The sequence below is a fragment of the Meriones unguiculatus genome, chromosome 17 (genome assembly GCF_030254825.1).
Source record: "Meriones unguiculatus strain TT.TT164.6M chromosome 17, Bangor_MerUng_6.1, whole genome shotgun sequence".
NCBI classification, from domain to species: domain Eukaryota; kingdom Metazoa; phylum Chordata; class Mammalia; order Rodentia; family Muridae; genus Meriones; species Meriones unguiculatus.
Window position 1 is genome coordinate 25,134,366 of NC_083364.1, and position 273,651 is coordinate 25,408,016.

The following is a 273,651-nucleotide window of genomic DNA, read 5'->3' on the forward strand; positions in this document are numbered from 1 at the left end:
TGTAAATTTAAAAAAAAATTAAAAAGTATGCCAACAAATGGCACACAGACGTCAGGCTTAAAGTAATGGTCAATGCCATAGAGGAAACAGCAGGGCACAAACAGATGAATACACCTTTTCCAGATATGAGCATAAAGTTTACTGCAGCTACTACCGCTAGTTTCATTCCACTACTCCCAGAGGGGATGGATACTCTGGTTCTGCCTCATCATCTACCTGCATTTCTCAAGTTTAGAATGGTTGAACAATTAGAAAGGATTGGAGAGTTGGTAATTCGACTAGAAAATTTGTGGGTAGGGGTTGAAATGCTTGGAAAGCAAAAAGCATCATGGGTAAAGGGAGAACGCCCGGTAACTAAGCACTGGAATTCTCCACAGTTGCCGCCCGGCCTTGCTCTAAACACTAAGTTCCCACAGCCTCTGGGCAGGGTGGGGAGCTGGGAGGAGCAGAAGGCTGTACAGGCTGAAAGGGTTAAAAAAAAAAAAAAAGCCCAGGTCATTTCAAGGAAAAAAGGTTAATCTTGAATAAATTATATAAATAAATAAATAAAAATAAAATCCTCTGAGCTGCCAGAGGAACAACCTCAGATTTACGAAATTATCACAATTAGGTGTCCCAGTAACAACCACAGTTTTAGATATGGAAATGCTCAATGCAGCCTGAGAGCTTTAAATGGCTGGTGCATTAACTCTGAAAAACAGGGCACATTCTGCCAGAAAAGCTAATGAGCCATTTCTGGCAGCACTGGGTTCTCTGCAAGAATGTTTAGGTGACTTCTCGCCGTTAGGAACCTAGCTCGAGGCTCAACAGCAACAAGTACAAGCTGATCTAGACCAGAGCAGCTGAGAGTCATCAGATTATAAAATAAATTATTGACCCAAAAAGGGTTTGGTTCCTTGAGCATCTTTTTTGAAAAAAAAGCAACAGCAAGTTGCATTTATATTAAAAGAAAATCCTTTAAAAAAAAAAAAAAGCAGAAGTGAGGGAATGTTATGGATATAAACATGTTTCTGTTTTAGTCCCAGGTGTGGGACTGATTCTGATGGTCCACAGCAGCAGACTGTTTGCCTCATGGGGCCTCTGAGAAGAGCTCTTTGCCAGCTTGCAGAGTGTCGAGCTCTGAGAAGGAACAAGGCTGCTCCTGCATCACCCTATGGCTCCCAGTTGCTGTTGTTTCAGGGAGACACAAAGTTGGAGATCTCCTGAAATGAATATTGGCTGGCTCCAAGGAAGCCGACAACACTAACTAGCAGGAAGCAACTAAGAGAACTGTGCCGCCTCCTCTCCCACTAACCCTTTCTCTCTACTACCTGGTGTTGGGGTGTTAGAAGAGATTGGGGTGAAGTAGAGAGAAAGAGATGGAAGAAATGTAAATAAACGTTTTTTAAAAGTACACCAACAAATATCTGCACGTCAAGCACCAAACTTCACTGGCCACCCCCACGAATTGATGACCACACCCTCCCAGCATCTATTCCGGGTTACAGCCTTTGCTGCAGGCCGAGAGACTTTGGCAGGATTAGACTCTTTCAATACCCTGAGAACAGAAAAGGCGTGGGTTTTCCTCTGATTCCTTAACCCAAACTAGGGAACCCTAAAAGGCTTCTGATTTTCCTTTTTTTTTTTTATTTTTATTATTCTGCAAAAATGTTTTTAGTGCCTATGTTTGCTAGTGGCCAGAGCTCTCTCTTGGCCCACCATGGGTATCTTTTCAGACAGTGACTTGCTCCTGCTCTCAGGTTGTAACAACCTCCCTCAGGGTCTTGGGCTCAAGCTCCACATTGGGCACCATTTGTTGTCATACTTTTAAAGAAGCTTTTACTTTCACTTATTATATCTCTTTCTCCCTACTCCACCCAATCCCTTCCAACATTCTAACACCAGGGAAGAGAGAGAAAAGGTTTGTGAAAGAGGAGGCACAGTTCTCTTTCTTAGCTGCTTCCTTCTGATTCGGGTGGTTGGGTTCCTTGGAGCCAGTCCAATCCTCATTTCAGAGAGCTCCAACTTCTTGTCTCACTGCAGCAACAGCAACCAGGAGCCGCAGGAAGGAAGCAGCAGCCTTGCTCTTTCCTGGATCTCTCCACACTGTCTAGGCTCTGGCATTTATTCTCTCTCCGGAGTCCTCAGACTTAAACTGTCCGCAGCTGGCAAAGAGCTCCTCTCAGAGCCCGCACGAGACAGATAGTTTGCTGCTGTGGACAATCTGAATCAGTCTCACATTCTACAGTGGGTAAAGCTCACTAGGACAAGTACCTATGTTAGACAAGTTCAGACAGTAAGACCAACAAAGAAACAACCTTCCTGATAGTTCTGCCTGTTGAGGATTAAAAAGCCGGAACACAAGGAGACAATACCATAAACTGAGGTCCTGAACTCTGTTACTATATCTAGGTGGCCCAGTCGGTGACCTAAAATCACCCAGAAAAAAATCTTAAGTAATTGTCTTTATCAGGTTGGTCTGTTGGCCCTGTCTGTGGGGGACTTGTTGATTATTAATGCAGCAGGGTCCAGCCCAATGTGAGTGTCCATTCCTGGGAGAGTGGCCCTGGGCTGTATGAACAAGTTAGTGAGAAAGCCAACAAGCAGTGCTCTTCCCAGATTCCTGCCTACAGGTTCCTGCTTGCAAGTTCCAGCTCCAAGGTCTCCCAGTGAGTGGATTGTAACTTGTGAAAGCCAAATAAGACCACGTTGCTTTGGTTGTAGTATTTGTCACAGCAGCAGAGATCAAACCAGAGCACAAGCTCAAAGACTCCCCTGAGAACACCAAGGGAGGAGCAGAATCAAGACTCTGTTGGTGACATTTCAGTGATGTCACCAGAGGGTACTAAAAAGTGATGGCCTGAGTGAAGGGGAGTATGAAACTGCACAAAAGATTAAAAAGAGATCCCCACTCCACGTTTCTCTCATGCCATGATTTCTCTAGATCTTGTACAATCCATTTCTAAGCTCAGATGTCATACATCCTTATGACATCCAAGAATCTATAGGTTCTCATCATCAAGGGGCTATATTAGGACTAAAAAGAATCAAGAGAGAAATCACATCTGTAAGGAAGAGCACTGTGCAGCCAGGGTTTAAGATTTGATTTAGAAAAGAGCAGAGTTTTGGGGCTGGTAAGATGGCTTAGAGGGTATGGTGGTATACATGAGAATGGTTCCCAGAGGCTCGTACATTCCCATACTCCCCAGTTTGTAATGGAAGTTTTAGTTTCTTAAAAAAAAAAAACAAAAACAAAAAACTCATTTATGGGGCTGGAGAGATGGCTCAGAGGTTAAGAACACTAAGTTCTTAAGAACACTGAGGTTAAGTCTTAAGTTCAATTCCCAGCCCCAGCAACCACATGGTGGTTCATAACAATCTATAGTGAGATCTGTATAGTGAGATCTGGTGCCCTCTTCTGATACACAGGCACACATGCAGGCAGAATGCTGTATCGATAATAAATAAATTTTTTTAAAAAACAGAATGGGATTTGAAAAAAACAAAACAAAACTATGTTTTTGTTTTAATCCTAAGTGTGGGGGTTTAGTTTGGGCTTTAGTTTGTCCACAGCTGATAAATGCCTCCTATAGGGTGTGGTCTTTGCTAGCTGCTAAGGGCCCGCCTCACAGTGTAGCATGAAGAGGGGTGTGGCCTAGGTCTCAGGGATATAATTACAAGAGCTCAGAGAACAGTGTGGTGGCTTAGAGGAGATATATGGAGAGAAGCGTTTCCATGCCGAGACTTAGAGACTGCTTGCTGTGTTTGCTGTTGGAGATTGGTATAGCCACCCCAAAAGAACCCATCGATCCTAAACAATGGGAGAAGCGAAGGGGATTGCGCCCCTTCTCCCCACTAACCTCTCTCTCAACTACGGAGGATGGGTTGGTGGAAGGGAAGGTAGAGGCTTAAATAACCTGAATAACTTAGGCCTCCTGCTTGCAGAACACATGTGAGCCCTCATCTGCTCCGACTGCCGTGCCTTTGCTCTGCCATCACGGGCTCTAACCCTCTAAAGCCTTAAGTCCCAACTCAAATACTTTATAAGTTTCCTCAGTCATTGTGTTTTGTCACTGCTGTAGAAAAGTATATCATACACACGTTAAAATGACTTGCTACCAGACCCAAGGATTGTTCTGCCCAGTTCGTGAGCCCCGAAAGACCAGGAATAAACAGACTCCGCTGTAAATACTTGAGGTTCTTTTTATTGTAAATTACAAGCTGCAGCTTAGGCCCACACATCCCCCACCGCCAAAGCGGTGGGGGCTGAGCGCCCATGCCCAGGTTAATTGGGTCATTTAAAGATTCTGGTCCATTCCAGCATGCCCAAGTCAGGAGTGATTCCTGCCTGGCAAGCATCTATTGGTCAAAATGCTACATTTTTAATTGATTGGCTATAGGAAGGTTCCCAGGCCATTAATGATCTGGTGTCCTTCCCTAGGGGGATGGTCCAGTTTCCTAGCAACTGTATCTCTAGTGGGTGGGGGAAAAAATGCAGTAAAGTGGTCCTTCCCCTCAGGGCATTAAAGGACTTCACCACCCACCTACTTCAGGTCTTAATAATAGCTGTTAATTTATCTTTTGGTCTCTCAGGATCAACTTGAGTTTAATCTTCAGGACCCACATGGTGAAAGAGAGCTGACCTTTGTAAGTTGTTCTCATCTCCACATGAGTATTATGGCACTTGGGTGTGTCTGCATGTGTGCACACATGCACACAAGATATAAATACAATAACTATGTTTTGTTTTTTTTTTTAAAGAACAGTTTATTTTGTAGCATTTACAGTGCTTCAGAAATTGGTGGGAAGTAGAGGAGAGAATTCAGGTGAGAGACAGAAACTAAACATGGGATGACCTGAGAAAGGCCAGATCTGACAGGGAATGAATGGGTCTTCTGGCTTTCATCAGTCAAGACTGCATCAAGTATAGACAGCTGATTCTGGTGGCATCTGCCTCCTGGAGGATCTTGTCATTTCACTTTGATGAATAGAAATAGGTATGCACTTCCCCTGGTGCTTTCACCTACTCAGGATGCTCCCTAAAATAGAATCAGCAGACAGTTTTCTGTGAGAAGCCAGAGTGTTGAGAACTTCTGTTCTCAACAGAGTGAGTGAACCTCTGTTAAGGACCCAGAAATTGATGCTAAGGCATCCAAGCAAGGCCTCAGGAGCACCTGGGGAGGCGGAGTTGTTGGGATCTCCCTTGCAGTAGAGAACATGGCACTGGGCACCAGGAAATCTTTCTGCAATCTTTCAAATACACCACAGAAGCTCGCTGGAACAAGAGAGAATGGGTGTTTCCATTCTTTCTGGGATAAAAGGTGTTTCCAGCAGCCCTTCGGCACATTTGTTTCAGGAACGAATGTGACTGTGGTCACCAACATCCCTTTCTGTGCACTCAGAGGCCACGGTTATGATCTTCTCTGAAGAGTCAAAGCTGGTGTCCTCAACCAGAATGCAAGCTCCAGGGGGAAGGGGTTATATTTTTCACTGATAAACCTCCAATTCTAGAACAATACCTAGTCCCAGCTGCAGAACCTGCCATTCCTCAAGTGCTATGGGGCTTTTAAAAAGTAGGACTTTTTATGTTTATTTCTATGAAGATGTAAAAGTTATATTTAAAAAATAGTCTTAGGTGCTACAATGGTTTGAACAAGAACGGTCCCCATAGGCTCACAGAGAGTGTCACATTGCGCAGGTGTGGCCTTGTTAAAGGAAGTGTGTCACTGATGGTAAACTTTGAGGTTTCAAATGCTGAGCTGGGCCCAGTGTCTCTCTCTTCCTGCTGCCCGCTGATCTGTGTATAGAACTCTTAGCTCCTTCTCCAGCGCCATGTCTACCTGCACACTGCCATGCTTCCCACCATGACAATAATGCACTAAACCTCTGAAACTGTAAGCCAGCTCCAATTAAATGCTTTCCTTTGTAAGAGTTTCTGTGGTGATGGTGTCTTCACAGCAATAGAACACTGACCAAGACAAGTACATAAGGATTTCAAATCCGCCAAAACACAAAACATCTGTCTCTGTCCACTTTCCCTCCCCGATGTCTTGACTGTCTACCTACAAAATCACTAGAGATTAGACCTTTAAAGGATAAGCCAAGGCCAGGCCCAGTGGCACATGCCTGTAATCCTGGCACTCAGGAGGGGGAGGCAGGCAGATTTCTGTGAGTTCAAGGCCAGCCTAGTCTACGAAGTGAGTCCAGGACAGACAAGGCTAAACAGAAAAACCCTGTCTCAGGGGGAAAAAAAAAAAAGGATAACCAAGCAGAAACAAAATGTGAAATGTGTGTGGTTCCTTGGGACTTGCCCCTAGTGTTTCTAAGAGGAGACTGGGATAAAAGGTTCAGTTAAGAAAGTGGGCACAGGGTGGGAGAAAGGGCTCAGAGGTTAAGAGCAAGAGCATTGGCTGCTCTTCCAGAGGTCCTGAGTTCAGTTCCCAGCAACCACATGGTGGGTCACAACCATCTATAATGAAATCTGGTGCCTCTTCTGGTGTTCAGGTATACATGCAGACAGAACACTGTATACCTAATAAAAATAAATAGATAGACAGACAGATAGATAGATAGATAGATAGATAGATAGATAGATAGATAGATAAGAAAAAAAAACAAATAACAATAAATAAAGTGGGCACAGGGGGCTGAAAAGATGGCTCAGTGGTTAAGAGCACTGGCTGTACTTCTAGAGGTCCTGGGTTCAATTCCCAGCAACCATGTGACATTCACAATGGTCTATACAAAACACTCATACATATAAATAAGTCTTGGAAGGAAGGAAGGAAGGAAGGAAGGAAAGGGGCACCTGGCCAAGAAGTAATGGCATGTGCTTCAGGTGTAAGCAGCATGGGTGAATCAAATCCTGTGATCTGGATGTAGAAAGATGACATTGGGAGGGACATCAGTTCCCTCACTAGGTGGTCTAGTCTGGTACTGTCTTGAATTTTGCTCTTATTTGATGGACACCCTGCTCTTCCACCTGTACCTGACCCTCCTGACCTCCTCAGTCATCACCATCATCTTCTGGAAGCACCTGTCAGATGTCCACTCAAGAACCCCGTAAGGCTATTCCCATGCTTGCAGAAACCACCAGTTGTGAGCCTCGCAGGCCTGGAAGCAACCTCATTGGAGTCTCCAGGCCTTCTGTGCACTTCAGACCAGACAAAGATAGTCTCTGTACCTTTAAGTAAGGTATTTGCTCCTGTGTGAGAGTACCTCCTTGCCTTATCCCACGAGTCCTGTCTCCTCTGTTCCCAAAGTGCTTGCTTGATGGACTCACCCCAACAAACCCCTTTGCACAAGGTCCTGGATCTTCCCACAATTAAAAAGTTTGAGGGTCTCTGCTCCCCCACCCTCATACCAGAGCCAGCTTCATCTCCTACAGCAGGTCAGAGTGAATGGATTTGACTGTATTGGATCACTAGTCACCACAGATGCCTTCTCTGGCAAAGAGGATATTGTTACCATCAATGACCAGCCACACCGGCAGGAACATTCAAGGAATACAGAAGTCCTCACCTGCCTTGTAGTCTCTGGCCCAACTCGGCCTCAACACTGAGCATCTCCCCTCAGTTTCCATCCCAGACCCCAGAAGAAGTGGAGGCCTTAGGGAGTCCTACTCTTTTGAATACCATCAATAAAGTTTGCTGCACCGGAAAACAAACGCACAAAAACAAAACAAAAAAAAACCTTGGACTGAGAATCTTCCTGCAGAAACAAGTCCTTGTTATCTAATTTATCGGGCATGTGAAAGCGGGGAGTTGGAGGAGGCAAAGCCTATTAGGAAGAATTATAATACAGATTAGTGTTCAAAATCCAGGTTCCCTAATTTAAGATCTGAAATTAATGTGCCAGAACAAGGCCTCTCTGTGCCTTTTGTCACAGCCTGGCATTTGACTCATCCATCATAAGGCACTTTCAGTGCTAACTTAATCCTATATTATTGCTAAAGGTGTCTGTGTTGCAATTTGGGTTGATCCATGCTTCATGTTCTTGCTAAGAAAAGAGCACAAAGCTGAAAAAAGTGCTTTGTGATGGCACCTGCTTGGCATGGGAGAAAACACGAGTGCTCCCTGGGAAGAGGAAACTCCCGAGCTGGCACTGGCCTTACTACTATCTTTTTTTCTACTGGTCCATCTCTCTCATGAGCTGCTTCAAGAAAGCCGAGGCTCCACTGACCACTGATTTGTCGGCACTCCACATTTAGAAAAACAACTCGAATATGATCTTGTATTTTTAGCAAGGATTTCTTTTATTTATCCTACTATTTTCTGTTCTGTTCCTACTGGTCTCAAAACTATGGCTCAAATAATCCTCCTACCTTAGTCTCTCTACGAGCAGCAGCTGCACGTGCCGCTTTAACCCAGCGTCTTCTGCTGCTGTCTTTGAGAAGCCAGGTGATAACAGAAAAATCAGCATCACAGAGCTGTTCCCTAAATGGTATTTTCTGATCTCTCCTCATCACTGCCCTTCCTCAAACTCTTTTACAATGACTAATCAGGTCATTGTAGATACCCCAAGAGGTAGTGAGTTTGCCAGAATCTACCATATTAGCTGCCAGAATCTGTCCAAAGAGTCAAAGCCACTGCAGGGCTGTATGCTGAGTCAACAGGACATGCCTGGTACCTGCTCCTCCTCACAGTGTCCTGTTGGAGCTCAGCAGTCTGTAGGGTCTGGAGTGCTAGCCACAAATTCCTGCAGTATTCCAAATCACCTGTCTCCCTCTGGCCACAGGTCTTCAAACTAAATTTCTGTCTCTTCATTCTTCTTTTGGAATCATTCTCCACTCACTCTCTTCTCTCCCCCTCTCTTATCTTTGGTTCTTCAGTCTCCAGAACTTTATTAAGTACTTTATTAAGGACTTAAGCTATGGTTTAAAACCAACCTAGGATCATGAAGGTGCTATATCAGAAACATAGATAAACATGTTTGTATCTTTCCACATGTCAAAATTTATTAACAAATTCACAAGGTAAATTGATTTCAATGATAGCGATTTAGAAGAGATTTCAACTTTCCTTGATAGCCCTAGTCAACTCAAACACAGATTTTTCTTATTCCAATCTTAATCAGTAATAACTCATATCATGTATTGCACATGACATATTACACATGCACACACAGATGGATGGATGGATGGAAGGATGGATAGATAGAGACACAGAATGACTACAGATATGACTCATTCATTAAGGAGACAAGAGTCAAAGAGGCCCTAGTAGGCCCAAGCATGGCAAACATGGGTTTGGTAGGCCTTGTCCTTCCCCCTTCCCTCCTTCTTGCTAAACCATAAATTTCATGCCAAAACCAGCCACCAAGGTCTATTTCCTAATTTGGCCACATCTTCCTCCTGAGGCTGACTACTGAGGTCTAGCCATCAAAGCATTGAAGTCCAGCAATCAAAAGCCCCCTTTGGCTCACCTAACTAATATGCCCAATTAAAATTAAACACCTCGTCCTAACATGGGGGTTCCCCTACCCTTTGAAAAACTGCCTTTCTCCTATGGGCCCTGTCTGTCTCCTCTCTATCCAGAGGCAGTCCTTTATCCCCTGGGGCCAATATCCTGCCCTCTCTCCCTTGTTTTTGTTTGTTTGTTTGTTTGTTTTCCCATCTCCCTCTCTTTCTCCCGTCTTTGTCTCTTATTCCCTGCCCTTTGCCCCTCTGTGGCAAATAAATCTTTGTGCTGAGAACCTGGTCTGAGGGTGTCCTGTGCTGACTCTGGTCCTTTCAGAGAGGAGCAGAGTCTCTGCATTGCTGACAGACTTGACTGAGCTGAAGGTGCTGTGCTCACAGAGTCAGACTGCATGGCTGCAGCACTGAGGTGAGCCAAAGGCAGGGCGGCATCCAGATCAATGAACGGGCCTACGAACGGATGCAGACCTAGACAGACATGCAGGAGGACATGCAGACGGGCAAGCCAAAAACAGGAGTTGAAACCTCCTGGGACAGCTGAGTGTTCTTTGCCTGTTGGCTCTTGATGCACACACTGGATACTCTGATAACAGATTTTGGGGGGGTCACTGCCATTGTGGCACTGGGTGTCCCTTTCTTTAAAGGGCGAGGGAGTTACCTCCCTTCCTTGGTCTGATGTGTCTCAGGTCTTGCTTTCCTGACAGGATTTTACTATGGCCACGTGTCCTTAACAGCCCTCAATTAACCCCAATACATTTATAGTTTGTTATCCTTTCTACTCTTGGGAATAAATAATTTATTAGTTTTGTACTATGTGGGTGGGGTGGCTGGATGACACTGGCCTCAAAATGGAATCAAAAGCCGCTTATAGAATGAATTTTCTTAAGGCAAAGCAGTGTTATACTGTCCCAAGTAATTTAGATTTAGAGCAAGGCACAGCATGGTCTCAACATGCCAAGGCTAGCCGGAGCTACATAGTGAGACACTGGCTCAAAAGGTGGGGAGAAGGGGAGAGCAGAGATAAACTTGCTTGCAAACCAGCCTTCAGTTCTTTTGGGTTATAGATATACAGATAAAGAAATGAGGGGAAGGAAGAGGCTCAAGCGGAGGATACTCGAGTGCGCTCTGGGAATGTGAGGTTTTCCAGGAATGTAGGTGCCGTCTCTCTCCTGTTGCAGTTCTTTCTAGTCATTGCACAACACTTGAAAGTGCTATTCGCACTTGAAGGTGCGCCTTGCTCTGCTCAAGCTACTCCGTGTCTTGCATGTGTTATGTGTATCTGTTACACTCTTTCCTCAGTCTGGAGTGTCTGAGAAGCGCCCGGGGCTGTTTCTCCGGTGATCCTTGGGGGGGCCAGGCAGGGAAGAATAGCTTACTGAGCAAACTGTAAGGGGACAATAGATTAGGCGATGAGAACACTGCCAAAGTGCAAGCCACAGCTATACTCTGTGTGCATGAGTGTGTGATAAATATAAATACATACAATATACACACATATACATACTACCTGTTGCATTTCTCTAGAGAACCCTGACTAATACAGGGACCTTCTTATTGTTTTCTCTCTGCCCCTGTTTGGTTTGTCCAGTCCTTTCAACCTTTTCTTCAAAATCACTCATTCTGTCCTCTGCACGGTTTTCTTTTTGACTTAAGTTTTTCATTACATACAGCATCTCAGGTTGGCTTTTCTTTGATTTCTATTTTTTGTTTAATGTTCTTTTATATCTTGCAACACCTTCCTTATTTTATTCAGCTCTTTTAAATTCTTATTCAAAATCTTTTTTATATATTTCTTTGAACATATTTAAAAACTTATTTTTAAGTTTTCTGTCTGGATCTTCATCTATCTCATGATCATCAGATGCCCTATAGAATTAATAATTTTTGGAGGAGCTATCTTATCTTTTTTTTTTTTATGTTACTAAATATAGTAGGATTTACTCATCTGGCATTGTCTCTTTGCTTTGTTTATTTTTTCAGCTATATTTTTAGTGTTTTTAGTATATTTTTAGTATTTTTAGTGTTTATGAGAGAGCTGGGTGTTTACATGAGTATAGTGTTTACATGAGAGCTACACAGTTGAATGTGTAGCTCAGAAAATAGTACCTCATGGGCCTGGAGAGATGATTCAGCAGTTAGGAGTTTGGTCTCCCAAGTCACCCGAGTTCAATCTCTAGCACCCGTGTTAGGATGGCCTCCGTGGGTACTTGAACCCATACACCCATACACACACACACACACACACACACACACACACAATTTTTAAACCTTCTTTTAAAAAAAAGAGAGAGAAAAAATAGTTCCTCAGTCCAGAAGCATAGGGCCTGGTGTAAAGTCTTTCATTGTCTGAGTAAAGTTTTACCCGTGGGAACAACCCCACGAGCTTGGGATTAGCACTCTGCAGGAACCGTGCCAGTTAGTAACTTTAGCTTCAATAACTGTTGGGGGACAAACAACAAGGGATGGGGTAGGGTGTGCTCAGAGTTTAGGGAATAAGATTAGGAGTGGGAGGGTGGGAGGGTGGACAAGGATCAAGTTCTGAAAGAAAAAGGCTGAGGTGGTTAAAGTAGGAGAAGCTGGGATACTGTTAGGGTCTACAGATGTTGGAGGTTGTTAACACTATGAAATGTTACATTTAAGTAGTAAAATGAGGTGGGGATGAGAATCCCAGGAGGAGGAAGAGATGAAGTAATAAAAAGGGAGAATGTGAGATGAGGCAGAAGAAAACAGTTAACAATGCCTTCTGACTCAAAGAGACTGTGGCAGTCCAGGGCCTATATGGGCCTAAGCCAGATGGGACCCCAGTGCTGAAGGGAAGTGGACACAAGCCCCATCCCTAACACAGGAGCTGTCACCATCTGCAGTTTTCTCCTAGGCAGTCTCACTGGATATATAACCCACACTTAAGGGAGGTCCCGGTGCCCAGCAGTTAATGCCAACACAAAATGAGCTCAGTGGTATTTTTGGAGGTTCCTCATCTCATAAGGTTTTGTCTCAGCTTTTTTTTTTTCTTTTCCTTGCAGGTCTTTTGTGCATATATTATGGCTCCCAGTGTTGTATTTTATGGTTCTCTGTGTGTGAATATGTGTGTTTGTGTGTCTATGTGTGTTTCCTGTGCTTTTTCTTCTGTTTGTCGTTTTTTTTTTGTTTGTTTTTGTTTTGTTTTGTTTTTTTTTGATTCCTGTCTGGATTCTAATGGAGATAGAAAGAAAGGGTGTGAATTTGGGTGGGTGGGGAGCTGGGGATCGGAACCCCTACCCGCAATATACTGTATGAAAAAAAATCTTTTTTCAATTTATAAAAACATGCCTTTATATATATATTAAAAAAAAAAAGCCAGGTAGAGAAACATATGCAGGCCTAAAACTTAATCAAACGATGTACCAACAAGAGCAAAACCATCATGAGACCTGCATGGCAGAACAGAAATTAAGTCATAGAAAATGGTACTCATAATGAATTGCTCACAGCTGTGCTGAATTGAACGGTGCAGTTCTCCAGTTCCCTTGGCTCTGGCAGGCTCCACGTGCTGCTACAAGCAGGAGGGTCATGTGGGAACCCCTGACTTCTGCAGCCTCGGGGGTGGGGGGGAGTTTTCTTGGAGTTTTAGTATGGGAGAGCTGACATTGCAAGCGCTTTCAGTTCCCTGTGACCCCCCTCCCCACCCCCCGGGGACCTGCTGTAGCAGGTCTGGTGTCGCTGAGCACTTTGCTTGCAGTTTTTGAGGCTCTCTCCAGGGCAGCTTTATTTAGAAAGAAAGCGTGGAGGGGGCCAGTTTGGAGACGGCTTCTAGCTGTGTGATACTCAGCTTTCTTGCCTTTGTCTCTGCAGAGATCTCCCTTGCTTGATAAATGTACTTACAGACCTTGTCTCTTGCAGGATAAGAACAATTCTCACATCATGTTTAGTTTCCCTCACTGACTTTCAGTCCTGAGCTACTCAGGGTAGCTTCCTGCAAGCTGTGATTTCCCCAGTGAAATCACAGCTTGCAGGTGACTCCGGGCACCTGAGGTCATAGGTTTCTGGTTCCTGGCTTGCTTGCCAAAACTACTACCAGAACCCAAAAGTTCTACTATCTACAAATTTCTTCAAAACAGAGAAACCTTTCTCTTTGAGAAAGTTTTTAAATTTAATTAATTAAAGTCCATGCTTGAAGAAACTGAAACAGACAACTGTCTCAAAAAGACCTTCCATGCTGGCAAGGTGGGACACACCTTTAATCTCAGGACTAGAGAGACTGAGGCCGGAAGAGAATCTCTGTGATTGCAAGGCCAGCCTGCTCTACATTAAGAGTTTTGTGTCCGCCAGGCGTACTCGTGAGACCTGTATTGTTTGTTTGTTTGTTTGTTGTTCAAGACAGGGTTTCTCTGTGTAGCCCTGGCTGTCCTGGAAGTCTCTATAGACTAGGCTGGCCTCAAACTCACAGAGATCCTCCTGCCTCCTGTGTTTAAAAAAAAAAAAAAATCTCCCAGACCTGGGATAAAGCTCAGTTGGTAGTGTGCTTGCCTGGGGCCTGGTCAATCCCAAGCATCAGAGAATCCAGAATACAGGTGGCACACACCTGTATCTCCAAGAAGACACGAGTAATAAATAATCCCAGGGCGTAACAGGAAAATAACAGGAAGTAACAAACAGTGCTCACTGATAACATCAGTGGTCTCAATTTCCCAATAAAAAGAAACAGAGTAACAGACTGGATTCAAAAACAGGATCTGTCTTTCTGATGAATCCACAAAACCTAACCATCAAGGATAGACATCACCTCTGAGTAAAAAGGTGGAAAGAGTATTCCAAGTAAATAGACTCAAGAAGCAAGCAAGTGCAAGACATTTTAATACTGACAAAATAGACTTCAGACCAAAGCTAATCAGAAGAGATAAGGAAGGACACTGCATGTTCATAAAAGTAAAAATCCACAACAAGAATATTGCAGTTCAAAACATTTGTGCACCAGATACAAGTTCATAACACTACTACAGCTAAGTCACATATTGATCCTGTCTTAGTTGGGTTTCTGTTGTTGTTTCTATGACCACAGTAACTCTTACAAAAGAAAACATTTAATTGGGGCTGGCTTACAGTTCAGAGGTTTAGTCCATTATCATCATGGTGACACGCAGGCAGACATGGTGCTGGAGAAGGAGCTGAGAGTTCTCTATCCAGATCAGCAGGCAGCAGGAAGAGAGTGTGCCACTAACTAGGCCTGGCTTGAGCTTCTGAGCCCACTTCCTGTGACATACTTCTTCCAATGAGGCCACACCTACTCCAGCAAGGTCCCACCTCCTAATGGTGCCACACCTCCTAATAGGGGCCTATAGGGGCCACTTTCATTCAAACCACATTCCCATCCCTGGCCCCATAGGCTTATAGCCATATCATAATGTGAAATGTATTTAGTCTAACTTCAAAAGTCCCTGTAGTCTATAACAGTCTCAAACTTGTTTAAAATTTCAATGTAGCTGGACTTTTGGCTACTGTATTGAGTTCTTTTTTTCTACCTCCCAACACCACCCCTACCCCTTCCAACCCTCCAACACTAGGTAGAAGAGAAAGAAGGTTAGAGAGAAAAGGAGGTCGATTATCATTAGACGACTTCTTCCTGCTGATTAGGTGAACTCCTGCATCTGGTTCTGAGGGACCACCCAGGAATGAGAAAAACAACTGTGATTATTTGAATTGAAGCCAGGAGCAGATAGCTCTTGAAGGGCAGGGTGAACTGTTCTGAGAAACAACCAGCTGTAAACTATCTACAACCAGCTGTAAACTATCTTCATGCTATTTTTGCTGACCAATCAATGTAAAGAGCAAATGTGGTCTGATTTTCAGGAATAAAAATCCCTGTGCTCTGCGTGCTCAGGGTCGTCTCCTGTCCTTGGAGGGGCGACCCCATCTCGATTGGAATAAAACCTCTTGCTTTTGCATTGAGTTATGGTCTGTGAGTGTTCCTGGGAAGGGTACAATCCTGAGCTGCTGAGCAGTGAGACTCCAGGTCTTACAGTTCCTTGGGGAAAATTTGATCTTTGTCATCAGAATGTCTCCAACCAGCAGCAGGGAGAGCAAGGGCTGCCTCAGCTCATCTCAGGGCTCTCATTTCTCTGCTTCCTCGAGTCCCCAGAATTACAAACATAAACTATCCTCATGCCCTTGCCAGAGTATGAGATAAATTATAGTCAGCTGCTGTGGACAATCTGAAGCAGCCCCATATCTCACATCTGGGATTAAAACAAAAACATATTCCCATAACATTTCTGTTTTTAAAGAAACCAAAATTCTCAATACAGCCTAGAGTCTAGAGTTTCTTCTGAGACTCACAGCAGTCTCCTAACTGTAATCCCCTGTAAAATCAAAACGAAAAATCAAATCACATGCTTCCAACATATACTGGCACAAAATATACATTACCATTCTAAAAGGGAGGGAAATAAACATAGTGAGGAAATGCTGGACCAAAGTAAAACCAAAAAGCAGACTCCAAACTCCACATCTCCATGTATGTCAAAGGACTCCTCAGATTTCCAACTCCTTTCAGCTTTGTTGACTGCAACACACTTCTCTCCCTCGAGGGCTGTTTCCACTCCCTGTTAGCAGATCTCCTTGGCAGGTATCCCATATGTCTGTCTCCAACATCTTAAGGTCTCCAAGGCAGTCCAGGCTTCATTTTCACAGCGTCACACAATGGCCTCTCTAGGCTTCCATGCAGGGATACCCCTGACACAGCCTGGCCTCAAGTGGCTTTTCTTAGTCACATAGGAAGATTCCATAACTCCTTTCTTTTATCCTTGATTCTACAGCCAGAACCACATGGCTGAAGCTACCAAGTTCTGCTGCTTGCCAGGACTGGAAACTTGGCCCTCTTGTTCATTTACATCTTCACCAGCTTTCTGTTTTCAATGGTTTCCTTCACTGCTTAAGCTTGGCTGTCCTGGAACTTGCACTGTAGCCCAGGATGGCCTTAAACTCTGCCGTCTGAGGCTAGGACTAAAGGTATGTGCTACCACACCTGACTCTAAATTTTTCTTTAATTCCTTTCCACATGTTAAAAGGTTAGTTTGGGGTGGTGGTGGTGGAGGGGATTTTGCCCTGAGGCCACTATTCCCTATTGTTGAAAATATAGTGGTATTAGGCTAAACATGTTTGTTTGTTATTTGCCCTATCATTATTACGTTGGTAGTATCTAACCCTCTATCATAATCAACAAAACACAAACACCTGTTAGATTTTATAATTGCCTTATAATATCTTGGGCTGGGCAAATAATTCCATCTACACTATCTCAATAACCTCCCCATCCACCTTCCAGCCCTCATCCAACTTAACCATTCCTATTGTTATGCCCAGTTCGTGAGACCCCCAAAGACCACCAGGAATCGACTCCACTGCAAATACATAAGGATCTTTTATTAAAAGCTCAAGCCCAGGTGACAACAACCTCCCTGTTGAAGAGGAGGAGTTCGAGCCCCAAGGTCTAGGGGAACAAGGTTTTTAAAGGGGAAAAAAATGCAAGCAGGGAGTTATGTGCCTTGGTGTTACATGATTGGGTAAGGAAAATTGACTTTTGAAATGATTGGTTTGCTTTAGGTGCCAAGACCATAAACAGTTCTGGCCTGGCCATCTGGACTGGTTTTCTAGCAACTGTATTTCTAGTGGGCAGGAAAAGAATGCAGTAAGGCTGGTTCTTCCTCCAAAGGTGGCTGGACATGTCTCCACCTGGCTTGTGCTTTAAACTTTAAACCAATGCCCAAAATTCTTTGGTCTGTCACTATCTGGCCTATTTCCCATCCATAATTTCATAAATACTTGTTTATCGTTTTTCTGGATCACTCCTTTCTACACCACCTTCAAAGTTCTTCCTCCCAGCCCACATGGTTCCTTTTCCATGCTAACCCATCATGGCTTCCTCCTCTCTCCTCTCTTCCCATCTGTCTCCTTCCCAAGATTCTCTCCATCCAAGCCCTCAAACCTTAGCTCTTCCTGCCTCACCTTTGCCCTGCCCAGTTCAGCCTTTTTATTAACCAATCAGGAATAATGTCTTAGGCAGGTTTCCACAAGCAAGGATAGGTGTATGTGGGCAGTAACCAGATCTTGAGGGCCAGTAATTAGCATCAAAATACAAGCATTAGACCAACCTCCAACAACTCCCTTCATTTCGTGTAACACTGGGCTTTTCTTTAATCTGTTTAACCATTCCACTCCCTAGTGTCCATTTTTTCCTTGAACTGTACAAAACTGTCCATTTTATACTTTCACTTGTTCAGCTTGCACTGTATCTTCATGAGAGTGAACAGTAATAGTGATACCACAAAGTCAATAGTAGGCTTTTTGAAATTTTCTCTGCCAAAACTCTTCCATTTAGCATCAGGCAGATTTTTTTTTTTTTTTGGACAAGGGCACAAAGCAGCCACAGTTTTCACCAAAGTATCACAAGAACAGTCTCTAGGTCACAGACTAAATTTCTCCTCTGTTGTTTTTAATACAAAACCCCCAAATGTTTGATTTTTATCAATGAAAACTGAGGAGTCAGATTCTGGGGTGAAAATTGCTATCTCAGAGAGGCAGAGAACCACTCAGCTGATGAGAGTCCAAAGAATTGAAAATTGGTTTTTGGGGTATTAGTTTGGGGTTTGGAGCACAGACCTGAGTAAAGGCCAGCCAGGTGGAGACATGGGGTAAAGATCTAGCTTTACTGCATTCTTTTCCTGCCCACTAGAGATACAGTTGCTAGGAAACTGCCCCAGATGGCCTGGCTAGAACTACTTAAAGAGATACTGTTTCCTGACAATCTACCCAGATGGCCAGACCAGAACCGTTAATGGACTTGGTGCCTAAAGTAAACCAATCAATTCAAAAGTCAATTTCCCTTACCCAATCATGTAACACCAAGGCATGTAACTCCCTGCTTGCATTTTTGTTGTTGTTTTTGTTGTTGTTTTCCTTTAAAAACCCTGTTCCCCTAGACCTCCGGGTGGCATTCCTCTCCTGCTTCCACAGGAAGTTTTGTTACCTGAGCTTGAGCTTGTAATAAAAAGATCCATATGTGTTTTGTGGTGCAGTTGATTTGGTTGGGCGGGGGGGGGGGTGTCTCATGAATTGGGCATAACATTGACCTTTCTACTCAGCCAATGTCCCAGAAGAAAAAAGCCCCTTCTTCTCCATGCTGTCTTAAAAACCCTTCAGACTGAATGTCCATCCTTTCTACTTCCTCTGTTTCTCTCTACTCATTCTCTGGACTTGCTTCTCCCTCTATGTTTTTTTTTTTTCTCCATGTTCACTTCTTGTCAACCAGTTGCTTGCTCTGCCTCTTGACCTAAAGTTAACTTTATTTAATCCTCTTTACAGAAAGTTATTAAAGGTGTGTGCTAGGACTGAGCTGCACCACAACCACCTGTTTATAATAAACAGAAAGCTCTTGGATTAAAGGTGTGCACTAGGGTTAAGCAACACCACAACTAGAAGCAAGTGTTTCCAGTATTCAGTCTCAGGGTTCACGATGTGATCAAGTACCCAACAACACTCCTCTGAAACCTCCTGAGCCAGACCCCCACAATTCAAATCACCCTCAGCCTGTTCCCACTATTACGTCTCATTAAATTCATTCAGCTGCTTTTCTAATTCAAAGTCAAAAGTCCACATTCTTCCAACAAAAGCATGTCAGGTCTATCTCTGGTACCAACTTGGGGTTTCTATTTTTGATAAGAAACACCGTGATCACTGCCGTTCTTATAATGGAAAGCCTTTAATTGGGACTGGATTATAGTTCAGAGGTTTACTCCATTGTCATCAAGGTGGGAAGCATGGCAGCATACAAGCAGACGTGTGCTAAAGAGGTTACTGAGAGTTCTACATCTGGATCCATAGGCAGCAGGAAGAGACAGTGAGTCACTAGGCCTGGCTTGAGCATCTGAAACCTCAAAGACAAAGAGTTTATATGCAAGTATGCATAGGTGAATCTTTTAGAAGATTCTTTAAATCTGAGTGTGTGGCACATGGTCTGTAACCTTAGCATTCTGAGAGGTGAAGGCATGAGTATGACAGTTTCAAGACTGAGCCATGATAGTGGTGGTTCTTGCCTTTAATCCCAGCACATGGGAGGCAGAGGCAGGTGGATCTCTATGAGTTGAAGACAAGCCTGGTCTAGATAGTGACCTCCAGAACAGCCAGAACTACATGGAAAAACCCTGTCTCAAAAAATAAAAAACAAATATTCAAGGCCGGACTTAGATTTTAAAAGAACAAGGGTCCTCTGGAAGAGTAGTCAATGCTCCCAACCAATGAGTCATCTCTTCAGGAAAAAGGAATTCTTTTTTTCCTCAGATAGTGAACGGCTTGAACCACACTTCAGAGTGAGGGATTTCTTCCCCTTCTCATGGCACTATAATTTTCCGTCTTCTATCCTGCCTCAGTGAGATCCTAGCCGGGTGATGGTGGCACTCAGGAGGCAGACGTAGGAAGATCTCCCTGAGTTTGAGGCCATCCTGTCCTACACAGTGACTTCCAGGACAGCCAAGGCTACACAGAGAAACCCTGTCTAGAAAAAAAGAAAAAGATTAAAGAAAAGCATGGGTCTGCATATGCTGACTTAGCTAGAAGACAAGCTATTAGAACTGTGTGAAATCTCTTCCTGGGAGTCAAGTGGTTCCAAGGGTTCAGTTTATTCTCTGCCCCTTCCTGGGATTCTGTCTAGAGGCACTCAATCATTCTTTTCTTTTTTTAAATTTATTTATTTATTTTTATTTGAGACAAGGTCTTACTGTATAGCTCTGGCTTGCTTGGAACGAGGTACACAGTCCAGGCTAGCCTCAAACTCACAGAGGCTTTCTCTACCTCCTGAGTCTTGGAACTAAAAGTACGTACCACTATCGCTGACAAATTTTTAGTGTTCTAGTGACACTCTGCAATACTGTCAGTGGACTTTTCATCTTATCTCCAATTACATCATCCCACTAGGCAGCACCTCCTCCCCAGTCTGCTGCCCTGAATATGATAAAAAAAGATGTCTCCATTCTTTCCACAGTTCCTAAAAGGAAACGCAGATCAACTGTCCTGTAATACAATATCATGTTGGTTCAGGGTGGGTTTTGTAGAAATTAGTTTCCCTGCAGGGAGGAGAGGGTAATTGCTGTCATGATTTCTTTTTCAGGAAACATTTGCTTTCCTTTTAAAATGCCCCAGAAAGACATAGTCTGCATGCCAACTAAAATTCCAAGATACAAAAGCTAACAAGAAAGACAATCCAGTATCTAGAACTGCCCAATAAATTAGTAAATTCTGGTGACATGTAAGTGATAGATTAATAAAAGAATGAGGCTGGTCAACTGATCTTTTGTGCAGGAGGTTTATTAGGTGGGTATGGAGGGAAGGGGGAACAGGACATGATGGGGAGAGAGAAAGAAAAAGGGAGGGGGCACCAAGAGAGAGAGTGAGAGAGAGTAAGAGAGAAGAGAGAGGAGTGAGAGAGATCATGTGTAGGGTTGTCCCTTTAAGGGGCAAAGTAACCAAGCCTTCCAGGTGTGGCCACCTGGCCAGGGACACATGCTGACATTATAAGTTGCTGGGTAACCCAGAAGGAGGTTGTGTTTCAAAATACTAACAGTAAGAGTGTGCCAAAAATTTTAACACTGTATCAGATGTAAGGGGAGGAGGTTCTCCCTTATCAGTGAACTTGGAAAGGGGCTGGGAGGAGATGAGGGTGGGAGGGAAAGAGGGAGCAGAATACAGCAAGGATACAAAGTTAACAAACTGTAACTAATATTAAAAAAATAAAAATTTAAAAAAGAAATACTAAGTATAAAAAAAAATTTTTTAACACTAAAAACCCTGGATGTATTTTTTTTCAGTACTAGGGATTGAGTCTGGGACCACAAGCATGTAAGGTAAGAGCTGATGATGAGCCCCAACACTGAGCTCCAACTCTGTCTGAGCTGCAGCTCCAGCCTGCTTTTGAAACAGGATCTCACTTCAATGACCAGACTAGCCTTGAACTCACTCTTGAGCACAGGCAGGCTCTGAGCTTATGATCTTCCTGCCTTTGCCTTCCAAGTAGCCGAAATTTTTGGCCTGCATCACAGGCCTGTTTGGGAATCTCTTTATCAGGATGTAGAGCTTTCACTTGTGACATCAATCCTAGGAACGGATTCAAGGCAGATCCAGATCCCCCTTTTTGCTTTGTTTATGACTTTAAATTGAAACAGATGTGACTTGAGTGTTCTTAGTCCGAATTTCTACCCAAGGTATGACTCTTTCTGGGACAAAGAAACTCCATCTAGAAATGGATTGTCCCTGGGGCCACAAACATTCCTGGGAAGCATAATTAGACGAGCTAGTGTGGTGCATTCCTGGACCCATGAGGTCATGTTGAAGAGCTGCCTTGCGTAGGCATGAGTGGTGGAGGGAGCAGTTCTCCTAAGCAAGCATGAACAGTAGTCTATCCTCACTCCCATTGTTAGTTCTCGTCCAGACGAGGCTGGATCGTGCCTATGGTGACCATAAATAGAATAAGACAGGCTGAGTTCTTCAGGGACTGAGACTACCGGATCAGGAAGTAGAGAGGAAGGCACTGTGTTACTGCTTTTCTCCTTGCTGTAATTAAATGCTTAATGAAAGCAACCTAAGGAAGGGGGGGTTGTTCTGTCTCACAGTTGAAGGGCACACCCTATCATGGTGCGGAAGGGCGATTATCACATGGCATCCAGCAGAAAACCTAAAAGTGATGGCTGCTGTGGCTCAGCGACCTTTCTCCTTCCTATTTGTTCTAGAACTGTAGCCCGTGGAATTGAGACAAAAAGAGAGAGAGAGCCATAGCCAGAGCCTTTACCTTGGAATCTGACTTATTTTCCTGTTGGCAGAGTCAGACACAGGAAACTTCCAACACCATGGATAGACAATAGTTGTATCTTCCCACATTTGTGTTTAGTTTAGGTCAGAATGATAGGGAACCTTCGGTTTTTTTTTTTTAAAAGATTAATTTATTATTTACACAACATTCTGCCTGCACACCAGATCTTACTATAGATGGTTATGAGCTACCATGTGGTTGCTGGGAATTGAACTGAGGACCTTTGGAAGAACAGGGAGTGTTCTTAATCTCTGAGCCATCTCTCCAGCCCTTCTCTGACCTTCTTAAAGTAATTTTCTGTACCTACCGAGGCCCAGCATACCTTGTGATCTAGAATGTTGGCACTTCTCTCTGATCCATGAGTTTCAATCTTGTGCAAAGTACACCCTTTGCATAAGGTAAAAAGTAGAGGGAAGAGGTTTAAAACTATCTGTAATACTTCTTTGAGAACTTTTTGTTATGTTTTGTTTTTTGAGACAGGGTCTCTTTGTGTAACCTTGGCTGTTCTGGGCTCACTTTGTAGACCAGGCTGGCCTCGAATTCACAGAGATATGCCTGCCTCTGCCTCCGGAGTGCTGGGATTACAGGCATGAACCACTGTGCCTGGCTTCCTCTTTGAGAATTTTATACAAAGTGCTTTGATTATATTTATACCTTACAACCTCTTTCACCTCCACACTTGCCTTCCTACCCACCCAACTTAGTGTTCTCTCTCTCTCTCTCTCTCTCTCTCTCTCTCTCTTTTTACCTGTGGGAGGAGCCAATACAGTGGCTCTTCTTTATGAGAGAGAAACTTTCACATTCTGAAAAGCTAACACAGGACCCATTGATGGGGCACCTGCTTGTTATGGGCTCCACAGTTTGTGCACCGCTGACTCTCCGCCTAGTGCAGCCAAAGTCACATGACAGTACGGTCGTCCACAGATGCAGCCACTGTTTGTTTCTTGGTGATGGATGGGACTAAATTAGGGTCTTCTTGGTGCCTGAAGCAGCTGCCTTTAAAGGTAGCATATTGTATGGATCCAGTCCCTTCTGTGGCTATTATGATCTCCCTCTCCAGCCTGGTATCCTGCCCCTCATCATTAGGAACACCACCTCCAGAAGCTATGGAGCATGAAGCCACCTGGTCAGAGATAGGCAGTCTCTTTTTAAACCCATTGAGTTCAAGTTATGTTATTCAAATAGTTGGGTGTGGGGTCAGCCCTGGAAAGTGGCTGATCTACCAGGGTTACACCCTTAAAGAAAACTGACCCTCCCTAACTCGGCTGTTATCAAATGCAAATAGTTCCTCAGTTAGTGCTGGTACTTCCTGCCAACCTCCAGGAGAGGATTCTTAATATTCTTTAGAGATAAACTGTGAGAGCCACCAAAGTCATAGTTACCTAAGAGTGTGGCTCAGCAGCTAAGAGCAAGCAATGCTTTCAACAAGGACCTGGGTTCCCAGTGCACGCCGCTCAGTGTCTGTGACTCTCATTCCAGTGAATCTGATGCCCTCTTCTGGCCTGTGGAGACACTGCACTCATGTGGTTCACATACATATACTCGGGCAAAACACCCACACAGAGAATATTAAAGTAAATAAATATTTCTTTAAAACATCCAAAGGTGACTCAGCTTTGTAAAAACCCATGTCCATGCTTGGGAATGTCTTATCTTTGTTGGGCACCTTGTTCCTGTTAATACTCAAAACGAATGCTGTTAATACTCAAAATGAATGCTGTTAATGAACTCCAACTCTGCTTTATACCAGCTCTGATGAAATCCTTTTCTGTGGCAAGACCCAAGAACACCTAGGGCCATTGCCAGTGACAACATATGCAATGCCTCCCTTTCTGTCCTTCTGATAGCATGACACTGCCTATATCTAGGGTGGACCTTTCCATCTAACCCAATCTACAGATGCCCAGAGGTTTGTCTCCTAGTGTCTTGGTCACTGTTCTATTGCTGTGAAGAGACACCATGACCGAGGCCACCCTTAATTGGAACTTGTTTATAGTTTCAGAGGTTTACATCATTGAGATCATGGCAGAGAGCATGTAGGCAGACACGGTGTTGGAGAAGTAGCTGAGAGTTCTACATCTGAATCCAAAGATGGCAGAAGAAGAGAGAATGACACTGGGCCTGGCTTGGGCTTTTAAAACTTCAGAGCCTACCTCCCCCACCCCCCGTGACACACTTCCTCCAACAAGGCCACACCTATGTCAACAAGATCACACCTTTCACAAGCAATCCCCTTCCCTGATGAATATGCATTTAGATATATGAGCCTGTGGGGGACATTCTTATTCAAACTGCCACACCTAGGTGAGTCTAAATTCTGTCAAATTGCTAATTGATATTATTGGCCACCACAAGTTCACTCCTTATTGACTCAGCATCCAAACATACCACTTTTAAGGTCATAACCATCTAATTCTTGTCCCATGGGCATCTCATAACAAAGAGTGCATTAGGTCTAATTTCAAAAATTCCCCATATTCTTTAACTGTTCGAAAGTCAATGCAGACGGCTGGAGAGATTGCTCGGTGGTTAAGAGCACAGGCTGAGGTCCAGCGGTCCAGAGTTCAATTCCCAGCAACTACATGGTGGCATACAACCATCTGTAATGGAAGTAATGGAATATGACTCCCTCTTCTGGAAACAGAAAACAGAACACTCATATACATAAGATAAATACATAAATCTTAAAAAAAAAAAGTCAATGCAGAGTTGCTTTCAAGACTTCGGGAATCTTTTAATTTGGATACCCAGTAGCATCATGACTTGTAACATCTTAGTGTTAGCTCCTGGTTTTCAACACCATCACAAACTTGGATACCCTGTAGCATCATGAAATGTCATGTTACTACGTGTAACACACAATGGCACAGAGCAAACATTCCAGTTCCAAAAGACAGCAATGATGACACAGAAAAGAAAGGTTGGACCAAAACCCAGTAGAGAACAATCCCAAATCATCCAACTGCAGGCTGGGCGTCTGGGACTCATGATGGCATCATGTGGACCTCAGAGGACAGGGGCAGACCCACTCCTCGGGCTCTGTCATCTGCAGCACACACTGCATCTCTTGGTCTGGCTGGATTTTGTGCCTACAGCTTTCCTCAGTGGATTTCACATGCATTGAGAATCCCCTACATCCTGGACCTTCTACAGCTTTATAAAATGGTTCCTTCTTGTAGGAAACCTGACGATGCCACATCTTGCCTGGCCTTAGCCACTTTATGGAAACATGGAACAAAACTCCATGACACTCCCAAAATCCTGTAATGTTTGTGCTTACAAAACCAGTATCTTATGGATGATAGTTTCAAGTTCTTCTGACAGCTTGGGATGGATCTTCCCCTTTTGGTCCATAGTTGTAATACCTTCTATATACTTGAATCTGCAAATCATTTTCCTAGGCTGCTGTTTTTAAACAGAGAATGCTTTCTGAGATGTTTTCAGTTCAAACTCTCTCCTTTCAAATAAATTTGGATTTATTTCACAATTTGGAGACAGTGATAACCACCAAAACAAGAACAAAGATCTAGTCCATCAAAGTCCACAATTCTGGGAGAGTCCTCATGTACAAAACTGCTATAAAATGACTTTTATTCTCCTGGTACAATTGTTGTCTCAGAGGATTACTGTTTCTTCTCCTAACTTAGGCCTAGTCCTGGAAGCTTTAACCTCCATACAATCTAACCAAGGCCTAAAATGTTTTCAGCCTCTGAGATTTACTGCTGAATAAGCTCACCCTTTCTTGTTCTTTCTGAGCTTTAGGCTAGCTGGTTCAGCTCAGCAGTCTGGCTCAAACTCCTCTCCCAGCTAACTTATTCAATCAGGCTTATCTTGGCCTCTGAATTGCTCTGCTTGGCTTCAAATGAACTCCAGCAATCTTTTCTAATCTTCTGGCTTCTCATTTTCTGGCTCATTCTGTCTTCACCTGAGTTCTCTCATTGCACCCTGTCTCTATTACTGTCCCAATAAAACTGCCTGCCCTCTCTCTCTGCACTGCCCATTGCTTTCCTTTACTCTCTTTTCTAGTGAGAGTTGGGCATATCCTATTCTGTCAAGTCTTTCTCTGATTCATCGCTTTTTTTTTCAACCACTCAATTAGATATCACTTTCAAACATGGCTGCTTCCTTCTACAAACTAACTTCATTGTTTGGGATTAAAGATGTACCACCATGCCTGGACCTAAGCTTTTCTTTACCTGAAACATGCTCTATACCAGGCTGGCCTTGAACTCAGATCTGCTTGCATCTGTCTCCTGGATTAAAGGCATGTTTGTATTGTAGCCAGATCACACAGACCTAGAAGACTTCTGAATGTGACCTCTTGCCAGCTTGATCACACAGACCTAGGTCTTTGGATGTGGTCTCTTGCCAGAGCAGCCATGCTCTGAATTAATGTTCCTCTACGACCTACTTGTTTGCTTCTGCAGCTCTGCTCCTGGTTAACTGTTCTTGCTAACTGAGGTGTGTCTAACCTGGGTACGGTTCCTTGTGTTGCTTAAAAGCTCACCCCGAGAAAGGCTCAGGCCAGCACTCACACCCAATGTAGTTGCCACTGACTAATCAAGACTTTCTATTGGCTTGGAGCTGTGCCTGAGTAGTCACACTCGCAGACACAGCACTCATCTGCACAATAAATAAATCTTAAAAAAAACACCAGCCACTATAGACCTCCTCAGAGATTCCAATTTCATTATTCCAAGTGGCATTCGGGCATTGGATTATCAGTTTTCATCTCTCCCCTGGTGATCGATGTGAATGAATAGCAAGGTTTCCTAGCACTGTTTGGAGCCAAGATGGCGGTGGAGAACATACCTTTTAATCCCAGTACTCAGGAAGCAGTAGTGGGTGGAGCTCTGCGAGTTCAAGGTTAGCCTGGTCTGTATAGTGAGTTCTGGGACAGCCAGGGCTATATAGAGAGACCCTGTCTCCAGAAAAGAAAAAAAAGAAAGAAAAAGTGCTGTTTGATATTGTGCATGTGATGTGCATCAAAGGAAGCCATCTGGTCCGGATCTGCTACACAACTATAATTTTCAACCCAAACCTTTTAATTTTAAGTGCTCGAACACTGAAATCAGCAAGTTATGTCATACGGCAGATGTGGATAAATGAATTGCCGTAGCAGGAATCCACATAATTATCAAAATGTTGAGTTGTTCAAGTTTTATTCCATTAAAGCAATATCCTACAACTGTAGAACTGAGTAGGAAAATAGGAATGACACCAAAAGTTCTTTATTTGTATTTGAGTCATATTTAACATATCCATAATGACTTTGACTCACTCTTTTGTTTTCAACAACAAAAATCAATGGTACAGCCCACACACATACAAATAGCTAGTCCTGTTGCCACTCCTGAGCAAACCAAATACGTTGCACCAAAGTTGTGTTGAAGAAGCCCAGTAGATGAGGAATCACATTTTGTGCACAGGATGCTTTCAGTCTGAAGGCCTCTCCTGCAGTGAGTAGCATGCAAGTGGATGTGGGTGACACAGTGCAGGGGATCACAGACCTGTCTCAAACATTCAGACCCCAGGAAGCGGAGCTCCTGAGAATTGTTGTCACCCACGGCAGCAACGTGAACGACCCAGTCGTGTCCTGTGTGAGTCCAGCATGACCCCTGATCCCAGATGGTTTTAAGGCTCTTTAGGAAGCAAACAGAAGCCTGAGGCTATTATCTACTTGTACCTTGAAAAAATAAATAAAAATAAGATGACAAGTTGTAGATACCAATGTAGAAGAGCACACTTAATAAGTTTGTACTGACTGCAGAGACTGACCTCAACACATTGTCAGTGATTTAAGATAATCTAAGATCCAAGATGAGCACTCTAGTATCAATTTCTGTGCTACCTTTTCTGTTCTCCTTTGCAGCTGTCCATCAGATGAGGCCTCGCCTCTCTTTCATAAACCTCCTGGTACTGAGAGACTTATTGGTGACCACTGAAGTCCTGTTTCTACCTCCCAGGTGAATATGAAAACTGTGCCCCATCTAGCTGGCTCTTCTGAGCAAACAAGATTGTTCAGTGGCTAAATGCACTTGCTGCCCCAAGCCTAACAACTTGAGATTGATTTCTGCAACTTGATAGTGAAAGGAGAGAACCAATTCCTGGAAGTTTTTGTCTGACCTACATGCATACATACACAAACACAAACACACACACACACGCATGCAAAGAGAGAAAATATTTTTCTTAAATCTCTTAAACAATTACCCTCCTGCTGAACTACAATGTCTTCTTTTTTTTTTTTTCATAACTGAGGGTTTTTTTTTTAAGATTTGCTTGTTTATTTACTTATTTATTTATTTATTTATTTATTTATTATGTATACAGTATTTGCCTACATGTATGCCTCCAGGCCAGAAGAGGGCACCAGGTCTCATTATAGATGGATATGAGCCACCATGTGGTTGCTGGGAATTGAACTCAGGACCTCTGGAAGAGCAGCCAGTGCTCTTAACCTCTGAACATGTCTCAAGCCCCCTACAATGTGTTCTTGTCTATAATAGTGACTTACTTCATCAGCAACACCCCACCTCACCAGTATGACCACTCCCATTTTCTGGAGAAGCAAAGGCAGCAACTGAAGAAGTGGGATGGGGAGACCACGCCGGGAAAAATCAGTCAAACACTGCTCCAGTGAAGACGTGAGGAGATTCCAAAGGAAACCCTGGTTTTGGGAAAAAGTCTCAAGGAAGGTTTGGAGATGTATCTGCCCTGGTTCATTCATCGTTTGCTCTGTCCACCTGTGTGGGCTTTGTCCCTGATGGTGGCCAGCATGCTAGAGATGATCTCCATCACCTACATGCTGCATCTGGCCACCACCCAGCCCCAACCATGACTCAGTGACTCCTCTCCTTTCTACCCATGTACTGCCCCAGCCCAAGGAAATGCTATCCCTGGGATCTCACTGGGGCAATACTGGGCCCCCAAACCTCCTGCCAGATGAGAGATGTCAACTTGCTGCTTCTCCATCCCTTCCCCTTCTTCTCTGCTGCTTCCTCCTCCCTTCTGTTCTCCCTGGGTGGCCTTCCTATCTCACTTCTATGTCTCTATGTTCCACAGGCCTAAGGAACCAGTAGAGTTGATGCAGAATGGGCCAGCCAGGTCTCACAGAGGCAAAGCCAAGTGAGTGCCCTGAGTCAGCAGGGACCCAGACATGGCCCTTGGTGGAGCGGCAGGCGCAGTTCAGCTACCTGATCGACACTCCGTTCTTCCTGGTCTCCTCTTACATCACCATCATAGGCCTCTGTAGCACCTACGCAGAGTCTCTCTGCTCCTATAGATCCCATCCCATAGCTGCTTCGGGCCTCCACCAGCTAGCCAGGTCTTTGCTACTTCCTCAAATATTATTAATCTGATATGGAAGGCTGGAGAGGTAGCTCAGATGTTAAGAGCACTGGCTGCTCTTCCAGAGGTCCTGACTCAATTCCCAGCAACCACATGGTGGCTCACAACCATCTATAATGAGATCTGGTGTGTGGGGTACATGTAGACAGAACACAGTATTTATAATAAATAAATCTTTCTTTTTTTAATTGCTATGGCATCCCCATACCCTGACCCATCTCAGTTGCTCGGTCTCATTTCATCTCAGACACTTCTTCCTTGTTCCTACATTAGGAAGTTTCACTCAGTCCTGCCACAGGGTTCTTGGTCCCGTTACATCTTCTGTGTATCAGGATCTGGCTCCTTGTGGCTAGCTTGCTGTAATAAATTACTTTGCAAACATCTCTGGCTTTGTAATTCAGGGTAGAAACTTCGTGCAGAACTAGTTCAGTCTTGAAGCAACATTGTGCATTCTTCTTCCCGAGTAAATCTGTGCTGTCTCTGAGGGGTGAGGCGTCTGAAGTCCAGTGTTGTACTTGCTGAGTTGGCGTCTGCATTCCCTGAGCTTCTCACAGGGACGTTCCCTATGATGATGTCCTACATGCATCTCTCACCTCAGAGGATCCAGATATGAGGAACCATGGCCCAGGAACAAATTCTGTTGCTCTTCCACTGAGGTAACAATTTCACGAAGCTTTCATGGTAACAGAACAAAGAAAGTCATTAATCAAAATACTTCTCAAATACTTTGGTGTTTGCATTTTGGTGTTTACCTTGTCTAAGTGGGTTGTAACAACCTGGGAAACATCTGCTATGGGCCTCAGATGCCTTTTTAACTTATGGGTTGATGGAGATTAGGAGTCTGTTCCAAAGGATTTACCTGATAGTCACAAAATGTGAGGTCACACAGGGAGGTGGACAACAAATTGCTACTCAAGGGGCCAGGAAAACATTCCAGCCTCTCCAACACCATAGAAGTCAGTCAGTCAACCAACCTTTGTAAGCCTAGCATGACTGTGCATGCTTTTAATCCTAGCACTTGCAACACAGAGGCAGGCAAAGATCTTTGTTGAGCTCCAGGCCAGCCTGGCCTACACAGCAAGTGCCAGGACAGCCAGGGGTACACATAGAAACCTGTCTCAAAAAGCAAAAAGAACAAAATCAATGATGGTGCAGCTTCTTCCAGGAACTTCAGTTCACACTTACTGGCAGAGTATTTTCTTTTTAAATATTTATTTTTTTATGCACATGAGTGCTCTTTCTGCATGTTCACCTGCACGCCAGAAGAGGGCATCTGATCTCATTATAGATGGCTGTGAGCCACCCCATGGTTGCTGGGAGTTGAACTCAGGACCTCTGGAAGAGCAGACAGTACTCTTAGCCACTGAGCCCTCTCTCCAGCCCAGCAAATTATTTTCATTTGTGTTTTCCCCTACGTTGTACTGGTTCATCTCTAATTTCAGTTTATTTTATCCTTTTTCTTATTTTCTAAGCTGAACTCTCAAAGTACACAGAGGTTTTAGGATCAGGTATTCTTGGGCTGAGGGACACCTCAGGATATAGTGCTTGTATGACTAGTCAAGTGTAGGATAGAGTGCTTGCTGAAATCACAGCTGCAGTCCACAGACTAAAAACAAAACAAGCAAACAAGCAAAACCCTCACTGACACAAAACGAGGCGTTCTCTCATTGCTATATAAACAACTTTTTTTTTTTTTTTTTTTTTTTCTGAGGAAGGATAAGCCAGATGAGGTGGCTCACCTTTAATACCAGCAGCACTCTGGAGGCAGAAAAAAGGGAACCTTCCTTGTTTACAGAGTGAGATCCAGCTGAGGCTGCACAAAGAAGCCCTGTCTTGAAAAATAAAAAGAAAGGAGCCGAACTGTGGTGGTGCAAACCTTTTAAAACATTTGTAGGGGGAGGGAGCTACAGCTGGGATACAAAACGAAGGACAGGAGCCTGCCACAGAGGGCCTCTGAAAGATTCTACTCTGCAGGGTATCAAAGCAGATGCTGAGACTTACAGCCAAACTTTGGGCGGAGTGCAGGGAATCTTCTGAAAGAAGTGGGACATAGAAAGACCTGGAGGGGACAGGAGCTCCACAAGGGGAGCAACAGAAGCAAAAAATCTGGGCCCAGGGGTCTTTTCTGAGACTGATACTCTGATCAAGGACCATGCATGGAGATAACCTAGAACCCCTGCACAGATGTAGCCCTTGGCAGTTTAGTGTCCAAGTGGGTTCCATAGTAATAGGAACAGGGTTTGTCTCTGACATGAACTGATTGGTTGGCTCTTTGATCACTTCCCCCTTAGGGGGGTGCAGTCTTACTAGGCCACAGAGGAAGACAATGCAGCCACTCCTGATGAGACCTGATAGACTAGGATCAAAAGGAAGGGGAGGAGGACTTCCCCTATCAGTGGACTTGGGGAGGGGCTTGGCTGGAGAGAGGTGGGGAAGGTTGGTTTGGGAGGGGAGAAGGGAGAGAGCTACAGGTAGGATACAAAGTGAATAAGCTGTAATTAATTAAAAATTTTCAGAAAAAAAATTAGAAAAAAATAAACATTTAATAATAAAAAAAAACATTTGTAGGCTATAAAGATAGCTCAGCAGTTAAGAACACTGACAGAGAACCAGCATCTACTTCAGAAGGCTTACAACTCTTTGACTCCAACTCCAGAGGATCTGGGACCCTCTTCTGACCTCCTGGAACGCGCACACACACACACACACACACACACACACACACACACCACAAACTCAGGAACACAGACACATATTCACACACATACACACAGAGAGACACAGACATGCACAACATAAAAAAATAATAAATCTTTAAACAATTTTTTTTGTTCGTTGTTTTATTTTTTGAGACTGGTTGTTGATATGATCTATATGATCTATGGTGTACTTCTGAGGGTTCATTGTTACTTTTTTTTTTTTTTTTCTGAGCCAGGGACTCATGTATCCTGAGCTGGCCACTTTTACGAATATAACCTTGAACTTCTGATCCTCCTACCCCCACCTTGATTGCTAGGTTTACAGGTGTACGCTGTTTTGGAATTGTTAATATTTAATATTGACTCATATAATTATTAAGACACATGTAAAGAGAATGAATTATTCTATGAGTATTAATCAATGCTGGTTATTAATACGGCGGCAGTTATTCCTTAACCCACTATTGTATAAATAAAAAACACAGAGACCTGTTAGATTTCTGATAAGCCTTAAAACTCTGGAGACTGGGCAGGGAGAAATCAGCCCTCTAAGCTATCTTCTCTACCTTCCATCCAAAAATCCCCATAAATATTTGCTCATGTTCCACTTGGGCTGCTTCTCTCCTTCCGGCCAGTCCTCCAAGCTCCCGGCCACACACTCCTGGTAATGCTACATGATGACCTGCTCCTTTCTTTGTTGGAGGAAGGTCCAAGTAGGTTTTTAGATGCCAATCTCATTGCCTTGAGATCTGCTATCACCCTGCCATGGGCACTGTTATGGATGTTGAACTGTGTCCTGTAACTTCATGATGAATAAAGAATGTCCCCTAATTATCCCTGATTGGCTAAATAAAGACACTGAAGCCTATGACTGGGTAGAAGAGAGAGGTGAAATTTTTAGGTGCCTGGGCTTGGGGTTGAGGGAGAAAGAGGTAGCAGGACAAGAGGGATCAGGAGGAGAGGAAGCCAGAGAGAAAGGAGTCACCGTGAGGCAAGACAGAGGACGAGCATGTGGCTGTAAGGACAGACTGATGGAGCAGAAGCCACCTGGGAGTCATCAGGTTGGCAAATGATTGGCTTTTATGTGGGTTTTAAAGGTACTAGGATTAGAATAGCTTGGAATTTTCCTGCATAGTGCTTACAGTTTAGTAATCAATCACAGTCTTTCTGTGTTAGTTATTGGGAAACCAGCTGGCTTAAAAAAAAAAAAAACCTGTTGTCATAATAATTTCCTGCATTAATTAATTTAGAAAGATAATTCTTCATTCTACATTTCCTCCTCCTTCCTCTCTCCTCATCATGGTCCTTTTGCGACCCCCCCCCCCCCAGTCTGGGAACCTAAACTCTACCTACTTCTTTTATACCTAGCCAGGCTGTCAGCAACTTTATTAGCCAATCAGGGGTAATCTAAGAGGCAAGGTTCACACAAGGTCATTTTGGATAGGTGAGAATTTGATGATACCCAAGAATCTGCTTTTAGGACAGTAAAAATACAGTAGCTCCAGATCAACCCTAACACTACCCAGGGAACCATCTCACCAGTCCTGGTATCTCAGTTTTGTAATCATTTCTCTCTAAAGATGCCACCTTGAAGATTCCCAAGTGGAAAAACAGGATTTCCCTTCAATATGGCCTATCTACATTTTGAATAGCTGAGCTACCAAAAACCTTCCACTGAATTTGAGGTCACTGGGAGCAGCCGGTCATCCTGAGCGTAGGACTTCCAGGCTTTGGCTTTTGTTTGAGTTACCCTCTGGAAGAAGCTCCTGAGTTGGCCCACGTCAGGCTCGCATCTCTGCTTCGTACACCTCTGTTTGTACGCCTTCTTGACCTCTTCATTTTGTTTGTGGGTTTCAGAAGCTTTTCCTCTGTTTCTGTCTTCGGGGTAAAGCATTTGTTGGTTGGTTGGTTGGTTGGTTGGTTTTGTTTTTTTTTTAAGACAGATTTTCTCTGTGCAGCCTTTCTCTGTGTAGCCCTGTCTGTCCTGGAAGTCAGTCTGTAGACCAGGCTGGCCTCAAACTCACAGAGTTCTGCCTGCCTCTGCCTCCTAGTGCTGGGATTAAAGGTGTGTGTACCACCGCCATCACCACCACCACCACCGTCACCACCACCACCGCCGTCATCACCACCACCACCGCCGTCACCACCACCACCACCTAGCTAGCACAATTTTTTTTAAAATTCTGACTCCTCCACCTGCTCTTTCAGAGGCAGTCTCTACTCACCTCACCTCCCCCATCTCACTGAGGCAGGATAGAAGACAGAAAATTATAGGGCCATGAGAAGGGAAAGGAACCTCTCTGCTCTGAAGTCTGGTTCAAGCCATTCACCATTTGAGGGGGAAATCTTTCACAAATCACATTTGCTGTAAGGCTTCCAGAACAGAGCTAATATTCCTTTCATATACATATACTTTATGTTAAGTTGGGAATGACCCAAGTGGAAGGTTTGCACAAATATGACACATGTGATGGCATGGCGGGTAGAGCCTTACTCCTTTCTCCACACATTTTTGGGAATCTCAAACAAAAGTGTTAACTTCAAAGCAGGACATGGTGGCAGGCATGCCTCTAACTCCAGTACTTGGGAGGCAGAGGCAGACAGATATCTGTGTTCTAGGCCAGCCTGGTCTACAAAGCTAGTTCCACCGAAATCTGGTCTCAATAAACAAACAAACAAATAAATGTTAACTTTGTTTACAATAAATTCATCCTACCCTCTTGCATCTCTGTGAGACCTAGACTTATAATCTGAGCCACTCTTTCATGAAAATAGCAGCTAGGTGTGGTGATGCATGTCTTTATAGTCCCAGCACTTGGGAGGCAAAGGCAGGCAGATACCTGTGAATTCAAGACCAGCTTGGTCTACAAAGAGAGTCCAGAACAGAAAGGGCTACACAGAGAAACCCTGTCTCAAAAGAAAGAAAGAGAGAGAGAAGGAAGGAAGGAGAGAGGAAATCGCCTCCAGCTCCACCAAAATGTCATGCATGATATTCTAGACACTTATGAAGTGCCAAACTGTCTTAGAAAAGCCCATACCACACTCAGAGCTGTATCTTTCTTTGTTTTTCTAAAGATTTATTTATTTATTCTTATGTATGAGTCTATCTGCATTTATACCTGCATGCCAGAAGAGGGCATCAGACCTCATTATAGATGGTGGTTACTGGGAACTGAACTCAGGACCTCTGGAAGAGCCAGTGCTCTTGACTACTAAGCCATCTCTCCAGTTCCTACCTTACCTCCCACCCCAGGCTCTATCTTTCTGAATGCTTCTCTCTCAACCCTCTTGCTTAAAATCTGTACAAAAGGGACTGGAGAGATGACTCAGCAGTTGAGAGTGCTAGCTGCTCTTCCAGAGGACTGGAGTTCAGTTCCCAACACCTCTCTCAAATAGCTTAAATCTTGCTGGGCGTGGTGGTGACCGCCTTTAATCCCAGCACTTGGGGAGGCAGAGGCAGACAGATCTCTGTGAGTTTGAGGACAGCCTGGTCTACAAAGCAGTCCAGAACAACCACGGCTACACAGAGAAACCCTCTCTCGAAAAACCAGAGAGAGAGAGAGAGAGAGAGAGAGAGAGAGAGAGAGAGAGAAGGAGAATATCTTTATTAAATCCCAATTCTGTTTCATACGCATTAGTCCTGGAATTTTTTTCTTCATTGGAACCATGAATCCAGGTTTGGCAAATTCTGTAAGGGAACTCCTTAGGCTACTTCATGCAACAAAAAAGAGCCGTCCTTCTACCTGCTTCCCTGGCCCTTCTCTTTGCCCCGACTTGATGGTCTCACTATGTAGACAATGCTGGGCTTAAATTCACGGTGACACCCCTGCTCAGCCTTCCCAGTACTGGGAACCTAGGTATAATCCACCATGCTCAGCTGATTGGCATTGTCTTTATCTGAAAATGTAATTATCTTACTTTTGCTTTTGTATTATTATTTCCCTGGGAAGATAATTATAGTCTGACATTATTTTCTTTCAACATTTTGAATATGGTGATACTGGGATTTTGGGGTCCCTTTGTAGCTGCCAGATGCTAGAAGGGGAATCTCTGTCCCCTCTTGATAATTTTTTTGTTGGTATAATGTTCTTTTGAAATGCATTCAATTTACCTTTGTTCATTCAAATGCTGATTTCTCTCCCCCCACTATCTGGTTTCATTCAGGACATTGCATTGTGATGCTTATTCTAAGCATCACCGGTCTCAAGTTTGTGTAAACATGCCACCATTTGTTCTCGGCATTTTCCATTAAGCAACCAGCCAGTGCTGTGCAATGGAGCAAAAAGGGTGGACCATCCTGGTCCAGAGGGGAGGGGAAGAAGGGAGTGGGAGGAGGAGAGCAGAGATTGGCAGGACAGGTCTTGGACCCATGAGAGATGAACCAGACTTAAGATAAGACTAAAAACAAGAATATTGTGGGCAATCTGATTGGGAGGAAGTTATGCGGGCTTGGAGATTTAGAATGAAGTAATTATTGCCCAGCATTGTGCTCTAGGTTAACTAAAAACATCCTAGTCTCTGTGTGGTATACAGCTGGCTTAGGAATAACCACTGTTTAACCAAAAGATAAATCAATGATAAATATTAATAACCTACAATGTTGTCTACATTGAAACTATTGAGGATCTTAAGGGTCATTAATTAAGGACTTTAAGAATAGACTCAAAGCCAGGTTTGGTGGCACATGCCTGTAATCCCAGCACTCAGGGAGGCAGAGGTAGGCAGATTGCTGTGACTTCGAGGCCAGCCTGGTCTACAAAGTCCAGGGCAGCCAAGGCTACACAGAGAAATCCTGTCTCAGAAAAAAAAAAAAAAAAAAAAAAAAAGGACTCAAACAGAAGTTCAATGACAATTTTATCTGAATAAAAGAAACTTTTATTTGCCACTTCACTTGTTGTCTCAGAGGATTACTGCTTCTGTCTGCTAACTTAGAAGCTTTAGCCTTTGTACAATCAAACCGAGGCCTGGAATGTTTTCAGCCTCTGAGACTTAATAAACTCACCCTGTCTTTCACCCTTTCTTTCTGAGCTCATAGCTGGCTGGTTCAACTCAGCTGTTCTGCCTCAGACTCCTCTCCCAGCTTATTCAGTCTGGCTTTTTCTCCCCTGAGTTGCTCAGCTTGGCCTCAAACTAACTCCAGCAACGTTCTTTAATCTTCTGGCTCCTCATTCTTGTTATGTCTTCTTTTTTCACCTCTCTAGTTTGTTCTCTCATTCAACCTCTCTCTGTAAAACTCTCCTGGTAAAACTACCTCCTCTCTCTCTCCCCCTCTCCCTCTCTGCATTACCTCTTAAGTAGTTTCCTTTTCCTCTCACTTCTTGTGAGAGTTGGGCCTATTCTAGTGTGTCAAATCTTTCTCTGATTTGTCACTTTTTCTGCACTCAATTAGACATCACTTTCAAACTTGGGTGCTTCCTTCTACAAACTAACTGTACCTTCGTTGTTTGGGATTAAAGATGTATTATCAGCCTCTGACTGAATTGCTCTGCTTGGTCTCAAACTAACTCTACCAACCTGTTCTAATCTTCTGGCTCTTCGTCATCCTCTGGCTCATTCTGTCTTCAACTGTGTCTAGCTTGTTCTCTTTTCAGTCTGTCTCTATAAAACTGTCCCAGCAAAACTGCCTCCTCTTTTTCTCTCTTTGTGCTGCTCTCTGGCTTCACCTGCCTCTGCTGACCTGCACTGAACCTCACTGCTTTTTCTACCAGCTAACTTTACCTTCATTGTTTTGGATTAAAAGTATGTACTAAGGGTGTGTCTGTGTTCCGGCCAAGTGGATTAAAGATGTGTGCTAAAGGAGTGTCTGTATTCCGGCCATAGTAGCCAAGTGGCTGGGTTAAAATCCCTCTACAGGCAGGCAAATTGTAAAACTCAGCAGCTGCCTACAGGAGGAAGATGGAGATAAGGAGAAAAGCCATGCCATCTGAGACAGCACGGAGGTCAGATCCATGGTGGACAAGCAGCCATGTGGATGAGAGCGAGAGAGTAAAGAAGCCCAAAGCACCAGAGAAAGTATACTTAAGTGTTGGCCAGTATCTGAAAGAGACAAAAAGTAAAAAGTACGTTTCTGAGTCCTAACTTAGGTCCAACGAATTGAACTTCATGACTGCACGGCTTCTAAGGACTGAGCTGCGTCCAAAAGTCAGGGGGAGAAAGCATGCAGAATCTCAGTAAGGGGAAATGTTACCCATTTTACTCTCTTTAGCATGCCTTAAGGTGAGCCCAAACTTTCTAGGGGTGGTCCCTCAGCCGGGTTATTGAACTGGAATGTTAGATTCTGTCCTCCTGACCTGACGGAGCTTTTCCTTCTTGGGCCTTTATTGCCACTGGAACCTTACCATCACCTTCTGCTTCCACCTTTGCTCCAGCAAAGACAATCCCTTTAGGTTCCCTTCAGGTAGCATACTTTCTCTCTGGCAATATCAGGATTATTATTTTTTTCTTCTGTCGCTGACATTTCCCAGTAAACATCACAGGATTGTTTCCCCGTGGCCCACATTCTTGTGCAGGCATTGGGAAGTGCCGGCCATTTCTAATTATGTCTGTAGGAGGGAGTGCCCACAGCAAATTACTGACGCGATGTGTTCACTCCAGTGTACCGGGAACTCGGGATTTCCTCAATCCAGGACGCAGGATGTTCAGAGGTAAAACTGGGCCATTCCCGTGTAAGCAAGAGCAGTCCACTGCCTTTCCTTCACTTCACAGCCTTCTCCTGCAGGACACACAATCCTTGGGGGAAGTTGGATAACTAGCAAGCTAGACTCAGCTTCACACCACTATTAATTCCTACCTGCTCTGGGCGGAAGACCTTGGGCTGGATTAGTGGGTCATCATTCCTTTTTCTGCACAATGCTGTCTGGAAACCTTGCCTCTACGCACTCTAAAATCGTCAAGAAGCTCGATTCTCTTTGTGTCTGGATCGTAGAATTAAAAAAAAAATCCTTTACCACCTGACCTCCATCTACACCACGGATGTGGATGATTCCTACTCTACAGTCCTGGAACCTCTGCCTAAAAAATGATTCCATAGGCCAGGCATGGTGGTGCACTTCTTTAATCGCAGCACTCGAGAGGCAGAGTCAGGTGGGTCTCTGTGAGTTCGAGGCCAACCTGGTCTACAGGGCAATGTAGTGAGACCATCTCAAACAGGAAAAAAAAAAAAAAAAAGTCTGAGACCTAGACTCTACGGAAATTGGTGAAGGTGCATTGCATAACACTGGCCTCTAGGGGGCAGTGGAGCCCTGTGTGGACGACAGTCTGTGTTTTTTTTTTTTTTTTTTTTTTTCCCCGAGGGGTTCCCACAGACGCATTTTTCTTTCCCTTCTGCATGCAGATCTGTAACGCAGCGAAACAGCCCTCCAGAACCTAGTGCTAGCTTCCCACTTGCGATCCTCCTGTCTCAATCGGTGTTGAGACCAGAAACACAGACTAACAGCTCTGCGGGAGAACTTCTGCGCGACACGGGAGGAAGCTGTCCAAACCTGCAGGCTGTGGGCTTAGCAGGGGTTCCGAGGCTGAATGGACAGGATTACTAACTGGAAGTCTTGGTGCCACAGAATTACGCCCTGGCTGCGTGCGATCGCTTCCTCCGCCTTAGGCTGGATCTATGAACTGTGGCCACAGCGTCTTTTCCCAAAACCTGGGGCTCCGCTTCGGCGTCTAGCCTGGGAAACTTGCTACGACGGCCCCGTCCTGTTCGATTCACTGCTGTTCTTAGATCCAGCCTCATCTGTGATAGGCTGGACTGGACCTGGTGAAGCCATCATTTTTTATCCCCATGAAAATGACAGAACGCACCAGTTTTTCCACTCACACGCTGGGCGTGTTTCCTTGGCCTGGTTTAAGAGTTTAATAAATACCTGATGCTCTAGGTTGTATTTCCAGCACTGAAAAATAAATAAATAAACAAGTGGGTGGCCTAGACCATAATCTTACGGCACATACTCAGTAAAAATCTGTCCCCACGTCCAGTGTCTGTGCATATCATCGACTCCCTCCCAAAGCCGCCAGACCCCCTTGGATTACTAGAATGCAAATGGAGGGCTACACTGTACTTTCAGATTTATGCGGGTGAGTTTTTTGCCAGCACGTTCAGTGCCCTCGGAGGTCGAAAGAGTGTCAGGCACCCTGGAACTGCAGCTGTCACCGGTGACGGGCGTCGAACTTGGATCCTCTGCAAGAGCAACAAGTGCTCTAAAGGATGAGCGAGCTCTCCGGCCCCCGAGAACCGCAAATTCTATTACGCTCTGGGCAGGGAAGGGGCAGGCTCCTTCCACTCGCTGCCCTGTTGGCTCGCTGACTCCGCTAGAACCCCGCCTCTACGGTGCGCACGCGCCACCCAGGATGGCCAGTTCCTATTGGCCTAGTACGGCTAGCCACGCCCCGGCTGGGTACAGACATGCGCACTCCTCCCTTCAGGCACGCCTTCGCGCTCTGGCTCTTAGGCCCCTTTTTGTCCTCTGCGGCGTGCCGTGTCAGGTACTCCGCGGAAGTGCTGCCTGCGAGGGAAGATGGCAGCCACTGCGGCGGTCCCCGGGGCTGCGGCCGGCCGAGCGAACAAACGCGGGGGCGGCCCGGGCAGCGGAGGGAGCCAAGGTGCGGAGGAGGAGCCGCCGCCGCCCCTCCAGGCCGTGCTAGTGGCGGATAGCTTCAACCGCCGCTTCTTCCCCATCTCCAAGGACCAGCCTCGGGTGAGCGCCCGGCGTGCGAGTAGCCAGCGGGCCTGGAGGGTGGCGGGGCTGCACGTTGCCACTGCGGCTGGCTAGTGAAACGTGCTCTGGAAGTTACTCTAAAGTCGGTTTTATCTGGGGGAAGGTGGAGGGACTGACTGGAACCCCAATGACTGTCCGACCAGTTAAGTGGCTAGCAAACTTGGGTTCTCGCACGGCTTGTCTACCTAGCCTTAGGAGGAATGGAGATGCTTGCGTGTAGGAGCAGCGTTTCTAAGAAACCTTCCCGGGGTGGGAGGATTTAGTAGCGCAATTTAAAAAAAAAAATGCTTCAGAAAGGACGATGATACTGTACCGAAAAGAGAAAAGGCTAGGTCTGGTACAGGTTATTTTCCTTCCATCTGCTGACTCTTAGTGGCAATGGAAGGAAATTTTATGGGGAAAAGGCTTTGGTGCTTAAGTGTTCTGGATCTATCACCTAGGGCCAACATTCATACTTTGCTGGACCGGTTTACTATAGTATATCTATGTCTGATACCATCCTGAGCCCAGATCCCAGTACCTTAGACCGAACCTTCGGCCATTCCATGAATACTATAAGCAGGAGCCAGTTTACTTTAGAATAAGAGGGGAAAGCAAACTGTAGTGTCTGGAAACACTGATAGAAGGAGCATTGCTGCCTTGGGGTACCCAAAGTATAATCATGGATTGAAGACCTCAGACTTTTTCATGTCCTGCCCGGTAGGTCCTCTTGCCCCTGGCCAACGTTGCACTAATTGACTATACTCTGGAATTCCTGACTGCCACGGGTGTGCAGGAAACATTTGTCTTTTGCTGCTGGAAGGCCGCTCAGATCAAAGAACACTTACTGTAAGGCTCCAAAATTTTCCCTTTCCATGTTTCACCATCTTTTTCCAGTTGTTTCGGGGTGAGGGATAAACTCTCCGTTCAGATCTCACATAAGGTGTAGTGTTTTCTTCACTTTTCCTGAGGCAAGCTCCCAGAGCTCTCTTTGCCTTGAGGTTCTGGTGATAAATAGTTTAAATCTGACATGTGGTTTTCTGAGTCTTGCAAAGTTTGGTCTCATGGGTTTCACTTTTTATTTGCTGGCTCGAGTGTATATGTTACTAGAAGGACATCTTTTCATCTTTCCACTGAATTTCCAAATATTGCCTGTTCTGGTCCCCAAGGATAAGAACAAGCTCTTCATCCTTGTCTCCCCACTATGCACCTTAGATGTTTGTTAAAATTTTGGAAGAGTGGGTCTTGGAATTTATGAGTTTAGGAAGTAAGGACTAATATATTAACATTTTCCATGTTACAGCGTTTAAATTTGATACAGACTTCAGGACAAGAAAGATAACATGAAAAATGTGTTCCCAGATTTCATGACCTAGATCAGTAAGATTTTTTTTTTAATTCAAACTCACATTTGAAGACAGGAGTATAGGTATAGAAAGGAAATAGCCATATTTCTCCAATACTTGAAACTAATGACCCTGGATGCTGAAACCATTCATTATGATTCATAAGCCTCTTTGAAGTCAAGGACGCTGGCAGCAACCCAGAAAAGCCATAGAGAAGATGAGTGCTGAAGGGAGGTTGAAAGCCAGGTCAGTGATCCTTCGCTTAATGTACGTTTCTCTCATCACCTTTCCCATAGGAAATCCAAGTGGTGCCATCCTACATCCTCCAATGTTGTTCGAATAATCACCTCCGAGCTATACCGATCGCTAGGCGATGTCCTGCGTGACGTCGATGCCAAGGCCTTGGTGCGCTCTGACTTTCTTCTGCTATATGGAGATGTCATCTCAAATATCAATATTACCAGAGCCCTGGAGGAACACAGGTCAGGGTGGCGACAATGGCAGGATCAAGACCTAGGGACCAGCAGAGTCCTGAGACGACTGTGCCTCATGTTCTTTATAGGTTAAGACGGAAGCTAGAAAAAAATGTATCTGTGATGACAATGATCTTCAAGGAGTCATCCCCCAGCCATCCTACACGCTGCCATGAGGACAATGTGGTGGTAGCCGTGGATAGCACCACAAACCGGCTTCTGCATTTCCAGAAGACCCAAGGTCTCCGGCGCTTTGCATTTCCTTTGGTGAGTGGGTATCACTCAGGTAGGAGAGGGATGAGCTTCTAGGAGAGAGATGAGTTAAAGACTTTGCAAATTTTCCCCACAGAACCTGTTCCGGGGCAGTGGAGATGGAGTGGAGATTCGATATGATTTACTAGATTGTCACATCAGCATCTGCTCTCCTCAGGTGAGCTCTCCTGAGCAGGACTGCATATCCTGAGAGTAGAACTCTCGGGATCTGTCATTACTCCCTTTCAAGGCCAGGGTTTGTGTCTTCTCTCCCTTTTTCTTAACTGTGGTAAGAAAGGCACTATTATCTCATTCCCGGGATATTGAGAACCAGCCTGGGATTTTGTTCCATAGCTAATTATTATGGGTTTGATAACTGGAACTTAACTTTGTTTCCTGGGAAAGCATTTAATCTTAGCACACCCTGTTTCCCCCCCACAGGTAGCTCAACTCTTCACAGACAATTTTGACTACCAAACTCGGGATGATTTTGTACGAGGCCTGTTAGTGAACGAGGAGGTGAGTAAAGGCTTGCAGAGGCTCTAGTAGAGAGGGTTTATCTTACTCTGGGAACTTTTGGTTCCCTTTTTTGTTTCATTAAGCAACAAAGGAAGATAGGAAGGGAGGAAGGTAGCTGGGAGAAAACTAGGGCTAAACCTGGTGTGGCAGTGCACACCTTTAATCTAAGCACTCAGGAGGCAGAGGCAGACTGATCGATGTGAGTTCCGAGGCCAGCCTGGTGTACAAAGCGAGTCCAGGACAGCCAGGGTACACACAGAAACCCCGTCTTGAGGGGAAAAAAGAAAGAAAGAAGGGAGGGAGGAAGGAAGGAAAAAAGAAGGAAGGAAAGAAAAATAACTAGGGCCATTTAGCATCTTGGTGAGTGGCAGAGAGGCACTGAAAGGCTGAGAAAAGTATTGTGCTTGGGGACTATCTCTGTCTTGTTTGATTGGGTGACCTTTCTCCTCATTTAGATCCTAGGAAACCAGATCCACTTGCATGTGACAACTAGGGAATACGGCGCCCGGGTCTCCAACCTACACATGTACTCTGCTGTTTGCGCTGACGTCATCCGCCGATGGGTCTACCCCCTCACTCCAGAAGTCAACTTCACTGACAGCACTACACAGAGCTACACTCATTCCCGACACAACATATATCGAGGGCCTGAAGTCAGCCTGGGCCACGGCAGTGTCCTGGAGGAAAACGTGCTTCTGGGAGCTGGCACTGTCATTGGCAGCAACTGCTCCATCACCAACAGCGTCATTGGCCCTGACTGCCACATTGGTGAGCACAGGTGGGGAATCCAGCAGTGGTCCTACGGATATGGACTGGAGTGGTGTGTGTCTCTAGAAGCTAGGGAGGACACCAGGGACTTAAGAAAGGAGTAGTGGGTCTGGAGAGACAGCTCAGTGGTTAAGAGCACTTGTTGCTCTTGCAGAGGACTCAGATTTGGTTCCCAGTATTCATACAGTAGTTCACAACTCGAGTGCAGGGGATCTTCTGGTCTCCTCAGGCATCAAACATGTACATGATGCTTGTACATAAACTCGGGCAAAACCCTCACACACAGAAAACTAAATTTGCTAAATCTTGAGGAAAGGGAGCTAGAGGAGAAAGGAAAGAGTCCTTGTGCTTGTTGGCACACACTTTCTTGTTTGTTTTTTGAGGCAGCTAGCCTTGACTTCACAGAGACCCAAGTGCTGGGTTAAAGCCATGACTACCACCCCAGTGTTGGGCTACACTTAAAAATGGAGGCAGGAAGATTACAAGTTTGAGGCAGCTTGGAACTATATATTAAAAACTATCTTAAACAAAAGAAGGCCAGAGGAAGCCAGGTACAGTAGCGCACACCTGTAATCCCAGTACTCGGGAGGCAGAGGCAGGCAGATCACTGAGTTCAAGGCCAGCCTGCTCTACAAAGAGAGTCTAGGACAGCCAAGGCTACACAGAGAAACCCTGTCTCAACCCCCCCCCAAAAAAAAAGGTAGAGGAAAAGGAAGTTAGTTGCCTACAGTTGTGTATAATCCCATGTTGACTTTAATTTTTTTTTTTAATACTTTATTGGGGTTATTGAACATTTCTACCTCCCTTCCAACCTCCTAACACCGGGTAGGAGGGAAAGAAGGTTAATGGAGACAGGGGCCAGGGTTCTCTCTGCTGCTTCCCACTGGGTAGGGTTGTAGGATTCTTTTGGGGGTAATACCAGTATCAGTCTTCCAGAAATCCGGAAGTCCAGGTAACCAGCAAGTCAGCAAACAGCAAATGCAGCGGCAGGATGAACTAGCAGCAAGCAGTCCTCCAAGCAGCTGAGCTTTTTTCCTCTAGGTTGTCATATTTATATCCTCAAAGTCCTCAGAATTCAGCTAACTCCACTTAGCAAAGACTACGCTTTGCATGAGATACTTAATTGGTGTGGACAAATTAAAATCCCCAACTTTGAATTTTAACAAAAACACGTTCATGTATCAAACCAAAACATTACAACAATCCCATCTATTTAGGAGGATAGATTGAGTCATGACTTTGAGGCCAGCTCTGTTTTTTTGAGACAAGGTTTCTCTGTGTAGCCCTGGCTGTCTTGGAAATTGCTCTGTAGACCTGATCGGCCTTGAACTAACAGAGATCCACCCGCCTCTGCCTCCCTCATGCTGGGACTGAAGGTATACACCATCTCAGCCTAGCCTAGCCTATGGCTCTTAAGATGACTTCACCTCCTGGAATGTCCTCTCTGTTCACATTTGTAGAGTTGGCGTGTACTAGTAACCTCTATTCATTACAGTGTACAAAGGGCTTCTGCATGTGTTAGTATTTTTAACCTTCAAAGAGGTGGCTTGCCCCAGTAACATCTGATGTGAGGCTGGGTATTATGGTTGTGGGCTCTCTGTATTCCTTTTTTTTTTTTTTTTTTTTGTATGTATATTGGTGTTCTGTGTGCCTGTATATCTGTGTGAGGGTGTCGGATCCCCTGGAACTGGAATTACAGACCATTGCGAGCTGTCATGTTGGTGCTGGGACTCAGACTTGGGTCCTTTGGAAGAAGTGCTCTAAACTGCTGAACCCTCTCTCTGGCCCTCTTGTGTTCCTTTTGCTCTCCCTAGCTGTGCTTTTCCTCTTGTCAGCTCACTTTGGGTGAAGAATATGAGACTACTAATAGTTCCAGCCTTTTAGAAGGACAACAGCAGGACTCAAATTCTGTAATAAACGGAGAGGTGGAATAGTTTGATTCTCCTTACAGACGTGGACATGACTGTAATAAGGTTTATAGCTCAATCTGGGAAGTCCTGGAGGATCTCGGTTTAAGTCGGTGTACAGTGTAAAATTACTGTAAACTTAGTAGAGGATGGCTAGTCGGCTCTTGGGGCTGATCTGGGAAAGGACTGGATGGTTTTGTTTTTAAAGATTTATTTACTTATTATTTATACATTATTCTGCCTGCATGTACACCTACATGCCAGAAGAGGGCACAGGATCTCATAGATGGTTATGAGCCACCATGTGGTTGCTGGGAGTTGAACTCAGGACCTTTGGTAGAACAAACAGTCAGTGCTCTTAACCTCTGAGCCATCTCTCCAGCCCCGGGACTGGATGTTTCTACTGTTGGCAGATGGAGCATCAGAGTGAGGTGGGAGCTGGAGACGCAAGGCTGGTGTCAGTCAGCCTTGTCCTCTGTGGAAGACTGTTTCAGATGTGGGACCCTGAGTAACCAGAAGTCTTCCTCCTCTGAACCAGGTGATAATGTGGTGCTGGACCAGGCCTGCTTGTGGCAGGGAGTCCGAGTGGCTGCTGGAGCACAAATACACCAGTCTCTGCTCTGTGACAAAGCTGAGGTCAAGGAAGGAGTTACACTGAAGCCACACTGTGTCCTCACTTCGCAGGTAAGGCTTGTTGCAGACTGTGAACAATCCCTGAGTTGAATAGTGATTATGTTTATTTACAGGGGGACCGTATTTCCCCCCTGTAAATAAGCCTGCAATGAGGGCCCAAGTTTCTTTGACCTTCTACTTAGTATAAAACCATAACAAAACAAAAAACATTGTTCTGATTGTCAAGATACAGCTCTCTGCACTATTAAGTCTGTGCCACTTGGTCCTTTTTTCTCTTAGGTGGTAGTGGGCCCGGCTATCACGCTGCCTGAGGGCTCTGTGATCTCTTTGCACCCTCCAGATGCAGAGGAAGATGAAGATGATGGCCAGTTTAGTGATGATTCTGGGGCTGACCAAGAAAAGGAGAAAGTGAAGCTGAAAGGTGTGAGGCTCAGCAGGTGTGGGGCATCTGTGTATCTTTCTGACCCATGGAAAAATCTTTCCTTCCAGAGAGATTGCTGCTGCTGCTGCTGGGCCTTCTCAAAAGATCAATGCCTTTTCTAGGTTACAATCCAGCAGAAGTCGGCTCTGAAGGCCAGGGATACCTCTGGAAAGCTGCGGATGTGAACATGCAGGAAGAGGAGGAACTACGGCAGAGTCTCTGGGGTGAGCTAGACCTTACACCTGCCCCACTTAATCGGAATATTTTTAAGAAGTTTGAATGCCTTGGAACCCAATTATTATTGAATCCCCAATTCATCATACTGACAGGGCACATATATTGCTGTGTGTGTGTGCGTGCGTGTGCGTGTGCATGTGCATGTGTTTAAGTAGAGGTAAGAGGACAGCTTACTGGAGTTGGTTCTCTTTTTTTTCACCATGTGGGTCCTGCAGACTGGCAGCATGTGTGGTGCTGAAGATCAAAGTCAGGCCAGTCAAGCACTCTATCACTGGCTTCTCTTTTTTGTTGTTGTTCTTAGGGCTCACGATCAATATGGAAGATGAAAGTGAAACTGAAAGTGAGCGAAGTGTGGATTCGGAGGAGCTGGACAGCCTAGCAGGGTCCCCTCAATTGGATGACATCAAAGGTTAGTGGTTGAGAGCAGAGGTGTGAAAAAGTTTTTGTTTTTTTGGTTTTTTTTTTTTTTTTTTTTTTTTTGCTTATATCAGCTAGCCAATGGCTTAGTTCCTCCCAGAAAGGCTTTGGTATAAAGTCAGACTTAAAGCAAAGTATTCCGGAAAGGTGAATTTGCTCTTTCCTTTTAGTCTTCCAGAATGAAGTCTTGGGAACACTTCAGCGAGGCAGAGAGGAGAATATTTCTTGTGACAACCTAGTCCTGGAAATCAACTCTCTCAAGTAAGAATAACCTTTTCCTGTTTTCTAATGTGGGCTGCTCCAGGAATGAAGATGTTCTCTCCCAAGACTAGATAGAAGGCCAGCAGTGTTTGGAGCAAGGAGAACACTAGCATCCAGCCTCACGGAGGTTTCCTCTCCTCTAGAGTGTTGTCTCCATCCTCTTAGTCTTGGAGCTGAAAGGCAGTGAGCTCCTGGAGCTTTGCGGAATTGGTTACTTCTGCAGCAGAGCTCCTGAAAACAGCCTGTTAAGGAAGGAGTGGTTGCTTCTGGCTCACAGTGTGAGGAGAGTTGGTGGTGGCAGGAGCTGGGAGCAGCTGGTCACATGGCACCTACAGTGAGGCATGGAAAGTAAAGGCTGGTGCTCAGCGCCCTCTCTCCCACAGGTATGCCTACAACATCAGCCTAAAGGAAGTGATGCAGGTCCTGAGCCGTGTGGTCCTGGACTTTCCCCTGCAACAAATGGATTCCCTGCTTGACCCAAACCGCTACTGTGCCCTGCTGCTTCCTGTAAGCAAACACTGAGCCCAGGGGCACGGAATTGCATGGAGGCAGCTCAACATTTTTGCAGTGCTTGTCTTAAAAGGAAATAGGAGTAGGTGGGCTTGCTCTGGGGTATGTTACTTCTGGGTCTGTTTTCCTTGCCTTTGGAAGACAGTTTCTAGAGGAGTATTAGCTGGTTCAGAGTCCAGTAATATTTAATACTGAATGGTCTTTGAGACTCCACGATTGAGAGCATTCCAGGCCCCAAAGGACATTCAGAAACAGTCCTGGAATCAGCTATTATGGAACATATCTGTAGTTCAACTCTTCCAGGAAGTTGAGGGAAAAAAAAATCACCAGAGCCCAGCCAGGACTTTGAGACTAGCTAGGATAACAGCAAAATACTGTTTCAAAGACCACAGTTCAAAACAACTTTCTCTTCCCTGAGAAATCTCATCTTTTCCCTAACCTTGGGGAACCATTCCCAAATGATTCCATGCTTCCTATATCATCTCCTTGTGCTTCTCTGTCATCAGTCTTGTCTTTGTTGTTCAGGTGCCTGAGCACACTAAGGAATAGATTACATTTTCCTTCTTTCTCCCTTCCTTCTTTTTTTTTTTAAGATTTATTTATTATGTATACAATGTTCTGTCTGTATGTACACCTGCATGCCACAAGAGGGCACCAGATCTCATTATAGATGGTTGTGGGTTACCATGTGGTTGCTGGGAACTGAACTCAGGACCTTTGGAAGAGCAGCCAGCGCTCTTAACCTCTGAGCCACCTCTCCAGTCCCAATATATTTTTATACTTCCCCCACCTTTTTTTTTGTTTTTGTTTTTCATAGTTGCTCAAAGCCTGGAGCCCTGTTTTTAGGAACTACATAAAGCGTGCAGCTGATCATTTGGAAGCGTTGGCAGCCATTGAGAACTTCTTCTTGGAACATGAAACTCTTGTTACTTCCATGGCCAAGGTGAATACCATCTCAAGCTGTCCTGCATTTGCCTTGAAACAGGCCTTCATGACCCCCACAGAGACACAAAGCTGAGGTTAAGTTGAGCCTAGCATGGAGTTTGTTCACCACACCATCTGTGCCTGGTCTCGTGCTTACCGCTGGAGGAGTGGAGCATAGAGCGAAGCTGGTGCTGGTGAGGCAACCATTGGGGGCTGGCCTGAGGTTGCAACAAGCAAACATTCTGCAGGAGGGCCATCCTGTCTCCATACTGAAAAGAGTGACTCACTCTTGTCTTTCTTTTGGGAGGGTGGTGATAATGTTGATGATTTGACTTTTGGTTTGAGTTGGGTTGTTTTGTTTTGTTTGTTTTTCCCAAACTGGCCTTGAACTTGTTATATAGTTCAGTTTGGATTCCTGATCCTTCCCAAGTGCTGGAATTAGAAGCGTGCACCACTCTGCCTGCTCTCTTGCCTGTTTTGAAGGGGCTCCTTGGTGTGTGGAAGGAAGCCGAGAAGCTAGTAAAGATGATAAAGTTTTCTCCTGCATTATCCTTTATACTGTTACATCCTTGCTAGATTCTCTGAGATGCCTCTTTGCTGACTCTTTAGGTTCTGATGGCTTTCTACCAGCTGGAGATCTTGGCTGAGGAAACAATCTTGAGCTGGTTCAGCCAAAAAGGTGAAACTGACGAAAGCCAGCAGTTACGCAAGAACAGACAGGTATGTTAGGCTGTCCTCTGCTTCCTGGGTGCCCTAACCCTAACCCTAACCCCTATGGACTTGGTGGTCAGACCATTTATCCACTAACAGGAACAGGGGGGTGCATGTTTTCTCCTACAGCTGTTCCCTCTGCTTCTTTACAGCTGCAGAGGTTCATCCAGTGGCTAAAAGAGGCAGAAGAGGAGTCATCTGAAGATGACTGATGGTGATTGCCAGCTCCATGGTGTGTTACTGTTTGCCCTCACAGATAGGGCAGAACAAGAAAGCTAGCTACAGAAGCATGAATGGCCACTACACACTGAGACTTGACCAGAAAAGTTGCAACTACAGTATTCTTCCTACTGCTGGCAGCCGTGATACTTCTCATCCTGACTGAAGTTGGGGTGAGGGAAGTTAGACTGAAACAAAACTAGGGATAATCTAGACAGACCACCCTTGCAGTTGGGGGTAGGCCAGAGGAAGCGCTTTGTGCTCCAGTTTTCCCACAGGGGACAGTAAAGAGTAGCTGGCCCTCTCTGTTGTTTGTATTTGTTAATATTAAAAGAGGGCTGTATTGGGCTTCTCCAGCTCTGCCTGATCAGCCAGTAAAAAAAAGTATATATATGATCTGACTTGGCTGCTTTTAGCCAATACTGGAGGAAAGAAAAAAGGGTTGAAGTGCCCACAAGGTGGTGCTATGCTACCTGATTAATTCCATCCCGTTCATGGGACATGAAGGCCGAACTGCCTTCCCAAGCTCCATAAATCAGTCTGTGATCCTGGAGTGGTGGGCCAGAGCCTATTTTCATTACTTTTCTGGTCTGAAAAGTTCTACCCGAGGGTAATGGTGCTGGGTATATATAAAGCCATCTGCTATTGCTTTTGCCTTTTCCAATTGACTCACTACTGGTTCTGTTGGAGATACTAGCCCACATTCATCTTAAAAGACAAGTCCACTAGGCATGGTTAATTCCAGTACCCTGGAGACAGAGGCAGGCAGATCTCTGAGGTCAAGGACAGCCTAGTGTATAAGAGTTTCAGGACAGTAGAGGCTATACAGAGAAAGCCCAGAGAGGTGGAGGTAAGGAAATTCACCTAAGATGTTTGGAATATTGCAGAGCATACCTAAGGACTTCAACCTTCTAGTCTAGAACTCTGTGTGCTTCAGTCCTCTGTCTCAGTGAAGTGGAAACTGTCCCAGGAGCAGATGAAACCCAAAGCTAGGAGTGAACATGCTGAGAACACAGAAGTTCCTCTGACTTGTGTTCTTGCTTATGCTGAGAGTTTACCATGTGGCAGGAGCTTCACTAGACACTCATGAATTATTTCATCAGACCTTGGCCACCAGCACTGTGAAGTGCATTTTCTGATGAGACGCTTAACATAACAGCTCAGAGAGGCTGTGTAACTATTCACCTATGGAGGCAGAATTTGCTTCTGACCTTGCGATAGAGTCTATCGCCGTGCTGTGCGGCCCCCGTAACTCCTTTTGTGAGGTCTTTGTCGCCTTCATACAGAATGAGTCTTTTCTCTTCTGACACTAAGCTACAGTAAATATCACAGTGGCAACAGAGGATACCACACACTTAGCATCAGAGACAGTGGAAAGGAATGAGCTAATGAAAGGATATTGAATTTGAGGCTGCAGAGACATTTTTGAAAAAGAAAAACAAAACAAAAAACTGGCACACACTTGTCAGCACTAGGAAAGTGGAAGTAAGAAGTTCAAGAGTTCAAGGCTAGCCTGGGCTACTGGAGACCCTGGCCAGCTACAGGGCCCAATACCTGGAGAGCTTACTGAGCTGATGACCTGCACCTAGGACAACTAAAAGGCTGTAAGACATCTTTGATTTGTTCCGGATAGTGACACAAATCAGAAGTGACAACTTTTTAAGGAGGGATCCTTCAAGTAAGAGTAATAGAGAAGGCTTCACCAACTTGTAAAGCTAAGTTGGCTTAGAGGGGAAGAAAGGATAGAAGACATCCAAAGAAGAGATTGCCAATTCCATATGGAAAAATGCCGATAGGAGTTGTAGGAAGGTATGTGACTCCATAAGGAAACAATGGCAGTGGATGAGACAAGTCAACATTTTGAAAAATTAAAAATGGAATAAGGGCTAGAGAGATAGAGCAGTGGTTCTTAGACAGGACCCAGTTTGATTCCTAGCACCCACTAAACATAACTCCAGTTTCAGGATGCACATAATACATAGACATGGATGTGAGCAAAACACCCATATGAAATCTAAAAATTTTCATGGGATAGTAAAAGGTGACTTCTTGCTGGGGTAGTGTTATTAAGTTTGAGGTCTAGGCCTCAGAAAAGAAAGGACTAGAGATTGAGTGAGAGATCACCCAGAAGTCTACCTATCAAGAAGTTCCTGCACATGGAAACCATTGCCACTCACAGGTCCAGCCAACGGGTTAGCCTCTTTGCAAGAAACAGACAGCTGAGAGCCAGGTGTGTGGCACATGCCTGTAATCCCAGCACTGGGGAAGGCAGAGGGAGATGGAGCTCTGAGTTTGGGGCCAGCCTAGTCTACAAAGCCAGTCCAGGACAGCCAAGGCTACACAGGGACACCCTGTCTTGAAAAAAAAATCTATATATATATTGACGTCTTTTTAAAAAACTATCTTTTTCTCCCAAATCCACCCCAGTCCCCTCCATCACCCCAACACTGGGTAGGAGAGAGAAAGGGTTAGTAGAAGAGGTGGTGCAGTTTTCTTAGGGTTATCAGATTCCATGGAGCCAATCCAACCCTCATTTCAGGACATCTCCAACTTGTCTCAACAGCAACCAGGAGCAGCAGCCTGTTCTTCCTGACATTTGTTGTCTCTCTAGAGTCCTCAAACTATCTTCAGCTGTCAAAGAGCGCCTCTCAGAGCCCACATGAGGCATAGTAGTCTGCTGCTGTGGACTATCTGAATCAGTCCCACATTCCACACCTGGGATTAAAACAAAAACATGTTTATATACAGGACACTTTTCCTCTTTCTGTTAAAATAACCAAAAAGACAGCTTTTCTTTTAATATAAATGAAACTGGCTGTTGCTTTCTTTGAGGAGATAATCAAGGAACCAAAGCCTTTTGGATCAGTAATTTCTTCTATAACCTGATGACTTTGTTCCACTCTTCTGGATTGCTTCACTTTTTGCTGTTGAGCCTTGAGTTCCTAACAGCCAGAAGTAACCTGGGTGTTCTTGTAGAGAGCCCAGTGCCGCTCCTTCGCTTTTCTTGCAGAACCTATCATTTCTCAGAGTTAAGGCTGCATCGAACATCTCGATATCTAAAGCTTTTGGTGGGTACTGGGAAAGCTAATTGTGATAATCTGGTAATCTGAGGCTACCCCTCTGGCAGTTCAGTTTATTCAAGATTAACCTTTTTTCTTAAAATGGGCTGTTTCTCTAACCTTTTCAGCTTCTACCGCAGTCTGATCCTCCTGGCTCCCCAGCCTGCCCACAGGCTGTGGGAACTTGATATCACGAGTGCTTGAGCTGGGCTGGCTGGCAATTGTTGAGAATTCCCGGTATTCTCCTTTACCAACGGCACTTTTTGCCTTTCCAAGCATTTCAACCCCCACCTGCAGATTTTCTTTTTCTTTTTTTTTATGTAAATATTTATTTATTTTTAAATAATTTTATACATTCACTTGTATCCCAGCCATAGCCCACTCCCTCTTTCCCTCCCTCCCTCATCTCCCTGTCCCCTTCCCAGTCCACTGAGAGGGAGTGTCCTCTCCTTCCGTCTGGCCCTAGCTTATCAGGTATCCAGGATGGTTGCAACGTCCTTATCTGTGGCCGCAGATTTTCTAATTGCATTGCCAACTCTGCAATCCTAATTGTTCAGCCATTCTCCCAACCTTCTTTAAAATGGAATGCAGGAAGAAGATGAAGCAAAACAAGAGAAGCCCCTCTGGAAGTAAAGCGGGAATGAAACCAGCAGTAGCTGCTACAGTAAACCTTATGCTTAGAACCTAAAACGGCATATTCTCTCCTTAAACTACTGTCTCCTGTATGCCATTACTTATTATTTTAAGCCCGATGTCTGGGCACCATTTGTTGTTTAAAGGAAGGAGGCAGAGAAAATAACCAGCTAACCTTCCTTCTCAGCTCAGGTCTGCATGGAAAAAAAAAAAAAAACAAAAAAAAAAAAAACCAAAAGGCTCACTAGCCCAGGAGCAAAAGGCCCAAAAGATACAAGGCTAAAAGCTTGCTAGCTCAAAGCTCAAAAAGCCAGGGAGCTGAGGAGCTGAAGCCTAAGCTAAAACCAGAGCTTGAGTAATAGCCCTTTCTTCTCCACCCTGTCTTAGATACCTCTCAACCCCAAGTCCCTCCTACTCATTAATCCCCGTCAGCTGCTTTCTTGCTCTGTCTCTACCTAGGGTTAACTATTAAATCCTATGTACAAAAAAAGCTCTTGGATTAAAGATGTGTGCTAGGACTGGGTGAACCACACCATAATCACCGGTTTACAATATAAACAAAGTCCTTGGGTTAGAGGTGTATAATACAGGGCTCAACCACACTAAAGAAACAAGGTTTTACAGTTCACAGTTTTAGGGTTCACAATGGGATCAAATATCCTGCAGTTGGGCGGTGGAGTGGGGGGAATAGACAGTTGAGTCTATGAGCAACGGTAGGGAAGAAATCACCAAAGATGTTCAAGAAGGTCATGAGAAACCAGGCACAGAACATACCTGTTCCATGTAAGCACAAGGTCTGTGTGTAAGGTTTACTAATGATTTTGCTGTGGTGATGGACCACTTGGGAGGTGAAGCAGGGGCCTCAGCAGTTCATGGTCATTCTCAGTCACAGCCAGCTTGAGGTCAGTCTGAGCTGTGTGACACCTTCTCTCAGAAAATTTTCCAAGTTTCCAGATTGACAGAGCCTGTGGTACCCAGCATAATGAAAGTCCCAAGAGATTTCAAGATGTCAGAGCCTCTGGACCTATTTGGAAGGACGGAGGAGTAAGCCTTTGAGTGCTGGCATTTTCCCTTTCACCCTCCCAGAGAAAAGCTTCTCCCTTCAACACCCTTGTACATAAAGCTTTCCAAGCTCTACTTAGTGACTTAACATGCAGTAGAAGCCACGGGCCATACCTTCGAAGAATCCTCCAACAGAAGCAGAGAGCAAAACACACAGGACATCAAGGAAGCTCTGGTAAAGTAGGGTTATGAAAACTCAAAAGAGGGAAAATACTGTATCCAAAGAAAATATCACAAAGGAGGAGAGTTGGAGAATAAGCAGTTCTTAGAACTGAGGGCTGGTGAGATGGCTGAGCACGTAAAGGACTTGCCACACGAGCCTGCTGGCCTGAAGTCAGGGAGAGCGCTCAATCCCCAGAACCCACGAGGAATGAGAGGACTGCCTCAGGAAAGCTGGCAGACCGCCATGAACCTGTCCAACTGCAGCAACAGTGGTGACCGCCTAAGTGACCCAGGTGGAGGACTGGACGGACGGGATGGGGTGCTGCACAGCATTCTCAGCTTTACATCAGCTAGGGGTGACCAGGAGAGCTCAGTTTGATTTCAGCTTCATATTCTCTCTGGACACATATAAATAATATCTTGGATAATTCTGATATATTGGATAAATAGGTGGCTAGAAAGGTAACTAGGAAATCTTACAATAAGACAAAGTTGTTTAGTAGTAGAGGTGAAAGAATAAGAAGAGTCAGTCCAGAAGGGCCAGCATCTAATAAGAGCAGCAGAGAGCAAGGGGGGAAAAAGGATATTATCTATTTAAGAAATTGTGCGGTTGGCGGCGGCTGAAGCAAAGCGTTTGGTGCGATGTCTCACACCATTTTGCTGGTACAGCCTACCAAGAGGCCAGAAGGCAGGACTTAGGCTGACTACGAGTCTGTGAATGAGTGCATGGAAGGTGTTTGTAAAATGTATGAAGAGCATCTGAAGAGAATGAATCCCAACAGCCCCTCCATCACATATGATATCAGTCAGTTGTTTGATTTTATTGACGATCTGGCAGATCTCAGCTGTCTTGTTTACCAAGCTGATACACAGACGAACCAGCCTTATAACAAAGACTGGATCAAAGAGAAGATCTATGTGCTCCTTCGTCGACAGGCCCAACAGGCTGGGAAGTAGGGAGATTCGGAAGCATTGGGGGCTGGGCTGGGGTTGGAACAGGTGCATACAGTGTGCTGTAGTGAACATTTTGTATGATAGTAATCCTGTTTCCACTTTGTTACACTAGAGCCAAGATTGAATGTAAGACATGAAACGTGAATGATCTTTTCATTCTGAAACCACCATTGCCCCTCTGCTCCTTTTCTTTCTTCCTTCCTTCCTTCCTTCCTTCCTTCCTTCCTTTCTTTCTTTCTTTCTTTCTTTCTTTCTTTCTTTCTTTCTTTCTTTCTTTTTCTAAACATTTTTTTGATAATTCAAATAGAAAGAGTTTTTTTGCCATTTAAGGTTGGTTCCGGTCCTTGAAACTGTTTGTACCTGCTTTATAGCAGCGAGTGCACTAACCCTCCTTGGGGGGTGGGGTGGTGACAAGGTTAGTTATGTCCTCTGGGAAAGTCTTAGAGAAAAATAAAGAAATGTTCTGTAAAAAATAAATAAATAAATAAAAAATAGATTGTGCTGGAGCCTGCACTGTGGTGCACGCCTGTAATCCCAGCACATTGGGTAGGCAGAGGCAGGCAGATCTCTGTGAGTTCGAGGCCAGCCTGATCTTGAAAAAAAAAAAAAGAAGAAGAAATTGTGTCCACTGTAGTGGCGCATGTCTTCAATCTCAGAATTCAGGAGGCAGACACAGACAGATCTCTGTGAGTTCAAAGCCAGCTAGGTTTACCAAATGAGTCCAGAACAGGCAGGGCTATGACACAAAGAAACCATGTCTAAAAGGAAGAAAGGAAGAAAAAAAAGAAGGAAGGAAGAAAAGAGAAAAGGGGACTGGAGAGATGGCTCAGTAGGCTGCCCTTCTAGAGGTTCAGAGTTCAATTCCCAGCAACCACGTGGTGGCTCAAAACCATCTATTATATGATCTGATACCCTCTTCTGGCATGCAGATGTACATGCAGATAGAGTGCTCATATACGTAAAATAAATCTTAAAAAAAAAAAAGGAAAGAAAGAAATTGTGTCATGTCAGCTGTAGTAGCACATTCCTTTATTCCCAGCATCAGGGAAGCAGAGTAGACAGATCTCTGCATTCAAAGAAGCCAGGGCTGCCACCCAGAGAAACCCTGTCTGGAAAAAAACTAAGAAACTAAGTAAATAAATATGACTTGTTGCATTTCTGGATAGCAAGAACACCCCAGATGTCTGGGACAGTAAGTGAGACAAGATCTCAGCAGTTCCCCATGTCCTGCCCCAGCTTATCAGACGCTCAGACAGGATGATGGTTTGAGCCCAGAAACTAAAAACCAGCCTGGGCAGCACAGAGCCCCAGGAATAAAAACACTCCAAAGGCTTCTAGAAAGAATAAAAAGTAAGCCATGCCTTGACATGATATCAAACCAACCACTTGTTAATGGTACTAGAAAACAAATGCCTTCAAAATTCTGAGGGGAAATTATTTTCAACTCAGTTGTGTTTTTGTTGTCGTTGCTTGTTTTTGTTTTTTGCTTTGTTTTGTTTTTAACTGTTTTGTATGTGTCCTGGCGTGGAGATGTTGGGGAACACACAAGTGCCAGTAGTGTGCCTGTGGGGTTTGTGCAGGCATTTTCCTTCTACAATGTGGGTCCCAGGGTTCAAATTCAAGATTATCAGGTGTGACTTTACACTGAGCCTTTTCACCAACATTCAGTCATATTTTACATATACGGCTTAAAAACAATCTGTGATTTAGTGGCAGAATTTTGCCTACATTCACAAGACCCTTAAAAAAAAAAAATCCTTTCTAGGTGTGGTGTCACAAGCACACCACCTGCCTAGGTGATCCTAGGCAGGACTTCCAGCTTAAGGCCAGCCTGAGCCACAGAGACTCTGTCTTAGGAAAACAAAACCAAAATTACATTGTTTATTCTTCTTTTCAAAGAGATACTAGAATGCGATACTAAAACAGGAATAAATTATCCAAGAAAGAAATCCAGCTTGGAGGAGACGTAAAGTAAATTCTGGGGCTGCAGAGACTTCGCAGAATGACAGTTGCCCAGATGGTGGCAGCAAGCAGTATTCAGCAGAGCAAAAGAAGGGAAAGTTCCAGGGACAAACAAACCTGGATCATCACCTAATAGATTGGATGAACAAGATGTGTCCTGAAAAACTACTGCATTGTGTGCAAAGAATTGGTGGTGGTTACATTTTTAGAAGGCAAAAATAAACAAACCCAGAGAAGCAAAAAATTGTAAAAGAAACAAGGACTATAGGAGGCTTAGTAGTATACATAGTATAACAGTTAAAATACTGTCAGTATTATGTACTATTTAACAAGTATGGTTTCAATATTTTAAGAATGTAAAAGTGGAAAGTCAGTGTCTAGAATGTGAAAATCGTAAAAATAGGCATTATGTTACATGTCTGTAACTCCAGCCACTTCAGAAGCAGTGGCAGGAGAGTAGAAAGTTCAAAGTCATCCTGGACTTTTATTTTTAATACTGGGGCTGGAGAAATGCCTCAACAGTTAAGAAGTCTTGCTGCTCTTATGGAGGACCTGAGTTCAGTTCCCAACATCTACATCTTCAGGTGTCTCACAGCTCCTGTAACTAATTTCAAGGGATGGACACCGTCTCCTGACCATGCCAGATACCCATAATGTGTGCACGTATACATATATAAAAACAAATCTTGAGAATTGAATACTGTTTAGCTATGCATACATATTACTTGGAGAAAGAAAAACTGGATATGAACTGAAAACAAATGTATATAACTGCTACTGATATGTATGTATTATGATGTAATGAGAAAAACTCTAGAGAGAAAGATTGATATTAGACTGTGAAAGGCCTGTGTATCATATTGAAGGTATATGAAAGGCATATTTGGCCAGGTGTGGTGGCATATGCCTGTAATCCCAGCACTCAGGGAGGGAGAAGCAGGTGGATCTCTGTGAGTGAAGACAGCCTGGTCTACAAAGGGCAGCCAGGGCTACACAGAGAAACCATGTCGAACGAAAGAAACAAAGAAAGAAAGAAAGAAAGAAAGAAGAAGAAAGAGGAAGAGAGATGAGAGAAAGAAAGAGGGAGAGAGATGGAGAGAGAGAAAGAAAGCGGGAGATGGAGAAAAAGAAGAAAGGAGATGGAGAGAAAGAAAAAAGAAAGAGATGGAGAGAGAAAAAGAAAGAAAGAGAAAGAGAGAAAGAAAGAGAAAGAAAGAAAGAAAAGAAGGAATATTTGTTGCAGGATACTTGATCACACTGTGAAATCCAAGCCTGTATACTGGAAAAACCTGTTTCTAGTTGTGGTGTGGCTGAGCCCTAGCACACACCTTTAATCCAAGAGATTTCTGTAAACAGGATTAAATAAAATTAACTATAGGTCAAGAGGAGGAGCAAGCAGTTGACAGGGAGTGAACATAGGAAACAAGCAAACAAACAAACAAAAAAACAGTGAGAGGAAGTCTGGAAGATGGATAGAGATGCACAGGGAGTAGAAAGAAGGCATGCTGAGTTTGAAGGGTTTTTAAGACAGGTGAAGGGGCTTTTTCCTTCTGGGACATCAGATGAGTAGGAAGGTCATCTGGGTGCTTTCTCTGCCTCTCTGAGCTAGGCTTTCACCCTAGCCTCTGACTCTTGAGCTCTTATTGGTAAAATCGAACATCTGGGATTTTGTTTAAGAACAACACATATTGGGTAATATGAAGAGGTTTCTGAGCAGAAGAGGTGACTGAAATAGGTTCTGAAATGCAGGCATGCAATCTCAGAACTAGGAAGCCTGAGGCAGGAGGGTTGCCAGCAGTTTCAAAGCCACCCTCTGGTGTACATTGCTACAGCTGAGAAGATACACTGCAGATTGACTATGTGTAGTTTTGGTTTGACACCTATTGTCTCAATCATTCATGCTTGCATTCTCTCTTTTCTTTCTTTGTTTCATTTTCTACTTGAGTGTGTGGGGTCAAGACAGGGTTTTTCTGTGTAGCCCTGTCTGCCCCAGAACTCGCTCTGTAGATGGGCTGGCCTCAAACTCGGAGATCTGCCTACCTCCCGAGTGTGCCACCATGACTAGCTGTTCTTTCTTTCTTTCTTTCTTTCTTTCTTTCTTTCTTTCTTTCTTTCTTTCTTTCTTTCTTTCTTTCTTTCTTTTCTTTCTTTCTTCCTTCCTTCCTTCCTTCCTTCCTTCTTTCTTTCTCCCTCTCTTTCTTCCTTCCTTACTTGCTTCTTTCTCCCTCTCTTTCTTCTTCCTTCCTTCTTCTTTCTCTCTCTCTCTTTCTTTCTTTGTTTTGCAGGGAGAGGGCCAAATTTAAAGCAAGCTTTATTAAATATTAAATACTGACCAAGACAAGAGATGGACTTTGGGCAGGGCCATTTCCAGGATTTCCCAGCTGTGAATGGCCATTTGCACTCTTTCTTAACTAATTTCTCCTCCTCCTTCTTCGGCTTTTCGAGACAGGGTTTCTCTGTGTATGTAGCCTTGGCTGTCCTGGCCTCACTCTGTAGACCAGGTTGACCTCGAACTCAGAGACCTGCCTGCCTCTGCCTCGCTTTTTTGTTTTTTCCCCCCTTCCTTTTTGAGAGGGGCGTTCCCTGCATAGTCCTGCTGACCTGGACCTCTCTACTAGGCCAAGCTGGCTTGAAGTCACAGCGATCCACCTGCCTCTCCTGAGTGCTGGGATTAAAGGCGTGCGCCACCACGCCCACTCAATCCATTCCTCAAACTACTTGCGCATAGGAGGCTGTAAGGATAAAAACTTGAACTTGCTCAGCCCTCAAGCAGCTCAGTTTAGTACGGTCTGATGACAGCAACTGTCCTGTCAGCAGAACCCAAAGATCCAAACGGAAGCCACCCCCATCCAGGAATCCGGTTAGTTAGGTCTTCAAATCCATTCTCTTCCGCAGTAGGTGGCACCTATGACCCATCCCTCCTCGGCTGCCCAGGAGTCGGCCAACCGTTCCCTCGGGCCCACCCGGTCGAGACTTCCATTTCCAGCCGCCCAAACCTGGAGGGCCAGGAACCGAGAGCGGCCCGGCGGGTGGGCGGGCAGTCGGCGGAGCGCAGCCAGCGCGGCTAGGCGGCGGGGCGCGGCGCGGCGGGGCGGGGCCGCGCCGAACTCCCAGAGCCGGGAGGGCCGAGGCCACCGGAAGAGTCGCGGTCGCCAGCGGAGCGCCGGGAGTGGGGAGCGGAAGCGGCGGCGGGCGGCGCTGGGACCCGGGAGCGGCCGGAGAACAAGGGAGCTGGCGTCCCGGCCGGCGGCCAAGCGGGGCTGAGCAGCGGGCCGCGCCGAGCGCCGAGCGCCCAGCTCCCCGGGAGAGGCCCGGCCCCGCTGCCCAAGCAGGCCGCGCGCCGCGGGGCCGAGGCCGGAGCCATGGGCGAGACCAAGATCATCTACCACCTGGATGGGCAGGAGACGCCGTACCTGGTGAAGCTGCCCCTGCCCGCCGAGCGCGTCACCTTGGCGGACTTTAAGGGCGTTCTGCAGCGGCCCAGCTATAAGTTCTTCTTTAAGTCTATGGACGACGATTTTGGGTGAGGATGGCCCCCCGCCCCGCCTCCGGGAAGCCCGGGCCGCTCCGCTGCTAGGGGCCAACGCGGCCAGTTCGGACTTCCCTCCCTGCACTGCTTTCTGGCCCGGCTTGCAGTAAGGGAGAGACTCGGTCGCTCGGGACCCCCTTGACTTTGAGGGACTCCCAGCCTCCTCTTGGAGGCCTTGCCCCCTTAAGCAGTCGGTTCCTACCATTCCAGTCTCCTCACCTCCCCACGGACGAGTGGCCCCCATAAACATACAGCCCTTCCACTCCAGTCAAAGCCAGAGCCCTCGGTCCTCCCCCGAGGTGCCACCTTCCAAGCATAGAGTTAGGGTATATTGACACTCGGCCTGCCTTCCCGGTCCTCTACAACTCAGAGCCTTATTTGGAGCGTGCTGTATCTAAGGCCCTAGCCGGTGGGAGTTCGAACTGGAGGAGGAGGAGGAGCTGGGGGCCAGGCTGGATGCTGGACCTGGTGTCTCCCCTCTCCCCTGGGCTGATGGGGTGTTGCCTGACCCGGAGGAGGAGTCCTCACTAATCAGGTGCTGGGGCCTTTTCTCTCCAGATGGTGGTCGGGGAAGATGTTGCATAGGGCTTCAGAGCCCCGGTGGGAAGGCCAGGAGGGGCCTATTGGTGTCCTCATGTCTTCCCCTCCCTACCCAGCTGCAAGGCTTTTGAGGGGCAGTTTGGAAGCAGGGACTGCCCCTTTAAGAGAGGTTGGAATGTTGGAGCCTGAGGGTTCTGTAGCAGCTGGCCTGAGAGGGGGGAGACTCACACACACACACACACACACACACACACACACACCCCCCTCTCCAAGGGGCTGAGGATTGTCTACATTAACTGGACAGTGGGCCTAGAGGCCACGGAAAAGGCACTTACACACACACACACACACACACACACACCTACCCCTCTTCTGGGCCCTCCAAGGCCTGAAGGTCCCTCTGATGCTCTTGCCTGAGGCCTGCACTGTGCTTACAGCTGAGGCCCCAGAGCTGGGTGAGGGGAGACATTCTTCTCCCCAGTGTTCATTAGTCTGGCTTCCCTCCCAAGGCCCGCCCTCCAAGCCCCAGGAGGCAAGCACCTTCTGTCTCCTGCCTGGTTTATTTGTCATCTTCTGCCTTGGAACTCAGCGTTCGATGAGCTCTTGAAATTGTGTATGCGTCAGTATCTTGTACAGCAGAGATTTCATCTGACTATTCCTGGTTCTGTTCTGCCTCCTGGGATGAAGATTTCCCGTGTGGTAATAATGATTGTCTGGCTTTAGTCTAGAATAGGTGTGCCTGGTTAGAAGACCCTGAAAAGGATCTGTCTGGAAGAGTTGGGGACTCTCAGCCTGAGAGAAATAAGAACTGGGGTAATATTTCAGGGTATGCTGGGACAGATGTCTTGGAGGGATTAGAAGAGTCTTGTGTCTCCACCCCACCTGCCTTTGCCTCCCAAACAGACCACCCTGGGCTGCTTCCTGCTTCCCCAAGGTTGTTGTGGGAGCAGGCCTTATTATAAGGTGCTCACAGTTATAAGTGAGCATCTGCTCATTGCTCATGAATATTTTTCTTTACATCAACATTTTTTTTCTTACCTTGACTAAACTAATAATGTGATATTAACCACAGGCCTAATTACCTGTTTCTATTTATTTCTAAATTGTTGTATTAAACTATTGAACTAGGAAACATTTATCATGTGCCACCTGAAGCCAACTTGTGTGCATCTGTGATCCTTGAAGCATCTTTGCAAAATATCAGTTGGCTGTTCCAGCAGGGTTGAGAACAATGCTAAGAATGAAATGGATATGATCAATTGGTTAATCCACCCCCCAACACACACACCCCAACAATAAATGAGCAAAAGACTAGTATAGAGATCTAATAGCAGAGGATCCTGTTTGCAGTTTATTTCATTTTTTTATTTTTATAAGCTCATCATAGGTACTTAGAGTCTGCCTGACAGTGACATAATTCTTTGCACTTCTTTCATCCCTGAATTATCATACCAGCCTAAGAAATAGGCACTAATATTCTTACTTTGCAAATGAGGAAACTAGAATGCAAAAAACCTAAGTATCTTACCCTAGGTCACACAGTTATAGGAAGTGAGAGTTTGTTTGGATATAGGGGATCTCAATCTAAAATCTAAAGTCTTGATCACACCATTATAGGTGTGTGTGCACATATGTGTGTGTGTGTGCTTGAAAGAGGAGGGAGAGAGAGAGCATAACAGTGAGGAATACTATGTAAATGACCATTTTATAGATTTTCCTCTCCAGAAGATAGTAAGCCTTAGAAAACTGGGAATGTAACAGGGCACTTCAGCCAGCCTAGGCCAGTCTTGCTGACAAGAGAGAAAGCACCTCAGAGGAGGAAGCTGCACCTCAACCTCAGAGGTTCAGAATCTAAAGCCTAAGGGTTCCCCAACTCCCATCCAGTCTCCAGAATATCCATCAAGCTTGGGGTAGACTTAGCTCTCTTAAATTACTAGGGAGAGCCAAGGTGATGGCTTAGTCCATAAAGGCCCTTGTCACCAAGACTGATGACCTGAATTTTATCCCCAGGACTCACATGGTAGAAGGAAAAAACCCAACTTCTGCAAGTTGTTCTCTGACCTCCATACACATGCACACACCACACACACACATACATAATGTAATAAAATTTTTAAAAGAAAAGGGGATTTACATTTAATGTGGGAGTGTAGCTCCTACTAAAAGTTAGAGCCAGTAACTGGTTTTTATTATATTCTTGGACCATCCCAGCCATCTAAGAATCCCGTTTGCCAGGATGAAGCAGCCACTTGGATAAGTTAAGAGATAACTCTATGATGAGAGAGCTATAAGCGGTAGAATTGGGATTCGAGCCTGTGTTTATCTGACGGAACCCTGAGTGGAAAGGAGAGGACAAGAATGGTGAGACTGTTCTGGAGTCCTGACTGCCTAGCCCTACTTCTGAAGGGTACAGTCTAAGGCTCCCCAAAGCTGCTGAAGACCAGCTGATCGTCAGGGGTCAGCAGAGGCTTGTAGACCTGTTGGTGACCCCAGAAATAGAGCGTATGTGTGGAGGCACTCAGCAGGGCTTCCTACCGCAAGGGAACATACCCAAAGCAGGACATAGAGTCCATGCTGTGTGTCACATGTACCCTTTTTCTCTTGAGCCCAGATCACCATGCAGGGCTACAAGTATGGGGAACCCAGTAGCTTGGTCTGGGCTACTTTCTTTTTTTTTGTTTGTTTGTTTGCTGTTTTAAGACAGAGTTTCTTTGTGTAGCCTTGGCTGTCCTGGACTCCCTTTTATAGACCAAGGCTGGCCTTGAACTCACAGAGATCTGCCTGCCTCTACCTCCTCAGTGCCGGGATTACAGGCATGTGCTACTTTCTTAGGGTCGTTGTGACATTAGAAATTGTCAGGTGCTAGAGCTGGATGGAAAAGAAGGCGGTAGGCTTGGCCCGACACTGTCATTGTAAGTTCAAGAATGTGAATATCACAAGGAGCCAAACCCATCGCCCCTCTAAGGAAGCTGCTGTAAGGGAAAGAGGGAGCTGAGCCTCTCAGCTTCCTCCCTAGCTGTGTTCCCAGCACTCTCGGCATGTGTCCTCTTCTAGCCTGTGGTCACCTTTGCCTAGCTCTGTGTTCCTGGGCTGAGTGGTAGCATGCCAGTCCAACAGTTTCCCTTCTCATCTCTCGCCCCAAACCATAGTTAGAATCTTAACTTCTGGCCCCTGTGTCATTCTCAAGGCCAAACTGCATGTCATGACTACATCCTATGGTTCCTCATGCCCTCCCCCCATTGCATCTGTCAACAAACCAGCAGGGAAAATGTGACATAGAGAATTGAGAACCCCAGACAGCCTGGGTTTCAATTCTAGCTCTAACGTCTCTTAGTATTATAACCATGAACAAGTTACCAAATATGTTTCTTTATTCATGAAATGAGAATTATTATCTACCTAATGAGGCTAGAGTAAAATTTATGTATATATGTGTATGTATATATATGTGTGTGTGTGTGTGTATAGTTTTTTGTTTTTGTTTTTTTTCTTGAGTCAGGGTTTCTCTGTATACCCTTGGCTGTCCTGGAACTCTTTCTGTTCAAACTCAGAGATCTGTCTGCCTTTGCCTCCTGAGTAATGGGAACAAAGGTGTGGACCACCACTGGCTTCTTTTTTTTTTTTTTCCCATTAAACTATATGTTCTAACTATGGTAATCAAACATATAATAGATAAAAGTGCAGAGTCACACACACTAGGATTCAAACGTCAGCTTTCTGCTTGTGGGTGGCGTGAGTTCAGGAGGACCACTGAACCTTGGCTTCATTTCCCACCCTTCTTCCCTTATAGCGTCATTGTGAGTGTGGATGACAGGCTGCAAGTGCTTAGCATAATGCTAGGCCCATGACACATGTCCAGTGAGTAAAAGCAATTGTCACCGTCAGCTTTCTTCTCTTTCTTGAGGGTGGGGGTAGGTGAGGGGTCTCACGTATCCCAAGCTGGCCTCAAACTCACTCTGAAGCTAAGGATGACCTCAAGCTGATCCTTTTGCTTCCACCTCTCTAGTGCACCCATGCCCAGTCCATGTAGTGCTGGGTCAAATGGCTCTGCGTCTGCCAGGCAGGCAGTGTGCTGTCTGACAGCCTCCTTTCTTCCTTACAGTTTGCTTATGAGAGAATCTCATTATATAGCCCAGGCTCATCTCATAATCCTCCTGCCTCAGCCTCCCAAGCGCTGCCTGACATTACCGATGTGCACCACCCAGGTGGTCACTGAAGGCCTTCTCTCCTCCTCTTCCCTCGTTTCTTACACTCCGTGACCACAGCTCTCAGAACATAGTCAGGATTCCTAGTTGAGAAGAGAAGAACAGTAAGAATTGTGTTGCCTTTCCTCAACTTGAAGGTCAGAGGGAAAAGGAAAGTCATTCTGCACTAGGACATGCACTCTGGGGGTTCTGAGACGTGCCGTGGGTGCTCTAGCAAGGCAGTTGGCCCAGATATGGCCCTGCCAGAGGATGGCCCAGAGCATAGTGTGTTCCCTGCTTCCAGCTTTTCCCCTTCCTGGAGGTGCTAAGGGGCTGTTCCTAGTCCCTCCTCACATCTTGAACTGTCTTTTGTGTTGGTGCCTCCATCTCACACCACTTGGATTATGAGGAGCCTCCTTTCCTACGTCAGAAATTTCTTGACATCCCTCTTTCCCCGCAGAGTGGTGAAGGAAGAGATCTCCGATGACAATGCAAAGCTACCCTGCTTCAATGGCCGGGTGGTGTCCTGGGTAAGGAGCCCTCAGCCTCCAGCTGTATCCCCGGGTTGGCTAGAGGGAGGAAAGGCATAGCTGAGATTGCAGCTAGTGATTTTTATGCTTCCGTAGCTGAATCTGCCTTTAGTTTTCTAATAAGTTCTTACCCTAGATTCTTTAGCCTTTAATGACATGAAAGAGAAAAGTAGAAGGAGCAAAGGGGACCCATTGTGGAGATTCAAAGATCTCCTCTCTCCCTTCAGTCACCTGCTGTCACCTGGCATCTTCTGACCTTTGCCCTCTGCCCCAGCTTTGCTTCATTAACCCATGCCTTTCCCTCGCCTTCACGCACCTGGCCAGCTGCCCTTGCATGGGCCTGCCACTCTGGTTCACTCTCCAGCTTTTAATGCCCTATTGGAAGCAGTGCTTTTCCCTGGCACCCTGTTGACCACTCTCTCTTTTTTTTTTTTTGGCAGCTGGTATCTGCTGAGGGCTCGCACCCAGAGCCAGCCCCCTTCTGTGCCGACAACCCGTCAGAGCTGCCCCCTTCAATGGAACGCACAGGAGGCATTGGGGACTCTCGACCCCCATCTTTTCAGTAAGTGTGACTTGAAGGTGGGAGTGGCCCACGGGGAAGGGGTCCCTCAACCCAGGGCTGGGGAAGGGAGCCCCCAGCCCTCTCTCTTCTCTACCAAGTTCTCTCTACCCTTCAGCCCTCACGCTAGTGGAGGCAGCCAGGAGAACCTGGACAATGACGCGGAGACTGACTCCCTGGTGTCTGCCCAACGAGAGCGGCCCCGACGGAGGGATGGCCCTGAGCACGGTGTGTGGTCTCCACTTCCGCCCCCTTCCGGCAGCTTCCAGCCAGCTCCCTGCCTCTTTCCCCTGCTTCCTGAGTTCTGGATACACCTGGCCCCTGTTCAGCCCCCGGTCTGCCCGCCTTAAACCCCTCCTTCCCTGCACTGGGTCTTGCATGGACCCAGCTGCTTATGTCCCTTGCAGCAACCCGGCTCAATGGGACTGCTAAGCCGGAGCGGCGACGGGAGCCTGGTGGCTATGACAGCTCATCTACCCTCATGAGCAGTGAGCTGGAGACTACCAGCTTCTTTGACTCAGATGAGGATGACTCCACCAGCAGGTGGGGCTTGACGTTCATAGGTACAGGGATGGGGTGAAGGGGTGGGGCAGGTGACCCATGAGGAGCCCCGAACCCCTCGAAGGGAGGGATGTGGTCTGAGGGATGAAGGACCAGGGCTCTGCTGTGCCTCTTCTGGGGCAAGGCTGGGCCAGCCTGGTGGGGAACGACTTTGGGCCCACAGGTTCAGCAGCTCCACGGAACAGAGCAGTGCCTCACGCCTAATGAGAAGACACAAGCGGCGGCGACGGAAGCAGAAAGTCTCCCGGATTGAGCGGGTATGGGCCCTTAAAAGTTCAAGATGAGCAGAAGGGCGGACTGTGAGTCTTTCCTGGCAGGACCATGGCACCTTCTTCCTCAGAGCCCTTCTGTTTGGTTCAGTGTTTGGGACCTTGGTGGGTGGGGGTGGCGTGCTGAGGAAGAACCAGGCGGGGAGATGGCCCCCGGCCCCCACTGCTCACAGCCACCATCTCTTCCAGTCTTCGTCTTTCAGCAGCATCACAGACTCCACCATGTCTCTCAATATCATCACGGTTACTCTCAACATGGGTGAGTCTGGCGCACACTTTCAAACACCTGTGCTGGCAAGGCAGAAGGGTTCCAGGAAATGCAACATAGATTTTCTGGGGCTTGGCGTGGCTTCCCGGTGGTATAGTACAAGGCTCTGGGTTCCCTGTCTTAGGAATAGTACAGGAATGAAAAGATATGTTCCCTGTTCTCAAGTTGCTCTCTTGTAAATATCAACTGATACATAATTATTTCAGTGTTTCATTGTCAGAGCTATAACAGACAGACATAGAGAGCTTTGGAGTAGAACATGGCCCCCTGGGCTGTTTCCTGGGGGGACTGATTTCTCAGAGCCCTGTCATTGCACCTACACGCCCTGACTTCTGGCTCTTTAGAAGACAGCTGGTGCCTGGTAGCTGACTGGGCAGGTGGGTCTGCTCCTGAGCCTGTTGGCCAGAGTTCAGTCTGCAGAACCTACACTGTGGAAGAAAGCTGACTCCCAGAAGTTCTCTCTCTCTCTCTCTCTCTCTCTCTCTCTCTCTCTCATACACACAAAGTGCCTTCCACAGCAAAACAGATTATAATGATTTTTTTTGGGGGGGCGGGGGGTGTCAGTTTCCAGACAGGGTTTCTTTGTGTAGCCCTGGTTGTCCTGGAACTTACTATGTTGACCAGGCTGTCCTCAAACTCACAGAGATCCTCCTGTCTCTGCCTATGGGGTGCTGGGATTACAGGCATGAGCCACTACCACCTGGCTGTAATTAAAAAAACATTTAAGGGTAGCTAAATATAACAGAAAGAGCTTAACTTGGGAACTTAAACCTGAGTTTAATTCCTGCCATCTACTGGCCTAGAAAGTCGGCTCAGGTTTTGCCTAGTCTGTAAAAGTGAATTCAGAGTCCCTGCCTCATAACCAGTAGGAAAAACGAGAGCATGTCTAAGGGAGCACTGTGCAGCGACATTTACATGGTCAGTAACGTCAGTTACTGTCCTGTCCCTTTCTGCCCTGGGAATAAGGAGCTGGGGATTTGGGTAGGAACCCTGGCCTTCTCAAGGTATTAAATTATCCTCTGCAGAAAAGTATAACTTCTTGGGCATCTCCATTGTGGGCCAAAGCAATGAGCGAGGTGATGGAGGTATCTACATCGGCTCCATCATGAAGGGCGGGGCTGTGGCGGCTGACGGGCGCATTGAGCCGGGAGATATGCTGTTACAGGTATGGCTGCCTACCCTGGGAGGTAGGATAGTGAGAAGTCACTGCAACCTGGAGGAAAACTCTGAACCCCAGCTCCCCTGCCCACCTCCTGAGCCCTGCCTGTCCTCTCACTCCTAGCTCTCTTTCTCAGGTAAATGAGATCAACTTTGAGAATATGAGTAATGATGACGCTGTCCGAGTACTTCGGGAGATTGTACACAAACCAGGGTATGAATGGAATGGGATTCTGGGGAAGATGGGGAAGGCACCTCTGGCAAGAGGCTTGGTCTGGCCTTCATACATCTGCCTTTAGTAGGACAACCTTGTTTTCAGGCCTATCACTCTGACTGTAGCCAAGTGCTGGGACCCAAGTCCTCGTGGCTGCTTCACATTACCCCGGAGTAAGTAGACATGGGATTCATCCCCAAGGTTGGTGCTGGCATATGTAAGCTCTCCTCTCTCCTCCTTACATGTTGGGTACCATAATAGGCAAGGTAGGCAGCCTGTGACTCCTCCTCCCTGCAGGTGAGCCCATCCGGCCCATTGACCCCGCAGCCTGGGTTTCTCACACCGCAGCCATGACAGGCACCTTCCCTGCCTATGGCATGAGCCCCTCCTTGAGCACCATCACCTCCACCAGTTCCTCAATCACCAGCTCCATTCCCGACACAGAGCGTGAGTACTCAAGCCTTGGGCCCAGCAGACAAGGCCAGGCAGGATGGGTGAGGACCCACGTGGACATCAGGGAGGGCCTTTGAGGGAACTCTACCTCACACTGCAGTCCTTCCCCAACAGGCACTCAGAGCCTCAGTTTCCTCTGTGGCAGTGGGGCCATCAGTACCTGCTTCATCAGGCTCCTGTGGGCTTTAGTCAGAGGGTCTGAGAATGCTATTACTGTGTGGCATGAAGTGAACACCCACTTTTGTTGTCATAACATGTGCATCTGCCCAGCGCTAAATGCCTTCATGAAGTCATTGAGTTATTCCCTCACCTAGCCTTCATAGACTCATTTTCACAGAAGGGGAAACTGTCCAGGGAGTCAGCACTGGCTTGTCATGGTTGAGCGGGGAAAGTAGGGTGTTGCTCTTGTCTTTCTAACTCACTCTGCCCCTCCTGCCAGGCCTAGATGACTTCCACCTCTCCATCCACAGTGACATGGCAGCCATCGTAAAAGCCATGGCCTCCCCTGAATCAGGGTTGGAGGTCCGGGACCGAATGTGGCTCAAGATTACCATTCCCAATGCTTTTATCGGTGAGAGATTCTTACTGCAAGATGAAGGACAGGGTGGGGAGTCATGGAGCAGGGCAGGGGTGGGGGACCCAAGGTCTTACTCTGGCTACTTTTTTGTTGTTGTGGTTTTGTTTTTTGGAGATGGGGTTTTTCTGTGTAGCCTTGGCTGTCCTGGACTCACTTTGTAGACCAGGCTGGCCTTGAACTCCCAGAGATCCGCCTGCTTCTACCTCCCAGAGTGCTGGCATTACAGGCATGCACCCAGCTGCGTCCTTTGAGTCCTTAATCACCCCAGCCTCATAGCTTCTGTGAGGCCAAAGGAACCCAAATTAACCAGCAGCCTTATCTCCAGGCTCAGATGTGGTGGACTGGCTGTACCACAATGTGGAAGGATTCACTGACCGGCGGGAGGCCCGCAAGTACGCCAGCAACCTACTGAAAGCTGGCTTCATCCGCCATACTGTCAACAAGATCACGTTTTCAGAGCAGTGCTACTACATCTTTGGTGACCTCTGTGGCAGTACGTACCTCCGAACCACCTTTTTTTTATTTTTTATTTTTATTTTTCTTTGAGATAGGTTCTTGCTACGTAAATCATGCTGACCTAATACCCATTGTATAGCCAGCTTGATTTTGAACTTGCAGCAATCCTCCTGCCTCAGCCTCCTGAGTGTTGGGATTATAAGTTTGTGCCACTACCACACCCAGAATCCCCTACCTTCGTGTCTCCTGGATGGGAGAAGGATGTGCTCTGTGATAAGGCAGCTGACTCCAGGCAACGTAGGTAGGCTCAACAGAGCTGGAGTCTTGGCTTAAAGCTTGAAGGCCATATAGCCTAGTCTAGCCTCGTCATTGGTCTTTCATCTCCCCATTGAGCCTGGCATTCTCTAAGTGCCTGTTCTGTGCTAACATGGTGCCAGTGGTTTCTGAAGTATTATCCTACCATCCCACTCAGTCTTCCTTGTCAGGGATGAGCGTGGGTACTATCTGTGCTATCAAGTGAAACAATAGATTTATTGGTGTAAAATAGTCTACCTTAGGCCCCCCAAGGCTCAGCTCAGGGTGTGCCACCAGAAAAGCCCTTTCCTTTTCAGAGGCCACAGTCTGCTGAGGTGGGAGTGTGGCAGGCCCAGTGAGGAACTGTGTGCTTGTTCTGAAGTTTATTGTTGGTCCCCAGGACAGCACCCTACAGGCGAAAGACATCCACAGCTCTTTGAGTGTAAGCCAACACAGGCCACTGCTTTCCCTCGTTGCCCGCATGCCACCCAGGTAGCTGCTTGATTGGCAGCCTCCAGTTTTAGAGCCCCAAAGCCTGGCTTCTTCCTGCAGGGCTGGCTGGATCACCTTGGGGCCTGGAGGAAGGTCTAACACTGCAGTTGGCTTCTATAGGGTAGTTCCAGCTCTCTCAGAATTCAGGTGCATATGAGCAAAGGATGTCTGTTTCAGGCAGCAATCTGTCCTAGGAGCCCTTTATACTCCCTCAGGGGTATTCAGGTTCTTGTGGGGACAGCTAGCATCTGGGAAGTGCACAATTTCAGAGATGAAGAAAGTCATGAAATAGTGTTGGTAGTGAATTGGTACCAGTTCTGGATTCAAGCAGCGTCCATGACGCAGAGGAGGCGTCTGAGTTGTTCTTTCTAGTCCTTTACCCAATTCTCACTCTGCAACAGCACCAGGAAACTGATCAGGACAAGCACCTTCTATAAAGGAGGCTGAAAAAAAAAAGTGTCCATTTAGGATTCTGCCTCCTCCGCCTTTGAATTACCCCTGCCCTATCGTTGTGTAGTCTGGGATGGTTGACCTCCCAGTCCTGCTGGAATGAGAGATCTGCCTACCTCTGCCTCCTGAGTGTTGGGATTAAAGGCACGGCCACCACTCCCAGCTCATCCTCAACTTTTTTTTTTAATATTTATTTCTTTTTTTATTTGTTTCATATGAGTCTTTTGCCTGTATGTATATCTGTGCACCGTGTGCACGCAGTGCCCAGAAAAGCAAGACGCCATCACTGGATCCCTGGAGCCGGAGTTATAGATGGTTGTGAGCCACTGTATGGCTGCTGGGAATCAAACCCAGATCCTCTGCAAGAACAGCAAGTGCTCTTAACTGCTGAGTCGTCTCTCCAGCCTCATTCTGGGCTTTAATAAGTCATCATCATCATCATCATATTATTATTATTATTATTACTATTGCTGCTGTTATTATTTGCTTTGGGGGAGGAGAGGTCAAATGTTCACCTCAGTTTCCCACACATTCCCCTTCCTAATTAATCTGAAAGGCAAGAGTATGAGCATCTCTCCGCTTCTGCCCTGCCCACAGATCAGGTTAACTCAGGGTGCTCGTTTAATTTCTCTGGACTTTTGTTCCCTTGCCTAGAGAAGCCATGGTTACATCTTCTGGGGGTTGCTCTGCAGTGTGCTTAATGGTCATAGCACAATACAGTGAGACTTCTAGTACTTCAGTCTTCTACATTCCCCCTCTTTATTCCCTCTCAACTGAAGAGAAAAGAGCAAAATAAGAGGGGAGGGGTGGCCGGCATGGGTGGTCATGCCTTTTACCCCAGTACTCACGAAGATCTCTGAGTTTGAGGCCAGCCTGGTCTACTGATCTACAGCGTGAGTTCCAGCCAGGGCTACACAGAGAAATCCTGACTTGGAAATTAAAAGAGAGAGAGAGAGAGAGAGAGAGAGAGAGGTGAGGGGTGGGTGGGGATTTTTCCTTTGTTGCTTTGTTTTATTTTTACTTTGTTTTGTCTCATTTTTTAGTTTTTTTTTTTTTTGAGCTTAGGACGTTTTCAAACCTACCATGTAGCTTAGGTTGGGCTCCAACCCGCATCAGGTCTCTTTCCTCACAAAGCCTTCCCGGTACTTAGGGAGAATTAGATGTGGGGATTGGCTGTAGAGCTATTGGGAGTGGCCAATGAGATCTGCAGGCCAGAAGCTTTAACTCTGTTGCCTGCAGTCCATGGAGACCTGATTGTGGGTGTGGGCTACAAAATAGACCAGTTCACCGAGTTCTCTTTCCACAGACATGGCCAACCTGTCACTTCACGACCATGATGGCTCCAGTGGCGCCTCTGACCAGGACACACTGGCTCCTTTGCCGCACCCAGGGGCTGCCCCTTGGCCTATGGCTTTCCCTTACCAGTACCCACCACCGCCTCATCCCTACAACCCACACCCAGGCTTCCCAGAACTGGGCTACAGCTACGGCGGGGGCAGCGCCAGCAGTCAGCACAGTGAAGGTAAGTCAGAGACCCGGCCGGAAGGGATCTGCAGGGAACCCAGGCCACCTCTGCACCTCCATCCTGGGCTCGCTTCTTCCCTACAGGCAGTCGGAGCAGTGGCTCCAATCGAAGTGGCAGCGACCGGCGCAAGGAGAAGGACCCGAAAGCCGGGGACTCCAAGTCAGGTGGTAGTGGCAGCGAGTCAGATCACACTACACGCAGCAGTCTGCGAGGGCCCCGGGAGCGGGCGCCAAGTGAGCGCTCGGGTCCAGCAGCCAGCGAGCACAGCCACCGCAGCCACCATTCGCTTACCAGCAGTCTGCGCAGCCACCACACGCACCCGAGCTACGGCCCGCCCGGAGTGCCCCCTCTCTACGGTCCCCCAATGCTGATGATGACCCCACCACCTGCAGCCATGGGGCCCCCAGGAGCCCCTCCAGGCCGTGACCTGGCCTCGGTGCCCCCGGAACTGACGGCCAGCAGACAGTCCTTCCGCATGGCAATGGGAAACCCCAGTGAGTTCTTTGTGGATGTGATGTGATCAGGGTCTCTCTCCCGCCCCACAACCCCCAGCCGGCTGCATCCCTTTCTCCATCAGTCGGTCTTTTTTTTTTTTTACTTTGGTACCTGAAAGGGAAATAAATGGAACTAACTGCTACTGCTTGCAGGTAGCAGCAAGGATGAGGGATCTCTGCTCATCCATGCTACACCCCTAACCTGCCTCTGGCCCAGCTGGTGCCTCTGCCCACTAACCAGCCCCCATTCCACCCAATTACGGGCTTCCCAGGATTTTTCATGTCCCTGGCTCTGCACCGCTGGTCTTCTTGATGCTCTGCTCTCACACTTAGGAGCTGACCAGTGGTGCCACACCTTGTGCCCACTTCTCTCCCTTCGGTACCCTTCTGCCCACTTCCTCAAGCATGTATGCAGAGGTCTTGATTCTACCCCACCATAGTGACACCAGAAGTGGTCTCTCCCTAACCGTCCTGCCTGCTGCTTCAGTCCTTCACCCTCCAGCGGTAGCCACCTCTACTAGGCATCTATGCTGTCTGCCCCTGCTTGGACCCAGGCCCAAGAGAGCCCAGAGAGTCCCCTTCAGGTTCCAGGGCCACTTGTGGCTTCCAGGGACTATCTCTGCTGGGTCTGGACCCCCATCCATGCCTGTCCTGTGTGCTGGTTCCCTCAGATCTAACCCTACTAACCAACAGGCTCATCTAACTTCTGGGCCTGAAACTTTTTTCTTCTTTTTTCTTCCTTCAAATTTCCCTGGGCCTGGAGCAGCCAAGAATTTCGGGCTCTTTGACTTTCTGTGAGCCCCCAGGAAAGGGAGGCCGTTCCTCCAAGGAGACCAGGAACTCTGCTTCAGCAGCTCCTCGGGCTTCCCAAGGATGGCCAGGCCCCACACCCACACTGCAAGGTCACTAGGCTTCTGGGAAGAACCTCAGCCTCTTTCATGCATGACAGACTGTTCTTTCCAGAGAGAAGTAGAGAAGTTCGCTTCCCCCCCAACATACACACACATAGATACACACTTGTGGCTCGTCGCACACACATGCACACACACACGCCTATGCAAGTTTACATAAGCTTCAGGGCTGGTCCCTGCCTAGAGGGCTGGGCCCTTTCTCCGGTCATCCTGATAGCAGGGCTGGTCCCTGGCCGTCCCTCCTGCTAGCCCTCAGGCCTCCCACACATGTTCCTAGTACCTTTGTACCTGGAGAAAGCCCAAAGCTGGGGCTCAACGAGGGCTTTCCGGACACCTGGCAGGTCACTCTTCCGCGCCCACATATCCTTACGCCCTGTTCTGCCTTCATCTTCACCATGAGAGCTGGGAACAGAGTCAGGAAGTGTAGACCACTTGAAGTTACGCAAGAAGACTGCTGGGACTTCCACACAGTTCCAGTTATTTTTACATTGCTTTTCCACCTTCCACCGTAGATGACAATATTCTCTTTAAAGCTCTCCTATAAACTCTACTGATTTACCCAGACTCTTATTTTCAGGGCAAAGGTATCAGCTGGGGACATAGCTCTGTAGTGGCGTGCTTGCCAGGTATGCCCTGGGTTCATCCCCAGCAAATGCCTCCCCTACCAAGATGCCCTTGGCCCTGGTCTGGGCAAACTGAGATGGGGGATATTTTGACATTCGTTCATTTAACGAATATTTCCAAAGGGCTATGTTAGAAGCATGACTCGGCCTTCCCTGCCTTCGGGTCTCTCTGACTCTGCTTTGTCCTATTCTCTTGAGAGCTCCTCCACAGCGCTCACGCATGGGATGCCCGGGTTTCCATAGCCCATCTTTGGCTCACTTCTCTTTCTTTCCCACTCCCGCAATAGTGTTATCCATTCTCTTCTCAACTGCTGTTGATAATGCTGGCCATTTCTAAATCAGTATTTTCAACCCCAGCTTCCCCCTCCTCTTTAGATATATATATTTTTTAATTGTCCACTGGACATCTCCACAGGCATGTCCAAGTATTATTTCTCTTGAATTCCCATCCTGGTGACCTTCATTACAATATACATGGGCCCACCAGCCAGAAACATTTATGGGCTTAAATTCCTTCTTCCTACATGGTATTAGTCACCATATCACACCCTTCCATTCTGACACTTTCTGAAGTTCAGCTGTTCCTTTCCCCTTCTTGATTTACAGAGCATGGGATTTGGAGTCAGGTTGGTTTGGTTTTGAATTCCAGCTCTATCATTTTTGGTTGTGTAATAGAGTTATTTAACCTCTCTGGAGCCTCAGTCCTCCCATATGTAAAATGATGATAATAATACCTACCTCACAGGGTTGTTGTGAGGATTTAAATTAGATATTGTACGAAAAGTGCCCAGCACAGTGCCTGGCGCACAATAGAGTAGGTGCTCAATAAATGGTAGCTATTATTATTATTATCATTATCATTATTATTGTTATCATCACTACTGACTTACTTTGGGGGTATGTTGGGAAGAGAAAGCTTTTGCAAAGATAGACATGAAGGTTTGAATGGTGGGTCAAGGGTTAGAAATTTCTGGTTTAGGTCCCTGAATAATGTCACAAAGTGACAAAATGTGAGACAGATCTACATTCTGCTGAGTCCTGGCTTCCAGAAGGAAGTTGCTAGGAATAGTAGGGCTAGGACCAGATTTACTGCCTCCCCCCCCCCCCCTTCTGCCAAGCAGTCTCCGGCCTGCTCAGGCAACAAGATGTCTCTATCTGCTGAGAGAGAAGAACCAAATTTTCTTGATTTGCCAACAACCAGACAGGATCAGGTAGGCTGTTTATGTCCAGGATTGGCACTGCCTCATTCTTTCAGTCTGGATAGCATGAGAAATGAGGTTTAGTTTAGTTTTGTTTTGGGTTTTGTTTTTTTGGCCTTTTTTGACTTTTCAAGATAGGGTTTCTCTGTGTAGCCTTGGCTCTCCTGGATCTAGCTCTGTAGACCAGGCTGGCCTTGAACTCAGAGATCTGCCCGCCTCTGACTTCTGATTCCTGGGATTAAAGGCATGCCCCACCACCACCCAGCTGAGAAATGGGATTTTTTAAATAACATGCCCAACTAAACTGGGTGGAGGGGAAACAGAAACAGGGTTTCTTTTGTATCCCAGACAGTCCCAGACAGTCTTGGAATTCCCTATTTAGACCAGGCTGGCCTCAAATTCATAGAAATGCTTTTGCCTCTACCTCCCAAGCGCTGGAGTTTGTACCCCACAGTCAAAGGTTTAGCTGAGAAAAACACTTAACTAGTTTTGCCAAGCATTAGTTTCTCCCTTCCCAGCCTTTCTCTTTGGCTAATTATCCCTGTCTGGAAAATATATAAAACCTTGGGAGATTCAAACGTGGTGTTAAAAGCAGCAAATTCAGCACTAACAGGCTCGTGCATATAGACAGTCTTCGGAATCTGGAGACAATAAAAGACTACAGTAATTCAAAACAAACAGCTTTGGGCTCTTAAAACCTTCCGAACATCTAACTCGGAACAGGCAGGATTGCAGAGACTACACTTCCCATGGTAACTCAGTGAAGCAAATGACTAAGTGGAATGCACCACGACGCGTATTGCAAGCAAGACGCAACGCACTAAAGCCCGGCGTCGGCTCTCTCTCGAAGACAGTCGGTAGTTGTAGTTTTGCTAAACCTAGGGCGCTCGGAATTATTTGCTTGAAAGCTGCGGGGCCTGATGGGACATGTAGTCGCTGCTGGAGGCAAGCGCGCAGGCGCAGCTGAGATCGGGGCGGGGCGGGAGCACTGCAGTGAAAGCAGAGGCAGCGGACAGGCTGGAGCAGGGGGCGGGCGGACATCTTGGGATCTGAGAGTGGCCAGGCCGGCCTTGTTGGGGCTGCTGACTCCAGGTGAGCTGGGAAGCTGGAATTACGGGTCCTTACCGGGGCGGCGAAGGCTCCATGGTCGCCTGTCCTGCCCTGCGCCGGGTGGAAAACTGGCCGCACACGGGAGTGGCCCCAGCCTTCAGCTCAGGGAGGGAGCAGACAGCCGGGCGGGGGTGCCTGGGGCGCGATTGCAGCAAGGGCGGGGAGCGACGCCCTCCGCCCTCCAGTGACCCGCCGGGCGTCTCTGGGGAGAGGCTCCGGCCGGAGTCCTAGAGCCGGGACGCCGCGCGGCGCCCCATCCCTAGAATCCTGACAACCGCTCAACCCTGAGGTTTCCCATTTCCCCCATCCCCCAGACAGTGACATCCCGTGGTGCCACTCCCTTGGACAGTGACAGGTCTTGAACCTTGCTATATTCCTTCTTCTGGTTTACCCCCCACGGCTCTTCTCCCGCTGACTTGTGACAGCCCCCGCCTCCCGCGGTGCCATCTCCGCGGCTCGGATGTCTCCTTCCTCCGCAGAGAACCCCATCAGCCCCTCATGCTTCACGAACCGCAGAGTAGGCCCTGTCTCTTAGCTTTCCTTTTTTTCTACTATCAGTTTATTTGCGCCGATTTTTGCTTCTTCATAGCTCCTATGACCTCTACCATAGGAGCACCTTAGGGACTCCCACAGCTGTATTTGCTTCTGTGAGGCCACCCTCGTAGCAATTACTGCTAACCGGTCCCTTAACTATTCCATTCCTGTCGAGGACACACACACACACACACACACACACACACACACACACACACACCAACCTTCACCTGCATTTCTAGTGCCCTGAACTACCTACTACTTGATACCTGTGGACTTGGTCCTTTGCTCAGTGCTCAACCTCCATTTTGCTTTTTTTTTTTCTCTCTCTCAGCTTTGGGACTGAGAGAAGAGTGTGTCCACTACCTTAACAGACTTGTCATTGGTCTTCAGTTTATTTTCCAGTTTTAAAAAGTCTATTAAACTAACATCTGTGAAATTAATTCCTGGGCTAATCCAGAAAATCTAGAACCAGATTAACCCCTTTTCTCAAGTAGTCTAAATTAGTTTTGACCCAAATAATTTGGGCAGCTGAGGCATTCTCTTATCCCTGCCCATTGCTTATAAACATCAGGCCAGAAGTGAGTCAGTTGCTGGGCAGATCTAGAGACATAAATTAGATGGCAGGATTAATGCTTCTACACACAGACCTTATTTTTACTGTACTTTGAAATTTTGGAAGGACAGAGACCTGAAATAACCGTAAAGGGGGCTCAGCTTTTAAGAGTACTTACTGCTCTTCTAAAGAGCTGATTTCAGACCCCAGCACCCATATCATTTGGTTCACAACTGCCTGTAACTCGGGCTCCGGGGGATCTGACACCTAGCTTCCAGACATACCGCGTACACACTGGCATGTGCACATGTGAAGGTAAAATATGAAATCTTTTTAAAAGAATTATAAAAGTGTGTATGTCGGCACTGGGGCCTCAGTTCCTTTGCTTGTTTATCTCACTGCCTGGGAAAGATGTGCCTGCTTCAGCCACATTCCTGGGTCCATGTTACAGCCTAAAGGCTTCCTCTCCCACCCCTACCCCTACCTCACCCTGTACACCTTTTCCTGGAATGTGCAGGCTTCTAGAGGTTCACGCTCTGCTGCCTTCTTGGAAGGGTAGTACTTGCTCCAAAGGTTGCCTGGTGGCGGACCCGGACCCAAGCTAACTAGAATAATTCCTACCGCCATTTCTGCAAGGCAGGTCAGCCTTCTCACTCTAGTGACTCACTGGAAGGAGCCTGAGTGACTGTCTGCACAGCAGGGGGTTGAAAAGAATCTTTGCTGAGCTCAGCACTGTGAAGAAGGGTGGGGTTATTCTCCTGATCAGCCCACGGAAAAGGAAAAGAGTGGGTGGAAATGCCTTTAATCCTGGGCCCCACACTCTTTAAATTGCTTTCTCCTATCCAGTGTGGAATAAACAGGAACTAGAGCCTAGCTGAGGGGGAGGGGCTTCCTTGGGAGAGCTGCAGGGTCACTTGCTGGAGGACTGAGTCAGAAAAAAAGCACTGTAGACCTGTTCAAGGGTTCTGAAGATCTTCCCTTCCCCTGCCCTCCCCTTTCCTACCTAGGTCTATTCTCAGCAATGGGTCACAGAGACTGAACTGCCACCATGATTGGAGGCTTATTCATCTATAATCACAAGGGGGAGGTGCTCATCTCCCGAGTCTACAGAGATGACATCGGGTAAGTTCCTTCGCTGAGCATGCTGCGTCCCAAACTCCTTGTCGCCTCAGCCTGAGCATGCAGTGTAGCCTGGTTCCTGGACATTGGCCTAGCAGCTAGGCTTAGGCCGGCGGAATGGCACTTACCCCCAACGCCCCAGACTTAGAAATTCCTGCCCTTCCTACCTGTGAATCTCTTGGTATATAGGTCTGGTGGCTGGAGATGAGTGCTCTTTCCCGGTCTGGTTGGTTCTTCCTTTCAGGCGGGAGCAGTAGCTCCAATGGGGTACTAATCCATCTAAATCTTGCTTTCAAATCCTTCTCATATTTCGAGCCTTCCCTAGATCCCTGTTGACCTGGCTTTTTTCAGTTCTGGGCCTTGCCTGGTTGTGAACAGGCTTGCCGCACTCTATGGGTCATGCTGCCTCTGCAGTTTGTCTGGGTGGACCCCAGTAGCTCCATGTCTTAAGTCCTCAGGCCTTCCAAAGAGCTCACTGAAGCCTCCCTTCTCACTCTTCCACACCATGGCTCGTCGCTGACTAAGAGATCCTTCAGTGCTCTAACCTGAGGCTATGCTTCTTTGATTCTTCCAACCTTGTTTTTCTTTCTCAAAGAACTTGAGATAAATAGACCTCTGGTGGCTCTCCTATCTTCTTGTATCCCTGGCTGGTGGGCTTGCTTGGTGTGGCCTTTGTGGCTGTATCTATTGTTTGGTGGTCAAGCTGAGCTAGGCTTTGTGGCAGTGCCTAGCCTAAGTGACCCTGGCTGGCTCCACCCCTTCCTGTTCCTCCCACCTCTGAGGTCCCGGTTTATGACACAGCTGGGCCACATGACACCCTGCATGCTTTAGTGTGTGCTCTACCTGTTTGCCTGTCTTGTCTTCTTGTCTGCTTCCCCCTCATGGTATGTGCTGCCCCTCCCCCCAGGCCTTGGTGTGTTGTGGGTCGTCTAACCCTATCTCTCCTTGCTGTCACTCTCCTCTTCTTGCTGGCGTCATTTCTCTCATCCCATCTCATTGGCTGATATAGCAATAGGTAAGCAGCCTGTCAAGCTGCCGCTCAGGTACAGGCGGGTAGGGAATCCAATCCCCCCCCCCCCAAAAAAAAAAAATCGCTCTCCATCATTTTTCATCCCCTTAACTTCAGGAGTTGGATCTTAGAAAAGAATTGGGTGGCATAGTCCATAGCCCCATCTCACCCTCTAGAATAGAGTCTTCTCTGAGGTCATACTAGCTTTGTCCAACTTCCAGAGGCGTTGGCTTTTCCCATTGGTGTGGGCCCAATTGAGATCTTTTTCTCTTCATGGCCTAGAACGTCCTAGAAGGCTAGAGAGGTGACATTTGGAGTATATGTGGGAAGTTAAAGTCAGGCCTGGGGGTCAGTTTATTGATACTACACCTACCCTTCCATCACTTATCATTTTACTTCCCTATTTCTTATGGCCTTCAGATAGCAGCCCAATGTGTGCTCTCTTCCCATGACCCTACTGGGTGCTATAAGAAGGGAGCCTAGTGGCGTAAGCCTTGACTTTTGAATATCCATCAGGTTTCGTTGTTGTGGAGGGTGGAGTTGCCCGTACCTCTAGGTGATCCTCCTGGGTTAAGGTCCGCTTGGATGAGGGAACAGCTTCTTTGCCTCCTTTTCTCTCAGGAGGAACGCTGTGGACGCCTTCCGGGTCAATGTGATTCACGCGCGGCAGCAGGTGCGCAGCCCTGTCACAAACATCGCTCGCACCAGCTTCTTCCATGTTAAGCGGTCCAACATCTGGCTAGCAGCCGTCACCAAGCAGAATGTCAACGCCGCCATGGTCTTCGAGTTCCTCTATAAGATGTGTGATGTCATGGCTGCTTACTTTGGCAAGATCAGTGAGGAAAACATCAAGAACAACTTTGTGCTCATATACGAGCTGCTGGATGGTGAGGCATTGGAGGGTTCATGGCCACGGTAGGGATGAACCTAATTGGGAGGGATCCGGAGACTCCCGCATACTCTGACCTTTGTTTCTTGAGCCTCTGATCTCTTAGTTGATGGTCTCTGTGATACAGCCAGTCCAAATTCAGACCTAAAGGCTGTTTTGAAGTAGAATGCAAAAATAGGCCAGCATGTGGGGTGAGGAAGGTTTGATCTTTGATGGGGTTAGGAACCTGATGGGGAGGTTTTGTGGCTGAGCTGCCTATATTAGTCTCATATCTTTGCAGTTTGAGCCTTAGTTCACAAACTGTCTTCCCACCTCTCATCTCAACACTACTTCAGAAGCCAGAGAAGAGGAAGTCTTTTAGATCCCTTTGGCTGTCCTCTTTCCTCTCTATAGTCTGGGACAGCTTCCTCTTTAACATCTGTTTTCTAGAGAAAATGAGGGCTTATGATTGATTTTTTTTTTTTTCCAAGACAGGGTTTCTCTGTGTAGCCTTGGCTGTCCTGCACTCACTTTATAGACTAGGTTGGCCTGGAACTCAGAGAGATTCACCTGCCTCTGACTGCTGGGATTGCAGGCATGCCCCACCACACCCAGCTTAAAAGTTATATTTTCTTACAAAGAATAAATTATAGGCTGAATACTCTTAAGCTAGAAGACCTTGCTGTACATTAGTACCTGTGCTAACCAGGTATATCCAGGCCAGAGGAAGGACTGGCATGAAGGAACCTTTGTTTGTTTGTTTGTTTGTTTGTTTTTCTAAAGTCTAATAATTTACTTCTTTTTGTTTTTGAGGCAGAGCATCTCTGTGTAGCCCTGGCTGTCCTGGAACTGGCTTTGTAGACTAGGCTGGCTGTAAGCTCAGAGAGCCACTTACCTCTGCCTCTGCAGTTCTGGGATTAAAGGCATGCACCCCACTTCCAGGCTATATAATTCCCTTCTTTTCACAGAGATTCTGGACTTTGGCTATCCACAGAACTCAGAGACAGGTGCACTGAAAACCTTCATCACCCAGCAGGGCATCAAGAGTCAGGTACCTGAATTGTACAAGAGTACAAGTAGGGTGGACCCCAAACTCCTTTCCTTCCTCTTGATCCCCAGCTTTATCTTAGCTGACTCATGAGATTGCCCTTGACGGGAAGTGCTGGCCTCAGCCTCCTGCTGTGACTGTGGCCTGTTTTGCTCTGGGTAGCTCTCCTACCCCAGAAGCTGCCAACTCGGCATCTCAGTTACCAGGAATATAGCTCAGTTGGTTTCTTCTACACAGAGGGCAGGGGGTGTGGCTGCTCTGGAGGCCTTGTGTTCGTCAGAAGAGCACACGGGCTCTCCTCTCAGGCTGGAGCCTCATAGCTTTTTCTCCCTTTTTTGCTTACCATGCTGCTTCCTGTTGGAACCGTGCTGGCTCTGCATCTTCTAGCATCAGGTAAGTTGTTCCCTCACTTCTCTCTTTGTGGCTTTGCTCTGTTCTACACTTGCCCGGTAAAGGTTGGGAGGGAGGATGGGTTACAGAGTAATGAACAGAAGGGAGGGTGATAGGTTGGAGTGAGAGGGAAATGAGGTAATAGGCCACCTTTACCCCATCCAGACAAAAGAAGAACAGTCGCAGATCACCAGCCAGGTGACCGGGCAGATTGGCTGGCGGCGGGAAGGCATCAAGTATCGCCGAAATGAACTCTTCCTAGATGTTCTGGAGAGTGTAAACCTGCTTATGTCCCCACAAGGTGAGAGCCTTCTCATGATGCAACCCGAGGGGCCAGGGCGGATGCCGGCCTGTTGGCTTGGCTTAGCCACTCGTCTGTTGTCTGTTCTGTCACCAGGGCAGGTGCTGAGTGCCCACGTGTCAGGCCGGGTGGTGATGAAGAGTTACCTGAGTGGCATGCCTGAGTGCAAGTTTGGAATGAATGACAAGATTGTCATTGAAAAGCAGGGCAAAGGCACAGCTGATGAAACAAGCAAGAGGTACCTGAGTCTGGGAGCTCAAGGGAAGCAAAGATGGGTGAATGTTTGAGAGCTGAGTGAGTCCCAGTGAACCACAGAGTTCTCTCGGACTTCATTTCTGCTGGATTTATTAATTCTGTTTCCTTGGCCGGTTAGTCTTGGCATCGGTGATAGACAGATAAAGGCTTTTGAACTCAGAGAGCAAGCTCCTTTGTTTGGTCCACAGCAGCAGGGTTTCTCAGGTAATAATGAACCTGAATGCTCTCTCCCTCACTTCAGACTGGGGGGCAGGGTCTCCCAAGTCAGAAAGCTGTGTTCTGCAGCTTCCCATAACCTGTGCGGCTAGCCTGCTGTGGCATGGTCCCATCGTCTGACACATCCAGTCCCTATGAGCGTTCTGTTTGTGTTTGCAGCGGTAAGCAGTCGATTGCCATTGATGACTGCACCTTCCACCAGTGCGTGCGACTCAGCAAGTTTGATTCGGAGCGAAGCATCAGCTTCATCCCCCCTGATGGAGAGTTTGAACTCATGAGGTGCCATGGGGATGTGAGGAGGCAGGGGTGCATGAGGAAGCGGTGGGAGGAAGAGAGCGGGAGTAGCTCTGTGCTATCAAACCTGATCTCTCCTCCAAAGATACCGCACTACCAAGGACATCATCCTTCCGTTCCGGGTGATTCCATTGGTGCGGGAAGTGGGACGCACCAAACTGGAGGTCAAGGTGGTCATCAAGTCCAACTTCAAGCCCTCACTTCTGGCCCAGAAGATTGAGGTGAGGACTGGAGACTTGGAGACCTAAAACTTGTCTCAGGTAGTAAAGACAGATGATATTAGGTGTTCACAGAATTCACTGACAATCCTTCACTCCTAGGTGAGGATCCCAACCCCACTGAACACAAGCGGGGTGCAGGTGATCTGCATGAAGGGGAAGGCCAAATACAAGGCCAGCGAGAACGCCATTGTATGGAAGTGAGTCTTAAGGAGGCCACAGCCCCAGGCCCAAGATGCCATAGTGTGCCTTCTTGTTAAGTTTCACCTTCTGTCCTCTTATGTGGATTATGGGGTGAGAGAAGCATGCATGCTTCTCCAGGAACCTGTGCTTGTATTGCGAACCTTTACTGTGCCTGTGCGTGTGCTTGTGCCTGTACTTGAGCTCATATATGTGTCTACTCAAGAGTATTTCCCACTGGCCTTTTGTCTTGTTTGTCTGCAACATACAGTCTGGGTAAAGGAGATCTCACCCATCCATCTAAAAAGAAATTGCAGCCCCAAGTGCTGAAGGTGTAACAAGTGGTTATCGGGGTCCTGACCTCTTCCTTATCCTGGCACCTCCCATCGCTCGTAGCCTCTTATTTCCTCTCCCTCTCCATGCTTGAAACATTACTCTAAAAATTCTCCAAACTACCACTGGTTCCTGCTGCCCATTGCCCCTGTGTTCCTAGGATCAAGCGCATGGCAGGCATGAAGGAATCACAGATCAGCGCAGAGATTGAGCTTCTGCCCACCAACGATAAGAAGAAATGGGCACGACCCCCCATTTCCATGAACTTTGAGGTAAGGCAGAGGAGGGGCCTAATGCCATGGCTGGGGGTGGCTGGAAAGCCAGGGGTATTCATTGTCGATTCTTAAGAGATGAGGAGACTAGGCCAACGGGGACGTATCTTGAAGTGATAGACCCATTCCCTTGTAGACCTCTTAATAGAAACTGAAATTTAAACTGACTAAAACCTTCGATGTCTCTTGGCTGTCACAAAATAGTTCTTGAAAATAGTTCTTGAGAAACATTTGGATTGAAAGGAAGAGAATTTCGCTGAAATAAGGCAAGGAGCTGACTTTTCTTTGTGTGAATTAAACATACCCTTTTCTCCATTTTATTTTTCCAGTACTGACAAGGATAAGTATTTTCAAAGGTTCTTCTCTGGAACCTCCTAATGATTAAAGGAATGGTTCTCATCCTCACAACTGGGGCCTTGTTCAGACGTGAGATAGTTACTAGTAACTCAGATAATCTCTCTTCACGTAGTAATCACCCTGGAAGCTCCCCTACTCTAGCGTTCTGCAGCTTCAGGGCTCATTCAGAACCACCTGTGGTAGATGAAGGGATGAACCACGAACCTTGCCAGAGTAGAGCCACTGTGTTCCTAACTAGAGCTGTCCCCCGCCCAGGTGCCGTTCGCGCCTTCTGGCCTCAAGGTGCGCTACCTGAAGGTGTTCGAACCGAAGCTGAACTACAGCGACCACGACGTCATCAAATGGGTGCGGTACATTGGCCGCAGCGGCATTTATGAGACCCGCTGTTAGCTGCATAGTGGCGGCTGGCCCATCTCCCCACCCACCCTATTCGGCAAGTCCAAGCACCCCCCAGTGACCACTCACCAGTGTCTTTCCTCCCTCCTGCTGCGCCGCCCTTCCTTTACCGCAGCCCCCGAGTGTAGGTCTGAATCAGCCATATCACAGTGGGACCTGCGAGGCAGTCCCTGGCTTCCTGGGCAGGGTGGTTTTTGAGACTTCTCTTCCATCTATCTGTCCTGGCTTCGTGCCAGGCCTTGAGTTTTGTGACCAAAGCCAGGTGGCCCCCTCTTCTCTCTACCCTTGTGGCCACACCTCTGCAGTGGGAAGGCTGACTACCTTTCACCTCAGAGGTCCCCCCAAAGGCCAGTAACAGATCCCAACCCCTTAGTCCCTACTCTGCTTTGGGATAGTATGAGCTTTGTTTTGTACACGTGTGACTTTGTCCAGTTATAAACCCAATAAACTGTAGAGTGGAGTTGCTGGCTAAGTGTTAATGGGCCTATTGGGAGGGTCTGGTGGAGCCCTGGCTGTCCTGGAACTCTGTGTGTAGACCAGGCTGACCTCAAACTTAAGAGAGATCCCCCTCCCTCTGCCTTCTGAGTGCTGTTATTAAAGTGTGCACCACCATGCCAGGCTGTGTTTTGTTGGCATCTTGTTGCATGTAGCCCAGGCTACTGTAGAACTCAGTTTATAGACCAGACTGGCTTTTTTTTTTTTTTTAACCTTATTTTTTATTTTATGTATATTGGTGTTTGACTGCATGCATGTCTATGTGAGAGTGTCAGGTCCTCTGGAACATAAGTTACAGACAGTTGTGAGCTGCCATGTGGATACTGGGAATTGAACCCTGGTCCTCTGGAAGAATGGTCAGTGCTCTTAACCACTGAGCCATCTCTGCAGCCCCTGGGCCTTGAATTCTTGGTGATCCCTTTGCCTCTGCTTCCCAAGTGCTGGCATTACAGACCTGTGCCTCCTCCTGGGCTTTGTTTGCTTTGGGATGGGCTTTCATTGTGTGAGCTCAGATGGCTGGATTCAGGGTCCCCCTGCCTCCACCTCCCAAGAGCATTGTTGCAGAGGTACAGTTTTTCTAGTTAGCACAAGTCAGGGAAGAGTTGCATTTGTTCTCGCAGCTACCCAGCAAAGCTGACGTCTTAACCCCATCCATTTCTCATTTAAGCTAGGTTTGTTCCAGTGTTGCTGTGTGAACCACCAGAGGAAAGATAATTATTTCCCCCCTCATCCTAAGGGCACTGTCCCAAATATCTTGTGTGTTAGGACAGAGAAAGAGTACGTTTTTTTTTTTAAACTTAAAAAAATAATCTGCTAGGGTAAATTTCAAAAATAAGCAGAATAATATAACAAACCCCTATGTCCTAGCACCCAGCTTCAACAGTCACCAGCTCACAGCCAGTGTGTGGTAACTTACCCTACACAGGTTGCATCGGGGTCCCCTGCACCTAGAGTTGTAGGCAGTTTATGAGTTGCCTGATGTGTATACTAAGAACTAAACCTGGTCCTCTATAAGAGCAGTATGTGTGCTTAACCACGGAGCCATTTTTCCAGCTCCTAATGTGTTCATTTTTAAACAAGTTTCTTTTTTATTTTACCTCTGAGTGTTTTGCCTGCACCATGCATGCAGTACTCGCCGATACCAGAAGGGGGCATTGGATCCCCTGAGACAGTCCAGAATGGCCTCACACTCCCAAATGGCCTGGATTACAACAGGCATATGGGTATAGTCAGCTTTATTAAGACGGGAGGAGAGTTGAAAGGAGGCCTCCTATGGCCCTAGAATGGCCTTGAACTCATTTTGTACCTGAAGGGTCACCTTGAATTCCCCTCACCCCAGACAGATTTTTCTTATGTAGCCCTTGCATTTCCTGGAACTGTAGATCAGGCTGGCCTTGAACTTAAGAGATCCGCCTTTCTCCGCTTCCTGAGTGCTGGGATGAAAGGTGGGTGCCACCACTGCCCAGAGACCTTGAATTCTTGATCCCTCTATCACTGCCTCCCAAATGTTGAGGTTGCAAGCCTGCTGCCACACCCAGTTTTATGAGGTGCTGAGGATCAAACAAAGCTTCAGGCATAGTAGAGAAGCATTCTATCAACTAAAGCTATATATAACCTCAGGCATGCCGAGAACTTTTTTAAACTTTTAAAGACCAAGACTGGCTCCCCGCTGCAGGAACACTTACAAGGGATGAATGGACAGTCCACTACAGTGACAATTCCAGCACTTGACTTGTGCGACAGGCAGGAGGTCAGGCGTTCTCAGTTGCCTTGTGCTATCACGGGACATGGTCTTGAAAAGATAGGCATGTAATTTGAGCCCATCAGGAATTCTCATGTTTAGCATAAAGCAATAGCGTTATTTAGGAACAAAGTCTCCACTTGTGCAAATTAAGACACCGAAATTCAGGGTGCAAAAAAAATCTGCTTTGTCTATTGACCGAGGATAAACAATGAATTTATAAAGGGCTTCTTGTTCGGCTTTTCCGGCGGTGGGTGAGGTTGTCCCTGGGGTGGTGGAAGAACAGAAGAGCAACAATTCTCAGTGACCCCGTGGAACACCTGTGAAGTGTGAAGGAACTGAGCACAGCGCAAAGGGGCAGGTGGAAGGTCGGTCATCACCAAGCCTATTCAACTGGCTGGACTGAACGAAACCGACAGACACGCTGGGACGGACAGAACAGAACGCCAAAGGTTGGCGTGAGTCAGCAGAACGCCGCGGCCTAAAGCTCTGGGTGGGCACACAGCGGCAGGGGCCTGCGGGGGAGGCGTCCAAGCTGGCAAAGCGGCCCGCTTATTACCGCCGGCCCCTGGGCGGGACTCCCCTCGCAGCAGCGTGTGCTCGCGCCCCGGCAGCTCCACCACACCCATCGGCACCAGCTCCACTTTCCAGAAGGCACAGGCGGCGAACACAGGCGTGAGGCAGGGATTGCGCAGGCGCGGACAGGGCCGCGCCAGCTGGACTCCGCGGCGCCTGCGTGTAGTTCTGCTAGCCCCGCCCCCTGGGCTCTACTCAGCCTCTGCTTTCTTACGTCATCACCGCGCATGCTCCTTGAGAGGAGTGTTGCTCTTTCGGGGAAGGGGGAGGAAGGGCAAGGGAGGCGGTCCTAGGCCCAGGTCTTACTACGACTGCGCAGACGGGATCCCGGGTGAACATGGCGACTTGCGCCGATATCCTGCGGAGCGAGTTCCCAGAAATTGACGGGCAGGTCTTCGACTACGTGACCGGTGAGCGAAACTGAAAAAACTGCCCGAGGAGGCGGAAGTGGAGGTCGTGGGGGAAGACTGAGGGCAGGCAGTGCCGCAGACCGCTACCCAGTCTCTCCCCTGCATGACCTCTTATCTTGAGGGCCGGTGGGGTCTGGAGCCCTGAGTGGGCTGAACAGACGCCGAAACTGCTCGTCCATCCGCCCTACCCGGTGTCTTTCTTGTTCTGCGGTGCCCGGCCCAGGTGTCTTGCACAGCGGCAGCGCGGACTTCGAGTCTGTGGATGACCTGGTGGAGGCTGTGGGGGAACTATTGCAAGAAGTGTCCGGGGACAGCAAGGATGACGCGGGCATCAGGGCTATCTGTCAGCGCATGTACAATACTCTACGCCTGTAGGTGCCAAGGGAATGAAGTTGATGGGCAGAGGGAGGCGAATCGAGTACAAACTAGGGGGAAAGTCTGAAAGCTGTAAATCTTTTCTCCCAACTGACTACGTTCTGTCCATACCCACGTAGGGCCGAGCCACAGAACCAGGGAAACAGCCAGGTGCTACTGGACACCCCCATCCAGTTGTCAAAGATAATGGAAAACTACGGTGAGAGTGAGGGGAGATTGAACTAGCTGCCTTCTGCCTCCACCCCAGCCACCTGCTCCGTTGCAGCTCAGGACTCTCTTCGTCTCTTCTACAACAAGGCTTGTAGGAGCTAGTGGTATTTTTGTGAACAAACGCTTGTGATGAAGAATAGGGTTGGAGAGGGTTCTCCAAAGCTGCTGACTATAGTAGGAGGCATATAGGCCTCGGAGCGAAACAGATTTGGTTTTGCCAGTTTGTATCTTAAAGTCTTGAAGAGCACAGCAGCCTCTTCTTAAATGTGAGATCTTTTTGGTTTTTACCTCAAGACTAATAGCCATCTATTCCAGTGTCATAAACTGTCTTTAAAACTGTTCTTAGTTCTTGTTAGTCACTCAAAGTTTTCATTTCCCTTCCCTCGTGGAGAAGGTGACTGCTTTTCTTATCACTTACAGACTGTGACACCAAACTTCCAGCACTGCTAAAGAGGGAACAGTCCTCGGTGAGGAGGAGCAAGGGGAAGGGGCTGTGTGTCTATGGTGGGTGTGAGAATTGACTGTCTAAATAGGGGGTGTACTTGGGTGGGGAGAGTTCTGGTGTGTCTTTCCCTGAACCTTTGATCCTGTATCATCATGGGTAAGTTTAAGGGCTTGCTTGAAGCGTTCTCTGGAATTCTTTTTTGAACCTGTACCCTAGTGTGAACTAGGCTGTGTTTGGAATTCACTCAGACAGTAAATGCAAAGAAACTGGAGAAGGCTGAAGCTCGGCTGAAGGCCAAGCAGGAGAAGCGTTCCGAGAAGGAAACTCTGAAGACCAGCGGCCCGCTGTGAGTTTAGGAAGAAGGGAACAGGACAGACTCTGGTATTGCAGGGCTGTCGGGAGCCCTAAAAACTGCCCATTTCTCCTTTTAAAAGAGTCTTGGAGGAGGCCTCGGCTAGCCAAGCAGGCAGCAGAAAAGAGAGCCGGTTGGAGTCATCTGGCAAGAACAAGTCCTATGATGTTCGAATTGAGAACTTCGACGTGTCTTTTGGTGATAGGTGAGGGAATGGCCAGCAACACAGTCAATCTTTCTAACTAAAGGAGACTCTGGAGCCATGAAGAGGGACTAACACAGTGTTGAAGTCCCTTTGCACCTGTTTCTGGACCATTCTTCATCTCTTTCCTACCACCCCTTCAGGGTACTGCTGGCTGGAGCAGATGTGAACTTAGCATGGGGCCGACGCTATGGGCTGGTGGGACGCAATGGTCTGGGGAAGACGACGTTGCTAAAGATGCTGGCCACCCGGAGCCTGCGGGTTCCATCCCATATCTCCCTGCTGCACGTGGAGCAAGAAGTCGCCGGAGATGACACCCCTGCCCTGCAGAGTGTGCTGGAAAGTGACACCGTCCGGGAGGACCTGCTCCGGCAGGAGCGGGAGCTCAGCATCAAGATCGCGGCTGGCAGGTGAAGGCCTCAGGCTAGAGGGCACACACAGTAGCTGTCTGTCTTGGTTGGGTTTTGTTAACTTGACACAAGCTATAGAGTTATATGGGAAGAGGCACCTTAATTGAGAAAGTGCCTTCACTGACTGGCCTGTGGGCAAGCTTGTGGTGCTCATTGTGGTTGTGGACCCAACCCTGGCCTATTGGTACCAGGTTGAATAAGAAAGCAGGCTGAGCAAGCCAGTAAGTGGTGTTCCTCTGTGATTCTACTTCAATTCCCGCCCTAACTTTCCTCAGTGACAGAGTGTGACCTGAGATTTATAAGATAATATAAACCCTTTCCTCCCCAAGTTGCCTTTGGTCATGCTGTTTTAGTATCACAGGAACAGAAACCCTGACTAAGTCACTATCTCTGACAGAGTGTCTCCATAATTCATGTGACCTCCCTAGTGAGTAGCAAGGCTTGGAATTTGCCCTGTGGAACTATAAAACCCTCATTTCCCCCTGCTTTCCAACCTGAAAGATGGAGGACTCTTTAAGACTGCCTTTACCAGCTAAGAGTGGTGGCACACGCCTTTAATCCCAGCACTGGGGAGGCAGAGACATTATCACAGACTGTTAGTTCAAGGCCAGCCTGGTCTACAAAGTGAGTCCAGGACAGCCAGGGCTCTTACTACACAGAGAAACCTGTGTTGAAAAAGAAGATAATTGCCTTTATATAAAATGGTTGTGTCTTTTTCCTTCCCAGGGCAGAGGGTTCAGAAGCTTCACAGTTGGCAGAAATCTATGCCAAACTGGAGGAGATTGAGGCTGATAAGGCACCTGCCAGGTATTTAAAGTTCCCATTCCCTCTCCTGTTTAGTTGCTCTCTCATTTGAACTGTTCCAACTGCATTCTTCAAATTTTCATTCCCAGAGCATCGGTCATTCTTGCGGGACTTGGCTTTACCCCTAAAATGCAGCAGCAGCCCACCAGGTTAGTAAACTTTGCATTCTTGACTTTGAACACTGCTGGCTCTGCTCCTCCTTGTCGCCTAATGTGAGTCTGTTATTGTCAGGGAGTTCTCAGGTGGCTGGAGGATGAGGCTGGCCTTAGCCCGGGCTCTGTTTGCCAGGTGAGCCCCCCGAGCCTGAGCCCGTGTGACTGGAACATGGTGGGGTGTATTAACACGTCTTGCTATAAAGCCTCATGCACTGTATTCTTTCCTGTAGGCCAGACCTTCTGCTCTTGGATGGTGAGTCTGGATGAGCTCCCCTGACTTTGGAGGTAGACGAGGATGGTAACGACCTTCTTCCTAGTTCTCCAGCCCTTCTTTCCCAAGTATGTGTTTCCCTGTTTCCTTTCCAGAACCCACAAACATGCTGGATGTAAGGGCCATCCTGTGGTTGGAGAATTACCTGCAGGTGAGTTTAAGGAAGGCTCTACACTGGGTCTGGAGGAGGTCTGCCTCCAAGACACTGGGGCCCAGTGACCCTTCCAAACAGCCTGCCATCCTGTTATTCCTCAGACGTGGCCCTCCACTATCCTAGTTGTCTCTCATGACCGCAACTTCCTGAATGCCATTGCCACAGACATCATCCACCTGCACAGCCAGCGGCTAGATGGTTACCGAGGGGACTTTGAAACCTTCATCAAGAGCAAGCAGGAGCGGCTCCTGAATCAGCAGCGCGAGTATGAGGCGCAGCAGCAGTATCGCCAGCACATCCAGGTGCGGTGGGGGAGGCAGTACCCTGGGTCCCATCCGTAGGTCCCAAGAGTTGGCGGTAGAGAGTTAGTGACCAGTGCCTACTTCTCTTGTAGGTTTTCATTGACCGTTTTCGATACAATGCAAACAGAGCCTCTCAAGTGCAGAGTAAACTCAAGATGCTGGAGAAGCTGTGAGTACTGAGTCCTTGAGCAGACACTGGCTGCTCTTCATTTCTTCCCTCATTTCGTAAGCCACCCTTTATCCTTCCACTGTAGGCCTCCCCTCAGCTAACAGCCAGCTTTCACTCCAGCATGGAAGCGTAGTATTTCATACACCAGGCTTGCCTAGGCAATCACAAATTCAAATTGATTGTCTGTTTCTATATATTTGCTTACTCTGCCTTTTCTCTCCTCCTACTGAAGATTAAACCTAAAGCCTAGTGCAGACTAAGTCTCCCTCGTGTCTGGCTTCACTATGAGCATATTTTCTAGGGTCATCCATGTTGTCATGTTGTGGTGGGCTGCTGCTCCGCTTCACGGGTCTAACAGCATGTTCTGAGTCAGCTGGTGCACCTTAGGTTGTCCCAGTATTTTGTTTTTAGGATTAAAGAATGGTGCTGTGAACCTTCCCGGGGCTGTGGGGATTGAGACCAGGTGTCAGTTGGTAACTTAGACTGACAGCCAGTTCACAGCAGTCTCCCGCCTCAGCCTCCAAACACTGAGATCACAGATGTGCACCGCCACACTTGGCCTGCTGTGAACATTTATGGACAGTTTTTTTTTTTTTTTGCTTTTGTCTTTTAAAGATTTTTATTTCCTGTGTTTGAGTGTTTTGCTTGAATTGTGTGTAAAGATGTGTGTGTATGTGAGAGAGAGAGGTGGGAGCTGAGTCCCCTGTAACTGGAATGAACAGCAACTATATGTGTGCTGAAAATCAAACCTGGGTCCTCTTCAAAAGCAGTAGGTACTTTTAAAGCACCAAGCCATCTCTCCAGCCCCCTATGTACAAGTTCCTAAGCAGACATTTGGTTTTTAGGAGTGGATTTGCTGTTTTACATGGTAATTTAACTTGTGAGAGTTTTTGTTGGTGGCGTGTAGCCCTGGCTGGCCTGGAACCTGCTTTGTAGACCAGGCTGGTACCGAACTCACAGAGATCCGGCCTGTCTCTGCTTCCCAGGTGCTAGAATTAAAGCACGTGCCACCACAGTTGACCCTAATGTTAATTTTTTAAGGCTCTGCAGACTAGGTTTATTTGTTTTGAGACAGAGTTTTGTAGCTCAAGCTGGGCTTAAACTTTTACTTGGCTTTGTTTCGCTTTTGACATGGGTTTCACTGTGTTGCCCTGGCTGTCCTGGAACTTACTTTGTAGACCAGCCTGGCATTGAACTCACAGAGATCCACTTGCTTCTACCCAGAGTGGCCTTAAATTGTTAAGTAGTAGTGCCTGGTGCCTTTGGTCCCAGTACTCCAGAGCCAGAGGCTGGCAGATTATCTACAAGGCTAGTTCAGGATAGCCAGTTCTACACCGAGAAACCCCGTTTCAAACCTCCCCCCCAACAGAAAGAATAACTTGCTCAGTCTGTATAATGTTCCTCATACGTATGTTTTCGGGCTGACTATTTGGTATTGGATACCGGTTGTTGTGTTCTTCCCTGGGGGAGACTGTTCATTCTTCCTGCTCTCAGTATTCCTTGTTGCCTGTAGTTTTTGTATAGGGTTGAGGTTTTGTGTGTATCCCCCATCACACATAGACACACGCACACACTCAAACACCCACACACACTTTGGCATGTCTTTTGATATCACTGCTGTTCAGCTCATGTTTGGCAACCATGTTGGTGAGACTATGGGTTCTCGCAGTGCTTTTCCTGATCCACCAGCTCCGACAGTCTCTCCAACCCTCTTCCCTGAGCCCTAGGTGCCAGAGTGTTTTGTGGATATGTCTGTCATGGCTGGGCAGACCATTACCATGGCTGTCATGGTAATGGTCTCTTTCTGTTGTAAAGAGAAGTTTCCTTGATGAGGAAACTTGTAAGAACTTAGGAAGCTTGGCTGAATAGGATATTTGGATGCAATGCAGAAAAGACCCAGTTGGCTGCAGGACCAACAACAGTCTTTTACTTTGTTGCCTTGAACGCTAGGTGTGTCTGCTTCCGCGTGCTGGCATCACCACCGCTTTGGCTTCCAGACTATGTTATAAAGCAGATGCTCCTCCGGGGGCTGGGACCCTGAGAGTTGTTGTTTTCCCATACTTTTGCCAGTGCATGTTCCTTCTTGTCTTTTTTTTTTATTATTATTTTTTTTAATTTACTTAGGTATGCAATGTTGTGTTTGCATGTACATCTGCACACCAGAAGGGGGCACCAGATTTCATTATAGGGCAACCAGATTTCACATAGTTGTGAGCCACCATGTGGTTGCTAGGAATTGAACTCATGACCTCTGGAAGAGCAGCCAGTGCTCTTAACCTCTGAGCCATCTCTCCAGCGCATGTTCTTAACTCTTGCAGTCTTCACTGTCCTTGGATGAAAAGCAGCATCTCATTGTAGTTTTGATAAGCTGTTCCATGACTAATGACATTGCTCATCAAGGGCTTAATGTTCAAGGAGTCTTTCTGGAAATTCTGAGAAAGATTAAATTCATAAGGCTTACAAGTCTGATATGGAAACATTTATCATTGGATATTAAGGGTAAAAGCTACCCCAAAAAGACTGGGAGCTGGGTCTGGGGTCCGCAGACCTGCAATCTCCAAACTAGGGAAGGCTCAGATCCAAGGACTTCAAGTTCAAGGCCAGCTCAGGCAACAGTGAGACCTTGCCCCACGGGTACATTAATAACACAGTTACCATTTTTAAAAAATCTGCTGAAAGATGGGATTTAACAGACAAACAGACAAACCAGCAAACCGCTCGACCAGGAGAAGATACATGCCAGCAAACCTGATAGATCAAATTTCATCCCCAGGACTCATGGTAGGAGAGGGACCCAGCTCTTGCATGTTGTCCTCTGACCTCCACATGTGCACACACATGCCGACACACTCAAACAAAAGTGAATATGACTTTTTCTGTTTTGTGTTCTGAGGCAGGGTCTCAGGGTGGAGCCCTGGCTGGCCTGAATTTCCTACGTAGATCAGGCTGCCCTCCAGCTCACAGAGATCCGTGTGCTCTTTTCCCAAGTGCTCCACTGAAAGGTGTCTGCCACCACGCCTGCCAAATAAATGTCATTACAGGTTTTTTTTTTAGAGCAGAAGAGCTGTCTCAGCAGAAGAGAATGCTGCTCTTGCAGTAGACCTAGCTTTGGTTCTCAGCACCCATGGCAGCTCCAAAGGAACTGACACCCTCTTCTGACCTCATGGGCACTGCATACCTGTGGCACACCAGCACGCATTCGTGCAAAACACCCATACACATAAAAAAAAAATGAAAATTTTCTAATAATTTTTATATGTGTTTTTTAATTTTTTTTATTATTTTGTTTGTTTGTTTGAAGCTACATACGCTGTATGTAGTCTTAGCTAAGCTGGACGTCGCTGTGCAGAACATGTCCTCAAACTCAAAGACATCTGCCTGCTTCTGCCTCCCAGATGCTGGGATCAAAAGCATGCACCACTACACCCAATTTTACATATATATATTCGTTTAATTGTTTTTATTTTATGTGTCTTGGTGTTTTGCATGTGTGTATGTCTGTGTGAGGGTGTTGGACCCCAAGAATTGGAGTTAACAGTTGTGAGCTGCCTGCCATGTGGGTGCTGGCAGTTGAACCTAGGTCTGGAAGAACAGGCAGTGCTCTTAACTACTGAGTCATCTCTCCAGGCCTGTTCATGCCCTTTGTTTGTTTCTTTGTTTGTTTTAAGCTACAAAAAGATGATTCTCTTTCATAACAGATAGTGAGCTAGAAGAGTGTTGGCCAGCTAAAGGGCATGCAAGTCTGAGTTTTCTCCAAGCATTTAGTTGTGCAAGAGGGACAGATTTTAAGTTAATTTTTATCATTTTGTTGAGTCCCTACATAACACAAAATGTTTGTGTATGCTGGCTTCAACCTCCTAAGTGGTAGGGTTGTGGTACTTTACCACATTCAACATAAAGTTGATTATACTACTCCTTCTATTAGTGTGTTTTCATTATATAGAATGGGGTTTGCTCTATTTCCACACGTTTGCTAGCCCTTGAGGGAATGTTTCATCTGTTTATGGCTGAGCACTCAACAGTCACTTGTCTTCAGCACTTTGCCAGTTATGAGTGTCTGCAGTTACAGCCTCTCAGAGAGGCCACAGCTGACCAACCTGTGGGGATAAACATAGTTATTTAGAAGGCAGTTTGATGGCCATATTGTGGTAATTTAACAAATAGCTGTGGCTTCCACACTAGAGCTTAGGACCTCTTCAGGCAGACTTTGATACAGTTCACAGTACAGAGTTGAGTTCCTCCTGTGGGGCAGGCCTCAGTTCCGATCAGACAGCAGTTGATTAGCCCATAATAGACTTGTCAGTGGGCAGGCACACCTGCCTGGCACAGGCTTCCAAGGAAGACTGTGTATGGCGGGGCTCCCTCAGCCTGATCAGCATCTCCCAGAGCTGAGGGCTCACCAGCAGGCAGGGCCTTCGGTTCAGTTCTGGCTCACTTTGTGCTGTCACCAGAGCATGTGCATGCAGGCAGTCAGGCAGGTGGGTGTGGGCACAGTAATAGGGTCCTGACCTGGTGAGCTAACTATCACCTGTATTGTTTGGGGTCTACAAAGGCCTTCCTGACCAGCGGTTTTAGGAAGGAGGCCCAGCCTTGGCTCTGGGACTTTATTTAATAACCTGTGGTTTCTTGAAGCAGCTGTAGCCTCACACACAGGGTACTTCTCTTCGGGGGGCGGGGGGGAGAGGGAGGAGGAAATACTGAGGCAGGGTTTTTCTATATTCCTGGCTGTCCTGGAATTCACTCTGTAGACCAGACTGTTCTCAGATTCAGAGATCTGCCTGCCTCTGCCTCTGCCTCTGCCTCTGCCTCTGCCTCTGCCTCTGCCTCTGCCTCTGCCTCTGCCTCTGCTGGGTTTAAAGGTGTGCACTACCACTGCCCAGCTCAAACTTTATTATTTAATGACTTTATTTTTAATTTACTTGCATTGGTCTTTTGCCTGCATGTATGTCTGTGTGAGAGTGTCAGATCCACTGGAACTGTAGCTACAGACAACTGTCAGCTACCATGTGGGTCCTTGGTATTGAACTGGGGTCCTTTGGGGGAACAGCAAGTGCTCTTAACTGCTGAGCCATCTCTCCAGCCAAACTGTATTTTCTAATTAGCTTATAAAGTATCAGGTTTCCTTGTAGCTTTTCCATACATCCTTAGTTTTTGCTGACCTCCCCCTCATCTTCCTGTTTCTCTTCCCTGCTTAACCCTTTCTAACCCCCAGTGTTCTTTCTATTTTCATATCTTGTTAAAATAATCATTTTCTATCTTTCCTCTCAGACCTGAACTGAAGCCAGTGGACAAGGAGTCCGAGGTGGTGTTGAAGTGAGTGTAAGCTGGGGAGCTGATGGGGACCTTCTGTTTCCGGGCACCTCCACATTCCACCCTTGCACCTCCCGCAGGTTCCCGGATGGGTTTGAGAAGTTCTCCCCACCGATCCTGCAGCTAGATGAAGTAGATTTCTACTATGACCCTAAACACGTCATCTTCAGTCGTCTGTCTGTCTCTGCTGATCTCGAGTCTCGCATATGTGTGGTATGGTTACTCTTCTGTTCAGTGTCCTTAGCAATATGGAGTGGGCCAATCCAGACACAGTAGAAGGAAGAGTACAGAAAAACGGGTGGGGCCTGGACACAGGAAATGATCCTCATACTGCTGTGTTCTCTGTGGCCTCACTGGGCCACCTCAGAGATGAGAAACCTGGCATGTGGCAGTTTGTAAACGTATAAAACAGGAATTTACCTTATTCTTCTTGGTTCTGAATCATAACAGTCAGGATACAGTAAAGCAAGAACATAGGTTACAGGTCAGGATGCTTGGTTTTAGAGAAATTTCCTCAGAAGGGAAATTTAAGGCTAGGGAGCTAGCTCAGCAAGAAGTGCTTTCTGCCCAAATGCGAGGGCCAAATTCAGTCCCCAGGACTGGACTCCAGTTCCTTGGAGTTTCTGGTTGTAAGGCTGGGACTACCGGGGCCCTCTTCCTTCCTTCCCTTCTGTGCCTCCCACATTCACATTCCTTACATGTTCATGGTGCCTACAGGTTGGGGAGAATGGGGCTGGGAAGTCTACCATGCTGAAGCTGCTCATGGGGGACCTGGCTCCGGTTCGAGGCATCAGGCATGCCCACAGGTAAGTAACCCCCTCATGAACTGCTTGTACACTCATACGCATTCAGCTACCTACACTACTCCACAGTGGTGCCTCCTACCTTCATTTTTGCCTCCAGGAATCTGAAGATAGGCTATTTCAGCCAGCACCATGTGGAACAGCTAGACTTGAATGTCAGTGCTGTGGAACTCCTGGCTCGCAAGTTTCCAGGTATGTTAGGGATAAGAGCATTTTAGCTGATCCTTGCGCCTAGGCCTGTCTTGGGTCAGTATAAAGCAGCCTGCCTAAGTCGATGGACATTGAAAAGGTGAGTATCGGATGCAGCAAAGGAGTTGGGCCAAGAGCTTATCTGATGTGGGGGCCTTTTCCAGGGCGACCTGAAGAGGAATATCGTCACCAATTGGGCCGGTATGGCATCTCTGGAGAACTGGCCATGCGTCCTGTTGCAAGCTTATCTGGGGGCCAGAAGAGCAGGGTAGCCTTTGCTCAGATGACCATGCCTTGGTGAGCTTAATATTTGTGGGTTCTTGCCTTCTTATTTCCCCTTCTTGTCCCGTACAAAATGATTGTTCTTTGTGCCAAGGAATTAATTTTCTTCCATCCTGTAACGTGTGTTCTGCCTTCCAGCCCCAACTTCTATATCCTGGATGAACCCACAAACCACCTAGACATGGAGACAATTGAAGCTTTGGGCCACGCTCTCAACAACTTCAGGGTGAGCATGTTCTTGCCCGACTGTTCTTCCCTAGGGCTCTACATCCTTTGATACCTGTTCCCTTGAGCACTTCTGTTCTGTCTTTCAGGGTGGCGTAATCCTGGTATCCCATGATGAGCGCTTCATCCGCCTGGTGTGCAAGGAGCTGTGGGTGTGTGAGAAAGGCAGTGTCACCCGGGTTGAAGGAGGATTTGACCAGTACCGTGACCTCCTCCAAGAACAGTTCCGCCGGGAAGGCTTCCTCTAGATCCTGGCTGAGTAAAGACTGTGCCTAGGACATGGACTGGTTTTACAAGACCCCTAAGCTACCATGTAGGCAACCAACTCCAGGCTTAGGACTTTCCCTTCTTGGGAACAGCCTTATTTTCCAAATTCCTCTTTTCCTTTCAACTGGAGCATCTTCTGAACAATGTGGGGAGACCTATCCAAGGGCCTGTGAATACAGTCCTGAGGGAAAAGGATAGGGGTGCCATCCGGGGTTATACGTACCCCGCTGCCCAGCTTGACAGGGCCCCATGTGGCTGCTATGTAAATTAAATATCCTCCTGTATCTCTGTTTCCTCATCTCTGCTCTTTTGTGGGCAGGGCTTGCCATGGTCTTCTGCTGTGGTTTCCGGGTTCTCTGATTGGTGTTTTCCTTCTAAGAGAATGTCAATCACACAGACAAAGAGCATCAGTGCCAGCCTTCCTCTTGTTGTGTCATCTGTCTGTCCCTTGGGTGGGCTTGAGCAGGAGGAATGAACAACAGTGTATTGGGGTTGCTGGTGCTCGTGTCCTGGCCTGGGATTACTGTCAGCTGAGAGGATCTTGGGCTCTGCCGGCTCAGCCCTTGCCGCTTGGGAGTTTGAACTGATTCTCGAATCTGGCCTCATACAGTTCAACTGCTTTCTCTGGGGACTTTGGCACAGCCTCATGTTTCTCTAATCTGGACCTTCAGGGCTCAAAAGAAAACTATTGTTTCCAGTTTGCGTTAGTGACTTAATGTTCTGGATTCTTCCTCTAACCATGAATAAGCAGCCTAGGAAGTAGGGAATTGGCCTAACTGAAAGAAATAGGACAGTTTGTTCTTCTCAAGCTAATCTGACTTTTAAGAGGGAAGATACATGCAGTAGCATGTGCCTGTGGTCCCAAGCACCCGGGAGGCTGAAGCTGGGGCATCATTGCATTCATTTAAGAGACCTGCTTGATCTGTGAGACCCACCTCTTTTATAAAAGAGGAAAGAGATAGCTTATAAGTTATTTCTCAGGGACTTAGCTGCTATAGTTAATCGGTGTATGGAAGACATTAAAATGGAGTCAATGGAGAGACTAGCTCAGCCTGCTGGAGATGATAGAAGTCCGGAGTCTCACCCCATGAATCTCTGGGCTGTGCTGAGTATTATGGTCTAGGTAGTTTAGGAAGAGAAGCCTGTGGGTTAAAGGAGAATATGTGAGTTAGCCTTGTATTGTAACAAAGTTCCTTATAAAAAAAGAAAGAACGAGCAAGGAAAGGTTTCTTTTGCCTTACGGTTTTACAGGCTTCACCCTGTGGGCACTTGACTGTGTTACTCATGTGCTTATAGACAGAACATGGGGGACAGGTGCACATGCTGACACAGCAGCTCAGGGTAGAGGCCTCACGCGTCCCGGAGTTTGCCCCTTTCCCTCCAGCTAGATCCTCCTTCCTAAGAGTGCACATGAGTTCTGTGCACCTCAGCAGTGATCCTGTGCATGGCTGTGTGTCCCTCAGCAGTGATCCTGTGCATGGCTGTGTGTCCCTCAGCAGCGATGGGACCTTTTTCAGACAGGTAATTCTCTTCCAACTTGAAGCCCACAGATAAGTGTGTTGGGGAACAATAGGCCCCATGCCTGTCAGTCATCCAGGCTCAGCCTCTGGATCCCTCCCTCTTGGGGATAGTTAGCCCCCTAGGAGTCCTGGAAGAACTTTGAGAAACAAGAGCATTGAAGTCAAGGTGCTGTGATGGAAAGGTATTAGTGGAAGGAGCCACAGTAGAAGCTAAGTAAAGCAAACCATGGAACCCCCGGGTTCTTTGTGGCACTGTTAAGGGACTGGCCTCCACGCAGTATGAAAACCTGAGAACGGGTTTACCATGTGCCCACGCTGACTGGAAGGATTCTGTAACTAACCATGGGCCTGTCTGGCTTAAAGAAAAGCTGCAGGCACCCAGGCCACCTTCACATGTGCTGGAGCCCTATGGGAAGGAGGTGGCGCTTGGTGGGAACTCCAATTCCATGAAGAGCCCATGGTGTACAGTGAGGCGAGCCTACCTGCACTGCAGGAATTCTGGGCATTAGGAGGCAGTAACCGCCAACTATGATGCAGAGCTGTGTAGAGATGCCAGTGGCAGCCAGCCCTACTTATTTCAGAAAACAAAAGAGCAAGGGAGCCCCACACCAGCAGCAGCTGTCTCCTGTATTGGCTAATACCGGCTGGGGCACAGTCTGTATAGCAGCTTATCCTGGAGCTCTTCTGCATACATCAGGTTTTTGAGTCATTCAGAGGCTGGCCAGTAAAGGACTTTAGGCTGTGGTCTTCCCTGAAATCCTGGACTCCTGGCCTCTCTTGGCCTGACTGCCCACCAACAGCGCATGGGTAATTTGGCTGGTTCTCAGTAAGAATCCATTGGTCCCTCAGCACAGTTCACGAAAGGCACTTAGGCCACTGGGCAAGTTGTTCACTTCCTTATGCTGTTACTGTCACTTCCTTATGCTGTTACTGTCTGGAGATCTACCGGACATTTTACTAGGTTCTGGCTGGCTTCCAGGCCAAGTTTAGCTCAGAGCCTAGCTCTTCCCTGGGCTTGAACATGCAGAGTGGATGCCAAAGACTGTAGGAGATGCCGGCAGGGTGGATCCAGGCTGTGAAAAGAGGCCTTGAACCTGGAGTGGTAGGCAGCTCCTAAGTGTCCCCCAATCCAGCCAGTTGCTTTTCTCCCCCTCTCCTTCCCCATTTTGATTCTTAGGCTTTTTTTTTTAAAAAATAATACTTTAAAAAATTATTTAAAGGTTCAAATTATTAAATTGATATTAATATATTAATTGATATTAATATATTAATATTAAATTATTATTTAAAGATTTATGTTCTGCCTGCATGTATGCCTGTACTCCAGAAGAGGATACCAGATTTCACTATAGATGGTTGTGAGCCACCATGTGGTTGCCAGGAATTGAACTCAGGACTTCTCGAAGAACAGTGCTCTTAACCTCTGAACCATCTCTCCAGCCCCCTTAGGCTCTTATTGACTAGTGATTGGGTAGTGGTGGCACACACCTTTAATCCCAGCACTCAAGAAGCAGAGGCAGGTGGATCTCTTAAGTCCAAGGACAGCCAGGGTTACACTGCACACTGCATACTGGCCTGATAAGCTCTTATGCCGTTAGTCTGCTTGCGTTGTGGAACTCGGGCATCCAGTTGTACCAGGTTGAACAAATGGAGGATACTTCATTGAGTATCCTCTTTCCTTCCTTCCTTCCTTCCTTTCTTCCTCCCTCCCTCCCTCCCTCCCTCCCTCCCTCCCTCTATTGAGTGTCTTTTTTTTTTTTTTTTTGATTCAGGGTTTCTCCGTGTAGGCCTGGTAATCCAGGAACTCACTCTGTAGACCAGACTGGCTTGAACTCATAGATACATCTGCCTCTGCCTCCCGAGTGCTGGGATTAAAGGCTTGTACCACCATGCCCAACTGAGTGTGATCTTGAGAGAAGCTCTCTTTAATTTTAATTTAGTTTTATGTGTGGATGGTTTCATTTTTTGTCTGTGAACCATGTCTCCTCAGAAGAGCATTGGATCCCCTGAAACTTGAGTTACAGACAGTTGTAAGCTGCCATGTGGGTGCTGGGAATCAAAATGCAGGCTTCTGGGATAGCAGTGTTTAACTGCTGAGCCAGCTCTTCAGCCCCAGTGGCCCCCTCTTTTTTATTTTATTTATCTCTTTATTTATTTTTGGTAGCCTTTTTATTGAGACAGTCTCCTGTAGGCCAGCTAGCCTCAAATTTGCTATGTTAATAAGAATAACTGAACACTCCCCTGTCTCCGCCTCCCCTCCCCCCACCCTCCATCCCTGCCACTAGAGGATTACATGTGGCATGTGACATGTGACACCACCCTGGACTTCAGTGTTGTTTATTCTGTGTGTGTGGTTTTTACAGACAGGTTCTCTGAGCCCAGACAACCTGGAAGTCAAATGTAGCTGAGGGTAACCTCGGATGGGAGAACACACCCTCAGGTCTAGTCTGTGCGGTGCTGGGGGTCAATCACCAGTGCTGTAGATGCCGAGTGTGTGCTGTGCTAACCGAGCCGAGTCTCTTGCTCAGCCCTTCACTCTTAAAGTTCTTTTCATGTGTGTGTACACTTGTATGTGTTTGTGTTGGCAGGCACACGTGGGTAATGTGTGTGTGCATGCATGTGGAGGTCAGAGGGCAATCTCAGGTGTCATTCCTCAGGCCCTTTGACCTTCTGTTTGAGACACGTCACCAAATGGATTAGTCAGCTGGCCAACAGGCTTCCAGGAGCCAGCACCACTCAAATTCTAGGCACACACTATCATGCATGGCCTTTTATGTGGTTCAGGGATCAAACTCAGGCCCTCCTGCTGACAGAGCAAGCACCTTAGCAGCTGAGCTATCTCCCTACCTCTCCCCTTTGTTTTTAACTCATAAACTAGGAGTCCACTCTGGAGTAAGAAGGGCATTATTAAGTCTCTCCACATCGTGTTTTCCTTAATAACACAGGAATAACAGTGCACTGAAGAGTCCTGCATTGGGTATGCACATGATTAAAATCAAATGTATTATGGGAAGGGACATGTGTAGTCAGCATAGGTTCATGCAATCCAAGTCTGTCAGTCAAAATAGAATCATTCAGCCCTACTAATTACTGAATAGGTAATATGAACAAAACTCTTACTATGGTCACTGATGGTCAGAGTCTGGACTGGGAATTTCCAAGCTTTGGCTCCTTATTCAAGAATGAAATAAAAGCCTGCAAAAGGAGAAAGGAAATTTTATTTAAAGTGAAGCAATAGGAAAGGAGAATTGCACAATGAGCCACAGGAGTGAAGATGAAAGGACCCTGATAGCATTTGGAGCTGCCTTTTATGTGTGTATGACTATTTTTCCTGACAGCCTTAGATTGTATGAGCCTGTGCTCATGTCCCTGTCCATAATACATGTAATTGTAATGTGCACACCCAATTATACATAGGCATAGGTTGTTAAGTAAAAGGTTGTTCCTAAAAGTTAACTTGGAGACAGTTTTGTTTTACTGCTCATGTACCCCAAAGAAAAGTCCAAGCTAGACTGGCTCTTTTTCCCTTGTATCGAGATACAATGGAAATATGTTTGACTAGAAATTGAGCTGGACATAGCGGTACATGCCTTTAACCACAACACCTGGGAGACAGAAGCAGGTGGATCTCCATGAATTCAAGGCTAGCCTGGTCTACATAGTGCCAGGGCCACACAGTTAAACTGTCTAAAAAACAAAAACAAAAGAAACTGTCCAAGTTTGATGCTCATGAATAACTGGTTATTCCATTGTCCTGAGTGCCTGAGTGCGATGTATGTACAGCTTGGTGCTAGTGGGAGTCCTAGGTTGCTCGGTGCACTGTTCAGAGAGGGCTGTGGTTAATTTATGCCCCATGCTTGCCTTCCTGTTTCTAGTAGCGAGGCTTAGCCATTATGACATTCATTACTATTTGTTGTGAGCCTCCCTGCTTAACTGATTCTTGTTAGATTTTGGTTTGTTTGGTTTAAAGCTAGCTGGAGATGTGTCTTGCTTTGCCTTGACCTTGTCCAGGTACATGTTCAGGGCATGTAGAACCCTTTGTAGGTTCTCCGGAGACAAGGCAGACAGAATCCTAGACATCAGCCTCCTTGATCAGGAAGGTTGTCTGCTGTGGCCTTTTGCATCAGAGTTCTTGGTCAGATGAAAAGTGTAATCTAGAATGGCCATGGGCCAAGCTGTCACTAAGAGCACCTTGTTTTATCCTTGGTTCTCCGGCACTACATGGTCCACCACAGAGAGCCTCTGCTGAAGAGCAGCCCCAGCCGGAGAGCGCATGAGACAGTTTGCTGTCTGTGTTCACAATGGTGTCTTTAACCCTTAAGTGGGCATTCAGGATCTCATTCGGTCCTACAGGGAGTGTATGTGGAGTCATTTGCCTGAACCTGGTAATCACGGCTGAGGACCACAAGGCAACCTCTGTCAGGGAAGGCAGAGCTGCTGACAGATGTAGGCACCAGCCTGGACAGTGGAGCCACAGCCACAGCTCCTGTGCAGCGTTCCAGGACTCAGCAGAGTGGACTGGGTTACCCTGCACCAGAAGGTCTGATTGCCCAGCTTCTCCAGACTCACAAACTGCTGGGCCCTAGAGCAGCAGGATGTCTTGCCAGCACCAGTTGAACTGAGTGGTTTTAGACAAGGCCTCACTATAGCCTGGGGCTGGCCTAAAACTCTGTAGCCTCAATGGGCCTCACACTTATTCCTTCCTGTCTCCCAACTGCTGCAATTTCAGAAATGTGTGCCACATCCGCTTTGCTTTGCTGATTTTAATGTTTTAAGTACCTTTGTTTTTATTTTTTGAGACAGGGTTTCTCCGTGTAGCCCTGGCTGTCCAGGAACTTACTCTATAGACCAGGCTGGTCTCTAACTCACAAAGATCCACCGGCCTCTACTTCCTGAATGCTGAGATTAAAGGCATGTGTCACCACCACTGGGCCTGATTTTAATTTTTTAATTATATTATTTGTATGTGTATTTATATGAATGTGTCCACACATGCGACAGCACACCTGTAAAGTCAGGACAACTTGTAAGAGTTGGTTCTCTGCTTCTACCGTGTGGTCCCAGGGATTGAACTCAGGTCATTAGGCTTGGTGGCAAATACCTTAATGCACCGAGCCATTGCTAGTCTTGCCTTAATGATTTTCAAAGAATTATTGCTTGTAATGCTATGTAGCTGAAAACCTCTGCATTTTGTCAAATTTCTCTGTCAAAATGAACATCTTTGCTTCATTTTGTTGAACACGATTCTCTCTGTCTCTCTCTCTCTCACACACACACACACATACACATGCCTGCTTTTTCCTGGATGCTCTACACTAGACCTACTCCATCAGTCAGCATTAAGAGAGGGCTTCATGTAACTGAGGCTGGCCTTGATGACAATCCTGCTTTGTTTCTCTGGTGCTGACATTATAAACACCATGTCTGGTCCTCATCAGTTGAATTAATTTCTTTTCTTTTATTTGTTTGTCTCAATATATAGCCCTGACTATCCTGAAACCCACTATGTAGACCAGACTGACCTCAAACTCACAGAACTCTGCCTGCCTCTGCCTCCCAAGTGCTGGGTTATAGGTGTGGGCCATTACACCGAGATGTCAGTTGAATATCTGCCGATGAACGGTTTCACTGGTGCAATGTGGACAGCTGTAGTTTAACCCAGTAATAATAACAGTTAAACATGTGTCCACCACTGTGCTCGGCTCCTTTTCTCCCTTTTTAGTCAGGACCCAGTCGCTGGCCTGGCACTCACTACATTTAGGCTGTCTTTCCCCCCTCAGATAGCCCAGTCTACAATATTGCCTATAGAGGCTAGGGAGATGGCTCAGGAGTGGAGAGCTTTTGCTGGGCACCTGAGCTGGGTTCCCAACACCCATGTCGGCAGCTCAGAGCTGCCTATGATTCCAGATCCAAGGGATCCAACACCATCTTTGGCCTCCATGGATACCTAAATGCAGGTGGCACACACACACAAACATACACACACACACACACACACACACACATATATATATATATATATATATATATATATATATATATACACATATATTACCTCATAGGAATGCCAGAGGTGTACAATACTGACTTAATAAAGCAACAGTTTCCTTCAGCCCCGATAGTTTCCAAAATAATTGACACAAAGACTATGATTTCTTTTACAAGCCTAAAGCATTAGAGCTGGGCAGCTTTAGGTTCTCTAAGCTATTTAGCTGTCTCTCAGCTACACAACCGAAGTCACTTGCCAATAAGTTATCCTGTCTGGGCTGGATCTGCTCCACCAGACCACATCCTCTTTATCTTCTCCTTTTACCACCTCCTCCCCTTGTCTCTGGTCACCTGCCCAGGAACCTAAACCCTGCCTACCTCTCTTCTGCCAAGTCACAAACTTCATCATTGTTTTAACCAGTAAACTTTTAATTAGGTACAGCAAAGTTTACACAACAAAGACAGGTGTATGTGAGAATGTGCTTACTTGTCTGGGCTGCAACCAGATCTTGGGGCGGGGGCCAGTAATTAGCATTAGAATACTTAACACCAGACCAAACCCCAACACAGAGGTTTGTTTTCTGACTCTAGATCCTATCAAGTTCACCATATTAACATGATAATGTGAATCAGTTTCTGATAGGCCTTATCAAAGTTGCAACCCAACGTATTTGACATAAGCCCCAAGAAAAGAAATGGGGTTTTGTTTTTGGGTTTTTCAAGACAAGCTTTGTGTATCCCTGGCTGTCCTGGAACTCACTATGTGGACCAGGCTGACCTTGAATTCAGAGATCTGCCCGCCTCTGCCTCCCAAGCACTGGGCTTAAAAGTATACACCACCACCAACCAGCAAAGACATGTTGGTTGACCTAGCATGGATGTCTTCCTGCTTAGTCAGACCTGGCCTGATGTGTCAGGAGGGAAATTCGAGGTGGCTGCTGCTCCTCCCCCCAGGATGCCTCTCAGACCACCTAATCACTGCTGAGTACAGGTGTTAGGGACCTTCCACCTCAGTCCCACAAGACTGGGACTGTCACCAGCAAGTCTCGTTCTCAGGACATCCGGGTACTGAGGAAAGGGCCTTCCATCCGATTGAACATCTGCTAAGTGTTCTTGCTTGAGGCTTATTCTTCTCTGTAAAATTGCTCTGCCAAGGGCAGGAGATGGAGTTCAGTGGCCAGGTACTTGCTTAACAAGCTCAAAAGGAGGGAGGTGGTAATATCAATGTCTTTTCTGTCTGGTTTATTTTTATTATGGTATAAAGCTGTCCAAAGTAAAGCTCAGAGAGACGCCCCTTCTGTGATAACTCCCACAACCCCCACTTCCTATTGATGGTTCCTTGGAGTGTTCATCACTGCACCTCACCAGTTCGTTGGGGCTGGGTCTAAGGATCAGCACTGACTCCCATGCTGTTCTTGTCCTCGAAGGTCACTGTCCTTACAAGGAGAAAGTTGAGTGGCACACCTGCAGGAACACGATGAGGTCTCAGCGCCACAAAGCCACAAACCCAATCCTGCCCTTCCCAGATTTCCTGCTGAGCTCCTGAGCCTATGGTGCCCTTCGGTGCCTCTCTGCCCTGCCAGATGGCATGAAGCCAGTGTTCAGGATTAAATGGTAAAGCGACATCATTGTTAGTATCTTGTCTGGGTGGCTGTTCAGAATGGCCTGGAGATAATGTACACCAGAACATTCCAGGATGTGGGCCATCAAATGGTCTCTGAGCTAAGAAGAGGTCTCTTCTCAAATTCCAACCAAGGAAGCAGACTCCCCAGGACTCCAGAGGGAGAAAAATTCGCATGGGTACAGGCAGAACAAAAAATCAAACATTTATTTTTAGCAGGCAAGAAAGAAGTGGCAATAGGCTCTCCTGAGAGAGAGCAGCACAGACACTGTGGTGCAGGGCCACCTGGAGCATTGGCCTTCCAGGAACACTCTACAGCTTCTCTCCTTTCTTTCACCTAGAGACCGGCAATACAGTCCGTATTGAGCGCACAAAGGGGTGACCACTCGGGAAGTTGAGAGACTGACTCTAAGGGAAAGATGCCTGCTCCTCTCCTCGGGAGCTGGCTGCAGCCTGCTTTCCTTATCTTTTCTCAGTGCTCTCTCCAACATCTTACCTGATTAACTCCGCTATCTCCTACTGTCTTATCTTCCCCAGTCTTCCCGACTTCACTGTTTGTTTTAAATAATTATTTTTATTTTATGTGCATTCATGTTTTGCCTTCATGTCTCTGTGTGTGTATGTGTGTGTGTGTCAGATTCCCTAGATCTGGAGTTGTAGACAGTTGTGATCTGCCATGTGGGTGCTGGGAATTGAACCCAGGCCTTCTAGAAGAGCAGCCAGTGCTCTTAACCACTAAGCCATCTCTCTAGCCTCCTCATGGTTTTAACTCTGACATCTGTGTTTCAATTTTCTTATTAAGTATTTTTATTGTTTGTGTGTGCACTGTGTGTTTGTTGTGTATGTGTGGTGTACGCATGTGAGTGCACATGCAGAGAACAGGAGGACATGGATGTCTTCCTTTGTCTCTCTTCACCTTACAGCCTGAGGCAGGTCTCTCATTGAGGCAGAAGCTCCCATTTGATCTAGGCTGGCTGGCTAGTAAACTCTTGGGATCATTACTGTCTCCAATCCCAATTCTTCAGTTACAGGCATATGCAGCTAGGCCTGGCTTTTTACCCAGGTGCTGGGATCAAGACTCAGGTCCTCATGACTGCAGGGCAATTGGTCTTAGCCACTCAGCCAGCCTTCTTCCACCCTTAAGTATCCTTAAATAAAAATGTATCAAGAGTTGAAGACTGTTTCAAAGTTACTGTATCCCTTCCCCCAGCTCTGGTCAGCAAGCTCCAATGCATTCGTCTTAGTTACTTTTTATTGCTATGAAGAGACACTATGAGTAAAGCAATTTGGAAAAGAAAACATTGTATTTGGGGCACATGCTTGCAGAGGATTATGGTCCATGAGGTCCATGACTATCCTGGCAGGAAGCTGTAGCTGAGAACTACACCCTCATCCAAAAGTAGGAGGCAAAGGGAGCTGAGAATGGTACTGAGTACTGAGGGTTTTGTGTGTGTGTGTGGGGGGGGTATTTTGTTTTTGTTGTTGAGACAAGGTCTCACTGTGAAGCTCTGGGACTTGCTATCCAGACCAGGCTAAGCTTGAACTCCCAGAGATGTGCTGCTCTGAGTGCTGGACTAGAGTGGTGGCCCACACTAAAGCAGTAAGTACTGGAGCTTTTGTCCTCAGAGGCATTGAGCTTCCTCCATTCTGCCTGAAAACTCCTCCCTTTTCACTAGCCTCAGCAGTTCTGATTCATCCTTTAAGTCTCAAATCTCAAGCAATAGTATATGACTTCTTTTTTGTTGTTTCGTGTACTGGCCAGTTCTGTGTTAGCTTGACACAAGCTAGAGTTATCAGAGAGGAAGGAGCCTCAGTTGAGGAAATACCTCAGTTGAGGAAATCCAGCAGTCTAGGCATTTTCTCAATTAGTGATCAATGGAGGAGGTCCCAACCCCTTATGGGTGGCGCCATCCTTGGCCTGGTGGTCCTGGGTTCTATAAGAAAGCAGGCTGAGCAGGCCACAGGAAGCAAACCAGTAAGCAGCACCCCTCCATGGCCTCTGCATCAGCTCCTGCCTCCAGGTACCTGCCATGTTTGAGTTCCTGTCCTGACTTTCTTCAATAATGAACAGCAATATGGAACTGTAAGCCAAATAAATCCTTTGCTCCCCAACTTGCCTTTTGGTCATAGTGCTTTGTTGCAGCAATAGAAACCCTAACTAAGACTTTATGATGAACGTATAAGAAGGAATTTATGCCAGGTGTGGTGGTGCATGCCTCTAATCCCAGCACTCTGGGAGGCAGAGATAGGCAGAGCTCTGTGAGTTCTGTGAGGCCAGCCTGGTCTACAAAGTGAGTCCAGGACACAGGTTTTGGTCTTTAAAAAAACCAAAAAATTAAAAAAGACAACAAAAAATAAAAAGTAAACAAAGTAAATCTAATTAAGCTGAGAAGTACACTGTGACTGTGAATTAGGAGATTCAAGACAATGCCTGATCTGGATGGCTCATATCTGCAGTGTGGGATACAGTGGCAGGAGGACTACCTGTGCCAACCACTCAGACGCGAAGCCTGGGAATCATAGCACGGCCTCACCTCAAAACAATATGGTAAGAATCCCAATTCTTCCTAAATGAATGTCAGCTTTAATGCAATCCTTAATGTCTCGGCAATTTTTTTTTCTGGATTTAAAAGATATTCTTCAGGCTGGAGATATAGCTTGGTGCTTAAGGACATTTGCTGCTCTTGCAGAGCACCAAGGCTCAGTCCCCAGCACTCACACGGCAGCTCACAGCCATCTGTAACTCCAGTTCCACGGGATCCGATGCCCTCTTTTGGATCCATGGCACCATGTGTGCACTGGCCCACAAACCTACACGCAGATAAAACTCATACAAAGAAAACTTTAGGAACAAATAAGATATATTCTAATGCAAACACTCCTTTTTGGATGACGACAGCTTGCATTTTTCAGTTTGAAGCTGCTGGCTCCGTGACCTGCTTCACAGGCTTCGGCTGTCCCCGCAACACTAACTCTCCAATGTCCCTGGGCATACTGTAGAGATTTTTTTTTTTTCTGGCAACTGCAGGGGCTGTAGTCTTTAATTTTTCTTTTCATTACATTTATTATTTTGTGGATGAGGGTGTGAATGTGGTCAGAGGACAACCTGCAGGAGTTAACTGAGGGTCTGTGTGGGTCTAGAAAATTGAACTTACGCTTGAAAACAAGTGCCTTTACCTGCTGAGCCATCTCAACACCCCAGGGGCTGGATTCTTTATACACTCACGCACACACACACACACACACACACATTGGTAGACTTCATGCAGGAGGAGCTGCAGTGGGCAAGTTTCCTGCAGATGGTCCACTGTTTTGCATGGCTGCAATGGGTGTACCTTTGCTGTATTCCTCATATACCTGGCATGGTGTGATTGGGCACGGGGAGACCCTCACTGCCTATAGTCTGGTGCAACTGTTTCCTGGGTGTTGGCCTACTCTGTTGGATAAACTTCCTGCAGATCAACGTGAAGGTGTACTTTCATAAAATAATGCTGTTTAGATGAACGGATGATTTTATAATTCCTGATAACGATTTTAAACAATTCCTGATTTGATTCAAGTGATTTTAAGAAGTTAAAAAGTTAAGATAGTCGATAGAAAGTTAAAGTTAGACTCACAAGTAGAATGTGCCTAATAGTAAAAGCTGAAAAAGAGTTCAGTGAGCCTTCATGCACTAGCAAGAAAAATAGGCTTGGGACAAATTTATGATCAAGAAAACGTTCACTCTAGGACAGGTCCAGAGATGAGATCACAGGTCTCGGCATGCACCGTGATAAGAAAAGCCATGAATAAGAAGTGGGTAATTCTATTATGAATCTAAAAAACAGAGAGTGGGTGATTAGCTAGTTTAACTATATGAGACTTCAGAAATAAGACTAAGTAGATGACCTGCTTTCTGGTAAAAAAAACAAAAAACAAAACAAAACAAAAAAACCACTTGTTAACCAATGACATTAAATCTATTGCTTTGAACTTACAATGAATGTGTGGAACGGAAGATAGATAAAAATATTGCTTTGAAAGATAGATAAAGAATGTTTGGTTAGGTGTGAGTTTTGGTAGAAAAGCATGTGATCAATTATACTGCTGTAACTCCTTCTTGTGTAATGAGAAAATATGTAGCCTATGGCTAGGAGGTGATTTTTAAATATTTACTTATTATTGATACAGCATTCTGCCTGCCTCTGTACCTGCGCACCAGATCTCACTACAGATGGTTGTGAGCCACGCTGTGGTTGCTGGGAATTGAACTCAGGAAGAACAGCCAATGTTCTTAACCTCTAAGCCATCTCTCCAGTTGCTAATTTTTTTTTCTTACATAGAGAACATTGTTTTAGAGAGTGTAAAAGGGCTAAGAGAAAAAAAATAAAATGCTCCACCTGCCATCGACCAAAATGTGTCTATGTCTGCACATCTATATCTTTCTGTCTGTCTGTCTGTTTGCATGTATGTATACACATACATATATATTATATATGTATATATATACATATGTGTGTGTGAAGTTGTGGGAGTTTGCTGGAACTTGCTTGTTGGAGCCTGCTTGGCTTCATCCACCCAATGTGCGTGTGTGATATTTTTTTTCTCCTTCTTTTCTCTCTCTACCATCTGGCCACCACCAGCGGTGGCGTACACCAGTGCCATCAGCTACAGTCTCTCCCTGCTGGCCACTACCAGTGGCATTCACGGCAGGGGCCATCCGCATTGGCTTTTCTCTCCTCCTTTTCCCCTTTTAATCGCCGGCTGCTGTCAGCAGAAGCCCACCGCCAGGAGCCATCTGCTCCTAGCCCCTGAGGAGTTAACAGGGTTAAAGTTATAAGCAGCTCTGGCCTAGGCTTGCCACTCTCGGTGGAGGCCCCCATTAGTAACAACCAGCTCCGACCCAGAGAATCAAGCTTTTTTGCTGTCAGAAAAAAGACTGCTGGGCGATCAACCGCCAATTCTACACCTACTTCTTCGGTTTATCCTGACCTGTAGTGTTGAAGTGGGCCTTCAACATCATCCTATATGTATATTATACGTGTATGTTACATATTATATGTGGATATAATATATGCTATATATTATATATATTGATGTTTTGCCTGCCTGCATGTCTGGGTGAGGATGTCAGATACAGACAGTTGTGAACTGCCATGTGAGTGCCGGGCATTGAACCTGGGTCCGCTGGAGGAACAGCCAGTGCTCTTAACCACTGATCCAATTTTTAAAAAATTAGGTCTGGAGAGATGGCTCAGCAGTGAAGCGCTCACATTACTCCTCCAAAGGATCTGAGTTTGATTCTCAGCACCACCCGCCTGTGCCTCCAGCTGAGAAGGACCATGCCTCTGGCCTCTGCATTCACCTGTATAGACACACATAGTTTAAAAACGTCAAAATGATTCAAATATTTAAAAATTTTTATTTCGTAGATTTATGCGTATCTTTGTATGTGCACCGAGGCCAAAAGAAGGCCACTGCTTCCCTGGTGTGGAGGTACAGGTTGTTCTGAGCTGCATTGGTGGGTGCTGAGAATCGAACCCAGATCCTCCGAAAAAAGCAGCAAGCAAGCACTCTTAGCCACTGAGCCATTTCTCCAGCCTTTACCTGGAATTATCATTTTTCAAAAAACAGTGTGTGTGTGTTCGAGTCCATGTACCATAATGCACATGTGGAGGTCAGAGGACAACTTTGTGGGGTCATTTCTCTTCTTCCTTTATTTGAGTTTCAGGGATCAACCTCAGGTCACTAGTCATTTTTTTTTTTTTAAGATTTATTTTATTTATTACATATATAGTGTTCTGCCTGTATGCTAGCAGAGGGCACAGATCTCATTATAGATGGTTATGTGGTTCTTGGGAATTGAACTCGGGACCACTGGAAGAACAACCATCTCTCCAGCCCCTAGGTCTTGAGTGGCAACTCTCTCCATCTCACTCCCCACCCCACCCCCATCTGGAATTCTTGATTTGGTAAATTTGTGATGATGAATCTTATTTGTACCAATGAGAAACTCCGTAGTCTGTACTGAACCTGGATGCCTCTCAACCACACAGCACAAAACCCCTGACAAAAGCACAATAAATCTTCTCTTTGGGGGCCACATTTGCTAATGTGTAGCCTGAACTTTCCCACCAGCTCCAGCAAGATTGTTTACAGAAGGGCTTAGCCTTGTCCTGGAATGGTGGCAGTCACCTTTAACTTCAACAGGTAGGAAGCAGAGGCAGGGAGATCTCTGTGAATTTGACACCAGCTTGACCTAGGAGAGCAAGAACCAGGCCAGTCTGGACTACACAGAGAAATCCTGTCTCAAAGAAATGCAGACGTTAGCCAGCTGTGACGCAGACGGAGGCAGGAAGACTGCTGTGAGTGTGAAGGCAGCTTGGACTATATTAGCAAGACTGTAATAAAAAACTAAAAACTTGGGAGAGAAGGCTCAGAGGTTAAGAGCACTGGCTATTCTTTCTGGTGAGTACATACAGGTATTACACTGTATACATAATACATAAATCTTTAAAACAAACCCAGGGGCTAGAGAGGTGGCTCAGTGGTTAAGGGCACTGACTGCTCTTCCAGAGGTCCTCAGTTCAATTCCTGGGAACCACATGGTGGCTCACAACCATCTACACCCTCTAATGCCCTCTTCTGGTACATGCATACATTGTCAGGCATATTGGTTCATATTTTTAAGCGCACCAATCAGGAGGCAGAGGCAGGCAGATCTCTTAGTTTGAGACCAGCCTGGTCTACAGAGTGAGCTCCAGGACAGCCAGGGATACACGGTGTGTGTGTGTGTGTGTGTTAGGAATCCTTTTACACAAGTAATCAAAACTGTGATATGGCAAAATGGTGAGTATCTAAGCAAGCCAAAAGCTACCTTCAGACAAGCATAACCAGATGACTTTTAATTAAAAAGTTGTTTTGTTTTGTTTTCAAGACAGCATTTCTCTGTATAGCTCTGGCTGTCCTGGAACTTGCTCTGTAAAAGTAGACTGGCCTCGAACTCAGAGATCCACTTGCCTCTGCCTCCTAAGTGTGATCACATTTGTGAGGGAGGGGCACATAATGCCACAGTGAACATCCTTCTACGGTGTAGGTTAGGAAGACAGAACTCAGGCACTTGCTTGGTGGCCTTTTTTAATCTGAGTGTGCTCTATCTGCATGTACACCTGCTCGCCAGAAGAGGGCACCAGATCACATTATAGATGGTTGTGAGCCACCATGTGGTTCCCAGGAATTGAACTGAGGACCTCTGGAAGAGCAGACAGTGCTCCCGTTAACCATTGAGCCATCCCTCCAGCCCGTGGGCATCATTTTTAACAAGTGGTGGTGCATGCCTTTAATCCCGGCACTCGGGAGGCAGAGGCAGGTGGATCTCTGTGGGTTCAAGGCCAGCCTGGTCTACAAAGGGATTCCAGGACAGCCAGGGCTGTTACACAAAGAAACCCTGTCTCAAAAATCCAAAAACACAGAAAACAAAAAACAAATGGCGTGAGCTATTGGACGTCCATATGTAAAACAAACCAAAAAACTTTACCCCGATCTCACAGCTCAAACAAACATTACGGTGGTCCATCCATGCCTGTAATCGCAGCTCCAGAGAGGCTAAGACTGGAGAATTGCTACAAATATTAGGTCAGCCTGGTCAACAGTGGATGGGGCAGGAAAATGGCTCAACAGGCAAAGGCCAAGCTGTGTCTGTCTTGCTAAGTGGTGTTAACGGTGGAGATGACTGGAATCTGGTACCCTGGGTTCAGGTGCTCAAAGCAGGGGTTCCTCCTAGGATCGTGTGGTGATGAAAACTGTATTCAGCATGATAGAGTTAATGAGTCGGGGTGGAAAGGCGTGGGTCTGGCTTAAAAGCCCATTCCTCTCTGGCCGTTCCCACCCACAGCTCTCCTTAACTTCTCTTTGCAGACCTGGAGCAGGGCATCTTTAGGAGTGCTTGCATGGGTGATCACAAACAAACTCACCTCTTTCCGATATTCGGGGTTCTCAGAATCTTCCCTCAAGGTCTTAGGGAGATTTTACAGCCTTTCCTAACGTTTTGCGGTGGGACCCTGTCAAACGCGAAAATCCTGCCAATAACGAGGGACCTGTTTTTCAAGCAAGATTTCCCCTTCCTCCGGCAGGTGCTGTGCTGATGGCTGGGGGTCGAGGGCCACTGCTGTGACACAAACAGCCTGCACCCCCAGTCCAGCTGGGTGCTTTCAAGGCCCTTGAGCAGGCAAGCCATCCTGCGCATCCTCCCCACTACCCAAAAGGAAGGAGCTACCACCGCAGTGGTGGCCAGGCAGGCAGCTTCCGGGCGGGGACGCTGCCGCAGGAACGGGGAGAGCCTGGACTGAAGGGAGTCGCTTCGGTGAGCACATAAAACGAAGGTACACGCCGCCAAAGGGGAGGTTTCTGCGGTGACCAAGAAGTGTTTTGCTTTCCGTGTGTGGGGCGGGGGCGGAGGGGGTTCGAGCCCCAGCTGGCGGAACGCACGTTTCCGCTGCGGTGATGAGGGAGGGTCACCGCAGTGCCCGGGAGTCCACCCGGGGCGGGGTGGCGGTGGGTGGGCCGCTGCCGTGCTGGGGAGGTGGGGGGTGTTTGCAGACTCCGCCGCCCCGGTTTGCTCACGGGACTCCTTACCTCCTGAAGGACGGAGAGGTGGGGTCTCGGGGGCCTCGTTCCGGCGCCGGAGGGGGGTCGTGCGGCGGCCGGGACGCCGGCCCTCTGCACTGCGGCACCTCGCCCGGCTGCGCGCGGAGGCGGCGCGGCGCTCCGAGCGGCCGAGCCGCAGCCCCCGCCGCCGAGGAGGGCGGGGCGGAGGCGGGCCCGGAGGGGGGGGGGCCTCTGGGAACCCGGGCGGGACGACCGGGCCGGCGCCGCGCTCCCGGCTCTCGGGAGTCTCAGCCGCAGCTCCCGGTCGGGTTTCGCAGGTGCGGGGACGGGGACGGCTCAGAGGAGGCCTCGCCCACCTCCCGCCTGGTGGTCCCGACGCCCACCACTCCGCCGAGGAGGGACGGTGAGGCTTGGGCTGCCCGCAGGGAGGGGACGGTCCCGAGACCCACCCTGCAGCATCCCCCGCGGCTCCCTCGCAAGCTGTCTAGTCTCCGGCAGGAGGGCGAAAGGCCCCCTGGACAGGTCACGTGGGCTCCCGCTGCCGCGACGCCCCTCCACATCTGACCTCCCCGAGACGCTTTTCCGCGTCCCTTCCTCGTTCCTCCTGCTGCAGCCCCTTCAGCTCCTTGTCTCACCCCGTCCCCGGGGACCCTCGCGAGCTAGGGGGCGCCTGGGACGCTGCTGGCCCTTTAAACCTCTGCTCTCCACCCGGAGTATTTTCCATCACTCCATAGGCGCCGCTTCCGACAGCTGGCAACCGTGGGGAGCCCGGAGGAAGGGGACGAGTACGGGGGTGGGGTGGGGGTGGCGGCGAGGCCCGGGGAAGGTGCAGGAACAGCTGTGGACAACACCCGCCTTTGCCCCCCTCGACCCGCAGAGAGACTGGCGGGCGCCTGGACTGGAGGGTTAACCATTAACCCTCCACTCCCCCGCTGCCGGGAGCTGAGCTCCGCTCCGGCTGCCCAGGTAACGGGCGAGGATGCCCATCCTGCCATCCTTGCACCCCCCCTCACCCCTTCTTATCTGCCCCGCCACCTGTCTGCCTGGAGGCTGGAGCTGGGGAGAGGGGGGAGCATCCGACTCAGCCTCGCGCCTCTCTGCTGCCCTTCGTCCTGGGGTCGGGTAGCAGAGGCAGGCGACGCGCCCCTCATCCAGCTCCTGTTCACGCAGGGTGGGCGCCATGCCCGGCCTGTACTGCCCCTCCAGCTGGACGCCGCTGCCACTCACCGACTCCTGCGTCCGGGCTTATGCCAAGGGACCCTGCCTCAGCCTGCGGGCCCGGCTCACCTACCACAACCCGCAGCCCCAGCCCGTGGACGGTGAGACCTGGCGCGGGCGCGGGGAGGGAGCAGGTGCCGGGCGGGGTTCGACAGCGCGTCTGTCCGCTCCCGCTCGCTCGCAGGCGTGTTCGTGTACCCTCTGGCTGAGGCCGAGGTGGTATCTGGCTTCGAGGCCGAGGCGGCCGGACGGCGGGTCTCCTTCCAGCTGCAGAGCCGGCGCCGCTCGCAGGCCGCCTGCTGCCGCGCTCTGGGCCCGGGACTGGGGACCTCTACGCCCCGCCGCTGCGCACAGGGTGAGTAAGCTCTGAGCCCCGGCCCTCGAAGGCCAGCCACAGCTCAGGCTCTTGCACCCTCATGCCGCCCGCCAGTCTTCTTTCTTCTTGCAGACACTGATTTTTATTTTCCATCCATCGGTTCATCCCTTTATCCAACAGTCATGGACTGGGCGCCCGCCCCAGACATGGTGCTGAAAGAATGTGGCCCAGGTGAGGTTCGCAGCCAAGCAGACACAACAGGCACTGCACAGCTTACAGGGTACCAAAGACCCTACTGTCCAGGTGGCCACAGTCTTTTTAGTGTGAGGCAGGCAGCCCTTCTCCCCTACCCAAGGAACGTTCCCCAGTCCCTTATCACCAGTTCCCCAGTGACCTGTGGACTGACTAGCTCCGGAAGCAAATGCAAAGCCCTGTCGAACAGCCCAGGCTCTCACTCCATCTCGCTAGCCCCCCTCTGCCACCAGGTACCACAGCATTTCCACAACAGCTCTTTTTTTTTTTAATTTTATAATTGACTTAATTTTATTTTATGTGCATTAGTGTGAGGGTATCAGATCCCTTGGAACTGGAGTTAGAGACAGTTGTTAACTGCCATGTGAGTGCTGGGAATTGAACCTGAGTCCTTTGGAAGAGCAGACAGTACTAACCACTGAGCCATCTCTCTAGCGGTTGGGATTCCTCGTTTTTACAACAGCCCTTTTTGTACTTCCTTGCTCTCTCACCCCCTGGTTCCGACTAATGCATTTGTGCTTGTTCTTTGAGAGTTACTCAAAATGCTTCTCCTCGGGAAATTCTTATCCTCCACAAATAACTGATTGTTCTCTTCCCTGATCCCCAGCCAGAAGCACTTAAGAGGGACAATAAATGTCACAGCATCCATTTGGCCGTCTCTCCTGAAGCATTGGCTCCTGAGTTTGGGCCTGTGCTTTGGTCATTTCTAGGTCCCCAACACAGAATCTGGGACAAAGGGGCCCAGTGGGTGCTGGAGGAGGTGAAAGTCATGCCCCGTGCTGTGTTCTGTGGTTTGCATCCTAGTCTTCTGTTTACTCATGTATGTGCTCATTTGATTCTTGCCTGTATGCCTGTCAGGTAAGAAAAGGGACAGAATTTAGTGGTGTTGAGAGTTGGATTAAGCCTCTCAAACGGCCTATTTATTCTATACTCAGTACGGAGAACATAGAATCTGCCTTTTTCCTTTCAATCTTTTTGGGTGCTTTGCATTAATTATTTCATTTATTCCTCATCCATTTTATGGATGCTGACGTGAAGGGCCCCCAAGAGGATTGTCAAATGACACAATTAGAATTCACAGAGCTAAGACTCAAAACCTGACTCTGTATTTTTCTCACTGTATCAGGCCTCAGCTGGGTGGATGGGACCATCCACTTCGCTGTTGTTGTTTTGTTTGTTTGTCTGTTTTTATTTTTTGAGACAGGGTCTCATTAAATAGCCCTGACTGTCCTAGAACTCACTATGTAGTTCAGGCTGGCATGAACTCTCAGAGATTCTCTTGCCCCTTCCTTCCCAAATGCTAAAAGCAGAGGTGTGCGAGCCACCACGCTGGGCTCTCTCACCCGCTTTTTTCCTTATCGTTCTAGTGAGCACTGGGGAGTCCTCCGCCTCTCACCAGCAGAGAAGTTGTGAATATAGCAGGCCCCAGTCTAGAGGGACGTGTCAGTCCACAAAAGGGGCTCTTTAGGGTGATTGCAAACTAAGCTTGAACAAGAAGGGGCAGACAGGGAAAGCAAAGGCCTTCCAGGACCTTAGGACCTTCTCTTCAGTCCTCCGTTTTAACTGTGACGTCATTGTGCTCTTGGCTGTTGCTGGTCCATTCCCTCTGTCTGCCTGACTCTTCCACCATCATCCACCTCATGTGCCATCCTGTCTCACATGTCATGCCAACTCCACAAAGTCCTGCATTGTGTCTCACCCTCCCCACTATTCCCCGTCCTCTCGGCTTCTAGTGCTCTCTGAAACCTTTTCTTACTTATCGTAGGTCACCTTGTCTTGGATCTGGCCCAAGCTCGGTCCACGCTGGTGTTGCCCACCGGCCTTGTTGCTGCGGCTGGGACCATTACAGTGACCCTGTGCAGCAGCCGGGAGTTGCCCTCCAGGCCTGATGGGGTGATGCATGTGGCCCTGCCCACTGTGTTCACTCCACTGGCGCAGCCAGGCCTGCCAGGGTCCCCCAGGTCTCCGGGGCTCTGTGACGACAGGTTGGGCCTATGGTGATTCTCTTCATCCCTCCCTCAGCTTCTCTGGGTCTAGTGCGGGTGAGGGGCCTCCCGGGGGCTGGACAGAGTGAAGAAGGGTGGGGACCAGTCAGCCAGAAGGGCTAGTGACCTTCACAGTAGCCCAACCCCCCCCCCTCCCTTCTAGCCCCACCAGCTGCTTTGGAGTAGGCAGTCCTGAGGAGGAAGGGCTGACCTGGGAGCCACCAACTGCACCTCCAGAGGTGTTCTCAGGCCCCGCCCACTGTCCTGCTCCCTACACCTTCTCTTTTGAGATGCTGGTGACTGGACCATGTCTGTTGGCAGGTAGGTGTATCTGGCCCGGCCTAGCCGCCCTACTCAGTGTGGCAGACTGGGAAATAATCCACAACTCATAGGTGAGAAAACAAGGGTAGAAAGAAGACAGAGACCTGTCTTAGGGACCCCTGATTAGTATTATTGCTTTTGCTCGTTTGTTTGTGGCAGGGTTTCAGATAGTCCAAGCTGGCCACACACTTGTTCTGTAGCTAAGAACCTTTCACTCCTGCTCCTCCTGCTTCCGCAGCCTGTGCCAGACTGGCTCTCATACTAGTTTTATCAATGTAATTTATTTATGTACGACTCCATTCACCAGTGTCAAGAGAGATACAGTAGGACTGGTCCAGGTATGGGAGTGGTTTTTCTTTGTGCAATAGGTGGGGTGAGATGGGGGAAGGGAATGCTAATCGAGAGTGCAACCTTCTGGCCAGCTTGTGCACAGAACTGGGAACCCCCATTCCAGCCCCTTTAAGGAGATAAGCCCTTCTTTGCCTGTATAAGCCTGCATAAGCCTTATATAAGTCTATATAAGATCAGATTCTGAGCGCTCGGCTAAACCAGCCATAATCGCTGCCTATCGCCACCACTATCTGAAAAGCTGGTACCCGTGCTCTCAGGGCTTGAAGTGAAGTGACTTTGACTCATTTTACCTCTTTGTTCCTCAGGCCTGGAGAGCCCCTCTCATGCCCTGCGTGCAGACGCCCTCCCTCATGCCAGCTCTGCAGCTACTATCTGTGTCACCCTGGCGGAGGGCCATCCCTGTGATCGGGCCTTGGAGATCCTCTTGCACCCTAGTGGTGAGAGCTGAGGCACACAGTGGGCCAGCTCTGATGTGCTTAGGAATGGCATGGGGAGCAGTGTTCAGTAACAGTGCAGAACCCCGGGCAAGATGGACCAAGTCATGTCGGAGGATGGGCCCCACAAGGCAAAGAGGCAGACCTGCAGGGGTCCTCTGAAGACAGTAGGTCTGGGCAGTTGGGGTTCAGAGGCAGGGACTACCTGACAGAATTGTGTCTCTTCTCTTCAGAGCCCCATCAGCCACACTTGATGCTGGAGGCTGGCAGCTTGAGCTCAGCAGAATATGAGGCCCATGTGAGGGCCCGCCATGACTTTCAGAGGTTACAGCGAAGAGACAGCGATGGGGAGCGGCAGGTATGGCTGTGTGAGATCAGGCTTTGGTGCTGGCTGAAACAGCGTGTGAGAAGCAGGAAGATAGCTGTGTCAGAACGAGCAGAACCTCTCTGTTCTCAGTCTGTTCTCTCAGTAGGCACCACAACCGTCACAGAGAGCAGCCAATAGTCCCAGAAAGCCTTGCAGGAATCTCTCTGAGATAGGTCTCTGGGTGGGGGGTGGAGGGGAGGCAGGTCTAAGGTAGGCAGACAACAGCCATGCTGTCATGCAGTCGGTGAATCTGACAGAAAAAAGGCCCCGAGCCTGGGCCCTTCTCCCCCCTCCTCCCCTCCCCCCCTCACAGAGCTGCACTGCCCCTGGCTTAGGCTAACTCCGGCTCCTGTGCTCAGGTGTGGTTCCTGCAGCGCCGGTTCCATAAGGACATCTTGCTGAACCCCGTACTGGTGCTGAACTTCTGCCCAGACCTGAGCCCCAAGCCTGGACACCTGAGTGCTGCTACCCGGGAGCTCCTCTTCTTGTTAGATGGCAGTGCTGCAGGACACAAGGCCTGTGGGGCACGATGTGTGGGCAGCCCTGGGCACGGGGCGGGGGGTGGCAGCAGGCTGAGGTAGGCTGAATCAGCCTCTTGGGGTCAGGAGTTCCCTTGTTTGACATGCTATCTACCAGAGAAGGACCAGATCTACTTCTGCCTCTTTCATACCTATGTGTGTCTCTCCCAGACTCCAAGAGCCAGCCATCTTTTTTTGTTTCATTTTGTCGAGACAATCTCTCTCTCTCTCTCTCTCTCTCTCTCTCTCTCTCTCTCTCTCAAGCCTTGGCTGTCCTGGAAGTCACTATGTAGACCAGGTTGGTCTTGAACTCACAGAGACCCACCTGCCTCTGCCTCCCTAGTGCTGGGATCAAAGGCGTGTGCCACCATCCCTGCTGTCCAAAAGTTTCTCTTTTCCACAGAGTCACACTCTGTAAGCAGACAGGCACTTGGAGACAAAAACTTCACACACACACACACACACACACACACACACACACACACACACACTCCTCCAGAGAGTTCCAATGCCCAATATCTCCCACATCCTTCATAGCTCCCTTCTGCACTCAGGGACCCACTTCCTCATATGCTCAAGGCTCCTCTCACATTACCTCAGCCAGCCCCCGCCCCCTCCCCATCTAACTACCGCTTGGAGAAGACAAAACAATCTGGTATTTCTTGTTCTCTCCCAGTGCCAGTTGGGACTCTCATTGTTTTCCCTTCTGGTTCTCCCCAGGATGCTATTGTTTTGGCTGTAAAATCCCTCCCAGCTCAGACGCTTGTCAACTTAGCCATGTTTGGGACATCAGTACAGTCACTCTTCCCAGAAAGCCGGCCTTGCAGTGATGTGAGTATGGGTCAGGCTTTGGGGGCTCCCTGCAGATGTTTCGCCCCAGCCCAGTCTGGCCCAGCCCAGCCTAAACCTTCGCCTTCTCTCTCCAGGAGACTGTGCAGCTGATCTGTGAGAGCATGGAGACTCTCCAGGCTGCCAGCTGTCCCCCTGATGTATTGGCTGTGTTGGATTGGGCCTTAGGGCAACCCCAGCACAGGGCCCACCCTCGGCAGCTGTTCCTAATCACTGCTGCCTCACCAATGCCTGCCACTACTCACCAAGCCCTGGAGTTCATGAGGTGGCACAGAGGGGCAGCCAGGTATGGAGCGGGCAGAGGCGACTAGCTAAGATGGGTACCCCTAAGATACTCCTGAATGCTGCGGCTGCTTCCCTTCCCTGCCAGGTGCTTCTCCTTCGCCTTGACGCCTGCGTGCCACCAGTTGCTCCAGGGCTTGTCTGTGATCAGCAGGGGCCAGGCCTATGCCCTGAGGCCTGGGGAAAGACTGCAGCCCAAGGTGAGTGTGAACTTCTACCTGCTGCTGGAGGTCCCTCTCCGGAGTTACACATGGAATCTGAAAGAAAGCCTGCTCAGGCTCCATGATCCAGGCGCACTCACCAGGACTTCTTTCTAGTCCAGTCTCTCTCTCCCTGAGAAACTAGCTAGGAGAACTATTGATGGCACTAGGAGGGAGGCTGTGGAGAGCTGAGGCCACAGCCTCTGCTCTGGCCAGCCCCTGAATCTTGCTGTTATGACCTGAAGTCTTGTCCTCCAGTCTTGTCCCACTCATGTGACAAAGCTCAGGCCAAGCCCTGAGAACTCAGTTCCTTCTCCTGACCCCATCAGCACAGGGCTGGGCAGAGGACATGGGGGAAGGGCAGCCTGGCCAATCCATCTGTTTGACATCCCCCCCCCCCCCCCCGTGTCCTTTGGTACTCCTCTCAGTTGGTGCAGGCCCTGCGGAAGGCACTGGAGCCTGCTTTGAGTGACATCTCTGTGGACTGGTTTGTGCCTGATGCAGTGGAGGCACTGCTGACCCCCCGGGAGATCCCAGCACTCTACCCTGGAGACCAGCTGCTCGGCTACTGCTCACTTTTCAAGGTGGACGGCTTCCGGACCGGTGCTCCAGGGGTAGGACCGGGCTGGGGATGCGAGATGGGCCTGGAGGGCTGAAGTCCTTGTATCTCCCTTCTTCCCTGTCTTTCCTGAGAACCCTGTAGGCCTAGAAGCCCACAGAGATTGCCCTGGGATCCTCCCAAGGGGGGTGGTCCTGTAAAGCATTGCACTTGGTTTTCTTTCTTTTGCAAATATGTGTTGTTATTATTATTATTATTTTATGTGCATTGGTGTTCTGTCTGCATGTATGTCTACGTGAGAGTGTCAGATTCCCTCAAACTGGAGTTGCAGACAGTTGTGAACTGCCATATGGTTGCTGGGAATTGAACCCAGGTCCTCTGGAAGAGCAACTGGTGCTCTTAACTGCTGAGCCATTTCTCCAGCCCTGGTTTTCTTTCTTTTTAGAACTTTTTAAAATTACATTTACTTGTTTATTTATGTGTGCAGATGTGCACACATGCATGTATGTGCTTTCGATGGTGTCTAATGTGGAGGTCAGAGGTCAACTTGTGGGAATTGGTTCTTTCCATCTACCCTGTGGGTCATGAGGCTAGAACTCAGGTTGTCAGGCTGGTGGCAAGCACCTAAAACTATTTCACACAACAGTACCTTACATAAAACACCATCTGGGCTGGAGAGATGGCTCAGTGAGGACCCAGGTGACCCCGCATGGTGGCCCGCAACTATCCACTCTAGTTCCAGGGAATCTCACCCTCTCTTGTGCCCCCAAGCGCCATGGAACCTTGGGCACATGGGAACATAGACATACATGCAAATAAAACACTCTTACACAAAAAATAAAATTAAGAAAATCTTTTAAAATGTAAGCAAGCAGCAGCTAGCCATTTCCGGTAGCACTTGAAAGCCTATGTCTGCTGCCTCCAGACCCAACTTTGTTACTTTCTGGCTATGTGATTTAAGCAACTCACTTACCCTCTCTGAGCCCACTTCCTCGGATGTAAATAAAGTGGGGGGGCCTGCTGTTGTTTAATGAGTGTTTTGTCTGTCTGTATGTATGCGCACTCCATGTGTTCCTGGTGCTCTTGGAGGTCAAAGGCAGGCATCTGATCTTCTAAAACTGCAGTTACAGAAGGTTGTGAGTGTTCATGTAGGTGCTGGGAACCAAACCTTGGTCCTCCATGAGAACAAGTGCTCTTAACCCCTGAGCCTTCTCTCCAGCCACAAATAATGTGTCGTAGCTATTGTGAACAGAGAACTTGAGCACTCCAGGGAGGGCTTTGAGATACAGATGTTATTTCTTGTGACACACACACTCTCTCTCTAAAGGAACTATGTGTGCCTCCTTCTTTTTGATTCTGAGGGCCAAATGACAGACTGCTAGCCTTTTGCCAGGAAGCTCAGTTTTCCAGGAGCTTGTTACCCTCAAGGTTAATATACTGGCTTCTTACTTTTTTAATATGTGTATGAAGTTTTCTTGCACCTATCCATGTGTACCATGTGTGCATCTGGTGCCTGTGGAGGTGGGGAGAGGGTTTCAGTTCCCTTGGGATTGGGGTTACAGATGGTTGTGAGCCTCCATGTGGTTGCTGAGAATTGAACTCAGGTTCTCCAGACCACTCTTAACCACTGAGCCACCCCTCCAGCCATTATAGTTTAAAATTTTAATCAAGATATAATTAGGAAAGGGGAAGGAGGGTGGGATCGGCAGGGGAGGAGGGAGAGGCTTATGGGGGGATACAAAATGAATAAAGTGTAATTAATAAAAAAATTATAAAAAATAAAAATAAAAATTAATATATAAAAAAGATATAATTAGGTCATCTCTCCCCTTTTAGTTCCTCTCCAGCCCCTCCCACATCCTCCCTCACTCCCTCTCAAATTGGTAGCCTCTTTTTCTTTATTACATGTTTATATATACATACATATATAAACTCAACCTGCTCAATTTGTTTAAAGTTGCTTGTGTGTATATAATTTCAGGGCTGACACCTTTGTATTGGATATCCAATTAGGGAGCTCATCCCTGGGAGAGACTAGTTTTCTCTCTCAGAAGTCATTAGCTTCCTTGAGTTCTTTGTCTAGAGTGGAAACTGGCACCATTTCTCCCTTCTACGCTAGCAGAATTGGCAATTAGTTGTCATTGTTTGGTCTTGTTTAGGTAGCCATGTTGAGGGATGATGGGTTTAGCTTTCCTGTCATTCCTAGGGAAACACATTCTCACAGCATATTTTTTAATTTTTAAAAAAGATTTATTTACTTATTATGTATACAATGTTCTATCTGCATGTACACCTGCACACCAGAAGAGGGCACCAGATTTTATTTTAGATGGTTGTGAAGCACCATGTGGTTTCTGGGAATTGAACTCAGGGCCTCTGGAAGAGCAGCCAGTGCTCTTAACCTCTGAGCCATCTCTCCAGGCCCCATAATTTTTTTTTTAACTTTTAAAAGACCTATGGCTCAGTGTGTTAAGGCACTTGCTGCCAAGCCTGTTGATGACTTGAGATCAATCCCCAGGACCCACATGGTAGGAGGGAACCGACTCCTCTAAGTTATCCTCTGACCTCTGCAAGAGCTGGGGCTGTACACACACACACACACCAATAATAATAATGGCTAAAAAAACTTGATTACATTTTTCTTTACTTGAGTGTGTCATGGGTGCATGTATGCGGTCAGAAGATAACTCTGTACTTCAGTTCTGTCTTTCTACCGTTACGTTGTTCCAGGAGTCAAACATAAGTGGTCAGGTTTGCACAGCAAGTGCCTTTACCCACTGAGCTATTTTGCTGGCCCTTGTTTCTTCCTGGCCTTCTGGATTATTAGTTTTTACTTGCTATGATCCATCTTAAATATGTACTGGAAAAGACATTATAATTTAGTATACCTTTTCCTCAATACCATTTCCCAGGGCCAAGAGCCTGGTTGGCAGAGCTTGGGTGGTTCGGTGTTCCCATCTCCAGAGGAGGCATTATCTGTCACCAGCCCTGGCACTGATCCTACACATACCACAGAGCCCCTGGGAACGGGCACTGTGTCAGCAGAGCTGTCAAGCCCATGGGCTGTAGGAGACTCAGAGCAGAGTGAGTACCCAGGCTTATGTGTGTAGCTGTGTTGGAGAGTGAGTACCCTGGCTTATGTTGTAGCTGTGTTGGAGAGTGAGTACCCTGGCTTATGTGTGTAGCTGTGTTGGAGAGGGCAGGGGGAAGGGTCTGGGCCCACTCTCCTGCTTTCCAGCAGGTATGGAAGCTCTGACAGACCCAATCACAGACCCTGGACCCAATCCCTCATCTGACACAGCTATATGGCGTCGCATCTTCCAGTCCTCATACATCCGGGAGCAGTACGTGCTTACCCACTGCTCTGCCAGCCCTGAGCCAGGCCCAGGCTCCACCGGCAGCAGCGAGTCCCCAGGCTCCCAAGGCCCTGGCTCCCCCAATGGTAGCCTTCCCCTGGATCCCCCTTCTCAGCAGGGCTGCCGAAGCCTGGCCTGGGTAGAACCTGCAGGTTCCCGTTCCTGCCCCCTGCCTGTACCGCCACCATCTCCATTCAAGGTGAGATATAGTTCACATTCATCCAAAGATTTACTTACCACCTGCTGTGTGCAGTGTTTACTAGAGGTGGATGGGTAAATCCGTATCTATGACATCACAAGTAATGCACACAGGGATGGATTATGGGTGCTCGGAGTCAGGGAGTCAGGGTGACTGTTAGAGGAAGCTAGGAAAGTAAGCTATGTCAGGAAGAATAAGCAAGGCAATGAAGATACAGAGTCGAGAAGCAACCTGAAGTGAGAAGTGAAGTTCGATGGCATAGGGATTATGGGTAGCTGCAAGTCTACGGGGCTAGAAACACTGCATTCCTTGACTAGTGAGTGACCTTCCGTGTCTCACACACAGGTGGGAGCCTTGAGCGCTGAGGTGCTGGGCCGTCGGCACAGAGCAGCTCTGGCTGGCCGAAGTCTTTCATCTCCCTCAGGCCGGGTAAACCCAGTCCCTGGTAGACCCCGGCACCCTTCTCTAGATGCAATACCAGATGGCTCGGGCCCTGAGCCAGGACAACAGCTGGGTCAGGGCCTAGATGATTCAGGTAAGGGTGGGATGGGAAGCCAGGGTTCTGATACCAGGGCTGTGGGGAAATGGAGTACAGTGTGCCATGTTGCCTATACCCCTGACATCTCTCCCCAGGGAACCTGCTCTCCCCAACCCCCTTGGACTGGGATATGTTGATGGAGCCATCTTTTTTATTCAAGGCTGTGCCACCCAATGGGGAATCAGCTCCTCCAGCAGAGTCTCTGCCTCCCCAGGCTCCACGTTGTCACGTGGTGATCCGGGCCCTATATGGGGAGCAGCCAATGTGCTGGGAGGTGGGTGTTGGGCTGGAGGAACTCTGGGGTTCTGGGGACGGCTCCCAGCCTGCTCCCAGCCCTATAAGAGAAGCTGCATGGGATCAGGCATTCCACCGGCTGACAGCAGCCTCTGTGGTCCGGGACAATGAACAGCTGGCTCTCCGTGGAAGAGCTGAAACCACTGCTGAGCAGGGTAAGTTTCTAGCAGCCACAGCTCAGGCACAAAAGCTTTGAAGAGAAAATAGCCAAAGTACAGCTCTATGTGTTATCACTGTCTTCCTCACTTTGTCACAAAGGATTTGAGGTGACTCGCCACATTGGCAGGGTGAGATATTGAGCAGAGGAATGAAAAAAAGGGAAAATGAAGGAAACTGGGTAGGGCTGGAGAGATGGCTCAGTGGTTAAGAGTACTGGCTGCTCTTCCAGACGACCCGTCTTCAATCCCCAGCACACGGTAGCTCACAACCATCTGTAACTCCAATTCCAGGAAATCCAACATTCTCTTCTAGCCTCTGTGGGCATCAGGCATGTATGTAGTGCAAAGACATACATGCAGGCAAAACACCCCACACATAAAATAACAGTGGTAAAAGAAAATAAATTAAACATAAAGGTATATTACAAGATACACAATATTAGGTTATATACTCTTGCAAGCATAGGACCCAAAATTGGGAAGCTTCCTAGCAGCTAAAATGGAAGGCAACATGATCTTGTAATAATAAACTGCCTGTAGCATGGACAATCTTCCACTCAAGGGGACCATTAAAATCAGAGTTAGAACCTCAGTCCTCACCACACTGTAAGCACCCAACAGACACAAGTGGCCGACAGAACATGTTCACGCCTGCAGAAAGTTCCGGGTAGTGTGAGTGGTGGGCAGTGCCCATGTTGCTGGCCAGGGTGACACACGCCTGGAACTCTAGCAGTTGCTAGGCTAAGGCAGGTAGGAGTTCTGGGCCAACCTAGGTTACATAGTAAGACCTTGTCAGAAATAAAGTGCATTCCTCAAGTCCTGTGGTGGGGTCATCCAGTACCCTTGGAAAGCTTGTCTGTGCCCAACCTCCTCCCTACATTTGAATCATACCAATAAACAGAATAAAAGCTGGATGTGGGTGTGGGTGCCCTGGCACACACCTGTAGTCACCACACTGTGGAGGCAGAGGCAGGAGGACCACTCCAGACTAACAAGCTTCTGGGTTACTAGGGGTCCTGGGTTGTGGGTTCGAAGTTGAGAAGAGCTGGTTCTGGACCAAAGATGGCTATCCAGTATGTTCAAAGGGAACAGAGAAGCTGTGGGGACATTCTAGTTGTGCTTGAGACAGGTCATCTCCATGTAGCCCTGGCTGGCCTACAACTCCCAGATAGTGGTCTGCCTTGGCCGCCTGAGTACTGGGATTAAAGCCACCATGTTTGGCTTTCCAGTGTTTCGTTTTGTTTTGTTTTAATGCAGCTTTCTATATAGATGGTGGGAGTTGAGCATGCTGCTGCTTGATTCACAGGCCGAGTCAGAAGGGCCTGGCTCCGAGCCATTCAGACAAGCAAGGTGAGCTCCGCGCCATCCTGCTTTACCTGCCCTGTTGCTGTAGATGCTACTACTAGAGAGGTCTTGCCCGGAGCCCTGCAGGTGTGGAGTTCAGGTACGTGCCTTCCCTGCTGACCTCTAAGGTGTGACCCATCTCCCCGGCTAGCCGGTGGGACTGACTCAAATGCTCCTGCAGATCCAGCTGAGCTCTCAGGCACATCTGCCTCTCAAGACCATCTGGCTGCTGCTCCTCTGCCCACCGCACTCCACTCTAAAGGTATGGCTCAAAGGCAGTGGCTTGGGCACACGTGAGCTTTAGACCACTTGCTGGCACTGGGTGACCCTACTTGTAGGACATCAGGGAGGCTCTTCTGCAGGTGCCTGGGACCCGAACCTAAATGACAACTCCAAGTCAGCACTGGGGGAGCTCCTATCTCCTACTGGAGGTCATCATGGCTTGCCCCATCAGCCTCCAGCCTCTTCCAGGCTCAGCCTGGGTCGTCATCGAAGACTCTGCAGATCCAATAAGGGCCAGACAAGTGAGAGCAACAGCGACGGCAGCAACCATGACTACCTGCCTTTGGTGAGGACTGGGGAGGTGGAGGGTAGCACCATTAGAGCCAGAGCTCTGTCTCAGATCCCCTCTCCCCCCACCTCTTCTCTCCTCAGGTGCGGCTGCAAGAGGCACCAGGCTCCTTCCGCCTGGATGAGCCCTTCTGTGCTGCTGTGTGCATTCCTCAAGAACGGCTGTGTAGAGCCTCGCCCTTTGCGGCACACCGTGCCAGCCTCAGTCCCACCTCAGCCTCATCTCCTTGGGCACTTCTGGGCCCTGGTATTGGCCAGGGTGACAGTGCCACAGCCTCCTGCAGCCAGTCACCCAGCTCAGGCTCTGAGGGTCCAGGCCAGGTAGACAGTGGACGGGGCTCAGATACTGAGGCCTCAGATGGAATGGAAAGGCAGGGCAGCTCTGATCTTCGAGGCCGCACTTGGGCCACAGCCGTTGCCCTGGCATGGCTGGAGCACCGCTGTGCAGCTGCCTTTGGCGAGTGGGAGCTGACAGCATCCAAAGCTGACTGCTGGCTGAGGGCCCAACACCTGCCCGATGGCCTTGATCTGACTGCTCTTAAAGCTGCTGCCCGGGGGCTCTTTCTGTTATTGCGACACTGGGACCAGAATCTGCAGCTACATTTGCTGTGTTACAGCCCTGCAAATGTGTAAGGCTGCCTGCAGCTTTGGCTAGCAACCCCCAACACAAAGTCACTGCCACCCAGGGCCCGCCTCTTGGTGCTGGGAAAGAATAAGTTGGTGTGTGCTACCCTCCACTGCTTCGTTCCCCTCCCCAGAATACTCTTGCCACCACAGGAAGTGCCTGCCTGTACTCTCTTCTCTCTCCCACTCCACATTCCCTCCCATGTGCTCTGAGCTCTCTTATAGGACGGTGGAAGAGGAGAGAGCTACAGTCCCAAATCCTATGCAATAAAGTGCCTCTATGACTGCCTGATGAATTTGTTTGTTTGTTGGGAAGATGCTCCTTATAGCTTGGCCTAGGCACAAGCAACCACTATTTTTACGTAGGCTGCACAAAGGTAGACTTGGCAAGGTTTATTCTAAGAACAGTCCATTCCACCCATTGTCCTGAATGAGTCCTAGAAGGAAGGGGTGGATTTCAGTGCCTTTTCCTTTTAGACTTGACCCTCTTAGGGAAAGCCTGAGGCGATAGCCAGAGCTGCAGCAGGATGACAGCATGGCATATGTGCAGGGCAGCAGAGCTGAATGATGTGGATGGGTATGTGTTCCAGGAGAGCTCAATGAGGCCCAGCACCAGCAGCCTGGAAAGGAGAAACAGATTTTATCCCTTTCAAGGTCTGCAGCTCTTAAGACTTCTCATGCCCCAGACCTGCCCATCCCCTTTCCCCGCTCTCCCAGGTAGTCCCAGGCAGTACCTGCGCAGGTGCGTGAGCCAGCTTACAGGCATGGCCCACAGGAGGTAGGGCAGTGTGTGGAAATACCAGACGTAAAACTGGTAGTGCAGGGAGCGGCTAAAACAGATGCCAATGAAGTTGGAGGTGAAGAGGGTAGAAACAATCTGTAATATTATTGTTAAGGCTTTGGGCATGAATAGAAGGGATGGGGGTTGGGGAATAAGGGTTCAAACAAAGGGGCAAAAGTTCTGGGGTGAGAAAGCACCCTACCGTGGCTCTGCCATTCCCACGTGTAAGCCTTGGACAAGCTTCTTAGCTTCTCTTCATCTGGTCCTCAGCAATGCTTGGGCCTGTGCAGCCTAAGGAGTTTGAATCCCTCACTTACTAGCCTTAATTCCCCCTAACTCAGGTGTATTTTACTTGTTAGGATGTAGGAAATCTCGGGATAATACCAAGAGGAGTGCATGCACCCATAATGCTGGCTGGCCCAATATGTGGACTTAGGAGAAAGCTGTGCTGAAATGTGCAGTGTTTGCTGCAGGGTACAGATGGGTGGGCTCCCGCCTCCTCCTAAGCTAGCCAGCTACCTGAGACCAACAGACTAAGATTCTATTTATGCTTTGAGAGAGCCACATTTATCTTTCCATGATTTAAAGGATATGGTTTGGTGTGAGGGGTTGAGGTGGAACTTTTCTTTTGGAAGGGTCCTTCAGCAGTGACAGAATACTTTCCCCTGTTCTGAAGAGAAGTCACTCGGACATTTATCAAGCCCTAAATGTGTGCCAAATTCTTCTTCTTTTTTTTTTTTAATCTTTTTATTTTTCGAGACAGGGTTTCTGTGTAGCCTTGGCTGTCCTGGAACTCACTATGTAGATCAGGCTGGCCTCAAATTCATAAAGATCCACCTATCTCTGCCTCCCCAGTGCCAGGATTAAAGGCATGTGCCACCACTGCCCTGTGCCAAATTCTAGATTAACCACCGTCAACTTACCATGTCCCCCAAGTAGCACCTAAGGCTGAAGTTCTTCCCTCCATTCCATGAATCTTCCCATGATATTAACCCCCGGTTTTTTGTTTTTTGTTTTTACCTGTGCCACCTACAGAGGGCAAACAGCAAGAGGAGGCTAAGATGGGCAGCCAACAGGGCCAAATGGAAGGCACGATGTAGGAAGATGGCTTCAGGAAGGAAGCGCCAGTTCACTGTCCATCGGAAAAGAAACTGTCGGCCAAGGTCAAAGGAGCGGGATAGGTAGCCAATGGGGTTCTCCAGCAGGAAGGGTAATCCCAGCATTACCTGAGGATGGGCATGAAGCCAGCAAAGCTTCTAAGGCTCACCCCAGCCTTCACGGTAATCACTTAGGAGAGCACAGTGATATGGAAGCCCCAGAAGTTCCCTTATTTCCACAAGGAGTAGTAGGAAAGCCTCCCCACTCCCAAACCCTGCCAGAACCGGACATCACAGTAACATGGGGGGGGGGGTGTCATACCACCTTCCTAAAGAATTCATCAGGAGTGTTTGCATAAGGGTGAGAGGGGGAAGGTATTTAGAGAGAGTGTCTCCCTATGTAGCCCTAGCTGGCCTGGCATTTGCTCTGTAGACCAGGCTGGACTTGAACTCAGAGATCCTCCTGCCTCTGTCTCCCAAGTGCTGGGATAAAAGATGTGCCACCTCGCCCAGTGATTCACTAGGTTTCAAGCAGGCAGCTTTAGGAAGCCTCTGAGAGGCCTGCCAAGTTCAGAAGCCATGAGACCTAAAGCTCAGAGACAGTGGCTGCCCAGCTCAGAATCAACTCCAAAATCTTGAGAAAGCCCTAAGAGAGTTAAGAAGGCCTGGAAGTTGTCCTTTCTCATCAGTAAGGGGAGAATGAAGAGGCACCTGAAGAGCAGCGCAGGTGGCTAGCTTGGGGAGGGCACCACGGAAACCAAACTGAGTAAGGAGAAGGAACAGCAACCCGGGGGCAAAGAGGAGCACATTCATCTTCACAGACACGGCCAGGCTGAAATGGACAAAGAACAGGAAAGGCAGAGGTCAGCTCCAGGACTGTGTGCCCCATCAAAGACACACCCACCTCCTCACAGATTTCTCTCCCCACGTCATTAAGCACCAGGATGTGGTCCTCATCCAGAACCATTAGAGGGTCATAAAACGTCATGGGAGGAGGTTGGGAGGAAGGGAATAACACCTAGTCCCTGTGTCCAGACTAACTGGACACATACTGAATAACATATTTACAGTGTTAGAGGGTCAACTCCAACAACGGATGCCATCCCGAGACGAGATCGGAACTAAGCATGGGGAAAGAGACTTTCTACAGATCCTCGACTTGTTCACGGAGGCCCTGAGTGACACCATGATCTCACCACTCTTTATACCCTCTGCTGCAGAACATTGGGGAGATACGGAAATGCCCATGGGGATGGAAGGGAGAGGCACTGACCTGAAACAGCAGCAGCCCCAGCCCCAGTGTTGTGCCAGGAAGAGGTTGATACTTAGGAAAAGCAACGCCATAGCCACTGGGTCATTGAAGAGCCGCAGTACAAAGATGGAGTGGACGCGGTAAGAGGCACAACACATGAAGAAAAAGACGAAGGGAGGTACCTAAAGGGTGGGCATCAAGGTCAGCTCCCCAAATCCGAGCCATCCCCACCAGTATTTCAGGCCAGGGCCAGTCAGTGCTTGTAGCATAAACTCACCTTGGAGGTCTGGTGGTAGATCAAGAAAACAAGCACCAAGGTAATGAGGTAGAGCACAGCAAAGATGTTCTGGGCCATGAGGATGTCAGTGCCACGGCCAGTAGCATAGTAGAGCCCCATAAAGATGTATAAAAAACCAGCTGGGTAGCTGGAAGATGAAAGGAAACAGGAGCCTAGGTCAGGACAAGCGGCCTGGTACCCATCCAGCCCTTCACAGTCTCTTTAAACCTCCTATCCTCACTCACACAAGAGGTCCGGTGTCACCCCGCAGCTGTGTGTAGTCATATGTGCCACTGATGAAACCCTCCACCTGGGCCATGTAGGCCTTCCAGTCAATCTCTGTGTCTGGAAGATAAAAATAACATGGTCTAGTTACTTCCGAGCCCAGAACTTGCCTACCTCTAACCCCCATGCTTTCAGACCACCAAAGCACCGAGTTCCATCTTATTCCCAGGGCTTCTTTCATCTCCATCCCTTATCTAACTGCACATGCCCCCCCACACCCCCCACACACACACTCGAAGGCCAGGGATTGCCATTTGGTGTCTTCCTCCATTACTCATATAACAGAGTCTAGCTAGTCAATTTGCTCTGATTTCTTGTCCTGCTTCTCCAGCGCTGGGATTATAGGTGGGCCACTGTGTCTACCTGGCACTTATGGGGAGCCTAACTCTGGTTCTCACACTTGAATGTAAACACTATCTGCTAAGCCTTCTCTTTAGGTCCATTAACCCAGGTATCTCAAACTCAATGTCTAGAATTGAATTTATGATCTACTACAAATTTATTCTCCTTCCTGGGTCCCTCGGGTAGTATCACAAGCCTGGGCTTCTTGTTTGTTATATACTTCCCTCCTAGGTTCTTAAATGGAAACGGGTTTGTTCTGTCTGTGTGTGCACATGCCTATATGTGGGTGCACATATAGGTGGGTGTGTCAGCATGTATGCATGCATGAGTGAGGGGGCTAGAGGTTACCGGTGAGAATGCGTCTCATCCTCATTTTAAAATCAGGGGTCTTTATGAAGCCAGTTGTGGTGGTGTCTACCTCAACAGAAGCAGAAGAGCCAGAAGCAGGCACATCTCTGAGCTTGAGGCCACCCTGGTCTACACAGCAAGTTCTAAGGCAATCGAGGTTACATAGTGAAACCTGTTGTTTTTGTTGTTGTTACGGTTTTTTTGTTTGTTTTTTGGGGGAAAAAAAAAGACACCAATACCTAATGGACTCAAATGGTCACAAAAGGCCATTCTTTAAAGGATTTTCAAGACCTAAGAATTAAATGCACGAAAAAACTGATCTGGGAGGGCAAGTGACTGTCTAAGGGTATAAACATCAGCGATGGCACGTTACTTCTGGCCAGAACTTACTTCCCGGCTGCTTATGCTTCCTTAACAGGCTGGATGTTACCACCTACAGAGGGCAATCTCTAGCGTCACCTCCCTCCCTTACGGGAAACACACTTGGAAAGCGAGCTTGGGGCTCAGGGAGAAAATAAGGGTTTGAATGGTGAATGAATGCTCTGTAATCTAGTTTCCTTCAGAGGTTTCTCCCTCCCTCCGGTTCTCTCCCCTTCAATGAACTCACATGCCACCCTGTGAATGACCAAGAAGGTGATGCCCACCTCTGCTAGGCAGAGGCAGGAGGCCACAAGCAGTGTGTAGCGTGGCTCCTGCAGCAGTTGGTGGAGTTCTTGCCAAGCCCGCTGTAGCCATTGTTTCCAGAGTCCCGCAGGGTGGTCGACAGAACCCGGCTGGGCGACAGAACCCGGCGGGCCGCGTTTCCGCAGCCTAGCAGCCATCTTGACGGTGCGCCACTCTTGTGGTTCCCACCACCCGGGAAACCCAACCCCAAGACACTAGGTTCCGCCGCTCGCCCTGGGCGTCCTCGCAAACTGAATGCTGATCCGAGTAACCAGAATCCTTGTTTATTCCACAGCAGTCTATCGCTTCCAATTGGAGGTTAGGGCACCAGGGTTTCTAGCTAAAGATGATCCATTGGGTATTTATTATATACCATTGGATATTTATTATATACAATGGCTTAGAAATATTTCCAACATGGATATGCGGACCTGAATAAGACAGCCCTGATAAGACAGCTGGGACTTAGATCGCACGCGTCCATCTCCTCTGTTGGACTACACGCTATTGTAATATAAAATATACATAAACTTCCCGGTGTATGTCCCATCGAGAGCACATAAACGCTAATATATCAGATCGTTTGTCCAGAAAAACAACAGGTCTGGCCTCCGTTCTCCAAGCCCAGCTTTCCACTCGGCCTGTGTCGGCCTGAGTAATTGTGTTCACGTTAGAGGAGAAACCTTTCACCGTCCCTCCCGCCTTCCTTAAGGTCCTCCAAAAGAGCTCGGGAAGAAGGGAATCTTTAATTAATCAGGCTTCTCAATGGAAAGGGTTGTCGAGACTGAGCGCGAGAGAACGCAGCGATAAGCCTGGGCGAGTCTGACGGGAGAAAACGTGGTCGAGTTGACATGGGCAATTCAGCTTTCCAGCCGGACGATTTTCAAAACAGAGCTCAGAAGGTGACGGAAGTTCCACGTGTTCGCGTGGAGCAACTGCAGGGGAGGGCGGAGACGTAGGCTCCGCCTCCCGTTTCCTACCTCAGCGATTGGGCTTCCGAGCCCTGCCCTGGGCCGCGGCGCCCCCCGGAGCATGGCCTCTCCGCGGACTCCCGCGTCCCCTCCGGACCTGCCCGAGCGGAACTTCCAGTACTGCCAAGTCCAATACTGGGACCGGCGCTACCAAGATGCGGCCGACTCTGGACCCTACGAGTGGTTCGGGGACTTCGCTTCCTTCCGTGCCCTCCTAGAGCCGGAGCTGTGTCCTGGGCACCGTATCCTCGTGCTAGGTGGGTAGTGTCCCAGCCGCGGGTGGCCGGCCAGACCTCATCCACTTTCTTCCTTTCTCTGCTTTCTCCGATACGAGACGCCCCAGTTCGGAGCCAAGATCCAGTACCTTCAGAATCCGTCTGTATGTAGCCAGGGCAAACAGAAATAAGAGATCATCAAAAACTCTGGAAAAAGACAGTCCTTCGGTGTCCCAGCCTAGGACGCGGGAGCGCTCATGTCTGTGGACCTACTTTCAAGTCCCAACATGAATTGGCTGTGTAACTCAGACAAGTCATGAGTCCATTGTGTGCTTCCGTTTCCATGTCTAGAAATGGGATTGCTAACTTTCCTGGAGTAAGTCGTGTGCACTTCCACCATAACACCTACTTTTCTTTTCGCACCGGTGGGCACCCGGAGCCATTGTCAGGTAAAGGGACTTATTACTTCTCCGAGCCCTAGCTGAAACTTGGTCCTAAACACTAATAGGATAGACTAACACTCTCTGAGTCTGATGGGGAATTGCAGCTAAGGTAGGTGAAGAAAACGCTTTTACGGAAAGCACACTAATAGGATAGACTAACACTCTCTGAGTCTGATGGGGAATTGCAGCTAAGGTAGGTGAAGAAAACGCTTTTTACGGAAAGCAGGATCTCTGAGAGATCAGCTGTGCCAGTTGGTGTTTCTCTCCCACTGTCAGCTGCTGGAAACTCAGAGAAGTTTGAACGAGTAGAGTTGCCTTCCAAATGTAGTTTTTAAACGTTTTGTTCAGTATACATGTATACCTTTTGTTTTGTTTTGCTTGAGACGGTCTCAGGTCTCACTGTAATCCTGGCTGGCCTGAAACTCACTTTGTAGAACAGGTTGGCTTGGAACTCACAGAGATCCACTTGCCCCTGCCTCTAAAGCTTGTGTACATTTAAGTGGAATACTCGATAGAGATAAAAAGAGTATCTCTTACACAAACAGTATATATGTAAAATATAAACACTATAATGTGTGTGTCTGCACTGCTCAATTTGGGAAGTAGAACATGACCAGGACTAGAAAATAGTACCTATTGGCTAAGAATCTGAACTCCGGGAGCAGGTAGTTAATGGGAGAAACTTGTCTTAGCTGGAATTGCCATTTTGCACAAAATCTTTAAATTTCTGTGCCTCCATTTCCAGGCCTTAAGAAGAAAATAAAAATCTAGGTGTGGTGGCTCACACCTTTAACCCTAGCAGTGGAAGACAAGAGACCATCCTGGTCTATGCAGCAAGTTCCAGTACAGCTAGGGGGTTACATAGAGAGACCCTGTTTCAGCAAAACAAAATGTAAATAAGAAAATGAAAACTTACATATCAGATTATTTTTATTTTTTTAATGATTACATGAGGTTGTGAAATACCTAGACCAATACCTGGTCAAAAAAAAAAAAAGCTTCATGTGTGTTAGTATTTAGGTAGCCTGCTTCTGGGTTGCCTAGTAACTTATGATGTCATGTGTGGCTCTTCTCCCTGCCCACCCCCTTCCCCCCCATAGGTGTGGTTCAGTTGCCTAGAAGCTATAAATGGACTCATGCCTCTTACCTCTCTCTCTGGCTCTTGCGCTCTTTTGCCATCTCCTGTTTTCTCCCCTTTCTCTGTGGGGGTGCCTTCTCCCCTCCCCCATCATGTCTCTTCTCCATCTCCATCCAATAAACCTCTTTCATTTAATATCTGTTGTGTGCATCATCATTTCATTGGTGCATTGGCCAGGAATCGAACCTGGGCCTCCTGTGTGGCAAGTAAGAATTCTACCACTGAACTGTTGTGGGCCTTATACACATCCGAGCAGCCACCAGAAGTGGGACAGATGTGTGTGGCGGCAGCAGTGGGCAGAAACAGGTTAAGTGATCATGAAAGGAGCAGGAGATAAGGGTGCCAGAGAAAGATTTATTGTGGGTGGGCATGTGAAGGAGGGGTCCTAGCATGTCTAAACATTGGTAGAAGAGCCCTCCCGGCTTTTGGCACCAAATGTTAATATTTATTTTAAAAGGATGCCATGCATACAACAGATGCCAGTGCACCAATGAAATGATGATGCACACAACAGTTATTATATGAAAGAGGTTTGGAGAGAGAGGGAGAAGGAGAGAGAAAGAGAGACATGATGGGGAGGGGAGGGGCGTCCCGACAGATAAAGGGGAGAAAGCAGGAGACAGCAAATAAGCACAAGAACAAAAGAGAGAGACAAAGTGGTGTGTTGGTCCTTGTATAGCTTCTGCTCATCTGAGCCATGCCTGCCAGCCTGCCAGGTGTGCCTACCTGGCTGGCTATACATGACATCATAGGTCACTAGGCAACCTAGAAGCAGGCTGCCTAAGTACTAACAATGTGTTTTCAGAGTTTCCTTATAGTTTCCCCATAACTTCTCCCCACTAGAAGTAAAAAGTTTCTTTAATTCTGTGGTTGTAAATGATTGCATTTATAGATTTACCACAGAACTATGCTTATCAAGCTGTAGTGCCTTTCAAAATTAACTGGCAAGCCAGGCCTCACTGTGAGATTCTAATTCCAGGGAAATCTAATATGGATTCTAAGATTTTTTTTTTCTTTTGTTGAAATAGGGTCTTTATTTAGCCTGATTGGCCTGAGATTTTATTAATTAGGACATACTGGCCCTGAATTTGCAACCACTCTCCACCTCCACCTCCCAAGAGTTGGGTTTGCAGGTGGGCACCAGCAGACATGGCTTCAGGATTGTTGTCAGCAGTCTCCATAGCTGACTGTCAGGACACCACCTTGACATCTTCCTGACTGGGCGGTATCCTTTTTCTAGCTAGAAGGCATGAAAAGTCGAAATGTAGAAGTTAAGGTTTTCAGAAAGCTTAGATCTGCAAGATCTAAACGCAGTACTCAGAATTTGGGGGGGTCACCTATATTACATTTCATCTCCACAGATATGAGCAGCGTGCTATTTACTCAATTTCTAAAGCTGAGTAACAAGTATTAAGAGGCACTGTGTAGGACCCAGGGCAGTGGTGCACACCTGTAATCCCAGCACCCAGGGAGGCATAGGCAAGTGGATCTCTGTGAGTTCGAGGCCAGCCTGGTCTACAAAGTCAAGGACAGTCAAGACTATGCAGAGAAACCCCATTTTGAACAAAACAAAAACAAACAAAAAAGTCACTGTAGGTTAGGGATCTGTAAACATGGCCAGAGAGTACATAATTTAGGCTTTGCAATCTCTCACACTCAGTTCTGCTATGGTAACAGACACACAGCTATAGGCAGTACATTTGAAAGAAGAATTGATGTTCTCCGCTACAACTTAGGTTTGAGACAGTCCCATATCGTCCTGGCTGACCTGAAACTCAATAGTAGACTAATCTGGCCTCAGGCTCACAGAGCTCAGTGAGCCTTCGCCTCCTGGGTGCTGAGATGATGGGTGTGAGTCTACTGTGAGTCACTGTCTTAGGCTGAATTTCTCAGAAAGCATCTTGAGAAGGAGATTCGTGTCGGAGGCATTCATTTAGTAGTAGCTTCCAGGAGAAACTGGCAAGAACGGGGAAAGGCAAGAAGATAAATGAAATTGTGATCTCAGGCAAAATCTCCTCAAGAATAATTTCAGCCTGAGGCATCACAGATGAAAACCATTACAAGCAAACACATACCAAAACCGGGGGACATACTAAAACTTACAAAAGGGCCTCAGGGGTCTGGTCGGGACATTGACAGTATCTGCTGTCGTCATTTGACATGTGAAATAAAGATGCTCTCTTATGTCAGGGTTTCTAGTTCTGCTGCTTTGCTGTGCATCAGATAGGGAGAGGAGATTAGAACTCTGTAATGACTTTATGGTGAATTATAGCCTAAATTAGCCCAAGCCGGAGTGTCACCACTGACTTGAGTGGGCTTCTTGAAAACTGAAAGGCAGTTGAGCATAGTGTTCAAAAGCTTTGGCTTGGAGTGAGACCGGTGTCGGCCTAAATTCTGGCTCCTCCTCTATGTGTCCTTGGAAAGTCCCTTACCTGCTTCTCCAACTAAAAACTGAGAACAATAAAATACTATTTGTGCATGAATCAATATGAAAATAAAATGAGATAACTGTTATACATTACTTAGCATAATACTGAGTATACAGTGACTATTAACTGTAATAATTTGGGGGGGTAGAGATGTAGCTCGATTGGTGCTTGCCTAGCGTGCAGGAAGCTCAGGGTGTGATTCCTAGCTCCATAGAAACTGGAAATGGTGGTACACATCTGAAATCCCAGCGATCCACAAGTAGAAGTGTCAGTTTTCAAACCTGGGACAAACGGCTGAGGTGCCTATTTGACATATCAAAGTGGACACTGGGAGCCGGGTTCTTTCTGCAATCCCTCAGCCCCTACCTGTTACAGGGGCCTCTTAGCTCATATGTCCTATCCTGTACCCAAAATTCTTTAGCCCAGGGGCTGGTCTGCCCTTCCTTCAGCTGTCATTCCCTATGTAACCCAACCATGTTGGTTACCTGGCTTTTTTACCTGGTTCCCCTCTCTCTCCTATCCCTTCTCTTCCTTGCTCTTCTCTCATGGCTCAGGGTCATGTCCACTCTGGAATCTCTCAGATGTCCTGGCCTCTGACTATGCTCTCCCACTTATCTGTAATAAACCTCCACCATACCTAGTAACAGTCATGTCCTCCTCTTTTTATTTCTTTATTCATTCGTTTGGTACCAAAACCTGGCGGAAGTAGAAAGACCAGAAATTGATTCTCAACTATATAGCTATCCTATCTAAAATTTTTAGGTTTTGTTTGTTTGTTTGTTTGTTTGTTTTTGGGTTTTGAGGTAGGATTTCATTATCTCGCCAAGGCTGGCCCAGAACTCAGAGACCTGCCCGCTTTTGCCTCCTCGGTCCTAGAATTAAAGGTACCTGCCACCAAGCCCAGCTTGTTTTTGATTTTGAGTCATGGTGTTATATAACACAGGCTGACCTTGAATTCCTAATCTCATGATTCTATGATACAGATAAATAAGGATTCAAAGCAGTCTGGATCCCAATATGGAGAGATCCCTGTATGGGACCTGCTAAGAGCTACTGTCTGGTCCCATTCCTAGCCCAAGACTGGCCACAGGAAGACCTGCAAGAGACCACTGCATCTTCCAGAGCAGGTGTGCCCACTGGGCTGCACATCTCCTCTTACCATCTCCACCTCCTTGGCCCTGCTCTCTTGGAGAGCACTCTTTTTGTTGCTGGTGTGTTTTTGAGACAGGGTCTCATTTAGCTCCCGCTGACCCCCATCTCAGAATCCGCCTGCCTGTGCCTCCTAAATGCTGGGATTAAAGGTGACACTGCTATGCCTAGCTTAGAGATTACGCTGTAGACACTTTACCCCTGCACACCGCTTGTTTTTCAGTTCTTTTGAGTCGGTGTCTCTGAAATTCTTGCAGACCCACCTGAGGTAGGGTCAGTTGCCCACCTAGATGCTAGTTTGTCCGTTAAGTTATGTATATGGTAGTTATATGTCTGCATTTGGGCACAAACTCCTTGACAGCAGGCACTTAAAAACAAAACCAAAGCTGGGTAGTTGTGGTGTATACCTTTAATCCCAGCACCCAGAAGGCAGAGGCAGGTAGATCTCTGAATTCTCAAGGCCAGCCTGTCTACAGAGTGGATTCCAGGACAGCCAGGGCTACACAGAGAAACCCTGTCTCAAACAAAACAAACAAAAAACCAACCTAGGGTCTCTTATAGCTTAGGCTGGCTTTGAGTTTGCTATGTAGCCAGGAATGACTCCTCTCACTGGGATTACAGGCATGCATCACCAGACACTACTCCATTCAGTTTATATGGTGTTGAGGAGCCGACCCAGGGCTTCGTGCATGCTAGTAAAGCACTCTGTTCATTTATCTGCTTCCCCAGAGCAGGTACTCTTTATCAACAGAGACCAAAGTGGAGTGTCCAATACATACAGTCAGGACAGTGCGTGTGCCCACCCAGCCTTCCCTTAGTTGATTGATTCTGCCTTGGAAATCACAGCAAGGGGTTGGTATCTCTTAAGATCTTCTAAAAGGCTAGGATTACCTTGAGGGTAATAGTATGATGGTCCTAACAGTGCCAATACTGTATACATTCTGAGCGTGAGGGAACGGAGGCCCCAAGAATCAAATGCTTTCCTTTGTAACTGGGAAAGTAAAATCCAAATCCTTGAACTCTTGCATTCTAAGCTCCTTCAACAACTCCACAGATGTTTTTAGCCCTTTAATTTAGTGCACTGCATCTGTGTGTAGGCTAGCTACTGACTGCTCTTGTCACCTTCTTAGATGAGAAACCCAAGTTCCTGGTACTGAAGCAACTTCCTCTAGTCCACATAGCTGAGAGAGACAGAAACAGGTTATGCCCAAGTCTGTGTGATTCCAAAACTCAGCGCTCTTCTATACCCTGCTAACTCTAAGAACCTGATGCCGGGCTGGGGGTGAATGGGAAGAAAAACAGGACGAATCATGGGTAAATAACAGGAAGGTGAGAACCGAAGCTAACCTAGCTCTTGTTACCCGTCCCACCCCATGGCAGGTTGCGGGAACAGTGCCTTGAGCTACGAGCTGTTCCTCGGAGGCTTCCCCAATGTGACCAGTGTGGATTACTCTCCAGTGGTAGTGGCAGCCATGCAGGCTCGCTATGCCCACGTACCCAGTCTACGCTGGGAGACCATGGATGTGCGAGCACTGGGCTTCCCTAGTGGCTCCTTTGATGTTGTCCTCGAGAAGGGCACGCTGGATGCCCTGCTTGCTGGGGAGCCGGATCCCTGGAATGTATCTTCTGAAGGTGTCCACACTGTGGACCAGGTGCTGAGTGAGGTGAGGAAGCAACAAGACAGCAGGTCAAGATGCAGGGGGAAAGGGTTGAACTCTCAAGAGACTGGAAGAACCCAGAAATCAGAGAGTGAGATTTAGAGCAGGTGACCTTCAAAAGTATGGTTTCCTGGAGAACAGAGGGTACTGGAGTAACCAACGCCCACAAAGGCCAATCAATGGTTGGATACTGGCTTGACATAGAGAAGTAGTAGCCAGGTTCCAGACAGGTGACACAGATTGGGAAAATGAGTAGCTGATAGGAAAGCAATACCTCCTGTATGGCCATGCTCTTCCCTGTATAGAATTGAGCCTCATGTAGAACAACCAAAGGCAGAGGGTGGCTTAGTCTGCCAAAGGAAGCCAGAGCTACTGGATACAGGGTAGTATCTAGGTTTGGTTAGGAGGTCATTATGGGCTGTACTGACCTTTGAGAACCTGGAGAGGATTCCACGCTGATGGCTTCTCTGTCTGCCTTGCAGGTGAGCCGGGTGCTTGTTCCTGGAGGCCGGTTCATCTCCATGACTTCTGCGGGTCCCCACTTTAGGGTCAGACACTATGCTCAAGCCCGATATGCCTGGTCTCTGAGGCACACAACCTATGGCAGTGGTTTTCATTTCCACTTTTACATCATGCATAAGGGCGGAGAGCTCAGTGTGACCCAGCTGGCCCTGGGGGCCCAGATCCTCTCACCTCCTAGCCCTCCTGCCCCACCCTGCTTCCTCCAAGACTCAGATAATGAGGACTTCCTCAGTGCCATCCAGCTGTGAGATGGGAAGTTTGGTCTCCAAGCCCTTCCTGCCTTTGGACATTAGGCTCCTAGGGAGTTGGAACTCCCAGTTTGGGACTGGGGGTTAGTGGCTGGGTCTCATGCATAAAACAGTACTGGTGGGATCAAGCCCATGTGAACCAATACAGTGTGAGTCCAGCTAGGTCCCAGACCCCAGGTTCCTGGCTTCTAGGATTTTTATTTCTACAGGATTCCCCCACCTTCTCCAACATACTGAGTGACACGTGATTTTGTTTTTTGGGGTAAAGCTCAACACAGCTCCTCTATTGGATATGCTCCTCCAACCTGATTTATCCTTAAGAAACTAAAGACTTAGAATTTAGATGGCTTTATGCTTCTGATCCCAGCTCCAGCCCCAACACTGGTGACCTGTCCTGCTTAGGCTATGCATGGCCTTAAGGAGGTCACATAGTTGCGGTGTTCCCACATCAGGCCGCCCTGCTAGCGCTTACTTGGTAACTTTTCCCCACCAGGAACTTGCACCCAAGATTATCAACACCTATCCCCCCCACAGACTGAAGCAGCAGACACACATGTGCGAGCACACACACACACTCACACACGGAGGTCTGTGTTTATTCACACACTCCTGTTACATTGAGGATGGAGAAACATTTTTACAAAGGACAACCCTGGGTAAAGAATATGTTCAGGTCCACAGGTGTCATCCAAAGGTACCGAGCAGTCACCATTTGGGTTCCCAGGGGTAGCATGAAGGGGTCCAAGGTGAAGTCAGATCTGGGCCCTTAAAAGGTGATCCCTTGGGAGGGAGGAGTCTCCCAGTGAGCCTCCTGGGGTCAGATTTGGGCAGACTGGCCATGTGGTTAGTTACCATGTTGGGGGCTTGTCCCATCCCAGTCTCGACACCTGTCCTATCTGCCAGGCGCAGAAGAGCATGGCGGAGGCTGTGGGGGAAGGGCGCAAACCATGAGCGGAGCCAGTAAACAAAGAATCGGATATAAAAATACAAATGTGCTGAGGAAGTCCCTTAGAAAGAGGCCGGGGTCACGCCAGACAGGGGTACAGTAGAGGAAAGGCCCGGAGGGCTAGGCTGAGGTGGGTAGGAAGCTCATGCAAATATGCAGCCAAACCTCCCTGGCCTCACAGTCCGACGCCGCAGCTGCCCGGGCTGCAGACCAGATAGATCGGAGGAGGGGCGGGGCAGGGGAGCCGTGCGGGAGGGGGCGGGCTGGGGGCCGTGGGTCTCTGTGTCGGTTCCGGTGTGCGGGGTGGAGCTGCGGCCCGAGGTTCTAAAGTGCATGAGTGCGTCGGCGGGCTCCGGGCTGGTCCGCACCACCGCTAACACCGCCGCCGTGGTGCTGAAGCGGACAGCTCCGGAGCGCCGGGCAGCGGCGGCAGCAACACCGACCCCGCGGCGGCGTGTCCCTGCGGCCCCCGCCCGCAGGCACCTCGGCCCGGGCGGGGGTGCGCCGGCCGCCGCATCGCCGGCCCGTGCTCCTGGCCGCTGCGGGGCTGGGCCCGGAGCCCGCCGCCAGAGCCCGCGCGTCTACACTCCGGACGGAGGCTTCTCCCCCATCCCCTTCAGCACGTCGTCTATCCGGTCATCCTCGATCACCACTGCGCAGGGAGAAAGCGCATCAGCCGCGCGGTCTCGGGGGGCGGCGGCGAGAGCGGGGCCCGTGTTCTCACGCCCCGCGCACATCTATTCTACCGCCCGTGCTCCCGCGACACCCCTCGACACCCCATCCCCTCCACCCGAGCTCTCCTGCGGACCCCATCTGCTACCGAACCTCCCCAGGTGGGAACACCCTTCTTCCAGAGACTCCTACAGCGAAGCCTCCCGTCACCCGAGCCCTTCTCCCTCTGAACTGACCAGGAACCTCTCCCTCGGACACAGTCCCCTCCTCAAATTGGGCTCAGACGAAACTGCCGCCTGGCGTAGCCCTCCTCTCCACCAGAATCCCTGCTCTGTCTGATAGGGCCACCAGAAGCCCCTTCCCCGGGCAAATCACCAAGACAGCCGAAGCCCCGGCCTCCCCGCCCTCCAGCCACATCCACCTACTCCTCTTAGCCCGAGGAATCGGCCCACCATCCTGCGTCGCCAGCGCCAAGCAGCCCCAAATACCCTGAGCGGCCCCTCCCCCTCGCCCAGCAGCCAGGGCTCTTTTTCCAGAAGTGGCGAGCTTCGAATCCGGGACACCGTATTCCCGGGAGAGGGAAGGAATGGGACAACTCCACAGCAGGGACCCTCCCCGACCCGGGCGGGTGCGCGGCTGGCTGCGCCGGTCTGCGGCAAGAGCAGCCGCCACTTGACGGGAAACGGCGGCCCGGGGACGCCGGGCAAAGGGTTTCTGGGTCAGGCGGCGACTCCGGGCCCGGGCCGCGTACCTCTCTTGGCTCGGCCGATCTGGCCCAGCTTGGGGGGCCGCTTGGCCTGGTTGCCGGCGAAGAAGGAGTTGGTGTCCTGAAGGCGGCAGCTGAAAGAGAGGTCGGAGCCCTCGGGGTCTGCGCCGAAGCGGCCCATCTTGTCCTCGCCGTAGGGTAGGATCTCGGACATGGCGGGCACCGGGAGGTCTGGGGACTGCGGCGGGGCACGGGCAGAGGCTAGCTGCCGGACCGGCCCTAGCTCAGCAGGGGAGCCGGCGGAAGGATGAAGTCATGCAGCATCCGGGACTGCGGAGCCGAGCGGGGCCTCCTCCCCCGCGCCTCCGCCTCCCGGGCCGCTGGGCAGGCGGCGGCGGCAGCGGCGGGGACCGGGCGGGGGCGGGGCGGGGGCGGCGGCGGCGGCGAGAGCGGAATGACGATGAGCGCCCGACTGCGGCAGAGAACGGCGGGCGGGGCGCGGTGGAGGCGGGGCGGGCACGGGCCGGCGGGAAGAGGCGGGGCCCCGCGGTCCGAGCGAGCGAGCGAGCGGGCCAGCGGGCGAGCCCGGTGATCCCTGGAGTGGAGCGAGCAGCCGTGGGAGGTTCCCGCGAGGTGGCCCCGGATGGCCGCCACGTGGGCCCGGGGTAACCGCAGCGGCCGGCGCAGGCGACAGCTGGGCGGGAGCGGCCAGCCCGGCGCGCGGGGAGAAAGGGGAGGGTCGGACGTCGCGGCTGGACCGGGCACCTGGGAGGGAGCTGAGCGCCCCAGGCTGGGGGCGCGGCAGGGCCTCGGGAGGCGGCGGCCGCCGTGCCGTGCCAGGTGGCTGGGGAGAGGGCCGGCTGTGCGCGCAGAGAGGGAAAGGTACCAGCCGAGCAGAGCGCGGGAAGAGCTCGGATGGGGGCGGGGGGGGCGTGTGCCACCGTGCTTGGCGCGTCCCCGCAGGGCCCCAGCGGTCGGTCAGTTTGTAGTCGACTGTCCGCGCATCCATCAGGCTACCTCCGTGGGCTCCGTGGGTCGGCTTTGGACTTTCTGGACCTGCCTCCCCCCGTCCCTGGCCCCTGTAATGTGTACCACTCGGGCTGCCTCCCTCCCCAGACTACGTGGCGACCTTTCTTGGGGGGGAAGAATCGACACCGCCACCGCGGGCGCGCACCGGAGCAGGCTCCCCCCGAACCCTGGGTCCGCTGTTGGCGCCAAAAATCTAGACTCAAAGCGTCAGTCGCCGCGCGCGGCTCCCTCAGCCCCGGAGGCTCGCTCTAGCCGGCGGAGTGGGAGGAATGAATGGCAGCGTCGCGGCGGGCGCGCTGGCTGCGGGTGACGCAGGGAAGCCCGGAGTGCCTGAGCATGAGGCGCGCGCTCTGGAGCGTCGCGAGGGACAGGGTGTCCCCCGCCCCTGTTACTGGGGCCCGAGGTAGATCTCCCCCCCCCCACGGACGCAGCACACTTCCCTTCACCTCCTGCCGCGCCCCCCAGGCCCCGCCCCCTCCCTGCCAGCAGTCAGCGGCGGCGTCACCGGTTCTCTGGCGCGAGAGGGCTCTGGCGCAATCACTGGCCTTGGGAGGGAGGGTGTGTCTCACATTCACTCACAGTGACACGCTCGTAAGGAAAATGATGTCGCCGTCGCTTCGGTCCAAACCCCAGGCAAGGCACCTTCTCTCCACTCCCGCCAAATCACGCAGCTAGCGAGATTGCTGGGTGTTGATTTTCCTTCCCTCAACACCCCTGCCTCGGGTGTTAAATGCAAAGATCTCTGCTGTCAGGACACTGAACGGGGCCTGTGGGATACGGAGGAGGTGCGAGAGACTGCCTTGGTGTTACCTCTGGCTTGCTGCCTGACCAGAGGTTCCTTCTAACACTCCGGTACTCTGTCCTCGCGGCTGGGGGCGGAGGTGGTAGGAGGAGGGGCGGCCAACTGGGCCCCAGCGTAAGAGGGAGTGACCCTGACATCTGGAAGGAAAAAAGGAATAACTCCGGTGGCTAGAGCGTCCTTCCCCTTGGAACTTGCACAGCAATGACTTTCAATCCAGAATCTGCCATGTTCTGAGTGACCTTGACTTGAAGGCCCAACAATCATGTTATATGTTTTTAAATCATTTGTGCTGGCCCTGGTGGACTTGGCCTTTCCACCCAGTGCCCAGCCAGGCTGGTCTCTGTGAATCTGAAGCCAGCTGAGTCTAATTAGTGAGTTCTGGGCTAGCCAGGGCTACTTAGTGAGACCCTGTCAGAAAACAACAAGCCAGAAAAAAATATATATATATTTACTTGTATAGCTTTAGAGAAATAAAACCACACAAAACCTTGGCTGTATATTCTTCCTCTTCCCAGTCAAAAATGTGTCAGCTGGTTGTGGTGGCACTGGCCTGTAATCCCAGCACTTGGGGAGGCAGAAGCAGGTGAATCTCTGTGGGTTAGAGGCCAGCCTGGTTTATAAATCAAGTCCAGGACATCCAAAGCTACACAGAGAAACCTTTGAACTGGGGTTCTAGTCTAAACAGATAAAATAGAGGCTATTCATTCAGGCCAGTTTTGTAGATGAAATGGCCCTGAGCTAAGCTGCCTTGTTTTGGGAACTGAGCAGCCACTCATCTAAGTTGATGAAGAAAGGAGCCCAGGGGTTCTTGCCAAGGATATGATATGAGGACTGAAGCAAATCTTTTGTCTCTAAAGTCAAAGAGATAAGGTTAATGATTTAACCTGGGATTGTTTGAGATGTGTGTGTGTGTGTATTTATTTTTAGAGAGTCTTAGCCAGGTGGTAGTGGCCCACATCTTTCTTTAATTCCAGCACTTGGGAGGCAGAGGAGGATCTCTGAGTTCAAGGCCAACCTGATCTACAAAGCGAGTTCCAGGACAGCCAGGGCTACACAGCAAAACCCTGTCTTAAACAAACAAACAAACAAAAACAGACAGAGACTTGCTGTGTAGCCCTAGCTAGCCTGAAACTTGTTACATAGTAAGGTAAGGGCCTTCGCCTTAGCCTCCAGTGTTCTGGGCTTATGCGGCTGGGCATAATTTTGTTTCCCTGTGCATGCTGGATCATAGATGAGCAAAAGACCCAAGTGCATCACTGTAAAGACATTGTAATATTGAATATGCATAAGTTCCATTATATTATCAAAGTGAGGAAAATTCCTTATATTTGGATTCTCTACTCAAAAATTTGACGTCTCACATCCCTGCTGAGATAACATTTGGAGTATTGAGCCAGTTGAGGTGGTGCACGCCTTTAATCCCAGCACTTGGAAGGCAGAGGCAGGTGGATCTCTGAGTTTGAAGCCAGCTTGGTCTAGAAAGTGAGTTCCAGTACAGCCAGGCCTAAACAGAGAAACCCTGTCTCAAAATACTAAAACAAAGTTGGAGTATTGAAATAGCACTTTGAATTGTTATTTCTTTATTGAAAGCCTCTTACCTGGAGCATGGTGGCACACTCCTGTAATCCCAGCGCTCAGAAGGCTGAAGAAGAAGGATCTGAAGTAGCCTGGGCTATATACCGAGTTTAAGGCCAGCCTGGGCTACATTGAGATTCTGTCTCAGAAAAGCCAAGTTCAGGATAGAGCTGCTTGTACAATCTGCATAAGGTTCTGGGTTGGTTCCCTAGCATAGAAAAACAAATAACAAATCCCTACTGACGATAAAAATCCATTTACCAAGGATCACACAGAGCCTCAGACACATCAGTTGACTCTGATAGACTAGTTTTGTGATTAATGAATATGAGGTCTAGATTTAAATCCGAATCCTGCCCATGTTTATTATTTGATTCGGGGCAGGTTGTGAAGTTTTCCCGGTAGCTTAGGTTTCTCCCCTGTAATACAGGGAAATTATATTAGTAGAATATAGTTTATTAGATTGTCGTAAATATTAAATTAGCTAGGTGAATAGAAATGGTATCTTTACTATACAAAGATATTGACAGTAACAGACTTGTTTTATGGCTCAGTAAGTAAAGGCACGTGCTGTCGACATGACAGCCTGATCCTGGCGGTGGCAGGAAAGATTTCCACAAGTTGTCTGCTGATCTCTACATGTATGCTATGGCATGGGTGAACATGCATACAGTGAATAGATAAGTGTGAAAAGTGATGTGAAAAACATCATCACTGGGCACATTCATACTGAACGTGTTTTTAATGTGTGCTTCAAATGCTCAGGTGTGGGAAGTGTTGAGGTAAGCCTTTTGGAGGCCCAAAGGAGTCAGTGACCCCCGCAACTCCTAGAAAGGACCCGATCCACTGCGCACAGTGCTGATCCACTGGGGATTCCTAGCACACTAATGAAGTCTCAAAATGGATCTGAGGCTAGGGTACGACTGCTTCCCCCTTCTTTACAGAAGTCTCCTAAGGTGACTTTACCCCTCCCCCCCACGTTTCGTTATAGTTGCACCAACTTGATTGATTGGTACAGGTGCTTGAGGCTAGCATGGGATGGTCTGATTGGCCTTTCAAGGCCTTACCCTGGACAATAAAGTTAGATCTGTACCTTTGAGTCTGGTCTTGGGAGTCTAATTCCAGGGATTCTGCCTGGGCTCAGTCGCCACTCACCACCCCTTGGTTCCTGATCCACACACTTAAGTTTCATTTTGTGTGGGGCTAACTGCTTTCTTTCTTTTGTAATGATTTACTTTATTTTATTTTACTTTATGTGCATTGGTGTGAGTGTCTCAGGTTCCCTGAAACTGGAGTTACAGGTAGTTGTGAGCTGCCAGTATGTGGTGGGAATTGAACCCAGGTCCTCTAGAAGAGCAGCTAGTGCTCTTGACTACTGAGCCATCTCTCCAGCCCTGATACTAAACATTTCTTTACACACTTCTGGTCTTTTTCCAACCTGTGCTTGCATATGTTGGTTTATTTATTTTGCTTTATTAAAAAAAAAAATTAGATTTTAAGCTGGCTCATGCCTGTAATCCAAGCACTTGGGAGGCAGAAGCAGGCAGATCTCTGTGAATTCAAGGCCAGTCGGGTCTACAAAGTGAGTTCCAGGACAGCCAGAGCTACACACAGAGAAACCCTGTCTCAAAAAACAAAACAACAGCTATTAAAAAAATAAATTAAAAAAAAACAAAACAAAACACCTGTTCCTCTCTTAATTCTTTACCGCAGTTTCTCCTGCTCTCTTCTGTCATTTGCATGTGTCCCATGTATGAATGTTTGAGTTACTCACCAAGCTCTCTATACTTGAGTGTTATTTCCTCCCTATTTTGGGGTGTATTATAAATAGTGCTGTGATGAACGAATATAGTAAGAAAAAAAAATGACACTATTTTGTAGCTCTTCCAAAACAGAAGTAGAGTCAATTCTTCCATCCTGAATCTGACTCTGACCACAGGACTTGCTTGCTCTGTGGGGCGCTAGCAAATGCGGTGAAGCAAAGGTCTGAAAGATGGCTGTGTACCAGGGGCATGAACCCATTTTTTGGTTGTTGTTGAAGAGAGCTCTAATGATGAATAATATTAGTTCAGTATTTTGTTGTTGTTATTTTGATATACCATAGTAAGAGTAATTACAAAGGGTTTGGTATTCCTAGTCGAAGCCTACAAAACAAATGAGACCATTTAAGTATTCTAGACCAACCAGCCCCAGTCCTAAAGAACCATCCAACCAAACCATAGAACATGGAAAAAAAAAAGTTCTTACTTATTAATTAATTTTGGTTTTCAAGACAGGGTTTCCCTGTGTAGCCTTGGCTGTCCTGGAACTCACTCTGTAGACCAGGCTGGTCTCGAACTCAGAGATCCACCTGCCTCTGCCTCCCGAGTGCTGAGATTAAAGGCTTGTGCCTCCACTGCCTGCTTTAGTTCTTACTTTAACCCATTAAATTTGGTGTGGTTTGTTATGGAACGAAAGCTATTTGATACCGACATCTTTTGGATAAAATTTTCTAGAGGTAGACCTTCTGAGTCAAAATGTGCACACATGCACACCTTTCATATAGTATAGTACAAAAAATATCTCAGTTTGTAAGATAACTGTATTTCTGATCTCTGTCAATATTGACCATTTCATATCATGACCACACTGTCCTTGCACAGTTAGAAGTGAAGTTGTCTCCTTCCAAGAGCCTACCTTGTCACAGGCCTCTAGCTTGACAAAAAGATGTCCCCCCTAAGTTTTCCATCTTGTTCCCAGCCCTCTCCCCCTACTCCTCCCCATACCTGATCCTTACCCTTGTTTCCCTCCCCATTCCATCTCCTGCCCAGTTCCTTCTCTTCATTCACTTCTGCTGTCTATTCTATTTCCCCTTCTGAGTGACATTCTGGGCACCCTCGATTGGGCCCTCATTCACTTCCCTTTCTTGTCTTTCAGTTAATGGGGATTGAACCTAGGGTCTCATGCACTCTAGCAAGTGCCCTGCTGCTGAACCCTATCCCCCACCATCTTTCTCCTTTGGATTTTGTGACAAGGTCTCACCAAATTGCTCAGTGTCCTTATGCAGGCCCTAAATGTGTTATATCTTTCGGGATTATAGACTTGACCACCAGATGACTCATTCGATTTTTCCCTTCCTTCCTCCCCCCTTCCTTTTCTTTTCTTTCTTAGACAGGGTCTAATATATTGTAGGCTGGCCTTGAACTCACTATATAGCTGAGGATGACCTTGAATTAATGCTCTACCTACCTCCACACCTACCTCCACTTTCCAAGGACAGGCATAAGCCAGCTCACCTTTTTCTTACATGCTCAATTTTCTTCTATCTAATTTTGGAAGGGAAGTAGAGATGACATATTGCCAATAGAGTGAGCACGAGCAAATCAAAGACTTGTCCCAAGTGGGTGACTGCTTCAGGCTCCAACATAGAGAGATATGAAAACTTGTTTCTTAGGAAACCCCTGACTAACCTGGCCTGCTCCACCATGGAGAACTAGATCATGCTTCTTTCAGCCTTACCAGTTTCACTCTAATCATAGGGCTTGAGTGGTGATAATAATAATGAAAATATCAGGCATGGTAGTATGAATTCATAACTCCAGTACTTGGGAGGCAGAGGCAGGGAGAGCACTACAAGTTGGAGACCAGCCCCAGCTAAACAGTGAGACCTTGTCTCAAAATAAACAAACAAAGCTGGGTGGTGGTGGCATGAACCTTTAATCTCAGCATTCGGGAGGCAGAGGCAGGCAGATCTCCGAGTTCGAAGCCAGCCAGGTGTCTTAAAAGTGAGGTCTAGGACAGCCAAGGCTACACAGAGAAATCCTGTTTTGAAAAACCTCAAATAATAACTAACTAAATAAAAATAAAACCAGGCAGGCTTGACAATTCCAGCTACAGGGGAGACTGAGGCAGAATAATTGAAACTTTAGTGTTAGTGTGGGCAACTTAGTGAAACTTTCCCTTAAAATAATAATACTAAGTTGGTGAGGTGAGAGAGCCCAGTGGCTAAGACACTCGCTGGTGTGATCCCTGGAGCCCACAGGGGAAGGAAAAGGGCAGTTCACACACATTGTTCTCAGACTTCCACGTGCCACGTGTATGCCACTGCCGCCTCGCCACATCAAGCACACAAACACAAATAAATAAACAAACAAATACTTAAAAAAAACCAGTCATAATTTTCTTACACTCTGTAGGCCTGTAATTCAATGTATAGAATAGGTTGGCTTGAGATTACATAGATACACACCCTTGTTTCCAGAGCTCTGGCATTTAAGGTGTGAGCGCCACACTCAGCCAAAATAGTCTTTATTTATTCTAAATACCTCATCTCCCAAAAAACATTTGATTTTTATTTTTAAATTTATTTTTATCTTATGTGTATGGGTTTTTTGCCCGAATGTCTGTGCACCACTGTGGGTGCAGTGCCTGCAGAGGCCGGTAACAGTTGTGAACCTTTATGTGGCTGCTGGGGGTTGAACTCAGGTCCTCTGCTCATAACTGCTGAGTAACCAACGGAGCCCCCAAACAGTCTGGAGGTAGAATACGTATTAGCAGATGCAGAGCCCTTGGTCCAATACCCAGCACCTAAAAAACCAGACTGAATCACAATGGGCTCTTTATTTGCCGGCCACTTTACATGCACTGCCTCATTGAATTCTAGAAACACTTTGAGGTGGACAGTACTTTTTGTTGTTTTGTTTGTTTTTTGGTTTTGGTTTTTCCCGACAGGGTTTCTCTGTGTAGCCCTGGCTGTCCTGGAACTCACTCTTGAGACCAGGCTGGTCTTGAACTCAGCAATCCAGCTGCCCCTGCCTCCTGGGGGCTGGAATTAAAGGAATGTGCCACCGCTGCATACTACTCTTACTTCCATTTTACAGATGGGGAAACCGAGTCTGAATCCGGAACTGTGCCTCCTAATAGTAGCACTGTGTTCTGTCTTGTTCAAGAACACGCAATTTGGGGATGGAAAAGCGCCTGAGAAAGCAGTCTGGCACTTCTCTGCCAAATCCATTCATCCTGCTTTTCTCAGCCACAAGAACATTCCACACTGGAACCGCTTGCAGGGAGATGTGTGAGAACCGAGGTGTGAATCAATAGATAATTATCCATTGCCACTGCTTAGGGCTTCCTCAGCTCAAATTCTTATATTCTCTTGGTGGGGCCAGCGAGGAAGGTGAGGCCGTGCTTCAGTGGCCCAGTTCCAGCCCTAGCACTGTAAAAACACGAGGCAGTCTTTGGTGACACAGACTGTAACACTCCCCTGCCTGTTTAAGGAGTGACAATATGGAAGGCAGATGGCAGATGCATGGATGCCACACTGTTGCGGTTCAGTTAAATATTGCTTGGTTTTTTTTTTTTTTTCTCTCTCTCTCTCCCAAATAAAATCGTTTGCCTTCCTGAGTTGGAAGTGTTAGCATGTCTTTTCTTTAAATATCTGTGCATGGCTGTTTTTTTCCCTGCCAATTTGTCACCATCTGTAACCCTCCCTTTTTGAGATGATCTGGTGACAGCGATTATCTTGGAGAGCAAGAGTGCCATCTTGAAAGCTATGTGTAAGAGTGGCATTACTGTGGACAGTGTGTATAGTACGTGCTGCCCTGACATTTGGTATGTGCTTGCGTGGGTCCCCAATGGCGGTGGGCTTTTGCATATATGTACATGGTGAATCTTTAGTAGTATGCTTCTGAGTTTCTCTGCGTGCACTTTGCTTGGAATCTGTGCTGTTGTAGACATCCTGTACAGGGGGGTGAACTGCCTGTGGCTTCTATCTGTATGTGCCAGCTGTTAAAAAAAAAAAAAAAAAAAACAAACCCTGCAGACAGACTAAAGAGGATCCTCGCGGGGGTGTGATTCCTCTATAGTGTTCTAAAGTGTTGGTGAAGGCCTGAAATTTGGAGAATCCGGGTAAAGAATATTAGCGGGGATTGGGCCTCAACCAAAGGAAAGCAAATTATTGGTGGCTTGCCTGAGGGGCTCTCAGGCTTGACGGAGAGCAGCGGTTGCGCCGAACGGTCTGGGTGCCGATGTTGGCGGGGAGCCGCGCGCGCTTCGCCCCTCCCCCTCGCTCGCACCCCCGGGCGCGCCGCCGGGTGAGGGAGACTTGAGAAAGCCGGGGCCGCCGCGGCCAGGCCAGGGGCTGCAGCACTCGCTGTGATGGAGGGCCGCGGCGGGGCTCAGCGGGTGGCCTGGGCCGTAGTTCCTGGGCGGGTCAACCTCGTCAAGCCTTAAGGCGCGGCCCGGCCCTGCTCTTTTCCATCATGAACGTTGCGCTGCAGGAGCTGGGTGGAGGAGGCAGTGTGAGTGGTGGCCCTGGGCTCCAGGGGAGAGGACCCGGGTGGAGAGGGCGCAAAGTATGGAGGAGAGGGTGTGAGTGAGCCGCCGGCGGGCGTCTGGCAGGGACTCCGACTCGCCTCGGAGATGGGGATTCTTGTAAGGGTTATAGAGGGATGGTGTGAGAGGGGACCCCAGCTGGCACCTGGGAAGGGCCCTCTCTGCATGAAGGAGGGGGACATCCGGGCAGGGCCTTGGGCAAACAAACGGCCTAGCTGTCCGACCTCAGTTGGCGCTCCTGAACTGCTTGCAGATGGTGGAGTACAAACGAGCCAAGCTTCGGGATGAAGAAGCACCGGAGACGTCAGTAGAAGGCAGGGCCACCCGGGACTCACTGGAGGTGGGCAAGGGAGTCCCCCCCCCTTTCTCATCAGGCCTCACCCTTGATATGATGCCTGCCTGCCATAACCATGTGCTCTGGGCTGTTCTGGTGGGTCGCCTGTACCACTTTCCACTCCATCTCTGGCCTCTGCGCCATGACTATGGTGAGGCAATTCAAAGCCATGACGTTGCATAAAACAGGCTCTACCTGCCTCTTTGCTCTTGGGCCCGGAAGTTAACCCCGCTAGCTGTTGCTCCATGACTCTAGAAACTGGCTATTACCTTCATACCTTTATTTGCTGAGAGGACTGCTGTGATCTTGTGTCCCTGCTATGCAGCTCAATTGTTCCTGTCCTGTGTCCCCAGGTGGGATTCCAGAAGAGGACAAGACAATTCTTTGGTTCACACACACAGTTGGAACTGGTCTTGGCAGGCTTCTCGCTAGTGCTGGCTGCCCTTCTTTTGGGCTGCTTGGTGGTTCTGTGGGTCCAGAACCACAGAGGTAGGTCGATCCACGCTAGTCAGCAGCTCTAATAGTTGTGGGGGGGCTAAAAATTGAAGGCCTCCAAATAGTTTTCTTGTCGGGGTTATGCTTGTCATATGTTGTCATCGCCCACTCAAAAGCTTTGCTTCTGCCACCTCCATTGACTCTCTCCTACCTTCCACCATGTCCCCTGCCGCAGACCCAGCCCATAGCATCTGCCTCACCGAGGCCTGCATTCGAGTGGCTGGAAAAATCCTGGAGTCTCTGGACCGGGGAGTGAGCCCCTGTCAGGACTTTTACCAGTTCTCCTGTGGAGGCTGGATTCGAAGGAACCCTCTACCTAGTGGACGTTCTCGCTGGAACACCTTCAACAGCCTCTGGGACCAGAACCAGGCCATATTGAAGCACCTACTGGGTGAGTGAAAGCTGTCAGGGGCACTGCGCCAATCTTAGCTTTCATATCTAGCACTTTGTGAGTCCTCAGAAAATACCCATGAGTGAAGGACTGGGATCATTCTGTGAAGCTCTTGAGAGAGGGCATGCAGAAAACAGGATGGCTTAGATGGGGCAGACCTCTGAAAAGAACAGAGATCGCTTTGCGTTCTCCACAACAGAGGAGGGAAGGCCACAACTTGCTCTTTCAATCTTCCTGAGAGGTGCACACCTTTAACCTCAGCAGGGGAGGCAGAGGTAGGCAGATGTCAGTGAATTCTAGGCCAGCCTGGTCTAGAAGTGAGTTTCAGGACAGCCAGTTACATAGTGAAACCCTGTTTCAAAATCCCAGCACTCAGGGAGGCAGAAGTAGGTGAATCTCTATGAGTTTGAGGGTAGCCTAGTCTACTTAGAAAGTTCCAGGACAACCTGGGCTATATAATGAGACTAATTCCAAAAAGAGGGAGAGGAGAGAGGAGAACATAGCTTGGTAATGTACACCAATAATTCTAACTACTCAGGACACTGAGGACAGGAAGTTTGGAAGGTCAAGGCTCTCCCGGCCAACTTAAGACCCTATTTTTGAATTTACCAAAAAGGTAACTTACAGAAAGAGGACTGGGAATGTGGCTTGGTGGGGGAGTGCTTGTCTAGCATGTAAAAGGCCCTAAGTTCAATCCTTAGTGCCACCAAATACACACATACGTAAGTGGGCCAGGAGAGGAATGAAGGCCAGCGGCTCCCCTGCAGCAGGTAATCTAACTGCTGCCTGGATGCCACCCTGTGCTCTACCCATTGCAGAGAATGCCACTTTCAATTCCAGCAGCGAAGCCGAGCGGAAGACGCAGCGTTTCTACCTGTCCTGCCTACAGTTGGAGCGCATTGAGAAGCTCGGGGCCAAGCCTCTTCGAGACCTCATTGACAAGGCAGGGGCACTGGGTGGGCTGGGGGCCAGAGAAAGAGGAAGGATGGGACGGGATGTGGTTCAGGGAAGCTTCGGCAATCCCTGCGCTACAGATTCCATGTGTGGGTCTCTACTCAGATCGGTGGTTGGAACATCACGGGCCCCTGGGATAAGGACAACTTCATGGAAGTTCTAAAGGCAGTGGCAGGGACCTATCGAGCCACCCCATTCTTCACCGTCTATGTCAGTGCGGATTCTAAGAGTTCCAACAGCAATGTCATCCAGGTGCCTGTCTGGGAGAGGGTAGGGACTCATAGAACCTTTGCCGAGCCAAGATGTCCCTCTCCTGTGACATGCAGGCTGGCTGCCCCCTCCCCACGTACAGGAGTCTTTGGTTCAGAGTCGGGGGAGACTGACTAACCTTTACTCCTTGCTGTTGCAGGTGGACCAGTCTGGGCTTTTTCTGCCCTCTCGAGACTACTACCTAAATAGAACTGCCAATGAGAAAGTAAGGCACATCCTAGAACTCCTATCCCATTCCTTGCTGAGCTGGCTAATCCCTACATCCTTTCCTCTTTGCTTAGGGTCAGGGTGAGAAAGGTGAGCCTATTGTGCTGCCTAGCGAACCGACTCTCCTTTCCTCCTCTCCTTTCCTTGGTTCTCTTCCTCCTTTCCTTCTTCCCTCCCTTCCTCTCTTTCTATTATTCTTCCAGGAAATTTTTTTTCTTTCCTTTTGTGGTGTTTGAGGATTAAACCCAGTACCTCACACATGCTAGACAAATACTGTACCATTGAATTACATCCTTAGCCCTGGGAAGACATTTCGTGGGTACCCAACTATACGCCAGATGCGGTGGAGAAATTCTGAGATGGAAGTTTCAGAGTCACTGTCACAGGAAGTTTTGATATCAGTAGGTTTGTGGACTGAGGTGTCTGAAAACAAGGTTCAAAAGGTGTCTAGAACTCAAGTGAGATGCAGGCATCTCGGGCTCTGCTTGTAGACCACATTTAAATTGGGCTCTATAGAAGCAAAGACATGGGCCAGTACCATGGCTCAGCAGGTAAATGTCATGCTGTCAAGCCTCATGACCTGGATTCAGTCCCTAGGACACACATGATGGAAGGAGAAAACTGGCTTCCCCAAGGTTCCCTTTGACCTCCTCACTCTTGCAAATACACATATACACACAAAAATAAATAAATAATTTTTTTTAAAGGCTACAAGAGAGGTCAGCAGAGGTTGTCCTATGTAAAGACAGATTAAGCAAGTGTTGCGAGGAAAAAAAGGCTTAGTGTGTTTGGACAATGAGGAAGGGTCCAGGGCCCAACAGAGGGCATTCAGCATGGAGATGACGTGTTGAAGCCAGAAAGGCTAGGTGTGTTTGGAGTGTGATAAGTATGGTTCGGCAAGATGTGCTGCTGGTTGTGTGGGAGGCTAGAAGGCGGTCAGAGACTGCTTATGAAGAAAGTTTTATTCTGCAGCCCCTAAAAAGGCACCTCCAGGTCCCAGAGCGGGAATGGAGGGATGTTCTTAGCGGTGCCTTAGGAGGCCAGTTTGTCAGATGAGAAGAAAAAATTGTAGGGGAGGGACCCCAGAGCCAAGGGTCTCTTCAGTTCCTGGACTCTAACTCAGCAAGGGTCCTGGTGAGGGAGCGATGGAGGCTGAGTGCTAAGAAGCTGAGGTTACAAGACCTATCAAACTGGAATTGTGGCTTGCTAGTTACTGGGTGTTAGAAGAGGACAGAGGTAAAGGTGACTGAGGCTACACGGCTGAGTCATGATGGAATGGAGTGGGGATTAGTGGTATCTGTGGAACAATTAGCCTGAAGAACTTAGGGACCAGGAGGCAATGTGATATCACAGCACAGGGAGCAACTCTGAAAGCAGACCTGCATTTCAAGCTCAGCTCTCCTGCTTGTTGTAATTGATGGGTGTCTCTGAGGCAGATTCTATAAAACAGGAAGCAGAGGTTTGAGGGGTGGCATGGGAACCTATGCTGCGTGGAACTGATAGTGTATGGGAGTCTCATTTTAGACCTGTGAGTTTGAGGCACGTGGACGCCTTCTGTTTGAGAGGTCAGAAGACAGCTAGGGAGGTTGGTGGCGTGCCGGAGAGGACAGTGTGGGGAGCTACAAGCTCAAAGGCGCTTCTCCTTTAAAATAGAAAGCAGGGTGTGGGAGAGGTGGGAGAAAGGAAAAAGAAGTGGTAAGGGCAGTGGAAGAAAGAGAGGTCTGACGAGGTGACCCACTGGAGATTACTGTGTTATTGCTTCGTAAGTATTTCCTGAACTTCTCAGCCTGACTCTCCCCTAGACATGTATGGACACTGCTGCCATTCTCTCCGTGCCAGAGAGAAAATGATGCACCTTGGAACACTGTCCTGGTCACAGTCATTGAGACAATCACAGCAGAAAACATGAGTTTCCCAATCTGAGTTCAGCTGAGAAGGAGCTGAAGGAGGGTGAGGGTAGGCTGAAACTGAGGGGGAGGTGTCCACAGGGGAAGCTGCTCAGATGGTGGCTAAAGGAGAGAGGGGATGAAGTAGGGGAAGGTGACCCCGTCCTTACGGTGTATCCCAGGCTGGTTCTAACTCCTGGACTTTAGTGGACTTATTGCCCCAGCCTCGTGAGTGCTAAGACTGTACGTGCACTTTACATTACCATAGATGGCAAGCTTAGGCTTTATCCTACAAGAAGGGAAATGAGCCCCTGGAGAGATGGCCGAGCAGGCATAGGTGCCAGCAGAAAGATCTGATGACCTCAGTATGTTTATGTGTGGGAAAAACAATGTGATTTTAGAAAAGGCCTTGGGTTTGATTGTCATTGTATCACTGGTTTCCTTAGGCAGGAGGCCTCTTGCCATAATGTAGGGGAAGATGAAATGTAGGCTGAGAAGGGATGACAGTTAGAGCCCTGTGTGTGATGCACACCTGTGATCCCAGCACTCAGGGAGGCAGAGGCAGGCATGGTCTACATATGGAGTCCAGCACAGTCAAGGCTACACAGAGAAACCCTGTCTCAAAACAAAACAAAACAAAACAAAAACAAAAAACCCAATTAGTAGTGCAGAGGGTTCAAGAAATTCTCAGAGCACGGTGCAGTGACACATACCTGTAATCCCTGCATTCAGAGAGTCAGAGGCAGGCAGATCTCTGCATTTGAGGCCAGCCTCGTCTACAAAGTGAATCCAGGATAGCCAAGGCCTCACAGAGAAACCCTGTCTCAAAAACAAACAAAGTCTCAGAAGTAAATCTTAAACTGAAGATAAGGAGATAGAGAGTGAAAGGTGTATGTGTGTGAGACAGAGAGAGTGTGTGTATGAGTTCCTTGACCAAGTAAACTGTCTCCCCCTTTAGAAGCTGGGATAGTTGATGGATTGATATGCTTCTAAAACCAGTAGCAATAAAACTGAGGAAAAAGAGAAAAATTGTAGCACAAAGAATGAATATCAAGGGATCAAAGGCCTTTAACATTAAGTGACTCCAGGGTGGGGCTTTTAGTCAGGAGTGGGAAGGAAACCCAGCACGGTGGTATATATTTGTAATTCTAGCACTTGAAAGCTGAGGTACAAGGATTGTGAGTTCAAGACTACTCTGGGCTATGTAGTGAGTCCTTGTCTTAAAAACTTGGGGAGGAGGGCCATAGAGGTAGTTGCTGAACAGAGCTAACTTGATCTATCTCCATATTTTTCCTTTTCCTGAACAAATACTTAATGAACACCTATCTTAGGGAAGACACTGTCCTTGAATCATGATTCCAGTGGCAAACAAAGCAATCAGGCCCTGTCCTGATAAAAGCAGCCTGGCCTGAGGCAACTGAGTTCGGGCTGGGCCCTGGTAGTGCTCAGGCCTTCACCACATTCTGATCCTATCAGGGGTAGTTTATGGTAGGAGCCTTTACTGTATTTTCTCAAGCTTGTTCTCTCTGTGAAAATTGGGACTAATATGGATTTTTTTTTTTCCTCTGTGTTGTCCTGGAGTCACTGTGTAGATCAGGCTGGCCTAGAACTCAGGAACTCAGACAGCCACCTGCCTCTGCCTCCTGAGTGCTGGGATTAAAGGTGTGTATCAGGAGTCGATATGAGGCTGAGGGGGCAAGATAGGTTGTAAATCCCTTAGCTGTCCGATCGGTGCATTCTTAATGTTCAGTATGAATGTTCCTTTTTCCTTTTCTGTGCTTCTCTGTCCCCTGGGAGGACAGAGAAAAAGCACATTTGAAGCCTGTTAGGATGAGAGACTTGAAGAACAGACTCAAAGGGGCAGATTCCCTACAGGCTCCATCCAGCTGTTCAAGCCAAAGCACATGCCTCCCCCCCCCCCCCCCCCCCCCCCCCCGTGGACTGGGACAATTAGAAGGGCATTAGGAAACGAGAATGCAAAGTGCTATGGGAGTTCATCCACTGGATAAATATTTACAGGGGACCAGTTCTGTGCTTGGCACTGATCCAGGCTGTGGGGTTCAGGGGCGAACAGCTGCCATAAGTGGAACAGCGTCCACTGGGAGAAATGGATGACAAATAGATGACAGGTAATTAAGTAAGTCGAGCAAACAGTGGTCAGCAATGGATCAGAAATTAACCAGAGTCCCCAAGACTTCCACCAGGTGCAGCAAAGCCAAAGAAATGGTGGGAAGGGGCAAGGGCCAGAGCAGACCTCAGCCTTGGGCAGGTCTTCTTACGGGCTTTGAGGATGACGGGGGGGCCTTCGCAGGTGCTTACGGCCTACCTGGACTACATGGAGGAGTTGGGGGTTCTGCTGGGGGGGCAGCCGGCCTCCACCCGGGAGCAGATGCAGCAGGTGCTGGAGCTGGAGACACAACTGGCTAACCTCACGGTGCCCCAGGACCAGCGTCGAGACGAGGAGAAGCTCTACCACAGGATGAGCGTCTTGGAGCTGCAGGTGGGGTAGGCGGGGCCTGGAGACGTCAGGGAGAGGCTACCCCTCCATAAACACCACCCCTGAGGCAACCCGTCCTTCCCTTGCTTCCTGCTTTTGTGAGCTTTCCAGAGGTGTCTCAATATCCTGGAAAGAAAAAACGGTAAATATTTTAAGCTGCCTCTCTCAAGGCCATCATTTAGTTTTGTTTTGTTTTTTCTTGTTGCTTGGGACTACATGAAGAGACTGTATTTAAAATATTGGGGCAGGCATGGTGGTTCATACCTGTAACCCGAGTACTTAGGAGACTGAGGCAGGAGGACTTCTGTGAGTTCCAGGGTGATTTGAGCTATAGTATGAGACCCCATCTCAAGCAAGCAAGCAAGCAAAGGGAAAAACAAACAGATGAGATATCTACAAAATAATCATGTGTATGGAGGTATCTCCTAATGCCCCTCCTGTGCCATCCCTTTTGCTGTTTTAGAAAGAGAAAAGAGATTCTAGGGAGAGGCCATGTATGTGGGCCCTGTTGGGGGAGTATCAACCGACATGAAAATATTTGAATTTCTGTGCCCAAGCTGAATATCACACATAGTGGCTTTCCTTGTATAATAAGTGGTAAGGCTCCCAGACTGCAGGGCATTCGGGCCTGGAAAAGCGTTTGTTGCAGGAAGGGGTCCCCAGGCAGCAGGTAACTGTTACTATGACAATGGGAAAGATGCCCAGGCTATAGCAAATCGGTGGGGGAAAGCAGTCTGCTGAGCCCAGTGGGAAGGCTGGGAAGCCTGAAGACTTTCTGCTTTCAGACTCTAGCACCCTCCGTGGACTGGCTGGAGTTCCTCTCTTTCTTGTTGTCACCACTCGAGCTGAGTGACTCTGAGCCTGTGGTGGTGTATGGGACTGAGTACCTACAACAGGTGTCGGAGCTCATCAACCGCACAGAACCAAGGTGTGACTGGGGAATGGGAGTTGGGGAGAGGGTCCTGGAGTGAAGGGGCTCAGGGCTCTGGAGCTCTTTGGAAGGACCAAGCACAGTGAATTGGCACACAGGCTGAGTGATAAGGCCTTGGCCCTTCCAAACTTCAGATTAAAATGTGGGTGGACCCTTCCTCTGGTCAGAGTTTCAGGGTATCTATCCATTTGTGACTTCTATTCCCTTGCGCCAGGCTGACTTCTCTTGCGTCCCAGAGTAAGAACCTTCATACCCACTTCCCCCCACACCTGTCAGGACTTCCATAGCCTGCATGCTCCTGGGGACTGGCTGGGGAAGGGAAAGGCTCCCCTACATGTCTTTCCTTATTCTCTGGGGTGGAAATAGCATCCTGAACAATTACCTAATTTGGAACCTGGTGCAGAAGACGACCTCAAGCCTTGACCAACGCTTTGAGTCGGCACAGGAGAAGCTTCTGGAGACCCTCTATGGTACCAAGAAGGTAGGCTCTCTGGCTCTGCTACCTTTCTGACCAAACCTAGCTGGTGCTCCCTGCCTGCACTGTGTCAGGAACATTTTCTTCATGGCGCATGAGCACGTGGTACGGAACACAGACTTTGGAATCTGAGCTGTCATGGTTTCCAATCTTAGTTCCTTAGTGCTTATGGCACCTGGAGTACTCGGGCTCTCCATTTCCTGATCTGTAAAACAGGAGTAACTGTCCAGGCTGCCTTGAGTGAATGTTGGTGTGTGGCATGCATAGCATTCACCTTTGATGATGAGGATGAAGATGATCCTTCATTTCAAGAGGCCTCATTAAGTATGGGGAGTAAAACTGCAAACAAATGCATATATCTTGAGGGTGTTAATTGTTCACAATGAAAGAAAAACCTCCTTTATGTTATAAAGAGGATGTTGGGACAGCACACTCAGCATGAGGAACAAGTGGGGTAATAGGATTTTTTTTTTTCCTCAGAATATGTCAGGCGAAGAATGAGAAAACCTGTAAATTCACAGAGGCCTGGAGGGGGCCTGAGGGGGGGTCCTGAAGGGGGCCTGTGTGTTTGCATGGATTCTGGTAGGAACTTGAGAACAGGGCAGCCGACTGAGTTTGGTAAGGTTGACATGGGACATCATGAAGGGAACTGGCAGTTATGTTAAGAGGTCTGACTTTGACCAGTGATGACAGCGTTGTAGGACAGGAAAATGCTAATGGGCTACACAGGAGATGAAGAGATTGAGCTAGTAGAAACTGATGATGGGTTGAACTGGGAGCAAGGTAATAGAGGAACCTGGGATGACACCCAGGTTCCAGGAATAGCGGACTTAGTGTGTGTAAGTCTGAACTGTAGAGATGAGCAAAGAAACTTCTCAACTTGGGCCAGCAAGATGGCTTGGTGCTTGCCACCAAGCCTGATGACTTGAGTTCAACCTGAGTCCAACATGGTGGCTCCTTTAAGTTGTCTTCCGACCTCCACACTTGGACCAGGGCAGGCAAGAATGCCCCCTCCAATAAGTAAATATAACAACAACAGCTTCTGAAGTCCAAGGGGATCTATTAGGACCATAACAGAGCTTGAACTGAAAATGGAGTGGGTAGCATGCCTATTTCTTTTCTACCGAAGCTTTGCTCACGGGAGGTGGGGGTGGGGGTGGGGATCCGCACAGTTTGAGATACTCCCTTCCATATCTCTGGAGTCTGAAGGAGACTCTTGACACCCCAAGTCCAAGCCTCTGTTCAGCTGAGAAGGCTTAGCCCCAGAGAGGTAGAGGCCTTTAGGGACTGCTCTTTGCTCCTTTCCAGTCCTGTACACCAAGATGGCAGACCTGCATCTCCAATACAGACGATGCCCTTGGCTTTGCTCTGGGCTCGCTCTTCGTGAAGGCCACATTTGACCGACAAAGCAAGGAAATCGTGAGTTTTCAGGCTTCTTTGATTTGTTTAAAAACATGCTGTATGTATACATAACAAAACTGGGAAGGGACTTCACCAAGCAGCAAATTGGGTGGGTCAGTTATAAAGCGTTGGGTTCCTTTAAGTTTTCTGTAAGTTCACAAATTTTTATCCTGGGTTTATGTTACATATGTAATTATCAAAAATTACCAGGTGTGGTGGCGCATGCCTTTGATCCCAGCACCCAGGAGGCAGGGGCAAGTAGATCCCTGTGAGTTTAAGACTAGCCTGGTCTACAAAGCAAGTTCTTGATAGCAAGGGCTACATAGAGAAACCTGTCTCAAAAAACCAAAACCCAAAAGAAAACACAACAAAAAAATACTAAGAGATAATAGTTTAATAGGTATGCTTAAAATTAGATATTGATGGGAGAATTGTTATAACGGGGAGAAATGAAACAGTCTGAAATGTCCAATTATGGAGTAAAGGAAAAAATAAATAATAGGATGAAATCTGATGCCACATCTATCTATCCACCTATTTATTTATTTATTTATTTATGTCTTTTGAGACAGGGTTTCTCTGTGTGTAGCCCTGGCTGTTCTGGAACTCACTCTGTAGACCAGGCTGGCCTCAAACTCAGAGATCCGCCTGCCTCTGCCTCCTGAGTCCTGGGATTAAAGGTGTGTGCTACCACTGCCCAGCTATGTTGGGTGTCACGTTTAAATTGAAGATAACTTATATATTTATTAAAAAAGTTAACAGTCTCATATTTTTAAAAACAGCTCAGTTGGGCTGGAATTTACTATGAATCCCAGGCTAGAACTTGCCTCAGCCTTCTGAAGCCTAGAACTTATTTATTTATTTTTGTGGTTGTTTGTTTTGTTTTGTTTTGTTGAGTCAAGGTTTTTCTGTGGAGCCTTGACTGTCCTGACACTCTGTAGACCAGACTGGCCTTGAACTCATAGAGACCCGCCTGCCTCTGCCTCCTCGAGTGCTGGGATTACAGGCGTGCACCACTATGCTCTGTGAATTTATTTTTTTAATTAAACAAGTATGCCTAGCTTTATTTTTTAAATTAAAAAAGACATTGGTAGTGCCAGTACTGCATCTGGTACCCTTAACATGCCGGACAAGTTTGTTACCGACAAGCAAGAAACCCAACCAGGAGTTGAGGCTAGCCTGCTACTATTGTAGACCAGGCTGGCCTCAGGTTTGAGGTGCCCTTTCTGCCTCTGCTTCCCCTAGCTGGCCTAGTGATACATTTTTAAGCAGAACAAGAGTAGATTGCAAAAATATATACACATTGCATAACACAGCTCCATATTTTGTCCGAATTTCTGGGCCAGGAAAAACACTAGGAATAGTCAGGTTGTTAAAAGATAGCTGTGTGATATAAACGGTTAGTTTTCTTCAGTTTTCAATTGTAAAAGTTCTGTTCATTCATCCCCTTCATAACCAGATGAAGATCAATGTAGAACATGAAGTTATAATTTACCTAACTGCCAATCCAAATGTTTATTTAATTACTTAGAACCACCCACCCCCCCATGATAACAATACTGTCACCTTTGGTGGTCTCACCATCCCTGAATGGCGAGCCTTCAAGAAGTCTTCACAATCCATGACTCCTGTCAAGATCAGGGTGGCCCCTGAGGGGAGACAGGGAGCTGAGAGGCACTAGGTGCCCAGGTGGCTGACTTGTGATCCCTGCCCCACTAGGCCGAGGGGATGATCAGCGAAATCCGCTCCGCTTTTGAGGAGACCCTGGGAACACTGGTTTGGATGGATGAGAAGACCCGGCTGGCAGCCAAGGAGAAAGTGAGCCATGGCTGTGTTTGGGGCGCCACCTTGAGGTGGTGATGGACGATACAGTTTTCCTGGGAGCCGCGAGGGAACCCCTTCGTAACCTGGTCTCTTTAGGCAGATGCCATCTATGACATGATTGGTTTCCCTGACTTCATCTTGGAGCCCAAAGAGCTGGATGACGTTTATGAGGGGGTGAGTGTCTTTGTTCACAGTATTAACCTTCGGAGCCGTGGGGCCTTGTTCCTAGCCTCAGTAACTAAAGCTAGAGTGTTGAGGAGAGGCGGCAGACACAAGTAATCAAGTTGCTGGAGTATGGGTCCTCTGCCAGAAATGGCCAGATGACAGAAAAATATAGCATTAATGAGTGGGGGGATTCGGAGTGCAGCCTGGGTTGATCACGTTCCTACTTCTGTGTAAGCTTGGACAGGACATCTTTGGGCCTCAGTTTTCTCTGTAAAATGGGACTTTAATAGTGTTCACTTTGCTGGGCGGTGCAGGATGGTGGTGGTGCACACCTTTAATTCCAGCACTTGGGAGGTAGAGGCAGAGGCAAACAGATCTCTGAGTTCCAGGGCTGCCTGGTCTACAGAGGGAGTTTCAGCCAAGAATACAAAGAGAAACTTTGTCTCAAAAAACAAAACAAAACAAACAAAAAATAAAAAGTACTCAACTCACAGCCTTGTAAGAACAAAAGAATGTGTGTTAAAAAAAAAAAAAACTGGGTGTGGTCACTCATACTTGTAATTCCAGCACTCTGGAAGCAAAGGCTGGTAGATTTATATGAGTTCAAGGCCAGCCTTGTATGCATATTAAGTTGGAGGCTAGCTAGGAATATACAATGAAACTCTTGTCTTAAAACAAAACAAAAGTAGGCTGGAGAGATGGCTCAGTTGTTAAGAGCACTGTCTGCTCTTGCAGAGGTCCTGAGTTCAATTCCCAGCAACCACATGGTGGCTCACAACCATCTATAATAAGATCTGACACTCTCTTCTGGCATGCAGGGATACATTGAGACAGAGCACTCATATACATAAAATAAATAGATAAATTTTTAAGAAAAGATAAAAAGCAACAAAACCGAAACAGCACTTGATGTCTAAGTACCTATAAAATACTGTCAATTAGCCGTTGACTTCCATTCTACAGAGGGATGTGGGGAACGGAGACTTGCCTGGACAGGTCCTGCTGGGACTTCACCTTCTCCAACAGGCTGTCACCTGCTTTCTCCCTTCCACTGTTCCCACAGTATGAAGTCTCAGAAGATTCTTTTTTCCAAAACATGTTGAATCTGTACAACTTCTCTGCTAAAGTGATGGCTGACCAGCTCCGCAAACCTCCCAGCCGAGACCAGTGAGAATGGGAGGACAGACAGGGGCAGCTGGAGGGTGGACCAGGGCTTTGGGGGATGGGGCGAGGAGTGGTAGAAGGCCCCCACAGGAGGCAGACAGGTCAGGCCCTGGGCTGTTGGGCTGGGGGAGCCTCAGCCTCATCCTTTCCCCTCCAGGTGGAGCATGACGCCTCAGACTGTGAATGCTTACTACCTTCCAACTAAGAATGAAATCGTCTTCCCTGCTGGCATCTTGCAGGCCCCCTTCTATGCTCACAACCATCCGAAGTGTGTCTGAGGCAGGAGGGTCTATGTGCTGGGGCCCTGCCCTGTGGATAAACTGGGAGAGGAGCTGGGGAGGGAATCAGGAAATGCTCCTCCTTAGTCAGAATTCCTCATCCACCAGGGCCTTGAACTTTGGTGGCATCGGCGTGGTGATGGGCCATGAGTTGACCCATGCCTTTGATGACCAAGGTAGGGGCCAAGTCTAGAATTTCCAGTGACCACTGCAGGGATTTGGGATACTGTGGACAAGCCTTAGGGATCCTGGCATCTTTGGGCTATGGTTGGATGTTTGTTCCCCCCGAGGGTGAGTTATCCTATCGGTGGGGGGCAAAGATGCGTTCTTCTTAGGGCGTGAGTATGACAAAGAAGGAAACCTGCGTCCTTGGTGGCAGAACGAGTCACTGACGGCCTTCCAGAGTCATACAGCCTGCATGGAAGAACAGTACAACCAGTACCAGGTCAACGGCGAGCGGCTCAATGGGCTCCAGACCCTGGGGGAAAACATCGCCGATAATGGTGGCCTCAAGGCTGCTTACAAGGTGAGTGGCCGAGGTTCCCCCCCCCCCCCCGCCCTGGGCCACGCAGAAGGGTGCTTGGGGAAGTGCACAGGCGCTGCTGGACCTGCTGTTTCCCATTCCCCCAGGCCTACACAGCATGGCTGAGGACCCATGGGGAGGAGCAGCAGCTGCCTGCCGTGGGGCTCACCAACCACCAGCTGTTCTTTGTGGGATTTGCTCAGGTATGGCCCCTGGGAGAACTGGCTGTGCCTCCCAACCACTCCCTCCGAAGGAAGGATGCCACTAGAAGAAGTTGGGGGTCATGCAGGAAAGGTGCTGGGAAATGGGACTACGGCTGTCATGTGGGAAGTGCATTGAGAGAAAGCTCTGTGTCCAGAGCCCGGGAGAGCAGATTTGAAGAGCGTTTTATGTGAAAGGGGAGGACCGATGGTTTGAGTGGAATGGATGGGAACAAGCACCGATCCCTTCCTGTTACCATGAAAGAATGTGGAGAAAGAAACTATAGCTTGGCAATACAACATGACGTGTTCAGGGTTGCCCAGGAATAAAACAAGTAGCCGACTTAGCAACCAGGCAGGGCGTCCACACGTAGTTGACCCCACAGCAAGCAGTCTTAGAGGCTCAGCCTTTCCCCACAGCCATGCCCATGCTGGGTCACCCAGTGTCCAGGTGCTCCTTGGAGGCTTGGAGGGACTGAGGAGGCATGCTCCCCTCCTCTGGAGCTGGACAAGCCTCCTGCAGTGGCCCTGATACCTCCTGAACTCATCAGCAGGGCAGCCGTGGTCATGACCAAGATGGCTCTGCTGTAGCTGAAGCTATGGCTTAGCTCAGCTCCACACTAGACACCATATGTCCCCATGTCTGTCCTGGCCCGCAGGTGTGGTGCTCGGTCCGCACACCAGAGAGCTCTCACGAGGGGCTGGTGACCGACCCCCACAGCCCTGCCCGTTATCGAGTGCTGGGCACTCTCTCCAACTCTCGTGACTTCCTTCGGCACTTCGGCTGCCCTGTCGGCTCCCCCATGAACCCAGGGCAGCTGTGTGAGGTGTGGTAGACCTGGGTTGGGAGAGAAATGGGCAACTGTGACCAGGGACTGGGGCTTCCAAGTTAGGAGAAAGTAGAGGTCAGCTGGTGTGGTTGTCTTCTCACACCACAGGTGACGTGAATCTAGTCCCCTACCATAACCGCCACATTGTGCCTCTGCTTTGGGGGTGCCTGTGGCCTCCAGCAGAGATCTCGCCATTCACTGTGACATCCTTTCATGTGTCACCCAGCAGGGAGTCCAGGCAGAAGCGTCAGTTCCCACAGAGAGGATTCTGTCTCTTTTGGGACCAAGCTTACTCAGTTTGGGGCTAAGAGGATGTGCTTGGGGCATGCCTATCTCTCCCCAGGCATACTCAATGCTCTCTGGGAATGAACTCCCTTCAGCCCCACAGACAGGCTGCCCCCACCTATATTCCTTGTGCTCCTCCTAGTACTGCTGTTCCCCTCAAGGACAGAGCAACTGAACTCAAGTGGAAGGCCAAGGGCTCTTTCGGGTGAGAGGAGAAATGTGTATGTATAGCGGGTGCTGGTTCCCTTTGTTTCAGGGTGTGAGTCTTGGGATGACTGATTGTCCCTGGGGCCAAACAGAAAAGCAGATCTAGTAGAGAAAAGGAAAGAGTTTATTTTTGCAGGGAAGAGGGCGGGAAGGGTGTGGTCTTGGCTTTATAGGACCCTTTGCTAATAAATAGAACCATATCAGTCAACCTGTCTCTTCCTTCAGTCCTCTTTTTTTCTTACTCATCTTTTCATCCTACCAGTGTTTGTGCAACTACAATATACTAGTAATTCTTTAGATACTGACTTACTCACAGAAGCAGGGGACTGAGATTTGAAGCCCAAAGAGACAAACGTGGAGAGATAGTTGGGTCTGTTGGGTCATGGTACATTCTCCACATCTAGAAGGGTTTGCAGCTGTCCCCTGCATCTGTGGCCAGCCCGTCACTGATCTGAGGAAGTAGGCAGGTCAGGTCAGCTTGGTTATTGTTTTTTATTTGGTTTTGGTTTTGAGATAGGGCCTCACTAAATAGCCCTGGCTATCCTGGAACTCACTATGTAGATCATGCTAGTTTTGGACTCAAAGATCTACCCGCCTCTGCCTCCAAACTCCTGGGATTAAAGGTGTGCATCATCACACCCAAAAAAAGGAAAAATTAAATTTTTTTAAAGTAAAAAAAAATTATTTACTATGTATACAGTGTTCTGCCTGCATGTGATCACATTATAGATGGTCATGAGCCATGTGATCACATTATAGATGGTCATGAGCCACCATGTGGTTGCTGAGAATTGAACTCAGGACCTGTGGGAGAGCAACAAGTGCTCCCAACCTCTGAGCCATCTCTCCAGCCCAAAAAGTAAAATTTTAAATTTACTTTTGAATGATATGTTGACCACCAGTAATTTATGTCTCAGATGCAGGGGATAAAATGGTTTCTTTACTTTGGCGACTCCAGCTATTTCACTTTTTTTTTTTTTTAAGATTTATTTATTTATATGAGTGTTCTATCTGCATTTACACCTGCCAGAAGAGGGAATCAGTTCACATTATAGATGGTTGTGAGCCACCATGTGGTTGCTGGGAATTGAACTCATGACCTTTGGAAGAGCAGACAGTGCTCTTAACCACTGAGCCATCTCGCCAGCCCCACTATTTCACTTTTTAAAGATTCATTTATTTTTATTTTATGTGCATTGGTGATCAGCCTGCATATATACCTGTCGGATCCTCTGGAGCTGGAGTTACAGACAGTTGTGAGCTGCCATGTTGGTGCTAGGAATTGAACCCTGGTTCTTGGAAGAGCAGCCAGTGCTCTTAGCCACTGAGCCATCTCTGCAGCCCCATCTATTTCACTTTCACCCTCACAAGCTCATCCAGTGCCCACAGCCACAGTATTCTGTCAGTGCTCAGCTCCTGTGATGCAGATCTAGCCCTAACCACTTCACTGCAGTCAAAGAAATCTGGTTTGAACCTGAGGTTCTGATAATTATGACCTACCCTCCCCCCATTCCCATAAGCCTCAGTCTCTTCATCTATACAATGAGAATGACAGTCGAAAGTGTCCAATCACAGGAAAGCTCTTGTAGGTCTAGGTAGGTGTGAGTTTGTGAGGTTTGCAAGGAACAGAATGCGGGCTTGTTGTAATTGTCTCTGGTGTCTTTGTCCTCTTGGGTATGTCACATACATGTACCCCACAACCTGTGTTCTGCCCCAGTTTTTCAGTGGCCCAGACTGTCCCCATATGGGGCCAGTCATGTGCTAGCTGCTTACCAAGGGAAGGCAGTTACACTCCAAAAGGAACAAGATGTCTTGAACCACTGAGCCACACTGCTAGGTTTGAACCTCCAAGCTCAGCCACAGCATAGACGCCAGTATTATCGGGGGGAGGAGAGCTTTGGTGCCTAGAGAACTAGTTCTGGTGCCAGCTTCTGTCACCCACGAGTGTATGAAAAAAAGTGGGACGCATCCCTCTTCAGTAGTCTGTAAAATAAGCGGAAATAAGAATTTCTGAGACTTTCTATACCTTGAAAAGGGAATTCAACCCAGGCATAATGATACAGGCCTTTAATCTCTTCTATTTGGGAGGCTGAGACAGGAGAATCATATGTTAGAGGCCAGTATGAATAGCTTAGTGAGACACTGTCTCAGAATAATGCAAAAGGCCTAAGACTATATCTCAGTGGCAGACCGCTTGCCTAGCATGAATGAGGTCCTAGGTTCATCTGTATTCTGGGGAAAGATTAATTTATGGGCTCTACAAATTTCAGAACCCAAAGAGATACTAATAAATGATGTTTGTAGCATGGCTGTTGAAACAGTGGGCAAGACTGAGAGGGTTAGAGCATACTGACCATGTGAGATGCTTGGCAGTATATAGCTCTTCCTTCCCGATGCTTGATGTCAGAGACCATCTTTAGACCTGGGTCAGGCCAAGCTTGGTATCACACACCTGTCATCCCAGCACTTGGGAGAGGCAGAAGCACGTGGTTTCTTGTGATTTCATGGCTAGTCCAGCTACCTAGTGAGACCTTGTCTAAAAAAAAAAGGTGAAACCCCTGATTGGGGCCAGTGAGATGGCCTGGTGGTGAACCTGAGTTTGAGCCTTGGAACCCACATCTGGATGGACGAAGAGAGCTGTCTCCACAAAGATATCTGATTTGACATTCATTAATTTGCATAATCACAGGGCATGATGTGGATACAGAAGGATCAGCTGCAGATAGGAACTTGAGGCGAGCTTGAATAGATGAGGCCCTGTCTCTCACACACAATGATGAAATAATAATAATAATAATCTTGCATGCCTACAACACCACTGTCTCTGTGTCATAAGTGAGGAAAATGGGAAAAGATTCCAGGACTTTCAATACCAGATAAGACAGAGTGTACTAAAGACACATTTTAGACTCAGGTGCTCTTAATCACCAGCTGTTAATCTAAGTCAAATGCAGACATCTGTCTTCCAGCCAAATCCTCAGGATGAGTGGGACCATCACCAGCCACAAGCATTTCTCCAAACAACACTGGGCTCCTGGGCCAGACACCTGTACAACCAGATAGCTGCAGAAAACTTATAGTGAACCAGTGCTCAAGCAGGCAGTATCTGGCAGGTTCGGTGGCACACACCTGTAATCCCAGCACTCTGGGAGGCAGAGGCAGGCGGATCTCTGCCGAGTTTGAGGCCAACCTGGTGTACAAGAGTGAGTCCAAGACAACGCTACACAGAGAAATCCTGTCTTGAAAAACAGAATCAGAGAGAGAGAGAGAGAGAGAGAGAGAGAGAGAGAGAGAGAGAGAGAGAAAAGCAGGCTTTACTTTGTGAGCGCTCCACAGGGACTTGGTACCCAAAGTAAGTCAAGATGAAGCTCGGATAATATATGTCACCTTAAACTTAATAGCCCTATCAACTCAATGAATAATGCTTCTGTTACATATTCTGTTGTATTGAGGCCAAGGAGAAAATGAACAATATTGGGCCATCTACACTATCCCATTGGGTAACTCATTCCCATTCAAAATAAGGAAGCCTGCCAAGAAATGTGATTTTACCCCTGGTAAAACTCTAGAAATATCAGGCTACAAGAGAGTACTTCATAAAAATAAGAACACTTTCAAAGAGCCTATTATGATTCATCAGTGGACAATCCTGACAGTTTTTCAACTCATAACTCTGGGCTCCAGAGAGAAACCCAATGTCTTATTAAAAAAAAAAAAAAAAAAAAGACCTAAAGATCAATGCAAAACCACTCAGTTGTCTGTTAAGTATTTGTTAAGGCCTGCCTTAAAGCAGGCATTAACTGGGTAGGAGGGGCACAAAGTTTAATCAGATACAGTTCCTTGCCCTCCAGCAGTTCAGAATACAAGGTGGGAGAGATATGTGTCAAGTGCAGCAGGATCTCAGGAAAGAAATGCATTGCCTGAGAGGCAAGAAAGGAAAAAGTAACCTAGAAGGTGGTACTGAACTCAGAGGATGATGGAATTTACCAGTTGAAAGGAAGGACATTCCTTACAGATGGAAGAACCACTTGGAAAGGCCAGTCAGCTTGGAGGGGTGGAAAATATTTAGAATTGTGAAATGCTTAGGATGATCAGAGTATAAATGAAAGGGACATACTATAATTTCCACCTGGGTATCAGTAATAAAAGTGAATGTAAATCTGCTGTCATTTCTAAAGTTAACAGTAAAAATTTCCACAAAACACTTGGTCTTAGAAAAATACACAAAAAATAGCGACCCAGTCTCACTGTGTACCCCAATGGCAATCCTAGTTGGCTGGGTTTCTAGTACTTGCCGTGAATTCCCTCCTATTGAACGAGTCCAATTAGGTGGTTGTTGGTTGCCCCTCAAAACCTAAGTGCCACTACTGCACCCTTGGGAATACGACCCTGAGCTGGTCACTGCAGTTTATAAGCCTCACCGCTGGGTAGGACTATGGATTGCTCTTTCCGTGGGCAGCTCGCATAGCACCTTCAGACACCATGACAGCTGGACCTCAGGGAGGAGGCTCCCAAGCCAGTTCCACTCAATTCCCCCAAGTGAAATGTGTGGCGTCCTCAGTAATAAAGCCTTACCTTCAAGTTCTGGGAGGCAGCCCAAGGCAACAGCAATAGCTCATGTTGTTTTAGGAATCTCCTGGATTCCCCCGACCAACAACTCCAAGGAAGGTTTCCTATGCCTGGTAATGGGATTTTTTTGTTAAGTAGTCTATAGTTCTTCTTAAGGGGAGCATTGTCACCCCAAATGGTGTAACTGTTAGGCACTTTTAAAAATTCCAACAGCATCTGCCTGGCTGCCTTAGAATTCACAATGTAGACAAAGCTAGCTTTGAACACAGAAGTCCCTGCCTTTGCCTCCTAATTTAATCCCAAATATTGGGAATGAAAATGTGGGCCACTATGCCTGGCTTAGGCACCTTTAAGTATAGGTTCATTTCATTCTTTAAGTGTTCTTACAACTTTTTGTACTTTATATAGGCAGAAAACAGACTGAGTTAGGTAGCATACCCAAACCACACAGCTGGTACATAGCAGAATATGGTTTTAATATCATGTTTCTGAAATTTGAGTTCCCCCTCTTTCCAAGTTTTTATTTCAAAACTCCTTATACCTACAAAAGAAGTTGAAATATATTCCAACAACTTTTCATATACTAGCCTTTTGATAAACTGTTCATCTCTGATGTACTGACTGGTATGTGATAGACTGATCTCATACGTACATGTATCCACATATACTATATGTGTGTGTGTGCATGATGTATGGATGGATGTATATATGTATTGTGATATTTGTGATAGAAGTCATAAAAACAGACACTGGTAGAAATTCCCTACAGAGGGCTAAAGCAAGCATGAAAATATATGGACGTTCTGTCTTCAGGACGGCCTCCTCGTCGCACCGCGTTTCTAGCTGCGGTGAAGACGCGGGAGAGAAGAACTAGGCATCTCCGGAGCAGAGCATTCTCACAGCTGAGACACCCTAGCCCCAAACCGGTCGTCCGCGCTGGAGACCCGGAACTGTAATTCCCGGCCTGCCTCAGAGGTCAGGGCCCGGGATCTGCCGGGCGTTTCCGGCCTGGAGGACGACGCGCGAGGCCGTCTGGGAAAAGGGGCGGTGCGAGCAGGTGCGCGCGCAGCGGGCCGGCAGTGGCAGCGGAGATGGAGGAGGGTGGACGAGACAAGACGCCGGTGCAGTCCCAACCACCCTCGGCGACGGCCCCCGGCGGCGCAGACGAGAAGTCGAGCGGCAAGGAGCGGCGGGATGCCGGGGACAAAGACAAAGAACAGGAGCTGGTGAGGCGCGGCCTCGGGAGCTCGGGGAGGAGGCCTTGGGCTGAGTCACTGCTGGCTTGAAGGCCTGGGGCTGGTCTCCCTACGGCCCATCGCACCCGGGAGACACGCAGTGCGCAGACCCTGTGTTTCTGCTCCCTTCCCCTTCACTCCGCGCTGCCCGTACCGCCATGCCGTGGGTCTTGATGCCATCATTTTCTAGGATGGCTTTCAAGCAGAGCCTGCCTGTCTCAGAAGGTAGACAGCCTTTCCAGCAAGGCTGCCTCCCATCCCACCTCCTCCTCTTGCCCATCTGGTCTCCCCCGAGGAGACATTCGCATTCTCCACCTGTCCCGGGGTGAATGGGAGGAGAATGTGATGACGGTTCCGTCCGTCTTTTGATGAACTTCTTCCCTTAACCCTCCAGTCTGAGGAGGACAAGCAGCTTCAAGATGAACTGGAGATGCTCGTGGAACGACTCGGGGTGAGTCAAGATGTGACCTGAAGGGGAATGTGTTTGGATGTTTCCCATTTGTTGGCTCTGTTTTGTTTTGAGACAACAATTAGATACTACATATTTGGTATTATGATAATTTGAGGGAAACAAGTTGCAAAGGATATTTAAATGGGGTCATTTACAGGAGTTGAGGAATCATGGAATAGGAGCCACTTATGTCTTTGAGCAAAGCGTTGGTTAGATATGTCTGGGTTATGATGTGGAGGAATCCTTTTGGTCTGAGCACTAACATCCCTTGATCAGGAGAAGGATACATCCCTGTACCGACCAGCTCTGGAGGAACTGAGAAGACAAATTCGTTCTTCTACAACTTCCATGACTTCAGTACCCAAGCCTCTCAAATTTCTGCGTCCACACTATGGCAAACTGAAGGAAATCTATGAGAACATGGCCCCTGGGGAGAATAAGGTAACTTAGAATATTGTGGGTGGTCTGACAGTTGAAAAAAGTTTTTGTTTGTTTGTTTCTTTTCAAGACAGGGTTTCTCTGTGTAGCTTTGGCTGTCCTGGACTCACTTTTTAGACCAGGCTGACCTCAAACTTATAGTGATTCACCTGCCTCTGCTCCCACGAGTGCTGGGATTATGGGTGTGTGCCACCTCCCCCAGCCTGAATTATTTTTTTTTAACTAGAAAACAAGAACCATAGTAAGTCACTGAAAGCCTAGTATACCTGACCTAGTCAAAAAGTTGGTCCTAATCAGAATAGCCCCTCAGTGCTCCTTGGCTCCTTAGAGAAGTTTCTACTTCATTAGACCTTGAGGTTTTCTTATTGTGATATTTCCAACTTAATTAAACATTTTTATTTTGTTTGTGTGTGCTAGAATGTGTATGTGTGTGCGCACCCAAGTGCACACATAGATGTCACACCAGTGCATGCCTAGAGTCCCTGGGTGTTTATAGGTGGTTTTAGGAAGCCTGGCATGTTAATTGGTGCTGGGATTTGAACTCTGATCCTTATGATCATGCAGGAAATGTTCCTAAGAGTTGAGCCCTGTCTCTAGCCTCTGTCACTTGTATATGTATTGTTTTGTTTTTGAGACAGAGTCTCACGCTGTAGCCCAGGCTGGCCTCAGACTCACTGTGTAGCCTAGACTGGGCCTGAATTTATGCATGCTCCCTCCTGCCTCAGCATTTGGAGTGCTGGGATTGCAGGCATAATCCAGCATGCCTGGCTCTCTGAAGCTTATATCTAATGGCCCCCCTTTCTGTCCTTTCTGTACATTTCTTTTTTTTTTTTAATCTCTAAAAATGCACAGTGAAATCATATTTTCCCAGTTGGTTCAACCCTAACCGAAGTCTTTAATTCTTAGTGGATTTTGAGTAGCCTTCTAATTGGCTTGCTTTTTTCCTTGATCTCCTGTATCGCTGGTCTATCATTCAGCAGTTACAGAGATTTTCCTAGATCATGGGAGTTTTTATTAAAGATTGATCTTGGCTTTAGGTAGATGAATGCTTTCCTTGCCTGGCTGTGTGTATGCTCACCACCTGCATGTAGTGTCTGTGCAGGCTAAAAGCAGGGAACAGATCTCCTGGAGCTAGGGTTAGACTGAAACCCTGTGTGAGCGCTGGGAACTGAACTTAGGTCCTTGGTAAGAGCAGCATGTTTTTGTAACTTTTGGGCCAGTTCTCCAGACTCCTAGATTATGGATCTTTTTTTATTGAGACCTTTTAGTAGTTTATTATTGCAATTAAAATTTATGCTGGGCACCTGTAATCCTAGTACTCGGGGAGGCAAAGGCAGGTAGATCTCTGAGTTAAAGAACAGGCAAGACTACACAGAGAAACCCTCTCTCGAAAAACAAAACAAAATTATGCTGGGTGTGGTGAATTCTAATCCTGTACATTCAGGATATCTTGAGTCTAGAAACTTGAGGCCAAACTAGGCAATGTAATAAGAACCACTATCTCCTAAAATTAAAACTCAGGAGCCTCTGTTTTTCTTTGGTTCCACCAGTGTTTGGCACTCTTCAGTTAGGTTAGCTTCAGAGGGAGCTAGCAACACCAACTTTAGATTTTTATGAGGCCTAGCTTAGCAGATGGGAATTTTAAATATAGAGACTAGTATGTTGTGAATTTTATTGGTGAATTTTGCTGACAGTCATCTTCATTCTGTAATGTCACAATCTGTTTTCCTTGAGTTTGACTTTAAAAGACTGGTTTTCTTACAGTGTTTTGCTGCTGATATAATCTCTGTTTTGGCCATGACAATGAGCGGTGAGCGTGAATGCCTCAAGTATCGGCTAGTGGGCTCCCAGGAAAAATTGGCGTCTTGGGGTCATGAGTATGTCAGGTAAGACAGTTTCTTTTTGGGAATGTGAAGGGACTTTGGCATTATTCTGTTGGTTTGGGAAACTGTCAGTATACTGAATTCCTCAGACACCGAACTCCTTGACTCCTAGGCACTGCTTCCCTAATGATCATGTTTGTTTGTAGACACCTGGCAGGAGAAGTGGCTAAGGAATGGCAAGAGCTGGATGACGCAGAGAAAGCACAGCGGGAGCCATTGCTTACCTTGGTGAAGGAAATTGTCCCTTACAACATGGCTCACAACGCAGAGCACGAGGCTTGCGACCTGCTCATGGAGATTGAGCAGGTAGATATGCTGGAAAAGGACATTGATGAGAATGCATACTCAAAGGTCTGCCTCTATCTCACCAGGTAAGTGAGCATGGTAGAGGTGGGTAGCATGCTTGCTTCCATCAGCACTAGTCTCATTCAGGCCTTTTCTCCCAGGGGATTGTAGGGTCACCTCTTAAAGACAGAAACTTCTTGTTTCCTTGGTTATCCTGGAACATATATTGCCTTGTATATATTAGGCATTTAGTATATATTTGGGTAAAGGATTTAAACAAGATAAATGAATTGTACTTTCTGAAATTTTACTACCTTTGCCTCTAGTTGTGTGAATTATGTACCAGAACCTGAGAACTCTGCCCTGCTGCGCTGTGCTTTGGGTGTGTTCCGAAAGTTCAGCCGTTTCCCTGAGGCTCTGAGATTGGCATTGATGCTCAATGACATGGAGCTGGTGGAAGACATCTTCACCTCCTGCAAGGACGTGTATGTAGAGAGACTAGCAAAGGAGGGGATAGGTCTGTGCATGCGCTTTTGTGAAAAGCAGAGGTTTGGCAGTTTCTAAATCACGGAAGCTTTTCTGTCCCATAGTGGCTGAGAGTGAGCAGGTATAATGGCTTTCCCCCACAGGGTGGTCCAGAAGCAGATGGCATTCATGCTGGGTCGGCATGGAGTATTCCTGGAGCTGAGTGAAGATGTGGAGGAGTATGAAGACCTTACAGAAATCATGTCCAATGTACAACTCAATAGCAACTTCTTGGCCTTAGCTCGGGAGGTGAGATCCTCTGCTCTTGCCATAAAGGGTTTTGGTTGAAATTCTACCTGTCATTCTCCCTCCCTGACTCATACCTTTCAATAGAGTTTCTGGTGAAAGTTGCTTTTCAGCGGGATAGTATTCAGTGGCACAGCTAGGGGAGTACTGGGGAAGTAATTGTGACCCTCTGGCTTCTCTTCAGCTGGACATCATGGAGCCCAAGGTGCCTGATGACATCTACAAAACCCATCTAGAGAATAACAGTGAGTGCCTCTGTGTGGGGATTGGAGGGACTGTTAATTGTTCCTATTGTATTGGGAATAATGCACTTCCAAAGAACTTCAAATTCCCATGAACTTTGTGTCCTGGTCATACTCTTAGAGACATAGACTAAGAGTCTAACTTAAAAATCAGAGACTGACTGGGGTGGTGGTAGCACACACCTTTGATACCATTACTTGGGAGAGGCAGAGGCAGGTGGATCTCTGAGTTCAAGGCCAGCCTGGCCTACAGAGCAAGTTCTAGGACAGCCAGAGCTACACGGAGAAACCCTGTCTTCAAAAACCAAACCAACCAAACAATGATAATAATTAGAGCTGCCTACCACACTGAATCCCCTTCGATACCTAACTGCCTCTCCTTCTCTTGTACAGGGTTTGGAGGCAGTGGCTCTCAGGTGGATTCTGCTCGAATGAACCTAGCCTCCTCTTTTGTGAATGGCTTCGTGAATGCAGCCTTTGGTCAAGATAAACTGCTAACTGATGATGGCAACAAATGGCTGTACAAGAACAAGGACCATGGTATAATTTTCTCTTTGTCATAAAGTCAGATGTTGTCTAAGAAGGATCCACAGTACAGTTTTTAGAGGAGCCTTCGTAAGTTTCTCTGGGGAAGGCCTTCCAAAGCTGATAATCTTCCTTGTCACAGGGATGTTAAGTGCTGCTGCATCCCTTGGCATGATTCTGCTGTGGGATGTGGATGGTGGCCTCACTCAGATCGACAAGTACCTGTACTCCTCTGAGGACTACATCAAGGTTAGTCTGGGCAAAGCTTATTCATTTGGGACTTTTTCTTCTCAAGTTCTAGTGCCTCTTTTTCATTGATGTGGTCTCTTAGTTACTTTCTCTTGCTGTGAAGAGGCTCCATGACCAAGGTATTTAGTTGGGGGCTTGTTTACAGTTTCATAATAGTCCATTATGGTGGGGAACATGACAGCAGGCAGGCATGGTGCTGGGGTTCTCAAACTCCCATCTTATTTGCAAGTAGAATCAGAGACTGGGCCTGGTGTTAGCTTTTGAAACCTCAAAAGTCCACCCCCAGTGACATGTCTCTTCCAATAAGGCTACACCTCCTAATCCTATCAGAACAATTCCACCAAGTATGGACCAAGAATTCTGATATATGGTCTTGTGGGATCGTTCTCATTCAAACCCTCCATGAGACATGCCCAGTTTTTTCACTCCAGGTAAGGCAGGCACCACAGAGAGGCCAATACCGCACTTTGTAGATGAGAGGGTGGACATCCTCAGTAGAGTCTGCTTGCTCTTTGCAGTCAGGAGCTCTCCTTGCCTGTGGTATCGTCAACTCTGGGGTCCGGAATGAGTGTGACCCTGCCCTGGCGCTGCTTTCAGATTATGTTCTCCATAACAGCAATACCATGAGACTTGGTTCCATCTTTGGGTAAGGGTTCTTGCTGCTCTTTCCTTGGTTGGTTGGTTGGTTGGTTTTGGTTTTTTGAGATAGTTTCTCTGTGTAGCCCTGAGTATTCTATAACTCAGTCTGTAGGCCAGGTTGGCCTTGAACTCAGAGATCTGCCTGCCTCTGTCTCCCAAGTGCTGGGATCAAAGGCATGTGCTTATTTAAGTTTTTATTTTCCTGAGACTTTTTTTTGTTAGTGCTTAGTTTATGAACTAGAGACAATACTGCCAAAGACTGTCCTGTGCCATTGAGTAATCTGGCTTTTGGTGAATATGTTGAGCAGTTCTGGTTTGTTCTTTCTTGCTGTTGGTCTGTGTACATGTTGGGGACTTTATCTCCTGACTTTGTAGGCTAGGCTTGGCCTACGCTGGCTCTAATCGGGAAGATGTTCTAACACTGCTGCTACCTGTGATGGGAGATTCTAAGTCCAGCATGGAGGTGAGTCATTTTTGTCTAGTAGAAAAGGTAGGAGTGGTAGTTGGGGTTGTGGGACACCCAATAAAATCTCTTAGAACTGCAATTTCAAGCTATGTATGTATGATGGCTTATGTCTGTAATCTCAGTGTTTGGGGACTGAGGCAGGAAGATGTCCCTGAGTTCCAGCTAGGCTACCAAAGAAGATCCTTTATCAAGCACCCTGTTACTCTCACGCTACCATCACTACCCCGAAAAAAGGGAGAGAGACAGATTAGAACTTCAAGTTGTATTGTGCTGAGCTCTAGCCTTGAAACTTCTGACCAGTTAGATAAAGGAGGAGAAACCCAGTGTTGCTGAGGGTTGATGACCGTGCTGACCAGCTCCTGTCACTATAAAAAGCAGCACATACTTACGGGAAGCAGGTGGTGGAGCAAAACTCTTCACTTTAGCAGCAAGCAAGGAAGCAAAGTGGGGAGGAGCCAGGATCCCATCAATCTCTTCTCCTTTCCCACTTTAATTTTTTCCCCACTGCCCCCTTCAAGGCAACTCCTCCGATGTTCTCAAAGGCTTCCTAAGGAGCTCCACCCCTTAGTTTCCACCACTTCCCAAGAGTGCCGCCATCTTAAGCGGTCCAGGCCATCTTACACGTGGGTTAGGGGACATTGTAGATAGAAGCCAAGCAGCAATTCTCAGTTTTAGTCATTAGCTAACCTTCACTTTTCTTGCTGATGCAGAGTCATTTTAGTGATAAATATTGTATGATTGCCAAAAGCAGAGATTTTAAAGTAACAAGATCCAAATTTAAATCTTGCTACTTCTACTTACAAGCAGAAGATACTGAACAAGTAACTCAATCTCTTTACACTTCATTTTCCCATCACCTGCTTTATGGAGTTCTAAGTTCTAAACACATAACACATAAGTGTTTAGCAGTAGCAAAGCTAGGGCGGTTGAGGTTGCAGTTAAGCCTTATGACTGACTCTTGCAAATCATCCTCTGATCTCTCACATGTGCTGTGTGTATACACATGCTAATGCTAAATAAGTAAGTGTAGTAAAACTTTGAAAGAATATGCAAATGGGTTGGCACAGGGCCCAACATACATAAGTATTCGCTGATTTTACAGAAATCAGTTACCCATTAGGAAGAGTAACTTTACTGTGGTTGGATATAATGGCACATACCCTGAATCCAGCACACAGAGGCAAAGGCAGGCAGATCTCTGACTTCTAGGCTAGGCTAGTCTACATAGTGAGTTCCTGTCTCAAAGGCAAGAAAAGAAAATTTTGCTGTGTCTAATGCTGACTTTATTTTTCCAGGTAGCAGGTGTGACAGCTCTAGCTTGTGGAATGATAGCGGTGGGATCCTGCAATGGCGATGTCACATCCACCATCCTTCAGACCATCATGGAGAAATCTGAGACTGAGCTCAAGGACACCTACGCTCGTTGGCTTCCTCTTGGCCTAGGCCTCAATCACCTGGGTGAGACAGTGCTTTATCAAAAGGCTGACAGAACTGGACACAACAATTGCAGAGTTTATGTATCTGATTGAGCTGGATACAAGCAATTATCCTTTGACCCTTTGAATCTCCTTTAGGGAAGGGTGAAGCTATTGAGGCGATCCTGGCTGCATTGGAGGTTGTGTCAGAGCCATTCCGCAGTTTTGCCAACACCTTAGTGGATGTTTGTGCCTATGCAGGTCTGTGCCTTACTGTTTCCCAGCAACCCCACTTCTCTCTTGTTTTTTTTCTTCTTAGGTTCTTTCTCCTTTGGCTTTCAGTCTGCTCTTCAGATTTTTTAAGGCTTCTTGTGTTTACAAAGTAAGCTGGTTTGATGCTTTCTTGTGTTCTCTCCTCACTCTCACTGCCCCACTGCAGGCTCTGGGAATGTGCTGAAGGTTCAGCAGCTCCTCCACATCTGCAGTGAGCACTTCGACTCCAAGGAAAAGGAAGAAGACAAAGACAAGAAGGAAAAGAAGGACAAGGACAAGAAGGAAGCTCCTGCTGATATGGGAGCGCATCAGGTGTGGGCCAGCGGGCACTCTGAGAAGCGATAGCATAGATACGAGAGGCACAACAGACTTTAGCTCCCTCCCCCAGGGACCACCATACATCAGAATAGTAGGACTGAGTTTTGTCCATGAAGGACAGAAGAGTGCTGCTTAGATGAGCCTTGAGTACTTGGTTTTTGTTCCTGGCGCTCACTGTCTTCTTGTGCTTCTTGCATTGCAGGGAGTAGCTGTCCTGGGAATTGCGCTTATTGCTATGGGGGAAGAGATCGGTGCAGAGATGGCATTGCGGACCTTTGGTCACTTGGTGAGTAGCGCAGAGTAGACTAGAATATGTAAGGCGTCTGTGTGTCTGGTGCTGGGAATTAAATCCACGGTCTCAGGCATACATGGAAGTGACTCACCAGCACGCTACACGCTACGAGCCCTGGCTAGTTCTAATTTTGGTGGCCTAGAGTTCCTTGGTGGAGAATCAAGTCCCATTTAACCCATTAGCCTATTCCTGTCATTGAACTTGATTTGCCACACATACATGTGTGTAAATGCTTAAAGGTATCAGTCTTCACCTTCTCCCTTCTCTGAGAAGGGTTTCTGTTTTAGTTAGCATTCTATCATTCTATTGCTATAAAGAGAAACCATGACCACAGCAACTTTTATAAAGGAAAATATTTAATTGGCGCTGGCTTACATTTTTATTGTCATGGCAGGAAGTATGGTGGCATGCAGGCAGACATGGTGCTAGAACACTGATTCTCAACCTTCCTAATGCTTTGATCCTTTAATATAGTTATAACTGCAAGTTATTTTTTCCAGTGGTCTTAGGGGACCACTGTGAAAGGGTTGTTTAACCTCCTCCGAAAGGGGTCATGACCCAAAAGTTGAGAATCGCTACGCTAGAGAGTAGTTAGAGAGTTTTGCATCCAGATCTGCAGGCAGAGAGATATGGGGCCTGTTGTGGGCTTCAGAAACTCCAAAGCCTGACCCCAGTGACACACTTCCTCCCACAAGGCCACACCTCCTAATTTCTGTCAAGTAATACAATACCGCTCCCTAATTACCAAGCATTCAAATGTATGAGCCAATGTGGGTCATTTCTTTTCAAGCCACCACAGTCTCTGAGGAGCACTGGGACTGCACATGTCTGCTCTACTCTTCTGGTTTCTGTGACCTCTGGGGATTTACCCTCAGGTTCCCATGCTTCCACAGCAGGCAGTTTGACCTCAACTGTCTCAGCCCTAGGCTTGTTCGACCTCCTCCCATGCTGTTTTGTTTATTTTTTATCAACAGCTGAGATATGGGGAGCCTACCCTCCGTCGGGCTGTGCCTTTAGCGCTGGCACTAATCTCCGTTTCAAATCCACGACTCAACATCCTGGATACTTTAAGCAAATTCTCCCATGATGCTGATCCAGAAGTTTCCTATAATTCCATCTTTGCCATGGGCATGGTGGGCAGTGGTAAGTGCTGGAAAAAGGTCTTGAACAGACTAGAAGTTTCAAGGCTCTTTTTCTAAGCTTCTGTAACATTTCCTGTTTCTAGGTACCAATAATGCCCGTTTGGCTGCAATGTTGCGCCAGTTAGCCCAATATCATGCTAAGGACCCCAATAACCTCTTCATGGTGCGCTTGGCACAGGTAAAGAATAGGAGACACCTCTTTCAGGTGTGGTAGCAGCAGTGTCTGTGGTGATGTGGGAGAACCTGGGAGAGAAGATGTGAATGGGTTGTGGGATTTTTGTTTGCCTGAGAGGGAAGCTGTCTTTTTAGCTATGATGTTGTATTTGACGATTAATATTTGCTATTGGTTTAAACACTTGCTGTTAATCCTTAACAGCTGTATACCCAAATCACCACACAGAGACTGGATTTATTTAGTTAATCTAGAACATAATGCTGGGCAATAGTTACTCCCTCTTAAACCCCCAAGCCCTCATAGTTTCCTGACATTTAGATTTTACCTGTTATACTTGCTTTTTGTAAAATCTTAGGTCTGGTTCATTCTCCACAGCATTCCAAGATCTGTCCTCCAGCTCTGCTCTCCTAGCTCTGCCTTCGTCCTTCTCTCCTCCTCCACCTCCTACCTTCCTGTCCTCTGGCTCCTCCTTCTCTTCCTGCTTCCTTTCCCTTGCTAAGCATTGTGGCTAGTTGCTTTATTTTGCCATGTTTACACAAAGTTGAGACAGGTGATGCTTAGAATAAATATCACAATGCAATGTCTGGATTGAAATCAGAGAGTGGGGGAGAGAAATCAGCATTTGAATGAACAAGGGTAAAGTGTATACATTTCAAAAGAACATTATTATTATTATTTTTTTTTTTGCAGGGCCTGACACATTTAGGGAAGGGCACACTTACCCTCTGCCCCTACCACAGTGATCGGCAGCTCATGAGTCAAGTAGCTGTGGCAGGATTGCTCACTGTGCTTGTTTCTTTCCTGGATGTTCGAAACAGTGAGTTCCTGTCAGGAGTGCATGGTGCACATTGAACCTGGATCTGCCCTACCATGGCCACCTTGGCAATTTAGGATCAAGACCCCAAGTTAATCTTTTCTAGGTTCATTGGGCTTGTGGGAGGCCTCATGAGACCTTTTGATCTAGCTCAAAAATTTTCAAGATTAAATCCTAAGCCACTAAGAAAAGTGATTTTCAGGTTCTAAGAATGTGAGCAAAGAATGGTAGAGATATCTTGGGTTCCTTGTAGGGTGTACATGGAACAAAGTGTGGTCTTAGTTAATAGGTTAGTGGGTGAGGGCTGGGATAGATTCCTAAAGTTCAGGCCAGGCTTACCCCATTGTCTACAACTTTTATTCTTTGTGCTTCCTTCCTTAGTCATTCTAGGCAAATCTCACTATGTATTATATGGGCTGGTGGCTGCCATGCAGCCCCGAATGCTGGTTACATTTGATGAGGAGTTGCGACCATTGCCAGTTTCTGTCCGTGTGGGTCAGGTGAGGAATTGGGTAGTTTAAACAGGAGGGCTCAGGGTATACCACAGAACTTGGACAATGTAGATACAATCCTATTTCCCAAATTCGTGTGGGCGGTGATTAGGGACCGGGGATATTGCTTTTCTCCTTTCTGGAATCTTTATTTCAATCTTTTCATTCCACAGGCAGTGGATGTGGTGGGCCAGGCTGGGAAGCCTAAAACGATCACAGGGTTCCAGACACACACAACCCCAGTGTTGTTGGCCCATGGGGAGCGGGCCGAGTTGGCCACTGAAGAGTTTCTTCCTGTTACCCCCATTCTGGAAGGCTTTGTTATTCTTCGGAAGAACCCCAACTATGATCTTTAAGTGGCCACTAGATATCCTGGACTGCAGCTGACCTTTTAGCAGGCTGTACTGCCTGCTGCCAGGGGTAGATACTGTTCCAGACCTTTGGGGGAATTGTTACCTCCTGTTGTTTTGTTACTGAGTAAGATAACTTTGTTGAATAAAGACCTTTATCCCCAAGGTCTCTGTCTGTTTACTGGGTGTCATGGTCTGGGGCTAGACTGGAGAGGGGAATGGATGTGAGAAAGCATTGTTCAGAGTAACACTGAGCCATAGAGAAGCTAAGCGCATTAGAGTCCCTAAGGCATTGAAAGATTAAACGTGAGACTAAGATTAACGTGTTTTCTTTTTAATACCGGATGATTTCTCTGTGTAGCCCTAGCCATCCTGGAACTTTGTAGACCAGGCTGGCTTCAAACTCACAGAGATCCTTCTGCCTCTGCCTCCCATGTGCTAGGATTAAAGGCATGTACCACCACTGCCTGCCTTGCATGTAAACTCATAACTAATCTTCAAAGGATTCTATGCACTCCTACCTTTCAAGTCCATTTTCTGACCTTGGCCTAAAGATGCCAAAGAATGTGCAGCCCCACTCCTTTCTACCTTGAATTATGTGCTGAGAGGGATGTCTTTATCTCCTGTGATCCATCCCATGTTCCTCTTTGGAGGCTACCACTTGAGAGTTTTGGCATGCTAGCATCTCTGCTTGACTGGCCTCCAAGTGAAGGGATAAGAAAGAAGAGCAGCCTAATCCTGAGAAAGGTAATCACTCTTGATAGGCAGTACTGGTTTTGGGCGTGGCTAGCACAAGTATTAATCCACTACTGTGGGCCCTGAAGCCTTGTGGGTATGTGTATCTGGCATCTGGAATAGCACATGGTCCTACCAAATAATCATAGGTGATGTTTATCCAGCATTTACCTTGAATTAACCTCTGAGCAGTGGCTGGTATTAAAGTAAGTGTTGGGAGAATAACTCTTGTGTTTCTGAGACTACAGCAATTTCAGGTGAGTTTAGTCCTTTGTTTTGGGAGGGGTTGATAACTTCCTCATTGTCATGTGAGAGGTAATGACCAGGATTGGGATCTGTGATATACTTATCACTACGGTAATAGGACTCTCGGACTTGTTGGTTGGTTGGTTTGTTTTTCCAGAAACAGGATTTCTATGAGTAGCCCTGGCTGTCCTGGAACTCACTCTGTAGACCAGGCTGTCCTCAACTCAGAGATCTGCCCACCCCTGCCTGAGTGCTGGAGTTAAGGGCCTGTACCACTACTACCTTCCAGGACTCTAGGATTTAAGACTTGACCCGTTGGCTTTCAAATACAAGCACACACAAACACAGTTTGTTTTGTTTTTTTGAGGCAGGATCTCTGTATAGTGCAATCCCTGGAACTCACTATGTTGACCAGGCTGGCCTCAAACTCACAGAGATCAGTCTGTCTCTTTTTTTTTTTTTTTTTTCTCCAGTGTGTCTCTTGCATGGTGGTATTGAAGGTGTAAACTACCACGCTTGGCTTGAATTTTATTTTATTTTTTTTAATTTTGTGTATGGATGTTTTGATTGAATGTGTGTGCAGCAACCAGAGGTTGTCAGATCTCCTAGGACCATGGTTATAAGCTGCTCTGTGGGTGCTGGGCAGAGCAGCCACAGCTTTAACCACTGAGTCGTCTCCGTCTCCCAGCACGCCTAGACCTCAGGATCTTAGCTGGAGAAGGAAGCAACCGCATCTTAAGGTCTCCACAGTCATCCTTTTGCTCTCACGTGGCAGCCTGTGTGAAAGGTTTAAGCCTATCATCAAGCCTGTTGTGCCCCATCAACGTGACTGCTGTCCAGAAGCGCTGATACTAATAGTGGTAGAATTAATCTATATGTAGTAACAATAAGTTAGGGCACTTGGAGGCAGAGGCAAACTGATCTTTCTGAGTTCCAGACCAGCCTGGTTGACATTTTGAGACCTTGTCTCAAAAAAAAAAAAAAGAAGTGTGATGTGGGCTAGTGGTATATCCAGTTGGTAGAGTGCTTTTCTTGAATGCATGGAGCCCTGAGTTCAATCCCCAGCATTGCATAAATTCGGTGAGCATAGAAATAGTCAGTCTTGACTACATAGTGAGTTTGAGACCAGTCTGAGCTACAAAACACCATTTCAGAAAAAAACAAAAACAAGGCCAGCAAGGTGGTTCAGTGAGTAAAGGCACTTAACTAAACCTGATGGTCTCAGACTGATACCTGGACTTGTATGAAGAGAACCAATTATTTTTTTATTAATTCAATTTGCATCTTGGTCATAGCCCCTCCCTCCTCTCCTCCCTTAAGAGAACAAATTATTAGCAGTTGTCAGATGCGCCTCACATGCACACTGGCACACGCATCCCCCCACTGCCAGACAAACAAAATAAATGTAATTTAAAACTTTTAAAATAAGCTGATGCTGGTGCACACCTGTGATCCCAGCACTTGGGGAGGCATAAGGATTTCCAAGGTTTCAAAGGGAGCCTGGTTTACAGAGTGAGATCTTGTCCCTATGACCTGAATTATGCAATGAAAAGTCACATGAAAGTAATTGTGTGTTTGTGTTGTGATCAGTATTGTACTAGGATGTGAACAGAGAGAGGTACTTGGTACCACTGAGATGGCCTAAGGCCAGAGCCAGGTGCTATGGGCCAGTTACCTCAGGTACTTTTAAGTCTAATAGAAGGTTCACTGCTGGCTTGGGCTACATAAGTATAAAACCACCCTAGACAATATAGAAAGGCCTTGTTGAAAAAGCAAAGCAAGAACCTGGCAGTGGTGGCACATGGCTTTAATCCCAGCACTGGGAAGCAGAGGCAGGCTGATCTCTGAGTTCACGACCAGCCTGGTTTACAGATAAGAGTTCCTAGACAGCTAAGACTACACAGAGAATTCCTGTTTCAAAGCCGCCCCCGTCCCCCCAAAAAAGAGGACTGTGGCTATAGCTTAATGGATTATTTGCCTTTGAATGCAAAAGGCCCTAGATTCAGTGCTTAATGATGCCTTCCCCAGAAAGTAAAAGAAAATACATAAGACCCTGGATCCAGACAGAGGAGTCTGAGATGAGGAGAAAGACAGACATATAAAGGCAAAGACGATAGGATGTGGCTTGAAGTAGCAGAGGCAGATGGGAGGAAAAGGTATTTATTTCCAGAGACCATGCTTAATTTTGCTTAGCTAAGTATATAGAGTCCAGGGAAAGGTGGAGGAGGAAGTTAATCTAGAAATTCAGGCTCAGGCTGGGTGGTGGTGGTAGTGCATGCTTTTAATTGCAGCACTCAGCAGGCAGAGGCAGGCTGATCTCTAAGTCGAAGGCTACCCTGGTCTTCAGAATGAGTTCCAGGGCTACATAGAGTAACACTGTCTCAAAAATTCAGGCTCAAAGCCAGATTTAAAAGGGTTTAATTTTGCTAAGAGTTCTACCTGAGAATAGGTAAATGACAGACTCTATCTGGATGAAGCTCTGGGTGTCAGAGCCAGGAATAGAAAATGCAGCCAGAACCGGAGTAGTGGACATGGGAGGTGAAGGGGAGAAGAAAATTTGGTGGGCTTTACAAAAAAGAAAAAAAAAAAAACAACACACACAAAAAAAAAAACCCAAAGTATTACAAGGTCAGTTCTAGGGGTTGAACTCGAGTCTCCAGCCTCGATTTTTATTATTATTATTATTATTATTATTATTATTTATACTATGTCTGCACGCCAGAAGAGGGCACCAGATCTCATCATAGATGGTTGTGAGCCACCTTATGATTGCTGGCAATTGAACTCAGGTCCTCTGGAAGAGCAGCCAGTGCTCTTAACCACTGAGCCATCTCTCTAGCATCCCCGCTCCCCGCCCCCCCGCCCCCGCCCCCCCGCCCCCGCCCCCGCCCCCGCCCCCGCCCCCGCCCCACCCGGCTCAATTTTAGACCAGGCTGGCCTTGAACCCACATCAATCCCTTCCTCTGACTCCCTGAGTGCTGGGATTATAGGCGTGCACCATCCGCCCAGCCCTCCTGGCCAGCTTTTAATGTGGGTCTTGGGCAGCAGATTCAGCTCGCTTTCTTTCTTTCTTTCTTTCTTTCTTTCTTTCTTTCTTTCTTTCTTTCTTTCTTTCTTTCTTCCTTCCTTCCTTCCTTTCTTCCTTTCTTCCTTTCTTCCTTTTTTTTTTTTTTTGAGACAAGGCTTCTTTATGTAGTCCTGGCTGTCCTATAACTCTCTCTGTAGACCAGGCTAGCCTCATACTCAAAGAGATCCACCTGCCTCTGACTCCAGAGTGCTGGATTACAGGTGTGAGCCACCACCACCAAGTTCAAATTTTCCTATTTTTAAATATTTATGTTATATGCGTGTGTGTATTTCATGTATACATGTACTGCATGCCTGGGGCCTACAGAGGCCACAAAAGGGCAGGATCCTAAGGAATTGGAGTTACAGACGGTTGTGAACTTCCATACGGGTGATGGGAATTGAACCCAGGTCCTTTTGAAGAACAGCTAGTACTCTGACCATTGAGACATCTCTCAGAACTCTTCCTATTTTAAAGCTGATGGTAACTTATTCCTGCCAATCTCGCCTCAGCCATCAGAATTCTGGGGATCACAGACAGCACCTGCACACTTTGGGATTCCTTCTCCCATTATCATAGAGTTTTCTCTGCCGACCAGGCTGGCCTCGAACTCAAAGAGATCTTCTGCCTTCTGCCTTCCCCTAGGAGCGACTGACATTTTTGTAAACAGCGAATGTAAACAGTTTTTGTAAAACTGCTTCTTTAGTTCGAACGCGTCGGTTTTTTTTTTTTTCTGGTGCAACACTCAATTTCCTTTGTTAATTAGGCCTATCAAAGATCAAGTCTACAGGCTTTCCAGAGGCTGCATACTTTGCATGCACTAGGGCAGGACCGCGTTTAAACTCGGCACTCAGCTCCCAGCCGGCTCTTCGCTCAGCACTCACGCGCTCAATAAATGCTTGCGCAAAGTATGAATGAACTAAAGAACCGCCAGAGCCTCCGAGGGGGTCGGCCTGGGAGTTCCAAAGTTCGGGAGGGGACACGGGGGCGGGCAGTGCGCGTCACGTGATAGGGTGGAGCAAATCCCATGTGCTTCCCCGGCGCCAGCGCGGCTCCGCCCTCTGCGCCGGTCACGTGGGGCGCCGGCTGCGCCTGCGGAGAAGCGGTGGCCGCCGAGCGGGATCTGTGCGGGGAGCCGGAAATGGTTGTGGACTACGTCTGTGCGGCTGCGTGGGGCTCGGCCGCGCGGACTGAAGGAGACTGAAGGTAAAGCCGCCATGTCCGGGCCCGACCCGGCCCCCCACCCCTCCCCCCGCATCCGCCGCCATCCGGCCCGGGGCCCGCCACCCTGCGCCGCAGCCCAGACGCCCCGGCCCCGTGCCCGCGCCCAGGCCCTACTCGCCAGGCCGATCCCCGGCCCACGTGTGCCGAGCCGGGCCCGGGTGGGGGTGGGGAGCAGGGCCCGGGCGGGGAGGGCGCTGGGGTGGCGGTGCGACAGCCACCTCCGCCCGGCCTGGTCCGCGGCCCGGCGCAGGCTGCGCGGCGCAGACCCGCCGCCCCCTCCCCCTGCGGGGCCCGGGCGGCCGGGAAGTGACACGTTGTTCTTTGGCACTGGCCGCGTTGCGCAGGGCAGGGAGGCGGCGGCGGGCAGGGAGGAGCCCCCAGCCCCGCCCGGCGGCCGACCCTCGCCTGCCCTGAGCCGGCTCCGCCGCCGCCGTCGCCGCCGCCGCCCGCCCTGCTGGTGCGGCCGGACACGCGCCCTTCCTGGCTTGTGTTCCCGGGCGGCCTCAGGCCTCTCCGGCCCCGCGCGACTACCCCGCGGCAGACTCCGAACCCGGTGTCCCCGGGTGGGGGGTGGGGATACCACGGCCGAAGCAGCCGGCTTCATTTGTGATCCGGGAGCCTGGTGCCAGCGAGACCTGGAATTTCCGGTCTGGTTGGTCTTGGGCCCCGTGGAGCCAGGTTGATACCCTCACCTCCCAACCCCAGGCCTTCGGATGCCCAGAACCTGTAGGCCGCACTGTGGACTTATTCTTAACCGAGGGGGTGAGTGAGGGGACTGCTCGAGCAGGCAAGGGTGGGGTCGGGGTGAGGCGGTGTGTCGGTGGGATCCACAGGCTGTATCTTTTATGTTCTGCACTCCCTTGGCACCTCCCTTGATCCAACACTTTTGATACATTTCCCCCAGCCCATTTGCCATAAGCTTGGGTCATTTCCCCATTCTGAGCTCTGCTCTTTCCAACAGGTGCTGGGGGGACCCTGATGTGGCACCAAATGAAATGAACAAAGCTCCTCAGCCCACAGGCCCCCCACCCGCCAGGTCCCCTGGACTCCCACAGGTAATCAAGGCTAAATGAACAGGACTCTGGTGGGGTGGAGGTCATGCAGCTCTCAGTTTTCCCACCCCCATCTGTGTTAGGGCAAAGTGCAGCTGCCTGCTGCCAAATTGAGATAGGGCCCCTGGCTGTCCCTGGGGCTGTCACAGGGAGGGGACATGTGGACTGCTGGGACTGTTACTGCAGGTCTGCTCCCCTTATTTCACCAGCTTGGGTTTAGGCCCCACCCAGGCTTTCCCTCCTGCTGAACTCCGGTCTCTCCCCTCCAGCCAGCGTTTCCCCCGGGGCAGACTGCACCGGTGGTGTTTAGCACGCCACAAGCGACACAAATGAACACGCCTTCTCAGCCCCGCCAGGTGAGGGGCTGTGGGTAGAGTAGGGGTGCTGGGTGGGAGCTGGGGAAAATGTGCTGCTGTTTTGGGCCTAGTGTGGGAACTGTGGAGGCCGTGTAGTTGCCACTAACTCCCTGACAGTTGCTCCATGTTCTCTCACGCTGTGGTAGTTACTTGTGGTGGCTGACCCTTTGTGAAGTTTGTGAGAGTGGCGTTACTGGGTCTTCATGCCTTTGAGAATTGGGTATGGGGCAGTGGGCCCTGCCTTTTTACCTATTACACTAGGAGGTTGCCATTACCCTGTTCCTCTTCTCCGCTTTCTCTTTGGACTGTGATGAGATAAACATTCGAGCTGTGCTTTCTTTTTTTTTCCTTTTTTTTTTTTTTCCTGTTCTCCAAGTTCTTCCCAAGTGGAAGGTTTCTTTTCCTACCTACTTCACTCCCCTTAACCCCCTCCACCACCTTGGGGATAATTGTCGTCTTTCCTGTCCCCATGTGCTCTCAGGGAGGATTCAGGTCTCTGCAGGTAATACCCCATACCTAGTCCTGAGCCACCTCTTTGGTGTCACCCCATCTTCCACCCTAGGCCATAGCTAGGCACAGGTTGGGATGTTCAGGGTGGGACCTTGTTTAGTGTTTAGATCTTTAGTGTGAGTCCAAATACTGCATGTTTGAGGTTAACTGTTGAGCAAGTATCTCAGAATTGGAAAACATATGCATGTAGCAAGTTGCCCCTCAGTTCATGAGATGGAGTAGTGCATGCTGGGGAGTGTGTTGTCCAGGAGGGCCTTACATAGGCATGCTGCATCTTGATGTCAGGAACTTTCTGTGGACGGGTAGTCTGGAAGTGACTAGGTGTGCATGACAGTGAGAGCACAGGATACAGAGTCTTCATCTTCATGTGGAGGCAAGGATCAGTACAAGAGGCCACTTAGCTGTCAGCTAGTCATTCGGTTCTTGGAAGGATTGGTCTCCATGTTCTAAAGACTGTAGTGCTCTTCAGATTATATGAACATTTTGGAATGCTGATTTTGCTGTTCGTTCCCCCTTAACCCTCAACTGCTTTCTTCCTTCTTCCTAATAGCACTTCTACCCTAGCCGGGCTCAGCCCCCGAGCAGTGCAGCCTCCCGAGTGCAGAGTGCAGCCCCTGCCCGACCTGGCCCAGCTGCCCATGTCTACCCTGCTGGATCCCAAGTAATGATGATCCCTTCCCAGATCTCCTACTCAGCCTCCCAAGGAGCCTACTATATCCCTGGACAGGTGAGGCTGGGGGCTAGATGCCAGGCTACCTTGGGCCTCCTTCTACCTCTCCTACCTGACCCTCTAGATCCATTTCTTATATAGAGGTGGGACTTCTGCTCATTGTCTAGGCTTGGCTTACCCTACTTATAACCTGATACGATGTTCGTAGCCTTCCTCATCTCCTTCTTTTCCCTCCTCTCTCCCCCAACCCCTATCAGGGGCGTTCCACATATGTTGTCCCGACACAGCAGTACCCTGTGCAGCCAGGAGCCCCAGGCTTTTATCCGGGTGCAAGCCCTACCGAGTTTGGGACCTACGGTAAGCAGGGGAAGGAGTCGTGGTGAGAGTGCACACTAGGGAACATCTCCAAATATTCAGCACTTCTAAGTTCTAAGCCTTTCCTCGGCATGCTTTTGATTGTTAAAATAACAGAAATAATAGGTGGTAGGGATTGCTGCCTAATATTTAACCTGGTAAAGGAAGCTTTGATCTTTTGCATAGAGAGTTGGAGTCTTCTCTACTTGAAGAAGCACAGGATCAAGTCAGGTGTGGTGGCCTTTAATCCCAGCCAGCACTCAAGAGGCAGAGGCAGGCAGATCTTTGAGTTTGAAGCCAATATGGTTCCAGGACAGCCAGAGGTGTATAGTGAGATCCTGTCTCAAAAGAAAAGAAAAAGGGAAAAAATAAAAAAAATAAAACTATAGGATCAAGGCCTTCAAGATGGCTCTGTGGATCCAAGCATTTACCCCTTGCCTGATGACATGAGCTTGATCAGGGGGACCTAGCTGGTAGAAAGAACTGACTTTCACAAATTGTGCTCTCACCTCTACTCTTAAGCCATGGATTTCAGGCCTGCACACACTAAATGAAAAAATAAACATCATTTAAAAATCAAAGGGCACCGGGCAGTGGTGGTGCAGGCTTTTATTCCTGGCACTTGGGAGGCAGAAACAGGTGGATTTGTGAGTTCGATGTTGCCTGGTCTACAGAGTTAATTCTGGGACAGCCAGGGCTACACTTAAAAGCCCTGTCAAAAAAAAAAAAAACAACCAACTGACAGACAGATAAAAGAAAGGGCTGGAGATACAGCTTGATGGCTAAGAATGAATTCCTCTTGCAAAGCCCAAGTTCCATACTGGTACCCATGTTACGTAGCGCACAACTAACTTTCGACTCCTGGGGGATCCAGCGCCTCCAGATTCTTTGGATAGCTACACGTACATACCTCCACAGAGACACAATAAAAAAATAAAAGTAAACTAAAAGAAGTACAGGCTGTGACTTGAAAGCCAAGGCAGCGGACTTTTTATATGGTGCTTTCGTAGTTTAGAGACAGTGCATGGGTTTGAGTGGTTTTTGCAGATCTTTATGTTCACAGAATTATTCTGAACTTTATGGTAGTAGGTTTGGTTTTTAAGACAGTCTTATAATGTAGCTTTGGCTTGGCCTACAGCTTGCTTTGGAAACCAGGCTAGCCTTAAACTTGCAGTGATTCCCCTGCCTCTGATTGCTGGAATTGTAAGTGTGTGCTACCATGTTAGCTTATAGCAGTATCTAAAAATTTTTCTCATCAGGAAGATGTTGAGTATGTACTTGTAATACATATATAGTTGTGTGTGTGGTTTAAACAGATAGGTACCATTGATACTTTCAGAAGGAACAAGTGGGAATTAGGAATGAGTTACAAATTTACTCCACTTTGGAAACAGTTGCTTTAGGGAATTAATTTTTATTTCTCTTGGGCCCAGTGTTACTTTTTGTTACGGTTGCCCCTTGCAAAAGGCTGAATTAGGAATTGGAGTCAGCTTAAGTGGAATGGTTTGGAAAACACTTTTTATTCCCTGCCAATGAATCGATTATGCCTCAAATTGAGAGTGTATGTGTTTGTTGCTGGGGTCGGGTATGTATATAAGAGTGCCTTGTGGGGCAGAACAGTACCTGGGAGCTGATGTAGAGAGAGAGGAAGGAGTTCCTACCTACAAGGTGTGTGTGTCTGTGCGAGGAATTCTTGTAAACGCAGTTCAAACTGGTTCCCCTGCTTTGACAGACACCTAATTCCCTAGGGAGGCGGGCAGGGCAGGGCCAGGGGCCGGCTATATATGATGAGAGGTTCTGGAGTGGGAGGTGTTAAAGCACATATTAGTCTATGTTTGGGTCCTGATGCTGTCACGAATCTTCCTCTGTCCTCCTTCCCCCAAGCTGGTGCCTATTACCCAGCCCAAAGTGTGCAGCAGTTTCCTGCTAGTGTGGCTCCTGCCCCAGTTCTGATGAACCAGCCACCCCAGATTGCTCCTAAGAGAGAACGAAAAACTGTAAGTAGCAACAGGGGGCTCTGGGACACCTGGGGAGGGAAACTTAAGGTCTGGAATGCTGTACCTGTGGGAACAAGACTTCTTAGACCTTCACCTGAGTGTAAGGTCTGTGGAATAAGAAGGTCCCTTGTAAGGTGACCGCAGTGTAGAAGCAACTCATGGGAAGGCTAAAGTGGGCAGCAGGGTAGTTTCCAAGACACTTGGACTCTAGTAGGTTCACAAGATGTGTGATTGTTTGGGGGTTGCTGTGGTTAGCTTTGGAAATGGTTTGTTTTCTGTGCTCCTCACTCCCTTAGTCCTGGAAGCTCTGGAGGCCTACGCCTCTGCTCAGTCCTCAAGCCCTGGGCATGGTGCCCAGAATAGGGTGCCAGGGCTGGGGAAGCCGCTGAGTCACCCTGGCTCCACCTACTGCATCTGGGCCCTACCCCTAGAGATCAGACCGACTAGCCACAAGTGAGCTAGCTGGATGCTAGATGGGGGTCTTGAGCCCTAGGATGTGTGGCCATTGACTTAGGGGTTGCTGGTGGGGAGAGGGGAGGGAGGGAGGGGCATTGTGATGTACAGGGCTGCTCTGTGAGGTCAAGAGTCTTAGCGGTGGGGGCCAGGGCAGCGACTACAAGAGCAGCCGGATGGGTTGACAGTAGAACTCATGGGGTTTCTGGCACCCACCCACCTGCTTCCCAGTAGGGGTGGGAGGTTGGCCCAGAGTCTTAGGAGTGGGACAGGGTGGAGAGGTGGGCTCCTTCTGCTTCCCACTCATCCTATAGCTTTTTTTCCCCAGATCCGAATTCGAGACCCAAACCAAGGAGGGAAGGATATCACAGAAGAGATCATGTCTGGGGCCCGCACTGCCTCCACACCTACTCCTCCCCAGGTACTGTCAACTCTTTGAGCGATACCTTGTCTTGAACTGCTATTCTGCCCTGAATTCCCAAGTCACTTGATCTTTTCCTTCACCTAAGGGGTTTATTTCCCTGCTTTCCTGGATTTCTAGGCAGAGCTAAAGTAGAAATGACTCTAGTAAAGAAGGGTGTGGAACTCTTCGGTGCAAATTTATAACACTTTGTGTCCTGCAGACGGGAGGCGGTGTGGAGCCTCAACCCAATGGGGAGTCGCCTCAGGTTGCTGTCATTATCCGGCCAGGTAAGGAGGGCAGTGACACAGCCTTTATGGGGAGGGGGGGGAGTATGAGGATTTAAAGTTGAACTGAGTACCAGAGAAGAATGATGTAGGTTTCATGTAGTGGGCTTGAAGTTAAAACAGCCTTGGTGGGAGAAGGTTGGGATGTGGGTTGAGAGTGTTAAATTGGAGGTAACCTTGGCTGGGAGGAAGAACACCAACAGTGAAGGACTTGCTATCACACATTCATTCTTGTGCAGATGACCGGTCACAGGGAGCAGCCATTGGGGGCCGGCCAGGACTGCCTGGCCCAGAGCACAGCCCTGGCACAGAATCTCAGCCTTCATCGCCTTCTCCAACCCCATCACCACCCCCAATTTTGGAGCCGGGGTCTGAATCTAATCTTGGAGTCCTCTCTATTCCTGGGGACACTATGACAACGGGGATTATGCAAATGTCTGTAGAAGAAGCGACCCCCATCTCTTGTGAAACTGGGGAGCCATATTGCCTCTCTCCAGAACCCACTCTTGCTGAACCCATACTGGAAGTAGAAGTGACACTCAGCAAACCCATTCCAGAATCTGAGTTTTCTTCCAGTCCTCTCCAGGTTTCCACGGCCCTGCTGCCTCACAGGGTGGAAACCCATGAGCCCAATGGCGTAGTTCCTTCTGAGGATCTGGAACCAGAGGTGGAGTCAAGCACAGAGCCAGCTCCTCCCCCTCTTTCAGCTTGTGCTTCTGAATCGCCTGTGCCCATTGCTCCAACTGCCCAACCTGAGGAACTGCTCAATGGAGCCCCCTCACCACCAGCTGCGGACTTAAGCCCAGTCAGTGAGCCAGAGGAACAGGCCAAGGAAGTTGTTTCATCGTTGGCACTGGCCACCGTTCTCTCTCCCACTCCACCTGTGGCTCCTTCAGATACTTCCCCTGCTCAGGAGGAAGAAATAGAGGAAGAAGAAGAAGGTGGAGAAGCTGGGAGTGAGAAGGGAGGAGAGGACCCCCCCCTCGACAGTGCTCCTGTCCCAGCCCAGTTGTCTCAGAGTTTGGAGGTGGCAGCAGCCACCCAAGGTAAGGAGGTGTGGCTAGATGATGTTGCTCATTCTGGCAACATCAGAGGGAGGTCAGTTCTCCTTAATGACCTCCCATTTGGAACCTTTTTGATTTTTGAGACTGGGTATTTAGCTTGGCTTGGACTGTCTAGGAACTTCCTGTGTGAAACAGGCTGGCCTCAAGGAGTTCTGCTTGCCTCTGCCTCCCAAGTGCTGGGATTAAAAGCATGCACCACCTTTTTGTGCGTAGCCTCCCACAAAATGGGCTCCCATTTTGGCTCAGTGATAGACTTTAAGAAGTAGAGTAAGGACTCGGGTTTTTTTATATAAGGCTACGCTTGAACTCCTGGTCCATGTGTGTCTCTCTCCCACATTTTGGAATTACAGGAATGTGCCACAGTGCCTGGTTTACAAAGAGGATTTTCCAGCCTGAAGTGGGAGTGATAGATAGAGGAATGATGTGACTGGTTTTTTTTTTTTTCTCATGTTAGGGATACTTATTATTCACATCTTGTCATCCTTTCTCCTTTTAGTGGCAGTATCTGTGCCAAAGAGGAGACGGAAAATTAAAGAGTTAAATAAGAAGGAGGCTGTGGGTGACCTTCTAGATGCCTTCAAGGAGGTAAGGGAGCAAGAAATAGTTGAGGGGAGATGGGACAGTTTGACAACTGAGTGTTCGTTTATGATTGAACTGGCTGTTCATCTATGATTGAAGGTGGACCCAGCAGTACCAGAGGTAGAGAATCAGCCTCCCGCAGGTAGCAACCCAAGCCCAGAGTCTGAGGGCACTACTGTGCCCCCACAGCCTGAGGAAGCAGAGGAAACCTGGGACTCTAAGGAAGACAAAATTCACAATGCTGAGAACATCCAGCCTGGGGAACAGAAGTATGAGTACAAGTCAGGTGTGTTCAAGGAAAATGGGTGGTTGAGCAATATTTTCCTGTTTATATGAGAAATGGTATCTTTATGTCGGGACATAGTGTGACTGATGCATCCTGTCTTGTAGATCAGTGGAAGCCGCTAAACCTTGAGGAGAAGAAGCGTTATGACAGGGAATTCCTGCTGGGCTTTCAGTTCATCTTTGCCAGTATGCAGAAGCCAGAAGGATTGCCCCATATCACTGATGTGGTGCTGGATAAGGTTGGTGTGTTGAGGAAGGGTGGGTTTGACCTGGAAGGGCCTGAGGCCCTCAGAGAAGTCAGCAGTCCAAACCTGTTTTTAAGACATACATCTTCTTTGCAGGCCAATAAAACACCACTTCGGCCACTGGATCCCTCCAGATTACCTGGCATAAATTCTGGCCCAGATTTCACTCCATCCTTTGCCAACCTTGGCCGACCAGCCCTCAGCAACCGTGGGCCCCCAAGGGGTGGGCCAGGTGGGGAGCTGCCCCGAGGGCCGGTGAGTGGGGCTGGTTGAGGGACAGATGGGTGGCAGGGTGGGATCTGTGTATCTCATCCTTTGGGAAGAAGTCTGTCTCAGCTGGATGGTAATGGGGTTATGTATTACACTTGATGTTCTGTCTTCACTTGTCTTCATCCCTTGTCTAGCAGGCTGGCCTGGGACCCAGGCGCTCTCAGCAGGGCCCACGAAAGGAAACACGCAAGATTATCTCCTCGGTGATAATGACTGAAGACATAAAACTGAACAAAGCAGAGAAGGCTTGGAAACCCAGTAGCAAACGGACAGCTGCTGATAAGGATCGAGGGGAAGAGGATGCTGATGGAAGCAAAACCCAGGTACCGGCGAGTCTTGCCTTTATTCTCCATCTCTGCTTCTCAAGATCTGCCTTCTGAGCCCCACTTCTCTCGTGTCCATCCTTACCAGTGGACTCAGTCCCTACCATTTTGTATTGTCTCAGCAGCCTGTGTTTATCTTGAGACTTCACTAGAGCCTGTCTGCTCTATCCTCTCTTCCCACAGGACCTGTTCCGCAGGGTGCGCTCCATCTTGAATAAGCTGACACCCCAGATGTTCCAGCAGCTGATGAAGCAGGTGACACAGCTGGCCATTGACACCGAGGAACGCCTCAAAGGAGTTATTGACCTCATCTTTGAGAAAGCCATTTCAGAGCCCAACTTCTCTGTGGCTTATGCCAACATGTGCCGATGCCTCATGGCGGTTAGTTTCTGCCATTTGCTAAGTCTTTCTTACAGATTTTTTCATGCTTAGTTTTCTTTACCATTTTACCTGTCTGTGTAAGTAGTTGCATGTCTACCACAGTTAGCATGATGCCAGTCAGGAGAACTGATGAAGTCAATTCTCCCTTACCTTTATGTGGATTCGATCAAACTCAGACTACCAAGATTGCATCACAGACCTCTTCACCCATGAAGCCATCTTGTTAGCCCAAATATTTTCTAAATCTTACTGTCTGGCTTCCTACATCTTCCTGGGGATCCTGGAGTCCCGCTTTCTTGGTTCCCTCTTGTTTGTTGTGACAAGCTAAGTGTGCAGTACATTATAGGTTTTCTCTGCCGTGGACTGATCTTAGTGGGATATTCTCTGGCCTACAGCTGAAAGTGCCCACTACAGAAAAGCCAACAGTGACTGTGAATTTCCGAAAACTGTTGTTAAATCGATGCCAGAAGGAATTTGAGAAAGACAAAGATGATGATGAAGTTTTTGAAAAAAAGCAAAAAGAAATGGATGAAGCTGCTACGGTGAGAAAATATATTGGCTATAATACGCTGTACTCAAACTACCCTCCCTACCAGTTAGGGCTTGACTTTAGAGGTCTGGGGACAGTACAAAGGCTGCTGGGGCTCCACCTTACAGCAGCAGTGCTTAGTGCTCAGTTGGCTGTCTGGCTAAGGAAGAAAAGGCGTTAGCCAAGTAGCTGTGTGGTTTTGTTCTTAGCTTTATTTTTATATGTATCTTTTGTGTGCACATGTGCGTGTGTGCCAGGTGTCGGGAGGCCAGACGACGGCACTGGATTCCCTGGTTCTGAGCTGTCACATGGGTGCTGAAAACTGAATCAAGATCTTTTGCAAGAACATAAGTGTTCTTAACCACTGACCCATCTCTCCAGCCCCCTGGTTATTTTTTTGACATAATCTTTGTCCTGTGATAGGCAGAAGAGCGGGGACGCCTGAAAGAAGAGCTAGAAGAGGCCCGGGACATAGCTCGGCGACGCTCTTTAGGAAATATCAAGTTTATTGGAGAGTTATTCAAGCTAAAGATGTTAACAGAAGCAATAATGCATGACTGTGTGGTCAAACTACTCAAGAACCATGATGAGGAGTCCCTGGAATGTCTCTGCCGCCTCCTTACCACTATTGGCAAAGACCTAGACTTTGCAAAAGCTAAGGTAGAGGTTCTGGGGTGTGGTCAATGGGTAAGGCATTTGGGCCTGATATTTGCTGACAACACACTACAGGCTGAGAGGTCTGGGGTGCTTAGCCAGTGTCAGAGATGAAGTATGAGAAGTTACTGACCTGATCCCTTTGCTTCCTAGCCTCGAATGGATCAGTATTTCAACCAGATGGAAAAAATAATTAAAGAAAAGAAGACCTCATCTCGTATCCGGTTTATGCTGCAGGACGTACTTGATCTGCGGCAGGTATACATTATCTTCATTTTCTACTCCAGTTCCTGATGCTACCTTGTCTGATCCCTGCTCAGCCAAAAATAACTGTTGTTTTTCTTTTGTTCCCAAAGAGCAATTGGGTGCCACGCCGAGGGGATCAGGGTCCTAAGACTATTGACCAGATCCATAAGGAGGCTGAGATGGAAGAGCACCGAGAACATATCAAAGTGCAGCAGCTCATGGCCAAGGGCAGCGACAAGCGTCGGGGTGGCCCTCCAGGCCCTCCCATTAGTGAGTTTGAGGTTGGGGCTAAGGAGGAGACAGGCTCCTGGAGGGTATGAGGGTATTATGCTTTCCGCTGATGACTGCTGTTAGTGCCACGTGTCTGGGCCACTGAGACCACGTGATGGGATTGAGGATCTGAGGAACAGAGGCTGAGGGTGGCCTGAGAAGGGGTTGCTAGCGCTTGTTATTCCAACATGCCTCCCCTGCCCCTTTTTTGTTTTTTTTTTTTTTTGTCTCAGGCCGTGGCCTTCCACTTGTGGATGATGGTGGCTGGAATACAGTCCCCATCAGCAAAGGCAGCCGTCCCATTGATACCTCACGGCTCACGAAGATCACCAAGGTAGGGTTTTATTCTGGAGTGGGTGAGTTGGAGGGTGAAAAGATGAAGCATGCATTAGTCCCCACATCTCGGGTGGTGGTAGCTGAAGTTTTAGACTATTTAGAGCCTAGTTAGGTGAAGAGTCACCACTTACAGGATTTGTTCACATTGGTCTTATCAAACTGACAACACCAAAATCAAACTAAGAATGAATTTACATACTAAGGGATTGAAAGAAAAATAAAAGTGATACTTTATGTTGTATAAAGTATGTAGAATTTGGACTCGGTAATTAAGAGCACTGGCAGCTCTTCCAGAGGTCCCAAGTTCAATTCCCAGCAACCACATGGTGACTCACAACCATCTATAATGAGGTGTGATGTCCTCTTCTGGCCTGCAGATGTATCTGCAGACAGACGTGTGTGTGTGTATAAGTTTTTAAAATGTATGAGTAATTACTTGATACAAGAACAGTTTCTCCCTTATGTGCTAAACTGTGTCCACACTGTAGTGGCAGAGGGAGTAGTAGCCATAGGCTGTGGATTACAAAGCCCTCAAATACTCACTGCGCTATGTAGTCAAACTTGCCTTGTCCCTCATTTGGCCCATTCATCTAGTGTGGCTGTGTGTGGTAGTGTTGGCTAAGGGTTTAAGCTAGGTCAGCCGTGTGAGTCTGCTGTCTTTTCTTCTGCAGCCTGGTTCCATCGATTCTAACAACCAGCTCTTTGCACCTGGAGGACGACTGAGTTGGGGCAAGGGCAGCAGTGGGGGCTCAGGAGCCAAGCCCTCAGACACAGGTAGGAAGCTGGGCAGTTGTTATTCTCATCTCCCTACACAGGATGTTCTCAAGAGTAAGTAATTAGGGAATGAATATAGGAGGCATGTACGTGATAACATGGAATGAATTACTTTACTGTAATTACTAAGCGTTCTAAACCGTAAGGAGGATGTATAGAGTAGGGAAGTTATTAAGATTTGGTAGTGTGTTCTTGTAACCCCAACTCTAGGAAGGTAGAAGTAGGTTGATGCAGTTTTCTGTTTCCCTAGCATCAGAAGCTACTCGTCCAGCTACTAGTACCTTGAATCGCTTTTCTGCTCTTCAGCAAACATTACCCACAGAGAACACAGAGAACAGACGTGTTGTACAGAGGTGAGAGTTTCGGAGGTGGGCTTGTTGCCGAATGCTGTAATTGGGTTTTAGTTTCAAAGCATAGGGATTTCTCATACTTGTGTTGCTTGGACGTGTGCTTGGTAAACAAGAATAATTGAGACCCAGCAGTTGCCCTGCATGTTGCATAGTCACATAAAAGTGCTGGAGCAGTACAGGTGAGAAACTGCGTGTCTCGTCTTCCAGGAGTAGCTTAAGCCGGGAACGAGGTGAGAAAGCTGGGGACCGGGGAGACCGACTAGAACGGAGTGAGCGGGGAGGTGACCGTGGGGACCGACTTGATCGTGCCAGAACACCTGCCACCAAGCGAAGTTTTAGCAAGGAAGTGGAGGAGCGAAGTAGAGAGCGGCCTTCACAGCCTGAGGGACTCCGAAAGGCAGCTAGCCTCACAGAGGATCGTGGTCGGGATCCTGGTGAGAAGAAAGGGAAGGCTGGCAGAGGAATGGAGGAGGAGGCTGTTGGCTGATGTGGGACTCAGTGCTGCCCAACTTTCTGGGGGAGCTCGACTCAGCTAAGATGAGTAACTGAGAAGTTCTTCCCCCTTAGTGAAGCGGGAAGCCACTCTACCTCCAGTGAGCCCTCCAAAGGCTGCACTCTCTGAGGATGAGGTGGAGAAGAAGTCCAAGGCCATCATTGAGGAATATCTCCATCTCAATGACATGAAGGTTGGCACTTAGAAGAGAGGGGCTAGTGATTGCTGGGAAGGGTAGGGGAGCCATGCTGACTGGCATGGCTTGTATGTGTGGGCCCAGCAATTATGGTTTCTTCCTGGGTCTTTTCCCTCCTCAGGAGGCAGTACAGTGTGTTCAGGAGTTGGCTTCACCCTCCTTGCTCTTCATCTTTGTGCGGCTTGGCATCGAGTCTACCCTGGAGCGTAGCACCATTGCCCGTGAGCATATGGGGCGACTGCTGCACCAGCTGCTCTGCACAGGGCACCTCTCTACTGCCCAGTACTACCAAGGGTATGATGAATGTGGGCCTTCTGTGTCCACGTACCCACCGATTCCTTCTCCTTTCTGGGATTTCGGGAACCTTGGATTAAATGTGTAGGCCACCTAATCTATCAGCTTTGTGAGGGGTGGAAATAGCTTTATCTTGAGATTGTCCCATGTCTGGAAAATGTTTCTGGGGAGCCTCCACATTTGATTCTCAGTCACGCTGTATTTTCCTTCAAACAGAGTAAGAGTCTGGCCCATCTCCAAATGCCCTGACTTCTCATTCTTTTTTCAGGTTGTATGAAACACTAGAATTAGCTGAGGACATGGAAATTGATATTCCTCATGTATGGCTTTACCTGGCAGAACTGATAACACCCATTCTCCAGGAAGATGGGGTGCCCATGGGAGAGCTGTTTAGGTAAGCCCTCCCTCCCTTTGTGGATGCAAGAGAGAGAAAAAATAAAGGGAGACAAGTTGAATACTTATGTTTGGAGAGGGATGGAGTAATATTGAGGGCTGTGGAGTCCATCAGGGTTGCTTATTTTTCTTACAGGGAAATTACGAAGCCTCTGAGACCCATGGGCAAAGCCACTTCTTTGTTGCTGGAGATCCTGGGTCTTTTATGCAAGAGCATGGTGAGTTGGGCGATTCAGAGGCTTGAATGTGGCTTTGGCTGCCCTGGTGACTGGAGCCTTTTGGTTTTTTGATAGCCTGGAGTATTTGCATTGCCAGGACTACTTTGATACTAGAGAGAGGAAAAGTATTAAATAGTAGGTAGTTCTACCTGGGCTGAAGGAAGATTGGCAAAGAAAAATCACTAGACCCATGGCTAATTCATTTGACTAGTATTTCTTTGAACATTCACTATATACTGAGCCCTTGGAGGGTTAAACAGTATGAACTCCTACTTGGTACTGAAAAAGCAAGAGATGGGAGCTTCAACAATTAGAGTGAAATGTAAAAAATAGGGAAAACAGTATTTCAGTACCATCGAGTTTTAAAAGTACTTGGCAGGGCTTGTTTGCAATAGAAGGCCTTTGAAGAACACTGGAATTATTTTATGGAAGTTAGTTGTTGACTGGAATGTAAAGCTTTGAAAAAGGCAAGTTGGGAGTGGTGTCCTTGGTGGTGAGAAGTTGGGGTATGTAGTATGAAGAGTTTGGGTGTTTAGAACTTGGAGGGATAGGGCAAGGTTGAAGGAGATTCAGAGGACTTTTTGTGGCGGTGTGGGGTATTACTACTGAATTTAGGAAACCAATATGTATATCTGTTAGTTTTTTTGTTGTTAGGACAGGTTTTCTCTGTGTAGCCCTGCCTGTCATCATGTACCACCTGGCAGTTTTTTTTTGTTTTGTTTTGTTTTGTTTTTAAGCAAACATTCATTTACTTGGGATAATGGAAAAGCTCAGTGGTTAAGAGGAACAAAAATACATTTAAAATAACTCATTTAGGTTTATTTTTGTTTTGTATATATGTTTTGGGTTTTTTGTTTATTTGCAAATTATGTATGTATGTATGTGCATGATAATGTGTGTTCCATGTGCCTGAAGAGTCCAGAAGAGAATGTTCGATCCCCTGGCCTTATGGGTGATTGTGAAACCATTGTGTGGGTGCTGGGACTGAAGTAAGTGTGTTCTTTACTGCTGAGCTGATCCAGGTCTGAAAGGCGATACAATTAAAAAAAAAAAAATCGACAAAGCTGCTTGAGAAATGTAGGTGAAATATATGTGCTAGAATGAGATGTGTAGATTTGGTTGTTTACCTTTTTGAGACCCAAAAGTTTTATGAGTGCTAATGGATATTTTTCCTAGAGGCATTTCCCCATCCTACTGTTACAGCATTGATGGTGGATGAGTTCCTGTTACTTGGGATGTGTATTTGATCTAGGCTTGGAAGAGCGGTGCCTGTGTGGTATCTGTGTGGTATACTTAGTTGGAGATGATTGTAGAACTGTTGAGTCCTAAGAGCCATGGGCCATGTGTAAAGGTAGGTATTGAGATGCTGAATTGGTTTTTTGTTTTCCAGGGTCCCAAAAAGGTGGGGATGCTGTGGAGAGAGGCTGGGCTGAGCTGGAAGGAATTTCTAGCGGAAGGCCAAGACGTTGCCTCATTCGTGGCTGAACAGGTTTGAGACTGGAGTTTAGTTACTGTGCTTTTGGGACTAGCTGATCTCATCTTTCCCTCATCTTTTCCACTGTAGTCTTGACCTTGGCTGTGGGTCATTTGTTTATAGAAGGTGGAATATACCTTGGGAGAAGAGTCTGAAGCTCCTGGCCAGAGGGCACTTGCCTTTGAGGAGCTGTGCAGGCAGCTGGAGAAGCTGCTGAAGGAGGGCAGCAGTAACCAGCGGGTGTTTGACTGGATAGAGGTATGTTCTCTCCTGGGTATTGGGGGAAGGATAGAGGTAGTTTTGGAGGTGGGATGGTTTGGGAGGTGACCAGAGTGGATACTTACGGGCCATTTTTTTCTGCACAGGCCAACCTGAACGAGCAGCAGATAGCATCCAATACATTAGTTCGAGCCCTCATGACAACAGTCTGTTATTCTGCAATTATTTGTAAGAAGCCAGGGAGATGGTGGGACAAGGGTGGGCCAGGCAGAAAGATGGAGGGGGAAAAAAATGGTTGTGGCCCTTCTAGGGCCAAACCAGGTGAAGTCTGCATTGTTCCACTTGTCTTTTTCTCTGTAGTTGAGACTCCTCTCCGAGTGGATGTTGCAGTGTTGAAAGTGCGAGCAAGACTGCTACAGAAATACCTGTGTGATGAGCAGAAGGAGCTACAAGCACTCTATGCCCTCCAGGCCCTTGTAGTGACCTTAGAACAGCCTGCCAGTAAGAGCCAGGCTGCAAGGGGTGAGGGGAGGGGGGCAGAGGGACTGCCAGATAGAAGAGGGTAGTCATGGAAGATACTCAGCCCAAAAAAAGTGGGCAAAAAACAAAATGCCCTCCCTGCTGGTTTGATTGACACCTTACCTTACCCTCTGCTTGTTTCCTACAAATGGAATGAGTTAATCTAAGCCTTGAGGGTTGATTGCCTGCAGGCTTTGTGCTTGACCAGTTGATGACAGCAATGCAGAGGTGATAAACAGTAGCATCTTTCAGACATCATGTGCCCTTTCTGTCTGGCACAAGGCTGAAATGGTTGGCTTACTTTGCCTTCTTATCTCATAGCTATTGTTGGTTTATCTCCATTTTCTGAAATGGAAAAATGGAAGCTTACGAACATGTGTGAGGTTTACAAATTCAGCACGTGGGTATTTTCAGGTGTTTAACTAGTGAGAAAATAGAGCACGGTTCTGTGTTGGCCTGGAGTCAGTGACAGCACGAGTACTGAAAGATGTGTCTGAGAGATGATGGGTAGGAATTGGTTAACTGAAAGATAGAGAAGCAGGCAAGCCCTGAGTTGGAAGACACGAAAGAGCTGCTGAAGGAAGCTAAGTATAGGAGAGTTCAACAGTCATGAACAAGAGGGACTGGAGAAGTGGGGTAGAGGGTACTTTAGACCATGTAAGTAGTGGCAGGGACTTTGCACTGGATGGAATAAGACTTGTGGGATTGTAGGCCAAGAATAAAAGAGTTCAAGCTAAGCATACTCTATAACACCAGAGGTAGTGGGGTAGGAGGACCTCTACAGCCTGGGCTGATGAAGACCCTGTTTCAGAGATTACCTACCAACCCCAGCTAGTCATGGTGACACTCAGGAGACAGAGGGACGTGGGCCTCTTGTTGAGTTCAAGACAACCAGGGCTACACACAACAACAACAACACAAAAACCAAAATGGGGCTTGAAGCCTAAGTACCTTTAGAATACTGTCAATTAGCCATTGACTTCATTTTACAGTGGTTGAGGAAAAGGCACTGCAGCTTGCCTTGATGGGTCCTGCAGGGACCTTTCTCCAATATGTCACAAAAAAAAAAAAAAAAGATATGGGATTGCCTCAAGAATAAGAACCCTGGCAAACTGGAGGACACACAGAGGGCAGGGCTCTGTGAACAAAAACAGTTTGGTAAAGGGAAATGGTTAAAAATGGTTAGATGCTACATTTTGGTAGGAGCCTAGCTAAAAATTTAAAACTCTGGATATTAAAACATTGAAGTCTTATAGCAAAATACAAGATTTGATAGAGGTTGGGAGTTCTGAATTGAAAAGACATAGTTGGCTAAGACAGGAAAAAAGCAAGTATAAAAAATCTTGTTTAGCTATGGGGTCTTAGAGTCTTGTGTTAAAATTGGACAACTGTGGGCTTGAATGTGTAGGATAGATAAATGAGCAGTTGTGTGGTGTTCTCTGAGAGTGCATGGGTTTGAGTGCAAGTGTGGGGTAAATGAAGGATCAGCTTGTACCTAGAGACAGAATGCCCAGAGGAAAATGTTTTGGCCTAAACTTGTAGTTGTAAGCCATTAATTTATTTCACCCTTGAGCTGGGCTTGAGGTCCTTTGCTTCATTCACTCAACTGTATGTAGTTTGTGAGGAATGGGATGGACAGTGTTCTGGGATTGCACTTGAGGAAAGCCTCTGATGGCTAAAGACAGGGTCAGAGGAGGTTCCTGAGGAACTCATCAAGAAGATGGTAAGAGAAATGGTACCACTGGCAAAGAGTATAACACTCAACAGAGTTGAAGTGTAGAAAGAAGAGGCAACACTTAGGATCTGTTGGTCTTGGCCTCTTCAATGCTGGACTTGAACTCAGATGCTGGTTTCTAACTTCAGTATTCTGAGTTGCAATTTTAAGACCTCTTGCCTCTATATTCCAAGTAAGGGGATTACAGTTGTGGTCCACCATGCCTAACATTTTTCCTTTTTTATTTCCTTTGTTTTGTTTTGGCTTTTTGAGACAGGGTTTTTCTGTGTAGCCTAGAATAGGCTAGGCTTGAACTCAGATCTGCCTGTTTCTGCTTCCCTAGTGCTGTGTGTGCCACCACACCCAGCCCTCCCTTTTCTCTCTTGAGACAGTCTCACTTACGTAGAACTAGCTGGCCTAGAAAAATCTATTGCAGACCAGGCTAGCCTCAAACTCAGAGATCTGCCCTCTGCTTCCTGAGCACTGGATTAAAGGCGTGCACCACCCCTTTTCAGAAAGTTTTGCTAAGCTGCCAACTTGGTATATTGATCTTCCTGCCTCTATCTCCCAAATATTTGGGGTTACATGCCAGACTTTTTAAGGATTGCTAATGGCCAAGTAAAGTCATTCTTGGGCTGGTAGTCCCTGTTGTGGGATTAAGCATTCTGTCGGGAGACCTAATCACTGAATGCCAGGATGGTAGGTCAGGGCTGTGTTTTAGTGTCTCTCTGGGAAGGGAGCTCAGGGTACAGAAGGCTTGGGCTAGTCACCTAATTGATGTCCTTGTGGCTTGCAGACCTGCTTCGGATGTTCTTTGATGCTCTATATGATGAGGACGTGGTGAAGGAGGACGCCTTCTACAGCTGGGAGAGCAGCAAGGACCCCGCTGAACAGCAGGGCAAGGGTGTGGCCCTTAAATCTGTCACAGCATTCTTCAATTGGCTTCGTGAGGCTGAGGAGGAGGAGTCTGATCACAACTGATGGAGGGTGGGGCCGGGGACTTGGAGCCATGGACACGTGGATGGCCCAGCCAGCCAGCCGCCTGGACTGCAGGGGGGCGGCGGCAGCAGTGGCGGCAGTGGCAGTGGGTGCCTGTAGTGCGATGTGTCTTGAGCTAATAAAGTGGCTGATGAGGCAGGATGGCTTGGGGCTGCCTGGGGCCCCCCTCCAGGATGCTGCCAAGTGTCCCTCTCCTCCCCCCAGGGCACAGAGATATATATAAAGTCTTGAAATTTGGTGTGTCTTTGCGGGGGGGAGGGGCACTACCGCCTGCCTCTAGGGTCCTTTTTTATTTTCTGAAATCACTCTTGGGACTGCCGTCCTCGCTGCTGGGGGCATATGCCCCAGCCCCTGCACCACCCCTGCTGCTGCCTGGGCAGGGGAAAGGGGGGGCACGGTGCCTGTAATTATTAAACATGAATTCAATTAAGTTCACTGCCTCTTTACTGATCTCCGTTGGAGGAGGAATATGGATAGGTGGGCATCCTAGCAGATTTGGTACTGTTTCATTTATAAGTGCTGCTTTTCCTATAAGTAATTTTTGGGAACCTGGGGAGTTGATCTGGAGGGTTGGGCTCTCCGGATTGGCTTAGCATGAAGAAAGATTAGTGCTGTAGGATACTTGAGACTTTTGCTCCTACCGTATTGACCTAGGCCCAGGGTTTGAGACCCTTAGAGCTGTAGAAGCCGTAGAGGGGGTGTCATGTAAAACGGCTGCCTGGCCTACCGGCTTCCTCAGTATGGCTCCGCAGTTGGACGGGAGATGTAGGCTGTTTGGAGACCAAGGCTGTCACTGAGTGGTTGTGACGTAGGCTTGCCCCGCCTGCTCTGGGTGGGCACGGTCCCGCGCTTACGTCACCGGCCCTGTTCCCCTCTCCCGGGAGCGGTAGCAGACGCGCTGCTCCCACCCCCTCCCCTTCTCACGGGCTGTCCCCTCCCCGGTGGTGACCGCGGCCCGACCCTCTGCAAGGCGATGGCCCGGGTCCCGAGCGCGGGCTAGCGTGCCTTGGTGCCCTGCCATGGGCTGTACTGGCTCTCGGCGCCCAGCCGATCAGGGTAAGAGGCGAGGCCGGAACATGGATAGGGAGTCGGGCTACGCTGCTGCCCGGTGGGGCCGTAGGTGGTAGGGGCGCTGAGGAGGGGGCTGGTTAAGGAGAGGGAGGAGCCAGCGTCAGGGAGGCGGGTCGGGCCAGATGAGCAAACCGCGAGGGGGCTAACCGACTTTGGCTTGTTCCTGTGGCCTGCCTGCCATTGGGATTTTCCGTGGTGTGCTCAGCTTCCGCCTGTATTCCTGCTGCTGAGGGTGGCTGTAGGAGCACAGCCTGGGAGCCGCGGGCTAAACGGCGGCCCCCACCTTCCTGGCTCCTGGCAACTAGCCTTTTGTGTCTACATACTTCTCTGCCTACACGTACCTCTCACCTCGCTGTCTTAGTGGCTCCGCTGTGAACCTGCCTCTCCCAGCTGGGCGCCGTCATCCTCAGGAGTCAGCCTGCAAATGCTGGCCAAGTACCCTACCACGGAGTTTTTGCCTAATACTTGCTCCAAGCTTCAGAACCAGCTAGTTGACTAAAGGGGCTGAAGCCCCAGGTTGAGGAGCATCTGTGAGCAAACTGATAAATCTCTCACGGATCATTTTGTTCCTAATAACCCCCTCCCCAACAAACAAACAAACAAAAATACCCAAACAAACAAAACCAAATTACCCTTACTCTGAGGAGAAAATGCCCAGAGACAGGACATCAGATCTGAAAGCAGCTGACCCCTGCTCCGGACTTGGGTTTCCATATAAACACGTGGATGGAGGTGGGGGTGGGAGGCGCTTTAGCTCTAAGCATCTGAGGTCAGCCAGCCTACTTTCCATGTCAAGGAACAGGTTTGGAATGAGTCCTGGGCTTTCCAAGCAGGTGGTCAGTAACATAAAGCATTAAGAATGGTTGGAATTGGAGGTATTTTACAACTAAACTCTGCCTGAGACTGTGCTGCCCTTGATGAATTCTGGGATTTGTAGTCCCAAAAATAAGCTCGTGGGTTATGAATTTGAGAAGCGGCAGGATGCTCTGGTTCTCCTGGTGTGCTTGGAGTTGAGAAAGTCATCCCCTCCTGTAGTCAGGGAAGAGTTTGACCTCAGGTCTGGCCTCTAGAGCCTTGATTAGGCACCAGCTTAGGGGTCAGGGATAGCCAGTAACCTGTCTTCTTCCTGGTTGGCAGCATTTCTGGAGACCACCAGCTGGCTGAGGCTCAGGGACAGAGACGGCTGCTCCAGCTAAAAGGTTAGTTGCCATGTACATGGCCAGTTAGCACTGCATAAGCTAAGGATGAGCCGCGGCTCCACAAGCCGGAGAACTTGGCAAGGCCCCTGGCCCTCCCACTTCCTCAAAGCTATGAGACAGGAGTGTTCTCCTTATGTGACTAGCCCAAGTTCCAAGTGGGGAGGGGACTGGCTCAGCATCCGGAGCCAAAACAAGAATAGAACTGGGAGCTGAGCCTGAAGCAGTTCGGGCTTTGGGTTCTCTGCATCAACACAGTCAGCATGCCTATGATTTCTGTGCTGGGCAAAATGTTTCTGTGGCAGCGTGAAGGGCCTGGAGGACGATGGACTTGTCAGACAGGTCGCAGAGGTGAGACCAGAGACCATGGATGCGATCTGGGAGGTGATGGGAATCTGAGGAGGAACGCCAGATATCGAGAGAAAATCATGCTGGCTTAGATCTCAAGAAATGGACTGAAGTAGGGAGACTCAGGTTGGGGCCTTTACAAAATGGCTTACAAGGGTGAAAACTTAGAAAAATCATGGCTTTGTTGGAAAAGAACAGAGTGATAAGTTGAGATTGGTAAGAGGAAAGAACCAAGGGAGTAGGAGGGGAAAAGGAAGTGGGAGAGGGAGATAGTGTTGGTGGGAAGATTTCGTGTACTTTCTTCAAGGGTTGAGAAACTGGGAGAAGATTCCGAATTTACCGAGGTCTGGGTTTCGCCTTAAGTTTTGATGACAAAATATTTTGTAGAGGAAGGTGTCCTTTCGGCTGCCACACACACACACACACACACAAAAGGGCCCACAAAACGTCAGAGCTGCGGGGTAGAGGGTCTTGGGGCACAGGAGAGTACGGGGTGGTCTCAGGTTGTCTGAGAGATGGGGGAGGGGTGATAAAAAATGACAGGGCAACACGACGAAAATGGCAGTCTTGGTAGAAGTGAGGATCCAGATGAACACCTTTCCCTCCGACTGCTCAGTGGCTTCAGACCCTGCCTGGGCTGTGGAGTGGATCGAACTCCCACGAGGTATCTCTCTGTCCTCCTTGGGATCTGCTCGGACTCTCCGAGGCTGGAGCCGGTCCCCGCGTTCTTCTTCCGTGGACAGCCAGGACTTGTCAGAGGTGCTGGGCCTTTTCTGTGCATGTTTTTCCCCCCTTTGGAGAGGGGGGTGGTGTTCACATTTAGGGTTCGTGTGACCCCTCCCCGTTCCTGCCTCACCATCCTGCTTCGGGCCCTCTTTTTCCTGCAAGCGGAGGCGCTATCCGGCAGGCCGCCCCCGCGCCGGTCTGCTCCGCTCGGCGTGATGCCAGCAGCCTGGCTTGCTAGCGCCTTCGGTGCTGACGTCAGCGCATCCCAGGCCGTATCCCGGGAGACCCTGTTGCATGGTGATGGGTTGCCAGGGAGATATACACCTTTTCTCTGGGCCGGGGCCGCAGCTGCGCGGAGTGTCACCCCGGCATGGATGGCAGCGGCTCAGGGAAGCGAGGGGAGGGAGAGAGAGCTAGCCAGGAAACACCCGGCAGGTTCTCCTTCCCACAGGCCTGGCCAGAGGCTGTCGGCGCCAATCTGGAGGCCCTCTCAGCCAGGTACTGAAGGAGAGGGACTGAGGATGGGCCTGAGGTCAAGGGGCAGGTGGAGGCCACTTGTGCCAGGTGGAGCCAACCATGATGGAGGAGAATTAGGTAATGTACAGTGGGTATGTGCCTCAGTTATGTTCAGCCAAGGAAAACGTTCGCTGGGGCTTATCAAAGGCGTATTAAGCCAGGCACAGGATGGCGTTACGAGCCATAGGGAGTAAACTCTGACCTTGCCATCTTCTGCTCCCTGAGGAGTGACGCAGGACAGTAAGGTGATGCGTGTGCCCTTGTTTGTGAAGGCGGGGGTGTTGCCAAAGGGGGGAAAAAAAAAGAGTAAGCCTAGGGGTTGAAACGTTATTTCTAAGTGACACTTGTGGCCTGACATTACAGGAGCATTTTGTAAGGCCCTCTTTTTGAGCATTTTGATGACCCTCAAAAGCTGGTTCCTTTCGTCGAAGGCAGGCAGGCTGCTTGTTGACAGGGAAGGTGGAGGAGCCCGAAGGTATCGGGCAGAAGGAGGCCCAGGGAGAGGCAGCCACTTTTGTGGAGTCTTTAAGGACCTGAATAACACAGATAGGGAGCCTAGACAAGACGTTTCTTTTTTAAAACAACTTTTAAAAATTTGCATTATCTTTGGCTGTATGCAAGCATCTGCTGTAGGCATGCCCCTGGACCCCAGAGGTGTTCTCCTGGAGTTGGATTAACAGGAGATTGTGAGCCACCTGGGTGCTGGGAACCAAATATGGGTCCTCTGTAAGAGCAGCCAATGCTCTAAGCCATGGAGCCATCTTCCTAAAAAGTTTTTCCCCCTAAAACACATACATGCAAACCAAAAAAAAAAAAGCCCCACATTTTTAGATTTTTTTTTTTCAGTTAGCATACAAAATAATGGTTTTCATTCTGACATTTCATGTACATACATTGTGCAGATTTTGAAATGAAACCATTTTGATTGACTGTGTTCTCGGGAAACTGCACATTTGTACCTTATCTTGTTCACTCAGCCCATACAGTTACGTATTACTGGACACTGTTTTAACACTGGGGCGTAGCAGTGACCGTAATAGACTGGACTCCTCAAAGAGGTGAAGAACAGAGGAAGCCGTACTTACAGCTGGCAAATAGGCTCCGTTAGTGGTGTGTCGATAGAAAACAGTGATTAACTGGAGACTGCAGTGAGAGGAGAGCCCACTATTTGAGTAGCCAGGAAGGCTCCTCTGAGGAGGTGCCACTTCATTTAAAACTAGAAAGATGAGAAAGCCAGCCATGGGAACTGATGGAGCACAAAAGAACAAAAAAAAGATTATACACACAGACTTCTGGGCTCAAATAAGTACAGGAATTTAGGGACCACTGACCTGTGCTAGCCTGGGGATGGGCACCGAGGCCTTAAGGGAAGTGGCAGTAGGAATAGAAAAGACAGGGACAGTGTCAGGAAAGGCTTGGAGATATAATCGTGAAGGAATTTTTTTTTAATTGTTGGAGGTAACAGTTGTTTATTTTGAGGTAGGGTCTTATGTAGCTGAGGCTGGTCTCACCTTGCTAGGATGATCTCAAAACCCTGATCCTCCCCAAGTGCTAGCATTATGTGTAAGATACCACAAGATTTGGTTAATGTGGTGCTAGTGAGCAAACACCGATGCTTCCTGAATAGTGCTTCCTTGGCAAGCGCTGTACCAACTGAGCTACATTCCCCTGGCCCCCTCGCTAGGTTTTTTAAGATCAGACATGTACTGGCAAAGCTTAGTGGGGAGATAGGGACCCTAGTGAAATAGAGAATGGTGATTGATAAACGGGAAGTTGGAAAGCAAAGCCAGATGTGAGGAAGAGAATGTATTGGTTTGACTTTGGTCATGCTGAGTTGTGTGGCTTTGGTAGGCAGCTTAGAAAGAGCTGGCCATGTATCTAAAGACAGACAGAGGAGAGGGGAAAATCTTAAGGAAGTCTCTGCCTTAACTGTCTTCCTTCTCCCTTCCTTCCTTCCCTATCTTTTGTTTCTTTGCTTTTCAAGACACGGTTTTTCTATGTAGCCCTGGCTTTCCTGGATCTATGGACCAGGCTGGCCTCGAACTCAACAGCGCTCAGCATGCCTCTGCCTCCTGAATGCTGAGATTAAAGGCTTGTGCTACCACCACCCGGCCTGTCCTTTCTCCAGATCCTTCACTTCTTCAGCCTTCTCATTCCCTGCTGGGAGCTGGGAAAGTGGAGGCTTAGCTGTAGTTTTCTTCTCTTGGGCCTGAGTCCTCCGGGGCTCCCTAGGAGGACAGTTTGTGGACTTTAGCTTCTCAGCCCTCTCTGCATGCCAGTAGCCACTTGGGCATAGGTGCCACCCTAGCAGTCTCCCAGCTCCTGTTGAGACCTTGGGTTAAGCAGAAGCATGTTGGAAAGAAGGTCATTTCTGTCAGGGGCACTGACCTTCTGATGGTACTAACTCAAGGTGAATGTTGGAGATACAGTCGCGATGCTGCCCAAGTCCCGGAGAGCACTAACCATCCAGGAGATCGCTGCGCTGGCCAGATCTTCCCTGCATGGTAGGTACCTCACTTCTGTTCTTCTGCCCACGTTGTCCTTCCTTCTCCCTTCCCCTCATGTCTTGGACTGATTTCCTGTGGGCATTTTTGGGGAGTTCTTCTGCAAAGCAATCCTAACCCGTCTTCCTCCTCCTCCTCGGGGGACATGAAAAGCCATTCTAACTCTCTTCACCCACTTCCCTACCAGCCATTCCCTAGCCCTTGTTCTCAACTCAACTTCTCTCCCACCTCCAGGTATTTCCCAGGTGGTGAAGGACCACGTGACCAAGCCTACAGCCATGGCCCAGGGCCGTGTGGCTCACCTCATAGAGTGGAAGGGCTGGAGCAAGCCTAGTGACTCACCTGCTGCTCTGGAATCAGCCTTCTCCTCCTATTCAGACCTCAGTGAGGGTGAACAAGAGGCTCGGTTTGCAGCAGGTGGGTTACCGTATGGCTGCTACTTCTGATCTCACTTGATCTGGCATGGGGAGGGGGTAGAGTGGGGCAGTGGAGGACTGGAGTTTTTCTACACTCCTCTGTCTGCTCAGAGACCTCAGGGACATCCTGTGTGCAGAGCGAGCCCTAGTCTTAGCTCAGCTCCTGTGCCAGTGACTGCTGTGTCTCTCTGATAGGCGTGGCCGAGCAGTTTGCTATCGCAGAAGCCAAGCTCCGAGCGTGGTCTTCAGTGGACGGTGATGACTCCACCGACGAGTCCTACGATGAAGATTTCACTGGGGGAACTGACACAGGTGAGGAACATTCCGTACTGCCACTTGGGGTGAGCTTGCCTGGTAGGTGTGGTGACTCACTCTGAGCTCCCAGAGCAATGTAAGCCTTCCAGACAGGAAGAAACAGGCTGCCCTTGACACCCCAAGGGCAAAGATCACCAGCGACACTCAGGTGGCAAACTAGCAGTTGGAAATGGAACAGCTCTTTTCTATAGGTGCTGAGCCTGCTCTGTGTGTAAGGGGGCCTTAGAGTGCTCAGAATAAACAAACCAGCCCAGAAACGTTGCCTCTTCCCTACCCCCTAGTACAGTCTTGTTTCCAGAAAGAGCTATGCTTCCCTTGCCTTTTACCTCTTTGAGGTGGCTTCGGTTGGCTGCGCAGGGCAGATGAGTGGGCAGTACAGTACCCAGCACCTCACAGGCAGCCATCCCAAGCAAACAGGAAGGCGTGCTGGGCCTGGGCTCCACAGGATGCTGGCTCCGGCTCAGCATCTTTGTATTCTGGCCTATGGGTCTTGCTTTGGGCCAGTGCTTGCAGAAAGGGACCCTGGGGGCTGTGCAGCTGTGCTCGGCTCCTCTTTCATCTTTGCTTCCCTGGACTCTGTGGCCAGCTCTCCCCACAGCTTCTGGTGGCTGGCCTCACAGGACCCCTGCCCCCAGTCCCTGACTCTTTGCCTTTGAAGACCTGCTAGTCCCTACTCCTCTAGCTAATTAACAAGGTTTTCAAGGCCAAACCTGCATTTAAAGCAGGCACAGAGCTGCTGCTGTTGTCCAGAGGGGGCTAATTTGAATGCTTTAGACCCAGGTAGAACCCTCAACCACAAATATATACTTTTTCTTTTTTTGCTGTTTTTAAATTTGGTTTTATTTTTGAGGAAGGGTCTCACTATAGCTCAGGTTACTTAGTGTATAGCCCAGGTTGACCTTGACTATTTATTGAAAAGTCTGTTCGTAATCTGTGAGCAAAGTTTAAAAAAAAAAAACAAAAACAAAACAAAAAAAAAAACCATTGCTTTTTCTGGTGGGCACGGGTCCATGGTCCATGATGAGGATGGCCTGATTAGAGAGCAGAGCGAGGACGATTCAGCCTTTTTTGCTTTGGGTAATGAGCAACCTGTATGATCACATGGTGGCCCTGATCTAACACTATAAAATAGATATTAGAATTTCTAATTCGCCATGAAAGGAACCAAGGTATCAAAACTTAAGACTTGCTCAGGTTCCCTAGCTCCTACTGATTATTCTGTTGACTCTTACCCCCATAGCTATGGTAACGGTGGAAGGGAGTGGGTGTCTGTGGTTATGTGGCTTCCCTGTTGGCCTACTGAAATGGGGCCAACAAGGCTGGTATTTTTTCTCCCTCCTTTCTTCCCTTCACAGACATGGCTGGGCCTCTGGGGTCCCACCTCCAGGACCTCTTCACCGGTCGTCGGTTCTCCCGGCCTGTGCGCCAGGGCTCTGTGGAGCCTGAGAGCGACTGTTCACAGACCGTGTCCCCAGATACCCTGTGCTCTAGTCTGTGTAGCCTGGAGGATGGGTTGCTGGGCTCCCCAGCCAGGATGACCTCCCAGATGTTGGGTGAAGAGCTGCTCCTTGCCAGACTGGCCCCCAGCCGGGAAAGTGCCTTCCGCAGCCTGGGTCCATTGGAGGCCCAGGACTCACTTTACAACTCACCGCTCACGGAATCCTGCCTTTCCCCTACCGAGGAGGAGCCTGATTCTTGCAAGGACTGCCAGCTGCTCTGCCCGCTGCCTGTAGGCAGCTGGGAAAGGCAGCAGCAAGTCTCTGATGTGGCCTCTTCTGGGGTCGTATCCTTAGACGAGGATGAGGTGGAGCCTGAGGACCAGTGATCCAGACATGCGCTGTGGCGGCATGTTTCCTCGGGCTGCTGTCTAGGGCAGAGCCTCTGTGGCCAAATGTGGGCTCTGAAGCTTAGACGGCTTCTGGGAGCACTCACTTCTCCATTGTGTGTTTTGCATGAAAGTGTTTGGAGAGGAGGCAGGGGCCAGGCTAAGGGGCGCATGTCCTGCTTCCACTCTTGGGGTTTGCCGGGGCTTGCCCGGGGCCCCTGGGGCATGGCTACAGCTGTGGCAGACAGTGACGTTCATGTTTCTTGAATCCAAAATGCCACATTTCATCCTGGGATGTGAACCCGAGGGGGCTGTTGTAGCTAGGCTGGGAGGGTGGGAATGGAAGAAGCCCGGCCATGCCTCCTCCCCCTCCCCTCATGCCCGGCTCCTCTGCTTTTCCACGTGCAGTGCTTGACTGAACCACCTCCACCTGTGGGGCTGGCTCCTGCCCTCCCGGAGTCTACAAATGGAGCCATCCCCTAAGGGTCCCCTTGCCTACCTGGGCTCTGCTGTGCACCTCTCCATTGTCTCTAAACCTTTTTGTTTTCCCTCAAGACAGGGGGTTTCTGGTCTGTTCTTTGAGCCGATCTTTGGGAGGCACCGGAAATGATGAGTGTGCCCTCCCTCCTTTCCCTGCCCTTCCCTCCCCTCAATCCTGGCCCTCTCCCAGCATCCTGGCAAGGTTGTGTGGGCACATGCAGAGTTCTCAGCGGGGTGCAACTGGAAAAAGGACTGGCTGCGGTTATCGCGGAGGCGGGGGTGTGATGTTCTTTCACAGAGGGCCACAAGGGGGCCACCTGGGTAGCCAGATTTGTGCCAGTGAATGGACAGTCATGAGGGAGTGGCCATCCTTGCGGGGAGGAAAGAGGGTAGTGCTTTTCTTGGCCGGATGGAAGGCTGTACCCAGCGTTAGGGGACCCTGTCCCAGGCAGGGTGTTGCTGACAGGCATTGGAGGCCTCTGGCAGATCTGATATTGCCAGGGCCCTGGGTTGGGTTAGGTGGCTGCAGAATGAATCTGAGACTTGGGCAGGTAAGAGGATCCAAGGTGAAAATATGAGCCAACAGCACAAAGTGTTCGATACATGAGTGGCTAATTAGGTGTTTATTCTAATCATTGTTTTATTAAATTAATATAAAAATCTTTGTAAATTTCTATATACATCTTGTCATTGGAGGTTCCAGTATAAACCCATTTTAGTTCTCCCCTTTTCTCAAAGAGGGGGCAAGGACCACATGACCCCACCTCATTCTGCCAGGGCATTGCTGATCCTCCAGCAGGTAGGTGTTGAGTTGGATTGTGGAGCTGGCAGCCCACAGCTAGTGTGGACTTGGGTTCCTGCTCCTTGCAGGAGGAATGTAGGCCATCCAGTAAGGGGTTCACTGGCACTTGTCATCACTGTCAGAAGGACTGCCCTCCCGAGGGAGGCCATGGCGGGATCTTGGGCCCCAGAGCGCATGCACTTCGGTGGTCTCTGTGTCACTGCTGCTGGTGGCACTGTCCCGGAAACTGGCAAGGGGTGGCCTGACTTTCACACCCTGGGCTGTGACAGAGCCTTCGATGGCCTTCCGGAGCTGGAAAAGTAAGGGTCAGATGTCTGCTCCCTCCTCAGACTCCTCCCCGGCATGTCCCCTGGGGGAGCCCGATAGCTCTGATGCCATTAGGACGAGGAAGCGGCTTTGGCCCTGTCACCTCACCTCCTTTAGGGTGACAATTCCAATGAGTCTGCCAATGCTGGTGACATAAGCATGGTCCACTCCCAGCAGTGAGAAGATGGTGTGGGTCTGCAGGGCAGAGGGAGGAGACACTGGACTTGACATTCCAAGGAGCAGCTCGGAAGCCAAAGGGGCCCTGACAAACCAGGGGTGACAGTGGGAGGGACTGCTGGAGGGAAATATGAGCCACGAGAATGTCCCTGTGTCCCAAAGCTCAGAAAGCAAAGCCTCGAGGCTGCTTGTACTGGTGCTTTCCCAAGCCATCAGATGTGACCACGAGGCTCTGGACGTTATCAGCAGTTTCCATTTGCTGCCGAGAAACCAGCTTGGCATTTCCTGGAATTTGTTATCTATGGCTCTGGGTTTCTTGTGAACCTCTTGGCAAAACAGGTGGATCAAGATGAGTGGCTCTGACAGCTTCTTGAGTACCTAGTGTCTCATGTCCTACGTACTTATACTAAACATGGGAAGGCTGGCGGCATGGCGTAGTTAAGAAGCAAGAGTCTCAAGTGTTGGTGGTTCTGGGGAAGCTCCTACCCCCTGAGCTGTATACAGCTCCAGTAGGTCACTGCATAGACCAGGCTGGCCTTGAACTCATACTGCTACTCCTGCCTCAGCCTCCTAAGTATTGGATTATAGGTGTGTGCCACCACATCCATCTCAGAAATTCAGTCTTTTGGCAGTGGTGGCGGGGTGGTCGGATCTGTTTGAACAGATAGCCTGGACTATAGATCGAGTCCAGGACAGTCAGGGCTATAGAGAGAAACCCTGTCTTGAAAAACCAAAATAAATAAGTAAATAAATACATAATAAAATAAATAAATCAAAACAAAAAAGAGAAATTCAGTCTTTGAAGAAGTCATGTTTCTTCAATACCTACAAACCTGTAGTTTGCAAGCTCTTGTTATATAACTTGAACCCTACATGCTACAAATTAGCCTTATTTTTGTCTTCCCCAGGAGGGGAACATCTTTACTATAAGGTATTATGATCTCCTAGCTTATGGTCACGTAGTCCCTCTCACCTTCTCTGAAGGAACCTATTAAACAGTTCCCCTTCTTGCTCATTCCCAGCCATAGCAACCTAACAGGCGATGTGCTTTTGTAGGCCTGTGAATGCTCATGCCTGGCAGTTGCCAAGCTTACTGCTCTACTTCTGGGACATTGGTGCCATTCTCGCCAGCTCTGCCTCACTATCCTCAACCAGGGCTGAGACAACTGAGTGAGTTTTCTTACTTCCTGCCTCTCATCTCTCCAGCTGGGCTCTGTCCTCTCTCATTCTAACACCCTGCTCAAACCCTGAGTAGCACCTGGACCCCCTAGAATGGTCCATGAGACCCTTTCTCAAGCTAACCCAAACAGGCTTGCCAGCCTGCTAGTCTGCTGTGCCTAGCTCCCAGGCTTTACACATCTTGACTTTTCTACTTTTGAGGCCTCACATATCCCACCCAGGATGGTCTTGAACTTGCTATAGAGTTATGGATGATGTTGACCATGTGATCCTCTACCTCCTAAGTGCTGGCATGCACCACCATATTCGGTTTATGCCATCCCGACTCTACAGATATAGATAGGAAGCCCAGCAAGGCTAAGCAACTTAGTTAATGTATACAGCCAAGCTTCTAAGCAGCAGAGAGAGGATTTGGGTTCGCCCTTCTCACCTTTACCCACTGTAGCTGGTGCTGGCTTGAGGTTCCTAAATAGTCTCATGTATTCTCCCCTCTGAAAGTGCCCCTCCTGAACGTAAATGGGTTACTCCTTTCTTAATAAGTAGATTCTAATTTAGAATCTAATCCCTAGAATTCTAATCTTCTATGTTATCACTCCAGTTCTTTGTACTTTTGTCAGTGTTTCCTCCGAGGCTTCTTCCCTTCCTGTGATAGTTTAAGTTTGTAACAAACACCTACTTTGTTCTTTTTCATTTTAATTTAATTGGACACCAGGGAGCCCATTGGCGGGCCCGAATTTCTTGGGCCTGGGAACAGTGAACTGAACTGACAGGGAAAAGGACAACGTGGCCTTCTGAAAGAATTCTGAGCGCAGCGCCAGGAGATCTGGGTCCTGGGGCTGACTCTGCTGAACTGAGGCAGGCAGATGCCTTTTTTTCTCATTGTGTGACTCAGTTTCCCTGTGTTTTCCAATGGCTAAGACCACAGGCTTTTAGGTTGGACTGTCCCTGGGTCCAGGCCCAGCTCTGCCACTTCCTAGATGGGTGACTCTGGGCAACTTAATCTCTGAATCACCATTTTTTCTTCTATAAAAACTGGAAGGTCACAATACCATTGGCAATCAGCAAGTGTGGTTATGAGAATAACATTACACACATGAAGACCTTCCTAGGGCCTGGCACACACACAGCATGCCAGTGCTCCTATCACCACTATTATGGATGAAGAGAATAAAGGGAATCGCAGCTGGGTATGACGGTACGTGCCCTTAGTCTCCTGAGACTAGGCAGGAAGACTGTTGTGAATTCAAGGCCTGATTGGGCTATGTAATATCCTGTCTTGAAAAAAGGAAAAAGAAAAGATGGCTGATGACTGGGAAAACTTTATAGAGGTCTTGGGAAGAAAGGCTTTAAATATAGTTTGATGTATTGCCTTCTGGCTCATCTCTTTTTCCTTTGCCGAAGTACTGCAGTTCCTTACTCATTTTGATTTGAGTACTTGATCTAAATGCCTCCAAAATCCTTTATTTTTGCTGTTTTGCTTTGCTTTGTTTTTATTTTTTATTTATTTTTATTTTTTGAGACAGGGTTTCTCTGTGTAGCCCTGGCTGTCCTGGAAATTGCTCTGTAGACCAGGCTGGCCTTGAACTTAGGTCTGACCATCTCTGCTGGGATTAAAGCCACCACCTCCTGGCTGTTTTGATTTTCTTTTGTCTCCTATCCATGCCTTCTGCTTGTACATGCTATGTTGACTTTTTAGCCACAGTTTATGTCTAAGCCCAAGATGAAGCCTTGACCACTGACTATTACCAGTCACTCTTGCCTGTACCTACCAATGGAAGTTTACACAGTCTGTTAAAAAATATGATTAAAATATCTCTTAGATTTGGCTGGGCAGCCTACATCGGCTGCCTTTACATGGCAGCTTTCAGGTATCCAGTGGTGCCAGCTACCTGACCCTTGGGAGCCCCTGTCCTCTTCCATGTGTGACCCCATCTACCTCTACCTATCTGTACTTACTGCTCTTCTGTTGCCCCCTCTGCTGCGCTATCTTCTGAGTCTTCTCTACCAGTTTTCCCTTGAGTTGCTTGTAGCTATAGACTCTCTGGGGTCTGACATTCCAAGCCCCCTACTGGTGTCTCTCATCTTTGTTTATCTCTTCACTGCAGTGGCCTCACCCTTCTTAACTGTTTGTTAGCATCTTTATTAGATTTTCTTATCTGGCCTATTTCTCTCCCCCACCCCCTTTTTTTTCATCTTGGGTGTGTATCAGCCTTGTTAGGCTCTGGCAGCCTCCTGCCTAGCTCTGACCCCCCGCCTGGCCTCCTGGCTTCCACCCAGTTCAAGCTGTGTCTTTGTTGCTGCTTTGGTCCAGAATTCCCTGGGGTAAGTTTGAGCAGAGGAAAAATGATGCCTGGCTCCACCACAGAGCAGGGCAAGGCTCCGGAGTCCTGGCTCACAGATGCCATGGCCTAAAACAGAATGTTTTAAAGACAGCAGTGTGTATACTGTCTCCTACTCCTCCTTCTCACATTGGTCTGCTAGGCAGGACTATAAGATCCCTACCCTGTCCTACCTTGTGCAATGAAGTCCGCTCCACTAGCTGGAAGGGGGCAGGATCGATTTTGCAGTCACTGAAGTTGACAGGCTCATCTAGTTGCTGTTCTTCCCACTCTAAGATCTGAGGGTGGGTAGGAGACTGAGGATTAGAGAGAGGGAGCCCAAAGCTCCTCTCTCACCTCCCTGAAGGCTGGTTTGCCTGTCTTCCTCCCTGTGGTCCTTCTCATTGGCCAAGATGATGACACACCCAGGAACCAACAGCCTGGAGTCTAATGGCATCTTACCTCCTCAGGACTCATCTCTCCTTCCAGGTCTGAGTCACTCTAGGAGGAAGGCAGGGAGGGAGGTGGATGTAGCCTGGCTCTGGGCAGTCTGTCCCACCTAGATCCCGGCCCTCCCTGCCTGGTGCTCCTGAGCTGGGGGAGAGGCGCACACGTACCGCCAGGGAGATTCGGACCCGCTTCAGCTTGCGCTTGTCACAGGATTCCGACTTTTCCAACTTTGTCAGAGCCAAAGCAGAGAGGAGTTGAGGTTATAGGGAGAGGGGACGTGAAGGATGGGATGGAGCCCGGGAAGAAGGGCACACTGTAGGGGCAGAGCTGACAGGAGAGCAGGAAGCAGGTAGAGCGGAAGAGTCATTGCAGGGTTAACTGGGAGAGTCAGAAAGGGAGCTGGGCAGGCAGGAGGAGAGGATCCAGGCTACTCACTTCCGAAGTAGCCTCCAGTGGTGGGCTGCCACAGAAGAGGCTTCTGAGGGCAATGCCTGCTGATTCCACGTTGCCTAGATTCCAAACCCCAAGGTACAGAGGGGGTAAGGTGCAGAAGGCGAGGGCCACCTAGGTAGCCTCATCCAGCTGTGGTGGCTCAGGCTTTGTTTGAGGCAGGGCAGAAATGGCTTACCTGTGGTACCTTCCTGGAGGTTTGTGCTGTTGCTCGGCCCTCTCTTTAGAGCAGGCTTCAGGGGCTTGTGAGTCTGCCCGTGTGATCCGGAGAAGCCCGAGTCGTCCGTGTTCACCTGCATAGACAGGAAGGGGTTGGGAGACTGTGGTTCAGGACCTACAAGTCTACAAGCTGACACTCAGAAGGATGTGTGGTTTTGGAAGGTTTTCCCCCCTGACCTGGAAGCGGATGGGTGTCTCAGAGCTAGGGGGGCTCTCCTGATCTGATGGTGGCGACATCTGGGCTTTTCTTAGCTTTTGCATGTGCTGCCGCCTGCGTGCTGGGCTCAGCTGTGCCCCCAGTAGTGCTACCACCTGTGAGCGTTCGATGGAGCCCAGCAGGATCATGGACTCTGGACAGAGCAAGGGAAGAAAGAGACTCAGGAGCTGGGAGCGAGCATCTTGCTTGCAGCCTTCTTCCATATGCAAGCTGGGGCCCTGGGCACAGGCTGCACACCTAAAGAAAAACCCTGCTTGCCAAGTGTTGACCTTAGAACATGAAGACCCATTCTGGGTTCCCTAACCCTTCCTGAGCTGTGCCCCCAAGAGATGCCCGTAACGCCTGGGACCCCATCTTGGCCTCACCGGGGGACTCCACCAGGGCCAGCATACGGCCCTTGGTTCTGTGCAGTGCCAGCCGCAGGTCCCGGAAGGTGCAGCTGAGGGCTACGTGGGGGACATCTCGTACCATGATGTCCTCTACTCGTACCCGGTACTGCCTGGAGATAGCATAGGGCATTCAGAGTGTGCTCAGCATGGAAGTCTGGCCCAGAGAACCACCAACCCAGGTCACGAGGAAGGCTGGAGAACCATAGGGGACAGGAGTAGAGGACCTAGGGACAGTTAGTTCTCCATTCTCTTCTTGGGTCAGGAGAGGCCAGCTACAGATTCCCCCAGAGCGAGGGAAGCTATGACCCAGAGCAAAACAGCTAGGATCTCAACCTGACTGGCCTGGGACCTTGCTGGAGGTGGGCTGAAGGGTCCTGGCAGGCCTAGCCCTCACTCCCACCCTCTTTGCACTGGGCCCTTCATACTGGTGGCGGCCCCAGCCCAGCTCGGGCAGGTAGGGCAGTTTCTTGATGCGGATGATGCTGTCGTAGAGGGAGGGCTGCAGGCTCTGGGCGACGGCATTAGCCAGGATGACGGCAATCATGACGGGCAGAATGTGGGCGATCTGGCCCGTGAGCTCGAAGACAATCACGGCTGTGGACACTGTGTGTGTCACCGCTCCTGCAAGCGCAGCTGCCCCTGGGAACAGCCATGCTCAGCCTCCTCAGTGCTCAGGTCCCTAGGAGACTCTCCCTCCCCTAGGGCAAAGGTCTCTGAGCGTCCCCTCAGGGTGGTCCCATGCAGTGCTCCGGTCCACGGCATGGCCAGCAGAGGGCACCAGACCCTCAGAGTCTGGCTGGGCTAGGGGTCTCCTAAGGCAGATGCAGACTGGGGACACTGTAAATACGTGCCTAGCTAGCACTGTGCAATACCCTGGGTTTGATCCCCAGCACCACAAAGCAAACAGAACTGGCTGCTCACCGACCACGGCATAGCCTCCAGGTACAATCCGGTAGGTACTGCTATCCGTGTGAATCCCATCTGGGAACCAGGCAGCCATGCTTTCACCCACCAGCCGCCCAAATGCTGCTCCTTCAGGGAGGGTTTTAGGAAGAGAAAGAGGTAGTGGGGGAACACTAGGAAGAGAGAGGGTCAGAGGGTGGGGGAGGGGCCAGTGGGCCATTTAGTACAAGGGCAGCCCTATGGGAGTCAGGGGTTTGGGCTAGAGTAGGACGGAGAAGGGATCTATAAGCATAGCCAAAGATGTGAAGGGTGCAATCTGGGAGGCAGGCAGCTGCAGACTCACCGATGACGAAGACAGGCATGAAGGCCCCACAGGGCACTGGGATGGTGGTAGCCAGTGCCGACATCCAGAACTGTAGGCAAGATGGTTTTGAAACAGGGGCCTCAGGGAAGCAGGCCTTGCTCATGTACCAGGCACAATCTTCCCAGCTAGCCCAGAATCCCCAGCGGTGGAGGGAAAAAGGACTCTAGAAATGGTTGGCTCGGGTTCAAATCGCACCTAACCGATTAGGTTGTCTCTGTCTTTTGACCCAGCGCCTTTGAAACAGGGATAAGAGTCCATTTCTCACAATATTTTGAATTCATGTTAAGTGCTTGGGATCGGGCCTGCTCTTAGAGGCCCGGGTAGACATTAGCGGTACACAGCTACGGAAGGAAGGAGTCTCACCTTCATGAGAATGAAGATGACCAGGGTGAGGAAGACATTGGCACGTGGCGGGCTCCAGGCCTGTGAAGTGCTGGGTATTTCTAGATCCTCTACCAGGCCCTGGCGGACCCATGTCCGGTTGTCAAACAGCGTTACTAGGGTCTCTTTCTGTGAAAGCTAGAGTGAACAGTGTCTCAAGCTGGGGCCCAGGACCCCGGGAAGAGGCCTAGAGAAGTCCATGGGAATGAGGGGTCGGTCCCAGTCATGTCGAGGCTGCTGGCTTTGGAGAGGAATATATCTCAGAGGGATGGGGAATGGGGTGTGTCAGACATCTGAGAGGGGCTACCTGTCCAGCCATGAACTGTCCAAAGCCCGGGGGGAAGGTCAGAGTGGAGATGAGCAGAGTCACCAGTGCCGGGAAGAGCAGCCGTCTAGAGACAGAGGTTTCACGCCATCAGACAAAAGTGACATACCTCCCACAGACTGATCAAAGGCCAGGTGCCCTTACTACCTCAGGACTAAGATCAGAGCAGAACTTATATATCAAAGCACAGAGCCCGAGGGTAGGTCCTTTTTGTTGTGTTTGATGCCACAGCTCCAAGGGTGATGATGGACTGGGATAATTATAAGATCTGGGCCTTCCCTGACCCCATAGGGGGTGGCAGCAGCAAACCCATCTCTAGCCCTTTCTTGGACAAGTCTGAGCTGTGAAGCCCTGGCTGAAGGGCAAGTGGTGTGAAGACTTAAGATGTCTCTGCCACTATCTGGCCTTCTGTGGTAACTTGAGTGGCTCATGCCTTTATCCCAGCACTGGGAGGCAGAGGTAGGAGGATCTCTTGAGTTCAGGGTCAGCCTGGGCTACATAGAGAGTTCCAAGCCAGCCAGGGCTACATAGGGTGTGGAAGAGGTCCTAAGGGAGCATCACTCACATCTCAGAGACCTTCCCATTTCCAGTTTGCAGGCTCATAATGGAAAGAGCTATGTTCTGGAGACAAAAATAGCTCACCCATCCACACTGGTATGGGGTAAACTGAGGCACTAGCACTATCTGCTATCTGCACCAGGCCTGAAAACCTTGGTCTTTATCCCAAGTGCCTGGCCATTGACTAAGGTTCAAAAATAACAGTTTCGAGGTGGTCCCATTGCATCAGCACCGACACTGGCCGATTTCCCAAGTTTAGTTGCCTTTTATGTTTTCATTTGAGACACAGCATCACACTGTAGCCACAACTGGCTTAGAACTGGCTACAGTCCTGCTTCAGCCTCTGGACTGCTGAGATTACAGGTGTGTGGCACCACACCTGGCTGAAATGCCTGATGTTGTGCCTCTCTGTCAAATCCTCAATGCCTCCCTCTCTCTGAATGTGGTCCTTATACAACCCAGAATGGCCTGGAAAAGAGGCTGTGGCCAACATACTTCCTCATGAGGAAGCGGTTGATGGTTTTTTGCTTCCGCATCACCTGGACAATCTTCCGGTTCAGGTAGACGAAGAGGGCTCCCCCGAAGCCACTAGCAATACTGGAGAAGAAAGAAGTACCAGGGTGGAGGGGAGGCCTTCTCACAGAAACCTTCTTCCCCTTAACTCCTTACCCAATGACAGCAAAGGCTGGTAGCTCCTGTAGGTCAAAGGGGAAGTCCAGTCGGAACCGGGTCTTGAAGAGGGCTGTAATGGTTTCTGAGGAAAAGGAGAAGCAGGGAAGGCAGGTCTAACTTGTGTCCCACTTATATTACCTTAGGTGCCCCTCCCCTCAACATTCCCACCTTCATCACGGTTCCAGACTGCCAAGACCCGAAAGATGAAGGCACTGAAGGTGGCCGCAAAGAAGCCCCGCCAGTAGTTCCTAACAGCGAAGAAGGTGGAGGTGACCTCAATGCTGAATAGGACCCCTGCAAGGGGCAGAGGACATCGCCCTTGAGGCCAGGGTCTGACCTATGGACTTACTCCCAGGGGAAGAGGGGTTGAGGAGGAGAGGCCAGATGTTGAGCTAGGCTGCACTGACTGGAGACCCATCTACCTCCTATGGGTTGAGGAAGTGGAGGAGGAGGAGGAGGAGGAGGAGGAGGAGGAGGAGGGGGAGGAGGAGAAGGAGGAGAGGCTAGGCTGCCCTGACTGGAGACCCACCTACCTCCTATGGGTTGAGGAGGAGGAGGAGGAGGAGGAGGAGGAGGAGGAGAGGCTAGGCTGCCCTGACTGGAGACCCACCTACCTCCTATGGGTTGAGGAGGAGGAGGAGGAGGAGGAGGAGGAGGAGGAGGAGGAGGAGGAGGTGGAGGAGGAGGAGGAGAGGCCAGATGTAGGGCTAGGCTGTGCTGACTGGAGACCCACCTACCTCCTATAGGCGCTGCAAAGCAGCAGCCCACTCCTACTGCACATGCAGCGGCTAGCATCTCTGTGTTCCGGGACTCGTTCTGGCAAGGGTGGGGGCACAGTGTCAGCTTGGACTCAGCAGCCCACCGTCTCCTCCCCCAGGTCTCGGGGTTCTCCTCTTACCTCGTAGATACCCCCAAAGAGGGACAGGAACTTGCTGAGAAGGGCGGCGCACATGCTGGCAATGTGCACAAAGGGTCCCTGGAGGTAGGGGGCGGTAGTGAGTGGGGGCGGGACCTTCCGGGCGTCGGCTGGCCTTCTCTTCAACGGGAGGGATCTTTCATTCCCCAACCTGCAATTACCTCTTTGCCAAGGGGCATCCCACTGCCCAAGGCACAGGTTAGCCCAATGACCTTAGCTACAAAGGTCTTGAGGGTGAGGTATTCTTTCAGCACCACTCCCCGGAGGATGGTTTTCATCTCAGGGATGCCAGATCCTGTGGAGAGGTACATGCCCAGGACAGTTGTCTGATGGACCCCACTCAGAAGCTTGAGCCTCCCTCAGCTCCTCCTATCCTACCGACAGCCTGTGGAGCCAGGATCTGGGTGAATCCAGCAGAGAAAGTGATGAGGACCACAGGATAGGTAACCCAAGCCAAGTACTGGAGTAAGATGTTGGTGTTTAAGCCCCGGGACATCCACTGTTGAGCTGTGAGTAGAAGACATGCTTGTTGAACTTCCAGTGCACATGCCCACACCTCGCCACCGCTGGGACACAATGATATGACAAGTGCACAGAGCTGGGGCAGAGGGAAGGGCAGGCCCTAGAAAGCATTCACTGGGACAAGGCCCATCACAGATAAGACAGTTGTGGAGGGATGGTAGGAAGGTGTGGCTTGTGCAAGTGGCAGTCATTAGGCCTGGAAATGGGCACTCATACTGGCCAGAGAAAGTGGCCAGTAGCCAAATTACCTAAACAACTGTGGCATGCAGGAAGCAGGTCGGCCCTCCCCAGCCTTTGCCCTCACCCTGTAGACAGACAGCAATGGCATAGTCCATGGCCCAACTGACCAATGCCATGAGGAGCCCCAAAAGGACCAGGAAGATCCAGTCTTCACCAACCCTGGACACTAGGAACTTATGGCAGCGTACAGAACAAACTGAAAACAAGGAAGGGAAGAACCATAGAGAAGCCGGTACCAAAGTGTTCCTACCCTGTTCTCTGCTTCTCCCCATTCCCCATGGGCAGCTCTAATGGTCTGTCTCCCTCAATATAGAACAGCCAGGTCCCTGCCCCAATCCAGATCTCACTGCGGCATCTGGCACATCGGCTCTGTCCATATTCCAGGAGTTCTGGGGAAGCACGGGCAGAAGGGGAGCCCTTCCAGGGCTCAGGCCCTCCCAGGCGAATCCGAGCAGCTTCCTCTTTGGCAAAGGCCCCAAGTTCCTGAGTGTACCGGCCATACATCTGGAGCAATGGACAAACTGTGGCATTAGTGTGTGTGGCTGAGGTGGGGATACAGGGAGGGTTACTGGGTCTTGACCCCCCCACCTCACTCAGCTCCCACACTGTATACCCCATCATGAATCCAGTTTATACTCAGGCTCAGAGTGTGGGAACAATGCACATTGCAGACTGCGGGGGCTGTCCTGGCCAGAATGATGGGGACAGACAAGGTACAGGGACACAGTTCTGGGGGTGGCAGAATAATCAGTCCTCTTCTAGCAAGCCAGGGGTAAGGGCACTGGGGAGGAGAAGGAGGGAAGGGTCCAGAGGATGGAAAAACCTAAGGCAATCTGAAGTGGGAGGAGGGAAGGTCAGAGAATAAGGGATGGTCAAGGGCATATGAGCAACAATAAGAGCCTGGTGGAGCTGAGGGCAGCTGAGCGGGGCCTAGGAGGTCCCAGTCCCAATCCTTATCACGTTCCTGCTGGGCCTTTGGCCTGTGACCAACTCTGCTGCACCCTTCCCACCCACCCTAATCCCCTTGTCCTCATTCTCCTCTCCCAAACCCCCATTGGCCTGTCAGCCCAGCTGAAAGTGGAAAGCCTCTTTGGGTGGGTAGGCAGTGTTGGGTGGCCTCAGTACTGCTCTGGAACTCCACTTGGGGCCAGTGACAGGTCCGAGGGGACAGCAGAGGCTGGAGATGGCAAGGCTGTGCCCGTTGGATACCAGGCGGATGGGAAGGGAGAGAGTTCTGGCTGGACCTGCCAAGCTGGGCGTGTGTTGGGGGGTGGGGAGGAGTAGATTCTGGCTGCCACCCGCAGAGCTTCAGGACACAAAGGGCTCCTGTTGGGGTTGGGGTTGGTGGCAGTGGTGGGGAAGATAAAGATACAGAAGGGAGAGGAACTGCAGAGGAAAGAGAGAGGAAGAGGAATGTCAAGGAAAGAGTACTGAGAGCAGGGAGGAGGAAGAGAGCGGAGTACAGAAACACAGTATGTGGGAGGAGGTGAGGGCAAGACAAAAGGGTAGGAGGGGAAGTGGGAGAGGCCAGAGCAGGGAGGGCTTGACCCTGAGAACTCATTCCACAGACACAAGGGAGATGGAGCGGCAGCCAGTGTAAAAGAGATGCCATTTCAGAGGTTAGCTGCCTCGCTTCCATGGCCAAATGCCCCTCTCCTTGACCTGTGGATGGCAAAGAGAGCAGCCATCTGCAACAAAAGGGCTTGCCCCCGCTAGCGTCACTCTAGCCTCACACCTACCACCTCTCCCAGTTATCCTGTTTCACTCAGTCTCTGGTAATTGGGCACCTCTCTGACTCAGTTACAGCCCAGGCCCTCTCCTTCAGAGGTTCCTCCCTGCCACCCTCCCGGGCAAATTCCAGCCTAAGCTGATAAAAAGGAGCCATAGGGCCCGTTTCTTTCCTTAGGGCTTGGGCCCCCCACCCTAGTGACAAAGAGGGTGAATGGCTTCTCAACGTTGGTAGCTGCGAGTCATCTCAAAGCTCAGGACCCCTGCTTCTTATGAGGTCAAGGGCCACTCTGTGGGCGTGGGTGTCGTGCTGGGGTACCTGGCTAGATCCAGCTAGAACAAAGGTTCGTCCAATTCTCACACCCATTCCTGCTTCCTGCATCAGCCCTCAGGCTTTAGTCCCCAGGGTGGCAAGCCACCTAAGCCACCTTTCCCCCAAAGGCTCAGCTGAGGAGTTCCTGTCAATGCTGGACTTTGAGCAGTTAAAGGCAGCGGGTGGGTTTGCTTTGATCCCTTGCCTACCTTCTTTAGGCTGAGCTTAGTACTATGCACATAGTAGGGACACAGGAAGGGTGTTGAATGTAGGTAGACATGAGAAAGTTCAGCGGTTTGCATGGTGCTCGGAAAGGGCACTGGGGTGCTGTCACTTGGGCTCTAGTGTTAAGAGAAAAAAAACCCAAAAAACAAAAACGTGTATGCTGAAGGGAGTAAGAGGAAGGACAACCTGGGCCAAGCACCTGGTGTCATTGTCCTCTGCAGGCCACCAGCCTCAGCCAGAAACCAGAAAGCAGCTTTCCAACACCCCGAACCTACAGCTTGTCGGATCCCGAACCTCAGTTTCCAGAGCTGAGGAAGGCTGAGGGCCGGGCTGGGGTAGGCCGCCCGTCCTCACACTTTCTAGGGCAACCTGCAGCAGTGGTTCCGTAGCGCGCCCCTGGGGTTTCACTTACCAGGGTCTGCTCATACTGCAGCGCTCGAGGCTCCATCCCTTCCCCCGCCGCTGCCGCCGCCGCTGTGGCCGCCATCTCGGCGCACTGTCCTCTTGCCTCCCTTTGCTTTTCGGGCTCTGGCCTTGACTCTGCTCCCGGCCCGCTGAGCCCGCGCCCGCACCCGTCCGGTCCCCTCAGCCCGGGCGGCCGAGTGCAGAGTGCGACGGGTCCCCGAGAGCGCGCCGCAGGCTCAGCCTCCCGCTAGCGTCCCCTCCTCGGCGGGCGGGCCGAGGGCGGTACCCTGCTTGCTGCTCCGCCCCGGCCCATCTGCAGGGGCGTCCCGGTCCCGCTGGGGTCTGCATCGGAGCCGCCTCCTGGTCTCCGGAGAGGCGGCAGGGGGCGCTTGCAAGGCGGTCCTGCACCCCTTCGCCGAGGAGGCCCGGCTGTTGACCGAGCCCGGTGAGGGTGCGAGGGCCGGGCGGGGGCGGGTCCGCTGGCACGTGGAGGGGACGGGCTCTCTACCGTGGCTGCAACGTTGTGCGGGAGGGGCTGGAGATGTAGCGACTCTAGGGCTACATCTAGGGCAGGGGGGCTGCTTATTGGGCTCTTTAGGCCAGACCCGACAGGGCTAGCCCCCGCTTCGCTGCTCTCGGGCGGCTCAGAAGGCTCTGGGAGGATCCCTGAGAGCCCGCCCTTCCATCGCCTCCCTTTCTCTTTCCTTTCCCCCGGGTTTCCCGGGAAGGTGCACCTGGAACGGCTAGGCTTGGAGAGAGGGGCGGAGGTGGAGGTGGGAGGGGACGGGAAGGGGTGAGGCCCGGGAGAAGGGAGCTATTGGTGCGGGGGAGGCGGCTTCTAGGAGGCGGGTGTGTGTGTGTCGAGGGAGCAGAGGTCGCTTCTCCCAGGCACCGCTTCAGGGGGAATTTGAGTTGCTGTTGACGTCTGGAGGGAACAGCCTACTGGGGCTCCACATTGACTTTTGGGGTCCTTGGAGGGATAAGAAGAGGGTGGCGAGGGCACAGAGAGGATGAAGGGTGTTAGGTTGGTGCCACGGGAGAGGACAGTGTCCAGAAGTCTGTGCAGACAGAATGGTGCCAGGATGAAGACTCCCTTAGGAAACAGAGAGGCTCCGGGGTAAGGTCCGATGCCCAGCACCGGGCTGGAATGAGAGGAGGGGGTACCTAGAAAGACGGCATTTTAAGAGCCGTCGTCTCCCCGCGAAAGGCCAACGTCGGGTGAAGGCGCGCTAGGTCAGTGTCCAGAAGAGGGTAGTATAGTGGGGTGACAGGCAGTACCAAGTTCGACTGGGAGCGTTCTAGGGGATCAGTGTGAGGCTAGTGCCAAGCGAAGACGGGAGAGGCGAGGAGGTGAAGCCCAGGGGAGGGCACAAAGCGCGCTTTCCTTTCCCCGAGAGTGACATCATGGCAAATTCCCAAATCGGACGGACCCGGCTCGGGTGACGTCTAGCTGGTCAGAGCCAGCTCGGAGCGGCGGAGGGGACCACGTGGCAGTCCGAGGGGCTGGGCACTAGGTCCCGCTGGACCGGCGCTCTGCGGGCGGGGTCCTGCTCCACCCGCCCGCAGCACGGACTGTGCCCTCGGCCGGCACGCGGACCGCAGGGAAGGGCCAGGGCCGGGCTTCTCTGGGCCAAGGATCAAGGTTCCTGGCTGGGTGAGGCCCCCAAGCTCTCCACGCTGCGGGATCCGGGGTCTGAAGAGGGCGCCGGCGAGGCGGGCGCAGCGCGGTACCCGCCGGAGTCGGGACTCAGCGTGGCCCCGCCCTGGGCGGAGTCACCGGGGCTCTGAGACTCGCCCGCCAGGCCCGAGCGGCTCCGAGGTGGCCCTTCCCGGCGGAAGTGAAGGAGCCCCGAGAGGGAGGCGGCGGAAGTGGCCGCGTCGCCGCAGGCCGTGCGCATGCGCCCTCCGCCTCGCAGCCGCTCGTAGGGCGGCCCTCCGCCCTGTCTTCTCTCCTCCACGTGAGGGGGTGCGTGGATTCCCAGCGGTGGTCGCGCGCCCGGCGCCTCTGCAGCTCTCGTGCCCCTCGCGATGGCGGGCATCCTGTTCGAGGATATTTTCGATGTGAAGGACATTGACCCAGAAGGCAAGAAATTTGACCGAGGTGAGGTGTGTAGGGGCGGTGTGAGGGAAGAGGCCAACATGCCCACCCACCCCAAGTGGCCCGTCCCACCCTCTCAGTACCTCCCTCAGGAAACAGTCCTTGTTTTTGTTTTTCATGAATGAGAAACTCGAGACGGCCTTTCTTATTACGTTTGCGATGTCAGGCGCCTGGGTGACCCTTGCCTTTGGGGCTGATGTACCCCTGGAAACCTAACTCCCTGCTCGGTATTCCGTGCTGTACCGTGCGCCTCTCTTCGCACTCCTAATTTTATTCTTCTAAGGGGTGGATGGTGCCCTTGCCTGTTTTGTTACCTAAGGTCATGCAGAGAGGTACCTTCCCGCCTTCCTAACCCATAACTTTGTATTGCTCTAAGAACTGTTCGTTCTTTTCTAAGTCCCCTCTGGACTTCATTCCGCCGACTGCTGGGTGTATTATTTCCACAATGATCCGGAAGTTGTTTCTTTTTGGTGTCACTTTGCCTGGAGAGATGTCGGTCCTCAATACACCCCGCTGATCCTTCAGCGCAGTGCCTACCAGGAAGAGGGAGTCTCCGGACAAGTGAATTTCTTGTCCAGAGTTTTAGTCTAAATCATGCAGGCGTGCTTAGAGCCACGAGACTGGCTGCTGCAAGTTTTGCTGCTTTCTTGGGATCATGTCACCTGCTGGGGTTTTTACCTTCCTTCGTGTGAATCCGATTCTGATTGTGTTTGTGCTCCTTTGACGCTGGCAGAGGCTCGTGGGGGGTGGGCCTGTCAGATGATTTGATCGCCCACGCTGTTATCCCTGGGCTTTGTAATTATGTCTCTCACTCTTCCCCAGTATCTCGGCTGCACTGTGAGAGTGAGTCTTTCAAGATGGACCTCATATTAGATGTAAACATTCAGATTTACCCTGTAGACTTAGGTAAGTATTGAACACAGGCAGTAGCAAGAGGTTTTTGGCCTTTGATTTCCCGTTTCTTCACTCTGATGTCCCTGTTCTTTTCAGGTGACAAGTTCCGGTTGGTCATAGCTAGTACCTTGTATGAAGATGGTACCTTGGATGATGGGGAATACAACCCCACAGATGACAGGCCTTCCAGGTGAGGCAGTAGTAGAAGAGGAACTAAGATAAACTAATCATATAGTATATGAAATATATATACATATTTTTATTATATATATAAAATACTTTTTTATGTACTGTATCATCTATTATTATATATGTGTATAATAAAATGTAAGTATATAAAAGATTGGGGTTTTTTTTGTTGTTGTTTGTTTTGTTTTTGATTTTCCAAGAGGGTTTCTCTGTGTAGTCATGGCTATCCTGACTGTAGACTAGGCTGGCCTTGAACTCAGAGATCTGCCTGCCTCTACTTCCTGAGTGCTGGGATTAAAGGTGTACACCACCACTACCACTGCTGCCCAGCTATAGAAAGATCTTTAATTCTAGGAATGAATGATTGTTATCAGTGGACTCTGAATAACCTTAAAGACACTGCTGCACTTAGAATTCAGACAACCAGAACTGGGTGTGATATAATTCCAGGACTCAGGAGATGAAGGAGGAGGATCAGGAGTTCAAGTCTGAGGCCAACCTGGGTTACATGAGACCCCATCGCTTTAAGAAAAAGAAAAAAAAGAAAAGAAAAGAAAAAAAATTCAAACTAGCTTTATTACTTACTGAGAGCAGTGACTAACTAAGCTTTCGAGATGCAGCTGTTTATTTATTTGAGACGGGGGTCTTCCTTTGTAGTCCTCTTTGGCCTCAACTATGTAGATCAGACTGGCCTGGAATAGACACACCTACTTCGTCTACCTCTTTATTGCTAGAATTAAGGTATGTGCCACTGTACCTTGCAGATGTAGTTTTTTTGTTTTATTTTTTTTGAGACAGGGTTCCTCTGTGGAACAACCCTGGCTGTCCTGGAACTGTAGATCAGGCTGACCTCGAACTCACAAAGATCTGCCAGCCTCTGCCTCAGTGCTGGGATTAAAGGCATGCACAACCACACCTGGCCAGATGTAGCTTTTTTTAGGGCTGAGGAAATGATTACATAGTAACCTAGATTTTGGGAAGGAGTTTGATATAATAGGAAGACTACTAAGGGAGGCAGAGGCAGTTGGATCTGAGAGTTTGAGGCCAGCCTGCTCTAAAACGTGAGTACAAGACAGCCAAGGCTATGGAGAGAAACCCTGTCTTGAAAAGTCAAACCTCCCCCCCACCAAAAAAAACAACAACAAAAAAACAGCAACAACTGTAGACTAGTAGTTCTGGCGGCCTACCCCTTAATCCCAGCACTCAGGAGGCAGAGGCAGGAGTATCTGTGAGTTGGAGGCCAGCCTGTTTTTTTATGTAGCCAGTTAGGGTAGCCAACACTATATAGAGAGACCCCATCTCAAAGGCCAAAAGGCTGTGGAACTACAGTTAGTTTTTAGTTCTCAGCTCTACTGCTTTCATGTCTACATCAGTAAAACACAGACAGTCACAGAATCTCTGTGGCAGCTAAGTAAGGTCGTGCTTCCGCAGTGCTTCTTGTTACCAGTTTCCGTTTTGAAAGTTTTCTTACACTGTGCTATGAGGAATAACTGGGTGTGTCGTTCATAGGGCTGACCAGTTTGAGTATGTAATGTACGGGAAAGTGTACAGGATTGAAGGGGATGAGACCTCGACTGAAGCGGCCACGCGTCTGTAAGTAATGTCTGAATGTCCTTCCTCTTCCCTAGGCTAAGATTGGGCCATGCTTCTGCTTCTGTGTTGGGTACATCTTTTTTCTAATACTCCAAACCTAGGTGGAAGAATTTATCTTGGGAACAGTTTTCAGTCTGAATGTAGGTTGCTTATATCACCTGTAAGGATTTTAAATATTTATTTATTTATTATATATTTATATGAGTGCTCTCTTTACATGTACATGTGGTCGCTGGGTCAGGACCTCTGGAAGAGCCGACAGAGCTCTTAACCACTGAGCCATCTCTGCAAGAACCTGTTGTCAGGCTTCCAAGGCCCTGTAGTTCACATGAGACCTGGGTAATCTGTTGTGAGGACAACAGAGAGCCTCTTCCTGGGGAGCCACACCTAGCATTTCATGATCAGGCCTTTTTATTTGTTTTCCCTTGTGTATGTGTTGTTACCACAGAACTCAACCTTTCGGTCTTTGGTCTCCCTGCTTATATTTTTTTCCCTTAAAATTATGTTAAAACAAGATGGTTATCAGAAACTTGAAGCAGATAAGTAATGTGAAAAAGAACAAAAGTAACCTAGGGGATCTTTTTATAAACAGAATTTGAATAGCTGTTTGTGTGGTGAAGGCCTTTACTCCCAGCATTTGGGGGGCAGTGGCAGGTGGCCCTTTGTGAGTTTGGGGCCACTGAGTTCCAGGGTAGCCAGAGAGAGCTACACGGTGAGACCCTGTTTGAAGAAAATAAAAACAAACAAACAAAAAGAGTTGAGTAGTCTGGTGTTTTGTCTTTTTTGTTTGCTTTGTTTTTGTTTAAATAACTTTATTTAATTTTTTATTTTATGTGTATTAGTGTGAAGGTGTCATTGAGCTGCCACACGGGTGCTGGGAATTGAACCCCGGTCCTTTGAAAGAGCTTTGTTTTGTTTTTAGAAACAGGATTTCTCTGTGTAGGCTTGGCTGTCATGAAACTTGCTCTGTAGACCAGGCCTTAGACTCACAAAGATCCATCTGCTTCTGCCTCCCAAATGCTGAGATTAAAGGGAAGAGTCACCATTGCCCTGGTTGTTTTTGTTTTTTGTTTTAATGTTTACTTTTCCCTTTAAAATCCTTTACAATGTTTTCTTTTTTAACATAATTCTCCTTGTTAGTTAAAGACTCCCTCATTTTATTTTGGTTTTGTTATGTTTTGTTTTGTGAGACAGGGTCTCTATGTAGCTTGGGCTGACCTGGAACTGACCCAGGCTGGTGTCCAACTCAGGAGATTTTGACTGCCTCCTGCTGCTGGGTTTAAAGCATGAGCCACCCTCCTGGTTCCTTAGCATTTTCAGAAACTTATTTATTTTTTTATTTGTGTGTGTGCGCGGGAGCCTGAGGAGCTGCATGTGAGTCAAGTTCAGAAGAGGGCACTGGATCTCTAGGAAATGGAGTTGTAGAGGTTATGGGTGCTAAGACGTGAACCCAAGTTCTTCCGCATTCTGCAAGAACAGCTAGTGATCTTAAGGCTGAGTGATGCATCTCTCCCGCTCCTACCTAAACAGTCCAATAGCTGTATAACATTGCAGTGAATGGTGATACCTTTATTTGTGTGTCTACTCACATAGTTCTGGGTGCAGTGGCATTTACTCCTCCACTAGGGTAAACAACACTGCACTGTGCATGTCTCCATTCACTTTTGTCCTCATGACAGAATCCTAGGAAATTGCCCTAAAACACAGGTGGGTGGAGAGAGTTGCTGGGAAGTGGCTGCTTTGAGCTCAGACTCAGGACAAGGGACCTTCTGTTTCAGCTCTGCATATGTGTCTTATGGGGGCCTGCTCATGAGGCTTCAGGGTGATGCCAACAACCTACATGGATTTGAAGTGGATTCCAGAGTTTATCTGCTGATGAAGAAGCTGGCATTCTAAACTTCGTGGGAAAGCAGGCTGCTGAGTCACTCAAGTCATGGACATTGTTCAAGCTCTCGGGGAGGCTGTCGGTGCTCGCCTGTGACAGGGCCTTGGCTGTGTGTCCACTGTGGGCATATATATCTTCAGTGTGTGAAATCACTGGAAAACTGACCTGTATGTAAAAGGCCAAATGGGAGAGCTCAGTATGAACCTAAGGTTGTATATGATTTTTTTTTTTTATTAAAGTTTACTTTTCAGACTCTTCTCCATTATTGGGGGTTTGGTTTTGCTTTTGCTTTGTAGCCCATGAAGGCCTTGAATTTGATCTTCCTGCCAATGCCTCCTCAGTTTCTGGGATTGTATCATACATCGTTTATGAAATGCTGGTTCTCTAAACCAGGACCTTTCCGCTTTACAGAGGAATATCTACACCCCTCTGTGTGTGTGTGTGTGTGTATGCTTCCCCATCTGGATCCTGAGGATTGAATTTAGATTGTCAAGCAAGCGTCTCCTTTCGTCTCTACTCAGGTTGTTAAGAGATGCTTCTTTACCAACCGAGCCTGTTTGCTGTGGAAGACCAGGACTCCCCCCCCACCCAAGCCCCAACACACACACCTTCATCTCTTACAGTTCTGGGTTTGTCACAGGAGCTGGTTTCTTCCTGCTGGGATGCCTGGGGTGTTTCCTTCCCATCATTTTTTGCTCTTTGCAAGAGGTGTTAGAAATAGTGTTTAGGGAAACTGGCTGAAAATTTGCGGCCTCAGCAGGGAGGAACAAAGGTGGCTTTTTCAGCTTCCAGGGTAGGGTGTGTGAATGTGTGTGTGTTTGTGTGGGTGTGATACATTGGGGGTTGGGATGAATTAGTCATCCCATGGAGTCATGTTTTTGAAGGGTTGAAGAAAGATGGATTAGGATGGGAGACCCTCATCAGTGGTAAAAGGTCATTGTCACAGTAGACTCCTGTCCAGCAGAAAGAGAAAGGAGGTCCTTAAATAGAAGCATGTTCTGCTTGTAAGCACAACGCCCCCCCCAAGCATTGTTTTGTTTTATTGTATGTGCGTGTCACAGAGAAGCTATCTTTCAGGAGCCCCTCTAGTACCCTGTGGGTCCCAGAGATTGAACACATTGTCATGCTTGGAGTCAGTCACCCTTACCCGCTCAGCCATCTTGCCAGCATACTCTTCTTTTGGGTGTGTGGTGGGGAGGAAGTGATGGACTCAGCTACACAGAATGACTGGTGGTTAAATGGTGATTGGCTTTGGTTTTGACGGTACAGGAACCAAACCCAAGGCCAGCAAGTGTCACAATCGCTGAGCTGGAGCTTCTGGTGAGGTTAAAAAATTATGTTTTAAAGGCGGTGTCTGAAGTGCCGCCTGCCTGAAACTTGTTGTATAGTCAAGGATGACCTTGAACTTGTGATCCTCGTGCTTCAACCCACAAAGTGCTGACTCTTAAGGCAGATAGGTTTACACTGTAGAAACCAATTACTCAGATTTGCCAGTATCAGATGCCTGGAACTTTGGCTGCCTTTGCAGTTCAGCACCCTCACTTGTCATCTGACTGCTGAGAACCCACAGTCTCTGGTCTCTGGCTTGTCTAGTTCTGGGTGTGCCGGCTCTTATGTGCTGGAAAGTGTTTGGCTTGATTTTTGTGTTTGTGTGTGTGTGTGTGCCGAGAGGATTGAACCCAGGGCTTGCGAGTGCTAGGCAACGGCTCTACTAGTGAGCTAGGTCCCTGCCACAAAATTAATTTTTGAGATACAGTCTTCTGTAGTACAGGCTGGACTTAAACTCCTTATGTAGCTAAAGGTGGTCTTGAACTCCTGATCCTCCTGCCCCTCTACCTACCAACGCTGGGTTTACAGGCATTTGCTGTGGCGTCCAGCTTTTTTTTTTTTTAAACTTAAATTTTATTTTATTTCTTGTCATTTGTTTGTATGTGTGATGTGTATGTGCAAGTGTGGGAGTCAGTGTGTGATAGCATGCGTAAATGAGGTTGGAAGGCAGCTTCAGGGAGTCAGTTCTTTTGTACGGGTTCCAGGTATCAACTCTCAGGCTCACACAATGAGCACGTCTACTGAGCCATTTCACTGGCCCTAATTTTTTTTTTTTTTAATGTTAAGGTTAACTCCTTTTAGTGTTATAACAACTTACAAATTATGTTATTCTAGAATTAGTAGGTGAAGCTCTGTCATGTAGAACTGACACAGCCTGATTTTGGTAACATTTTTTTTTTAGCTCTGTGCCTCTGTTCATCCTTTTTTGTGGACACCTAGAGAGGCTGTCTGCATCGCATCCCCACCAGCTCTGGTCTCCTCAGAACTTAGAGTATTTAGTCTCGGAGGGCTTGGAAGTTTCTATTAAACAGACTCACTGGAGCACATGTCACTGCGCACAGCACTAGGTAGATGCGTGGGCTGAGACTTGGATCGGGGTGTCCCTTTCTGCCTGAAGGCTCTGTGACCACAGGGAAGCCTGTCTGGCCTTGGGGTAGTAGAGATGGATAATACCTGCTGTGCAAAGTTGTAGGATGATTCTGGGGCATCTGTTGCCTTGGTGAGGAACACCTCTCCCTTGCCTTTTTGTGTGTGGCAGGAACTGGGGGATTCCAGCCGCTGTACCTACATGGTAGCCTTTCCTTCTTTAGGACAGGGCAGAGGAAAAGCTCAGACCCTGGCAATAGCAGGTAGACCCTCGGCAATACTGTTCCGTTGTTTTTTGTTTGTTTGTTTGTGGCAAAGTAAACCTCTGACACCAACAAAGCACTTCCTTGCAAAACCCCAGAAGTCTGCCTTCATTTTTGGGGTTCCCACTAGAGTTCATGGTGGTCACACAAAGCTGTGCTTTAGGTGCATTTGTGGAAGTTAGAAAGAGCCTTCAACTGCTCTGTGTCTGTCCTGCTGTGTGAGGTATGGAGCCTGACTCTTGCCACTTCCTGCACTTCCGTCTGACCTCCACAGGAGGGAAGCAGGAGCCCAGGCCTGGCTAAGCCCCTGCTGAGCTGCTGATGCGCTTAGCTGTTTGCTCAGCTGCTACATCCAGGTCTAGTCTTTACTGAACCATCTGCACAGCCTTACCTGGGGTGTGGAGTTCCCCAGGCTTCCTGTTAGCTTTCTCGGGAGGTAGGGTTCAGGAGAGCTATTGTCCCATTGAAGAACATCGGTCCCTTGGTTTTTAGTTGGCTTTTGGATGCTCTTATTTATTCTCTTACAGGCTCAGTTTGGTCTTTATATAGGGACAGCCTTTCTAAGAGGTAAACTGCTATTCCTTTATCAAGAGCAGTTATCTCTTGAGGACCAAATATTCTCACTGAGAATTATAGTGAAGGGAATGAGGACATTGGGGGCCCTTAAGCAAAGGAAACTTTCTTTTTGTTTTCTGACACAGTATTACTCTCTACCTCATCTAAAAGGCTAGATCAAGTCTAAGCACTTGCAGAATGATTGTATGAAAGCACATATAGAGAATTTGTCATTTTTCAAATTTATACAGAAAGTAGACCAAAGATAACTAGCTGCTCTGATGAATATTGCTGATAGGTTAAAAAAAAATAGTTCCTAAAATTTAACGATGTCCTGTCCTGTGTCTCCTTGGGTTCCAGGTGAAAGCAGGACACGTAGCTGCAGTTGCCTCTCAGAGCCTCTGCTGGGGAAGGCTTGTCCCCGAGAGATGCTGCAGGTGCTGGCTGTGCCTGTGGTTGGTCCTTATGCTTCCTGAGACAAATTTTGGGAATGAGGGTACATTGCGATTGGATGAGGACTGGTAGATTTAGGCATGGTGGTGGGAGGGTCAGGAACCAGGGGGTAGAATTGGGTTGGAGACCCATGGGTGGGCAAGGTAGGTGAAGGGGAGAAGAGAGTGTGTCGGTCAGGAGCATGGGTTGGAGAAGGAGGATGTCCAGTCTGGAGGTTGAGTGGCAAGGAGCCTTTGTTCAAAGCTCCTGGCAGAACGTCTGGGGCTTCCTGGGTCTGAAGTGAGGCTCCAACAAAGAGCCCATGAGTTCCATTCACGGGTCCGTGTGTCCTGTTCAGGTATCCAGGGATTTGGCCTGGGGACCTGGAGGTTTGATTTAGCTGATCGAGAATAATCTTGGCTCTGAATCCTTGAAGCCTGTTCAGAAGTCCAGGGCCAGTGGTTCTGGCTACGGCACTGAAGTTTGTCTCCAACAATCCAGAAGTCCTGTTTGGGAGCTTGTTTATTGTGCGGAGTTGAGAGGTACTGCTGGAGACAGCTGGGGTGGGCAGGGCCCGTCTGACACAAAGGGTGGGGCCGTCTACTACCAGCAGGAAGCGCACCTTTCCTCGCAGCAGTTGTAGCAAGCTCAAGAAGATGGCATTGGGATCCTTGTGGGCTGTGGTCCTGCCCTGTGGAGGAAGCTGAGGGCAGAGGATGGGCCTGAGGACAGAGAGCAGGCCCACATAGCAGGCCTTTCCTGACTGAGGAGAAAAGATTCATTGCCAGCACCCAGGTATTAGGGCTGAGAGGCAGCACTCCTTAGAGGCCATCTCTCACACACTGAAGGTCCCTAGAATCCCTGTTCTCCCCCGGGTCTTTAGAGGGACTGAGTAAGAGGGTATTTTCTTTAAGTCTCTTGACTGGGGACTTACCTGGGTTCCTAGGAGGCCCTGCAAGGCCCCCAAGAGGAGGCGAACCTGCCCAGAAAGCTGTCCCAGGAGAGATGAAAGGCAGGAGGGTTCCAACTGTCCTCGTGCTGCCATCACTCCCTCCAGGAGAAGAGTCACTGCCCCTAGAATGTCCTGTGCCTTGGACTGTTCCTGGGAAAGAGGAGAGAAGTGGACTGCTTCAAAAACGTGCTAATAATGGGTGGGGAGCCCATAGGAGTAGCCAGCAGGATGAATCATAGGAGCCGAGAATTGGACAGGATGAGGGTCCCACCCATCCCAAGAATTCCTTCAGAGTCTCCTAACAACTGGCCATTGGCCTCTGCTTCAGTAACCCCAGCGTCCATCTGCCTAGCCTGGTCTTGCATAGACTCTTGGTGGGAAAGCCACTCCGCCTCATGGCAGCTTTTAGCCCTAGACTGCAATGCTACAAGCCTATTCATTCTGCTACAAAACTTGCCCACAGCATTTTCTAAATGTAGGAACAAAGCTATAGCCATAACTGTGAAGATGAAGGGAAGGGACTTAAGAAATGGAAAAGCTTGGTATGATGGCACACGCCTGTAATCCCAGCACTTTGGGGGGGGGGGGGACAGGGAGGATCGCAAGTTCAAGGACAGCCTGGGACACATAGTGAAGACCCTGTTACAAACTCAAACCCAGGACCCCTAGGAGACTTGAAAAGGAAGGAGATTCAGGTAGTATAGGCACGTGCGGCCTAGCTTTCCTTTTTATTTATTTCGTTATCATTTAATTAATTTTGAGACAAGCTTTCACTAGATAGCTTAGGCTACTCTGCAGCTCCTCATCTTTCTGCCCCACCCTCTGAGCTGCTGGGATTTTTGGTCTGTGTCACCATGCCCAGCAAGGATTTGAATCTTGATTTTGCCTTAATTTAGTGGTACTTTCTGTTTTGTGCCACTTGTGGACAGCAGATCAGACTTCCTTCATGGCTAGGTTGAGGAAGCCAGGTGGTGGTAGTGCACATTTTTAATCCCAGCACTCAGGAGGCAGAGACAGGTGGATCTCTGAGTTCGAGGCCAGCCTGGTCTACAGAGCAAGTTCTAGAACAGCCAGGGCTGCACAAAAAACCGAAGAAGAAGAAGGAGGAGGAAGAGGAGGAGGAGGAGAAGCACCCATATATATATATATATATATATATATATATATATATATATATATAAAATAGACCAAAGATATATATATATATGCACATTAAAAAAAGATTGAACAAGAATAAGAGTAGATCAAAGGTATGACCATGAGAAGCTTCTAATGGTATTCAGTTTCAAATAAGTATGTATGTATATATGTATGTATGTATGTATGTATATGTATCTATGTATTTGAGATAGAGTCTTATCCCTGGCTGGCCTTGAACTCACCGAAATCTGTTTGTCACTGCCTCCTGAGTGCTGAGATTAAAGGCATGGGATTAAAGCCACCATGCCCAGCCTACTTGATATATTGGTCAGAAATTTGCCATCGCTTCCTCAAGATCTCCTCATAGGTGAATGTAAATTGGGTTACGGTAGCCAAACTGGAAATGACATTTGTAAGGAACTCAAGAATTTAAAAAACTGGGGAGCAGTAGGGATCTGATGATGACAGGATTTAGGGACAGCAAGGTAAGAGATTTCTCTTTCTCTTTCTCTTTTCTTTTTTGAGATTGGGACTCCCTCTGTAGTCCAGCCTGGCCTGGAACTCATAATACAACCTAGGCTGGCCTCACACTCAAGGCAAGAATCTTGCCTCAGTCTAGATCTTGCATGTGTGAGGTCCATGGATGCCCCTTACCGTCTGGGCTTTCCATTCTCCGAGGCTAAAGTCCACAGCTGGCAGCAGGACGGGTGTAGACAAAGGGTTGATGTCAGGGCACTGACTCTGTTAGGAAAACAAGATGAAATAGACATCAGGATGGTGGCCCATGCCTGAGGTGGTCTTCCTCAGTGCCATGTTTATGCTAGACCTTCTAAGAGACTCTAATGCAAATCGTAGCCCCTACCAGGGCTGAGACAGGATGGTCTCGCCAAAGACAGCACGGGGGTGAAAGGAAGGGAAGGCGTGAGGCGCCTTAGCAGTTAAATGGGTAGAGGTTGTGCTTGGGGGTGCTCACCAGTCGGCTGTGAAGGAGATGGGAGTCACGGAGCAGTTTATTTAGGAGTCTGCGGTCACAGGCGGGAGGAACTGGGCTGGACAGAGTTAGTCTTGCAGTGAGGAGAAGCATGGTCACCAGGAGCAAATCTTAGATGAGAAGTGAGGTTGAAGGGTCGAGAAGGAGAAAATCATTCTCAGGTGGTGACTCAGGGGTTCCCATCTGGGAGCCAGACCTGAAATCCAGGGGTCGGTGTCCCGACACCTCATTTTGGGAGGCTGGGTTTCCCAACCCTCTGCTCCTGTGGCATTGTCCCCACCTCCATCCTGCCAAGCCATTCTTGAGCTTGTTCCTAGCTCCTAGTGTGTCCTTACCAGTCAGCTCCATTCTGGCCAGGGTGTCTGGCTGGAGGGGCTCCCTGGATGGGGCCTCTCCCCTGAATCTTTCCCGGGGCCATGGAGGCGGCTTGACCTTTTGCACTTCTGCACGGAGTTGGGTGGGGCACAGGTGGGCCGAGGAATCTATCCTGAAAAATGACAGAAATAGTGACTCTGTCATCAAGTTTCAAGGAAAAGACTGCCTGGCATGGAAAACACATCCTAGGAGGCCTTGAGCTGCTAGCCAGTGAAGGCCAGAGCTCTTAGCTTTCCAACTGCTCCCATGTTTTCTTGTGATTGAAGCGTGTAGTATCTCCTCTTTGTCAAGGCTCTTCGGTGACTCTGATGTGGTCTTGGGGCCCTGTCTACACATCATCACCCTGCTGAGAGCATCAAGACTTGGCATACACATACACATCTTAATTGGGTTTGAATTCTGAGCAACGTTTGTTGTTAGCTGGGAGAGAATGTGGGATGGGAATAGAGAAGGGAAATGTGCAAGTCTGGAGAAGAGTGGAAAATGGGCCGTCAGGCTAAGAAGAGGAAGCAGCAGAGGGGCATATGTGTCGAGGAACGGCTCTGGTGTTAGGCTGAGGCAGGAGATTGGGTAAAGAGAAAACAGACCAGCGGAGGCAGGAATTAAAAGAGACACTAGCTTCTCATTCTTTCCCTGTTTGCCCCACACATAAAACCTGGGACTCTCCTTTGGACCTTCAAGTTCTGAAATGCTCCGTTATTCACATCAAAGGGCTAAATAGTACTAGGACTTCCTTCCCGATGCAAGTGGCCTGGGGTGAGGCACTTACAGAGCAAAATGATGCCTACTTCACATGACTTATTTTACCTCAGACACTGCCAATGTGTCTCTCTCAGCTGCATCTGCTTCCCTGCCTACTCCAGAGCCCTTCCAGTCCCTTCATGGGCCCCCCCACTTTGCACAAGTTGAGCAAAGAGATCTGCACCTGATTCAATATTGGGATCTCCTGTAGGTCTGTCAACATTCACAGCCCCCACCCCCTCCCATTACACTCTTCTGTGCCCTGGCTCACCTGACCCAGCTTCCCCAGTCCCAGGATTCAGAACCTTAAGCTAACAAGAATGACCCTACGAGGATGGGGATTAGGATTATGTCCCTTAGGACAAAGTTCTCTAGCCCTTACATGCACTTCTCTTCTTATTTTCTCGGGGCACTAGAGGCAGCCAGGGCTATTCCGGATTCTACCAAGTCTGTGAATAGTCCCTCATAAACCCGTTACCCAACCCCCTTTCCCTGTTCTGTCCCGCTCCTCCCATTCTGGGAAGGCTCCACTCTTCTTGACAAAGGTCAGTGCCTGTAGGTTCCAGTTTGCTTGCCCCTCCCCCAGCTGAGAGCCCAGTTCTTTTTTGTTCTTCATACCATACCCTCACTTAACCCCAAACTGTGCTTGCCACTCACCAGTGGAGAAGGGCTCCAGGAGCCAGGTGCACAGCAGGCAGCGCTCTGGGAAGCAGGTAGGTAGGAAGACACTGGCTGGGGTACAGCCCCTCCTTGGCTGTAGGGTCACAAGCCTGCCCAGGCCACTTCCGCCCAATCAGAGAGCAGAGAGCCATCAAGCCCTGGTGAAGGCCCCGGAAATGACGACTTCTTTTCCTACCTACTGGAACTGGAGCCCCTGCCTGGACCATGGTCCATGAATGGAGTCCAGCTCCTCCACCCACACACGTAGGGGGAACTGTCATGTCCTGGGGACGTGAGTACCTGGGACCTGCTTGAGAGAGAGAGAGAGAGAGAGAGAGAGAGAGAGAGAGAGAAAAGGAGAGGGTTAGTCAGAATACATTTGTCCCCAGGAAAGAGAGGTCTTGTTTTAGATTGATGGAGCTTCAGTTCCTGGCTCTCCAAATTTCACTTCTCTCAACATTAAACTTGCTGCCAAAATCCTACAGCACTCTAGCTCTCCTGCTTTTCCTACCATACTCCCTTGTCCAAGAAAGAGTTTTTCCTGGCATTTCCCTTTTCCTACTGTCAATTTAGGTGTTGCCTATATTGGAAAATGGTCATGTTATAGGAAAGAGGGTATGGACAATTTGTTGGACCTGGGGAGTGAAGGTGTTTGTGTTTGGTTAGGATTAGGCCCAAAAGGCATGCCTTTAATCCCAGCACTTGGGAGGAAGAGGCAGGTGAATCTCTGTGAGTTTGAGGCTAGCCTGGTCTACCTAGTGAGTTCTGAGCCAGCCAGGGCTACCTAATGAGAACTTGTTCAAAGAAGCAAAGAAAGACAGACAGATTGGCTGGGCTGGGCTCAGGTGCCCTTCTTTCTACTGGGGGCACAGGGAACCGGTTAGCTAAACCCAGGTAGCTCTGTGGGCAAGCCTGCCCTTTATTGCTCAGTGGTCCTCTTCCATTCCTACTGCTATACTTGTGACAAGAGAAATAACCAGGCCCATCTGTCCCTGTCTTAGGAAAGACAGCTGCTGAGCCTCCCCCACAAATGCCTCTTCGCTGCCTCCTCTCTTTCTCCCTTTAGCTCTGGCTCTAGCTCCCATGCTTCCTCCTCAGTCCCTGTCTCCCCACAGCTTCTGTCCTCAGGGACCTCCTGGCCTGCCCTTGTCCTCTCTCCCTTGTTCTTCCTCAGGCTTTCTCCTGCGCCTACTCTGAGGATGGGCTGTCTACTAAAGAGTATGGCCCAGATCCCGGAATTCTCCAGTTCAATAAGAGATGCCTCCTAAGATTAGGAAGCCTAGCCTAGCTCTGGGAGAGTGGGAAGCGTGGTGGGGGTAGGAAGGGATGGGGAGGCATGACTAGAAAAGCAGGACAAAGGAGGTGGGGAATGAGCTGGAGAGGAAGAGGGTGGTCCCTCGGATGAAGGAAAAGGGTGGAAAGCCAGAGGTGATAGCTGGATGGACATGCGAACAGGTTGGGGTTATTACTCCACTCAGGGGGAAGCCCTGCTTCTGATTCTGGCTAGTCCCAGTCCCTGGAAACTCCAGAAAGGGGAGAGACCTGGAAAGGGAACTAGGGATACAGGCAGAGTGAAAGAAAGGGGGTACTGTGGGTCCTAGGCAGAGGAAGATGGTTGGTTGTCCTTTTCAAAGACAATTCTCATCCTCCAGCGGCCCATCCAGCTCATGACTGGTACAGGCCCGAGGCTCAGCCTCTGCGGTTCATTAGCCTGAGGCTCCGGTAGAGGGATGGACACCACCTCCAGGGGTGGCCGCAAGGAGTGTGTGTGTGGGGTGTCGAGGCCCGCCTCTCCTCCCCCTCTTTGCGCCCCCTGGTTCCTCCCTTCCCCCTGCCCACTTGGCTCCCCCCTCCTCCAGTCCCTCCCTCCTCCCCTGCCGGGTCCCAGCCTGTCCCCCTCCCCCACTCGCGATCCGGCCGCTGCTGCTGGGCCGGACCCCCCGGGCTCAGGCGGGCTCCTTGTGGAGTCGCCGCCGCGCCCGTTTTGTTGAGGAGGAGGCCCCGGGCCGGGACGCCTGGCGCGGGCATAAAACGGGCCAGAGTCGGCGCCTAGGGCACTAGAGCGGCGTACGGCCCGGGTCAGCGCCTAGCCGCCCGCGCTCTCCCGCCCCGCCCGGCCGGGAGCGGACTCGGCGACTGCGAGACGAGCCCCTCGCCACCGGCCCCCTCCCGCCGGCCCGCCTCCGGTCCGGCCCTACTCCCTCTCCTGCTCCCTCCTCCCGCCCGCCTCCCCAGCTGTCCGCTCCGCGTCATGCCGAGCCTCCCGGCCCCGCCGGCCCCGCGGCTGCTCCTCGGGCTGCTGCTGCTCGGCTGGCGCCGGGCCGGTGGCACTGGCCCTGAGACCCCAACGCTGCCCATCCGTCCCGAGAAGGAGACGCCGCTGCCCGTTCGGGAAGCGGCAGGTAGGTGGACGCCAGAGGGAGGCGCGGGAGGGGAGTCTGGCTCGGGGCAAGTCTGCACCCACCGGGAGAGGGCCCCGGGCGCAGGTGGCTCGGCGCAGCGGGAGGGCGGGAGGGGTGAGCAGAGGTGGCGAGGCGCACGGTGCCAAGGGATCCTGGGCCTGGCGGGCAGAGCCCGGAGCAGGCATTACGGCACGAGCCACTGGACAGCGGCCGCCAGCCAAGCCCGTCCCCACAGGCTGCTCCTTCGGCGGGAAGGTCTATGCCTTGGACGAGACGTGGCACCCGGACCTGGGGGAGCCTTTTGGGGTGATGCGCTGCGTGCTGTGCGCCTGTGAAGCGGTGAGTGGATACCGCGGCTGCCCGCCTTACCCCAGAGGGTAGCGGGACGCTGGCGTCCCGGAGCCGTAGCAGACTCGAAGATGCTCCGGGGAAGGCTGGTCCTCAGCGGAGGAAAACCCCTTTCAAGTCTGCCGTGTTGACAGTTATTGATCGTCCGCTCTGCGACTGGCTTTCGGCCAGCTCCCCCCCCCCCCCACACCTCCCGTTACAACCTTGCTAGAGAAATGACATTATTAGCCCTGCTTTGCAGACAGGGACGCCAGGGCTCAGAGGAGTTAAGAAACTTGTCGGGGCGGTGTAACTTGTAAATAGTAGAGTTGACTGGCTCCAGCCGAGGGGTCTGATGGTTGCACTCACTTCATTTTCCTGTGTTCTCTGCCCTCAGCCTCAGTGGGCTCGCCGTGGGAGGGGCCCTGGCAAGGTCAGCTGCAAGAACATCAAACCCCAGTGCCCCACCCTGGCCTGCAGGCAGCCGCGCCAGCTGCCAGGACACTGCTGCCAGACCTGCCCGCAGGGTGAGGCCCGCCGTGCCCCGCGTTAGGGAGGGTAGTGTGGATGGCTCCAGCGCTGGGTTCCGTGGGGCTTGGATCGCGGAGGCGGACTGGTCCTCTGGGTACCCTACTGAAGTCAGCGGTCCTTATGATGTAGAGCGCAGCAATGTAGAGGGACAGCCCGCTGGCCTAGTCTTCGAGTATCCAAGGGACCCGGAGCACCGCAGTTACAGCGACCGAGGGGAACCCGGCGCTGGGGAGCGGACACGTGCTGATGGCCACACGGGTAGGCTGGGGTGGAGGTGGGCTGGGTGACGTTCGGGGCTGGCGGCAAGGGCTGACAGTCGTCTTCTCTCGAAGACTTCGTGGCGTTGCTGACAGGACCGAGGTCGCAGGCGGTAGCTCGTGCCCGAGTCTCTCTGCTGCGCTCAAGTTTACGCTTCTCTATCTCCTACCAGCGGTGAGACCGAGGAAAGAGCCGGGACTCAAGAGTAGTTTAACGGGGCAGAAAAGAGGAACCTGTAGGTTCTAGATCCGGTCTCACTGGACCTGTCTTCACAGGCTGGACCGCCCCAGCAGAGTTCGGTTCACAGATCCCACGGGCAACATCCTGTTCGAACACTCTGCAGCCCCCACCCAGGATGGCCTGGTGAGATGATGCCATTTAGGAGTGCTTATCCCAAACGGGCACTGGCTGAGAGCATGCTTTGCATTGCCACAACGGCCCAGTGGGAGAAAGGCCCCGAGATGATGATGCCCATTTTACAGAGGAGGGAACTGAGGCTCAGAATAGCGGAATGTGATTTGTTTAAGGTCATTAGGCTAGTAAGCGGTAAGCCGGGACTTAAACTCCAGGCTCCTGGGTCCTTCTTAGGAGGGTCTGGGGTTTCCCTTCCATACTCCTTCCTCAGGTCCCTTAGCTGGCTTGTCCTGCCTACTGACTGCCCTTCCCTCTAGGTCTGCGGGGTGTGGAGGGCAGTACCTCGGCTGTCTGTGAGGCTCCTGAGGGCAGAGCAGCTGCATGTAGCCCTCGTGACCCCTACTCATCCTTCAGGAGAAGTCTGGGGGCCTCTCATTTGGCAAGGGGCTCTCACAGCAGGTAGAGGGAGTGAGCAGTTCTCGGATATAAGGAGCCGAGCCTTCTCTATCCCAGGGGTGGGTGGACTGAAGAGAGGATCTCCTCATGGCTGTCATTCCCCAGAGACCTTCAGTGCCATCCTGACCCTGGAAGACCCGCAGCAGCGGGGTGTGGGAGGCATAGCCCTGCTCGCCCTCAGCGACACGGAAGACTCCTTACATTTTCTGCTGCTCTTCCGGGGTCTTCTGGGCCCCAGCAATGGAGGTAGGTAGGGGGGAAGAAGTAGGTGAGGGCACAGGGAGGGCGCCCATCTTTCAGAGATGCTCACACGTGCAGCCCTTGCAGAGCCAGCTCAGGTCCCCCTGAAGCTTCAGATTCTCCACCAGGGACAGCTGCTTCGAGAGCTCCAGGCCAACACCTCAGCTCAGGTATGGGAAGGCCTGGATCTCACGGCCGCCTGCTCCGGCCGCTTGCTGTTGCCCACTGTCTTCTGTTCTGTTCCCAGGAGCCAGGTTTTGCTGAGGTGCTGCCCAGCCTTACAGAGCAAGAGATGGACTGGCTGGTGCTGGGGGAGCTGCAGGTGGCCCTCGAGGGGGCAGGCAGGCCAGAGCTACGCATCAGCGGATACATTACTGCCAGGCAGAGCTGTGATGGTGAGGCAAGGTGGGGCTTGGCGCTGCGGGGTACGCACAACTCAGAGGCACAGCCATGTGCTAAAGGATAGGCCAAAATGGATGTGGGAGAGTCCCCTGGGGTTCTGGGTGTGGGCAAGCCTGCTGCCAACCTGTCTTGCCCCCTGCAGTCCTTCAAAGCGTCCTTTGTGGGGCCGATGCCCTGACCCCAGTCCAGACGGGTGCTGCTGGCTCAGCCAGCTTCATTCTGCTAGGAAATGGCTCCCTGATCTATCAGGTAAGGATCAGAAGGCTGGAGGAGGTAGGGAGGGCAGCAGGGCAGGGCCTCGACCTGCAATTCGAAAGGCCCTAGTTCTTGGCTGGCCATCCAATTGCCCTCCTCCGACCCTGTCCACCAGGTGCAAGTGGTAGGTACAGGTAGCGAGGTGGTGGCCACGACACTGGAGACCAAGCCTCAGCGGAAGGACCAGCGCGCTGTCCTGTGCCACATGGCTGGGCTTCATCCGGGAGGACACATGGTGAGGGCTCCAGGCAGAGTTGTGCCAGGGCTGCCAATGCATGGGCTGCGGGAAGCCGGGTTGGTTGATCAGGGGTGTGTGGTACCGTTCACACACTCACGGGTTCTCTCAATGAGTCCCTTATTCATCTGGCACACTTTAGTGAACCTTAGGCTGGGACCCTGTCCTCGTTCTCAGCAAGCTCACAGTTGAGTAGCAGACACCAGCCAGGGAGAACAGTGCTATAGGCCACGTGATAGGACAGATTGCTACTCGGGGGTCTTTTGTGCCAGGCATGGAACAGGTTGCCTTACCCGTGTGTTTCTTTTGACTTTCGCAGTACCCTTTGATAGGTGAGGAAGTGAATGCTCAGAGATAAGTAACTCTTCAAGCGTTGTTACGTGTCTAGGAAGTGGCAGACGAGGGCTTTGAAGATAAGTAACTCTTCAAGCGTTGTTACGTGTCTAGGAAGTGGCAGACGAGGGCTTTGAAACTTGACCTACAAAGTTCTCTTGTCCAGCGTTATTGGCACGAGGAAAGATGTATGTGTGTAATGGAGGCATAAAACATGGAAAGGCCTTGGAATCTGAAAGCTGAGAGGGCTCATCCTTCTCTAACTCCTAGGTCGAGGGTATCTGCTCTGGGCTGGGCGCCCGTGGGGCACACATGCTGCTGCAGAATGAGCTGTTCCTGAACATTGCCACCAAGGACTTCCCGGAGGGAGAGCTTCGGGGACATGTGACTGCATTACCCTACAGTGGACACAGCGCCCGCTATGACCGTGAGTGTCCTTCTGTGTCTTCTGACCTGCCAGCCAGGCATCTAAGGAAGAGTGTCAGAGAGCCAGAGCCTCGTGTGTCTTCCTCTGTCTGGGTTCTGGTTGGCACTTTAGAGAGGTGGGGATGCATAGTTTGGTTGTTGCTGGCTAGCCCTTCCCGCTGCCATTGTACAAGGAACCTAAGACTTGCTGCTGCCCAGGCCCTGGGTCTGAGACGGGGCAGGCTGAGAGGAACAGCACAGTCTCACTTGTTACCTCGCATCTGTTTGGACTCAGGACTACCTGTGCCTCTGGCGGGGGCCCTAGTGCTGCCCCCTGTGCGGAGCCAGGCAGCAGGGCATGCCTGGCTCTTCCTGGATACGCATTGCCACTTACACTATGAGATTCTGCTGGCTGGCCTTGGGGGCTCAGAGCAAGGCACTGTCACCGCCCACCTCCTTGGGCCTCCTGGGATGCCGGGGCCCCAGCGGCTGCTGAAGGGATTCTATGGCTCAGAGGTAAGGGCTTAGAGAGAGGAAGAAAGCTTGAATTTTTTTCTGCTTTTTAGCTTGAAGGGCTGTGTGAGCCTGTGGTTGGGGTGTGGAGGGCAGGCAGCCTGGTATTATGAAGCAGCCATGGCCAGAGGTGTCAGACAGATCTAGGTGTAAATCTGACTCAGCCTCGATTATGCATTTTCTTTTCTGTGTCCTGTGTTCTAAATGATCCCTAGGACAGAGGCCCCAAGTCTCTAAAGAAGTGGGAGGAATGGACCACATGCCCTTAATGGTGTGTATTGCTGTGTGGACTTGGAGTCGGAAAGACCTGGCCTCAGAGCTACTTTCTGTTGTGAAAGGCCATCTTAGAGACCTTAATCTCTTGGGTATCTTTCTGTGAATTGAGGATGGTAGGATTTGTTCTAAAGTGCCTTGCGGGGCTGGAGAACTGTGGCTGCTCTTCTGGAGGACCCAGTTTCGGTTCCCAGCACCCACTCCATAGCTCATAACCATTTGTAACTCCAGCAATTAAGGAATTCAATGCCTCCTTCTGGCCTCTGCGGGCCCCAGGCAAAATGCTCATACACATGAAATAGAGAAGCTATAGATCCCTAAAGCCTCTTTCCCGTCCCTGTCCTGGTCTGTCTGCAGGCTCAGGGAGTTGTAAAAGACCTGGAGCCTGTGCTGCAGCGGCACCTGGCGCAGGGCACTGCCTCCCTATTGGTCACCACCAAGAGCAGCCCCAGAGGGGAACTCCGTGGGCAGGTATGTGGGGCTGGTGCACTTGCTTGTGCTCGCTGCCGAGCCTGAAGGTGATAGCATGAAATGCCTGCTAGTGATAAGCAGGAAGCCACGCGGCTGCATACAGCGGGTGGCGAGCTCCCGCTCCAGCTTTGCAGTACTAAAGGGAGCAGCCTCTGCCTGGGCACTCCTGGCATCCGCCAGCCGTGGGTGATAGACGTATGAAGGGGAGCCCCAGCCGGGCCTCAGTTTCTCTCTCTTCCCAGGTGCACATCACCAGCCAGTGTGAGGCGGGAGGTCTGCGCCTGGCTGCAGAGGAAGTGCGGATGTCCCTGGCTTCAAATGGAGAGGCAGCTATCTCAACCGTGCAGCCTGCTGAAGCCCCAGGACCAGCCAAACATAGCAGCCCCAGGAGGCTCCTAGACCCTAACACATGCTTCTTTGAGGGGCAGCAGCGTCCCCACGGGGCTCGCTGGGCACCCAACTACGATCCACTCTGCTCACTCTGCACCTGCCAGGTAGGATGTTTGGGTAAGATGCAGTTGGCTACAGGGTCTGGGGCAAGGGGCCCAGCACACCCTCAAAGCCTTGGCCCCTCTCTACAGAGACGAACAGTGATCTGTGATCCTGTAGTATGCCCACCACCAAGCTGTCCCCACCCGGTGCAGGCACTGGACCAGTGCTGTCCCGTGTGTCCAGGTGAATGTCCTGCAGGGGAGGAAAGGTAGTGGAGGGGCAGCCATGGGCGAGGAGTGCTTTAGGGCGGGAAGCAGGAGGCCACTTTCTGCCTCACCCTTTCTTTGTCTCCACAGAGAAACAACGGAGCAGAGTCCTCGCTGGGCTACCAAATGTGGAGCCAGGAGAGGGTGAGCTAGGAGGGTGGGTCCAGGAGTGGGGAGAGCCAAAGAAGCTGTTGGGTTGGAGCAAAAGGACAACAGAGTAGCAGGGGAGGCAGAGGCAGGGGGATCTCAGCGAGTTCAAGGCTAGCCTGGTTTACAGAGCAAGTCTCAGGACAGCCAGGCTACACAGAGAAACCCTGTCTTGAATCCTCCCCCTCCAAAAAGGAAAAAAAAAAAAAAAAAAAAGAGAGAGAGAGAGAAAAAGAAAAAGAAAGGAAAAACAAAGGAAAAAAAAGAGGGCAGCAGGGTGTGTGTATGGGGGCGGCTGTGGTGCACAGAATCAGCACACCTGATTAGTCCTCTTTAGTGCCTTTTGGTTCTTGGCTTAGGCTAGCGTGGGACTGGGCTGAGGCTGGATTGTGGGCCCTGCTGGCAAGACCAGTCCAAATGGCAGCTGGTGCTCTTCCCCAGCAGGCTGCTATTTTGATGGTGACCGGAGCTGGAGGGCAGCGGGTACCCGATGGCACCCCGTCGTGCCTCCCTTTGGCTTAATTAAGTGTGCTGTCTGCACCTGCAAGGTATGACCACACAGTCTTCTCTGGTATTGTAACCCATCCGGGGGCTGCCTGGAGAGCAAGCCTATCCTTGGTGGGGAGGCCTCAGGGTGGTGTTGTGAGGGGCAGTCCCGTGGGTTTGAGAGCAGGTTTCCTGTAGGAGAGGGTAAAAAGCTGACTGGCTTCACGTGATCCTTGGCGCCTTCTGAACTTCCCTATGCTCCCCTTTCCTCTCCTTCGTACAAACGCGGCGCGGTACCTCATGAGATGCAACGATGATTGGGTTCAGGTGTATAAAGCAAGCTCGGGCCCCTGAGTGAAAGGCCACACATACATTTCACTCAAGATGGGGAAAGGAGAGAGAAAGCAGTGTGAGGCCGTGTGCCCCTCTTCCTGACACCCGCCCTCAATGCATCCCCGCAGGGGGCCACTGGAGAGGTGCATTGTGAGAAGGTACAGTGTCCTCGCCTGGCCTGTGCTCGGCCTGTCCGCGCCAACCCCACTGACTGCTGCAAACAGTGCCCAGGTGAGAGGCCTGGTCATTGAGGCCTCCCCCTGGGGTTGGGTAGGCCCCAGCCCCGTGTGGAGGGGTGCATGATGAAGATGGAAAAGAAGCTTCCCAGATCCTTCTCACTTACCAACCACTGCTCATGTGCACCCTGGAGCTAGCGCCTCAAAAAACTGTGGAAAGGACATACATGTATGCAGTGATTGGAGCTCCAGTTCCATCAACCCAGCTGCCCTATCCAGCCATCCATCTACCTAGCCACCTACCATCTATCCGTGTATCTATCCGCCTACCCATCCATCCATCCATCCATCCATCCATCCATCCATTATTATCTATCCACCCCGTCTGTAATCTACCCACCTGTCCATCCACCCATTCATCTACACCCACCCATCCACCCATCCATCCATCCATCCATCCATCCATCCATCTCTTATCATCTGTTTACTTCATCTGTAATCCATCCACTCACCCACCCATCTATCCATCCACTCACCCCACAACCAACCAATCACCCATCTAAGCACCCAGCCCTCCACCCACCCACCCACCCACCCACCCATCCATCACCATTTATCCACCCATCCATCCACTCATCCATCATCATTTATCCACCCCATCTGTAATCCATGCATCTACTCACTCATCTGTCTCTCATCTATCCATCCAAGTTTATCATCTATTAAGAACTACAAACTATTAGGTGATAGTGATTCAAAGAGAAGTTAAAATTAGCTGACCCTTCTGGACTGACTTTGTCTTTCATTTCCTAACAGTAGGGTCAGGGACCCATGCCAAGCTGAGACCCATGCAGGCTGACGGGCCTCGGGGGTGTCGCTTTGCTGGGCAGTGGTTCCCAGAGAATCAGAGCTGGCACCCATCAGTGCCCCCCTTTGGGGAGATGAGCTGTATTACCTGCAGATGTGGGGTAAGTGGGGACTGCGTGAGGTGGGCAGTATGCGCCTGGCCTGGGAGAGGGAAAGCTTCTCAGGGAGAGTCCTGGAGATGGCTTTTTCTGAAGGGGGACTACAGTGTCCCATGAGGAGCCTCAGTATCTCTCCATCCTGCACCAGGCAGGGGTGCCCCACTGTGAGCGGGATGATTGTTCGGGGTCACTGTCCTGCGGCTCAGGGAAGGAGAGTAAATGCTGTTCCCGCTGCACAACCCAAAGGTGTAAGTGAAGGCAGCTGCTGTGGGCTGGCTGTATGATGCCTGGGAGGGAGGGGCCCCCACGGAGATGGGAACCATGAGTCAGTTCATAAGTGCGATCCCAGCCTGCCCTTCCAGGCTTCTTGCTTACTGCCATTTCTTTACAAATGAGACTTCTGAAGCTCAGGGGAATTTAGCAGCTACACTAAGATTCTGCAGGTGTGCTGACTTGCTTAGACAATTTGGGCCTTTCTGGGACTGGAGCAGAAATGTTTTGCCTGGCCTCCCATGTCTTCCTCCAGGCTAGCCTTCCCCATCTCCTTCAACACTCACTCCCCTTCTGTCTTCAGCAGCCTCTGAGACTAAAACACTTCTAGAGCTGGAGAAAGAAGATGAGAGCTCCTAGGGAGCATCCAGAAGGCCACATGACCAAGAGGATGGGCCTGAGCTGGGAGAAGGAGCAGTGCTGAGGACCCCGACTCTCCTGTGGGAATCCCAGTGCCTTTAGCGCCTCTGTTCTGCTTCTCTCCTCCACTACCTCTGGGAACCACAACTCTGCAAGGGGAAAGACTGATGGGCCAAGGCCATATCCATGAGAACTCCTGCCCGGTTTTTCTTTTGGCCTCTGTCCTAGAAACCTAACTCTTTTCTTCTGTACAAAACACCACTGGCTTCTTGGGATTTTTAATTTATCCTCACTCAGCACCAAGGGTTCCCTCACACCATTCCTGCTGCCCCTGAGCTGAGCAGAGTCCTTATTAGAGATTTTTTGTATTTATTAAAACATCCTGTTTTTCAGTCTTTGGGCTTGAGGTAGGCTCTGTGTGGCCAGAGCCCCGAGTGGGCGCCAGAGGAGAAAAATCAGAAAGTAGAAGGGAAGAGAGGAGCCCTGGGCCCAGAGTCTTCCTGACACTGGGAGCTGGCAGGGGCTTAGGGAACAGGTTGGATAGCAGTTGGGTGCCGTATCTAGGCTCCATACAGAACACTGGGAATGTCCATCAAAGGGACTGAGGTCACCAAGAGCCTGGGGAACCTCAAGCTGGCATTTCTGCTGATACCTCGTCTGAAGCTGTTGTAGACTGAAACAAAAGTGCTCCCAACCTCTGTGCTGTGTCTAAAGTGAACTACACACCTGCTTTCCTGAAAACAGCTGTTTGCTGATCAGTGCAGGGGCGATCCCACCTCAGAATGGACTGGGATCAGCCCTGATCTAGTTAAAACTGAGCTTACCTTGAAAAAAGTGCTATGGTGGGTAGAATAACATAAGACCCCTCCTTTTACCTTTCCCGTTTCCCCTCATCCCTGGCATCAGGAAACAGACATTCCTTTAGGTTCTCCCCTCCATCCCCAGGGAAGTAGGATAGTAACAAGAAGTCTAGCCATGTGTGTCTCTCTCTTCAAGTCCTGGCATCCAGAGACCTCAAGAGGGCACCCCAGGCACTCTCGCTGAAGCCGCTAACGGCATGATGTCAGGGTCCTTTTCTAAGGAAACAAAACTAAAAGCAGCAGCAACAATTCACCATCACCACCACCAACAACAAAAGAACAAGAAACCTAAAACAACAAAAAACACAGGGAGGTGATTTTCCTGGGCAGAGTGGTCCACTGTTTCTTAACACCCACTAGTACATCACTCTGTGGCCTCTAAGCTCAGGGCCCACGCAGGCAGGCTGGCCTTCACACCGGGCTCCTGAGATCCTCCAGCAGAAAGACAGGAAACACACAGGCTGCTAGGACAGGTGAGGGCGTTTTGATAACCCTTGCTTTTCAAAGAGAACACTCGTGTAGTTTAGTTTGCCGTGTTCCATTTGAACTTGTAGTGACATTCTTTACATACTTTTAATATTCAGAATCCAGATTTTGGTGTATCAGGCTCCAAACAGCCACCATTCTGGGACTTGGCTGTGACCGAGTCACTAGAGCAATGCCTGTGAATCATTTACGGCAGAGACTTAGGTCCGTTATCAAACCACAATCACGGATGTCTGAAAGTGTCAACCAACATGGGGCCCAGGGGCCCCTGGGAGTGGGGAGGCCAGATCTACTTGTCTACGTTGAAGACAAGATACTCAGCCATTAGCAAACCCTGTACTCCAATGATGGGTTGGCTCATTTTAAAGATGTTTCAGAATAACTCTTTGATGGGATCTCACTCCTTAGTCTTTTATAAAAATAATGGGAAGTAGAAAAAAAAAAAAAAAAACCAAAGGCAAGACACTCCTCATTGGAGCAGAGGTCTGTAATCCTAGCACTTGGGGGGTGGAGGCAGGAGGATCAGGCCCTTAAGGGTTCAGGGCAGTCTGGGCTAATGTGACCCTGTCTGAATAAAGCAGAACAAGAGCATAGAAGCGGCGCTTGTGACACAAGGGCAGAGACAAGAAGGAGAAGTCTCACAAGTGCACAGCAGAAGTATTCTGCTGAGTGTCTGAAGACACATTTCAGCCCAATGGCTTTTGGGTCACCAGACACCACATATGAAGTAATGAGTGGTGAATAATACACAAGCAGAGCCTGAGCTGCTGGGTACGGTGTCATAGGTGGCAAAAGCAGAGCGTCTATTAGAGCATGGCCATAGTGCGCCGAGAGTGGGATCCCCATACAGTTGCCTCTGATGTCTCACGCACAAAGCAGGCACCAAAGCTGTTTTTGCTCATCATAAAAATGATACAGCGTAAGAATAGCATTCCTTGGGGCTGGAGAGATGGCTCAGTGGTTAAGAGCACTGGCTGCTCTTCCAGAGGTCCTGACTTCAATTCCCAGCACCCACACGGTGGCTTACAACCATCTCCATCCTCTAATGCCCTCTTCTAGCCTGCAGATGTACATGCAGATAGAGCACTCTTATACATAAAACAAAAGCCTCACTATGTATACATCTGTGTCATGTATCACCAAGATCACAAAGGTGGTTCTCCCAGGGGGAAGCTCGTTCCTTGCCCTCCGGATGTGCTGGCTCTTGGAGTTCCCCCAGTGGCAGATACTTGACTGCACAGTTTGTGGTAGTGGGGACTGCATTTACACTCTCCCCATAAAAAAATCCCCGTGAATGATTAGAATAATAGAACAATTATAAAGGCTATGAAATAATTATAAACACAAATATGTAGGAAAGAAAAACTCACTTGTTATTCCAAACCACAGTAGCAGCTATCCAGAAAACAGACAGCAAAACAACAAAAAAACAAAGGCAGTGTGTTTTGGGGCCCATGAGATGGCTCAGTTCGTAAAGGCACTTGTCTGATTTTCAACCCCAGAACCCACACAATGGAAGGAGACAACTGACTCAACAAAGTTGTCCTCTGGTTTCTCACTGTAGCTCCCATATGCCTCCCCTCCCCCCAACACACACTCAGGCATATACCCGTATGTACTCCTCCTGCTCAAGTTTAAACATTTTTTTTTAAAGTCAGTGTTTATTTAAAGTTTCAGTTAAAGCATTTAGTTGTCTGACTTCACTCCTCTCTTGGTCCCAGTCTCCCGACAGCCTCTCGGTTCTCACTTGTGAAGTAGCTGTGAAACACCTGGTGAGGCACAAAACCCCAAAGCTGGAAACAGGCCTCAACAGTCTCAGAGAGAGTATAACAGACTGGCTTTCAGCTTTCAATTTTTAGCAAGTTGTCCAGAGTCTACCAGTGGAGTCTCAGCTCCTCGGGTGCCAAGTACTGACAGTGGCCCTGTCCTTCTGTGGACAGCAGAGGTGGCCCAAGGGGTGGTGGGCCTCTGCTGATCTTTGAGGGGTGGGGCTGGGGCAGGCTGCCGAGGGGCATTCTGTTTCTTCTGGTCTACTCGGCTCGGCCAGCCATGCTCACTGGCTGAGCCCCAGCCTCTCTGTGAGACTCTGGGGCTTCTCTTCCTCTTGAAGGCCCCGTGCCTTGTTGAGGTCCCTAGTCTGCTTTGGGGAATCTCACATGTACACACCAGAGAAATAAGCAGAACACACAGGAAGGCAGCAGGTGCCAAGGCCAGGGGAACTGTCTGGCCATCTTGGCATGGGGCCGTCAAGGCGGGGCCAGAAGGGCTCCCTGTGTGAGGACTGGGGAGAAACCCTGCCAAGTGTGCGCTCTTCCAGCCCAGCAGCTGGATGGCCTCACGAGGCTAGCATGGCTGGGGAGAAGCACACGGATCAGGAGCAGGTGGCTATGGCTGGGACTTCCCACACGCAGCAACAGCACTCGGGAAGTGGCATTTGCAGCTGGCTGTCACTGGTGCACCTAAACTTCAAACATGGTGGCCTGGGTCCCCAAGAAGTTCCTACCCCGAAAGAAGGTGAGGGGAAGCCAGGGCACTCAGTCCTACAAGAATGTAAGAAGTTGAGAAATCATTCTTTACAATTCATACTTCTACAGTGTTTACAATTCAAACCTTCTCTCATTTTTTTCTGCCTTCTACTCTGGCCATAGAAAGAACAGCATATACTTCCTTATGTTGAGAGTTTGAACAGGGGGAAGAGCAGAAAGGACTTCACTATTTATTGCATTGTTATTACTTCTAAAGATCTAGTAGTCACATGCAGAATGTACAAAATGATTGCCAGGACGTGGTTTCTTTCCACTACTCTATCCCGCGAGCATCTGGGTCCACTCTAGAGAGACACAGCAGCTGGGTCCAGCGCAAGGAGAGCCTGCTGAGAGCAACAAGGTGCACGCCTTCGCTGTCTGCATTTGATCCTTCACAGAGGCCGCTGTGTGGCCCAGCTATCTGTAAGCCTGTTGAAAGACGAATGCTGATTTGGCAGGTGGGCTTCGGCACGGCTGACAAGCTCCTTCCTGTTGGGGCTCTGGGCGCTGTGAGCGCAGAGATGCACACAGATTCTCTGGTCACACCACCAGAGCCTCTTCGAGGCTTCTCCACACGACTAACATGTTCTCTGTCTATTTATTTTAAAACATTAGTTACTTATATATTGCTGTGATAAAATACCGTGACCAAGGCGACTTATAAAAGAAAGTGTTTCTCTTAGGGTTTGTATTGCTATGAAGGGACCAATCATGGCAGCTCTTGTAAAGGAAAACATTTAACTGGGGCTGGCCTACAGTTTCAGTCCATTGTCATCATGACAAGAAACATGTTGGTATGTGGGCAGACATGGCCCTAGAGAGGGACCTCAGAGTTCTGCCTCTTGACCCAAAAGCAGCAGAAGCTGCCTGGTGTCACACTGGGTATAGATTGAGCACAAGAGGCCTCAAAGCCCTGCCTCCACAGTGACACACTTCTGCCAACAAGGCCATGCCTCCGTATAGTGCCAATCCCTAGGGGCCAAGCATTCAAACACATGAGTTTATGGAGGCCATTCCTATTCAAACCACCGTAGCATTTGATTGGGCCAGAAGGTTAGAGTCCATGATGGTGGAGTGAAGACACGGTATAGGACAAGCTAAGAGCTCACATCATTGGCGTCTCAAAGCCTGTTCATAACGACACACTTCCTCCAACAAGGCCACACCTCCTAATCCTTCCTAAACAGTTCCGCCAGCTGGGGACCAAGTATTTAAAAATATGAGAACGAAATAGCTGAGACAATCAATTTAAAAGAAGGAAACATTTATTTTGGCTGTAGTTTCGGAGGTATGGCCCATGAGCACTTGACCTTGTTGCTTTGCCCCTCATGATAGCAACACCTCACGGTGAGAGTGCATGGTAGAGGAGGTTCGCTCACTTACCACAGCTAGAAAACAACGAGAGGGACACACAGAGGGTCCCAATACCTCCTATAAGGGCACAGTCCTGATGACTTCTTCCTGGGCCCTGGATCTCCCAAGAGTGGCTTTAAGAGATAAACCTCTGGGGAGCATTTCCAACCTGAATCATAGCAATAAATGTAATAAACTGTAGCAAGTGCGGTATACCAATAAGTACAGTAGACCATGTGTAGAAGACACGCTGCTGTCGGGAGACAGAGCAGGTGGGGAACTGGCAGCTCCAGGGCACAGTGGGCTGCTGGGTGTGACTTTAAAAAGGATGCCCTCACCAAGCATAGTGGCACATGCTTCAACTTCACCATTGAGGAAGCTGAGGTAAGAGGATGGAGAGTTCAAATCAGGAGAACATGGTGGTCAGTGCCTTTAAGCCCAGCACTGGGGAGATAGAGGCAGGCACATATTTGTGAATTTGAGGCCAGCCTGGCCTTCATAGCAAGTTCCAGGACAGACAAGGCTATAGAGTGAGACTCTGTGTCAAAACAAGCAAGCAAGCAACCCCCCCAAAACAAACAAACAAAAAAAAAAAAAAAAAAAAAAAAAACAGAAAGAAAGAAGAGAAACCTCTGGTAAGATCTCTATGATGGGAGGATTGTAATGCAAACATACACCAAGCATGAAGAGGATGACGAGGTCTCCAGGCTTCCTGGCAGACAATGCAGGATGCAGTTTGAAAATTTCAGTGAGTGCCACTCAGGGAAGCATTTTACCACAGATAATATAGCAGCTGGAAAGCAAGGAAAGAGGTTACCATGACAGAAAAGGAGCAGAGGAACGATGGGACAGAAGGTACCTGGCCAACTCATCCTGAAGGGACACACACACACACACACACACACATACACACACACACACACCAGGCTTCTTACGACAAAAGATGCCTTATTTTCTCCCCAGTGTCCATAGCAGCTGGAATCGTTCGCTCTCCCAGGCAAGCAGGGAAGGTCCCTGGGAGACGTCTGATACCCTTCTTCTGAATGCCCCTTCCCCTGCCCCCTCCAGTTTCCAGGAAACCTAAATCCTTCCTTTGGTACAAATATTTCTGCACCTGCTTGCTGATTCCTGGAATTCATTAGAAAGACTTTTCCTTTGGAAACTGGAAGAGTTTTAAAACTGCCATCGACTGGTAACCGTAATAGGCTGTTCACTGACGTGTGATCTGTTAGTCAACAAGCGCACTCGATCACTGCCAGGTCAGATCATGTGACTGCCTGATGATGGGGGTTGAGGAAGGACCGGGTGGCTAAGGGGCAATGAGGCAGGGAGGGGGGACCTCACCACCAGCCTCTCGGCAGGACATCCGCAAGGGCGTGCTATTTACCTTCCCTGGCTCCCAGGGAGGAATGCGTGTCCCACATCTGTGCACTTGCCTGGCGTAGCGGGCACTCGGCCATCTAGACATCTGATTCACATCAACTGTGTTTTTCATGAGTTTTCAACTTTTTTTTTTTTTTTAAAGCAAGGCTGACGTCATTGGGAAGGAGCCCGTCTTTCTCAAAGGTTCCAACCAAGGTGCAGCTGGAAGTGACATGGGGGAGGAGCTTCGGGAGCAGCCCCCTCCTCCAGGGGACAGGCTTGCCTCCAAGCGGAGCGGTGAAAGAAACAGGGCACTTTTACCTACTCACGAATTTGGTGATCCATCATTAGAGGCTCTAGAATGCAGATGTGTATAGGATGAAGAAAACTGTAGGTTAATTATTTAATACAATTAAAATGGCAATGCAGAGTGACCTAAGCCTCATTTACCTTTGATTTTCTTCCTGATATTTTTTTTCCCCCTGAACATTAATATACCATAGTTTACTTCAAAACTTTAGGTGATACTTTTAGTGAGCCATGTTTTTATTTTGATCTATAGGCAGGTAGGGCCTTGCACCCATTCTGGTTTCAACCCTGTGATCCTCCTGCATCAGCCTCCTCCTGAGTGTTGAGATTATAGATGATTTGCCATCACTCCTGACTGATCATGTTTCTTAATTATACAGTAGAAAATTTGGTTAAAAGTTCAATTAAAGGGGCTGGAGAGATGGCTCAGCGGTTAAGAGACATCCGTTCTTCCAAAGAACTGACTGCTCTTCCAAAGGTCCTGAGTTCAATTCCCAGCAACCACATGGTGACTCATAACCATCTATAGTAAGATCTGGTGCACAGGCCTACATGCAGGCAGAATGCTGTATAAATAATAAATCTTTAAAGAAATGTTGGAGTAAACAATAAAACCAAGTAAAACAAAAAAAAAAATCATTACTGAGAATACAAGGTTTATATTAGAATTTACTAAAGGAACAGAATTGATGGGATGAATACATATATATTCACATCATACATAAACAAGTGCACACACACATATATGTATATATATGTGAATTGTTAGAGTGTCTCACAGATCCCTGGGTAGTCCAATGATAGCTGTCTCATAACAGAAAGGCCAAAAATCTTGTAGCTTTTCAGGCCAGGAATCTGGATGTCTGCAGGCCCAGTCTGGTGCTGGAGGCCTGAGGGATTCTTAGAGAGCTGCAGGCCGTCAGTCTACGTTGTAATCCTGAAGGAGTAGGTAAGACCAGTGAGGGAATGTCTCAGCAACAGGTGAGCTGCGGTAAGAGTAAGAGCGTGGGCAAGCAGGCAAAAGGCAAAAGCTTGTCCGGGTGTGGTAACACATGCCCTTAATAATCCCAGCACTTGATGGGCGGTGGTGGCTCACACCTTTAATCCCAGTGCTCGG

The 273,651-nt window shown here is 48.8% G+C and overlaps 15 protein-coding genes, 1 long non-coding RNA gene, 1 other non-coding gene and 1 pseudogene across 65 annotated transcripts; 13 read left to right on the forward strand and 5 right to left on the reverse strand.

Annotated features, from left to right (window-relative positions):
* Window positions 1-40,724: 40,724 nt before the first annotated feature.
* Eif2b5 (eukaryotic translation initiation factor 2B subunit epsilon) lies at window positions 40,725-50,869 on the forward strand. The gene is made up of 16 exons (XM_021638586.2): window positions 40,725-40,965; window positions 41,690-41,814; window positions 42,608-42,793; window positions 42,874-43,051; window positions 43,134-43,214; window positions 43,478-43,555; window positions 44,011-44,323; window positions 46,769-46,914; window positions 47,143-47,284; window positions 47,407-47,508; window positions 47,823-47,930; window positions 48,109-48,199; window positions 48,583-48,706; window positions 49,527-49,652; window positions 50,243-50,353; window positions 50,497-50,869. The coding sequence occupies exons 1-16, from the start codon at window positions 40,786-40,788 to the stop codon at window positions 50,554-50,556; spliced, it is 2,151 nt and encodes a 716-aa protein (XP_021494261.1). The 5' UTR covers window positions 40,725-40,785; the 3' UTR covers window positions 50,557-50,869.
* A 511-nt stretch (window positions 50,870-51,380) lies between these two features.
* LOC132648498 (enhancer of rudimentary homolog) lies at window positions 51,381-56,660 on the forward strand (annotated as a pseudogene).
* A 4,948-nt stretch (window positions 56,661-61,608) lies between these two features.
* Window positions 61,609-77,333, forward strand: Dvl3 (dishevelled segment polarity protein 3). The gene is made up of 15 exons (XM_021638532.2): window positions 61,609-61,918; window positions 67,109-67,178; window positions 67,619-67,740; window positions 67,856-67,965; window positions 68,145-68,280; window positions 68,462-68,555; window positions 68,757-68,826; window positions 69,861-70,000; window positions 70,131-70,207; window positions 70,313-70,380; window positions 70,505-70,654; window positions 71,100-71,231; window positions 71,563-71,730; window positions 74,236-74,451; window positions 74,538-77,333. The coding sequence occupies exons 1-15, from the start codon at window positions 61,758-61,760 to the stop codon at window positions 74,972-74,974; spliced, it is 2,151 nt and encodes a 716-aa protein (XP_021494207.1). The 5' UTR covers window positions 61,609-61,757; the 3' UTR covers window positions 74,975-77,333.
* Window positions 77,334-78,616: 1,283 nt separating this feature from the next.
* On the forward strand, window positions 78,617-87,597 carry Ap2m1 (adaptor related protein complex 2 subunit mu 1). Its single transcript, XM_021638537.2, has 12 exons — window positions 78,617-78,773; window positions 80,889-81,003; window positions 82,631-82,896; window positions 83,846-83,928; window positions 84,313-84,318; window positions 84,481-84,616; window positions 84,713-84,854; window positions 85,247-85,366; window positions 85,467-85,602; window positions 85,702-85,799; window positions 86,273-86,384; window positions 86,997-87,597. The coding sequence occupies exons 2-12, from the start codon at window positions 80,930-80,932 to the stop codon at window positions 87,129-87,131; spliced, it is 1,308 nt and encodes a 435-aa protein (XP_021494212.1). The 5' UTR covers window positions 78,617-78,773; window positions 80,889-80,929; the 3' UTR covers window positions 87,132-87,597.
* Window positions 87,598-90,204: 2,607 nt separating this feature from the next.
* On the forward strand, window positions 90,205-101,568 carry Abcf3 (ATP binding cassette subfamily F member 3). 2 transcript variants are annotated; one of them, XM_021638587.2, is made up of 21 exons: window positions 90,205-90,359; window positions 90,583-90,730; window positions 90,854-90,933; window positions 91,365-91,411; window positions 91,638-91,735; window positions 91,824-91,946; window positions 92,087-92,353; window positions 93,080-93,160; window positions 93,247-93,306; window positions 93,389-93,445; window positions 93,543-93,565; window positions 93,679-93,734; window positions 93,839-94,039; window positions 94,132-94,208; window positions 99,477-99,521; window positions 99,599-99,731; window positions 100,236-100,324; window positions 100,422-100,513; window positions 100,675-100,807; window positions 100,931-101,018; window positions 101,107-101,568. In XM_021638587.2, the coding sequence occupies exons 1-21, from the start codon at window positions 90,287-90,289 to the stop codon at window positions 101,263-101,265; spliced, it is 2,130 nt and encodes a 709-aa protein (XP_021494262.1). In that variant the 5' UTR covers window positions 90,205-90,286; the 3' UTR covers window positions 101,266-101,568. The 2 variants fall into 2 exon arrangements, with proteins under 2 accessions (XP_021494262.1, XP_060226062.1); XM_060370079.1 differs by lacking the exons at window positions 90,205-90,359; window positions 90,583-90,730; window positions 90,854-90,933; window positions 91,365-91,411 and adding an exon at window positions 91,427-91,448.
* On the reverse strand, window positions 97,639-119,190 carry LOC110549404 (uncharacterized). 7 transcript variants are annotated; one of them, XR_009586883.1, is made up of 7 exons: window positions 119,027-119,189; window positions 118,366-118,452; window positions 110,158-110,256; window positions 105,925-105,999; window positions 101,508-102,426; window positions 100,404-101,163; window positions 97,639-98,305 (listed from the first exon to the last, which is right to left on the reverse strand). It is a non-coding gene; the product is annotated as an uncharacterized LOC110549404 (long non-coding RNA). The 7 variants fall into 7 exon arrangements; XR_009586881.1 differs by lacking the exon at window positions 118,366-118,452 and having other exon boundaries at window positions 101,508-101,658; window positions 102,369-102,426; window positions 119,027-119,185; XR_002476452.2 differs by lacking the exon at window positions 118,366-118,452 and having other exon boundaries at window positions 101,073-101,163; window positions 119,027-119,190.
* Window positions 118,533-134,026, forward strand: Vwa5b2 (von Willebrand factor A domain containing 5B2). 9 transcript variants are annotated; one of them, XR_009586879.1, is made up of 21 exons: window positions 119,256-119,402; window positions 119,877-119,965; window positions 120,170-120,318; window positions 120,402-120,572; window positions 122,551-122,782; window positions 122,934-123,091; window positions 123,748-123,879; window positions 124,110-124,234; window positions 124,603-124,758; window positions 125,482-125,592; window positions 125,688-125,896; window positions 125,981-126,092; window positions 126,521-126,706; window positions 129,564-129,735; window positions 129,890-130,206; window positions 130,552-130,741; window positions 130,840-131,193; window positions 132,503-132,640; window positions 132,722-132,802; window positions 132,995-133,108; window positions 133,195-133,332. XR_009586879.1 is itself a non-coding variant. In XM_060370071.1 (21 exons), the coding sequence occupies exons 3-21, from the start codon at window positions 120,180-120,182 to the stop codon at window positions 133,741-133,743; spliced, it is 3,738 nt and encodes a 1,245-aa protein (XP_060226054.1). In that variant the 5' UTR covers window positions 119,256-119,402; window positions 119,877-119,965; window positions 120,170-120,179; the 3' UTR covers window positions 133,744-134,026. The 9 variants fall into 9 exon arrangements, 8 of the variants coding, with proteins under 8 accessions (XP_060226056.1, XP_060226057.1, XP_060226054.1 ...); XM_060370071.1 differs by having other exon boundaries at window positions 132,903-133,108; window positions 133,195-134,026; XM_060370075.1 differs by having other exon boundaries at window positions 129,893-130,206; window positions 132,903-133,108; window positions 133,195-134,026.
* Window positions 134,027-134,112: 86 nt separating this feature from the next.
* Alg3 (ALG3 alpha-1,3- mannosyltransferase) lies at window positions 134,113-138,952 on the reverse strand. 2 transcript variants are annotated; one of them, XM_060370081.1, is made up of 9 exons: window positions 138,761-138,952; window positions 137,387-137,486; window positions 137,142-137,289; window positions 136,886-137,046; window positions 136,324-136,444; window positions 135,536-135,741; window positions 135,108-135,185; window positions 134,469-134,612; window positions 134,113-134,354 (listed from the first exon to the last, which is right to left on the reverse strand). In XM_060370081.1, the coding sequence occupies exons 1-9, from the start codon at window positions 138,849-138,851 to the stop codon at window positions 134,192-134,194; spliced, it is 1,212 nt and encodes a 403-aa protein (XP_060226064.1). In that variant the 5' UTR covers window positions 138,852-138,952; the 3' UTR covers window positions 134,113-134,191. The 2 variants fall into 2 exon arrangements, with proteins under 2 accessions (XP_060226064.1, XP_060226063.1); XM_060370080.1 differs by having other exon boundaries at window positions 138,724-138,952.
* Window positions 138,953-139,733: 781 nt separating this feature from the next.
* Window positions 139,734-175,119, forward strand: Ece2 (endothelin converting enzyme 2). Of its 6 annotated transcripts, XM_021638553.2 has the most exons (20): window positions 139,744-140,007; window positions 146,505-146,788; window positions 159,848-159,934; window positions 160,282-160,417; window positions 160,599-160,814; window positions 161,633-161,757; window positions 161,874-162,020; window positions 162,178-162,243; window positions 166,443-166,631; window positions 167,414-167,556; window positions 167,926-168,040; window positions 169,343-169,453; window positions 171,155-171,253; window positions 171,356-171,433; window positions 172,488-172,591; window positions 172,746-172,856; window positions 172,975-173,042; window positions 173,202-173,392; window positions 173,497-173,592; window positions 174,249-175,119. In XM_021638553.2, exons 1-20 carry the CDS (start codon window positions 139,812-139,814, stop codon window positions 174,423-174,425), a joined length of 2,739 nt encoding a protein of 912 aa, XP_021494228.1. In that variant the 5' UTR covers window positions 139,744-139,811; the 3' UTR covers window positions 174,426-175,119. The 6 variants fall into 6 exon arrangements, with proteins under 6 accessions (XP_021494225.1, XP_021494228.1, XP_060226067.1 ...); XM_060370084.1 differs by lacking the exons at window positions 139,744-140,007; window positions 146,505-146,788 and adding an exon at window positions 158,847-158,871 and having other exon boundaries at window positions 173,187-173,392; XM_060370083.1 differs by lacking the exons at window positions 139,744-140,007; window positions 146,505-146,788 and adding an exon at window positions 159,108-159,168 and having other exon boundaries at window positions 173,187-173,392.
* Camk2n2 (calcium/calmodulin dependent protein kinase II inhibitor 2) lies at window positions 148,109-150,290 on the reverse strand. The gene is made up of 2 exons (XM_021638554.2): window positions 149,922-150,290; window positions 148,109-149,150 (listed from the first exon to the last, which is right to left on the reverse strand). Exons 1-2 carry the CDS (start codon window positions 150,088-150,090, stop codon window positions 149,080-149,082), a joined length of 240 nt encoding a protein of 79 aa, XP_021494229.1. The 5' UTR covers window positions 150,091-150,290; the 3' UTR covers window positions 148,109-149,079.
* A 5,386-nt stretch (window positions 175,120-180,505) lies between the features above and the next one.
* Window positions 180,506-192,099, forward strand: Psmd2 (proteasome 26S subunit ubiquitin receptor, non-ATPase 2). Its single transcript, XM_021638530.2, has 21 exons — window positions 180,506-180,706; window positions 181,110-181,166; window positions 181,443-181,607; window positions 183,369-183,490; window positions 183,634-183,858; window positions 184,099-184,257; window positions 184,402-184,546; window positions 184,728-184,788; window positions 185,179-185,325; window positions 185,453-185,559; window positions 186,078-186,205; window positions 186,574-186,661; window positions 187,960-188,122; window positions 188,239-188,340; window positions 188,519-188,664; window positions 188,873-188,956; window positions 189,937-190,105; window positions 190,188-190,282; window positions 190,970-191,096; window positions 191,475-191,593; window positions 191,758-192,099. The coding sequence occupies exons 1-21, from the start codon at window positions 180,572-180,574 to the stop codon at window positions 191,938-191,940; spliced, it is 2,727 nt and encodes a 908-aa protein (XP_021494205.1). The 5' UTR covers window positions 180,506-180,571; the 3' UTR covers window positions 191,941-192,099.
* Window positions 192,100-197,036: 4,937 nt separating this feature from the next.
* Eif4g1 (eukaryotic translation initiation factor 4 gamma 1) lies at window positions 197,037-216,540 on the forward strand. Of its 6 annotated transcripts, none has more exons than XM_021638540.2 (34): window positions 197,037-197,188; window positions 197,912-197,968; window positions 198,168-198,261; window positions 198,528-198,614; window positions 199,096-199,116; window positions 199,675-199,851; window positions 200,052-200,151; window positions 202,033-202,145; window positions 202,927-203,019; window positions 203,222-203,288; window positions 203,525-204,331; window positions 204,846-204,934; window positions 205,028-205,214; window positions 205,319-205,452; window positions 205,555-205,713; window positions 205,863-206,051; window positions 206,235-206,432; window positions 206,828-206,974; window positions 207,385-207,621; window positions 207,769-207,873; window positions 207,972-208,131; window positions 208,365-208,465; window positions 209,139-209,241; window positions 209,492-209,594; window positions 209,799-210,025; window positions 210,159-210,277; window positions 210,402-210,574; window positions 210,843-210,968; window positions 211,104-211,185; window positions 212,576-212,674; window positions 212,783-212,917; window positions 213,025-213,106; window positions 213,239-213,379; window positions 215,908-216,540. In XM_021638540.2, the coding sequence occupies exons 3-34, from the start codon at window positions 198,202-198,204 to the stop codon at window positions 216,090-216,092; spliced, it is 4,806 nt and encodes a 1,601-aa protein (XP_021494215.1). In that variant the 5' UTR covers window positions 197,037-197,188; window positions 197,912-197,968; window positions 198,168-198,201; the 3' UTR covers window positions 216,093-216,540. The 6 variants fall into 6 exon arrangements, with proteins under 6 accessions (XP_021494215.1, XP_021494217.1, XP_021494218.1 ...); XM_021638542.2 differs by having other exon boundaries at window positions 205,866-206,051; XM_021638543.2 differs by lacking the exon at window positions 199,096-199,116.
* Window positions 208,194-208,268, forward strand: LOC132648867 (small nucleolar RNA SNORD66). The gene has a single exon (XR_009587253.1). It is a non-coding gene; the product is annotated as a small nucleolar RNA SNORD66 (small nucleolar RNA).
* Window positions 216,541-216,965: 425 nt separating the features above from the next.
* On the forward strand, window positions 216,966-226,181 carry Fam131a (family with sequence similarity 131 member A). Of its 6 annotated transcripts, XM_060370089.1 has the most exons (7): window positions 216,967-217,166; window positions 218,319-218,380; window positions 219,342-219,484; window positions 222,378-222,471; window positions 222,706-222,888; window positions 223,083-223,199; window positions 224,558-226,181. In XM_060370089.1, exons 4-7 carry the CDS (start codon window positions 222,402-222,404, stop codon window positions 225,025-225,027), a joined length of 840 nt encoding a protein of 279 aa, XP_060226072.1. In that variant the 5' UTR covers window positions 216,967-217,166; window positions 218,319-218,380; window positions 219,342-219,484; window positions 222,378-222,401; the 3' UTR covers window positions 225,028-226,181. The 6 variants fall into 6 exon arrangements, with proteins under 6 accessions (XP_021494237.1, XP_021494239.1, XP_060226072.1 ...); XM_021638562.2 differs by lacking the exon at window positions 219,342-219,484 and having other exon boundaries at window positions 216,966-217,166; XM_021638560.2 differs by lacking the exons at window positions 216,967-217,166; window positions 218,319-218,380 and adding an exon at window positions 218,510-218,728.
* Window positions 226,103-240,283, reverse strand: Clcn2 (chloride voltage-gated channel 2). 6 transcript variants are annotated; one of them, XM_060370085.1, is made up of 24 exons: window positions 239,574-240,283; window positions 237,243-237,399; window positions 236,960-237,091; window positions 236,512-236,640; window positions 236,295-236,428; window positions 236,116-236,193; window positions 235,955-236,033; window positions 235,386-235,511; window positions 235,215-235,299; window positions 235,041-235,142; window positions 233,970-234,054; window positions 233,645-233,800; window positions 233,261-233,330; window positions 232,936-233,046; window positions 232,440-232,653; window positions 231,991-232,124; window positions 231,586-231,758; window positions 231,368-231,482; window positions 231,175-231,248; window positions 230,907-230,966; window positions 230,752-230,790; window positions 230,484-230,588; window positions 226,724-226,877; window positions 226,103-226,600 (listed from the first exon to the last, which is right to left on the reverse strand). In XM_060370085.1, the coding sequence occupies exons 1-24, from the start codon at window positions 239,646-239,648 to the stop codon at window positions 226,506-226,508; spliced, it is 2,682 nt and encodes an 893-aa protein (XP_060226068.1). In that variant the 5' UTR covers window positions 239,649-240,283; the 3' UTR covers window positions 226,103-226,505. The 6 variants fall into 6 exon arrangements, 5 of the variants coding, with proteins under 5 accessions (XP_060226068.1, XP_021494232.1, XP_060226069.1 ...); XM_021638557.2 differs by having other exon boundaries at window positions 226,724-226,810; window positions 239,574-240,021; XM_060370088.1 differs by having other exon boundaries at window positions 226,463-226,600; window positions 226,724-226,833.
* A 1,247-nt stretch (window positions 240,284-241,530) lies between these two features.
* On the forward strand, window positions 241,531-246,473 carry Polr2h (RNA polymerase II, I and III subunit H). 2 transcript variants are annotated; one of them, XM_021638567.2, is made up of 5 exons: window positions 241,531-241,672; window positions 242,487-242,570; window positions 242,655-242,748; window positions 244,257-244,340; window positions 246,119-246,473. In XM_021638567.2, exons 2-5 carry the CDS (start codon window positions 242,522-242,524, stop codon window positions 246,234-246,236), a joined length of 345 nt encoding a protein of 114 aa, XP_021494242.1. In that variant the 5' UTR covers window positions 241,531-241,672; window positions 242,487-242,521; the 3' UTR covers window positions 246,237-246,473. The 2 variants fall into 2 exon arrangements, with proteins under 2 accessions (XP_021494242.1, XP_021494241.1); XM_021638566.2 differs by having other exon boundaries at window positions 241,532-241,667.
* Window positions 246,474-249,684: 3,211 nt separating this feature from the next.
* Thpo (thrombopoietin) lies at window positions 249,685-255,030 on the reverse strand. 4 transcript variants are annotated; one of them, XM_060370093.1, is made up of 6 exons: window positions 254,747-255,030; window positions 253,309-253,460; window positions 252,956-253,083; window positions 252,637-252,723; window positions 250,825-250,992; window positions 249,685-250,581 (listed from the first exon to the last, which is right to left on the reverse strand). In XM_060370093.1, the coding sequence occupies exons 1-6, from the start codon at window positions 255,028-255,030 to the stop codon at window positions 249,922-249,924; spliced, it is 1,479 nt and encodes a 492-aa protein (XP_060226076.1). In that variant the 3' UTR covers window positions 249,685-249,921. The 4 variants fall into 4 exon arrangements, with proteins under 4 accessions (XP_060226076.1, XP_021494243.1, XP_021494244.1 ...); XM_021638568.2 differs by having other exon boundaries at window positions 249,685-250,593; XM_021638569.2 differs by having other exon boundaries at window positions 249,685-250,612.
* A 1,531-nt stretch (window positions 255,031-256,561) lies between these two features.
* On the forward strand, window positions 256,562-266,034 carry Chrd (chordin). 9 transcript variants are annotated; one of them, XM_021638578.2, is made up of 23 exons: window positions 256,562-257,151; window positions 257,321-257,490; window positions 257,876-258,005; window positions 258,139-258,267; window positions 258,342-258,441; window positions 258,543-258,630; window positions 258,939-259,080; window positions 259,183-259,323; window positions 259,405-259,487; window positions 259,565-259,712; window positions 259,862-259,968; window positions 260,090-260,209; window positions 260,813-260,969; window positions 261,243-261,463; window positions 262,091-262,204; window positions 262,447-262,698; window positions 262,786-262,879; window positions 262,993-263,046; window positions 263,494-263,597; window positions 263,997-264,099; window positions 264,861-265,012; window positions 265,158-265,257; window positions 265,584-266,034. In XM_021638578.2, exons 1-23 carry the CDS (start codon window positions 257,001-257,003, stop codon window positions 265,637-265,639), a joined length of 2,916 nt encoding a protein of 971 aa, XP_021494253.1. In that variant the 5' UTR covers window positions 256,562-257,000; the 3' UTR covers window positions 265,640-266,034. The 9 variants fall into 9 exon arrangements, 7 of the variants coding, with proteins under 7 accessions (XP_021494253.1, XP_021494258.1, XP_021494254.1 ...); XM_021638583.2 differs by having other exon boundaries at window positions 265,587-266,034; XM_021638579.2 differs by having other exon boundaries at window positions 257,387-257,490.
* The last annotated feature ends 7,617 nt before the right edge of the window (window positions 266,035-273,651 follow it).

What these genes read in the sequence shown, in the direction of transcription:
- Eif2b5 (XM_021638586.2), top strand. Translation starts at nt 40,786, where the DNA reads ATGGCAGCCACTGCGGCGGTCCCCGGGGCTGCGGCCGGCCGAGCGAAC. An exon ending in TCAGCATCTGCTCTCCTCAG is followed by an intron (nt 43,215 to 43,477) that starts GTGAGCTCTCCT and finishes TCCCCCCCACAG; the next exon opens with GTAGCTCAACTCTTCACAGA. An exon ending in CTGGAAATCAACTCTCTCAA is followed by an intron (nt 48,200 to 48,582) that starts GTAAGAATAACC and finishes TCTCTCCCACAG; the next exon opens with GTATGCCTACAACATCAGCC.
- Dvl3 (XM_021638532.2), top strand. Translation starts at nt 61,758, where the DNA reads ATGGGCGAGACCAAGATCATCTACCACCTGGATGGGCAGGAGACGCCG. An exon ending in CTCCATTCCCGACACAGAGC is followed by an intron (nt 70,655 to 71,099) that starts GTGAGTACTCAA and finishes CCCTCCTGCCAG; the next exon opens with GCCTAGATGACTTCCACCTC. An exon ending in CTTTGGTGACCTCTGTGGCA is followed by an intron (nt 71,731 to 74,235) that starts GTACGTACCTCC and finishes CTCTTTCCACAG; the next exon opens with ACATGGCCAACCTGTCACTT.
- Ap2m1 (XM_021638537.2), top strand. Translation starts at nt 80,930, where the DNA reads ATGATTGGAGGCTTATTCATCTATAATCACAAGGGGGAGGTGCTCATC. An exon ending in CCTGCTTATGTCCCCACAAG is followed by an intron (nt 84,617 to 84,712) that starts GTGAGAGCCTTC and finishes TTCTGTCACCAG; the next exon opens with GGCAGGTGCTGAGTGCCCAC. An exon ending in TTCTGGCCCAGAAGATTGAG is followed by an intron (nt 85,603 to 85,701) that starts GTGAGGACTGGA and finishes CTTCACTCCTAG; the next exon opens with GTGAGGATCCCAACCCCACT.
- Abcf3 (XM_021638587.2), top strand. Translation starts at nt 90,287, where the DNA reads ATGGCGACTTGCGCCGATATCCTGCGGAGCGAGTTCCCAGAAATTGAC. An exon ending in AGTATCGCCAGCACATCCAG is followed by an intron (nt 94,040 to 94,131) that starts GTGCGGTGGGGG and finishes CTTCTCTTGTAG; the next exon opens with GTTTTCATTGACCGTTTTCG. An exon ending in CCTGGCTCGCAAGTTTCCAG is followed by an intron (nt 100,514 to 100,674) that starts GTATGTTAGGGA and finishes GGCCTTTTCCAG; the next exon opens with GGCGACCTGAAGAGGAATAT.
- Vwa5b2 (XM_060370073.1), top strand. Translation starts at nt 120,180, where the DNA reads ATGCCCGGCCTGTACTGCCCCTCCAGCTGGACGCCGCTGCCACTCACC. An exon ending in TCAGGGCCTAGATGATTCAG is followed by an intron (nt 130,742 to 130,839) that starts GTAAGGGTGGGA and finishes ATCTCTCCCCAG; the next exon opens with GGAACCTGCTCTCCCCAACC. An exon ending in CCTGCAGGTGTGGAGTTCAG is followed by an intron (nt 132,641 to 132,721) that starts GTACGTGCCTTC and finishes ATGCTCCTGCAG; the next exon opens with ATCCAGCTGAGCTCTCAGGC.
- Alg3 (XM_060370080.1), bottom strand. Translation starts at nt 138,937, where the DNA reads ATGGCTGCTAGGCTGCGGAAACGCGGCCCGCCGGGTTCTGTCGCCCAG. An exon ending in GGTCATTCACAGGGTGGCAT is followed by an intron (nt 137,487 to 138,723) that starts GTGAGTTCATTG and finishes TTTATCTTCCAG; the next exon opens with ACACAGAGATTGACTGGAAG. An exon ending in GGTGACACCGGACCTCTTGT is followed by an intron (nt 137,290 to 137,386) that starts GTGAGTGAGGAT and finishes TTCATCTTCCAG; the next exon opens with CTACCCAGCTGGTTTTTTAT.
- Ece2 (XM_021638553.2), top strand. Translation starts at nt 139,812, where the DNA reads ATGGCCTCTCCGCGGACTCCCGCGTCCCCTCCGGACCTGCCCGAGCGG. An exon ending in CATATTGAAGCACCTACTGG is followed by an intron (nt 160,815 to 161,632) that starts GTGAGTGAAAGC and finishes TACCCATTGCAG; the next exon opens with AGAATGCCACTTTCAATTCC. An exon ending in GCCTCAAGGCTGCTTACAAG is followed by an intron (nt 173,393 to 173,496) that starts GTGAGTGGCCGA and finishes CCATTCCCCCAG; the next exon opens with GCCTACACAGCATGGCTGAG.
- Camk2n2 (XM_021638554.2), bottom strand. Translation starts at nt 150,090, where the DNA reads ATGTCCGAGATCCTACCCTACGGCGAGGACAAGATGGGCCGCTTCGGC. An exon ending in GATCGGCCGAGCCAAGAGAG is followed by an intron (nt 149,151 to 149,921) that starts GTACGCGGCCCG and finishes CTCCCTGCGCAG; the next exon opens with TGGTGATCGAGGATGACCGG.
- Psmd2 (XM_021638530.2), top strand. Translation starts at nt 180,572, where the DNA reads ATGGAGGAGGGTGGACGAGACAAGACGCCGGTGCAGTCCCAACCACCC. An exon ending in TGCTCGTGGAACGACTCGGG is followed by an intron (nt 181,167 to 181,442) that starts GTGAGTCAAGAT and finishes TCCCTTGATCAG; the next exon opens with GAGAAGGATACATCCCTGTA. An exon ending in GGATGTTTGTGCCTATGCAG is followed by an intron (nt 188,341 to 188,518) that starts GTCTGTGCCTTA and finishes GCCCCACTGCAG; the next exon opens with GCTCTGGGAATGTGCTGAAG.
- Eif4g1 (XM_021638540.2), top strand. Translation starts at nt 198,202, where the DNA reads ATGAACAAAGCTCCTCAGCCCACAGGCCCCCCACCCGCCAGGTCCCCT. An exon ending in AAATGGATGAAGCTGCTACG is followed by an intron (nt 206,975 to 207,384) that starts GTGAGAAAATAT and finishes GTCCTGTGATAG; the next exon opens with GCAGAAGAGCGGGGACGCCT. An exon ending in ACTGCCCAGTACTACCAAGG is followed by an intron (nt 210,575 to 210,842) that starts GTATGATGAATG and finishes TTCTTTTTTCAG; the next exon opens with GTTGTATGAAACACTAGAAT.
- Fam131a (XM_021638560.2), top strand. Translation starts at nt 218,641, where the DNA reads ATGCCTATGATTTCTGTGCTGGGCAAAATGTTTCTGTGGCAGCGTGAA. An exon ending in GGCCAGATCTTCCCTGCATG is followed by an intron (nt 222,472 to 222,705) that starts GTAGGTACCTCA and finishes TCCCACCTCCAG; the next exon opens with GTATTTCCCAGGTGGTGAAG. An exon ending in CACTGGGGGAACTGACACAG is followed by an intron (nt 223,200 to 224,557) that starts GTGAGGAACATT and finishes TTCCCTTCACAG; the next exon opens with ACATGGCTGGGCCTCTGGGG.
- Clcn2 (XM_021638557.2), bottom strand. Translation starts at nt 239,648, where the DNA reads ATGGCGGCCACAGCGGCGGCGGCAGCGGCGGGGGAAGGGATGGAGCCT. An exon ending in TCATCTTCATTCTCATGAAG is followed by an intron (nt 233,331 to 233,644) that starts GTGAGACTCCTT and finishes TCTTGCCTACAG; the next exon opens with TTCTGGATGTCGGCACTGGC. An exon ending in TGGAGGCTATGCCGTGGTCG is followed by an intron (nt 232,654 to 232,935) that starts GTGAGCAGCCAG and finishes GGCTGTTCCCAG; the next exon opens with GGGCAGCTGCGCTTGCAGGA.
- Polr2h (XM_021638566.2), top strand. Translation starts at nt 241,595, where the DNA reads ATGGCGGGCATCCTGTTCGAGGATATTTTCGATGTGAAGGACATTGAC. An exon ending in AGGCAAGAAATTTGACCGAG is followed by an intron (nt 241,668 to 242,486) that starts GTGAGGTGTGTA and finishes ACTCTTCCCCAG; the next exon opens with TATCTCGGCTGCACTGTGAG. An exon ending in ACTGAAGCGGCCACGCGTCT is followed by an intron (nt 244,341 to 246,118) that starts GTAAGTAATGTC and finishes CTTCTGTTTCAG; the next exon opens with CTCTGCATATGTGTCTTATG.
- Thpo (XM_021638568.2), bottom strand. Translation starts at nt 255,030, where the DNA reads ATGACAGTTCCCCCTACGTGTGTGGGTGGAGGAGCTGGACTCCATTCA. An exon ending in CCTGGAGCCCTTCTCCACTG is followed by an intron (nt 253,461 to 254,746) that starts GTGAGTGGCAAG and finishes GTCATTTTTCAG; the next exon opens with GATAGATTCCTCGGCCCACC. An exon ending in AGGGCCTCCTAGGAACCCAG is followed by an intron (nt 250,594 to 250,824) that starts GTAAGTCCCCAG and finishes CTCTGCCCTCAG; the next exon opens with CTTCCTCCACAGGGCAGGAC.
- Chrd (XM_021638578.2), top strand. Translation starts at nt 257,001, where the DNA reads ATGCCGAGCCTCCCGGCCCCGCCGGCCCCGCGGCTGCTCCTCGGGCTG. An exon ending in ACGTGCTGATGGCCACACGG is followed by an intron (nt 258,268 to 258,341) that starts GTAGGCTGGGGT and finishes CTTCTCTCGAAG; the next exon opens with ACTTCGTGGCGTTGCTGACA. An exon ending in GCAAGGGGCTCTCACAGCAG is followed by an intron (nt 259,081 to 259,182) that starts GTAGAGGGAGTG and finishes GTCATTCCCCAG; the next exon opens with AGACCTTCAGTGCCATCCTG.